At 39.0% G+C, this 288,358-nt stretch overlaps 3 protein-coding genes across 3 annotated transcripts; all 3 read left to right on the forward strand.

Moving 5' to 3' along the window:
* Nucleotides 1–48,960: 48,960 nt before the first annotated feature.
* On the forward strand, nt 48,961–76,176 carry LOC135985006 (orofacial cleft 1 candidate gene 1 protein homolog). Its single transcript, XM_065627927.1, has 6 exons — nt 48,961–48,972; nt 55,336–55,402; nt 55,705–55,881; nt 66,850–66,936; nt 71,909–71,992; nt 75,962–76,176. Exons 1-6 carry the CDS (start codon nt 48,961–48,963, stop codon nt 76,174–76,176), a joined length of 642 nt encoding a protein of 213 aa, XP_065483999.1.
* Nucleotides 76,177–89,106: 12,930 nt separating this feature from the next.
* On the forward strand, nt 89,107–227,394 carry LOC135985007 (uncharacterized). Its single transcript, XM_065627928.1, has 16 exons — nt 89,107–89,189; nt 92,373–92,526; nt 94,722–94,961; nt 107,892–108,155; nt 109,045–109,183; nt 113,568–113,729; nt 120,625–120,713; nt 124,497–124,697; nt 125,147–125,286; nt 158,278–158,496; nt 160,277–160,529; nt 165,061–165,224; nt 170,340–170,499; nt 202,147–202,356; nt 211,945–212,089; nt 227,057–227,394. Exons 1-16 carry the CDS (start codon nt 89,107–89,109, stop codon nt 227,392–227,394), a joined length of 2,961 nt encoding a protein of 986 aa, XP_065484000.1.
* A 32,445-nt stretch (nt 227,395–259,839) lies between these two features.
* LOC135984723 (UPF0500 protein C1orf216-like) lies at nt 259,840–261,309 on the forward strand. The gene is made up of 2 exons (XM_065627174.1): nt 259,840–259,883; nt 260,469–261,309. Exon 2 carries the CDS (start codon nt 260,494–260,496, stop codon nt 261,307–261,309), a length of 816 nt encoding a protein of 271 aa, XP_065483246.1. The 5' UTR covers nt 259,840–259,883; nt 260,469–260,493.
* Nucleotides 261,310–288,358: the final 27,049 nt, after the last annotated feature.

Raw genomic sequence — 288,358 nt, forward strand, 5'->3', positions numbered from 1 at the left:
CAGGTGAGGTATGTGGGTGGAGACTTTGAAAAACAGAGAGAAATGCTAGGTATCTGCATAGTTTCAGTGGTAAAACTCATACTCCTTTGTGCTCTTTCATCATAGCACCTTTAAAATGACTAAAATTAGTGTTGCCTCAAAAATAGGCCCACTCCATTTTAACTGAAAATCAAATTCAAGGTTTGCTCTTCAGCTTTGCTTGTGGTAGGTTGGTTCTCTGTGTGTGGTTTTTTATTTTATTTTAAATACTCTTACATTCTGAATTACAGCTGTTGTAAGTCACATCACTGTATATCTGCTAGAAATGGTCTTTGTTTATCTCGCATGTAAATTTTAAAGTTCAATTGATTTGTACTGTGTAGGGAAAGGTTTGTTTTATGCCTAGTAATTGCTTTATGGTGAGCAATAGGGACTGGAAGAGGAAGGATTTGAGCGGGTTTAGTAAATATGTGGGTAGAATTCTACTTCTGTTGAAGTTTTGCCACCAACTTAAACATAACCAGGCTTTCACTCCCTTTGAGTAAATCACTGTAATATTTTGGTAATTTGATCTGCTTATCTTTAAATGAGGCAACTATTAATACTCTGCTGGCAGGTCTTACTAACCAGTATAGTACAAGAGGAAGTGTTATCTGGCATATGTGATGCAATGCTTGGCACTGGAGCTGTTCAGTGGAGCTTGTCAACAGAAAATATTTTGGTTGGCTGTTTCTAAGACTTGAAGTAATACTACATCACTTTGGCTCATTATAATAGCATTTTCTTGTGTTCCTTTATAGATTCAGGAGGAAATAAATAGGACAGCTTTGTCAGTAGCATGAAGAAGCAATGTTTCCAAAGGAACTCTACCTCGTCAGATTCTCTAGCTATGGTACATTCATACATTCTTTACTGTGAAAATTACAGCAGCTATGAAGATAGGTGGGCATCAAAGCAAGAATTGTTTTGAAATATTTGCCTACTGGTATTGATAATAGCAAAACTAAAAATAGTTCCATCATTGTGTTATTTTGATTATCTAGTTATAGTGAATATTCTTTAATGAGTTAAAAATATATACATATATGTAGGTCACTTGCAGTTTTTGATATGTGTGCCTCTCTCACTGACATCAACAAGTTATCCTGTGGACAGAAACTTCCTATATGTTGTAAGATTTTGTCCTAAAGGAAAAGCAACAATAAAAGGAAACAAAGAATGAAGCAACAATTACTAGTCTTGAATAGCTTTTATATTATCATTTTAACTCTGATTTACTTACTAGAATAGATTATTTTAGATTATTTCTATATTAGTTGTTCAAAAATCTCCACTCATGCATTACTTTTCTCCTTCTCTCTAATTGTGTGATTATATTTTTTTATATACTAAAATGTGAGTGAACTGAATATTCTAGAGTGGAATCAACATAATAATGTTCTGACATCATCTACACTTTTATCAAGAAGAAAATTCTAACATAAAAAAAAATCTGACTGGTATTGGTGTTAAATCACCCCTTGGGAAAATCCTTTAGTGCTAATTAATGAATGATGAAATTTACAGTTTTCAATATAATCTTTGACACCTATAACTATGCATAAGAAGAGCATTTTGATCAGCAGATTCCATCAGAAATTACTAATTAAAGCTTCCTCTTCCTGCTCTGTGTTTGGAGACAACATAGGAGGAAAAATGGCTGCTAAAGCTAGGATTTTACTCAGATTTTCAGTGCAGTCCAATTTGCATACATTCTAATAAAGCGTTATTAAAATCTATTAGCACTTGTCTATAGCAATTAAGTTAAGTTTGCTATTTTGAATGATTGCATTTCATGCAAACTGAGATAAGGAAGCATGGAGGGCTAGCAAAGAATGCAGTGTAATCCTGGAAAGGATGCGTGAAAGCAATGTTATTCACAAGGCACAAACTTAAAGAAGGAATAAATATTGTCTGCTTTCTAAAAGGCAGTGGAAAATTCTTGGCTCTATGGAGTTGAAATTCAATCATGGCTGCCCTCAGATGTTTATTTTACAATATATATGTGATATACAAGGCTGGTGAACATCATGATATTTTATTATAAACCTGGAGGGCACTGTCCTCTGGAGAGAATTGAAGATTTTAACTAATATTGATTATTTAGTACAGACTGTAAAGATCATAAGTTAAAATGGGAAAAAAGAAAGCCAAGGAAAGATTCAGAAATTTTTTATAGATTGTTGAAGGTTTCAGGGGAACTGGTAAAAATTCAAGTAATGTTAATTCATAGAACTCCTTTAACAGCTACTGTGTATTTTGGCTTTGTTTTACCAAAATTGCAGTAGAAACATGGTACAAACCCATGGAAAGGGTGAAGATTGGTACCTGGTTTGCCATTCTGGCTTGAAAACTCACATTTGTCTGCACTTCTAGAGTGCAGCTCTTCATGTTCAGCCATGGATGAATTAGGGCATCTCAAAGCACTTGGACTAGTGCCCTTGCAGGGTGACTTCCCACCCTGTTTTTGACTGCTGCCCCTGCTGGGAAATGGGATAAGGGCAAACATGGCTACTGGTGGTCCCCCTGCAGCGCAGCCCCAAGGGTGGGAAACCAGGGTGGCCACTGGTGGCTGGAGTTGAGACCCTTCTCATGCTTCTCCTGCTGCGCTTGCCACTGACACCCCAACCTTGAAGCTGCAGCTGCTCAGCATGTGCACCCTGCATTTTTGCAGACTGTTTCTAGGTAGTTAAAGGGTCCTTCATTCAGGTTAAAGACAGCAAGTGTAACTACTAGGCATACCTCTCATGTTTAAATTTAAAGCGGAGTCCTATTTCTTTGAGAGTTTTCTGAGAAGTTTTGGACCTTTAGCTTCCAACAACGTGATATTTGCTCAGTGTTGTGGAGAAGTTGAAAATATTAGTCATCTGGAGGGATATACATGCACATAGTCTACTTATCCCAGTAATACCTTGCATTTGTAATCTACATTGGACCAACTCATTTAAATCCTGCTTATCAATCAGTTTCTAGGGCTCCTAGAAGAGGATCTTTAAAAAACAAACAGCAACAAATAGAAAGCAGGTCCTTTCTCCAATATCTGGAATTCCCTTGTCCAAGTTACATGGTCTTTAGGGTTGATGAATCAGGACTATGATAGTAGGTGTCACTTCTGTGTCAGTAATGAGTGTGAACTGGAAATGTCATGTTATTTGGAAGGGAAGATTTTTAGTGCTCCCTCGTTGTTTGTTTTGGGTATCAGTATACCTGGAGGTATCAGGCTTTGTCTTAAATCTCTGTGTGCTTGAAGACGTCCGCTCTTATTTCCCACATTCTAGAGGGAGGAAAATAAAAATCTCAACAATAAAGACTGTGGCAGTTGCATGTTTACTTTGCAACGACCTTCCAGGATTACATCACCCTGGAAGTTGGCTATTTGGCTCTCCCTTGAAGAAATTGTCTGTCTCCATCTCAAATTGTCTGTTAAAACCACATAAAGGCTGGATTTAGTTACCAGAGATAACCTTGGCAATGACTTCCTACCAGTGGTGGTTATGCTTCACTGGAACCACAAACTGTGAAGCAGAAAAGAGACTCCTAGGGCAGGAGATGGTGCTGGGCTCTTAAACAATCTTTCTCGAAGGATAGGATATTCCCATGCCTTATCTAGAACTAAATGCAAAAGTCTTGGCTTTGAATGTGTCTCTCTTCCCAGCATCTCATACACTAATTCATGTGCACAGCATAAAATAGAATAAATAATTTTGCTCATCACTAACCATGGTATGTTACTTAAAAGCTAGACATCTATTTTCTTAAATGAGAAGGTGTTTCTGTAGTGTGACCTAGGTGGCCATAGAAATATCTGGGTGGATGGGCTGACATGGTTTATGTCATTTTCAGAAAAATTACTTGTAGGGCATTTTTTTAGAAGTTTCTCTACTTTATTCATTAACATTTTCTTCTCTGTAGCCTGCTAAGCTGGAATTATGAAAACAATGCCAGCAACATTTTGGAGTGTTCTTCAAAGCATTTTTAAAATAGTTTTCCAATACTATGTGGCAAGAAATGAAATACACAATATTTTTTCTATTGTACAATAGAATACACACAAGTATAATAGAACATAAATGTTTTATAGGCATTTTTTTTAAAATGACCTCCTAACGCATTTGGGTTGTGCCTCTTGCAAGCAATGTTATTCCTTGCAACTCTTGTTAGGGGACTGTTTATCTCCCACCATCCACCATGGGGAACATGATTGTTTTCTTTTTCTATTTCTATTTCTGTATTTGCATGATCCAAGCTGCCACTGGAGTTGGCAAAAACCAAGGGCTTGCAAAGGGAGTGGGTCCTCTGCTGATCTGCACCAAAGGGCAATGGAATGTGATGCTCTCTCTTTCTCAAGCTTTGCTGTAGTTTGAAGAATTTTTATGAGGGGGGATTTAATTTGACAAAGTGAGTTCTCCTCTCCTTTGTCTGTAAAACAGTTACCATGAGAAATATGCAGAATATTCTGAGATCTGGAGTGATCTGACTAGTCGTACAACATTAACGGCCCTCTTGTACTGTATGAATGACTTTCCTCTGTGCTCTTGGGAAGGAACATGCCTTTTACTGTTTCAGAATTAGGCAGTTGGTGGCACCAAAAACGAAACTTGCTACCAGCACTATTCTGCTACAGCCCAGGCACCGAAATAAAGTCTCTATGACAAGTATCAGATTTCTCTATACAAGCTAGGCCTTTCGTTGGCTGCTAAAGGAAAAACATACAGTTAACAATGTATTTAAAAACTTAAGTACAATGGTCTACACAAAGTGACCAATGAAGACCTCCATTAAAATATTGTTATTTATTCTTCTCTCTAAAATTACTACTGGCTTTTCTTTTTACTTTTCCCCATCTGGCTATTTCTTACCATCTGTGGTAATCACAACTGAAATCTGTGAGATCACTTCTTCGATTGACAGCTTCTTTAAAAGTGCTTAGCAATTTAGTTTTGGGTTTTTTTTTCTACTTTTGTAATGTAGTGTCTCTTGTGCGTTTCTACAGCTTACTCTCTAAATATGTTTTCATGTCTGTCTTTTTTGCTCACCCGCCCAATTCTTCTGTGACAACTAGCTGCTTTTGCAAAATGCTTCTGGGTTTGCTTCATACCACATAAAATCTAGGCAAATGAATGTTTTCTCTAATGTATTTATGTAGACTATTAAGAAGAAAACAAACCTAGGACAAGAACAAAATTAATCACTGGCTTATTAGTTTGGCATTGTTGCTTGCACACAGAAGCACTTTATATCAAACATGTTTTTTTATAAGTAAATAAATAAATGACAAGCAGGAGTACCAAGCTTAGCCCAGCATGAGTATTGACAGTGGTTACTGCTGACAGCTTTTTGCTGTTTCCAAACAACATGTTTCATTCCCTTAACTCCATTGTCATGGGGAATAGGGCAATACCAAGCTATTCAGCAGAGATGCATGCAATAAGGGAGTATTCATGGCTTTACTGTTGTCTTGACTTGAAAAGGTTTTGACGAAGTTGTGCCGGGAGGCTTCGGCCTGGCACCCTCGAGTTAGAGGCCGTGTCCACAGCAGAGACTGGAGACCCACGATTTCCCTGCAATGAGCCTGAACTGTGCTATTTTGGGAGAGTGCTCATTCTCAGCCCTCCGATTAGATTTAATTCAAAACCGCCAAAAGAATGTGGAAGAGAAAATCCAGTAATCCTAGTAGCTGCAAGGATGCATCTCTTATTTTTGACTGGAGCTGCCATTAATATTAAGCTGGAAATATTCACCAGAAGGGGAATACGCAGTTTTATCTTACCCCATGGTTAACATAGCTGTGGCAGCAATCCCCTGAACATAACAGGAGTCATGTGTTGGCATAGCTGCTTTGGCTCTGCTTGCACACACAGGAATAGGACAATAAAGTAGAATCCAGAAGACTAATTCACCCTTGCTGCTCACCCGTGCTTGGTGTGAATTAGGCTTTGGCAGGGGATTGCAATGTGAAGGGCTTGTATTTTTGGCTACAAGTGAAGTGAGGACACTTTGTTTTCTCATGTTGTGTGGGTCCAGTTTTGGTGTAGGTAGGGCAGGCACGGACACCACCTGCGCCAGTGGAGCAGGCTGGGTAGCTTTACCTTTCTACGTGCTTCCCCACAAAAGTCATCCATCTTAAAAGAGACTATTCCACAAAGTGAAAGTATTCTGGTATCTCTCCAAGCTGTCATGTTTGTCTTCATCTGCTTTGCTTGCTCTGTAGCTCATATCACTAGGAGCCTTCTGATGTTAGCAGCAGCCAGTCTGGTTTGTCTTGGCAAAACTTGCCACTCTTTTTTTTTTTTTTTTTTTTTTAAAAAAAAGAGCACTTTAATCCTTGCATCTTCCAATAATTACTTTTTTTGTGTGTGTGTTTGTTGTTTCGCTTCTACCAGACAATCTAAAACCTTTTGCTTTTCCCTGGAATTTAAAAGCTGCTTTTAATTACAGGGCTTCATATGAACTTAAATAGAGATAATAGCGTGACAAGGGAATTTCAGTCTGCCTTCAGTCAATGTAATTTTACCTGGGAGGTCAGGTATGTTTGCTACAACTTGTATACTGCGGTTTCTCTAGAGCATAAGGGAAGTAAAGATTTTTGTTTTCCTCAGTTTATGGCACATCACATTAATGAATAAAACCGCACGCAGACATATAGGCATTTCCTACTTATTTAACAACTTACAAATAAAAGCAGAGAAAAAATACCCCAAACCCCACTGCTTTGGCTAGTGTAACATTGAATAGATTTGAAACCTGTCTGATACCCTTCACCTTTATTTTTTAAGTTTAAGCCAGATGGAACATTTCCCTCCATTTATTCTCTCATGTGACCAGCTCCAAAGAGGTAAACTCTTTTATGACTAGGTTCTTTTTTTTAATGTTAGCACAGCACTTAGTGTGAATAAGACCATAATTGTGGTAGTCTGGTAATAATATAGGGGAAACCAAACAAGGAAAAACAGAGCAGGGTCTGGACAATGCACAAGCCCATGTAAAATATTGCATAGCTGCGCATGGTGCATGTTGAAGAAAGCATTGCACCAGGTGCATTAAGAGACCTGTGTCCTCTGTATGCTGTTGCTGGGTGCATTGTAAGGAATGGATCTTCATTTGTTTCATACTTGCACAGAGTCCACATCAGTGTTATCCTGTCATCATACCTGTGCTTGGAGAGGACCTTTCAGTTTTTAGTTACTGCATGGTATTTCAGGACCATAGATAATTTCTTGTTGTGTAAAGGCAACCTAAAGAGATTACTGATGAGTGCTTTTAAAGAATGGATAATTACAAAAAAAAATATTGAATCATTAAAATTCAAGCTTGGGCCTCTGCAAAATGTTTCAAAATGTTTTTCACAAAAAAGTTCATACTAAAGGACTTAACATTGCTAATTTATGTGGGATATACTATGGAAGTAGTTACAAAAGTGTGCGTGTCATGTTTGAGATGCTAAAATTTCATATAAAGGTGCACTAGCTGCACATGGAAATACCAGCACTCCAACAGTGCAGTAGGAGGGGGTGTGGCAGGCATCCAGATTTGGGGACTAGCAGGGAACTATTCCCTAGGGTGCCCTGGCTTCTTAAGAACCCAAGGTGTGGATGGATTTTGCTGGGACCTAAACATCCTTCAGTGCAATTTTCTTTGAAACAGTTTTGTGAGGATTTATGGTGAGCAAATTTTTTTTTTTACTTTTACTATTTTGTTGAACAAATTAAATTTTTTCTTTATAAAGCTAAAAAAATGTGTTGGTAAAATTACTTTTAAAATGAGCTTTTAAATCAGTCAAGAAAAATTTCAGTTCAATGTCTGAATAAAACAGAGCTTACAGCCGAAGTGATGGAGGGACAGAGTGCCATGATACTTCACCTGTTTTTATGATGCATTAATAAATAAGATGATCTAAAAAAATAAAAAAAAGGTAAAGAACTAGGGTAGCCTGGGGGGATTAAAATCTTTTGATTTGTGCTAGGATTGAGACTTCTGCGCCCAAGCAGCAGCTATGTAGACCCCTAAACAGAACATAGGCACTACTGATGTGAGTGGTTGCCTTAAACCACAGCTTTTCCTGAAGAAAAAGCTTTATCTTAATGTAAATCTCTTCCACAGCATAGAACTAATACCATCTATAGCTACTGTTGTTTAAATATTAGCTTTTGTAGTGCACTTGCCAGAAGCAGCATTCACTGCATTTTATTAAAAATAGCTGAAGTTTACCTCTGTATTTTGTAGATCAAAAGGGTACTCTTCTGGCAACTGTGAGAATGTCACTACACATGGCATACAAGTGTGTAAGAACTGGCCATTTTTACTGCATTGGGACACTGTGTAGTGTTTGTATGTACACACATGCATATACACACACATATATTTATGTTTATAAACAAAGCATTTCCAGAGTGATATGTTATTCAGTAAGGTTAATGCTGATGCATGGGTCCCTTGAAGCTAAACAAGAAGAAAATATTTGAAGACAACTTCCATACATATTGGTCTTCTGCTGTTTGTATAACTCTTTATTCATATAAAATCAGGATGCAACTTTAAGACCAGGAAGAGGACTTGAAGAGTATCTGCAGTGTTTTTGGAATCACTGTGTGTGTATGGGATGATGTTCCAGTTCACCATGCACCCAGTCAGGGAAGAGGATAAAAAAAAAAAGTCTATTTACAGTGTGAATGTAGAAGTTTGTATCCAGAGGATGTTATTTTTTTTAAATTGTCTTTGTAGCTGATTACAAGGAAAGGTACTCCTTTTTCCTTTCTTTAAGTGATGTCTATGAGAAAGTGTCTTGTTACAATTTCCCCCCCTTCATTTTTTTGTATTAGTTCCACCCCAACATGTGTGCCTTTTACAGCTCTGTTTTCTTCTGAAACAGAAGCTCCTGCTGGCTTCTGTAAGGTCAGGGTTTCCTTGTAGTCCATGACAGGTATGATATGAACCCTCAATGCTTTGCCTTGTATGTTGAGGTAGGCAGAGAAGTCCTACCTTGCAAAGATGATACAGGTGGGAAACACTGTAGTGCTGCTCTCTGTCTGGAATAATTGCTCTTTTATGAAGCTGTGTGAGGCAATTGCATTGATCTAGGGCTGTTTAAGTGCTTTCTTGAAGGCAGAGCTGCAGGACCTGGGGGAGTGGGGCACTTCGTGGGAGGTCACAGCTCATAGTGGCTCTTGCTGCTGCACTGTGATGCTTCAACAAGCCACAGGACTGGCAGAGCCTGGTTTCTTTTGGTGTTGTGACTCATGCTGGATCCTTTGGAGTCCAAGGGTGAGCTGGGATTCTGTGCTTTTTCTGCTTGGGGACTGTAATTAGGTCTCCCTCCCCTAAGACCAGGTGCCCATTTTCCTGACGACTTGCAGGAACTTGGTGTTGTCAAGGTCTCTGACCTTCTGCCAGCTGTGATCAAAGCCAGGCAGATGCTCAAAAGCTGCTGGGAGATGTATGGATGGACACACGCATGCCTGCACTCAGCATGATCACATTAGCCTTGTCTCCATAAGAACCAGATGAAAGCTATATAATTTAATGGTTGAATATGAGTTCTGTGAGTGGTTATGAGAACAATGCTGCCTCCACCACACCACACAAAGTGCTGGCTTCTGAGGGCCTCTTTGAAGTGTTGGGGACAGGCACAGCGCTGCAGCAGTGAGATGTCTGCAGCATGAATAAACACATGTTTGGGCATTGCTTAAGTGGTGCTGACATTTGTCCCTACCTACTTTCTCTTCAAGCATGTGGCTGGAATAAGCTCTGTGAGGAAAGGTTACCCATGGTCCTTGAGCTGATGGAGACAGAGGCTGAGCCCATTTTGAGACGTGTCTATGTCCATAATGACAAGCTGTGGTCCCAGATGTGTGTTTTACATGGTTGCTTAGTGTTTGCCCTTTCCATTTCTCAGCTGTTGCACAGATTTGCCAGGAACTGGTTTCCAAGGTCTGTAGCAGCTGACACAAGAGCCCTGAAAAGTTGCAAGGACTAGTGGTTGAAAAAGCAGTTTTCAGCTATTAAGCAGAGTAGCTGCTCTGGCAGGTTGGGCAGAACAAATGGGCAGGCTTGACTCTGCTCAGGTGTCCTCCTACAAATCATGTTCTGGAAACAAGAAAGCTGTGTCCCATGAGAAAAATAACATTGTCATATACTTTTTTGAAGTGCAGCCAATGTGAAAATATGGGGGAAGTTAAAAATTTGGTCAGGAAGAAGAAACAAGATTTTTTTGGTTTGATTTCAGAACGGCTGTCTTAAGCCATAAATGTCACCAGAGTGGCACGTAATTTTGGCTAGCTGCCTTCTCTACCAGAACTCAAAGTGAAATTGGAGTTAAGGTGTGTCATAGGTATAAAAGCTCATTTTACTTTAGACAGGGTAAAGAGGAGTTAGTTTCCTAGCTAGAAACTTTGGGCTCTTTGTGGTATATTTCTAGTGAATGTGTGCTGTTATTCTGCTGCAATATGACTGAGAAACTGATCTTTTTGGTCACAGCAACACACAGAATACTGTGCCTGTGTGAGCTGCGGGAATACTTTTTGATCTTTAATTACAGACTATTGGCTGAATAATGTAAAATGTCTGTATTATATAGATATATAAACCCTTACTGCATACGTGCAAGAGGGGAGAGTTTAAACTATGGGGTATATTTTCTCTGGCTGTCATTTTCTTAAGCATATAAACCCAAGTTTTCTCTTAAATGAGTATAATAATATCTACATAACAATGTTTTTGTGCCTATTTAGAGGTAAGGATTTCATAGAAACATGTGCCCTTCCACCCCAATACTAAAATGAAGATCTGTGCTACACTCTGCCTGCATTTCTGCTCTGCTCACATGGGTTTCCACCTTAGGTGTATGCTCATCTTCTGGCTGCCCAGAGTCCCATCCTGGCTGCAGCTGGGCATCTTCCTCCAATAGGGGGCTGGGAAATGTGTCTGGGTCCCATGGGGCACGTGCCATAGTCTTATGTATGGTTCCATGTCTGGTTTGCTTTTTGTAGCTTCAGCATCATTCTTGTATCTGTGTGATTAATGTTCAGTGCCACAGAAAGGGTTTTGACAAATACACCTGGACCTTTTGGGAAACGTCATTTTTATTTGATGTTATCATGACTTTAGCATTTGCAATTCTTTGAGCAACAGTGAGCTAAGAGTCTGCAGTAGGGTACTCAGAGCCTCAGATCTGGTTAAAGTAATAGTTGATGGCTATTGCAGATTTACTTTGCTCTTGAGCCAAGAAGGGATGAATGCTGGGAGCCAAATTCGAAAGCTCGTCACAACCACATGAGATGGAAAAGCAGTCTTTGTGACGTATTGATAGCTGCAGATGACAGATATGATATTTATTGCCATGGACAGTAAAATTTATATATATTAAAAAAATGCAAACTTTGGAGAACGATGGGAAGCATTGACAGGAAATGCCTTAGAACAAATTTCTGCAAGAAAAAGTGGCCGGAGGAAGCAGCTTCAGTGAAAATGTTTTATTTATTCTGATCTGGGGGCCAAATGATAGAGTACAAGAAAAGTCAACTTCTGAAATATCATTTCCCTTCATCCAGTAAAAGTCACCTCAACTTTGGGATATAATGTAAATGTTCTTCCCCGCATAGTTTTGTATTTAGAAATATTGATGTCTCTTCAAAGAAGAGAGCTATTTAACTGAAAGCTTTACTCCAACTTAAGGCATGCTGGATTGTCCTAAAATGTCTGGGTAAATATTGCCCTGTTCTCTTGAGCAAGTAAAATTTGTATGTTGTTCTCCTTTTCTCCAATATGAATTTTATTATTTAAGAAGTCTAGCCAAATATTAATGCTAGTATTATACCGTAGAAGATTTAAATTGATGCAGGTTTTTGTTTAAGTTATAACTTCCCCTTTAGTTTTTCCAGCCCAGCTATTGCTGTCTGATGATGCTGCTTGAATGCTGGGAAGCAAAACTTGAGTTGTAAATAGGAAAAACAAGGTAGACTGCTTTGATAGGCAAAACTGGGTAAACTGCTAGACATAATAGATACTACAGCTTAGAAATTTTGGGAAACAGACATATAAGAGGTTGCAGGAGTTCTTTTCATCTGTAACAGAAACGTTTGTTGCATAATTCTATTTAAGAGTTGTATAATTCTATTTAAGAGTTATGTAATTGTATTTAAAAAAAAAAATCATATAATCTGCTCATTCCTGTATCACAAGCTCCCCCAGAACATTGGTGCATGCATTTTTTTCTTGGCTGTGTCAGGAAGAGAGGAGCAAGTGTTTGGTTCTGTTTTTTCCTTCCTTTCTGTATAGCGTGTGGGGAAGCTGTAGAGACGTATTTTAATCTACTAAACCATCAGTTAAAAATTCAATTCAAAACTGCTTTATATAATAAAACTTGCTTTTGAATGGAACCTTAGCTGAATTAATTTCTGCAGAAGTCTTTTGATATCAAATAAGGAGGAAAATTAAGGAAAAGTCAGTATTTTCAGCAGAAGTTGATAATTTTAAGAATATTATGAAGGTGAACATGACATAATTGTCTGCCAGGCTGTAGTGGTGCACCTTGAGGAAGGCTGGGGTGAGTTAGTGGTGTGAGGAGCACAGTGCAGTGTTTTGGGGCCCCAGCCAGGCATCGAGAACAGGATGGGGGTGGCCAAACTTTGCCAGCAGTCAGAGTGACCATGGGTCAGTGCAATGCATGAGGCGAGGCAATGACTTTTTTAATTTGTATATTTATAAATCATACATAAAAATACATACATATATATACATATAAATAATTTTTGGCTGAATTATTTGAAATACTAAAATAAAGAGAAAGGGAGCTGTGGTGGTCAGAACTTCCAATAAAAGAAATTAACGAAGAGTAGTCAGGCTAGTTAGGGAGGTGGAAAAAAACAAAGGAAGAGAGCTGGGATTCCTTGCCTTATTTTGCAAAGTTCATTGCAGTAGGTAGATGTTATAAGCATCAAACTCTCAGCTGCTTATGCAAACTTGTAGGCTTTGACCCTAGCTGAGCTGAAGGAGCAGGGACAGACCCTGCTCCAAACCTGTGTGTTTTCCATCACTAGTTACACCAATTCCTGGGGGCTCCAGCACTGGCTGCTGTGGGCTTGGGTCTGGCTACATTGCTGATTTGGAGAGGCAGGGTGGTGTGTGGTGTTTGGCTGTGCTGGTGTGAGGTGGGAAGAGGTGACATGGTGTATACCTGGAAGATTTGAAGGCACAGAAAGTGCCATATGTCACAGTCATTTAAGCTGCTGTGCAGTTAGCACTGAAAGCTCTATAGAAAGGCAAAATATACAATTCAATTACAACTTGTGCAATGCAATCCAAGTTGATCTAGTTTCTCCCACGTGAGCTGACCACAATTTTAAGCTTGGCATAGCCTGAAAGCTTGAGGAATGTATTTCTAGTAATTGCCAGGCCACTTCATTGTTTCTGTGTATACATAAACACTAGGCTGTGATCATAGTGGTCATGCTTGAGCTGCTATCTGAAATTCACTTGTGCTATAGGGATTGACTAATCTGGTTCATACTGACAGCAGTTTCCATTTACTGTATTAGCTCTCTTTGACTGTTAGTGCCATGCGACTCCAGCTAGACTCAGAAAACAAAAACTGCTAAGAAGTACTAGGCACATGAGTCACGCAGCAGAAAACCCGTGTGTCATCGCAGGATCTGCGATTTGTCAGCTCAGGAAACCAGGCCAGATTGCAGAAGCTCTATTTATAAGATGCCAAGAGTACCAAGCACCTAGTGAGGAACAAAAAGCAGTCATTTAGTTTTTAATCATATGGAAAAGGAATAGCAAAGACTCGGTCTTTTGCGGCCTCTCACTTGGCCTGTGCAAGCTTCTCCCTCACTTTTTATTTCTCTGAATGCCATGCTGTATGTATGAAAGTTAATTCCTAAAAGCTGTCCTTTTGTTTCCAGGCAAATTTCCTTGTGAAGTCAGTAGGTTTGGGCTTTTTGTCTGTCTCTCTCAGCTTCAGTCTATGCAGCTGTTACAACTTCTATAGTGCTGGCCAAGCTAAAGCTCCAAGTTAAAACAAGGCACACTTCTTTATTCCTTCCTAGCAAATCTATTTCTTTTAAGTTTTTCTCAGGATATTGATTGCTGGTAATTTAATGTGTCTCAACTATGAAAAGCTGTTATGACAGTTTCACACAGTATTGCAGTTTTTTATTTCCGCATTCACAGACAAAAATGGAAGATTTTCCTCTCTGGAAACTGTAATATGTAATTCAGCTCGCATCACCCTCGTCAGTAGCCAGATGTTACTTCCAGCAGTTGGACCATTATTTTAAAATAGCCTAGTCTGTAATTATTTGACCTGCTCTTTGTTACTCTTCTATAAAACAATTAGGCCAATTAAATGAATCTTTAGGTAGCAGAGCCAAAATTCTGCGAATTACACTATTAACTAATTTGAATTCTGCACATAAAATTAAGCCTGTACTTAAGTTGGAAGTGGAGGAATCCTCAGCATCCCTGTCAGTCACATCACAGGATTGCTTGCGTAGCTAAGGTCTGTATGTAACACGCACAGAAATAATGCGTGACCCTATTTCCTACCCTTCTGCTCACCCTTGATGCCGGTCCTTGTCAACATTCACTTTGCTAAGGAAAGCAAAACTGTGTCCTCTTGCTGCCTGCTGTTGCTTTTCTGTTCTGGGCTGAGCTCATCCTGATGGGGAAGGTGTTCTTTCAGGCAAGGTCCCCACACTGCTGTGCAGAGATGAAGGCAACTATAGGTCCATGGGCAATATCCACTGCTTCTCCCTGGCTCCCTCCATAAAATAACAGCCTCATTCTGCTGCCAGCCATCCTGACTCAAGAAGCAGAAATACTTGATGTGGAGATTAAAACTTAAGTGCTCTAATTAGAGGATGGGAAGGAAGTTATAGAAGGAAAATAAAATCTTATTTGTATTTGATTTGTTTTGAAAAGTCTGTACTGCATTACATGTGCTGTTGAAATAACATTTTGAAGGTTAAAGCCAAGTACACCTGACTTCAGAAATGTCACGTGTCACCCATGCCACCTTTGCTCAGGGCTGGTGAGAGGAACTTTCCCACACATTGGGATTTTTATCAGTGGCTTCCCCAGCCTGTCTCCCAAAGAGTCCCCGATTCCCATCCTCACCAGCATTAACTCGTCCCTCTTGGTGTCTGGCCAACAGTGGCTCAAGGCTTTGTCTGTGTCAGTGCTTGACTGCTCTCCTGGTTTGAATGAGAGAAACAAATTAAGCAATGAAAATTACAGGGTGAGTGAAATGAAAAGTTCCCAAATCATTTGTTGCTCTGGTTTATTAATAGCAAACATAACTAGTTTTCTCTGTAGATGAGGGGAACTGAATACAGTGATGTTACAGTAGGTAATTATGATCTGTCTTCAAAAGGTTTATGTGAGGCCTGATGCAGATGCTGTTTCAGCCCATGAGATTTTCCCTGTTGCATTTTGTGAGGAGACTAGCACTGCTGTCCTTCAGCTGGCTTTTGGCTCAAATACTATAGGGAAAAGTGAAAGATTAGGATGTGCCACCCAAAGCAAAGTGTGATTTATTCTCTAGTTAGTTGGTATTGATATGAAATTATGAAGTCCATTGTTAGTGAAAGCCAAAATCTGGCATGATTTTAGTCTAGATAAATTCAAAAATATGGTTCCACAGAAATACAACAAAGTGCTGCAGTGATAATTATGGACATTCAGAATAAAGGAGAATTTATGGGTGTGGGGCTTATTTCAATGGCAAACAGGGACAGTTTGAAAGAAAGAGGAGGAGGGAAGACCTTAAAAAAATAAAGAAATGATCCAACATTCCATATGCAGAGAAAACAATTTCCATGCTTCTTATCAAAAAATGTGTTAAATCAGCTAACATTGATATAACTTCAAGCAATTAGGAGCACGCTAATAATGATATGAGTCTTCAGCTGTAAATAATTACACTGCCTCAAGGCTATGCTTTAATTCTTGCCTTGCTGTATCTATAAACAGTAATCAAACTGCAAAGCAAGTTGTGTTGTTTTTGTTCACAATTTGTGAAATGATTTCTGTACCCTACAGTGATGCTGATGGCTATTTTGACCTTCAGGAACTCCGGCCTGTGAGGCTAAGAGCTAATGTGTACTTCCATCGATCTGAGTTGCAGGCACACAGCAGGTTACTGTGCCTGTTCTTCACAAGTACAAAAGCTGCTATCGTCAATCAGTGTGTGTTGTGAAAAGGGGGCTTGCTGCTGAGACTCAATAAATAGGGACATTAGGAGGAAATGTTATAATTGCTGCTACCCACATCTTGTTAATGAGTAATGTACAGTTAGACTCCATGCAATTGCAGCTAAACTGTTTATACAATTTATTCTTATGTTGCAACTAACATTTAACATAATGAAGTATCATAATTGCAGCCATTAAAGTCAAGATTAAGATTTGTTTAATTAGAATTAAGAAAATGTAGAATAGACTTTGAAAATGTAGAGTTTGCTGGGTAGAATCTGCAGCATGTAGGGAAATTCAGAGAATGGGTATTAAAGAGCTTTGTTTGTAGAAAAACTGTGTTGATGAGGCATGATTCCTCTGTTGCTTACCCCTGCTTTTGGAACAGTTCTGTTGCAAAATAAACAGTGCACTGAAGCAGGTATAAAAATGAAAATACATTCTGGACTCTAGTTCCAACTGATTTTTTTAAATCCTCTGATGGAATGTAAAATGATATTTACTTAGAAGGCAATGCGTATAATTGGTTTTCTGCTTCACTGTTAAGTCACACCATCCAAACGCAGAACCTCTATTTACTCCCTGATGCAAATGTGAAATAAGTTTGACATTAATGGGGAATTAGGAAGAGAATGACACCTTAGATATGTTACGGAATTGTGTATATGTAGTGTTTTAGGAATAAAGTAAGTAATTTTTCTTACCTATCTTAAAGCACTTTCCAAATATATGGCCAGATTCAGGCAACCACTAGTATTTGGGGGGGAAATATGTGGAAAACTGAGACTAGACCTCTGAAGTAGAAAGCATGCAAGATATTTGTGTAAAATTACAAGCAGCTTTTTGGACGTGTAACAACATTCAGAGACAGCAGAAATATCACAAGGCTTATAAATAGAATAAAACCCGATGTCAGACTTCTGATGGAGCAGAGTAGACAATACACTGAAAAAGTCAGGCTGTTTTTGACACAGCTCAGTTACCTGGGAAAGGTAGTTGGGTGGGATGTCTCTCTCCCAGGGCTGGTATGTCTATAGGAAACGGCACCATCACCATCAACAGCCCCACCTCTGGTTAGAGAAAAGTGTTTTCCCGTATAGCGATGCAAATAATGCTATGGTTATGCTTTTGGTTTGGCTAAGAATTAAATGTCAATAATAGATCCTGTGTTTTGAGAAAAGCAAAGCATTTAAAAAACTTATTGGAAAAAAATTTGGTTTTTATTCACTTTGTGAATTTTTTTTTTTTTTCCTCCACCATTTTGGAGTGGAGGGGGCTGAATGTCCAACCAAATGTGGAATGGGCTGGTTGGTTAATTTGGCATGGAATGGTTAATGGTTTTATTTTGGATGCTGTGAATTTTCTTGTTAATAGAATTTTGTACACATCATAATTAGCCAAGATATAATGACTAGGAATAATGTAGCTCTTCATTTTTTTTCAGTAGTTCTAGAAGCATTTAAGAAAATATACCTTTCTGTTATTTTTAGGATGAATTTTCAACTTCCTGAGTAAATGTATTACTGTAAATATTTTGATAATGGCATATTAAGGAACTCATTGGTCATAAATGCTGTAGTCAAACATGGGATAATTTATGCAGAGAATAATTACAGATGACAAACAGAAACAAAGGCCAATTAGGACGATTACTGCTGTAGTGTCATATCAAATTAAATTTTTATCATTCTGGCTTTCTCTGGAATAAATAACATAAACCTGTTGGTCAACATTTTGAAAAAATGAACTGAAGAGCTATGAATACTGGTATGATGCTGAAGGTTACTGACAAAGTCAGTGCTGGTTATCTAAGATTTAGAAGTCCATTGATTCCCTTTAGAAGGATGTCTATAAATATGGAATAAAATTGGCATTGATTTCATTTTGGGGGGAAGTAACCCACATACTTTAAGAGCTATATTCCAGTGTATTTGATTATCTTGCAAGACATAGTGAGCTGTGCAGTTATTCAGTGTTTATTCCTGGCTTTCTTTCAATATATATATGAAATAGGAACCCTGTGATAACATTTTAAAGGCTGCTTTTCTAAAATAAGTTGAAAAAAACACTAGCCAAAACACAGTAATTTTGTTCTCATCTACAATGCATGCACAGGTAACATGACTTGCTGCTGGAATGATTTGTTTTTGAAAGCTAAGGACCATTTATATTTCCATTGCCTGAATTTTTGGAGACAGACCAAAATGCCTCCATGGTTCGTTACACACCATTTCCACCTTGCAATTTATTTCCGATTGCCTTTCCTATCTGGAAGACCTGATTCTGAACTGGCTTTGCAAACAACCCACACTCTCTCCACTGTTAGTTAGCCTGACCTCCCCTTTTTACCCCAAAATCCTAATTAATATATTTTGGGGAGCTTGTGGCCCAGGGTACCAGATGCGCTGCCTTCTCTTAACCTTCTTACAGCTGTCATATAAATAGCCAGTAGGAAGCCTAAAGCTTAGGGTTACCTGGAAGGGGATTGGGCAGTGCTGTATGAGTTATTAAATGACACCTTGATAATCACAGACAGCACATGACTAATCCAGAGAAAAATGCCTTTTCCAAGTGCCTGTAAGCACAGAGTCCTGAGAATGCTGTGCCAGACCCATCTGGAAAGCTATAAAGACCAGTAAGATGCATTATTATGGGGGGCTTCTCATCAGTGTCATAGGTCCCTGCAATAGCATGGGATTTTCTAAGGCAGGTTATGCTGGTGGTTGTAGGCGAGGACAAAAAACACCCCACCAGCTATTGTCAAATGGACCTGAGGGAATTTCTTACCTGACTCAAACTCGGTGATCAGGTTACTCTTGTGTGAGCAGGACGTGCTAGGCAGTCATCCTGGAGTTTTTCATAGCACTAAGAGCACCAGTCCACCTTGTCCACAGCTGTGAAATATTTTTTCCTCCTTCCTGGAAATCAAGCTAGGTATGAGAGAGAGTAGGTGGAATAAAAACTGTCTTTGCCCTCTTATTTGCATCTGATGACTGATAGCTTTACTCCAGAGTGCTCCAGATACTTTTTAAAAAAACAAACCAAAACAAACACAAAAACATGTTGTGGAGCTTAAGGCAGGTATTGTATAGGTGAAGTAGACACTTTAAATGATATTTTTGATAAATCGAAATGTATTTGACATCCTTGTTTCTGCTCTTCAGAGAAGACCCTTGCCTGGTTAGAGCAGATTTGTTGTGTTTTATTTAGTAGAGGTCTTACCAGGATTTATTTGACTATATAGTCACAGTGGATGTGTTTTTATGGCATAAAAAAAATGAAAATAATAAGCCTCATGCAAATTGTATATCCACTAAAGCTATTGTGCCCTAGTAGGTAGCACAAAGGGTTTCCAGCCGGGTGCCACCCCACTGAGCTGTGTTGTTGAAGTTCCCTTTGTCCCTGGCGCCCGGGATGTCGGTGTCCTCAGCTGACTCCAGCTGAAATGGGCAAAACAGCTCTGTGCCCTTAGCCAGAAACAGCTGCTCAAAAATGAACTAACTTGCTCTGCACCCTCCTCAGCCAGACCTCTGTGAGCACCCTATGAAATTAGCGTGCATGACCCTGTCACACCCTAGGAAATTATTCTTGTCTTTTATATCTCATTAAAATGGCAGTTTTCCTTTTGCTAAACTTGGCTAGCTGGTAAGAGAAAATAATAACACAAAAATATGTCTTTTTGCAGCAGGAGGGGAAAACCAAACCCTGTTATAGTAGGTCTCTTTACCCAGGAGTCCAATGATAATGACTGCAGAGAAGCAATTTTAGTGCTTCCCAATGATTACAGGTTTATAGTTCCATAATTATTTAATGCTCATTAGATATATCTAAGTATGCTTCTTCTGATGCAAGATGTCTTGCTAAGCTAGTTTGGAGTGACTCCCTGCCAAATCAATATCAATCTTCTGGCAAATATTATTAAATATTTGTTTGATACCTATTTACAAGTAGGAAAATAATTTTGCTGCCAAGGGATTGTAAATGTGTGAAAAGACCCTCTGACAGCTTACTTCACTCACTGTCTACAAGCCAGCGTCTGCATGCCAAAGTTGGAAGACTAAGATGAAGAACATAATTAAGGAAACATATGAAGGCTAGTGCAGGGTTTGAGATTAATTAGCTGCGCGTCAATAATCTCATCAATATCCGATTAACAAATGACACATTGCCCAATGAAACATATTGATTCATTCACACTCCACACTGTTAATAAATTGAAGCTGCTTTGCTAAATGAGAAAGCTGACAAAATAATAGCTTCCTAATACTTCTCCAGTATTGTGATAAAAAACATAAAATTAGCTCAAAGTATACTTAATTTAGCAGCACTGTCACTACACTTATGAAGCTTGTTAGCGCAATAGTGTGGAAGATATTTTTTAATAGAATAATTGTTAGAATGGATACATTAATACAGGGATGCATACAAAATTAGAATGGAAATGTTATCTGTTTTTTTGGAATGGGTTCTTAGATGAATGCTCTTTTGCACAAGTGATGTGAACCTTTTGTAAAATATTGGGACTGGAGTTTTAATGGGCATTTTTTGTTAAATATGATAAAAATATTGGTGTCTATGACAGGTGTCTAAGTGTCTGAAATACAAATTTTATCAGTGGGAATTTTTCCATTCATTTAAAGAGTGGTATCCCTATTTTGCTTTGTCAAGACCAGATGAAAAATTTGTTATTTTGATGAAGATTCAGAAAAGTTGCTGAAGAAATTAGATCTGGAAGTAAAGGAGTCCTGCTTTTCCTCCCATACTTTGGGACACCTTGTCTGCTCCTATGAAAGCAGTTCTTCATAAAAACACGAAAAATGTCTGTAGACAAAAAGGCATGCTTGTCTTATTAAACTCTTGAAAGTATTCAAAATTATGGAAAACTGCAGTAACATAAAACACTGATCATGTGTTTTTGCTATGTGAATAACACTACCTCCTTTTTTCTTATGGTATTTGAAAGAAAACCATAACAGGGCTCCTGCAGTAGCAGCTTGTACTGGCTATATTAATACTTAGAAAAGTGTTTCTTGGAGGCACAGGGAAGCCACTACAGCAGTTGGGATCTGGCTGTTCTGCAAAAGAATGGGAAAAAGTCCTTCTTTTGTGGGCTTTGTGGAAGAGGATGCACTTGCCTGTGAGCTGCTATTTAGCTCCCTGGTAGGAGCAGTGGTTTGAGTTTTTTGGATGATGGGTATATGGTGGTAGTGTGCATTGTGTGGTGTGTGTGTTGTTTTTTTTTTTTTTTTTTTTTTCCTCTCCAAACCAAGTGAGGAAAGCCTGACAGGTGACCTTCTTCCCTCTGCCTCATCCCCCAGTGACCACATCTCTTGCTCCTTTTGGTGTGAACTTGCATTGCTACAACAAAACAGCCGTGTTCCAGCTAGCTCTAGTTGCTCTGCTGTTTGCAGGATCCCACTGGCACTCCTTGCTGTCATCCACCAAGCCTCATGGGGCTGTGACAATCTAGGATGACCTGGTGGGTCCCTGTCCCTGCTGGCAGCAGTGGGTGGCAGGTGTGAGGGTTGCTTAACCAGCCCGCGGGGAATCCACGGTGCCCAAGGGCAGTGAGATGAAGGGCGGCAGCTGGGCTGGCTCTCTGCCCACCTGCTCTGCTCCTGCAGTGAGCGAGGCTCATCGGGGAGCGACTGCTGTGACCCCAGCCTGCTGCCATAGGGCCTGGTCCCTGTGGGAGTGGGATGCAGGGTTGGGCTAGGAAAAGGATGCCTGGTACTGAATTGCTACTGTGTCTGATGGCAGAGCTGTGGTGGGTGTGGACTGCCCATAGGTCTGAGGCTGGGCACCAACACCAGGATGTTTCTGTTGTTAAGGGCGGAGTTTAGCAGGTGGCTTAAAACTGTACATCTGAACATGTGCTGAGACAACATTTTGGACAGCAGTCAAGGTATCTGGAAGTTCTGAGAACAGGCTCAGAGAGTTGGGGTTGTTCAGACTGGAGAAAGCTCTGGGGAGACCTTATAGTGGCATTTCAATACTTAAAAGGGACCTGTAAGGAAGATGGGGACAGACTTTTTAGCAGGGCCTGTTAAAACAGGACAAGAGGTAATGGTTTTAAACTGAAGGAGGGGAGATTCAGGCTAGACATGAGGAAGAAATGTTTTACAATGAGGGTGGTGAAACACTAGCACAGGGTGCCCAGAGAGGTGGTAGATGCCCCATCCCTGGAGACATCCCAGGCCAGGCTGGACGGGGCTCTGAGCAACCTGATCTAGTTGCAGATGTCCCTGCTCGTTGCAGGGGGGTTGGACTAGATGACCTTTGAAGGTCCCTTGCAACCCAAACCATTCTGGGATTCAGATGACTTTGATTTACCTACATATATGCACATGTACACGTATGTATACAAACCAAACATATATATGGAAAATCTTGTTTCAGACTTACCAGGAGAAAAGCAGTCACTTTGAAGTTATCTGGGCTGTGCTCTAGGAAATTTGAAGGGTTTGAAATCTGGAGGCCAAAACATTTGTTTTGCTTTTAATAACTACAGTGCTCTTGTAAAGCTTTTATGAGTCATTGTTATGCATTCAGAAAACCTTAACTTTTAGACCTCACAAAAAAAATTTGACTGTGACTAGAAATTAGTGACTAAAAAGTCTCTTTTAAGTAATTAAGCTCCTTGCCTTGTTGAAGATTGTTCCCCTACAGAGTCAAGTAATATTTCCAACGAAATTTTAAATGAACCGGCTAATGTTTGGTCCGTCTGTAGCTGGCTCTTACCTAACTGTCATTAACTTTTTAGGGGTCCATGATATGCTGAATAACTTGGAACAACTAATGGTTTTATTACTAATCTTAATATTTAGAGTTCCCTGTGGAGTCGTGTATGGTTCTTAATGAAACCATTATTTACAGGATTAAAAATCTCTTGGCAAATTCCTTTCCGACTGCACTGAGATTAACACACAACTGCAGCCCAACTCGTGATGAAAAAGGGCTCTCTATGAGGTGTAACACTTAACTCTGATTTCTTTAAATGAATTACCTCTAAAATGTCAATAATCAAAAATGCATTTTACCAGCTCCTGCCCTAGGTCAATTTAGAACAGCCTGCTACTGCAAACTAAAACATTGTCTTAGGGCCTGTCCTTATAATAACTAATTATTTCAATACAGACTTACTTGGATTCTCCTGCCAAAAAAGGGATGTTGGCTTCTGCACTTTTATAATAGTAAAATATAGTTCCTGCCATTAAGGATGTCCTTGTAACAAATCTTGTAGAAGTGTTAGATTATACTACCAGGAGCACTAAGGGCATCATCTGAAATGCATATATGAATAGATGTTTACTTACAAGAAAAAAACAAATGGTTTTCTTATTGGGTCTCTGACTGTGTTTACAGCCTGTGGCACAGTCACTGGGTAAGAATTTCATTTGGTGCAAAGTCAGTTTCAGATGAGGAGTTTTTTGACACCAGTTAGTATAGTATTAGCTAAACGTGTATCATATTTCTTATGTACCCACTGTTTTAAAACTTAACCCCGAAATACGCTACTTCCACAGACATCCTTATTTTTCCGAGGCACTTATGAACTAAAAAGCAGTGATCTGAGGTTTTTCTTGACACCTTCATGCTGAAGGAGCATTTGGAGAGCTCTCTGTTTTGTAACTCATTGCCATGTGATGTGTGAATGTACGGTGACTACCCATCCTACCTCACTTAGGAGAAATCAGTGAAGACCATCTGCAGCTTTCACTGAAGTAAATTAAAGCTTCAGGACCTCCTGCTGTCTCGTGATAGGGATGCTTTGCACACTTCCACTAAATACAAATCACAGTAACATTTCTCTTCATCAGGTAGATGAGCAGTACCCAGGAAGAGTTACTTTTCTAGGGGGCACATGTCCACCAGATATCATGAAAGGATTCCAGAGCAGTTCAGTCAATAGCATAGTTCCTTACAATAGCAGCAATATTTCAAAAACTGTTAACAAGGGCAAGGATGCACATCTGCCTCCAGGGAATGATCCTCAGAAACCAGCAGGAAGAAAACCTAATTGGAAGTGTCAAAAAAGAAGAAAAAAAAATCCATTGCTATTAGATGTACAGAATGCTAAGACCTAAATGAAAACTAAGCAAAGCTTGTGAACTTTAGTTAGTGACTGGAGCTCTCTGTCATTTACCTGGCAGTCTCTCAGTGAAGCTTGTCTTTTAACAAAAAATGGGGAACTTGCGAGTGTTTTCTTGTGCAATTCCTCATTCCTTTTCTTACCTGTTCTAGTTGCAGTGTTTTTGAATGGCTTTGTAGTCTTTCTCCAAACTTAGGCATGTTTCTAGAATTCCTCTTAATTTTCCTGATTTAGGTAGCCAGTTTGGAGGAGTGTGCTCTCTCCTCTTTAATCTGGAATCATTTGGACGATACAGTTCCTCCTATTTATTCCATCTTTAAAAAGTACTGGAGTCTGAGGTGAACATTCAGGAAGATCAAAGTGGCCCCATGCTCAGCACTCCTCATTTCTTTCTCATGCAAAAGTTCTAAGAGTGACTGACATCTCCAAAATATTTCCTTGCTCAATATTTCCTTTCCCAATCTTAGGGACTTCTGGAGCAATCAGTGGTATCTGTGGCTTTGCTGGGCTTCTCTTCCAGGAAGGATTCTGCCTGTTTTTAAGCCCATGTAAACTTGTATAATCCACAACATCTTGTGACAGAGAGTAATTAAGTGTGCAAAGTGCAGGAAGTACTCATCTTTATTTCAAACCTACTGCCTGTTAATTTCAGTGGATGACCAGTAGCTCTTGCATTAGATGGAACAGTGACCAATGCCGTTTTCTGCATGCCACTCGCTATTTTATAGATCTGTTAGATACCCCTCAGATTTGTTTTGCAGTCAAAGAATTCAAGACTATTTAATTGTTTCTTAGACAGAGACCATTTAATATCTTTGACCTTCTTTCTTGCCTTCTTACGTGCCTTTTCTAGTTTTATTGTATCTGGATCTGTGCTTAGGTTTGCTCTTTTAGCCATACATCAAAGGTTGATTTGACATCGCAGAACAAGACCGGCTATTGTCTCTGTAGTCATTGGCAATAGGTTATTAAACTGCCTAATCACAACCTCTGCTATACAGTCTATGGCACAGTGACTCAACTACGCTATGTCCAGCCTGGTTTTGTAATTCATCTAGACAGAGTCCTTTGTGTTTCTGCTACCGTTGTAACTTTGTTTTCTATAATTTTATTTTTTCACCAAGATCTGTTGGTTTTGCTTGACATCAGATGGTCTTGGTGAATTCTGGTTTATTCTTTGAAGCTTTAGCTTATTAGTTCAGACCAAAATTTTGAGAGTGGTAATTTGATTTAAAAAAAAAAAGTCCAAAGCTGCTATTCTTTTTGGAAAAAAAACTTCTCTAAAAGTGAGTTAATGTGGTGGGGTTTTTTTCTGCAAAAGGAAAGGAAAAGCTCTTCAGTTGCTCCGAGGTGAAAAATCAAGCGGTTTCACAAAAAAATTTAGAGACACTTCCTCAGCAGTTGAATGTAGATGACTGCATTCTTTTTCTACCTCTTGTTTAAAAACAGAGGACTTGATGCTTCTTGAAGAGGGCTTAGAGCTGGTACGTTGTAACTGATGGGCTCAGTCCCCTGTGGTGATGTGTCCAGGCCCTTTGCTCTGTGTGGAGGTGGGCAGAAGGACCTCACTGAGTTCTGCATGGGACATCAGGGTGCTGGATGCATGACACTCCTACTTCTTCCTTCTGAATGACACTTCTAGGCATTTCCAGAATTCTGGGCACAGACAACTCTCTGATTCTTTATTGTTAATTTCTGTAGCTTTAGCTCCACTGTCTGCATGGGCAAAGGCTTCCTTTGGGTCTTGAAGTCCCAGCTTTTAGGCTTCATGCTAGAGTCTCAGCAATCCCAGCTGTACAGAGATCACCCTCACATCATCTGCATGTAGTCTTCAACACCTGCTAGCTCTCAAGTGAACAAGAAGGAAAAGATCCTTTGTATACTACATCCCAACATGAATGATTGGTGGAAAGAAGACATGTGAACATGCTCTTTCCCTACAAGTTTCAAAGTTTTCTTGAGGGACAGTTCTTTGTTATAGCTTCACATCCTCTTCTGCTGTAAGACCAAGTGTGGGATACCCTTTGCCTTCCATCAGGGAACAGCATGAAGGTGGTGGTGTGTTGCATGAGGTTGAAGGTTGTGGAAGAAAGACTGAATGTGATGTGACAGTACCAGTGAATACTGTGCCTCACTTAGTGCAGGGTTCCCTCGCTTTTTATTTTTTTGGCAGAAAGAGAACAGGCTGAAGTCATGTGGGCTACCTCTCCACAGTGTGAGAAGTGACTGATGTTAATAGCCATTGTTTTGTTCACTGATGCTGGGCAGTGAGAGATGGGGATGGAAGAGCTGGTTCTACGTATAGAGTTCTGTGAACCTGCACCAAAGGGTCTTTGCTGAGCCTCAGGTTTTGTGCTTGTCTCTGTTCTTCATCTGTAATACAGGGAGCTCCCCTCCCCATTTCTTCCTTCATTCCAGTTAGAAATATTTTGAGCAACATATCTCTCTTCCAGAGTGTTGTGCACAAATCTTCCTGGCATAGGTACTAACACAAATGGCATCTCTGGGGAGGCTTGTTAGGCACATATACAGTGACACTTGAGTGGAACCTGAGGGTGAGCAGCAGAATTTTGGGGTTTCCTTCATGTAAACTCTGAATTTGTACCATATAGCCTTTCACTGGTGGGTGGTAACTTGCTGAAATGGCAATTCTTAGAATTAGACACTCAAAACAAAAGACTCATTTTTAAATAACTGAATCCAGCAATCACAAAGAATGTAGCTTTTGAAAAATTGTCTTGTTTCCTTGAATCACATTTTCCTGCTAGTCCTGATCCCTTTATTGATGACAGATAGAAAAGGCTGTTGCTTGTGTTAGTTGTAAACTTCCCTTTGTCAGAGCCCTTTCCACCATCTGTCATTGCATAACTGTATGTTCCCAGGTTTGTAGCTCTAATGTGGTTTTTTGCTGTTTTGTGTACAGTACGTTACAAGTTATAAAAGCTTGAGTAAATAATTCATGTAAAAACCTTTGTAAATATTGTCAAACTGTGGAATAAATGATTTACTAAGAGGTCTCTTGGCTCAGCCTAGCAGCTTTATTACTGTAACTTGTTTTGTAAACAACCTCCTCCCTCCACCCTGTATTTTTTCCATGAAGTGACTTTGTGTAAATTCTATTGCTAAGCACTACTTAGATGCATTTCAATCACCATAAATAATGCAATATCAGCACTTTAACCACCTGGAGACTCCATTCAAAAGTCAACCAAAGGTGTAGTTTGTGCAAGACCCTTACGGGAACATATTTTTAATGTGTGTAGAACAGTGTACTTCCCACTGCTTTCATCGCTGATTGTGTTTGCTGGAGATGGCTCCCTCTCAGCTGGAAGGTGGTTTTCCGGTAGAACCCAGGTTTGCACACAGCTGGTGCCTGTGCTTCTTTTCACATCCTGTTGATGTTCTACAAATGTGGGGATAGATCAGGACCAAGGGTTATGAAAGGCAGTCCTGAAAAACACTAGATTTTTCTTCTGGCTTCTTAATAAGTGTTGTCTGAGTGGTCAGAGGAAAAGTAATCAGAAACATTTGTGTAAATGAATAATATGACTTTGCTTCAATGTATTAATGAGCCCCTTGTAAACCTTCTGGAAACACAGCTGAAAATGTTTCTTCAACAATGTTAGTGGAATGGGAAAATGTGTTACATCTGAGTCCTTATGGGCAGGCATAATTGTGTGGCTACATGTGCTTGTTCTGAGTTTGTTCTGTGAAATACAGGGTTACTTGGCAGGTATCAAACTACTCATGAACAACTACAGTGATCATGACACTAGAAGCTGTGGACCATCCATGCTGTCATATTGAGTCCAAATTTGAGTTAGGTTTGAATCCTGAAGTATCTGAATGTCTGCATTGGTTATAATCTGTTTTTCAAGCCGGCTTCTAGATACGAGTGAGCAAACCTGTTTTCCAGGCATTGTTGGAGACAGCCCTTCAAAGCGGACCTGTGTTGTTGCATATATGATGAACATGGGCTGTCTTGGATGTCCTGGCTCTGCAGACTCAAATCAAGAACAGAATGGCTGTTGGCTGGGATGGGCACAGCCAACTTATCTTCTGTTCAAGTGTGACATGATGTGCAACTGTTCTGTCCAGTTAGATGAAGCAATAGTTACAGGATAAGGTTTGCAAGTGTGACGAAGGAGAGGAGCTGGAAGGTGTGGGAACAGTTTTAGTGATCCCAGGAACTGGTTGTTTCTCTAGGGAAACAGAGAAAACAGATTATGGTGGCCTGCTTGTAGAGCTGCTACCTTTGGTATGCCAACTCATCTCCTCACCACTCACCTCACCTCTCTTGGCTCTTAAGCTCCACAGAAATGAACTATTCACTAAAAAGCCCCATGCTCAGAGAGCTCTTGTTTATCTCTCTTGACCAGTTTTCTGTGCAGTAGGTGTAACCAATCCAGCATAAATGAACATAATTTCTTCAAACATGTGACCTCAAGAGCAGATGTCTTCAGACACTCATCTTACGGAAATGCTATTTTCAGAGTTAACTGCATTGAGTGACTTTGTGCCAGGCTGGTCTGAGCAGCTTTGGAAGGACACTTGCAAAGATTTCTGACTCTCTGGGAATGGGGAAAATCATTCATTACCTTCCTAATGTTATGTCTGTTATCAAAGCTATTCAGACCTTAAGAAAGGAGTTGGCCATCTTTTGGTGATTCTTCTGGGTTCAAGTTTTAAGGAGCAGAGCTTCTGTGGCTTAAAAACTAAAAGCAGGCTTCAAGAAATAAACCTCTTAGAAAACTTTGAGTTTTGGGCATTTTGTATGTCTGGTCTAGTGAGGAAACAACTTCCTCCTTCTGGCTTTTTAACCCTTCTATTAAGTGGACAGTAGCATCCCAGCAGCAAACGTAACTGGGTGCGTGAGAAAGAAGCAGCTGATAATGGCAGCATTCAACCATGTAGAGCTGGTGAAAGAAGGAATAATGGTGTGTTCTCTACGAGTTATTACTAGTAGTTTCCATAAAAGTTAAGCAAATGAAGTCTGAGGCTCAATTAAACCACATCTTTTCTTTCTTCTTGTGTGCCCAGGACAATACATTGTTTGCTATGAATAGACCACCCGAGGGCTGGTCATGTGTTTTGGTAGAAATCATAGTTTTGTCAAACAAAGCAAAAGACATAATTATAGTCGTTTTATATTAAAACCTATTTTAATTATTATTGTGCATTTCCAATTAAAAATGGGTTAAACAGTTGCCATTAGAAGTTTAAAAGCATGAAAACAGCAAAATGCCAGAGAATTTGTTCTGTAAAAAACTCATCCTGATTTAGCTCAGTATCAACAGAGCAATTATTTTTTTTGAAAGATGAGTAGGGCGTGAGGGAGGTTGGCTTCTTTATTTATTTATTTCTTTTTCTTTTTTTTTTTTAAATCCCTAGATGAGAAAATCCTAAAAGTCACAATATTTGTCACAATAGTTATGGCCACAGAATAAAAAAAGTAACTCTTGAAGCTGTAGTTAGTTGTAGTACAAAATATGTGGTGCATAGCCATGTGCATTACTGGTGTTATGAGATGAATATTCCTTAGTTGTATGAGATCTAGCTGGCATAATGCTAAATTCCTGTGAGATATAATAGACAGAGAGGGATTAAGAAGGCAGTATATATTGTTCTTATGGTGTTGATGGGATTCTGTACAGTGAGGGGAAATTTTAAAAAAGTCTATTTGAAAGATCACTATGTAGCTTCAATAAGCATAGATATAAGAACCCTTAAAATTTCCTTTTCTCTTTATGGTGTGCATGCAGAGATATAGTGTGCATGCAGTTGTTTTCAGATCCAAAATGATTGCAACCAAAGGTTTTGTCCCAGATGCTCTGAGGAAAACTGTTTATATTTCATGTTAGTAACTTTAAAGGCTGGTCCTTTTCTGATGGTTCTTCTGTTAAACTCATATAAACTACAGGTTAAACCTTAGAGACTGATCTCTGCTCCACAGTGCTCTGTGATACTTTGACCTGTGGAGTTACTCTGTGTGTCGTCACCTTGATGCTGGTGCAGCCTGTGATCACCATTGCTGCTAGAAGCCTGTGAAGACTGAAGGAGAAGGAATGCTTTAAATTATACCTTCATTTCCTGGGTGTTCCTGATGCTCCGTGGCTGCTGGGCTTGCCAACATCACCTGTGTTCGCCTGCTTTTCCACGTTGCAATACCGGGGCTGGCTGTTGGTCCCTGATGGAAAGGGACTTGCAGGCATGTGCGCAACTCTGACATCAGGACATACAACCTTCCTTAGTCTGGTGACCTCTGCATCCTTTGGTTTGAGTGAGATGGTTTTTGTATCTCTTTGCCTTGAAATAGGAATTAATTCTGCATGAGCTAAGAGAGACAGCTCTTTATCTGAGCTTCTGTTGAGGTCGTTTAAGGGCAAATCTATCGGCTTCTGTGGTGAACCTATAACAGGTATTTCTATGAGGAAGAAAATATGGAGAAAACTCCATCACTTTGGATGAAGAGGTGATCTCTCTGCTTACCAACTATGCAGACTGAGGCATTACATTGTTTAGGTGCAATCCTCACTTCTCAGGGGTAACATATATGACTATGTCCTGTACTACTATCTCCTTTTGGACTTTCTTGTGTTTCCTCTCAAACTGCTGTTTTTTAATATATATATTATTGTAGCATCTAAAGCCTTAGGCATTCACTAATCCCAAGCATTTATAGTTTGACTGTTAGAAAGGAGGTGATATGTTAATAAGGATCAAAAAATGGGGAAAAAAATCTCCAAGCAGTAGGTATGGCACATCAGTAACCTAGTCTGGGACTAGATTTTTACATGCATTATAGCAATGCAAGCTCTAGTAAAATACTATTGCTATTGTGTCTTTTCTGGATTGTACTTAAGGTCTGCTGAGCTATTAAAATCTTCATCTTTAAAATGATAGGCTATATTTTTTTTTTTGCCAACTGTTGAAAAAAGACTTGTAAAAGTAGAGAAACACTGGACTAATTTGTGTCTTTATTTAATTTTCCAAATATTTATCTGGATCAAGTAAGACCCTTAAATTTTGAGTGAATGTCTTTATCAGAGAGGAATTGTGAGCTGATTGCAGCAGTATATAACACACAGGTAAATCCTCCAGGTAAGACCTGCTGCCACAAACTCTACTGGAATTTCATCTCCTCCCCTGCAGCAGGGAGCAAGGTTGCAGTGACACAGAGCCGTGCCAGACACCTTCAGCTGCAAATTTACAAAAATTCAGTGAAATGCGTAGACAATCTAGAGTGTCTACAGGATGTGCAGCACCAGGAGGTCCTGGCAGTGCACTGTGGCAGAAATAAAAGTTGTTTCCCCTGGCACATCTTACCCCCATTTGGGAACACAGAGGAAAAGCACTAGTGGGGACTGACCGTCCTTCCCTGTGCCCGTAAGCTGCTACAAGACCACACATTACAATGGAGGTAATTTCAGCATTGTACCACAGCTAGGTATGTACATTGTATATATGTCTGGGTATATACCTTATAAAATATTATCAGAACTGTATATAATAGCTGGCATTTTGTAACCCCAGTGACTCACTTTGTCTTTCCTAAGGAGAGGAAGTCACTGGAGACACCTCCCCTGGCTGCCTGAAAGGCACACCTTTGCAGGTCCCACCTGCTGCTCCTCACTTAGCACTTGATAAAAATCTCCCCTCTTGCTCCTCTCTCCACTAACCCTGAGCCAAGAAATATCCTTCTGTCACTGCTGGTTCTATGTGAATGGACATCGCAGGAGGTTTTAATCATGCTTCTTATCAACTGCCTCTACTTTGTGACGCAAATATCTTCTCACTGTCAAACCCTCTGGGAGAAATTACCCATAATTAGTTAATTCCTTGTAGGTTATCCAGATACACTCTTGGATAGCAGTGCTATCACATTTATTTCGCAAGTAGCAGTGACTACTATTGGAGAGGAAAATAAACAAGCTTTTAGACCCCATGTTTAGATCTGGTTTCTGCCTCTTTTAGGCATGGGTTGGTGGTTTAACACTATTTTCTTTACTGGGTTGTTCTGGAGGAGAGCATCATGTCCCACAGAGGAGCTGGAGATGGAGAGGTTTCTAGTGCTGACGGATTCACTCTGGCACCTGACGCGTGTGCCAGCAGCCATCTCTTCGGGGGGACCTGGACGTCACTGTCACCATAGAGACAGCAATGAGGATTCGGTTTCAAAAGGTGAAGAGAAGCTAGGAATTAGGAAGGTAAGGCTGGGTCTGTCTCTCAACTCTCATGAAGGATTTTAAAATGATGCTATATTTGAAAGGATGCCACAGCAGAGGGATGCTCTACTGTGTATTTATAGGCATGTGTAGATATGTACATGTAAATATACCTACATACGTGCGTATTTACATGAACTGTTTTGAATAGCTTGGATGCAAAAAAAACCTAATGGAGGTGTTTTAAAGACCTTGCTAGCATTCCGCTTGTGCTCCTCCAATTAAGTAGGTGGCATAAAACAAGACTTAAGTTCTGCTTAAATTTTATTTTAAGAAGTCATCAAATATTCATTACCTCAAGATTTTATCTGTTTTGCACAGAAGCTGAGTTAGTTGTGATGTGTAAGTAAATTAAGGTGGTTCACTTCTGTCCCTTTTTATGGTCTTCTGCTGTGCTTTAGCAGTGATATGGATGTAAAGCAATGGTGAGTGTTGACAGGCAAGATAGGGATCAGCCATGAGTCATTGTTTAACCACACAAGACTTTTAAAATCTGGGTTTATACTGGTCCAGAACAGCTTGCAAATAATCTCTCTCTGCCCACTCTTATATGAGCAGATAAAACCACTCCTCCTGATGGCTTACCCCATTTCTTGCAGATATAACCTCAGTGATGCACAGACTTGTTTAAAGCTTCAGTTTGTGCATTTATAATCCCCTGCAAGATGCTGATCCCAAAAGGATGTTTCTTGTACCTTGAAAACACATGATAACTTCATGGGTATGGCTCTGAGGGGAGGCAGTGATAGCAAGGAAGAGTCTCTATCCAGCAAGGCAACCCATGAACTGTTAATGAGTAACTCCATGTAAGCATTATTGGAGAAGGGATGGTAGAAGGCTTATAGGGACTGATAAAAGACTTTGTCTGCAATGCCATGCAGCACCAGAGAGGAAGGAGCTCGATGCATGTTTTTGATCTTGGGCCAGGGATGCTCAGCAGAGCCCTCGAGCTCCTCTTGTTTCTGCCCAGCCTGCCACAGATCCAGCAGGGAGTAGCCAGAACACACAGCAGGTTGGTGTGGTGTGTTTGTTGTTGGTGGTGTAGTGTGGTTTTTTTGGTGTGTGTGTTTTTGTTTCTGGGTTTTTTTTGTTTTTTTTTCTTTTACCACGACACATTTCTTGCCTTGACAGCTGGAGGAAGTCTGGCATGGGAGCCAAATCTATTGGCTTTGTCTCAGCTCTGGGGTATCTTTCCTGTTTTGGGAATTCCCCACTGGGGGAGATACCACTGCTGTTTGGAGCAAAGCTCAGATCTCAGCCCCTGGGGCTGTCCACTCTGGGAGGGGGTTTTGGCAAGGATAAGCGTTTTTTGATATTTCTAGGTCTCTTTGATTTTATAAATAACTAAGTGACAAGTAAAATTTTGGTATTTACCCTATGGCTGATTTTTCTGCGGGGATGTTTGCATGTGTGTGTAATACCATTTGTATTTATTATTCCTACTGCTGTCGTCACTGACACGTTTTCTGCAAACACAGAACAAAAGGCAGATCCCTTTGCGGTAAGCTGATGGTCCAGCTGCTGTATAAAGACAGCAGAGGACACAGAAAATGCCTGGGGGGCACGAGGAAACCCTGAGATAACATTGCTTGGGCTGCTATTGTCAGATCTCTACAGACCATGATAATAAGTGTACGCTTGATGCTAATAAAATAGGCAACCAGGGTATAAGCGAAGAACCGAATTCTCTATTTACATGCAGCTGGGGTTTGCATTTTTGGGGATACCATTGTTGGGACATGCAGCTAGCTGGCTGAGTTCTGTAACAAACTGCTTTTTTAGCTGATTTTATCTGATGAATGCTGCAGGATCTTGTCTACCCAGATTTTAGTCATTCACCTTGACTTCTGTTTCAGGAACCTCCTGACCAAATTGTTCTTTGGTATCGATATGAAAATCTGTGCTGGTGAACTTTCAGGTTTGACTCACTTTCTGGGATCAGCCCATGTCTCCATTATGCACATACTCTTCATTAATCACTTCATCGTGCTTTTTAGGGAGAATAGAAACTGTGATTATGTTGGATTCAGAGTTCATCCAGTTCAGTTCCCTGTCTCCTGTGGTGGTGGTCTCCAGCTGTTTCAGAGAAAAGAAAAAGAAATCCTGCATTAGGCATGAAGAAGATAATCTGTCATTTTTTCTAAGCTCCAACAGAAACTTTGTTTCTGTATTTCTTTAATAATTTTAAACAATATTTTAATTAATTTAACACATGAGAACACTTGTAGTCATGCAATTATCCTGTCCTTTTTGGAATCATGTTAAATTGTTTGTTTTCACAACATCCTTGGACAAATATTTTTCAATTTTACCTTCTCACTGAAAGTACTTCTTGTTAACTTCTGACTTGTTCCCCTCCACTTTGTTGAATGCCATCTACCTCTTGAAGTACAAGACAAGCAAACACAGATTTTATTGATGTGTAGCTCTTGATTATCCAGCATTTTGAACACTTGCTTGGTGTGTTTTTCAACAGAAAAACAGTTCTCTGAGAACTTGATTACCAGTTGAGATTATTACAAAGTCAGATGTCAGGAGAGGAGTTGAATACCAACGTTATCTAGGGGATCTTATCTGAAGGATTTAACTGATGTAGAAGCCACTTCTGAGGGACAGCAGAAGCAGGAGGAGTGGACAAAGGTGTGCTTGATATCCAGCCTAGAGCTCTGCTCTTGGCATGTTCAGTTGATCCTCAGCTAGAGAGACTCCTTAGCCACTGGTCTGGTTGTTCAGCCCCTGTAACCCACTCTTGCCACAGAATGTACATGCTTTATCTGCTGGAGGAAGGATGGGGAAACAACACCTATTCTAAAAAATGCCACCTTTTTCTCCCCTGTTGTTTATTAGCGGTGTGGGTAATATAATTCCTCTGCTACGTGTAATTCTTCTCCTATAATGCTTCACGCTTGACTGCCTGTGTGAAGTGGTCAAGATCTGCATCTGGAAATCATGCAGGAATATTTTTCCTTCCTCACTACATCAGGAATATATTTGTACCAGGTTTATGCCATAGTCTACTAGATGGTACGAGAAGTGAAGCAACTTCTGCTGTCTTCCTTATAGTATTATTCTGTGATAAGGTCACCACTTCATAAGATTTCATGAGGGTTTCTTTGGCTCAGGCTGTTAAGATTTGCCACAGTTGAGTTTTTGTTTTGAGGATAAGGGAGCACCTGTCTGAAATCATGCCATTGTGTTTGTTGCTGTGTAGATAACTTACCAATTTGCATTGAAAAGATACGCGAAAGACAATGTGAAACTGATTCTGGGCATGATTTCAGAATATAGAGCTGTTTACTCACTGTAAGCATCTTCAGTGATCGTTGTCATCATTGCCCAAAGTTAGATGCCACTTTCTACACATTTCCATACACTAGGTTAGATGCTTGGGTGTTTCTAATTGCTTCTGAGTTCACCCTTTCAAGTGACTCTTAAGGTACTTTAAAAGCTTGTTTATTTTTACCTACATTCATTCTATTAGAGGGTGAACAAGACAAAATAGCTGTTCTGAGTGCTTAGTGTTGTAGTGAGGGTATTCAATCCCTTTATGCATGAAGCAGTGGTCTTTGGGGGGAGGGTTTCTGAGTGTGCGGAAGCCACGCTGTGCTGTTGACCTTTCTCTTGGATCAGGCCCCAGTCAGTGAGGATAAATTTGCAGGCAATCCAGCTAGGATTTTTCTGTGTCATAAAGGGAATGATGAGGAACTCTTAAGTTCTGAACAGATGACTCAGTGCTGCTGGTGCTGAGTTAGACCTATCACTGTACCCATTGCAGAGGCACGCAGTCCACACCCAATTTCATCCTCTGCCCACACACAAATGTGTCATACATCTGTGCATGACTGAAGTGCTCATATCAGACACATTTACCTGCCAAAATTGTGGGAGCTGTTCTAAAAGGTTTCCAACTTGTCAAGTATTTCTCTCCTCTGATCATTCTGTCCTTTCTTTTAGATTTGTGATATCTTCTAGGGGCAGTCTGCGTGTGCATGTAGGTCTGTATTGGAGACACGTATTTGTAGAGACATTTTTGAGTCAGGACCGTCTAAGGAAAACTAGTGGGAGGGACCCACTGAGCTACAACAATGTATGGAATAGAAATGGATCACCTTGCTTATTTTGGATAAAAATATTCTCTTAATGCCAATTATTCCATTCAAAGGCTAGCTTGGATTAGTGGAATTGATAAAAGTGTATGCTCTTTATTTCCATGAATAGCAGATGATTAAAATGTAGTTGTGTCTGGTGTGCCATCCATATGCAAGTAATGCTAGAATCAGTTTAATTCATTGAAACTTAGTGCTATGAAATTCATTCACCTTCACCACACTACATAAAAGAGGCTGTGAATTCATTCAACTACAAGGAAAAAGTGACTTTCCAATCTAAAGGTATGTGAACACATCTATCTTATGGTTTTATATTAAACTTTCAGGTGTATTAGAGATGTAGCCTTCCAGGGCCTTGGTCAGGACTTGAGTGTGTGCATGTGCATATCCCTTAGATTAGAAACTCTAAGCAAGGTTTTCTGTGGTTCCTTAGGTGTAAGGCCTGAAGTCATGTTTCAGAGCACAGGAGCTCTGAAGTTTCCTTAGGTAAAGTGTAATAAGAGTTTGTCTCAAAGCAAAGGTGGAAGCTAAGGCACAGTTCAGGAGAAGATGGTTTCTAAGCCACCCTCACCAGAAAGGAAAGAGGAGACACGATGTCCTGGATGGGAAGAGTTGCTCTAAGTGCTGCTGACAGACCAATTATTTCTTTGTGTTAAACAGCCTGGAGTTGGACAAAAGAGAGACTTCTCCTGTGGAGAAATGGGGTTGGGGAAAGAAGGGAATAAAAACAGAAGGAAAATCAGTTTTCTTATCCTCCTTTCCCCCTCAGAGAACTGGCAGATTAATGTCTTCTGAGGAAGGAATACATGGATTCATGGTAGAAGACCATGTTTTAGAACAGCTACCACAAAATTTCTCTAGGTTCACTTTCCTTTGACTGCCAGTCCAAAGAATTCCCAATGTGAACTGAAACTGGAATACTTCAGAGTCCTACTTCTCAACCAAGTCATGGCTGAGTCACATCCTGCCTTACCTGACATTGCACAAATGATCCAGAGAAAATAGCGTGATGTGACTCCTCTATGGTAATTTAAATGAGAAGGATGGTTGCTGGCATGCATTTCTCAACATGTGGTACAGCAAAAGCTGTTGCAGAACAAAGGAGGCACAGACCTTAATCTGGGATAATGATGGACAAGAGGTGGCAGGAGGAGCTGAGAAGATTTGAGTCTTGTAACTTGTGACAATTTTTACTGGAAAGCCAGGAGCACAAGTTTGACTAGTTCCTAAATGAGTCTGGATTCTTTGACTAATATTTAAGATGCAACTTACAGTATTAATGGCAGCAATGCAAAGGAAAAGAGGAAGATCTTTATCAGTCATTTTTACTTTGGTTTTATTTAACTTTTATATGTAAAAAATATTTAAATATAACTGTGTAAGCACACATCACATCATGTTGTTAGTGTCTGAGTTATTAAGATACTGTTACATGGGAACAGGAACAAGTAGGAGCGAAGCATTTGATTCCGCAGCTTCTGCAAATGCAAATAGAGGTTTAGCTCAACATGCTGTGCAGTGTTGGCTGATGGGTTCAAACCTGGGACTATCACTGCCAGCAGCCCCCGATGTTTGGGGTTTGAAGTACACATTCTCTTGGGTAACAATTGCTGGGAGAAACTGCATTTAAAAAAAAGTCAAGAGGTTTCCCCCACAAATTGGAGACTTATCCCCTGTGGGTATAGGATGATGTAGGTCTGCTAAAAAGTGTGGGTAACAGCTTATGGAGCCTGAAAACCTGGCACAAAATCCCTGTTAATATCCACTGGTTTTATTCCTATCACCTACAACTACTTCATGTAAGGACAGGTAAATTTACTACTAATACAAAGCCTTGCCTGACTGGGTTTCATGTGGCCTCCTACTTCCATATCCATGATCATGGTAACCTGTTTCACACCCACACCTGATTTCTCAATTTCCTCTGCTGCCCCTTTCAAGTACCCTTGTGCTATATAAAGCAGCTGCTAGTGTTTAACTTTCTGCACCTGTGGTGCTGTTGGTTTAGGACACTGAAGTAGAATTTCCTCATTTGGGAATGTTAAGATACAAACTGTGCCCCTGGGCTGAGTGCTGGGAAGTATTCCGTATATTCAGTAGCACCATTTGCAGATGGTGTGAAGGAAGCTGCTCTCGAGGCATCTTGTCAGCGTCAAAGCTGAACATTCAAGGTCCAAGCTGAAGTAAATTCTTTGACACCCTGATATGGAAGCAGCCTGTTCCTGTTGTCTGTGTGCCAAAGGAAGCTGTTTCTTAGTTGATGAATAGGGTATGAAGTGTAAAATTCACATTGAGACTCATGCAATTGTCCTGCATATTTTTAGGAGAAGGGGGATTGTGTGTTCCTGGTCAGCTTGCACCCAGATGTCAGCATAGAGGTTGAGATTTCCTTTTGAAGAATGCCGTACAGGCTCACTTTTAATTGAAACTGGAGCAAGGATTGCATCTTGCTGAAACTCTTTAGGTTCTATTTCTCTTCTCACCCTAAATTTAATTTCCAAAAAAGCCTTCCCCCCCAGCACAAGAAACCCATAACTCTAGTAGCTGTGATGATACAGTGATGGCTGTGCATGGGACAGCTCAGCTCCTTTGTCAGGCCAACTGCTGGGGCAGAGTGCTGCACCCTTTCCGGCACTGTCAAAGCTGGTTCTCCCTCAGGGAATGGCTTTGGTGCAAGGATGCTTTCCCCCTGGCTATTCCAAAATCCAATCCCTGGTTCAGGCTGGGCAGATTCTAAGGGTTTGAAACAGGTCCCCTGGTCTGGTCAGCTTGACCCAGCCTTTCCCAACTTGTATGCTCATGCCATCCACCAGTCTTCATGGTTTAGCTTGCAGACTTGTCCAAGATTACACAATAAATCTGAAGCAAAGCCAATAACTGAATCTAAGTTTTTTGGGTGCAAGCAGAACGTCTTGTTCCTGAAATCTACCTCCATAATGCAATTTTTCTCCTTGGGGACAGAGGAGTGAGTGGAGAGGAGGGAAAAAGAAAAGTTAGTGCTTGTAATACATTGAATATCTATATATGCTTTGTTGTGGGACACGCAGTGTAGCGAATTTGGATTCGCCTTTTTGTTAAGGTGAACCCTTATCTGAATTCAATATCAAAGACTACAAAGTGGTTATTAACTCTCGTAAGAGGAAAAAAACAACTCTTAAAAAATATCATGCCTGTTGTTCTTGCAGATGGGATGATCAAGAGGACCCTTGGATCTGTCCTGTTGTTTTTCTGTACTGTTATTGTAAATGGCTGATGGCAAAAAGGAGTCAATACAGTGAAGTGTCATTGTTAGCATCATAAACCCACCACCTTAAAGACTTGGCATACTTTCCTTCCATCCAAAAGTATGGACTTCAAAATCTTTAGCCTAATGCAAAGATAGGTCGGGTTTATTGGCATTGAATAACGTATTTAGGGCAGGAATGAAGTGCTAGAAAATTTATAGCATGCTACTGAAGGCCAGAACTCACATGATATTTATTGCTATCTTGGATACATTGGCATGATTTAGTACAAAGGAAAAATCCTCAAAATTAAAGGCAAGCTTTATAATGCTCAACCTTCCTTCTTATTCACAAAAGCTGAACATCCAAAAATCTGTTCTTCTGATGCAAGTAAGTGACTGAAGGAACTGCGTATGACCAGGCAGTTAGGGGACAGGCTCGATGTTAGTCTCAGCCCATAGTCCTGCAGTCATGCCATTGCAGAGAATCTTTGAGATATCATGGAGTCCTGCTGGATTTTGCTTGAGGAGTGGCTCTCCCGCACACAGCTCTCTGTGGTATAAACCCCTGTGATGGGTCATGTTTTGTTTCACCTTCTTTGGTCTTAATTTACTCGAAAGTCTAACAGCTAGTTGCAAGAAAATATGTGAAAGATCGTTCAGTCATTCAACAGATGAAGTTGTTTCCTAATCCAGCTCTTCAGTGGGAGCATCTCCAAAAACTCTAGAAAGACAGGATTTGACATTCTTAATTGTCTGATGATAGGATGAGGGGCAGTGGGCACAGGCTGAAGCACAGGAGGTTCCATCTGAATATGAGGATAAACTTCTTTACTTTGAGGGTAACAGAGCACTGAAACAGGCTGCCCAGATAGTTGTGGAGTCTCCTTCTCTAGAGACATTCAAAACCCACTTGGATGCATTCCTGTGCAATCTACTCTAGGTGTACCTGCTTTAGCAGGTGGGTTGGACTAGATGATCTCCAGAGATCCGTTCCAACTCTAACAATTCTGTGTTTCTGTAATTCAGATATTTAAAAAAAAGGCCAACTCCCTCCCTGAAACTGCAGAAAATGTTAGAATGAGCTCCTTAATTCCTCAATTTTGTATTTGGAGGGAGGAAAAAAGGGAGGATGAAGGATCAGAAAAAATGAAGTGCAATTGTATCGTCTTAGTTCTGCAGAAATTGTCACGCATTCTCTTACTTACAGATGTTCTCAGTTGGGTGTGGGTTTATAGATTAGTCTGCTGTACTCAATGAATTAATTCATGCAAACACAGAAGTGTGTGCACAAGTGTTTTTCAGGATTGAGGCCTATAAATTACAGACTTCCTTTTCAGCTATTCTCTTCCAGTCGTTACGTAATGTTTTTCAATTTTAATAATCATACAAACCAAATCCTAAATAGGCAATCAACTTCTAGACTGCGGTATCTTAAATGAGTAAATGACATGCTTTGTAGAGTTGCTCTTCGAACCCTTTTTATGTAGTAAGGAAAAACGCAGTATTAAAAGCTATTTTTAGGTTGAGCTATGGGTGTGACCCAAGCTAACAAAAACCAAGAAAGCCAAAACTCACTTATGCTCCAATAAAGCAAGTGATCCTGGGAAAACAGTTTCTTCTGGCTCAGCTTACCTACTTCTCAAGTGAAACTGGCTCTTTTGAGAGAGGCTATCCAAATGCCAGTATGCCATTAAAACCTCAAAAGACTTCACCCATCTCTAAGCCTTTTGCTTACCCTTTACAGAAAGGCAAATTTCCTGCCTTTTTATTTCAGGACTGCTCCAATCCAAAATTGAACAACTGGCTGTGGGGCAGGAAGTGGTACTCAAGTGGGAGTGGACAGGTGGGAAAACGTGCTATGTGCAGGCATCCTCTCTGGAGACAGTCGGGCTGGGCTGCTGGGTATGATAGTGTGTCTCTTCTCAGGTTCTATATCTTCAGGTCATTGCTGCATGCTACCTTAGTGAAGTGTGGTGTGTGTGTTTTTGGTGTTGTTTGGTGTTTTGTGTGTGGTGTGTTGTGTGTTGGTTGTTTTTTTTTTTAAATTGGCAATACCTGTTGCAATAGGGAACTGTTAGTAGACCCCGTTCTAGCTCTCACAACATCAATCAGTGTAGTTCTCAGCTTCGTTCTGGTGGTGGAGGAACATAAACATTTTCAGATCCTTAGTTCACAGGACTAGTAAACTCTAATGTCATTAAGGGGTCTAGTTTCAGGACATGTTTTCTCTAATGAGAAAGCTTGCACAAGGATCTTCTTTCTCCTTACTGGAGTTCCTTGTGCCCTGGTTGTGGTAGCACAGCCGTGTGCAGGTCCAGTGAAGTGGTTCAAGGTAAATAATAAAGGAATGTGTTTGGAGGACAGGTATTTTTAACCCGGTTTAGTTCTACAGTAATATCAGCTCAATGAGACTGCAGTGAGCTGCAGCCTGGCATCAGGAATGAGTGGCTGGGTAGAGGAAAGAAGCAGAGAGCAGAAACATAAGCTGCTTTGTCTCGAAGAGTAATACACCATGGAATTGCTGCTGACTTTTCCATTTGATCAGGTGATATGAGGGTGTCTCATTTTCGCAGCTACTCCATTGGTTAGAAAACAGCTTCGGGCCTATTAGACATGCCATCTACCCCAAAATGAAGGAATTTAGCTGAAGTCATGTTTGACTGTTCTTTGCCTCCTCAAGGTCTCAAGATGGCTGCTTTTTACTTGTAATAAATGAAACATTGCTAGCATTTATTTCAAAGAAAGGTTTGGTTCAAGAATTCAAATCACCAAGTCAGAATCCCAATTGCTGATCTTCAGGCTGGAGGAAAGAAACTTCCCACCTAGGTGTGCTGGCCAAGGATACCCAGTTTAAAATACTCCAGGCATGATTTTTCTGCTATAATCATCTGAAGACTAATGGAAATAACTACAGACTGCAGGTTGTGTGCCTCTGGGTTTTATCAGCTAAATGGATCTTAAAAATGAAGCTGCAAGCTCCGTTTGCTTATTGGTCAAAATAGGTCTTTACACAATGCCATTTCTAGTAAGTAATGTGCAAACAACGCTGTTAAGTCCCTGTCTATTTTGTGTCACTTCCTCAGAGATATCATTACCTCAGTTTCCCTTCATCTGTGCTCAGTGGTTATGTCTTGTTAACAAGTACCTGACAGAGGAATGCACTCACTGGGTTGAATATATTGATATATATGTATAGTCAATGTCAGCTGGCATACAGAACAATATAAGGAGGAGTAATGTGAACGTATAAACAGCCTATGTTGTTTCATGTTGATGCATATATGACACTAACCCAGAAACTCATGCCAGAGGCAAATGAAATATGTTTTGAACCACTGGAGGTATTCCTTCTGGGATTGTTCATATGGTTTGATTTGTCTCTTTGACAGAAAGAAAACTCTACTGATCTATTAGCAACAGTATTGATATCTGAAGTGGTATATACATAAAAAGTGTTACTTTTACAAGATTCATTTTCTTGCATTTTCCAGTATATCTTAGCTCATATTCTTGCTTTAGTCAGATGATGCAGATAAAAAACCCTTTAACATTACATTTTTATGCACATATTTGAAATTTTAATTTGTAATTGATAAACAGCAAACCTGACTTTTCTAGCACAGATCACATGTGTTACTTGCAGTGAAACTTTCCTGGAAAAAGATGCTCCAATAATAATAGGCTAATTGCCTAAACTTCAGAGTGTATAAAAGTAATTTCTGATTTTTTGCCTTTTCTTTGTAGTAGTAGTGGAAACGAGAGAATGATTAGCAGAAGTTTGAGGAAGTGCTAAAATCTGTGGCTAATACAGACACCCACAAAATTAACTACTTACTCCTCGAAAATAAATTGAGGAAACCCTGACAGACTTTTTAAAGAAACTGGAATTGTCATCACTAAAATTTTGCATGATCAAAATATATTTTATTTGCTAAGATTTTTACTGATAGTATTTTCTACTGGTCTAGATTTTTATTTACCTTTGCATGTGGTGTCCCCTTAGATTTTAGAGTATTGTTTGGTTTAGTTAGTCTCTAAATATATACATATATATGTATTTTTAGGGTTTCATGTACAACTCAGTACTTTTAACTGTATTCTGTAATTTGGTGGCCGTGTTATTGAAGAATTATAACTTGCAAAATCTTTTTGTAATGAAAAGAACTTTTTTTTTCCCCCTCTTCCCTGGATAAGGACTTGGATGTGCATGGGAAGGGAGATGTAAGTACAGTGTCAGTGCTGAGGTTCCTGGTACTATGAAGTTGCATCCAGAGGGGTCAGCAGAAATCTACCATGACTGGTAGGCATGCAGGTCATGCAGAGTAGTATTGTAGCCATTTTACAAGTGGAAAACTGGAGGAAAAAGAGATCTGGGCTTGTCTGTGACCATCAGGAACATGATTTCCTTACTGTGCTCAGTCACCTAATCCTGCTGCCTACTACCATCTTGATCTGAGCTGTTCCTAAGCATTGTGATGGGCAACCATGCCAAAGAAAAGCCTGACAAGCAAAACCAAGAGTTTGTCATCCCATTCTGAAGAGCCTGTTGTCCAAGGTGGGGCTGGCTTTGCTCTTCCTCCAGTACTGACTGGCAGGTGATAACCACTAAAAATTCCAGCCATCTCAAATATGAGCCATGGGACTTCATCAGAAGATGATCATCCATATGTCAGGCTTTGAAGCAGCATGTTTGTGTATTGTGCTTTCCATTTGGTGGGAAATGGAAATTTAGAATGGTAGCATAGAAGCTAAAATTTGGTATTTGTCACTTGCCCAGGAACTGCTGGCATGATGTAGTGTACTGGTTTTGGCAGAGACAGAGTTAAATTTCTTCACAGTAGCTTGTGTGGGGCTATGTTTTGGATTTGTGATAGAAGCATTGATAACACAGAGGTGTTTTAGCTATTGCTGAGCTGTACTTGCACAGCATCAAGGCCTTTTCTGTTTCTCACACCACTCTGCCAGCAAGGAGGCTGAGGGTGCACCAGGAGCTGGGAGGAGACATAGCCAGCACAGTTGACTCCAACAGACTGAAGACATATCCCACACCATCTGATATCATGCTCAGTAATAAAACTGGAGGTGTAGGGCACAGGTGAAGGTTGGCTAGGGCTGCTGTTGTGTGGGGACTTGCTGGGTGTCAGTCAGTTGGTGGTGAGCAACTGTTTACTTTTGTGTCAGTTCTTGTGTTTTTTTCTGTTGTTCTTTTTTCCTCCTTAAAAAACAAACAAAAACCCCCAACCAAACCAAAATCCCCCCCCTCCCCCAACTTTATCTCAACCCAGGAGTGTTTTTGCTCTTTTACCCATCTGATTCTCTTCTTCATTCCACTGGGTGGGGAGGCGAGCAAGCAACTGAGTGATACTTAGCTGCCTACTGACGTTTATCAATAGAAAAATCATTTATCTATCTACTTTTTCAAGCATGTAGAAAAAGGCTAGGAACATTACAACATATCAAGGAAAGTAATTGAAAGTGAGCTTAATTTTAAATGTCTTAATGATCTTTATAAAAGCATATTTGCAGGAAACTCCTTTTTAAATTTAAAAAAAAAAAAGAGAGAGATAAGGGATCTGAGATTACTTTGAAGCACCTGCTCCCAAAATTGGTGATTAAAGAAGCATAAGCACAGCACTTGTGGCTTCAAAGGTCAGTCCTGCTGAATTTAAGTGACTGATGGATTCTCTTCACCAGAGGTGCAATTTTCCCATGAAGAAATACTTCTTAGAGACCAATGCTGGCTAGCTGATATTTATGAGAGACTCCAAAGGGAATTACAAGTAGGTTGTTAGGGTTGTCATTTACTCAGTGGTTTCTGCTGATATTGTAGCACAGAGAGCCCACAGCACTTCTTCCTAGCATGTGATAAATTGTGTACCAGGTGAAGGTGAGAAAGGAGTGAGGGCAGCCACTGTGATGACAAACTGTTGGGTTGCTGTTCCTGCTTTGAACCTGCTATTTCTCTGCCAGCCATCACCAACGCCTTAGCTGTGCCCAGCATTGGTTTCCTTGGCCTGTGATAACACACCTGTGCATTTGGGAAAGCTTTAAGGAGATGCTGTGTGCATGGCTACAAACAGCACAGTTTTTCCTTCTGTGTGCTGGCATGGCAAGAACAGCACATTTTATGGCTATGTTTGCAAGACCCTTATCATATAGAGGGTCTTCATGCAACTGGAGTGATTTCCAGTAGCTGATATATATAACATGTGGTATCAACTAGTGTGAGAAAGAGGTACCTCAGCCTGCTCCAGTGGGAGGGTTTGGTTTTTTTTGATCTCTCCCACAAGAGACCGGCAACAGGGGCACATTAATACAGTTGTGGTGCTATAAGAATAATTTTTATTGTGTCTCTATTTAATTTCTTCATGTTTGTATTAAAAATAGATTATTTTTGTTATAGAAAGAAGTTACTGAGTTATGTTGCAAAATTGATGTGGCTTCCTTAGTTTTTCCTCTTATGGAAAAAAAATAGCACAATTGGGGGGAAAAAAAAGTGGAAGTACCCAGTTTAATTACTTCTAAGTCGTTGTTTTGTCATTTTACTACAAATGTACTTAAAAATAACTGAAGTCCACCAGTAAATCATAAAAACGTTATATCAGCTGGGTATAAAATAAAATATCTGTTGGGATTTGAATAATTTTTGGTTTTTTTGATTAATGGAAAAATCATTTACTTTGCTTTTTCTGTGCTTTCAGGACTGCAAGTCAGTTTAATGCTAATGATTCATCTGTTATCCAGCTAAAGAAAATAGACTGAGGTTAAGTAAGGCCATAGTCAACACCAGTTAATGCAGCACTGAAAGTGTTGCCTGATTAATATTAAAAAGAAAAAAAGGAAAACTAATGTCTAGCACCTTCATTTAAAAAAACCAAAGTTGTTCCACACCCGAACAAACAATAACAGGCTGCCCAGAGAGGTTGTGGAGTCTCGTTTTTTGGAGACGTTCAAGACCCGCCTGGACACATTCCTGTGTGATCTGCTCTGGGTGACCCTGCTTTAGCAGGTGGGTTGGACTAGGTGATCTCCAGAGGTCCCTTCCAAGCCCAACCATTCTGTGGTTCTGTGAAAATTCCCCAGGAAACCCAAAGAAATGGAAGTTCCTGAACTCTAAGAAAATCACTGTTAAGGCACTAATGTTATCAATGTCTCCTCTGAACTTATTGTTTATATATCTTTGCCTTTGCTTTCCTAATTTGGTCAATCACATTCTTTGAGACTGCAAGTCTTCCTGCTGATGTTTGGATTCCTGGGACTATTGTGGATTTGAAAGTCCTTGTTGCTGCATCTTTGGCTTCTCATCAATGAGCAGTTGTTAACCGTGGAGTGAAATGTTGAATTTACATCTTTATCAGTTCTTTCTGCTGGCAGCTTCTTGCAATTCTATCTTGAAAAGGTGGGGAGTCATTTCAAGCATTTATTCTCTTCGGTTCTTTCAGGTTCTTGGTTTATGTTGCTCCTGTTTGAGCCATAACAAGGAATGTGCAATGACATTGGACTAAAAACTGGTTACCTATTGCATTCAGTGGACATGCAGTCAGATTAGAACAGTAGCTGGAAAAGCAATGCAGGTACTTCGTTGGCCTGGAAACCCATCCTGGATTTTGGAAGTGGGACTCTGGTGTTGTTTTCTGAGACATATGATGACTTAGATACACACCCTTAGCCTATCTGTATGATCTCAGTGGGGCTTTATTTTCAATGTTGTAGAGCACTACAGAGGAAACAAGTTTTAGCGTGGTTTCTGCAACAGTGGTGGGCTATGGTGCAGGGGCTGTTTGGGCAGGGTTTGCCGCAGGAAGAGCAGGAGTTGCTGGAATCCGAGCCCCTGGCACTGCTGCAGTGGCCTTGACACCTCGAGGAGGGCATGGAAATTGAGGGGGTATGGCAAAGGTCAGCAGACTCTCAGCATCAGCAAAGCCTGGGCAAAAGCTCAGCTCTTCATTCATTGCTGAGTAACCAAAGTGACAATGCAGCCTTTTTCCATGGAGAATTTGTGACTCCGTCCACTGTCCATTGTAGTGATTTCAATGAAATGTTAAGTGTGTACTTAGAATTAAGCACTTCTTTGCCTAGTGCCCTCAGGAGAGAGGATTTCCTCAACTGAGACCAAACATGTACATTGTACAGGGCATCTTCTGACCCAGGAGGTCAATTAAAGCTTCTGAGGGAGTCTGAAGGGATATTTTTAAATGTTCGAAGTCTTGTTTTGTTTTCAGATTCTGAAAAATAATCTGAATGTGTGTTTGTATAAATGCATTAGGGAAAAACTGGCAAAGCAAGACGCTTGCTATTCATTGCAGTTCAGGTCCTGCAGCTGCAGAGACAGTTTGAGTTTTGCCATTGATTTCAGTGAGCAGAGGGGCAACTCGTCTAGCCTTTTTGGATTAATAATTTTTTTTTCACAGAGAAAATTTGCTGGTATAAAATTGAGGCATTTTTGCTGATGTGAGATATAGCTTGCAAAATTATTGTATGTTTGCTTAATGGTTATAAACTCAGAGTAGGGAATACTTTTCATCCTTCTAATGGAAATCTCAGCACAGGGAGTGAGGCGCAAGTGGGACTCACCTAAATGCTTGCTCACAGGTGCATTGCTGAGCCTGGCAGCTTCAGGATTGTGATCTTCAGGTTCAGGGTATTCCCCAGCAAACTCTGTCATTTTAGTAGTTTTTCTGTCAGTGGTAGAAACTATCTACTTCTGGACTACTTCCACTCAAAGCTACATCTTTGGTGTTACTCCACCTGAACTTAAACTATGTTTTCCTTGTTTATATTTTTAGTGTGTTTTTTAAATTTTGTTTTCCATTTATTTATTTATTTATTTAACGTGATCTGACACACAGTTTTTCCAAAAAGATGAATTGAAGGACCAGCCCTATATTCTCCCTTTGCTCTTTGGCAAGGCAGGAGCAGAGACTGCAGCAGAAAAAGACCCCCCATCCTGGCAGATTTCTAGGCTGGTGCTCTGTAAGTCTGTGTGTTAAACCTAATGGTATTAATGACTGTGTACAGACTGAAAATTCAGATGTGTTCCCTCTCTTTTGTTGCAGGAGGAAGCGTTTTCTGCTGCAGATCTGAGAAAGTGCAGGCTGGCATGGAGAAAGAGGTAAGTGAAGAAAAACCACACTTTAAAACAGAAAAATTAAAGGGGCTATTCCTAGTGTTGCTATTTCATAATATTATTTGTAGTGTGATGGGAGGGGAGTTAGCAGACGTGTAGGCTCCTTTATACCATTGACAAGTCAAGGGGATGATTAACGAGAGTAGCAGACAATGTAATGGTAAGAGAAGGCCCACAGAAGTTAAACAAAAGTGCCTTCAGAATTTAGAGAATTCCCATGATCCATAGTTGGACCTCATTGTGCTTGTCTACTGTTTCTATTTTTGATTAGATTTATAAACACAGCACCACATATTTTCATGTGGCTCATAGCCCCAGGGCAGAGAGAGATTGACTGCACTGAAACTGTGAGGCTTGTGAATTTCGGGCAAAGGATGGAGTGAAATAAGTAGTGTAATTGTTTTTGTGGAGTGACCGTGGGACCTTCTCTGTTCTGAATTACACATGGTTCAACCCTTTGACCTAACCAACCTCGGCAATGCCTGGTAGATCTCCTAAAGCTGTGCTGAAAGGTCCTATCAGTGACATGTTGGAACATTATCTGCCATGTGAGATGTGTGCCAACAACCATATTAAACTACATTAATTACTAGTGAGGCTATGTTTGTGACAATCTCAACTTCATTTAACCCATCGTCATGTTAGTTATTGTTTAAACAGGAAGTACAAATGGGGACAATTTATGAAATCAAAATGCAGCACCAATGTTTTCTTTAATAAATTGTATGTTTTGCTTTGTTTTATTTCCCTTCCATTTTTTCCCCAGCACTTTTGTTCTTGTCATCAGCTCTGTAGACTGAGGTTTTTGAGGGCTTTTCTATCTTAAGAGCAAGAAAGTCTACTTCTTGGTACCTACACTAATATGCCAGTGAAATTGTTACTTTTGATGCAATTGTAAACGATACATCAGTTGACTGAAAGTGCCATGCTTGTTTTCGAGCAAGAAAGAAACATGCTAAGGTAGTTTATGTAAGGCTGAAAGATCACACATGGGTTATTTGCTTGAGGTACACCTTCACTGCTTGAGGTACACCTTCACTGCTTTCCACTCCAGCCAGCGTGTCTCTGCATGGCAACGCTTGCACACCTCTGCATCAGGGGTGAAGCATGCATTTCTTTTTAATTCTCATAGGCCAGACTCCGTGGGTAGCAAAGCTTATGGTGAGACCTTAAAAGGCAGCCCAGTATGTAGAAATTCAGAAGGATTCTTTGCACATGGTTTTTTTCTGAAACAATTTCTGAATTTTAAAGGGGAAGAGGCAAAAGCTCTACTGAGTGGGCAGTGTACAGGTTCAATCGTGCCTAGCTGTGCCCAGTATTATACTAGACCAGACGCATGGGGTTATATCTTCCACCTACACACTGAGTTGCTCTTTTCTGACAAGGCTTTTCCTTTAGTCTCATTCTCTAGCTAGAACAGGCTTAAATGAAGTGGGTATTTATTTATTTATTAATTGCTGCAGAGTCAGCTAAAAAATATGTTTGACCCTACTAAGTGTCATTCTCATTAGCAATGAAGAGTTTGCTCTCTGCAAAATCTAGCATGGAGTGCTTAAAGCAGACAGGTGCAAATTACAAGCTGTTTCTCTTTGGCTGCTATCCCTTAAATAGACAAAGTAATAGGCTAGGAGAAGGGAAAAGCTTCCAGCTGCATACAGGAAAGCTTTAACAGGGACTTAGCAGCTGGTTGCAAGAGTTAAATGCCGTAAATACCAACTAATGCATTTGTGTGTGTGTGTTCACAGAGGAATATGTCTTTAGTAAGGCTCCCTTTTTATGCGGGAGGATCATTCCTTGAAAACTGTGCTCTGCTTTATGTTGAAAGGCTAATGTTCTCGCTGAAGTGAATGAGAACAGAAGCCAACATACCTGTTCCTGTTTACCATCATTACACTCCTTAGAGCATTTCAGGCATTATTAGGTTCTTGGAGCCCTACCAGAGTAACAATATTTCCAGCTAGTTCTCTATTCAAACAAGGCCCTGAAGGAGAAAAAAACAAACAAACAAACAAAAACCAAACAACAACCCTCTCCCCCCCAAAAAAAACCACCCCACAACCCAACAACAACAACAAAACCCCAACAACACAACCAACCCACAAACAAAACCATGGATGAATCTGCTGAGCTAGTTTGCTGATGTTAGAAACAGTTGTTCATATTAGGAACACCTAATTTAATTTCATGAAAGAGACATAACATGCCAGTACGTGTATGAATCTAAGGTACGCATTTCCTAAAAGGAACTAAAACTCTGTCATTCCAAAGTTGCTCTTCTTTTTGACTTCCAGCTTGCATGGGGACTGCTGTCTGGAAGCAGTAACTTTAATTTTAACTCTAAGGCTGCTGATGAGGTCTGTCTGTGTGATCTTCGTAAGCAGATAAGGGTAGGGAGACAGCTCAGAGCAGAGCTTGTTTACAGCAGGACAGAAGAAAACAGCTAGACATAAATGAGGGCTGACGGTTTCATGAAGCACAATTGGTTGATCACAGATTCAATATGACTGCCCTGAACTGAGCGATGATCCGTACAGTATGCAAAATTCACTTTCTTGCTGGTCTGTGCCCACCAGCCTTCCAGCAGCTTTCCCAGAGCCCCTCAGCCACGGCTTTGAGTGGAACCAGAGCTGAACGCAGCATTGTTGTACCCAATTCCTTTTGACAACAATCACATTCTTTTAAAAACTTCATAGGTTTTAGTTGTCACTGGTTATAAATGAGGGTTTTTTCCCTCGCCGCTGCTGCTGCTGCCGCTGCTGTTGTGGCGCTCGCTGCTCTCCTGCAGACCCGAGGATGGCGGGTTCTGGTGCTCCTGGTTTTCCTTTGTTTCAATTGGTATCGAAAAGCAGGCGGCGGGTGCGTTTTAATGACGACGGCATGCAAAAAAACATTTAAAGGTTTAGGTCGCTTTTTGAGTGACATGGTGATTAGGCTGTGCTGTGCTCAGACGCTTCTAACTCCAGTTGTTTTTGCTGTAATGCAAAGGTAAGAAGGTATTTTTTGTAAAAAAAAGTTAAAGTCAAGACTTTGTTTTTCATCAGCTGTGGTGGAGCTTTGAGATAGGATGAATTGCTAGCAGCAGCAGCATCACCCTTTAAACTTTGCAAGCAAAGGACATCCCCTTTCTATGTTTTGGTTGTGGTTAGACAGATCTGATGTGTATTTTTTTATGGATGCAAGTTGGACTACCTCCACTGCAGGTGTAAACCAGCACAGCCTTTGTATCACTTGAAGCTCTGGCCTCAAGCTGTGTAACTTTGCTTTTCTGTAGGAATGCTTTTTTTGTGTGTGTTTATTTTTGGATAGTGTTCTACAGCTAGAGTGGTGGCTTTCTGTACAAATGTGCATTCATCTAGGTACGTTCACACAACTGGACTTTGCCTGAAAATACGGCAAGTGGTCACTGAAAGTGTTTTATTTAATTTGCTATTGGAAACCTATGTTTTGCAGGTACATGTGAAGTGATTAAAGAACAATTGCTTAAGACATAAAATTGCATAAATGTATACATTAACTAGTAGTGACTAATGATAAAAATGAATATAAAATGCCACTGGATAATTTCCTGCCTATTCTCTGATGAGAAGGCAAAGTATCAGAAGGGTAAGAGGGCTGGGGAAGGAAACCTAAAATGACGGGTGGGGGGGCAAGAGTGTAATCTACACTACTTAAAAGTGCTCATGTGTAAAATACAGAAGGATAAGGAAATTGGCTGGAGATGGGTATGAAAGGAAAATGTCTTCTAATTTCCTCTGAAGCACAAAGTGACATGAACATGTGTGGATTACACAAAGGCACCCACCAAAATACTCTGTTATTCAGTTATGTTGAGCAGTGATCCTGGAAGAATTCCTCTCTGCTGTTGAAAATCAGGCATTGCTTTCATTCTAAAAATATGAAATAATGAAAACACCTTTTAAAAACCTGATCACATCAAGGAAAAAGGGCATAATTTCTTTTGAAGTTCCTTGTAGGTGTCACAAGCCTGTTACATCAACTACTTAAAAATACTAATTTGCATTTGAGTGAAATGCCAAAGAATGCAGTCCATTGTGTCTCTGAAAAAAAACCTGCAAAATTTGCTGCTAATTACACTGAATGCTTAAAAAAAAATCCTGCCCAACAACTCCAGTGAAAAAGAAAAACAATAAAAAAAACCCCAAACAAACAAAACCAAAACAAACTCCAACAGAAAGATTTAAAAAACCCCAAAATAAACAAACAAACAAAATCAACCAACCAAACAAAAAAACCCAAGCCCTCAAACACAAAGGAAACAAACCAAAACACACACAGAACCCCACTCCAAAACATCACAACCCACTATGTATCATTGTTAGATATGGAGGAGGAGGAATACTTTTTTTTTCTTCTTGCTGTGGAAGGATTTTATGCATTTTACAGATTACAACAACTGAAGAGTTGAGTATGACCACTATAGCCTGCAATTGGATTTCCTAGGAAAATCTGACATGCAGAAGGAATACATAGAATGTAGTGAGGATCATCTTAATACCATCAAAGTTACAAATGTGTACTGATTTACAGCAGTTCAAAACTTGTCCCAGAACCTTTGTCTAGTTATTGTTTTCTTTAGCTGTTAACAAAAAGTTTAAGGTTTTGTGTAGTGGTTATATGTAGCATAATAAGTATAGTTATCACACAGCACTGTTAAAAATGCTGCTGGAATCTTTAAAACTGACTCAAAATTTTATGGTATGCAGGAATGCATCAATGCTTTAATATTATAAAAGAGATATAATTCTGAAGGCACTAACTGAGCAAATATATATTTCTGAAAGATTTTTCAGTTGTGAGAAAATCGAAAGCAGTAGGGTGAATTTCTGAACCTCTTGAACTCCTGTCAAAATTATCATTAACTTCAGTTGTGCTGCATCTGGCTTGTAGGAATTGTTTCTGTGATAATATTTATTTACTGTAGCTTTCAGAATGTGTCTGGTCATTTTTACACATTTGCATTTTAGTAGGGTAATAGTGTTAATTTAGAAGAAGTCTCCTGTTTTCAAAATAACATATATGCATGTGTGCATATATATGTCTATGTATGAGGATATTAATATCTATATTAATCTGCCAACAGTATGGTTCAGTTATTTTTGACAGATTTATTGATTGTGTCTGCTGCAAGCACTGTTGTGTGGTTTGTTTTTTTTTTTTTTAACTGGAAATTGACACCCACAATCAAGTGGGAAAGACGGATGCTGTAAAAATTGCAATATTTCAATTATTCTTGTAATTAATCCTTTTGTATTGACAGTTTCCAGGAGCTATGTTGCCAGGAGTGGTCTTTGTCACTGGACAATTAAGCAACTGGCTTGGAAAAAAAAAAAAAAAAAGTGCTGTTTTCAGAAACTGCAATGTGATGTTTGAAAATAAATGGGTCTGAACTGTTTTCTTACTTTGGTTTTGGCTTTGGTTAATACTCCTGGATGTGCTTTGTTTTAGGTAATCTTGCCTGCTTAGCATCTGTTCTAAGGGTCTGTAGCCATGCACTAGCCCACATGTGACTCTCTTGCTAGTGCTGCTCAAGGTAGTATACAAAGACAGGGTTTAGCACTTGGGCCTTCTTGATGGTAGTAACGTGACCGTAGATTTTTTTTTTTGAGCCTTGCTTCCCCACGGGAATGAACACGGAACTTGTGAGAGATTAGGTCCTCCAAAATCTCCTGCTCTTTGTTTTCACTGTAACCGTTGTTGGGAACTCTGATTTTAAATGAACTTCTCGTTGCTGTAATGAGTCCTGCTTCCCCTCTCCCCTGGACTGCGATCTCTCTTTTGTGACATCTTGTTCTAAATTGTTTTGGGGTTATTTTTACATTATTGCCTCGTACAAAGGGTAGAGCTCATTCATCTTTAGCTACTCTGTGATGAACGAATACACTGGTTATGTAAGTGGACCTAGAAAATAAGAGAGTAGGGGATGTCAGGGAAGTCTGCCTATAAATATGCTGCATAACCAAACTTTTCTAAATGATGTGCTGTGGTTCTGCAAGTGGAATAAAACAGTTGCTGCTGAATGCATACTGTAAAGAAAAGTCTTATAATGTTCTTCATTTGTTGAGGTTTCTTTGCATTAATTAAAATTGGGAAAAAAAACCAAAGTATTTTAATGTGACCTTCATTTGGCATTTGTTTTAACTTTTCTTTTCCTATTTTATTTAATTCTTCCACTTCTGTTGTTCAATTAGTGTTTGACCCCTTTAGCAGAGATGTAAATTAAATGACATTTCAATGCCATCCCATATTTAAAATACTGTGTTAGTTGTGGATCATAAAGGATGATCTTCGTTCTTTAGCTAATTTATTCATTTAACAATTTCCCTCCAGAAGTTCCAGCAGAAGGCTCTGAAGCAAACTAAGCAGAAGAAATCCAAGTCGGCTGAATTTCTGATGGGTGAGCCTTGCTTGATGAGTTATTGCTCATAATTTGTGTAAGGATTAATTAACTAATTACAGACAAATGGCTGTGGGCGAAATTTTGCTCTTGCTTGTCAGGGTGCAATTTGTAATTATTTTAATCATTTATTCTTTTTTTTTTTTTTTCCAGAGTTAATTTTAACCTAATTCTGTTTTGGCGACATTTGAGGACGATACACTTGAGTCTTTCAGCAAAGGAATTACTAGAAGGAATTTTCTGCTTGTCATTGAAATACACTTTGCTATAATGTGCTCTTCTGACCTCCTTGTTTTCTATAGTAAAAGAAGAGAGAGCAGCAACAGAAGGCATTGAAAATCCAGCTTTTAACATCAGCAGCACAGATCTTTCAGCATATCAGCCTTCAGAAGAGGAAGTTATTAGACATGACAAGCCAGATAGCACCCTTGCAGCTCACCAACAAAAACTCAGGCTGCAAGCCCATGCTGATCCAAGAGGTGAGACATCAAACCTGATTAGCCTCAAATGCGGTGACAGCGGTTGCGTTCTCCATCCAACCTGCATGTTCCAGGGCCTGCACCAGGCATTCCCGTCCCGACGTGTCCAAACAGGCGCCCCTGCAAATCCTGGATGGGAAACCCAAAATACTGCTGAAAACATTGGCTCTCTAAATATTAAGAGGCCTGGGCTCTGTCTCCATGCTCCAGTGACTCCCTGTGATGGGGAGCACGAGGATCAGGCTCTTGTGGCAGTGATTCCCCATCATTTCTGTCAGGTTTGGTTTCGGAGGCACCACAGCCAGTCCAAGCTCACAGCTGGCTGTTGAGCATGGAGGAGTGTTAAACAGCTTACAGATTTGGTGGTTGATTGTTGTCCTTAGGTCTCCCATATGCCCTCAGTCAATCAGTATCTTGCCTCTGCTTTGTCTTTCATTATTTTGTTTCAGCCACTGTTGCTCAGATGCTTGGAGCAGAGAGTCCTGTTTGTTCGGCTTGTCTAGGGCAGCAATCCTGGCTTTTAAGCTCGGCTTTGATGCAGCATTCAAAAGAGTCACTGCCTCAGGAAGCAGTCTGTTTATTATTTAGGTTTATTCAAACAAACTATGAGGATCTTCACTAATGTCAGTTTTTGTTTTGCAGAGTGTTGATATCTTTTAACCTGTTATTTAATGATTCCATTTTGGAATTATTATTACTGCTGATTGTTACGATTAATGGTTATTTTAACTTAGTAATCTAGTGACGAAGAAGGTGAGGAAGACAATTTAAAGGCCTCTTATGAGCTAAATGAGGAAAATCTTCAGCCAAGATTTAACATAAAAGCAAAAATGCCTGAAGTGAGACTCAAAATCTTCCCTAAATACCCATTAAAAAAATTTACTTTATTGGACTATGTGTTCTCATTTAACTTCAAGTGGACTATGTGCATCCATGAAAATGCAAATATGCGTTTAAGGCCTGTGACCTACCAAGGTACCAAAGTAACTGGTATGGATATGAAAAGTCCCGATTACTCAGCATTTCCCATTAAACTCACAAGCAGCGATGCTGCTCGCTGAGTACCCTTGCATGCCAGCCCAGGTATTTAAATGGATAAGTGCAGGCTGGTGAGCAGAACTTCAGGCATTTGCTTTTGAAATGATGGACCTTGTTGTGTTAAGATTTTATCCCTGCAGGACTGGAGAACCCATGGCTCCTAATGGCCTCTTGCAAAATTAGGTTTGGCTTTCCATTTAGCCTTCATATGACTCTGTGCTGTGCTGCACGGAGCAGGAATTCTTCGTCTTTCCTTTGCAGCCTGTCAGAACAGTGATTAAGCAGACAAAGGGATTGATTGTTTTTTAATGAAATAGTCTATCTGGCAAAAAATGAAGTCGGGCTCACTGGAGACTATCCATGCTTTCAGTCGCCTCTTCAGAAATTCATGAATAGTTCCCTCAAGAAAACAACACATTTTTTTTAAAGCCTGAAATGTGTTTTTAAACATTTTGATTTTTCATCCTGAGTAGCATTTTGTTCAAAAAAAACCCTAACTGAATATAATCTTTGTGAAAGGAGTAGAAATTGTTACATTTCGGCTGGAATGCAATGACTTGATACACTGGTAAGTGTTTCTGTAATGGGAGAGGAAAGCTTGTTGAGAATTGGAAAATTTTGTTTCCCAACATTCCGTCTCCCCCCTTGACCTTCTGTTCATCCAGTTAACCAAAAAATCAGTTATTCTTGTAGCTCTGCCTCTAAGTCACGCAGCTATTAAAAAAAAAAAAAAAAGTAATTCATTCATACCATCATAAAAAAAGTCTAGATTGGAAGAGACCTCTAGAGATAATTTGGTCCAACCTTGCATTAAATTAGTCTATCTTATGTCAGGACTTGTATGGCACTCACAGGGGCTAGTTCAAATTTATCAAGGGTTGCTAATAAAGCAACAGCTTCAAGCCTGTCCTGAAACCTGGGAAAAAAAATTGAAGTAAACCTTCTAGTAACTCATGAACTAATTTTCCTCATTCCCAAGTATAACAATACTTCATTAAAGACAGAAAGGAAAAAGCTAACTGTATAGGTAAATGCAGTGTCACATGAAGGTAGTAATGCATAAATGGTCGTATTTCACAGTTCTCAGTGAAGACTAGGTCTACAGGTGGCTTACCCCTTCATGTGGCAACCTCATGATTTCGGACCACCAGAGCCCAAGGGATTGGTTCTTCAAGCCTTGCTTTGCTTTGGTCCATGTTCATAGCTACTTTGCATAGCTGCTGTCACCTCAGCTCATAGCAAAAAACATACATGGTGTTGAAAACTACAACCATCCTCTAGCAAAGGGGGAACTCTTACACAGCTGCTTCTCCTCCCTCTCAGCTCTCAGGAGTCACTGTGCAGTTCACAAGAGAGCTTTTAACATGGAAGGTTTTTTTGTTTGTTTGTTGTTTTACACTGGAAGCTATTTCTCTAGGAAGGGGTGCCCACACATGCCAACATGACTCGTCGCCCCAAACTTTGCTATGCCAGGAAAATGACAGTCCTTTCGCCACTCCATGCCAAGCTTTCTTAAGGGAAATGCCTGCCAAGAACAACAGCACAGCCCAGGTAAAATAAACATGCTTTAGGCCCCTCCACTGCTCTCTTTCAATTTTCTTCCCCTGATGCTAACAAAATACTCCTCCTTTTGGGGTTTTCTCCCCTGCACAACCACTGGGTTCTCTTCCAGCTCTCAGACCCCCAGGCTTAGGTTCAGTTATTATACTTACTGGTATTTGTCAATTGTAATGCTCGTTGTTAAATTGTACAATTTAAAACCAGTTATAACCTTAAGCAAAATTATTTCATCACAGCATTTAGCAAATTACAGGTTGAAAACACGATATAAACCTCAGGCTTGATTTTCAAGCTATGGACTTGAAGACAGGGCACGGAGATGGCATTGCTTGTCTGTTACCTGTTCACCCATCACCTGTGTCTTTATATGGTAGCAAATAATAGCTGCAGGAGTTGCCATCACTTCCTCCATCTTGCAACAGTGTCGCAGCCTGTTTCTCTGTCAGCAATTCCTGGAGGGAAGTGTCCTCTAGTAAAACCTCCACCTACTTTTGAGATGCCTTCTCACACACCTCTATGCTAAGAATATCAGAAAGGGAGTGTGAACACTCAGGTGCATGTTCAAAACAGCCTTAAAACCTGCTCCTGGAATTTAGCTATGTCTGCACAGGAGGCTGCTCTGCAGAACACACATCACTTGAAGACTAAATAGCCAGTGCAGAGGTTCATGCTGTTGCAACTTGACTGCATCTGCCCCCAAACAGCTTAATTCACAGCTATGTTCATGCTATATTGACTTTTCTGTTCCCTTTCCTCAAATAACAGAATGTCTTCTGAAAAGGGGAGTTTGTGAACTGATTATTGTTTTCAAGAAACTGATTAAATCTTTCCAGTATATTTTTTAAGAGGCTTTTCCACTTTTCAAACCAGATTGGTGGGGACTATTTTTGTGACTCAAAGTGCAAGGCTTCTGTATCCTTCACTTGTGGGGAAACTGAGGCAGAGCATGAGGCTTCGTCTGCAGTCACCCTGAAGGCCTGTGATGGAAATAGAAATAAAACCTCTGGTTTCTAGACTAATGCTCTGTTTCTTAAGCTATTCGGTGTCTTACACTGTTGTATGTCCCATGATGGACAAAATTCCAAATTTTGTCGTCATCATCAGTAGACCACCATCCAGAAATAGGCCACTGAGTAACTCTTTCTGCTGTATGCTTTCTATCATTGCTCTTATACGGTGAAGTCTTGATACTGCTTTTTTATGTTTTAGAGACCCAAGGGAACTGGCTGACTACTTACTCAGATTGATCTCCTGATTTTTTTTAGCCAGCTAATTGGTTGCTGTGTCTTCTGCCCTATTTTATCTTCTAGATTCTATGCTGACTTCTTGCTGATCGCTCCTATCACATTCATTTCTTTCACATACTGCTTGTGAAATTAAGGTCATCTGGCAGTGGCCTTATATTTGCCAAACTGTGCAATTTATTTGTTTCTACTCAGAGTTTCCTTGAGACTAAGTCTGACCAACTTTTTACCTTTCTCCCCCTAAGCAAATATTGAATTTGCCAGGAATTTTTATGTTGGCCATCCCTATGGGAGGTGTAATAGACAAATTTCCCTAGGAAAAATACTTGGGGTTAGATCACCCAAACTCAGAGTGACAGGAACCTGTGTCCACTAGTTTCTCAATTGTCAGCTGCCCGATCTCAAGATAAGCCAATATCGGCTTTTCTCTTTTCTTTTTGGGTTTAAACCCAAAACACTTTTTAATGTGCCCTAATGTTCTAGCTGACTTCCTAAATTCTCTGCCCAGCAAAGGGTTTTCAGCGTTTGTTCTGACAAATTAGACTGTGATATTTCTGGGATGCTGACCATGTGTGCAAGCCGCAGAATCCAGGCGAGGGGCTTTTTGAGCATCCTCCCACTATGTGGTCTGCATTGCACCTCGCACTTGCATAAACACCTTCAGAGACTGTGATGCTCTATGACTCTTGCATGGAAGACGAAAGGCTGTGTTCTACTGTATCCCACGCACTTGTACAAAGGCTAGAGGCAGTCTGACCCTAAATGTTGATGCTCCAAGTTACAGTTGTCTCCACATAACAAGAAGTGTTCATTTCCCCCTCCCCCCTGCCTCGTCATCCTCAATACACAAATCTTTTTTTCAAAACTAGGTTACCTCCTAAAATCAAAAGCTCTAACTAATTCTACCATTTTATCTGCAACAGTCACTGTTAACATCTCATATCATGCTCCAGTAAATTTGCCCACAGAGATTAACAACATTTGAGGGAGCGGAAAAAAAAGAAGAAAATAAAGAAAAAGGAGGGAAAGAAAGCTCTTTTGATTGAAGACTAGGAACTATTCTTCTAATTAGCCCAGGTACAGTGTGGCATTAACTTGGCCATACTGCTTTTGGCAGCAAATTAGCGTCTCTACATGGTGTTCTGCTGTACCGCCTCCTAGCTGCAGAGCTAGGTTAGATGTATTTAACACAGGACTATGTGCATCCTATGGGCAAAATCACATTACAAAATAGAGCAGTTCTGCTCCTTATCAACAGCCAATGTAGAGAGGAGACTTTGCTTAAGGAATGGTTACTGTCAAAGGTGGTTCAACTGCAGCAGGGCAATACAAGCACTTTCTTGCTCAAGCATGTAACTGAGTGAGTATCTTGACCTGGGAATATACAGGGAAAAATAGGGCTTTGTGAAGGATCTGTGTGGGATATCAACTTGATGAGAAAAATATCAGCAAGTGCAGTCTGCTTACAGAGACCTGGAGACTGAAGCTTTTTGAACAGGGTCTAATTTCATTCTAAAGAGTTGCCAAGTACCTGCTGGAGAGACAATGAACACAGGTGAAAAAGCAGGCATCTGTTGGAAACATTTGTGCTACACGTGAAGGAAATGGGAGCTTGAGACACTGGCTACTTCTGTTGGACAAAATGATTTGGATAAAGAATGGCACCAGAAATATGAATCAAAACTGTACTCTTGTTTTCTTAAACAATGGCAAAGTTTATATCTAATAATTCAAGTTCTGCATATGTGGTTCTGTACTTTCTGATTCCAACAGGGACTTGAAATGGAAATGCCAAAACCAGTATGCACAGCATGATGTATCACCATGTATGCATAGGAATAAAAAGGGTTGTCATTGGAAGTAATTTTGCGTTGAATTACACAATGTGTAATCCAATTGAAATCAGCAGAACGGCACAAGGTGTAATGTAGTGTGCAAAACGTGATCCATTGCATGCAATTTCAAGAACAGGAATACTGTACAACTCATCTAAGTAATGTGCTAAAATTGAATTTCTGAAAGGTAAGGGAAGAAGAATTGTGAAGAATGGATGCATTTTATAATTGGGAAATACTCTTTCAGGAGGTGACAGAAAATGTATTTTTAAGGCTAAATGATTACATTTGGAAATTGTTTGCTTCATAATAGTGCTGTTGGACCCTTGAAATTCAGCAAGTTCCCTCATTGGAATAGCGTGGCACTAGCTGAACCTACCAGCCTGAGAGTTCTTGGTAACCACTTTCCCCATTGACATGTGTTACATTATCTAATAATGTTCCTAAATGAACTCTCTCATCATCAGTAAATCTTTTTCTCATGCCTTCGACCAACAGCATTTCCCCAGGAAAGGCAGCAGGTCTTGCACTGGTGTCCCTTGGCACAGTGCTCTCTGTTGCCCACAGGGAAAAAACAAGACAAAACAAACAGAAACCCCACAGTTCCCATGCTGTACCTTTGCTTAAACAGCAGCAAATGTGATAAGTCTTCTAGGAGTGGAGTGGGGGGGGAAAAAAGTGGGTGCTGTGAGTGCGGTACATCATTGTTTGAGTGCTGGGGAAGGCACAGCATGGTCTGTGCTGTCAGGCTCATGAATGGCCCCTCTGCCAGTGTCCTGTCAAAGCTGACAAGTGAGTTTATTCAAGGCTTGCAATATAAACATAAGACTCATTTATGTGGTTTACTCAGTACCTGCTGTCCCTGCTGAGGATAAGGAAAAAGACACCTGATAGCTTTAAGACTTTTTAAAAATTCAGAAGTCACCCAGCGATGGTAGCATTTAACTAGCTATGTTTTCAAGATATCTACTGTCCAGTTACTTGCTTAATTCTCTTCAGTTTTAGGATGTCATTAACACAATTTTTTTTATTGAATTCTGCCTAGTACTCATGAAAATTTGAAGCTCTATGTAAAACACTCTGGGCCCTCATGTATTTGATGATATTCTGGAATAACTTCATGTTCAGCAGGAATCTTATTTTAGATCTACATCTAAAATAATACAGGTAATATTTATCTATGCTTATACTATAGATGATGGCATTAGATGTAAATCTAAAATAGTAATAACATGTCTTAAGACATTCAGCTTCTGTACAAAACTAGATCAACCTATACAAATTTAATTAAAGTTATTTGTAATGGCCATGAGCTGAGTTAAAGGTAACAGTTATGGTTCAGTAAAGACAATTATAAATCTAAACTAAAATTATAACTCCTAATAAATTCCTATTTTTTTCTCGCTAAAATGAAAACACAGAGTTAACATTGTTTTGTGGATTACATATCAATTCACTGTGTCCTTCAAAATTAACATTTTATTTTTAACATCTTCCTAACATTTAAATGTGAGTAAATCCAGCAACACAAAATTTTGGAATAAAAACTCGAAATGTTTTCTTGCAAAATTTTTGAACTTTCCTAAATTATTTTCTATTTTTAAATAATTGTTTAAATCAACTAAGAACCTATGAATTCACTGGAAATCCAGTCAGTGTTTTACTGTCCAGGAACTCTCACTGTTTATGCAGTTTTTGTTGATGATTTCTATTTTTCTTCACTTCCACAGTTTGTGAGTGTGGTGTGTGTGGTGTGGTGTGGTTTTTTTTTTTTTTTTTTTAAGGGAACAAGCTTCTTTCTCCTTTCTTGTGCTTTAATAGTTTTCACTTATTTTTTTATAACTCCAGAGACTTTTTTTTCCAAAGTGCAGATTAGAAGACTGGAATTTCATCTTTCCAAGATTCCTCTGTCTTATTCTAATGCAAAAGGCTTTTATGCGTTGCCTTAATAATGCCCAGTAACGTTCTACCAAGTCATTGGTAGAGACATGTGTTGACCACACTGCTGCCTGAAAAAGGCAAATTTTCTCTGCATTCTGTCTTGTAATGAAAGCTGGTTCATGCCAAAATTTTTGCTTCTATCCCTAAGACTCACCATTATTCTGAAAACAAGCAATAGTAAATGCTTATTCAAGCTTTTAGTAATCAGTCACCTGGTTATTAATAATTCCTTCATTTTTACATTGGTCATGAGGCACTTAAATCCAACAGAGTTTTGTCTATTCTTTCATTAAACTAAACCCCTAGATCAACAGTACAATATGACTGGAATAATTGCTTGCCATCCAAATTCCATGTTGTGCCCTTGAGGTGATATTGATACGGGCTACCTGATCTCTTTGTGGAATAGAAGACACTGTAGAAATGTATCTTAGTCATGCCATTTCTGTGGTAACTGAGGACATAGACTGTATAATTGACTATAGACATCTTAGCTTAAAATCTATCTTAGAGTTTCATCCAGTCCTAGTAATACATGTGCAGTCCCATGGGCTGCATCCAAGGATTATGTGAATTTTATTAGCAACTCCTCCTGCTTTAATTAAACTGTATAAATTCCCACCTGGTCACTGTTGTGCCAACACCCTTCTTTCCATTTTTTATTTGCATTTATAGATAATCTGTGGTTTTGCACTTCAATTCTGATTTTCTGAATTATCCATTGTGTTTTCCACATGAAATATTATAACACAATTTTGAGGGGTGAATAGGGTTTAAAACTGAGTTAATCAGTTTGAGCAATCCTCTGAATCAAAGCAGTGACCTAAGTTTCTGAAGTGGGCCAAGACTTTGTAGGAGCAGGTATTCAAAATAACTTGCTGACTGAAAGCACCAAACTGCTGTTGAAAATATCTGCAAGCAAGCTCTATATTAACATTTACTTTACTGTGTTTATATCACGAAGCAGAATGATGTGAATTCCTTAGTGCGCTGTTAATTTACATGTTATACACTTTCAAATATTTCCAAAAGCAAATGTGAAATGATTAGTAATCTGTTCACATACTCATAAAATGTTATTAGCAAAATGCCTTGGGCAGTATGTTATGCTGACTAAAATTGATAATTCTGTATTTTAAAACTAAGGTAACTCCCCCTGCCCCCAACAAATCTTGGGACCTGCCCAGAGCCCAGACTTCCTGATCACACCAGTTTTCAAGATGTATGTTGAGCTGAGGGAGGAAAAGAAAAAAGAAATGGTGGGGGTGGGTGAGGGAGTGGCAAAAAACACCCACCAAAATCCCCAAGAGCAGTAATCTAAGGTTTGCAGTGATTTTGACTCTTCAGAAAGCTTCACTGAAAGTCTTCTGTACAGTTATGCTGTTTAAGATGTCTTGTTACCTATAAAATCACTATCAGGAGGTGATTCTGGCATTCTACCTATGTAGGTTTTAAAGTGTGTACATTGCTCTGGAGAAATCAAGCCTGATTCTTTTTAATTATGCATAACTTTCTATCTCTAGTTGTGTGTGGTTCTGACAGAGACAAAGCCCTGGACAAAAGATCTCATACTCCTCAAAGAAGGGTAGAGGGTGTTCTTCTTTTAGAGAGGACCAAAGAGTAAGCTGTTTAATGGTATTTGTCAATGTATCTCTTTTTTTGAATAATGGTTTCCATACCTCGAAGACTCAAATATAACATGACACTTCCTCCTATATGCCTATTATTCTGTCCAGAAGAGTTGCCCAAAAGTCTGCTTCTCAGATTTTCACACCAGACCCACAGGATAAAGAACATGCGGTATTAAAATTCAATAAAAGCTGTCATGATACTAAGGCTGCATAAAAAGCCTATACGCTAGCTGAGTATTGCTTGTATGGTTGCAAGATACTTTCCAGCAATTTACATTTACATATATGAAATAATTGAATAAAGAAATGCATCATCATTTTCTTTTTTTAGCACATGGGTGAATTATTTTACCAACATGTGAAGGGGTGTTCATTTAACATCACAGTGCTTTGTGCTAGAGAAAAACAATTACAGTGAATAAGGTAGAATAGCTCTGTTATTGCAGTACATAAGACTTTGATTACATACTGCCAAGATTCATACCAGCCTAGTAGTTGTTGACAGATAAAGTAACAAAAATGAAACTCATTTATTCTTTCTTTATTGAGACCTCAAGGTAAAGCAAATTTTCAGTTCTTGTACTTACTACATTGAAGGAAGAGAGACTGACAGTCAAAATGTACCAGTCCAGAAATATAAATTAAACCTAGTTTCATATCAAAGTTTCATTTAGTCTCTGAAAAGGAGCTGCTGCTTGGATTAGTTTTGATGCTAGAACAAATACACTGTAGACTACGACAGTGTTTCTTGGATGAATTAACCCCCTTGTACATTTAGCTGTTATGTATTTTCTAGGATAGATATCTGTGTCTACTCAAGCAATTTTAAAATTTGTTATGAACTTAATTATTTTTCTTTTTCCCTGTTTACCAATTGTTTACTGTGTTTGCAAGCCTAGTGAATGTGAGGTTGGTTTTAACAGAGTGTAGCACTTTTGCTGAAAGAAGGACATATTTTGAGGAAAAAGCTCTCCCTCCCGCCTTGTGTAAAGAAAACTCTTCTGGCTTTTACTGGGAGATCCTTCAGGCATCTAGACGCTGCATTATTCCTTGCTAAGTTCAACAAATGATTTTTTTTTGTAAACTTGATTAGTTTCTAAAAAGCAGATAAAACTAGCTGTGGAAATGGAAAGTGCTAAAATGAGTGGTATTATCCCATCAAAATCTTGGATTAGTTACCTAGCCCAACTGAATATAATGGTTGTTCAGATTAATGAGGCAGTATTCTAGTATCTCCTCTGTAATTAAACATTTTTCTGGCTGAATACAGTATTAAAGATGCACCAGACGTTGAAACCTCAGTGGTGAAATTTAAAACTGTTGAAATTGAAGGGGTCAGCTGTGAAACACAAATTCCTCTGCAGCACGGGTAATTCACTTGCACAACGTGTTTCAAGAATAATTTGGCTAATGTGGAGATGATAAGCTTTTTTTTTTAATTTATTTTTTCTTATCTTTCTATCATCTAAATTTGAGAATTTTTCTCATTAGTTCCTGAGCAAAAGCAACATAAAGTGCACTTGTTTCCAGAATTACCTTTTCTGACATTTCACAAGATGATAATTGCAGTACTAGTAGGCTTAGAGGACTTGTTAAAAAAATTAAGCTTATAAAGTAGCAAAAAATGCCCCTTTGCTTGCTGGTGTCGATTTCAAAATTAACATTTTGGTTCATGTGCTTCTAATAATCGCTGACCCTTACTTCATGTGCTTTCCACAGGAAATGAATACAGCAGAAATTACTTTGACCCGTTGATGGATGAGGAAATAAACCCAAGGCAGTGTGGGATGGAGGTCAGTGAAGAAGGTGAGGCAGAATTAAGTATGTAATTTTGGTGTCAGAATATTCTTTTCCATTCATGAAAATGAGGTGACAAAGATCACATATGCAGTTCCATTTAAATATTGAGGTTTACAATTTAAATTATAAGTTTTAACCGCTTATATGCAGTATGTGTAGTCTTTGATCAAGGACAGTGAGTTAATGGAGAGGTAAAAGCAAGGCTGTGCTGTATTCACTCTGCTACTCCAGCAAAATGAAGCACTTTCCAAGAACGTTGTCTACACTACATTCTCCTTAATTAATGAAGGTAGTCCAGAACTCAGTAGTAAGCTGTAGATTTTTTGCAACCCTACTCCCAAAGCTGTTCTTGGAGAACAATTTTATTACTGAGCTGAACATGTGTTGACTTAACAGAAGGAAAGCCCAGAATCCATAACAGTTCCCAGCACATGAGGATTTCTTTTTTTCTTTTTTTTTTTCCCCTCCCAGTTTGGTTGAGATGTTTAGCTTTGCTGTCTGTGGGCGATGGCAGGGAGTGGGAGGGTGTGACTCTGCAGAGCTGAGAGAACAGAAGTTATGCATAGGTATGAGAGAGATTAACCAGGAGGCGTTGTCGTTCCCTGACAGTGGAGGAAATTTTCCTTCACTGTCATGGCTTTTAGATTAAAAAAGGGTGGGGAATGGGCCTGCCTGAATTTGCATGGACTTAAGTAAAAACATCGTCATGGTAATGAAGTGCTTAGCTCTGCACTGAATGCTTTGGCCCAGGACCTGTTGTTAAGCACTAACAACCCAATATCAAGCAAGACCTGGTTCTCCTGTGTTGCTTTCCTACTCCTTTGCTTTTTTAAACCTTGTGCTTATTTGTACTGCAGGGCATCTCTAGATACACAGCTGCAATCAAATCTAAAAAAATTTGTCTACTATAAAGGGTCTCAAAGTAGGTCACTTCTGAAATCCACGAGAAAATTTTACTTTGAGTAGGTATGGAAGTTTAAGCTTTTGAGGTGAAAATTTGTGTGACTGAGGAAAGCAGTCCCTAATGCACGTCAGTAACTTGAATTACTGTGTACTGGTGAAAAAAAGTCAAGGTTTATCAAGAGCGAATTACACCTAACCCCTGTAATTTCCCTATTCATTGTACAGGACAACAATGTAATACCTTAAAAGTCAACTTCTGGCTCAGAGTTCTTAAGTGAAAGATTTTGTTTCTGTAGGTGATGCCTTTGTTCATCTCATGATTAGGCTTTATGAGCCACGATCTGCTTCATAACTAGAGAATGAAAAGCAGATTAGATTTCGTTATTTGTGTGTGTGTGCCTGAAACATGTATGGATAGGGTAGTGACATAAGGGACACATGGAAGCACAGTTTCTGTTGTGCGAAAATGTTCTATTGCTCGCAAAATGTTTCTTTGCCTGTGTTGAGGAGGCCAAGTGATACGCACTTAACTTTTTTTTTCTTTTTTTTTTTTCTCAAATCTGGTACAGATTAAAAGTCTGACAAAGTCCATTCAGTTTTAGGTCGCAGAGGTTCTCCTCCCACTCTACTCTGCCCTGGCGAGACTGCATCTGGAATATTGTGTCCAGTTCTGGGCCCCTCAGTTCAAGGACAAGGAACTGCTAGGGAGTGTCCAGCACAGAGCCACAAAGATGATGAAGGGAGTGGAGCATCTCCCCTATGAGAAAAGGCTGAGGGAGCTGGGTCTCTTTAGCTTGGAGAAGAGGAGACTGAGAGGTGACCTCATTAACATTTATAAATAGGTAAAGGGTGAGTGTCACGAGGATGGAGCCAGGCTCTTCTCGGTGACAACCAATGATAAGACAAGAGGCAATGGGTATAAACTGGAACACAGGAGGTTCCATTTAAATTTGAGAAGAAACTTCTCCTCAGTGAGGGTGATGGAACACTGGCACAGGCTGTCCAGGGAGGTTGTGGAGTCTCCTTCTCTGGAGACATTCAAAACCCGCCTGGACGCCTTCCTGTGTAACCTCATCTGGGTGTTCCTGCTCCGGCAGGGGGATTGGACTAGATGATCTTTTGAGGTCCCTTCCAATCCCTAACATTCTGGGATTCAGGGGTGGGAGTGGAGAGGTGGTTTATAGGCACTTGCATATCAGGCTAGACCTGAGATCTCTGTGTGAACAGCCATCCTTTGACATACCTCCTTTTTCTCTCCAGCAAAAATGTCACTGAAAGGTTGGGGTAACACTTGTTTATTAAAGGTCTGTTAGCTATGGTACTGGCCTCAGGTTGCTTGCGTTGACATCTGCAGAGCAGCTATAATGTTTATAATTACCAACACTTCTGCCAAGAGCAAGTCTTCCACCTTGGAGATATTCAAAGTTCATCTGGACGTGGTCCTGGACAACTTGGCTCTAGATAGACCTGCTTGAGCAGGGTGCTGGACCAGATGACCTCCAGAGGTACCTTTCCACCTCAACCAGTCTGATTTGGTGATACTTAGAAACCAGATTCATTGTCTGTTTTCCTTTTCCTTGCAGAAATGTTAAATGCGTGGAACTATGTACATAGTAGATGGAGATAAAAGAACAGTCAGAACTGAAGTCTGGTCCTGCATGCTCATCCTCTGATTGGAAAACATAATGGCTTACTTTCTCTTTCCATATAGCAACTAGTTACTAGCAAGAGACAAAATCAGAACAAGATTAAGAAATCAGTGCATGCTTTAAAGTTACACTCTTCTTATGACTTCACCAAATCAGGCCCAATGCCCAAAGAGAATAGCTGGTGAGGAGTAAATCTTCAGCCACTAACTCTATTATACAAGTTAAATATAATTTTAATGTGTTCATTGTATGGGATTCTTTAATGGGTTATTCTGTGAAAATGAAGATATTAGCAATTCTCTCTTCTATACTTGATAAATTAAATTTGCTCTGGAAATTTGTCTGAGTTGATAATGCCCTGAGAACAAACAACACTGCATTATGGATTTGCTTTTTCCTCCTCTCTCTCCTTCCCTGCCAGGGGAACACTTCAATGTTATATGCTAAAAGAAATGTAAAAGATTATGTACTTGCAGAAGAGATTTGCAGAAGCCTCCTTCTTTGAACACTCAGTGTATCTGAAAGACTTGGCTCTGAAATGTCATGGTAAAGAAAATTTATTCTTCAAGATTTTTTCACACACTCAAAAAAAAGCCAACCAAGGTTGCTTGTAGCTATACTTCAGTTCACCTCCCCTCTATGCATTTCTTTGGTCTCCTACATGCCTGTCTTCACTGACAACTTAGAGAAGTCTGGGAGACCTGAAGAGAAGACAGTCTCAACTGGTCATTCCTTGAATACAGACACTCAAAGTGATTTTTAGGTCTCATGGAAAAAGGCGTGTATGATTCTTGTTTCTTTTAAAAATCTGTAGATGTTACTGGGAATTTGAATGACTGACCAGTCACAAGACCAAAATTCATAATGTGCTGTAATGACTAATCATGCTAGATAATGACTTAGTATTATGGACAGCAAGGTAAAATTTCTAATAAAGATCCAAAATCACATTAGAAAATAAATTAAGTACTTTGATTTTTATTAAGAATTAAACAGAATTCATCTGGCAATTTTAATGTAAATAATGATTTCAACTAATCTATTAGCAGAATTAGCAAACCAGTTTCATTCCAGATCAAGATATAATATTGCTTACCTTTTAAAAAGATATCATTATATATTTTTAATTTTAAACTGTCTTTCATAACTCAGAAGAAAATGACAATCACCTCTACTATGAAACTAGCTCTGTTGTATTGGGTTTGCATGGCAAGGTTTGGTAGCAGGGGGGCTACAGGGGTGGCTTATGTGAGAAGTTGCTGGAACCTTCCCCCATGTCTGATAGAGCCAATGCCAGCCAGCTCCAAGATGGACCCACTGCTGACCAAGGCTGAGCCCATCAGCCATGGTGGTAGTGCCTCTGTGGTAATATATTTCATGAGGGAGGGGAAACTGCTGCAGAACAGCAGCTGAAACAGAGGAGTGAGAATACGTGAGAGAAACAACTCTGCAGACACCAAGGTCAGTGAAGAAGGAGGGGCAGGAGGTGCTCCAGGAGCTGGAGCAGAGATTCCCCTGCAGCCTGTGGTGCAGACCATGGTGAGACCAGCTGTGCCCCTGCAGCCCATGGAGGTCCATGGAGCAAAGATCCACCTGCGGCCTGTGTAGGGCTCCATGCTGGAGCAGGTGGATTCCTGAAGGAGGATGTGACCCAGTGGGAAGTGCACACTGGAGCAGCCTCCTGACAGGACCTGTGGACCCATGGAGAGAGGAGCCCAGGCTGGAGCAGGTTTGCTGGCAGGACTTGTGACCCCATAGGGGACCCGCGCTGGAGCAGTCTGTTCCTGAAGTATGGCACCCTGTAGAAAGGACCTACACTGGAGCAGTTCGTGAAGAACTGCAACCTGTGGAAGGGACCCGCATTGGAGAAGTTTGTGGAGGACTGTCTGCCATGGGAGGAGTACTTCCCCTGAGGAGGAAGGAGTGGCAGAGACAACATGTGATGAACTGACCACCACCCCCATTCCTCATCTCCCCATGCCGCCAAAAGGGAGGAGTTAGAGAAAATGTGGAGTGAAGTTGAGCCTGGGAAGAAGGGAGGGGTGGGAAGAGGGTGTTTTAAGATTTCTTTTTATTTCTCCTTATCCTACTCTGACTGGATTTGTAATAAATTAATTTCACTGAGTTGCGTCTGTTTTACCCATAATAGTAATTAGTGAGTGATCTCTCGTTGTTCTTATCTTGACCAATGAGCCTTTTGTTATATTTTCTCTCCCCTACCAAGCTGAGGAGGGGAGTGATAGAGCAGCCTGGTGGCTACCTGTTGTCCATCCAGAGTCAACCCACAACTCTGAAAACTATTTTTAAATGTCAAATGACTTCTTAACTTTTCTATTTGAATATCATTCTTTATAGTTTAAATTAGTGTTTCCTGAAATACTACTGGAAGAAACAATAGATATTTCACTGCCTTTTTTTTTTTTAAGATCCTGTGAAATTTGATGAGCAAATCCTGTATGATAAGCTGATGAAGCTTCTAGATGAAGAAAACAAGATGCCAAACTTCCAAGGTAAATAACAAAATCATTTGCATAAAGAAAAATAAAACTCTTGATTCTGGATGTGGGGAGGAGGATGGGTAATCCATCTGCTTCAACTCAGAAGCAAAAGGGATGCTGACTTTAATGTGAGCCTCTAACATCTTTTTCCTCAAATGTTTTTGTTTTGAGTCATGTTTATGTGGTTCTAAGTGTAACTTAAGTGGTGTGCTTTCTCTGGGCTGTTTCATTGCATGTTGAATTCCACCCATAGGAACGAAGGCTGGCAATGGCACTGTTAATATGCTCAAAGCTAAAAATCTAAATCCTTATTTAAGCTTGTAAATGAGTGGGCCACAGTCAGATCCACTGATCATGCCAGATAGTGTTTGAGGTTATCTACATTAGAATTTACAAGAGCAGACAAGTAAGAAAATTATTTCTGTGGCTTTGCTAGAAAGAGCAAACTGATGTTCCATCTACAGCAAAACAACAAAGTGTAGGAGAAGAGATTTCTTCACCTCAAGCCAACAGCCTTACTTTGGCTTCACTTATTTTCACAGGTATTAACATCCACTTGATTCATGAGACTGTTACTACCAGTGTCTTTCCACAAGGTGCACGTCTGCTGCTCTCCTCTGTTTCATCCCAGGAGAAGTGGCATATGAACATGCCCCAGTTCTTAAAAGTGCCATAATGGGTATCAGAGCTAGGGCTGTGGGTGAATGTGCCTCATCCCAGTGGATTTTTTTTATTTTTCTTGGCTCAGGTGAATAAAATCCAGAAAAGAACAGGATTTTCCTGAGAAAATGAGGCTTGTGCCATCTGCACCTCTGCGTGTGTGTTTCAGGCTGTATTTATATCTGCCTATGTTTCTACTTCACAATTTTTGAAACTCTTGTCCTCTTCCAAACCATTTTTTTTTTTTTGACACGTCTCACAGGTCTGGCTTCCCTACCAGTTTTATGGAAGTGGGCAGCTGAGCAGAGCAAACAAGTATTATTAATGTCTCCACCGAGGGAAAAACTAATATGGGCGTTTGACCCCTATTAAACAGCAAAAAATCCATAGAAAACTAGGATTCATTTGGTTCTACTCTTACAGAATTGCTTCTTTTCTTCATTTGACCACTGAGCAGAAAAATCACGTAGTCATACAATCCTAATTAATAGATGATCCCCAAAGGAGAGGAAAGAACATGGCTCAGACTTTATATAATTGTATATTTAAAACATTTTGTCGCTGAGTAACTTGTTAGTCACTCTTGTGGTACGTGTTAAATCAGATAAAGCAACTTAAAGGCAACATTGGTTGTTTGTTTTTTAGGGAAAGATGGAGACTATATTTTTTTACCTAGGGATAAAATTTCTCAAACAATGTAAGTTTGTGATCTGTGCACATCTAAAATGATGCTAGGTGAATACCATAGTTTTTTTTCTATGATTTCATTCTTTGACAATAACTGAAAAATTGAAGTGCGATGTTTTGCAGCACTTTGTTTGAAAATTATGTGTAAGCTTTTGATGTACCTTTTTATCTACAATTGATACACGTAGTCTTCTAGACCCAGGCAGCCAAAATGCGTTTTCCATGTGGAGTTTATAGCTGCTTTATACATTCAAACCCATGCTGAGGTGTAGTTTGCTGGTGAACCTACCCTTCAAATTCTCATCTCAGTGTTTAAACCACTGCTGTCTGGTGGACAAATGCAGAAGTAAATGAAGTTACAGGCAGCTAAACTGCATATGCAAATACAGCCTATGCTAAAGAGAAGAAGCATTTAAACTATGTGGAAAGTGTGACTTGCAGTGTTAAACACAGTCAAGGCAATGAAAAGTTTGAGGCAGATACTAACAACCTGAAGAAGCCAGTTTTTAATTCATTTATTGATCTATCAATGAATTTCCTTGTAAATTTTAATCTGTTTTGACCCATATGTATGAAGTAGTAACATTTTTAGCATTGTGGCTGCTTCTGTACAGCGAGGAGGTGGATGCTTTGTTTTTGTCAAGTGTTGCTCTGGGGCAGCAGCTCAAGCCTCTAACCTGTGGGTCATTTCACATGAGGAGCAACCTGATGGTGACAGAGTTTCAGAGATCTCTTTGCAAAGCCAGTGTGGAAGGAATAGACCAGCTGAACAACCCTGTTCTCTCCCTGTCTCCAGCTGAGGCAAATCAACATTTTTTCCAACTGTGTTTAAATGAGCGTATGTATCTTTTAATCAAATATTTTTCAAATCTGAATCAGTTATTTCTCTCAAAAAGGCTTTTGAAAATGTTCTCTCTCTCTTTGTTCTTTGTACATGAAACGTGCTAACGAGCCCAGTGCCTTCAACCAAAACTGAGTTCACTTGATATGATTCCTCACAAAAGTAATTAAAACAAAGAAAGAAAAATTATATTTTGATGAATCACTGCATGGTCATCTTTGTGGACTGAATGTTTTTATTCCTTTTTTCCTTTTTTTGAAATATATAAGGACTAGTATCCTAAGATGAGAATGTGCAGTCTTCCTAGGATGTAAACTTGCACTGCTCCTGTGAAACAGTAAAGCAGCTGATTTATACCAGCTGAGCATCTGGTCCATTGTGTACAACATAGCATCGATGGGAACAGGAGATGCTCCACCTTCTGCTGTTGGCACTTTTTCCTTTTCCAGTACTTCCTGGATTTTTCTCTCTCCTAGCCAAACCCTTAATGTTACAGTAAATTTAAATGTAAATATGGTTTTGTTTTTGCAGTTAACAGTTGTAGGTCAAATCACTTTTCATTAGGCTTGTAAGATGCTACATGAAGAGATTGTGTACCCTAAGGTAATGGTTTGGGTGGTTTATATGTACCCTACACTTCCTCCAACATGATTTTGAGTTGTATCCTGTTGTAATTAGATAAAAAGCCACCCTACTTCCTGTGTGTTGGTGGCACTAAGGTGATTTAAGTACTTGGGAGGCTCAACAATTAAAGTCGTTAAACGACGAGTAGTGAGCAAAACTGAAAATTTTAATAGCCTTAGTTTTATCTTTCCTTTTCTGGACTTCATTAGGGAATGAGAGACTTCAAAGGCAAGTGAGAAAAAAATATTTTAACTGCTTTCATGTCTTAGGATGGACAAAGAGAAAACCAAATAACTCGATATGGCTGTTTCTTGCAGAGAAAGGCACAGAGAATTATAAAAATGTGCACTTACACCCAGAAATATGAAGCAAGAAAGATAAAGTCATCTGTGGACAACCTGATATCTGTCATTTCTTGGTGATCCTAACATGGAGGAATGAGCAAAAATAGTTGTCTTTATTATTTATGACCCAAACTAGTGTTAGTACTGTAGCAGATATCAATGAAGATCTATTTTTTTTATGTAGCATGGTGAATTAAACTGAAGAAAAGACACAGCTTATCTTTACGACTGACTTTATGAATGGGATTTATTTTCATTTATGTGCAGCATAACCCTTTGGTTCTGCATGTACTACTGCAGTGAAATCAGGGGAATGATGTCGCTGAGGGCAGAAATGGACCCAATTAATTAGGCAGAAGCTGCCTGCACACACCTGGAGGAGCAATCTGATCCTCTGGGGTGAGTGGGGGGAAAGACGAAATTCTGGGTTTGTCTCTGCCTTAAATTCCCTTTCAATTACAGTTATTCCTCCTCTTCCTCAGGAGTGAAAGCTAAAGTCATTCCAAATCCCAATTCTTTGAAGATTTACAGGAGAATGAAGTGACTGTCATAGTGCAGGGAATCCTTTTTACAATTATTTAACGAACAAGCTGCACATGCTGGATTTGTCTGTGTATGCAGACATCGCTCTTGAGGAGAGTTTTCCTGGTAATGACACTCAGAACCTGCCAGTTAGTCTAATACTGTTATTTATTACTGTTCATTTTATTGTATGAATTGTTGTCTTAAAATGTTGCTGGACCAAAAATGTGCACTGAGAAGGTACTAACCAGTGAATGAACTCCCACTTGCTAAGAGATAATCTGCCACTTTTGTTTCAAGCAGCCTATGTCGCCAGTGAAGATTTTCCAGACTCTATGATGCCTGTCAGCTCCCGTAAAGCACATGACCTTCACAGGGAGCTTGAAGATGAAGTGATTCCTTCATATATTGAACAGTTTGAGAGAGATGTTCAGGATGACATAATTCTGCTTGGCAGCTTTTCACTGGAGCAGGTCAGAGTTAAGAACTATAAGACAATTTTATCACTTGCTTCATAACATGATGCTGGCTTGTTAACCTCACACACCCCAATTCTATTTCACTGCCTGGTGATACATATATTGAAAGGAGAAAAGAAAACCCATTTCATTGGCTTGCTTTATGTGACTGGCACTTTTCTAAGCTAACAGCAGCACCCTTATCTTTGTCTCCATTTCAAAGTGAATAAAAATATATTGCCTTGGTTGGTTTTTTTCTTAAATACTAGAGTGTCTCTGACTGCTACATAGCAAATATTGCGATTGAGTTTCAATCAAGAGCGTAAGCTGAGGACATCTCTCTCTGACAGATTTAACAGAGGCTTATTCATCTATCAATGTGCAAGCTCAAATTGGAGCCCAGGAAGCATTTATATAGCAATATTGATTGTACAGTGGATAAGACCATTCCCAAATTATAAATTTGTGTTTTGTTTCTGCAGAGTGGCAAAGTTTCCTGTGGCTTTGTTTTTGTCACTTCATAGTCTAAAGATACAATATTGGGTTCATATTGACAAAGGTATCAGTTTTCAGGGTTGAAATGATACTTGTGGGCACCTAACTACCATTTGTCCCTTTGAAGAATCTCATACCAAGAGTAGCGGACAGGAAGAGAGATTAATTGATGAATCTATCATTTTTAATTAGCAACATGAGAACAGCACACTGGCTCTAATGGGCTTAAAATAGGTTATCCAGTGAGTAATGGTGATCTAAACTTTCTTTTATTTTCAGAGGAAATTTTTAGGTTTTTTTCATTGCAGGACTAAACCTCTTCATTGCCTTCTGCATGTTGGCAAGGGACACAACTCCCTTCCTTGCTGCTTCCCTCTAAATACTTGTGTAGCTGGCTTCTTTGTGGCTATATGCCTCATGCATAGAAGATAGGTTGGAAAATATTATTCAGAGAAGATGACATAGCAGGGAAACATGAGAGACAAAGTCTCAGATGATACTAAGAGCATCAACTGCCTCAGGTGACTGATGGAGTAGGAACCTTGGAATAAGTGAACAAAGAGCGCTGCACCTTTCCAGAAGACTTCACAGTATGTTGAGAGTTTATACTTTAAGTTTGGGGTTTTCAGATGCCCCCAGAGATTTATGAGGTTCTGTGACACCTGAAGGGACACAACAGATTTGTCAATCCTTTGTTTTCCCTTCCTCTACACATGGTCACTGGGAGACTGACTGTTTTAGATTCTTTTTGGTGGTGTTCAGCAAAGCTTGTTTCCTAGATAGGAGTAAGCTCTCTGGTCATTCCAAAACAACATTCTGCTTTTTAACTGACAACTGCATATGTGAATCCACATATAATGTAATACAGTATTGCATTTCTTCCTTATTTTATCCTAAAAAAGAAAATCCTCATTTAATGTGATTGATTGAACTGGTCCACCATGAGCTTAAAGATAGGGAGTCTATACTTTATACTTCACAGAAGAGGTCTTTAATGCCCGTGTTTTCTGTTCATCTCTCCCACATGTCTCTAACTTCAGTTGCCCATGCCCTGTTTAGGAATTCAGTCATACTGACATGGTATCGGCTGTCACATCTGCACCCTGCAATGCAGGGAGTAACAGGAGCATCACTGTAAAATCTATATTGTCTTCTAAATAGAAATGGTGCATTGAGCCACTTTGAACAGAAAACAGAAGGTCACATTGGAAGTAGGGGCTGCAAACATGCACCTCTTACATCATACTGGTATTCAAAGACATCTAACAATACTGTGAGCATGCTTTTTCTTGTTTAGTTAACTTTATTATTTCATGAACCGTCTTTAGTCTTTGATCTGTGGATATACTCCTGCAGCACTGCAGTGTTGATGCTATTCTGCAGCAGCTACAGGTTCACTGTTAGATCTGCTGCTGTGGTCTTCAGAATTTGTTGCTGCTGTCTTTGGGATGCTTCCAGGTTTTGTTGTTTGAGTGTAAGTTTATTGACTTGAAAAGGTTTTTAATTTGCTGCATGGCATTTACTTCTTTTTCAGAAAAAAACCCCCTTCCCTTCCTTCTCCAGGTTTAGTGAGTAGCAGATGTACTTTAGCCAGCATAATTTATGATTAGTTAATTTAATCTTCTATAATGACATAAAGTAAGCCTGAAACAAGCTTCTATCAATTTTGCCATTAGAGGTAACATAATATTTTCAAATGTCTACCAAACTGAGTAATTAACCCTCGGGCTGAGTGAAGGAGTCTAATAGACAACTCTCTCACATTCCTTTGCTTTGACAAAATGAAAACAAAACATGGGAGCCCAAGGGTTAAAAATAGCAAGTGATAGTTTACAGTATGTGAGACTGGTTTCGTAACTGAGTTTCAGAAACACACTTGAGTTGCTGCTGTTTCTTTTGAGACTGCCAAAAATTCTCTCTGATGAGACATTGGGTTTGCACTAGAGCTTTGCTGACAGCGTTGGCATGAAGACGACAGTTATTAACTATCTATCCCTTAGTTCATTGCTTTTCTTCTCTGCTTTCTACCTTTACAGTAAGTGGATAGCTTTTGTTTAAACAGCAGCTCAGTGTATGAGATCACCATGATTAAAAGTTTTTGAAAGAGCAGATGTACTTGCCAAAATAATAACAACAAAAATGTTTATGCAAGATTTCAGCTCTGGATCTTTAAGTTGTGTCATTACTTCATGTTCTGTTTTGTAAATGTAAAAGCTGACAGTTGAGATTGGCAAGTAATACATAAGGGAGATCTGATAGATTCTTGTAAAAAAAACCATTAAGCAGATGTCAATGTTCTGTTAACAAACACATTTAAAAAATATTGAATTAGAAACCAGTACTTTTTCCTGCAGCCTACCTTGTAGGCCTAAAGACTTCGAAAGCCACAAATGACATTTGCTTTTAATAAAGAAAAATAAACTCTATTTAGAGAAAATCATAACTTAGGGACTGTGTGTGGTGGAAGCTGAGCAGGTACAACCAAGGCAGGGCATGCAGAATGCAGCAGAAAACCATCTGTCATGAGACAAATCAGGGACACACACTCACGGGCAGAACTTGATCTTGCAGAGCAGAAAAACATGCAAGGAAAGACCTGACGTGATGCTGGCTTAACATGTTTGATTAAAGGCAAGATGCTTTCAAAAGATGAGAGACTGCAGAGGATGAAGCAAACAGTGGTGATTGGGGTGGGATTGCACTTGATGGGCCTCTGGCAACATAATCTTGGCAGTCTTTAATTCAGATGCTATGGAAAAGTACCAGCTCTAGGATTTCCAGCTGTTTCTGAACTGAGACAATAAAAGTGATTACTTGGCTTTATATGGGTTCTCTGAGAACAAATTATTAGTGGGGCAATTTTAAGGATCAAATACTGCCCCGGAAGTCAAGAACATCTTTCCTGCTTGGTCATCTTCTTCCTGCAATTTGGTCAGTATTCTTAACTAAACATAATTTGTTCACAACCTCTGTCCCTCTATAGGATTCAGCTGCTACAGTTAGCTCTCTGTGCTGGGCTTGACACCTTGCAGGACTTGGTCGTTACAATTATAATAATCAGTTTTGATCCATGACCTCCATGAGAATTACTCAAGAGCCTCTGAAAGTAAAGTGCAAGTTTTGCTTTTCAGTACCAGCAGCTGAGTTATAGTAGTAAGAAATGAGCTATTTGTTGCAGGTGGATAGTAATAAAATGTTACCTTTCATCAAGAGATTTACCTTTTGGTTAAACAAAGGTTAATGCCTCTGGGCATTAGATCTAATATTCTTACAGAGTCAATATCATCACTGCTCTGACTCCTTGCCAAGTCACAGAGAGATCAATTTATATGATGATGGAGTGATCAGTTTTTCTTTGGTTAATGTTGGATAACACATGGGTAAAATTTGGTACTATGTAAGATGATGACAAATCTACCCTCCAACCAGGAATTTAATTTGTGGGATCACACCTCAGTCATATAAAACATAAATGCACATTCACTTGCCTGCTCTACCTTGCTGGATAATACTGTAGTTTATATCCCGATGGTACCTGCAGACCTCCCCTCATCAAAGCCATAGCCTACTAAGCATTGTACAATCCCGTGTGATTGCTCTTTGTGAATATGTGCACCTAACAGCAATGCAGAATTGAAGGTGACCTTTCCTCAGCTGAAACCTGGCTATTCCTTTTTGACATTTGCCAAGATTTGAAATGACTGCGATGTTCAAATGAGTAGTTTTTTGTTTTGTTTCACTGAGAATTGCAGGTCAAGAATACAAAAGCTGGCGATGTCTCTTTTTAACCATGTCTTAAAAGTGAGTGACTTCATTTTAGGTGAGCTACATATATGCTGTACTCATTATCTGAGTGTTAAAGCATCTTTACAGTCTGTTAGTATAATGGTTTCTATTTCATTTATGTGCTGTAGTAGGAATTATGGGCATCTACATTTTACAGAGGAAGAACAAGGATATAGACAGATATCTGCACTCATCAGAAGGGCTTAGTACCTAATTTCCTTTTGAAATCTGTCATTAGGCCAAGCTCATGGAATGAATTATAGTCCTGCCAGGTAGACTGCTCCTGGACTGATGAAAAAGCGTTTCACTGAAACCCATGTTTGAGGGCAAAAAACACAAAGTGCTTCTGGCCCTTGGACTTCTGATGTCCTGCCTAGTGAGCGTCCATGGTCCTCAGATGTGGGTCAGCACCCACTCAGCAAACCCAAAGTCTGACCAAGATGCCAGTATGTGGACTTCTCCACCCCATAGACTGGCAACCTGAGATTTCTAAGTATCTTTATTCTATCAGGCTTCCTCAGGAAAGCCTGGAAACCCTCCTGATTTCTAAGGTTCCTCCTCATTTCTCCTGGACACTCAGATATACACACGTTTTTTTCTTTTTTTTTAAGAGGTGGAAGGGATAGTAGTGGGAGCGTGGAAATGAATGTCAAGATAAGCAGAGCTGTGGAAAAGGTGTTTTATATGTTTGTAAAAGGTCCATCACAGTACCCTTAACATAGATATAGCTCCTCTTTTAATTCTCTTTTGATCGCTTTGCTCAGGAGCTGTGCAGATTTTAAGTCAAGTAAGTATTTAGAGGGAAGTAATGAAAATCTTCTACAATTCTTATATTTTTCTCTAAAAAGTGTTCACTTAGCTTTTACTGTGTTCTTTCATTCTTTAAGATCAGAAGGGCAATTAAACAACGAAAGCAATTCTTGATATTCTATTGAGCTGGAACAATGAATTCTACTTCTCCTGTAAATGATGATACTGCATTTGCTGCTGCGTAAGGTAATCTGACTGGTCAGCTCTCTGGCTCGTTATCCTAATACAAATTCTGGTAAGGAAGTCTATTTTTATGCTTCAATAAACAGTGGCAATTGGAGAGACTCTTCAGAAAGAATCAGTGATTGCCAAAGTCTGTGGAATTTTAAGTGGCTTCGCCAACTACTGGCCAACTGTTAAAAGAAGCAGAACTCATGAGAATTGTATAGGAAAAGAGTGAGCATTACTGAAATATAGAGGCATGAATGTGCAAACAGAAATTTTTCCCCCTGGGGAGGTTTTATTTGTACATTTGATACACTTGGAGCCAAACCGTAGTCACAGGTGTAGCCAAGTCTACTACTGGTTAGCTTTTATGACAGGAGACTCCTTAGCAGCATTAATAGAATATGCAGGTTTTCTGAGCTACAGAGAAAGGAATTGCTCTAAATGTTGTAACTTTTTTTGTTTCTGCAGCCTTATAGTAGAGCTGAATTGGTCATGAGGAATCTGTGCTGGATGTTGCTTTTGAGCTTTACTTCATAAAACAGACTAGTTCAGGTGGGGAAGGATCGGACCTCTGGAGACTGTCCAGTCCAAAGTAGGCTAACTTTGAGGTATATCGGGCTTCCATGCGTAATCTGTAATCTGAGTTTTGAAGGGAATTGTTCACACCATTTTGTTGATGTGACGCATAACCAGGTCATCTGTAAATTGAGAGGTGTAGAAATACCGGGAAAGACAGTCCGGTTGCATTGCACGCATGCTTCCTTGTTTAGTAGAAAGGTGGGAAATCATCACTGTTGCTCAACCTGCTGGAAATCTGTTAGCACAGTCAGTTTCTCACTACTGTGGTAGACCCTTAGATGATCCAAAGCTTTCAGGATTAGGTGGTTACAATGAGAAAATATACTGAAGTGCATACGCTCACTCAATGATGTGTCTGTGTAGTGTGATGTTATGATACAGTTGCTCATGTCAGCATTCACATCGGAAAAAGGAGGGCTTACATTTCAGCTGAAAATGTGAAACAATTTCCGTGTTTAACTTTCATCAGAAGAGAGCTGGAGCAGGACGTGAGCTTGCAGGAAAAGCCCTGTTCTCTCCACAGAAAAATCATCAGGCACGGCAACTCGTTATTTCCACTGTTGTATTTAAAACAATCATATAGTAAACTGTACTTAAAGCATTGTTTGCCTCTGTATTTTTTTTATATACTAATTGTAAGTGAATGTATCTTTCAATTATAAAGTGTTCAAGTGCATGTCTGCACACTTGAAACAAGATGACGTGAAAGTCAGTACGAATGAAAGTTATTGGATAAAGCCAAAGCCTGTGCTTTTATATTACGATTATTGAGACAAATTTGCTTTATTGACAGTCAGAAAAAAGAATGGGGAAAGAAGGGATATACTGTAACCTCAGACCTAAATATCATTTTTTATGGGGCTGTAACAAGCAAATTGGTTATTATGACTCAATTTTCCCTGTCTGCAAAACAGACTTAAAATTAGATACCTGCTTCAGAGAAGAGTTAAGAGGATTAAAAGGGTAAAATTTCATGAGGGACCTCAAAAAAGGCTGTAGTAAAAAGGCTATAATAAAAACATCCTGTGCTGAAATTAACAAACATTTTTAAATGGAGAAAGAATGGGGAAAAACCACAACAAAAGTCTTAGTATTTCCAATTGGTATTTCCTTTCAGTGTCTCTTTAGTTTTTCATGCCATGATTTGTTGTCGGTATCCAGAAAGTAAAAAAGATTGTAAAACCCTGAAGCTCGTGATATAGTTTATGAACATTTTTTCTTTCTAATTTTTAATGTAAACTATTAATTTTAGATCCATGGATTTACATAGTTAACTTGGTTTTCCCTGGCATTGCTTGTGCTACGTGAGTTTATTTTGGAGGTAATATGTTCCCTAATAAAATGTTGTTAGCAGCTTCCATTATATCTTGTTATTTAGGCTTAAATTACTTGGATCATCTTGGTAACTGGTGATTTTTAGGCTAATCGGGAGACATTTGAACTTGTGTAGCTTTGACAGACTATGACATTTCTACTTAAAGTCTCTTAATCAATGGCAAGCGCCATTTCAGTGTTTGTATTTTTTCAGTCCTCACTATCGTTGTCAGATACTCTGATAAATGGCCTTGCATAGACTTACAACACTCCATAGATTTTTATGAGGACATCAGAGCTTTATGACCTTGAAGATACATCTTCTCAACTGTGAAATAAGAAGCATCTGAAGGAGTACCTGGTGGTTCTGAAGAAACTACAGGTGGTCTCTCTGTGAATGGCAAGACAGAAATGAGAAAGGCTAGTCTTCTGTTTCAAGACTGGAGAGGCAAAAATTTTTCTCCAGAGTTTCTTCAGTGTGCCTTAAAAAAGTGATTCAAGTTCTTTAATTTTCTGGTACTATCATCTTGGATCAAAATCCTGAATGGAAACATCTCTGAGTTTTGAGGAAGTTCAGGTCCTTGTTTATCACACCTACTTTACAAATAGATTAGTTTCCATAACGGTTTAAAATTAGTGCCTTTAATGTAACAAACAAAAACATCCACCTTGGTAGCAGGATACTACCTTCCCATGTTGCTTGGTAGCTCGGTCTTCATGGCATTTTTAGGAATAATGCAATGCTTTACAAATTTATCACAATGATCAGCTTATAATATTGTTACTAAATGCATCTGTAGTATTCAGTGTAATAAGGCTGTAGCATGATTAAAGCAAATCTCACTTTGTGTTCTGCAGTATCAATTTTAAAAGAGAGAATGAGGGGTTTTTTTCATTTGTTTTGTTTGTTGTTGGTTTTGTGGTGTGGTGTTTGGTTTTTTCTTTTTTCTGTTTCCCCTAGCTGTTACAAATAGCTCAATTGCCTAAGTTTTTAATTTTATGCTCATGAACAGTAAATTGGCTTAATTTTCTATTTGGAAGGAAAGTCAAGGGGGGGTTGCTTTGTTGCTTTTTCTACTTCCCTTTAAAAAATGTATGAGAGTCTGTGGCACATTTTTGGCAGAGTGCGCTGTGAGTAATACTACCATGTGTCCTGGATTTTGGCACAACTTTACCTCCTGGTTTGTGGCCATCTCTGAGACAAGGTCACCCAAACTCTAACATGCAAAAGGCAGTGTAATTTTCAGAGCAGGAATTCTTCAGCTATCTGACTCTTTGCTTTGAATGAAGGGTACTCATCCCTCTTACCTCTCAGTGACTCAGTTCCCTATGATCTTACTGTAGTTAAAATGGAGAGGATAAAGCCTCTCAATCTCACTCTGCCTGAAAGGGAAGTTAACTTTTCTTGTAGTATTTTTTTCTTAATCTCAAATGATTTTTCAGTTGTCACTTGTTTTGTGATATACAGTGCACTAGATGTTGAAAGTCACTGGGAGTGAATCTCCATGCAGCAGCCAGAGTGTGAAGGAGGAGGACTAGGTGACACTGGTGGGACTAGAGACATGGATTTTGCTTGTAGTCCTGTTGACACTTGGTTGAACTCAGGCAAATCACTGCTACTTGGCACCTAACTTCTCCAGTCTGTAAAAATGAGGTGGACAGGACTTAACTGCAAAATGTTTTGGGATGAGTGGATGGAAATCCTAGGTGAAAGCTTTTATTTGGGCATTTTTTTATGTTTGGATAGGCAGCACATCATGCCCATTTCTACCTGCACTGTGATGTACTGATGTGATTTCTCAAGGAGTGGAATGAAGGTGAAACAAGCATGTGGGATCCCTGTGGGTGGTAGGAGGCTGCTGCAGACCCCACTGGTGATGTTTCCATGCTGCCTTTGCTGTGCCTCTACCTGGTGAGGAGGACTTGCAGGAAGGTGGATTTCCACCCCCCCCCCAGCACTCCTTCCAGGAAAAATTATTTCATCAGGGCCAGAGTTCACCTGGCTGTTTCAATTCACAATGGGGTGAATACCTCACCAGAAGATTGTAGTGCCAGTGCTAGGAGTGACCAAAAAGGGGAGGGTAAATATTTTTCCGAAATACTCCATTTTTTGCTAAAAGATAAAAAAACAATTCCATTTTGCTTCAAAGCTTTGCTGGATTTTGTGAGCTTTCTTCTAAATGGAAGGGATGTGTTTGGGTGGGGTTTTGTTTAATTTTTTTCCAATTTGAAAATTACAGGAATCAAGTTCTACCATTTGTGAGGTAGTTTCACAGTGAAAATAGTCAGTCAGCAGTGATGATTAGTATTGTGTAAGGTTCTTGGTTTTGACTGCAGTAGAAACAATACTTACCATGGTATGTCTCTAGACTGAGTCCAGACTGAAAGACCTTTTTCAAATACTGTGGTCTTGATCATGCTCTCTAAAATCAGTAGATGAGCCATTTGTGTAATTAGACCTCAAGATAGATGGTGAGGAAACTGAGAAAGATGTGTGAAGAAGCTGTCTCACAGCTAAAGCAGTGCCTGGTATCTGGATGGGAATAGGACAAAGTGGTGCTGTGATTGAGCCCTTCAAGCAGCACCCTGCTTTCTCCAGGCAAGATCTGAAGGGTATCCAGTGGTTCCCAGATTTCAGCCACTTTTTTTTTTTTTTTTTCTGAAGGGGTCCTCAATGTCTATATCAACTTGAAGCTAAACCACAGTTCATGTCTTCTTGTTGGGAACACCCATTGTCAACAATGGGTCATTTTTACAGTCTAGACAATGCTGGTGTCATGATGAGAAACAAGCGGTTAGCTATGTGCGTGGTGGTATATGCCATTGAGAAAAAACACTTGGGTTTATTCCAGTAAATCTCTGATTCAAGGGATATTGCAACAATGATTATTCCACATTAAAAAAAAAAAAAAAAAGGGCTGCTCTGTTTTTGAAAACTTACACGTTTTTTCCTCTATTAAATTGCTTCCTGATGATGGAAATGTCTGGGATTTTTTCTACTGAATCTACTTTCCTTTAGCTTGCACACCCCTGAGGTAATTAGTGTAGGTTAAAATTTACATAACTGACTTTGGGGTTTTGCAAATAGGAAAGATGGAAATTTATTCAAGGTGGTGAATAATTCATTTTAAAGCAAGTTTCCTGTTTTTTCTAATCATGTAGAAAATGTATGACAGACTCATAGAGGTTTTCTGAATAGGACCTTAAGCATTGAATTTTTGATATTTTTTATTTCTTAGTGTAGGTAAAGAAATATTAACCATGACTCATTGCACTTTTCCTGTTCAATAAGATTTGAATAAACTTAACAAATTTATTAGGTAAATGATAGAGCTTTTTAAAAAATATCATGACACACTGTGACAAATATTTTACTAAGATCCAGAAGAAATAGTTTTAAATCATATTCTCATTGCCCCTTCAGAGGCAGAGAGATGGAAAACAGTGTAGTTCATACAGAGAACCCCGGCTCATATTTTCTTTTGAATATTCATTATTTAATTAAGATTAGGATGATAAACAAGGGGATTGGATAGCTATGGGTGTCTGGTAATATAATTTTTTTTTTTTTTTAAAGTCTCTACTTCTGGCTCACTGTAAGCCTAGACTGGTAATGTCTGAATGTTGTTGTAATATTATGACTACTTGATATTTTATATGAAGTGAGTTTTCTATTTCATATTATTTCTTAATCCAAGTGCTCACCTCATGATCACTGTCCCAGGTATCTCCAAGAGATGGATCCAGGAGATAATTATGAACAGAGCCCACCCCCTGCCTTCTGAACTTAAGCTTTAATTGCCTCAGCCCAAAAGTTTAAACCTCCTCCCATCTTCCACTGAACAGTTGATGTATTTTAGTCAGCAGTTTTTATCATTAAACTTTTTCAGGGACTTTGAGCTCTGCTGCTGGACGCTCCTCAATGCCCCAGCCATGGCAGAATGGTTCCTGTGCCTCATACGGGTGATGAACACCATTTCTTGACCCTTGCTGCTGCTGGGACTGGTCCCCTATTCATTCAGAGCATGTTCCCATGGGGCAGCCAGGGGGGAACAACTTGCCCTTTCTCCTGGTGCATTCCCCAGCGGCTGCAGCCCTCACTGGACTGGGGCAAGTGGCACAAAGTGAGGTCTGATCACCCTAACCAGACAGCTACCAGCTGTGCTGGAGCAGAGCCAGCTCCCAGCCCTTCCTGGGGAAGTGGTGTAGGTGGTGATTCATTGGGCTGGAGGAAGAAACTCAGTGCCAGCATTTGTGGAGGTGGGACTGAAATGGGTCCTGGTCCCTGCTCCAGGAATTGCTAGTGAACTTCAGCTAAAAGCTCTCCAGGAGTAAGAGGGCTTGGTTCCCAATTGGTTCCCAATGGAGGAGCAATGGTAAAGTGAGCATTGCCTAAGACACAACTGCCATGTAGAGAGCTGGAAGGTTTTGCTCTGAGCTAGTTTGGTCATGTCACCTTTGTAATCGTATATGTACGATGCTTGACCAGGACTTGGAGGATTTATTGCATCTATCTGAGGCTCTCTGCTGGGACTTCCAGCAAATCATACTATATTTTAAGGCAACTGTGTTGTCTCTGCTTTAATTTTACAGAGTTAAGAAATTTATGTTACAAGCTACTCACACAGGCTCTTGTAGTATGCTTTTGTAGTCTGTTTTTATGCTCTGACAATTTTCATTTTGGAAATAAGCAGGTTGCTTTGCTTTAGTCTTCAACAGAGATTCCTAAACTTCCTTGAAAACAGCCAGGAATTTGTAAAAAAATTTAGAGATTTGGAAGAGAGTAGAGACTTCAATGGCCAGATATGGAGCCTCTGATGGGGAGTTTTTCTTCGTTGACTGTTACACTGTCTCCCTACCAAAATATTACTTTGGCTTTGAGGCTTGATGAGAATGGAAATGTAGCATAATTTTACACTGTTTAGATGACGGTATAGGGTATACTTAGAAGTAGGAAGCCTTCTTGTATATTGGTAGTGTTGTATGCACATTTTATGTCAGTCTCAGGGACACCAGTAGAAGATCAAGGCATGAGAAATACCCTTCAATATTCAGCAAGGTCTCTGAACAGCACAGGTCAGGGAGAAAAATTTTGTTTTCCTGAGTCTACAGCCTTCAGCAGGGTTATTGTTTTCAGGTTTCACACAGAGGACACAGTCCAAAAGATGTGGATGCTGACTTTTTCAGCTTGCTGTGCAAGAGTAAAATAACTTCTGGCCCTTCAGCTTCATGCTGGAGAGCTGTAGAACCATGGGAGAAGAGGACTGCTCATGTGAGTTAGCCTCCTACCCGTTGCAACCTCCAAAAATGCCAGTCTCATTTACCAAACAATTAAAAACAGTAGTGAGGAGACAAGGCATCAAAATTTTGAGAAGATTTAAAATGGGCCAAGTTGTGGGCTCTCTGGTGGTTTATGCCTAACTGTTTTGTGCGTTATAATTTTTTTTATTTGTACAAACATGCTTATACATGCATATACATGCATATACATATGTATATGCATATATAAGACTGTGTCAGGTGTTATAAAAATAAGGACTGTCGGGCACTACCATGCACAAGTATACATCGTACTGATCAAGCTTTTAGAACAAAATTAGAACTCAGTTTCCCTTGGAAATAATGGAGTAAATATGGAAAAATATATGGAAAAACAGTTATGGAAAAAAACCAGCATAAAGTAATGGTGGTTGAAATTCCTAATTGCTTCTGAAAACCTTCAACCAGAAGACCTAAGGCAAACCTTTGGAAAATTGCGTATTTATGGCTTTTATTTCCATGTTCTTTCTGTGCACTTGGAAAGAAACTTTTTTTTCCCCCCTCCTTTTTCCTTTTGGCATGTGGGACTCAAAGCATCACAAGGAAATCTTTTACCACAAGAAACAGAAGTTGCAAGCCAGGATTCATGAACTCTTTCACAGGTATGTCAGATAAGGGCTACTTTGTACTTCTATCTAATGTGCTTTCCTTCCAGAGATCTTTCAGTGCTTTACAGACATTAATGAATGGAACTTCTCCCAACCAAAGGACCTCAGGCCTAGAAATATTAAGCCTGTGCTTTTGAAAGAGGCCTCTGGTTTGGATATCTCCATTTTCAGATACCCAGCCTGAGCTGTAATTTTTAAGTGCTACACACATTGCACTTTAAAAGGTGACCAAATGGCTTCTCCCAGTGCCCTTCATCCCTGCTTTGGTATTACTCTTAGAGAGTGAAAGAAATATGAATTGGGGCAATGTTTTTGTGATCAAGCTATACATGACTTTCAGATAAATACATACATCAAATCACCCATGAAGAAATTAATAAAAGAAATAAATAACCCTCTTGGATACAGCCAAGGAAGCTATGTTCTGCTGTGACAGTTGATGAGCACGCGGGTGAGCACAAAAGAGGCCTGGCTTCACTGAATAAATTATTCTCTTGAATCTAATATGCAGCAAAAGGAGGGAAAGGAGAAAAACGGTGCAACCCAAAAAGAGATCGAATGTGGTTATTTAAATGTTTGATGTTCAGTAATGAAAACTGTTTACCTTCATAATTGTGTATTAGCAGCTAATAAAGGCAATAGATACAGTAGTTTAAAAGTAATAAAATAAACAACAAAGTGTATTTAATTTTAAATTGAATTGCAAGCAAATGGGTGTCCTAATGAACCCCTGTGTCAATGCAGCTCTAACCAAATTAAGTGAAATAATTTCCATCATGAGAAGCTAAATAAGTACCAAGTTTCAAACAGACCATTCTTCTCAAGGAGAGAAGTTAACTTCTCAGATGTTTCAGCTCTACCAATTAGCTAGTGCCATTCAAGAACCATGTTCCGTCACTTCAATTTAGGATAACTGGACCCCAGTTGACTGCAGCTCAAGGATAAAATTTCAAAGGTGGTTGACCCTGTGTTTCTTGTATTTGGTCCTGAGCACTGGCATCTTGTCCTTAGTTCTCATTGGCTCTGGCTTGGGCAAAATTCCCATGTATGTCACTGAGACTTGTGTCTACACAGACTGTCCTGCATCTGCCATCAAAAACAGCTCCTGCAAAAAAAAAAAAAAGGTGGGTTGTGATTGCAAGAGACCCCTTTCTAAAGAGAAGAGACGGCTCAATATGCAGGCTTGACTCACTTCTGAGGGAAGTGCTGCCTTGCTGGGTCCAAGGTTAAAGGTGTAAAAAAATTACTGCCCTGGTTAAAGTCTCAAACCATTTAGGTTTAGTGCTGGGCATTTACATGATGCAATTCTATTGGTAGAGGAATCTGGAAAACAGTTTAACTCTGCACCAGTGGTAATTTTAATGATGTGAATGTATATGTGTGTGTGTATATATATATGTGTAGCTCTTAGAAAAAAGGCAGTAGGCAAGGTCTGAGAAGGAACTTGGAGATGGGAGCATCTGTTTCAAAAGAGGAGAATTTGAACTATGCAGTACCTAGCTAGCATGTGTGTGAATCTGGGGTGTTTAGCATGATTGCAGAGTCTCTAATTTTCCTGATAAAGAACCATGTTAATTCTAAAATGCGCTGGCTTCTCCTATTATCACATAGCATGCAAAGGAAGAAAGAGGAATGAAGACACTGGAGTTGAATTTTCGAAAGCAAGTAAGGAAACACTGAAGGAATGCTTCAGAAGTGCAATCCAGGGAAATGTTGTTCTTGATTTTTTTTTTTGAACACAAAATTTTAGTTTTTTCTTTCGCGGCTAAAAGCTGAAGTGAATACACAGCTTGGCGACCTAAGAGCACCTGTCCTCTGCCTGTGTTGTAGATGTCCATGTTAATCCTGAATTTCCACTGTACCTGATACAGTGATTTCTCCTCAGCTCCATATGACTCCTCTCAGTACACTGCAGGCAGGCCCCTTGACCTCCAACGTGGCACATGGCTGTCCCTCAGCCACCACCAGTCTGCTCAGCCTCCAGCTCCTGAGAGCCACCATGTCTTTCTCTGCTGCCCACCCTGGCTCTACCTGCAAGTGTGACTGGAGCATCACCAGTGCTAGTGTGGCCAACTGGTCCTCCTCAGCCTTTTAAAGTGGGTCATGGAAGCAAGAGCTGAAGCCTTTCTAAGCCAGCGGAGCATCTACAGATGTTTTCACTTAGGGCCATTTCTATTTAGATACTAGTGCAGAGTACGGACAGAGGAATTGCTCAAGGTTCTGTGTCTGTTTAAAGATGGGATGGGATTGCCACAGCATACAGCTCTACAGCACTTATTGATAACAACTTCGTTTTGTATTTGCTCCCGCTGTGCTCTAGGAGCAAGGCTTTCTCCACAGGGTACTGTGCCTTTTGTGTATCCTGTGCACTAAGCAGGGCAGCATTGGGTTACCTAGTGCAGGGCTGTTACTACAGTATTTGCTGGTGTTCTGTGATGTTACAGGGACCTCTCTTTAAAAAAAAAAAAATAAAAAAAAAAAATCTATCTATTTATCTATATCTGAGCTGATATAATTACCCCCAAAATAACTACACAAGAAGTTAACAAACGAATGTCAAGGAAGGTTTAATTGTTCACGTACAGCTGAAAATTTGTGTATGCTAATGTCTGTGAGTATGTTTATGTATATATGACTTATATAGTTTATATATATATATATATTAAGGTCTTTTAGGAGATTTATAGAAGAGATAAGATTTATATATATATATATAGTTTGGTGAGGTTTACATATATAATGCTTTTTTTTTTTGTCATTTAAATCAACCAAATCCCCAAGGAACCAGTGGTTTCTAAAAACCTGTTCCAGTTTATTAAAGCTGTCAGTTGGTCCCCAAATTGTGAACAGAGGCAGTGGCTTCCTACTTTAATATTCTTAACCTAGAACTTGAACCCCAATGCCAGACAGAGCTGATTACACACGGGCAATGAAACTTCATGTTCCTTACGTCAACCTGTGGTGTGGACCGACAAATATTGATTATGTTACTGGGGCTGCGACTGCATTTTTCGTATGGTGTTTTTCAAAGCCCAGCCATTTCTCTGCTTTAGCACACTGTTGTTTCTCCTGGGTGCCCTGCAAGGCTTATGATATATTCAAGGAAAATATCAAACTGTGATGTATTTCCAACAGCAAATCCTTTCTTTGTCTGCATTGTGCTTCACTTTTTTTCAGTTCTTCTTCTCTCTTCCTTTGCAACTGCTGCAGTGTGGGAAGCCAAACACTGAAAGAAGAGGAGAGTGGATATGAAGAAGAAATGGTAGCCAGCTTTGGTAATCTTGCCGATGTGAATACTGGATTAAATGGAGCAGCAGGACCTTGTGGGAAGGTGAGGTTCTCCATGAGTGCTCTTTTCCCTCATGCAGACTACTAAATGACTACATGAATTGCATTGCCTTTTTTTTTTTTTGTTATTGTTGGTCTTTTGGTTGCATCATTTAAGAGGATAGAATTCAGCAGGTTTCAAAATACGCTTTCCAGCAGAAGTAACTATATGCTTAAAGAGAACATCTAAAGCTATTAATGATGAATCATTTGGGCATGGCAAGAGTTCTTCAAAACAGTTTGTCAGCGCTGGCCAAGCAAAGTCTTTCAGCAGGAGATGAGACAGCTATGCCACCATGCAAATGAGACAGGCTTGAAATATGATGAATCTTCTATCTCCTTTTCCTACTCGACTGACACTCGCTTTGAGGGAGGTTGTAAATGCAAGAGAGATTGTGGTATAATTCCTCAGACTGGCGTTTCTGCCCCCCAGTCACTATTCGATTATCTTCCAAATTGCTGTGTTTCAGAGAGATAAAGATTTTTTTATGGCTTGCTGACTTGAAACAACCAGAAGAGCCAGAAAAGAGATGGCTAACCGGCCATGCATAGTAATTCCATTGGTAAATGACAAAATCTTTGTTTGTATGACATTTCCAAAATTACTACAGAAGATGAATCTAAAATACAAAATGTCACATTTGGCATGCAAAACTATCACAATATATTTCAGTATAAAATTCATAGAGGCGTTTAATTTAGAATGTGTTTAATAACGAAGTCTGCCTGCATCAGTAATCCTGCCTTGAGGTTTAAAAAGATTGTCTTATTTATTCACATAATGTTAATTTTTTTATATATGATTCAGAAACCAAAAATATTAAGGTTAAATCTTCATTGTTAATTAAGATTTTCTAATTAAGCTGAAAATAATTGTCATTCAGATTAGTTGTTAAGTATGGTTTGTGTTGAGAAACAAAAGAAGTTTAACAAATTCAACTGTTTATTTAACTGCTTAATTTAATTCCAGAAGCTTTCTATCTATATGGAAATATGCTATCTCTTCCAAAATAAATCCAAGGCAGGATTAAAGAAGAGATTATTAGCTACTGTAGGCTTAAACTGTGAGACTACTAAACCTGGTAGTCAAGGTAGCCATTTGATTCTGAAGTGTGGTATGAGTTCTTATATAGCATTGCATTAAAAGAAGATGACCTACTAGTAGTCTTTTCTTAAAATAATGGAAGAAATTGATTCCTTGGGTGTAAAAAAAAAAAAAAAAAAAAAAAACACCAAAAAAACCACACCAAACCAAAACCAACCAAACAAAAAAACCAAAAAACATTGCTGATTTGAAGCACTAAATAATCAGTTATTGCAGAAGAAGTTTTATCCATTGAAATCAACACTGGAGACAAATTGGGACTCCCTGTGATGTGCCTGACCCTACAGACTGAATTTGGGCAGCACTGAAGTATCCGCTGTTGTAGTGGGACAGACCTAACGCCTTTACTCAGGCAAGACTTGTAAGGATCATACCCCTGTGTCTGTTCCCCTCTGCAACCTCCACAATACAAGCTGAACATACAAGGAAAGTACCAGAAAGGCATTTCTGATACACCAACACAGCATTTATTCCATGCTAAACTCAGACAACATCTTGTCAACAGCAAGCAGCAGATGTTTCCTTTTGTCTGGACTTGGAATAAAGGTGCCTGTAGGGAGTTGTTATTAACCTCTACACGTGTTGCACTTTGATTACTATTTTTAAGAGAATCTGATTATATGAAAGTGAAAGGATAGTCTGCATATTACATAGCACTAATAGCTTTGGCAAGGCTAATAACTGGTATAAAAACACGGCCTGCCCGATCTCTGTGCCTACAGCTTGCTCATCACATCACGAGCTGTGCCTGTCTTTCAAAGCATGCTATACTTGTGAAGGTGTTGTTTTTCAGTTAATTCTGCCTTATTATTGCAGACTAATGGCTTCTGGTGTCATACTTCAACAGCTTCACCTTCCCCCCAAAGGATGCCGTACATTTTATAGTACTATTTGTATTATTTTTTTATCTGTCATCTCTTTGACTTTTGACCTCCCTAATTGCAGATCCTTGGTTAGCAGTAGGTAATTGCAGGTTGAGCAAGAAGTGTGTTGTCTGCTTTTTGGTAGTTATTTTCTTGAAGAAATTTGTTCTTGCTAATTGTACGGTTAAAGTCAGCTCGACCCAGGTCAGTAACTCAGAACCTTCTCCCTAGGCTGACTGCTCCAAGACGCCACAGCTGATAGAAATTCATGTCAAATGCCTGAGGGGAGTCAAAGATAAGGTCCCTAAAGGCCACTATACCCTCAAAGTTTCTGTTCTCAGCTGCTTAGGCGGTGGCTCGCTGGAGTGGCCCAAACTGAAGGAGCAGCCTCAGGCCAGGACAACGCTGCCTGTTAGTCACAATGGAAACTTCTATGACGCTGAAATCTACTTCGGACAAAGCATCCAGACAGTAAGAAACACTTCTCAAATATGCTGTCTTTGCTTTGAAAGTTAAAACACATCCGCTCTTTCTCCTTCAGGCTTATATATTTAATGCATTCCATCATGTTCATAATTTATTTAATAATTTAAGGTGCAATTTAGGAAGGTGCAATTTTTTTCCCCTAGGTTAACCCTCATCACTCACTCTAAAAGTGCCAAATATACACTACATCATATAGTGTTGTCAGCTAATTTTAAATTTTACTTTTATTCTCTCTTATCTATGCAGCTTGTCAGCTATGTAATTTGATTTCTGTAAAGTAGCTTTAGAATAATAAATGAACGTGTGGGTGTATATAAACACATGAATGCCCAAATCCTTCTGTGAGTTTTTAGCTCTATTGACCCCCATTTGCCAAAAAAGCAGCATTTGGATTATTTTGGAAGGCACCCAAACACTTGAGGCTCTATTCTGTCTTTTGCGACTGAGGCACACATATTTTCCTGCCTAAGCATGCTGTGCATGGCAGGATTGTTGTGTGTCAGTTGCTCACTGTTGTAGCTAATGCCTAGTGCTGGTTGAAACATTGGTCTCAGATAAACTCTCTGGCACATGAAAGCTTTTTCACAGTTTGAAAAACAACCCCCACCTCTCTCAGTGTGGTTTTTTTGTGTGCGTGTGTTATGAGACATCGGTAGAATGAGGAGGAGAGCCTTTTATGTTTTCTGTCATTTATTTTGCAGTATGACCTGAACAGGAGATTTTCTCCCCTACCCGTTCTATAGATGCAGAACAGACAGACAGTTCCTATCCCAAAGAGCTTTTAGATAAAGCAACTTTTATGTATGGCACTGATGCTTTCAGTTGTTTGCAGATAGGTGATTTCAGCTATTGCGTCCTGCTAAGTCACATGTTCTGCTTTTTAATTGTTCATCATCTCTAATGGATAATGAACAATGTCTGTGAATACAGCTGTTGGTATGAAAAGAATCATGTATGTAGAGAGGGAAATTGTGAATGTGACTGTCACATGATGTTTAAACAAATACATGTATCTGTCAGAAATCACTGAGCTGGGATTCCTCCCTGGGCAGGACTCACGTATCCTGCTTACTGCCTTGAAGACAAAGTACTGTCTTCTTGGGCTTCATTGAAAGGAAAAGACTACAGGCAGTACGACTGAACAACTCTAGCATGCCCTGCTTCTTGCTTTCAGCATCCTGTTTCTCCTGGCTCTTGCCTGCTCCTTTTGCTCCTGCCTGGGGAATGTCTTCCATTCAAAACTTCATATCTCTGTTATCACTACTAAGCAAGAGCTAGTTCAGAGTGACCTGTCTTTTGTCCAGCTGCTCCTCAATGCAAAATAACTCCTGACATGCGTTCGTGAGGAATACATGCAAAGTCCATATACTTGTCTTTCTGTTAGTCTCTACTGCCTTGTGTGGAATACACAGAGGTGGCTATTATGCTTTATCCAAAGGTCTGAAAGAAATGCTTGGTAGTTTTACCATTTTTCAGAGTTTGCTTTAAAATCCCATTTGAGTCTCATAGAGGATATTTAATAAGCATCTTCACCAAACTTCATTTTTGGTTTACTGAACCAGGGTGCAGTACTTGGACAAGTCCACTCAAAATGCAGGACCAGGAGAAGTTGGATTAAGTAGCCTTCTGATGATTCCCTGTCTACATTTCTGTATAAACAACAGTAAAATCTTAATGTCGTAATTTTAGAGAACCTCCTCCACCAGTTCATTTTGAAAATGTAATTGTTGTACCATGCATGATTCTATCTTTCTGTTCTTCCACCTTGGTATTTGCTGTAGCCTTCTGGTATGTTTCAAAAGAAACCCTTAGGATCTGTGCTGAGATGGGACAGATTTTAGGCTTCAGACTGTTAGCATCTACCGCAAAACTTAGTGTCAGTAGTGAGGTCCTAGTGGTGAGCTCCAGATGAGCATCTGACTACAATCTCATAAACAGCACTGCTACTCTGGGATATAATATAGGGGGAGAAATACAAGTGCTCATACAGGAAGAATAGGCTTTTGTTTGCATTGGCTAGAATAATGATAGGAGTTAAGTGTAAACATGGTGAAAATGAAGACATGCATGCTTGATATTGAAGGGAAGCTTAGTTTTAACTAATATATTAGAGAAATTGTTCCAGAACATTACATCCTGCCAAAAATAATAACCCTGTCATGCCGGCAAAGTTGGTGTCAGCATGGGTTACCTGCTGCGTACAGAAAGTGCTGGTCATGTAAGTAAGAACCGCCTCAGGGCTAGTCTGACTTGCGCACCCGACCTTTCAAAAATGTTTTTTGTTCATTAATCAATGTTCTTTACCCCAGCTTGCCAGCTTCCCTTCTTTCCCCTCCTTCACTGTCCTCCTTTTTAGTTTGTCAACTTAACTTCCCCAGTAACCTCTGATTACATATTAGACTGTGGCTCCTAATTCTTTCAGTTGAATTTTATTTGGATTTCAGTAAGGCCAGACAGTCACACGAGTAATTTTTTTTTCCTCATATTATGCTGGACAAAACATATATGAATGCTTTGGATTGGGATAAAATGCAATTGATGTTTCAAATGACTCTTTATAATTTTAGGAATAGCAACTTAGCAGCATGGTCTGAAGGGAACATTTCAAGGATGTTTTCATATCTTTATGCAAAGTGATTTTAGACTTAGATGGGTTAATGCTGTCTGGTTTAGGTGAAGCAAGAGCTATTTTGAAGCTTCACCTACATTATAACATGAACTGAAGGTGAACTCAAGCTGAGATTCAAAAAATGCAGTAGGTTAACTCTGGCAGTAAAGCAGCTTTGTTCTTAAACTGTTGATATACTCTTGCACTGCCTGATTTTTCTCAGGTGTGAAGTGAAAGTTGGGTAAGGAGAGGATAGGAAAGGAGATGAAATGTTTACTGTTCACGTCATAAGGCAGTTACTGCAATTATATTGTCTTTGGCGGTGCTGAACCAGATCTGACTGCATCATCTTTACACTAGACCAAGGATTTTACTAGTATGATTTCCTTATTGCTGTCTCATGTTGGCTAAGATTCTACTTCTACTATAGATAAGACCTAAGTAGACAGTAAACATTTTTCATTCATGGTGTATTTAAAGTAGTATCTTATTACTCCATAGTGCCCATGAGGCAATGTTAATAAGTCCAGATTACATATTTCAGCTTAATGATGACTTGAAAAACATAAATGAGTTGCAGTGTGTGAAAGTTCAATTTTGCTCAGAAGAAGTGCGTGAAGATTTTTTTAGTCTACTTTTCTTAAGTTAGTTCAGTAAACATTAAAACAGTTGTATGAAACGATTAATAAAACAAATCCTCGCTTTTCAGAGTCAAAATATTCATTGGCTTCAATGGAATAAAAATTGAAGTGTGGCTAAAATGCTTCTCTTTAAAAAAAAAATGTTTTCAGCTATGATTTCAATTTTCAGGACCAAAATATTTTGTTGTATATCACAAGTTTTACCTATTAAGCAAAAGGACCTTTAAGGAAGATGTTCCTACTTCAAGTATTTGCAATACATTTTAAACATTTCTGGAATGCTTTTCCGGAGAAAATGGTGCCTGCTAGGAAGCAAGTTTTGTTCGGAAGGGAAGGTTCAGACAGGAAACTTTCAGCTATGTGAAGAGCGCTGTAAGCCAATGAGACTGCCTGCAACTGACATTTAAAAAAGCATCCATTAAGCCATGCAATCACCTCGGATGTCAGTCCAGCACTGCGGTGGAAAAGTATGAACAATCGAGTCAGTGTTGGGATCCTCAAGCTGCTTTCTAACCCCTGTCCTGCTGCACCCATTCTACATTGGTCCTTATTCTGCTCCAACCTTCCAAGATCAGCACTTCAGCAAAAAAAAAGTATGAGCTCCAGAAATATGTGAGTGTTGGCATTATGCATTTTCCCCAACATACCTGGAACTTGGGATAGTACTAAATCAGTTCATATGCATATAAAGCCACAGTTGCTGACAGAACAGTTCTCAAATCTGTAGATTTTTAAAGAGTGTATCAACCAGTTAATATTTATGTATCAGTGTGGCAAGGTACTAGCAATATTGTAACAGTAGCTGGGTACCATTTTGTTTTACTTGACGGAAATTCAATATGAATAAAACAGCAACTTTTCAAACATGACATTTAATCCACGCATGTAAATCATACCAGGAGATCTATTATTCATTATTAAAAGGGCACCATATTTTTATTACACTGAAAATGAAACACAAATGCTGTGAAAAATTTAGTGCTTTTTCCTGAAGTTTCAAGACACTCATCATGCAGTCATCTAGTAGGGGCTGGCACTCATTTTAAAATATAGCTACAAAATTAATAAATTTGAACTCTTTTGCTTGGAAAAAGATGACATTCTATTTCACTGAATGAGGTGGATTTATTTTTTATTTAAGGTTTCCTAAATACTTAAGATGGCAAAGTACGGTGGTAATGTTCACATTTAGAGTTAGATATATAATGAATATAGTTCATATCTTTGTTATTAGTCATTGCTAGCATTTTCTTCCCTGAAGTGCATTTGAAAACTACATATATCAGAAACTGATTAACATGACCTAAGGTATTAATTCTTAAAATATGATGAAACAAACAGTTTCAAGGACCTTATTTTCTGTATGTCAGCAGCTAAGGACTGCCATGCTTTTAGTAATTACAAAACAAGGTATCATTAGGAAAAGTAGAGCACAAACTTCTCCCCTGCCTTATTTGATTTTTGAGTGAAATGCTGGCACAGAAGAAGAACATTTAGCTCTAGGACACTTTGTAGGACATAACATAAGAGTTTGATACACTATAAAAAAGATAGGAAGTAATAATGCTTGGTTGTGCCAGAGGACTTTCAAAATGAGACCCACTTAAATTTTCCCTGGATGCAATTATTTGTAGTTGGGATGATAAGGTGTTATGTGAACCTTTTGGTAAATGCAAGAACTAAGCTCAGAGAGATGCCTGCATTTATTCAAAGACTGCAGATTTGGCTCTTTTTTCCCTTTCTTTTTCTTTTTTTCTTTTCTTTTCTTTTTTTTTTTTTTTTTTTTTAAACAACAGGAACACATAGTTATTACTGCTTGTGTTTTGTTTATCTGAGTTTGGTTGGGGTTTTGGTCTTCAATTGCTATTCACTATATGTCTTTTTGCAACAGCTCCTTGAAATGTGTGTTTTCAGAGCGAGTCTGTTCTGCCGGTGTCACGCCTCCGTGCTGCCCTGGGGACAGACAGACAGTCTTCTGCAGCCTGCTGCCAGCAGCCCTGGGACTGGGTGCTGCTTACACCATGGGCCCAAGGTCCCCAGGCTGCTCAGGCTGACTGCTAGCCCTTCCATAGCGCTCTTGTCCCCAAACAGCTGTGAGTCTTCCTCCTTGCTGTGGGCCCAGCAGCAAGTGTCATGTGGAACCTCCCTTGCCCCAGTGCTCTGCAGTGCATGAATCCTGTTCCATCCATGAGCTGCAGCCAGGTGGTTTCTCTGGAGACCTTTGCTGCCAATAGATTGACTTTTCCAATGTGGAAAGCTCTTTTTCCAGCCCTGTCTGAAGACTTAAAGGAATACATTAAGCTGGGTATGCTGACATTACAAAGCTTTTGCATATTAAAATCTGTTACATCTACTGTATTTAGCATTATGCAATTGATTTACATATGCAAAAGGCTACTACTTATGCCAGGTTTTGTTTTTGATGGTGGAAGAGTTGTTGGAAACACCTATTGGGCTGTACCACATGTGACCTTTCATCTTAGATGAATATATACTGCCCAAAGACCTCAGAAATGTGACCTATGTTGTAATGCATCATATCTAACTAGTATAAGGTATGCAGTCTGTGTTGGAAAATCTAGCAGACATATGTTAAAAATCAGGAGTGTTTAGAGACAGACTTTTATTTGGACCTATCCACAGCCTATTCCCTACCTAATGGGAAATTATATCTTTAAGGCAGCTTGACATGAGCCATTGTATACAAAAGTTGTTCAAAAGTCATTTATTATCTGGGATGGATCAGTGGGAAAGTAGAATGCAGCAGCCTCTGCCTGTATCCTTAGCTCCAAGTAAACTCCAAACAACAGAAGACACCAAGAGCAAAGTAAATGCCTGCCCTAATAAAAAATGCTGTGAGTGGAAAAATGGAGCAATTCGGTGACTCACCAGGGCTGAAAGCCTGGAAGCGTGAGAGGGGGCTTAACCTGTGTTTTGGTCCATACCTACAAGTCATGGGAGGCAGCAAAACACTCTCAGAAGAAATTTTTTACTTTTTCTTAAAATACTTGATTTTGAAGCATTTCGTGTTTTGAGTTCTTAGGTGTAAACTCAGGATGAGCAGGTTAGTTGCAAAGCTGTACTACAGAAATGGGAAGAGTACGCCACAAAAGAAAAAAAACAGTGATCCTGTTTAAACCTGCAATTTTTAAGCAGAGCACACAAGGATAAGGGGATTCATTATCAGGAATCAGTCTTCCTGTTTCTTTGCTGATGTTAGCTGAGACCCTGGAAAGAGAGCAGAGCTTGACCAGGTCTGGACCATCCTGGAAAAGCTGCAGGAGTGTGAACTCTGCATAGGCACAGCTTCCCTCATGAAGGGAATGTTGCTGCATCCCCAGATGGACCAACACTTGATAAGGAAGGGGATGCTGTGCTGTGTGAGGTGTGACAGGGAATTCAGAAGAGCATCAGGAGAGAGAGCTGAGATGGAGCAGCTGGTGGAGCAAAAAGGAGAGGAAAGCTGCCTGCTCCTGCACGGGAGCCGTAGGCAGGCAGAGCGGCACTGTTGTGTGACTCAGCCCTGTGTGCTGAACAAGCCACGTCTTCATGAGACTCCTTGGCTCCAAGTGGTTTCTGAGCAAAAGAACGTGTCCTCTTGACACAAAAGAAATAAACTCTGCTGTTTCATGTCGGTGGCCTACATCATCCCAGGAAAGTCATGCTCTGACTCTGCTGGAATCAATCTCAGGAATAAATGAGACGGGAGTGGCAGGAGAAGGAACCGGGGTTCCTGCCTTCCTTTTGCAAAGACAATTTCTCCTCTCGCAAGATGAGGTCAGAATCTGCCCAGGCCGGCGGTATATCAACAGAAAAACTCGGGGAGGCTAGTACTGGCTGTACCATACATTACTACTCCCTGCTGGTCAAAGAACAGAAAAGAATTAGCAGCAGATGTGCCAGGACGATTAGCAACAGATGCAGAGGCTAAAGCTCACAGAATGCAAACATTATTCCCCTGTATTTGTGAAGATAAAAGGCCAGATTCTGGTCCTCTGGTGTAAGGTAGTCATGCTGCATGTGATGCTGCTGGAGTTAACTACACCCTGAGTTATCTTTCCTAGAGGAAAGGGAGGTGGTGGGGAATCGCTGCTGCTCTGGTGGCACAGGAGAGGGCAGGAGGTGCTTCCATTGGGGTGTTCAGTGTGGTGCTGGGAAGACGCTGGGTTGCTTTGGCGCAATGATACATGAAAAATCCTGCTCCCTGCCTCCCCTGTGAGAGGAGTGAATAAATTGCCTGCTTGTAGACACTGTTGTTCTGGGCTCTGTGCATCTCATCCATGATCCCAAGCTCTCATGCTGTGCCACACCATGACCACTTCTTACCTGTACTCCCCCACAATCAGGGAAGTTGGAATAGTGGGTTACAGGAAAGATGGTGGCACTGTGTAAAGGCTTAAGAATATCTGCAAACTGCAGGGAGAGGAGTCAGGAAGTTGTTTGACCCTATGTCAGGCTTGAAAGGTCTGTTCCTTTTTTAAAAAAATAGAAAAAATACTATATATATATGTGTGTGTGTATATATATATATATGGAGAAATGAATGATAGCACACCGCACAGTCCTCCTTTGATTCGTGTGTTATTTTGTATTCAGATACCTGTTCACAGAAAGGCAGCAATGGAAAGCTGGGGAAGTAAGTTTCTAGCTACTCCAGGACATTCTGATGATAGATAGGACTTTTGGAAAAACCTAATAACATGATATTTTATTTTTATCTCAGTCCATGTTTCTATTCCCTCCCCTCTGGCCTTTTATAAATTTCAAAGTTACATAAACACTTCCCAAGAATGCCCTTCCCTCTGCCTCTATGCTGGCCTTGTACGTAACCAGGGAGGGCTTGAAATCTGGTTATGAAAGCTCCACCTTATTTTGGAAATCACAGCCTCATCTCCAGCACTATTCATTTTACATAGTGAAGTATTTTTTTATTTGTTAATGAAATAGTTTGATGGGAACGCTTCCTATTTTCAAGGTTTTCTACACGTTTTATACCAGTGAGGTTCATTTGCCATAGTATTTGTCATCAGAAATGATGAGCTATCAATTTATATGGTGTTTTGCAAGATTCTTCTATATAATAGGTAAACATTGGAATTGCCTTTACATGTTCTAATTCACTTTAATCAATTTAAGTTGTACATGTTTAGTGGTCAAATGTTTGTGTTGTATGAATTAAGTAATGTAATTTTTGTCTTTTTTATTCTAATTTCAAGGCATTTGAAGATGCAGAAGAGAGAAGCAAAGGTGTATTTCTCTCTGACAATGTTAAAGCCCCAAAGTAATTCAGACAAACCCCCCCCCCCCAAATCTGCATACAGGATCTGTTTATTGAAATATTCAAATAGAATTCATTCTCTCTCTAGAGTAAATTATTTCTTTACTGAAATTATGGTGGCATATGGGGAAGAAAGATATATTACAATAAAACTGATATAAAACAGTTGAATTCAGAAATAGTGACAAGAGATAATTTTAGTTCACTATGATTTAATTCAATTAAATGCAATACTGTTAACTGCAGACTAAGAAGAATTGCTTGTGCCTGTGCAGGCACACAATAGCATTATTTATTCTCTGCTGCATCTCTCTTTGCAGAAGAAATTGCACTAGGAAAATGTGGGCACTGGATGCTGTCATTGTACTGTAAAAGGCCATATACCTCACAGACCTCGATGGAGATTTTAGCCGAGCAAGGAGAAACAGTGATCTAAGATGTTAGAGAGCAGACCCATTAGAAATCAGAGAATTGTATTTTTGTAGTATCCTCTCTTTGAGCATCAACAGTGTTGGTACAAGCTTTTGGGCTAACTTATCAAACCTCAAAAGAGGTTTCCACTAGCAGTGAAAATATAGCTGTTAATTTTTATTTTTTCTTCAGAAACAAAGCAGTCCATCAAAACAGACTGGTCAGTTTGAGCTGGCTGTTCCTTTCCCATCCCAGGCAATGCCCTGAGCCAGGCAGCGGTCTCTGTAGATGTATCTTCTACCACAGCTCCAGAAATCGCTGCTTCCCATTTCTTCCCAGGGCCCTGGGTCTCTGATGAGTGAGCAATTGCTGATTCTCCTCCTCCTGTAACCATCTGAGCTGTTCCCTGCCCTGTACCTGAGCATGACAGCTCAAGCCCACAGAGGCATTGCAGACACTTGAGGACCATGGATTTCAGTTGGAGCTATGTGCCTAAATAAATGCCTCTCTGCATCTCTGCCCACGGGTTGTGCTGGCCATGCCCCAAATCCCTGCTCTCAGGCTGGCTGCCTAGGAGGAGGCTAATGAAGGGCAGGTGGCAGAGCACCGAGCTCCCTCCCAGGGCTGTTTGACCCTGCGGCTGTGGGACAGCAGGCTGTGATGGGGATGTGTGTTCACTGTGAATGGTGGGAAGAGGTTTAGCATGGACTGTTGAGGGGACCTGCCTCCTTTTTGAAACTCTTCTGCTTCAGCCTGGCTGTCCCTTCCGAAACAGCAGTTCCTCTGTATAAATCACGCTCCTTGCAGCCATCAGGATGGAAATGAAAGCCCACAGGTGCTTGTGTGAATGCTTGGCATGTTGGCATAGAATAACAGGCAGAGACTTGGCCAGGGTTTTTGTATGGATTCAGTAGAAAGAGATTTTTTTTTATTGGTAAGTATCTTTTATTTGACTTTGTGAGATGTGTGACACTGCCCTACCTGGCTCAGACACGCCGTGTTCATGTGTGAGGACTCCCAGAATGAATCTTACAGTCTCAGGCCTTGTATGACACAGATGTGTGACAAAATCCTTATTTTTCTTCTTGTGTGTTTTGTCATTTCGTGGTTGGAACATGGCATGTCTTAAACATGTAGGTCCTGTAACTGTAAGCAAAAAGGGGTGCTTCCAGTCCTGAAGAGTGATTTTGCAGTCTAGGTCCAGAATGGGAGCTTATAACAAATAAAGAATAACTGCAAGCAGGAAATGAAGAAATGAATTTTTAATACAATTACCCTTACACCAATTGAGTGACCACTGCCTGTTTGTAGGCAGGCTGGCAGAATAGAGTGTGCTGCAAAGTTATTCTAAAGAGAGGAGTAAGTCTGGGAAACAAGGGAGAAACTGAAAGGGATGTTGTAATATGGCAGTGATTTCAGCTGCTTGTGCTTTGGGATTGTTCAATAATGCAGACAATTGTCTTTGATCATAGTCTTGTAACCACCACCTTTAATTTGTAGCACAGAGGTTGCTATCTAGCACCCAGCTAGCCAAATGAAATGTATGGCTTGATTAAGGATCTCTTTTGTCTGTAATTTGTGCCTAATGTTTTTAGCTTTCCCACGGGCTGTTATAGAAAATGGTAAATCTGGTTTAAATGAAACCTGATACTGTTAATGGTTTAATAGCAGCTGCCACAGGGTTATGGCATTTTTCAACAGATGCTTCTGTTTCATTTTAAGCCTACACTAAGTCTTAGAATATATTTACATAATTAATGTAAAGTACACCTACATAATAATGACAATATTTATAGTTTTAAAATATTTCCTTAAATGCCGTCCTCTCTCTTGCCATTATCTAATCACAATATATAATTTGAAACAGGAAGTCATATTATTAAAATAACAGTTTATATTCACTTCTTCAAAAAAATTATAGAATGCAGCACAACTATGAACATGTATAATCTTATAACAATTATTGGTATGAGTAATCTATTAGCTGCTTCAGAAAAGAGAGAGAAAAAACTTGGCTATACCTGAATTGTGCTTATTATCTTGCCTCCTCTTCAATCAGGAATATAAAAAAGCGGTGCTTGCATTTAAAAATATCAGCCAAGAAAGAGCTTCATTGAGATGTGTACTTACGTGCAGAAATATTTGAAGATTTGTGGCTGGTTGTCAGCTGCAGAATTTTGTCTGATTGAGGAAATCCCCACTAATTTAAAAAGACTTTGGCACTTCAGGTTTTTAATAGTGGGTGACCAGTTAAGATGGGAGTCTTCTATTTGGAGGTCTTATTCTGAGTTTCAAAAAGCACTTAAATATGAGAAGAAACTTAAACTTACTTGAACATGAGAAGAAACTTCTTTACCTTGAGAGTGACGGAGCACTGAAACAGGCTGCCCAGGGAGGTTGTGGAGTCTCCTTCTCTGGAGACATTCAAAACCCACCTGGACACCTTCCTGTGTAGCCTCATCTAGGTGTTCCTGCTCCAGCAGAGGGATTGGACTAGATGATCTTTTGAGGTCCCTTCCAATCCCTAACATTCTATGATTCTGTAAGTACTGACAGTATATCCTACAGGACACTCAGAGTTGGAGGATGCACTTGAATATTGTTGCCTTCTACAATTGTGGCCCGTTCACAGGGAGGAGGGAAGGAGAAAAGGCTTCTCTTTCTCTACCTTGGCTGGAAGGTAAGGTAAGGCTGAGCAGAGTCTCAGCAAAGAAAATATACCATAACAGCATTTGCTGCTATGAACTTTGAGGACTGAAGTGGGAACAATAAAAGGTGGAAAACATTTAAATAACAGAGCAATATCTCTATTAGAGAAGCATCCAGGGTAGTTTATTTAAGAGATTAGGCAGTCTCAGTTCTCTATAATCCAGGAGAATGTGTAGGAACAGTGACGAAGCCGATGTTTTGCTGTGTGTGATGTGTAGCTGATGTATTTCCTCCCCTTGTCCCCAGGTGACTTTCCTTCAGAGCTGTCAGCCAGGGTATGATGGTAATCAACTTTCATGTTCTAGCTTTTGTTTGAGTTTTATTTTATTTGGCCTTTTGAATGTGTTAGAGCTGTTTAACAGGACCCAGATCAACCCCCACATTAATTAAAGAAAACAGTTAAAATTGTGGTGTAAGACCAGATTTCTTTGTGCCCTGCTTCCTTCTCTACCCTCTTCTTCATGACCTTGCATTGCTTCACACAGCAAAGCTTACAGAGGGATTTACATAAATTCATTACTTCAGGGTGTTTCGTCACCCCCAATTTTCAAGTCTCTGCCGTGGGAACAAAATTGCTCCAGGGTCCTAAGGCATTGGTAACCCTCTTCCACAGCTCCAAGCTGCTCAGAAGAATATCTCTAGCTACCTTATTAAAAGTATAAACAGTATTTGCCAGTCTTTAGTATGCTGAGAGTTTACTACCTCAAAATCATTTTGACCCTACCTGGAGGTTCACATACTTTGCAAGAAGAGTTTCCATGCTTTAATTTGAAGGAGGGAAGGCTATTTTATACCAATATAATTGCCAGAACAGAGAAGAGTTGAGAGTGAGGAGCAAGCTTGCAAATGTTCTCACTTGGTATTTGGATGAACTCTCTGAAGTTGCTGCAAGAAGAACCCAGTGGTGAATCTCAGTAAGCACTCACAGGGACACCTCAGATTCCCAAGATGGTTTGTAACTCTGTCTTAAAGTCTTCTAGTGGCAATGTTTTTCCACCACTGACAAATAAAGACAGAAAATGAACATTTTCAGAAAGCTAAGAGGGAAAAAAAAGTCGTAAAATTAGCATAAAAAAACCCAACAGCATTTTCTGTCAGTGGAAAATTGTTCAAATACATGATTTGATGGAAAGAGAAGGGTTGTTAATTGTTTTAGCATGCAAAATTGGTTAAAAAGTATGAAGTTTGTAGACCTTTATGAGATAAAAGAGAGTTGGTTTCCTTGTGATGTTTTTATAACTAATAAATCTCTCTTCCTCCTTTATTAGGTTCTACCACCTAGAAAAGCTGTGAAGCCAGGCATGGTCTTCCTCTTCGAGCTCTTCCTTCTTCGTGGGGCCCGTACATGGATTGATCGAGAAGTGGGATGGGGAGCTTTTCCCTTGTGTGACAACAATTTCAATGCTTTGGAGGGAAAATTTAAATGTCCATTCCTCAGAGGCCATTATGACTCCAAAATTGACCGATTCAAAAAAATTGAAAATTTTATTTCTCAAGATCTGGATAATTGGTTATGCAATCTCTACTTTCAGGTTTGTATTTTAAAAAATTAGACCTGTTGGTTTATCCTGTTGGATAGTTTTCAGATATAATTCAAATGTGAAATTTTTTGTATGTCTTTGGTGAAAATGGCCCCTTCAGTGGAAGCTTGGTTTCTGGACTTGCAAATTAAATGTGTTATTGTAACTGAGATACATTCCTTCATTCAGAATCTTAACAAGACCTCAAACTTATACCTCTTTTATAGTCATGTCTAGCTCAGGAAAAAACAATTACCAAAAGACATGAATTCTGAAAGCATCTTAATTCTAACACGTGAGTTTACTTAATAGAAAGGGTAGTTACTCATTTTCTTGTAGTGATGAATTTCAGGCAATTTTCTTTTTTTGGGAGGCGGGGTTTATGAAGAGTAAAAGAAAGTGAAAATAACTTCAGAATCATGTAGAGATATAGGAATTTATACCAAAATATACCTTAGATATGCTAGGAAGGAGAATGTCAGAAACAACATTAGTAGATCTATGGTAAAAAAAAAACCAAAACAGAAGAGTTAAAATTGGTTGAAATGGGGTGAGGGGAAGACCCCAAAGCTGCAAAAATTAGTCTTTCAACTCAGTGTATGAGCTAGGATGATCGAATGATTCAGGGAATTTCTGTTTTCCTAGATGATTCTGAATTCGGATTGTGAGTCACCCCCATTTACTAGGATGTCTGCTTTACTCTGTAAGCATGGGGAAAAGATGTACATGAGAAACTGATATGAGGGAAAACTATAGTAAATGGAGCACAGAGAAGCAAGAACTTCCTAAAATACTCATAGTAACATCTGGGACTTCTAAGGTTCACGGTGTATGAAAAAGTATGTTCTGGCTTTGTGGAATACTGAACTGCTTGTGTTAATGTATTTTTTTTTCTTAATAGATAATTAAACTACCACAGGGTTCAGATAAGCAAAATAAGTGTGACATGCACCTTCATCTCCCACCTGAGCTTCTCACATATTCAAGCATTGCTGAAAAGAATGGTGTCTCAGAGAAGGTCGAACAGTCTGGACCACAAGGTAATGGATTCAGACTTTCATGTTTGTATTCAGGCTTTCATTGGAGCCATCATAGTTTTATTTCAGTGTTGGCTAGTCATTATTGTTCTTGTTAAGTTAGATTTTCCTCATTCAGATATTGGGCCAACATGTTTTATAGCTGGAATACTGTAATTGTTCTTATTAATGTAGCTTAACTTTGTTTTCAGTTGTGAGCAATTTAAACCAGCCTCATTACTGAAGATGAAACTTTCCATGCTGGCCTCTGCTTGAGGCTGAATAATGCTTGGAAAGCTGCAGCAATAATAATTTGGCTGCTTATAACACCAATCTTACAGGAAGAAATAAAAATGAAAAGGTACTTTTTTGTCTAATTATTTCTGGAAGAACTCTAGAACAGGGACTTCAGACTTGGCGGGAGATAGTTCTGGAATCAGAAGCATGCCTTATGCTACTCCCATGAAATTCCACTAAGATTCAATCAAGTGGTAACCCATAGGAAAGATGAGGTATCATTTTCTGATGTGTAGCAGATCTCCCAAGAAGCTTTATTAAAAAATTGCTGAATGTTACTTTTAGACTGAGCATCCTCCCGGGCTACTGTGAGTCTCCTGATGTACCTACATTGAAGACATAATTGACCATATTGCAATAGACTCAGAAATTGCTCCTCTTCTGGTAGAAATCCAGGAATGAGAAGAATGGCAAGACATTGCCATTGATTCTTCTTTTTTAGCATGTGTCATCTGTCATGGACAAAAAGAGCTCTTTTCTGGTATGCAGGCATTCCTATATTCCCTCTTGTTTAAGGAACTGAAGGATGCAGCCAACCCTCAGTTTGTAGTGTCTGTGTGAATATTTTGTGCAGACATGAAAGGGAGATTTAGTTCTTCAGGACAGTGGTTCCTTGGACATTTGAGAACAGCAGCAGTGATGCACAGTGGAAGACACAGGAGTAGAAAGAAGAGAATATTGAGTGGAAAGAAAGAGAGCAGATAACCAATAATAATTTAGTGTGGCGAGTGGGCAGCTCAGTTTGGAAGTATAACATGATAAGAGTTCAGTGGAAGTATTTTTTTAGACAGTGAGTGATGGTTTAGGACACTTTTAGGCTAAGCAGCAACTGCATTGTGATCAAAGGCTTCTATATAACCAACCTGATATCAGAAGCACAGGGGTATAATCATACGTTGTACTGAGCAGTAAGGTCCTTTTTGTTGGCATGTATCTTCTACATATCCGCTAAGATGCTTCTAGATGCAGCACAAAACCATGACTAGCAGATCCAAAGGTAGAGTTGCAGCCAATTTCTCTCAGCATTGATGAGTTATGGACAAGCTCTTAATAAATCAAACTTATTCTCATAATTGTTTGATCCTACCTTCAGCCTTCACACATGCACATAGAGGCTACAACTACATAGGTCACACTTCTGGAAACACATGGAAAAACTCGTGATACTCAGTTTGAGAAGTCCAGAAAGATATATTTACAAAAACTGAGAAAGAGCATTAGCGTATGCCCTATTTTGTGTGCAGACCTCTGAAATATGCTGATAAAATGATCATGGAAGATCTGCAATTTCCATGCCAAACAGATTTGCACTGACAAAATTTCTAGGAGTAATTTTTGGTATTGTTTATATTTATTTATTTTTCTTGGAGCCTTCTTTAAAGATATTATTAGTTGCTAATATCCCCCATGGGTTTGTTTTTTAATGTATCTATGCAGTGCTACAGTATGCTGTTTCTGCTGGTGATATGTTGCTAAGAGATTTAATAATGAGTAAACAAACACAACATGTGGTAATCCATTTCAAATTAAAAGTTTATTAAACGCTAGCTTGATGACTTTCTGGCTATTTACAATTAAAGGAGCAAACCTTAGGGAACTGGAGATCACGTGGTGAAAATCACGACTTCAACGTTTCCAACAGAAAAATGTGTTTATGATCTGTGGCAAGCTGTCGCACATTGATATGCTCTATAAATACTATATTATATCTGTTAAACTACCAAAAGCGGGGGGGGAAAGCTCTGTTAAAGTGACATTAAGGTTGAGACACAAACCAGAGAAAGCAAGAGTAGTCTAAATGAAGACTGGTGCTCTGTAACTCTGCTGCAGTAGTCTAAATAGTGAGTGATCTTACGTATCAATACCATATGTGGTCCAGCTACGTATAAGCAAAATAGAGCAGGTTAGGAGATGGTGTTTTAACCTTCACTTCAAATTTGTCTTGGTTTTAGAAGTTTAAGACAGAACCTTCATATTATTTCCATTAACCTCAGGCTACATTATTCTTTTAAGCCACAACTCTGCCTTGGGCTAGGTATGACTCTTCCCTGTTGCACAAGATCTCTCTTCCACAGTACAACGTAAAGAAATGCTACTTAATACCTCCCGTTCTACCTCCTTTGTAGGTCACAGATGCCCATTATCACATCTAGTGTGTCTCTTAGTCCAAATCATATCTTCTCTCCATTCTTTTGGAGTGGAACAAGTCAGCTTCCACTTTAACAACCACCATCCTTTTACTTGTTTTTAAAAAGCCTCTGTTGTTGATCTGTTACCCCATTAAGGGATCAACAGTCCCTGTCAAGAAATAAATGACAATTTCTCTGTGGAATTAATTAGCCATTGTTGTGTGGAAGGTGGTAACAACTCTAATAGAAGTAGCATAGGTAGGAAAATTTGATGCAGCTACCAGAAATGTATGAAATGCATGAAACTTCATAAATGTGGATCTCCAGTGTTTTAACACTAAATATGCAAATTCTTCTTCAATTCACAGGAAGAATCCCCTTTGACTTTAGTGTCCATAAAAGAGGAGATTTACATGTGCAAAATGCCAGCGTAACTCAGTCTTTTTTGAAAGTGGCAGCTCTTTCAGAAAAGTAGTTGGAGAGCAGTCATATATTTTTTTTTCTCCAGTTCAAACACTTTTAGGTCAGACTTAGGCTCACTTGGGAATTGTTACTCTGCACTTGTTGGGAATATTCTTCCATATGCTTGCTCTTCTGGCTGTGCTCTTCCTCTGACTTAACATGCAAACACCTACCTGTGCCCATCAGAAATGGGGATCAAGTAAAATAGGCAAATAGAAAACCAAGGATGATTTTACTCTCTGTAGTTTGTAGAACTGAAGGAAAACCTTTTTCATTCTAATGACTTACTCACACCTCTCTAATATTAGCCAGTTTGAAGTACTGAAGTTATGGTCAGCACTGTTCTAGCGTATGATAATATGCATTCAAGACCTAAAAAGGGTGCTTACCAGGGAGAAGGTGGAAGAATGGCTGAGGAGGGTTAAAATACTGAAATAATTTTTTTTTTAGTGCCAAGTTGTGTGCGGTTTTTGGTCAAATTACAGGAAAAATCACTACCTGTTTCTAAATAGGCATGACCAATTGTACATCTTTTTAAGCAGAAGTTATCCAGCACTACAGTATGATATCAAAATGGGAATTTTGCTTATCCTGGCCTGTGTTGGAAGAGAGGTCTTATCAGCTAAGATTTTCAGGGAAAATGTTCAAAGGTAACCAGGCTAGTTTGGTCCCAGGAGTAGGATGATCTGCCATAGGAGAGCTGTGACACAGGCTAATTAGCTTGGGTATGGTGTTCTGTTAACAGGACTACACTTCTCCAGTATCTGGGCTGACAGACATATTTTGTTGCTACTGCTTTGTTGGGTAGATTTGTCACATAGAAAGATTCCCACTACGTGAGCTGTCTTTGGACTAAACACCTATGTGCTGATTTTCTATGTGTCTGTAACATTTTCTTTCCAGAAAGTTTGATTGTTCCTCATTTTCCTCTGTTTTACTATACTTTGAGGTGTAAAGAAAAAAGCAACACAGCTGTTTGAGTATGGTTTTAATGACACTTATTTTCTTACAGTGAGCAAATAGCTCGTTTTTTTCCTAAAGTTTATTTTTCCATTCCCCACAAGATTTGCTGTCTAACAGCAGCACACGTGGCTCATGTGCCCCATGCACCTACCAGAAGAAAAGTTAGACCAGCTGAAATTTTTTCAGTTCCCAAACTGTGAACTTATAATTAAATATTATACAGAAGGATCACTTTCAGGTATATATTTTATCTGATTACTGTACGATTTAGTGCATTTTTTTTGGTCTGTCTTCCTTCTGTCTCCCTGCCTGGCTGTTAAAAATAAGGTTGGTTTGTCCCACTTGTCTGTGGCAGTCCTTGAAACTTGACGGAGTTGTAAAGCTTTAAACAGTTGCACAAGTCTTTAATTGTAAATTAGTTTTGACAGGACTGCTAGGCAAAGGCCTGGCCCATCCCATGGTGATGCTAGCCGACAACCCCTTACTGCTCCTGGAGCAAGGAAACATGTGGAAGGAATTGTTCTTTTACATTTCACAGCTTGTCATTTCCTCTGCAGGCCAACCTCTGACCTCCCCAAAAGATCCTGACACCCATAAGGGAAGTATTCCCACTGTTGTAAAGGAAGTGGAAAAGCAGTTTAATGCTGCGAAAGGAGGAGAAGCGTGTGTGTCAGAAGAAGCTGGGAGGAAAAGAGAAGAGCTTAAAATGCTTCCAGCAGGTTAGGACTTTTATTGTGTTATTTAATTTACTGAAAGTTTGCAAATAAAGCTGCTTGGCATGTGTGTAAATACCGCCATCTCTCTTCTCCCTTGCTCTGTGATATCATCTCGTCATTATTTCACTAGGCAAAGGAAGCGGTGGAAGAGTTTAAATCAATTGTGAGGGATCAAAAGCAGCTCAGGCAAAAAAAGAAGTGGTGGGCTCCTCCATCTAAGAAGTATTAGTAGGCCAAATGTGTTAGTAATTACAAGGTGTGTGTAGAGTGCACTGACAACATTAGATTATGGCTGGTGTTTCTGTGACATTTTTACATCCTTTCATTTTATTTGGTCATTTATATCCATGGATTGCAACATGTTGCTGTTAGGTGCTTGGGAAGTATTTTTTCTTCCTGCAACATGTTAATAGCCATATGCTTTGTTAATTGTGCTGAGCTAAATTGCATAAGAGTGCCTCTATGAACATCAGGTAGCATTTGCTTGCCTTGCAAGCTGCACTGTTGCAGTGTAGGGGTTTTTTTGGTTTCGTGGGGGTTTTTTTGTTTGTTTGTTTTAATTCCAGATAAAATGTATGTGTCCGAGAATTGAGTAACAGAAACCTTATATCCTGTCGTAAACTCAGATACCATCATGATAGCCAGAGGCAGATTTACCATGGGATGTGAAGATACCAGGGTTACAGACAGGCACCTGCACTTAACCTGGGTAGCGAATTGTGTTCTCTGTCCTACAATAAGAAAATAGTTGTGCAGGCACGGAAATAGCTGCTGCCCATGCTCGTACCTGTGCACATTCCCCGGGTACTAGCTAGCCCTCCCTGTCAAGGTACTGAGGTTTAGGATGAACAGGCAGACCTGAGATCTACAGTTGTACCCATTACTCATGACTCTCCCAACCACCACAAAAAAGACAAGGGTCAGCTTTCATTTTAAGGAAAGGGTGATTCACACTCCCTTGACCAGTGGTTAGAGAGAAACAATAGTTACAGAAGTGGCCTGATTTTGAAAGGTACTGAATTACTACAGCTTTTATCAAAGCAAGGTTAGATTCAAAAGAAAGATTTAAAAGAATCAGAATGCAGAATCAGAGGACCTGATTCAGTATACTCTAAACTACTGAGGATTTTAAACCAGATCTTGTACAACAGGGAGGCTACCTCAACTACAAACAAATCTTCAAAAGCATCCATGGATTTGATTTAGGTGAAAAATCTTTTTGCTTATCTTTATTCACAAGACAACAGAAGTTTTCTTGATGAGCTCTTGTACTTGTTAAATCTGTTACATGTTAATTTTATGCAAAACTTTGGTGTCAAAAGGAATGTCACTAAAGCATAGATTTTTCTGTGATGTAACACTGTCAGTAATGTACCCACTAAACTCAATATCTGCACTCAGAACAAGGGAGGGAAAAAAGCTTCATTTTGAAATTTCCAGATAATTTCTGCAGAACCATGTATAAACTAGGATTTTTACTGTAACTGATGTTTAATTTGGAGCTTCAATAGTGCCTGCATTTTCCTACCTATCAATGCTCATCCCAGCAGGCAGCTGCTCCCTAGCCTTCCTCTCATAAGAAGCCTGATTTCTATTTTCAAAACCCCCAGTTATGCATGTACCACAGTAAACCCCCTGGAAACAAGTAAAACGTTTCCTAAAATATTGTTACTCAAGCTGTTACAAACATCTTGCATTCTTCCCATTTCTGGGATTTGACACCACTTCTGTTCTTCCTTCAACCCTCTGCTCTATCACCTTTCTATGGCACATCAGGACAAATTTTTAGCCACTTATTTGAAAACCACCAGCTCAGAAGGATTCTTTTGCTCAATGTCTAACTTCTAAAACAAATTGAATGTTGAAAATTGAATATTAAATATGGATCATATTTAAGATCTTCAATTCAAAATCCTCTCTGCATTTGTGGAAAAACTTTGGGAGTGAATTGTGTCCTTTTGTGACATCAAAAACATTTCTGTCTGAACAAATCTTCAGAATAACACCTAAACAAAGATGGCATCAGGCTAACCAAGGAGTTAGTATACTAGTAATAACACTCAGAAATTTATTCAGAACATGCGAAGATGTCCCCTCCATATCAAAATACCAGAGACAGACACAGCTGAATTATAGTTTTATCATTACCTTTGAAGAGAAAGCTTTTCATTTGTTAAAATATGCTTATGTAGGTGAGAAATGTTTTTGTTGAGAGGATTATATGTATGTTCACAGTCACTTCTGAAATAATTTAATGAAAACCAGTGAGCCTTTCTTTCATATTTCTCATAGTACTACAATGAGGTTCTTCTCATTATGACATGCTGTTTGCTTCTATGTAACAGCCGTATGCAGATGCAAAAACAACTACCTAAACCAAAAAACCCAAAGCTCTTCTCATTGGTAGTTCCTCATGGGTGCCACTTTAAAAGGAACAAAGTGATGTTGTAAAATGGGGATTGTTTGCCCTTCATTTTTTTGACAGGTAGAGCCTCAGAGGAAGAGTCTCAGATGGCTGAAACTTCTCTTTCTCTGCTGTCCTTTTCCTCGTCTGAGCACGCCTGTATAAAGGATTGGGCTGATTCTTTCAGATAGGATCAAATTCAGCTCCAGCTCACAGGCTGAGAAAGGATCTTAGCAATGCTTATGAATATCTCAAGGGTAGGTGTCAAGAGGATGGGACCAGTCTCTTTTCAGTGGTGTCCCACGATAGGATGAGGGGCAATAGCTACAGACTGAAGCACAAGAGGTTGCATCTAAACATGAGGAGAAACTTCTTTACTTTGAGGGTGCCAGAGCACTGGAACAGGCTGCCCAGAGAGGTTGTGAAGTCTCCTTCTCTGGAGATATTAAAAACCCACCTGGATACATTCCTGTGCGATCTGTTCTAGGTGAACCTGCTTTAGCAGGTGGATTTGACTAGATCATCTCCAAAGGTCCCTTCCAACCCCAACCATTCTGTGATTGTGTGATTGTGCAATCCATGCAATGCATGTAATCTAAACTTTTCTCTCTTCTGACTCCTACCACACTGTTTTCCCACGGGCCGGGATATTACCAGGGAGGGAATCCAGATAGGATTTTCACGCTGTTTTCTGTTTCCCTGCTGTAATTTAACCAAGCTGGTGATTTCTTTGTCTGCTGCTCCACTCCTGGATGGCACCACTCTAAAATCCTTTCTTCCTGACTGAAAGAGAGGTTGCAGCCATCAGAAGAGAATGCACTTCATCCTTCTCTACTTTGCCTCCATAAAAGTCAGAAGTATTTCCCACCAAACCAATGTAATTTCCTAGCTGTGCTGTTTCTTTTTGTCCATATTTAAATTAAAATTAAATTTCTCTTTCCCTCTCCCCCCGAATACATCAAAATTTCGCAGTATCAGATCTTCATGCAGCCTCTGAAAGTTTCACATCACAGAGAATCTGTTTGCCACCCCTCTGTAATCCCAGTTCACAAATGGTGTATCTACATTAGTGTTTAGGTTTTTAGGGCACTTTTGCAGTGAATGTCCTGCCCCAGTTGCTGCTCTCTGGTTCACCGCAGCATGATCTTGGAGGACAAGCACTGGAGTCCTTTTGGCTGAAATTAAGCAATGGGTTGTGCTTTGGGTCTGTGTATCAGGTATTAATGGACCATCAGTTCCCAGAACCAGACAAGAGCTAGTCTGACAGAAACTCTTCAACACACAGTGGGGTCCCCAGTGTTTAGTGGTGTTCTCCAAATCACTGATTTCATTCTACAGATCCACTCCTGTTGCACCACAGTGCTTGTTACAAAAGAGGATAGCACTTGTTATCAAAGAGGATAGCTTCCAGACTGAATGTAGAGGATAAAAAAGGTTACATTGTACTCTACCAGTAAGAACCAGTAAGACATCCTCCATTACTAAAGATCATGTTACTACTCTCAGCTATTGCTCCAAACTTCTTCCATCCTGTTTTAAAAAAATAGAAAAAAAGGTCCCAGCTGAATTCAGGGACTTGACATAGGTGACACTTTTTTCATATCCCATGTCAGGTGTGAGCTGTGTGATGTCTAAACTGTTTGGTTGGGACTTCTTATCACCAAGAAATGAGACTGCTCTCAGCATTGTCAAGGGTGGAAACAAACCTAATCTCACCATACTTTCCTAAATCCATGCATTACTGTTATCATGCCTATTCCACAATGGCTGGAAAAATTGTCACCCATTTTTATCTATTCATCTTATACTAATGTACAGCATTAAAACTATTCTGATAGACTTTTTTTTTTTTTTTTAATACCTGATCACAGATTTTTAGCATTAGATTAAGAATTTTGTTGTCTTTTCCAGTCTCTGGTATAATCACAATTTTCCTGCTGTTACAGATATGTTGGTTGACTTCCAAATAAACCTATTAACAGAGAATTTACACATGCCATCGCACCTTTATCATAGCTATGATACCTGTCTTTGATCGTTATTACTTGGTACTGTTTTCCTCAAATTGTTCATTGTTATCACAAATGGTATTATGTTCCCCTGTCAAGGAACAAAATGTATTTTGAGTCAATTTACTAAAGTAGTCACTGCTAAGTGCTATACCTGGACAAAGTTGACACCTTTGACATTTTCTAAAATGGTAAAAGTAACTGTATTTAAGATATGATTTATGGGTACTGTATGTCAAAGGTATTTCTATATTATTACAGTTTCTGATGCTGCTATCTCAACTCCTTCAATGAAAAAATTGCTCATAGTGCAGCTAATTAATGCTTTATTAGTTTTCTGTGGTCAATTATAACAAGTTATAAAAAAGTAAAATGCAATTTAATAATAAAAAACTATGTGATTCTTGGTTCTTTCTCAGAACTTCTTTGTTTTGTGCATGTGCAAGAAAAAAATTCTACATTGCTCAGTTTTATAAGACACATTTCCCCCCACTAAGAGCAACTCCTATGATTAAAAAGTAGACTGGAGTCTTTAAATGTCTTTCTGATTACTAGCCTCTATTAAAAACTTCTTAAAATAATAGATAGGTTTAATTCCTCAAGCCAAAGAAAAATTATATCATCTTAAGTGTTTTTCATATTTATTATATTGATGAGACTTGGCTGTAGAGAAAAAAAAGGAAGCAAAATCTCTTGTATTGCAAGTTTTAAATGTACCAGGCTAAGGTTTACTTAATTAGAACCTCCAGGCAATAAAGGAGCCCTTTTTTAAATTCTGTGAATCTTAATATGCTAAATAATGCAAAGCTTCAACTCTTCAAGCATGAGACACACATCTGGCAGCTTAACGTTTAAATTACAGGGAAAAAAAACCCTCTTCAGTAGTAATTTTCATGAAGAAAAGAATGGGAAATGTATTACAACTAAATTTAATTTCTTTTTAGATTTTTCATCATGTCTAATTGCAAGCATTTCCCATCTTCTTTATTTATTTTCATACAGTTTTTTTTCTGTAATTTTTATTGATCTTTAATTTGAGTAGCTTCTTACCGTTACAGCCATTGAAGAATTACATTGTGTTTTTACTTAGAAAAAAATGTTCAGAGAAATCTATGAGGAATTCAAATAATGAGCTCACTAGTATAGAAAGAAAAGAGCATTCAGAGCCTTACAAATAAAACATAAAAAGACTATGTCGTGATTAAATAACAAACTTGAGTTCCTTCTCCCTCCCATTTCTTAAATGTAGAATATTATTAGTTTCTTTATTTTTGTTGTGTTATTTTTTGGCCAAGTTAATCACCACTTGATTCACCTCCAAAAGCATTATCAAAGTCTTCATTATTTCAGCAAAGGTATTTGAAACCCATTTTGGTGAGCCAAAAATAAAAAAAAAGAATTAAAAATTTGATCTACAAGGAAATCCACAGTAACAATTTTTACAAGTGTGTGTTTTTTAAATATGGGTTTATGGGTTCATACATGTATCACATATATGGAATATGTGGAGACAATTTGAACTGTTTGTACTGCATGTGTGCACATGACATACCAAGCTGCTGTATTTTATGCAGTTTCACTGATTTCAGTAGATCTCTTCTTTCACCCAAGATGACGTAAATACCTGCAAATATCTCATCCACTATGAATGCTCAGCATATATACACTTATATGTGTGTGCATATATAAAGAAATAGAAAGATTTCCATAGCTATATACATAAACACACAGGCTCAATGCTGTGATGTTGTCTATGTGTGTATTGTGTATCTACAACCATAACACCTAAGAGCAGATCCTGCCTGTACTGTGATTTTAAGTACACTTGGCTGTCTTCTACTGAGGGGATGTGGAAGTAACTGAAAAAAAAAAAAGTGAAATTAATCAGTAAGCATGTTCTTGGTTTATCCTCCAAATGCTGTACATTAAGAAGTGTAATACAGACCTTTATTTCTATTGTACCACTGCTTCCTATGGTGTATGAGTACTTTTTTTTTCACTGTACAGGTCACTGCTTTTCAGGAGTTTGAGGGACACGCTACTTGAGTAAACACTGTTTAGAAAACATGAGTACTTTGGATCCCTGTGGCTCATTCTTGATCCACAGTCATGCCTATACAAGAAAATGAATTTCTTTCTCTTTTGCAAAGAACACATCCTGGGATGTTTAAAATACCCTTCACTGTCATTCTTCTTGTGTCTGTTATTTCTTTATTTCTACATTTTTCCCCTGCTTTGTATCTATGCAATTGTTATTTCCAGCACCAGAGTATCTGAAGTCTTCCCTGCATTTATCATCCCAACACCTATTTATAATTAGGACAGAAGGGAAAAAGTTACCTTCCTGCAGTCATGCAGACTCTTGGTGGGAGAAGAAACAAAACCTAGCTCCTTTCTTTCCAAAGATTTGTCTTATGCACTGATAAAAAATATGCTTTTCTTTCTTCTCTTTTTTTTTTTTTTTGTTTGTTTGTTTTTGTTACAGAGGATGATTTTTACCAAGACTGCTGTTGCAGTGCAGACGAGCGTTGTGCGTCATTTTGGCCAAAGAAAGGCCAAGGAGTTCATGGCAAGGTAATTGCCTCAGTCTGAAAGTCACTATCTCCCTTAAAGTGTATCGCGAAGCCATTGGAGCTTCTACCTGTGCTATTCAGGAATCATCTGTGGGCTTGCTTGTTGTTGTTGTTAAATTTCTTTAATCTATCACTGTGAATTTTGTTATAGCTAACATAAGGCTTCACATGGCCAGGAGTATTGCTGTCTGCTGCATAGATCTATAGGGAGCTAATCTCTCCAGCGAAAGAATTTCAAAGGAGTAGTAGGAATGGCCAGCCAATAACCAGACAACAGCATATTCATCCAGGCTACACTGCATTATGATATTATTTCAGTAATGTTTAAACACAAGATAGATTTCTTAGGCATTTATAATCTCCAAGCTCTCATGTTCTTGTGTGGAAGACCCCATACCATCAGATACTTCTAGTGTACTTATTTGTAGTATCTTGGTCAAGGACATAACTTGTGAACAAATATTGTGTCATCAGTACAAGTTACCATGAAATCACATCTGCATCATGTCAATACTTTCTGGGTGAGGTACTACTTGAACTTTCCAATTTAATGTAAATCGTGAGAATTAAAACACGAAGAAGCCTGTCTATTCCCAATAATTGCTTCTACCTGAATTATCTGTTCTAGATTAGGTATTTTCCAGTGAAGGTTGCAGTTTTCCTCTGTAAGCATTACTCCACTTCCCTCCTTAGATCAGCATGGTTGAAGTGAACTACGACTGCCAGCATGAATAGTTTAATCTTTCTGGCAAATTATCTCGTCCTGTTCTAGATGTATTCTGAAATGTATTTAATGTTTTTAATTGCCCATGGAAAAAGTCACCACAGTCCGCAGAATACTCATAAACTTGTGTATTATGTGTTTATAACTATTCGTGTCCTATGGCCCAAATACTCTATAGCTAGGAACTATTACTGCAACTTTGACGTTAGTAGTGTGATGATCTATATGCATCTGTTGGCAAAACCAGGTTGGCCAACTGGAAATTCCCTCAACTTTAAATGACTAAGTTTTCAAGTGATTTGTCACTCCAGGGAGGTAAGGATAACTTGGAGAAACCAGTGTTATACATAAACGTAACTGCAGACCTATGTGTGCATGTATCTGCTTATGTGTGTAGACTTGTATCCATAGGAAGATCAGTTGAAAGACTGACGGAATGGATGTAATGGGCAAAGCAACCCAACCCATGGGAGTGGCAGAGTGAAATTCATTTCTTACAATCCCGTAATAACACATTGCCTTTGAAAAAAAAAAAGCCAATGTCTTATAGGAACCTCAGTTTTGGGTGGCTCTCAAAGCCACATTAAAGTGACCTGGTTTCAGTAAGATGTGTAAGCCCATGTGTAATTCAGCACTGTCTAGTCCCTTTGGACTCAGCAAAATGACTCACAAGCTGACAGTTATTGACATGTTTAAATAGATTTCTGAACTGAGTCTCTTACGAGAATACCTCTGCACAAAAGAAATGTGGAGCATGTGAAACCTCCTTTCAAAGGCTGTAAAAGCCCCTCTATTTTTTAATGGAATGAGTGTACCCTTATGTTCAGAGACATCCTTGTTTTAGCATGTTCAGGTTTTAGATACTTTGTCTGAATTATGTCATTTGGGTCTACTTGTATCTCTGGAACTGAAACTATCTTCTAAAATACTTTTTACCTGACAATCATATATTGGAAACAATTACAAACTGGTGTAATGAGCAGATTTAAGGCAGAAGACAGAAATTCATGTGGTGGATTATTCTCCTCAGCTGTCCCTTTTCTTTCCATACATAGATTTTTTTGCATTTATTTTTTTTCTAACAAAAGCAAATAGAAAGACCTTTGGGTCTGACCTCACGTTTTTGGGGAATATAGGACATATCAGCAAAATCAAAGGTACGATTGGTTTGTGCCGCCCCCTCCCCCCTTCATCTATACTAAGGAGTTGGAAATAGTCTCCCACTGAGTATTTTCTGAGTGATTGACATTAGTGGCAACTTAGTTTTTGTTACAATGAATGTGCACACTGTTACATGTATTCAAAATATTGAATGGTAGCTATGAAGGACACAATGCTTTTGGTTAGTGACTTCTGCGAGAAGCAAGATATATTCTGTGGCCATAATCCCATCCTCATGCAGATGACTGAACTTCTGCTTTCATACTTCAGGCAAGATCAAACACAGTCTTGGAGAAATTCAGTCAATAATATTCTTTGTCTTAAATAATGTTTTTTATACCTACTTTGCACAGGGGCAGTTTCATGGAGACAATGTCAATGCAAGCAAGGTACTTTGCACCCACTACCTACTCTGAAACCTTGACTTTTTCTAGGGAACTAAGTTGGGCATTCCTGTGGCTAAGGGAAATGTGGTGTTATCTGTGGCTGCCTGGTCTTAGTATTTGAAAACAGCTTTGAGCACACTACCCACTTCTACTCTGCCTTAGCTGTTCATGTTTACATAGAATTGCTTTTTGACAATATATTCCATTGGTCGTGGCAGCTTTCCACTGACTACTGAAAATACAATGATTGTATTATATTTACCAGTAACCATATTTAGCATTATGTAGGTATGGATATAAATCTCTGTCTGTTATGTCCGTAAGCCTTAAATTAAAGTACAAAATGTGGATGAAATCTACGGAATCAAAGCTTCAGAATACAAATTTGCTCTTTTAGAGCAAAATGGTTTACCAAGTTAAAAAAAATACATAAAATCTTTGTAGTTTGTATAATTAGCAAAGCATACAGTGACGTGACTACATCTAACGCCAATGCTGTGTTCCCTGGAAACAATGAGATTTTTGAGATTTACAGAGTAAACTTGGATGTTATGTTCATTACAGATTTCATAAATACAAAACTAAAAAGGGTCTTAAATCACTTAGGTTAGTTTGTAGTATGGGCTAGAAAATTTCAACCACTTGCTCCATAAAATCATCACCAAGGGATGAAGAACCAAATTTTCCATTTGTGAATATCTCTTAAGTGTATACTTTCCATCTAAAAGAAAGAACAAAAATGGAATCCTGTTTCTAGTTTGAATATAACTGGTTTTAACTTACATCCCTTGGTTCTTTCTGGGCTTGTTCACTAAATGTTAGCAAACCCTTTACAAAGTTGGTATTGGGCCTAGGAAGGTATTAATAGATAGCTTCATAAAGTCATCTGCAGATGTCTGTTTGGTAAGTTATGACCTCATCATGACTCTTAGTGGAATTGATGTTTAGCTCTCTGTCTAGTGGAGATCATGCTGAGCATGCAAGGAACCTGATGGTCACTCCAGAGAGAAGTAATTCCAGTGCCAAATCAGGCCCTGTGCATGCAAAAATGTTATTCCAGGGATGAACACAGGTTAGGATTCTGTATTTTATAGCTCAAGGAGTAGTTTAAATTAACATAAACTTGCACCAGCTCTGGAAGATGCAGTACTGTCCCTCTCCTCCCTTGTGCTGGCACCAGTGCAGGGTGGCCTGGATCAGAATGGGTCCAGCTGAGAGTTAACCCAGTTAATAAAAGGAGAAGAGAAGAAAGAGGCCAAGAAGGATTAATTCCTTTCCCAGATCAGTTCCCTCCGTATGTTTTACCATGTGGATGTCCAAACTTTTGTGCTGATGTCGTGTGGTGTACAACAGAGAAAAAAGCAAGCAGGTAGAGGAAGGCTGTATGACTACCTCTGGTGTTAGCGCAAACTTATACCTCCTTGAAAGGGTTTGTCAAACCACAGCCTTATAGGAACATAAGTCAATTCACTGAACAATACTCTGTGTGCTGTTCTGGGCTTCACAACTTAAGAAGGATGTGAAGGTCCTTGAACGTGTCCAGAGGAGAGCACCAAATTTGGTGACAGGACTGGAAGGAATGTCCTATGAGGAGCAGCTGAGGAATTTGGGCTTGTCTAGTTTGGAGAAAAGAAGGCTGAGGGGCAACCTCATTGCTTTCTACAACTTCCTGAGGAGGAGAATTGGAGATGAAGGTGCTGATCTCTTCTCGCTGGTATCCAGTGACAGGACGTGTGGGAACAGTCCAAGCTGCACCAGGACAGATTTAGACAGGACATTAGGAAGCACTGATTTACTGAGAAGGTGGTCAAACCCTGGAACAGGCTTCCTAGAAAGGTAGTTGATGCCCGAAGTCTGACAGTGTTTAAGAGGCATTTGGACAATGCACTTAAAAACATGGTTTAACTTTAGGTCAGGCCTGAATTGGCCAGGTAGTTGAACTAGATGGTCATTGTAGATCCCTTCCAACTGAAATAATATATTCTATTTTTAAGTGTTTTGATCCAGGTTTGCCACTGCTGCTTTCAAGGTTTGTTTTAGAATGAGTAAAACTGAACTACAAGTTGAAAACCGGGTGAAACCAGCAGCTCTTACTTTGCTAGCTGTGCCCAGCTTACCATTCTAACCTTACTAGTCTAACTTGTTTTTTCTTTTCATTTGAAGATTGACCAGAATACAGCACTTGACCAATGTTATCAAGAAAAATCAGATCCTGGGAACAATGCAAGCCCAGAAGAAGGGAAAACATCTGCAGAAAGCAATTTTTACTTGGAAGAGTTAGAGAAATACACTTTTTCTGTGTGGTAAGTAATGGTAGCATCAAATAGTTTCACAACCCAAAAGTATGCCTTGTTATTCTTACATTATAGAGGTATCTACATTCAGATAAATGTTATTAGCCTGCAAAATCCAACACATAGGTTGCCAATTACCTAAGCAATATAAGTTTGTCTGCTTTGTGCATGCATATTGTAATTATGGCATCATATGCTATTTTTCCACTGAACTAATTTTCCTCTGTGTGTGCTATTTATTTGTGTAAGTATTAAGTATTTTATTTTCTGCTTTTTGGTCACTGGAGCCCCTGACCTTATTCACAACATGCAGACCCTGTCTGAAGTTCAGAATTACTGATTTTCTTGTCCTTTCCTTCCCAATAGAACTTTACAAATAAGAGTTACTTTTCCTTCACAAAGTCATTGTGAATTAAGGAAGGGGTGTTATTTCACATTCACATATAGTGGTGAGATAAGATATTTCAAGCACTCATAAGTAACCAAAGACTTGTATTTTCTTTGACTACTAGTATTATTTATCATTGAAGTTGATTAGAAAAAATTTGGAAGCATTTTTTTCTGAGAATACAATTTTGATATTGCTGTGTTGCTTTAAGAAGCTGTGCCGGGGAAGAAATGAAACAGGGTTTCTAGCAAAAACTTCTCAGCATTTTAAGAGCAATACACTACTTTTCCTGGATATTACTTTAAATATTATTGCTTTTCTTTGTTATAAAATACACGTATCTTTTCACTTAAAATCATTCCACATAATTTAAAGCAAAATTAAAAAGACTGCGTCAAAATGAAATATTTTCCTTTAGTTATAATTATTTTTCCTGGGATTTCATCTTCAAGATAATTGCAAAAGTTGGACAGCCATCTGTAATTAGTAGAAAACAACGAAGATGCAGTCCTTCAGTAAATGAAATGATCTGATAGTCTTTCATATAGCTCTATATTGTCTTTTGAATGTTCAAAACCCAGCTGTAATGTACATCTCTGGCACCTATGGTCTTCTGCAAATCAGCCCCTAGAGTTTCAAATAAAGCACTCAGAAAATGAACATCGGAACAGGATGGATGTCTGAAAACTTAGTATTAAATGACTTCCCCATCATAACATTTGAAAGCAGGATTTTTCTAATCAGGTAAACCTAGCAGCCTTCAGCATCACGAGTCCTGTTGTTCTCTGCTCTCACTTGCCACATTCACTTGGTGCCTTTTTAAAGTCTGGCAGAAATTTAGGTAAAAATCCTACAGACACAAGATGCATTTTCACCACAGAAATCTGAACTCAACTGCAGAGGTGGTCAGCCCTGAGTATTGTAGGAGTCAGCAATCAAATGGAGAAAGAACACGCAATCATATCAGTAGACTGCCATAATTCTACTGAATTGATCATGGTTATTTTGGACAATTAAGGACTCCTGAATCCTTGCCATAATTTAAAAACAGATTTTAGTGTAGCAGTGTTCATCCAATATCATTGGTGGCTCCCACTTTTTTATTTTACCTACCTCAATTTTCAAATTAAATGAACTATGTTATCATCAAACCTTTCTATCTCAAGGTGCTTGCTTTCTGTGACTGTGAACTTCACTGTCTCTCTTCTGTGTCTTGCAGAGTTACAGCAATACAATTAGCATTCAAAGTCAGCAGCATTAATCCTTTATTCTTTTCATTGTTGTTCAGCTTGAAAGTTTTGGGAAACGAGCCCAAGTCCGTCCTTCCTTAGCACTGAAGCACTCCTGGAGCACATAATGGTTTCTGGTCGCTGTCCCTGCAGAAGCCTGTTCCCCCAGGCTCTGAAGCCTGTGGCCTCTGTGATTGCACAAGTTGCCCAGGGGAGCAGAGAGAACAGGCATTTGTCTAAGTTGGCATGAATCTAGCTGTCTGACTTGGGCACCAAGAAAAAATGGTGGTTCTTTCTTCCTTTTTCCTTTTCCTTTCTTCATCCTTGCTTAGGAAACCTAGTTGACTTTGGAGCCTCATGCCTGTGGGGACACTGGCTTTACTAGAGTTCCCTGAAGAGGCAGAGGTATGTCTGTGCACAGTAAGTTACAGGGCATGAACCATATATTCCTGGTTACAAAACAAAGGCTACAAGGCATGCTTCATGGTGATTTTGCTGCCCTTCCTTCTGTGAAGACAGCTGAGTCTAGTATTTTATTATTTCAATATGCCATTCTATTTACTGTTTCTGTTTTGTTTGAAATAAGGACCAGTGCTTACTTTATTTACTTATTACATGAAAACCCCATGAGGTTAGAAAAAACAGAATTTAGAGAGCATTTCTTTGCTTTCTGCTTCATTTGTGGTAAACTTTCTTTATCAGAAAGAAAATATTTGAAAACAAATCACTCCTGGTCAAGTAATATAGATATTACAGTTAGCATACAATGTAAAGAATGTGTTCCTAATATTTTTTTTTAACTTAGAGTTAACTCAGTTTCCCTGTGTGACTGAAGGAGTATCTGGTACCTTATGAGCTCTTAGTTCCATTTTTTACCATACCATTATGATGTTTCAGTTATTACTCACTTCTGTCTGTCTCTTCTCCTTCCCTTCTTTCCTACTTTCTCCACCAAAGGGCATCAACTCCTCTTTGTCTGTTTCCAGACCTTTCTCTCTGCTAGGATTGCTACCTTTTAAAAAATGCAATGCAAGATAATTAGCTACTACAAAAATTTTTAATAGGACTGTAGATCTGGGGGCAGCTTAGATCTCCATAAACTTCAGAGTTTTAGATGCTCCAAGATGCAATCTGAGCAATTTCCTTGATCTTTTATTGCAGCTGGTAAATCATTTATTGGTCTAGGTTATTTTACAAAATCCTCTTTAAAAACAAAATCCCATAAAATGTATTTATCATAAAATACTGCACGACCAACAATCTTCAAAGTCATACATACCCTGTATTAATTAAAAGCTAGTGTTGTACTGCGACAAGTTAAAAGTATCCACTCAGTCTCCCTTTTTTTTTTTCCTCTCTCTCTGCCTGCCTCTCCCTGTATTTTTTTTCTCTCTTCTTTCCTCTTTCAACTTCTCTTTTCTTGTAGGGCTTGCCAAAGGGGAGATGGGCAAGTACAAGCAAAATTTTCTTTTGTGATCACAAATATTTTTCTGATAATTGTGATTTTTTTTTTGTTTGTTTCCATTGCTATAACATGCTTGTCCTTTTCCATTCATATTAATTTGACAGTAGTGTCTCACGTCCGTAGGCCATAGTCAAACCTCCTTACAGTGGGCATTATACACATATGGAATAAAAAGATCATTCTGGCTGCAAAAGCCCACAGCCTTCATCTTCGATCTTGCAGCCTTACAAGAAGGACTTTTCCACTGTGTCCACATAAAACCGTGCTGAAAGCAGCAGGTTTTTGCTTAGGTCCAGTGAATTGGTGGTGAAGAGGGATAAGTCCAGAGCATAAGATGAGAGAGAAGATGTTAAGACAACAGGTGAACCTGGTCACATATTAGAGGGAGGTGCACACAGTTGAAACGGTCAGCCCCAGTCATAGCCCCATAGCTGCTAAAGAGCTACCAAGAGCTTTGCAGACCTTCCTGGAGAGCCACTCTCAGGACCTTGATTCCCACCATGATGCCTCTGAACCTCCTGTCTCTCAGAAATTTGTGTTTCTGGAACTAAAAGCCTGTGTGACCTGCAGCAGAACACGAATATGTTTAGTGGTTATTGTCTAAATAAGACAGGTAAAATCTATAACCTTGGGAGACATAATGGTTGGGTTGAGTTTTGACCCTTGTTGCCCAAAACCTGCTGTCAGAAGCTTTCTAGCCCTATTTGTCTGTTCCCTGAAACACGCAAAATTTGAGGAAAAAATATTCTTCCTGGCTATTTGTCACTATAAAGCCAGATTTAGTGAAAATGCATAATAAATACAGATCTGAGAAATAATTTGAGTGCTTCAGCACTTTAACACTGCTTTTTATGCAGAGTTTTAGATGAAATAAGAAAAAGATCCCAGATTTCAAAAACTTTTATCTGCCTTAATACAAAACAAACAAACAAATAAACAACAAGAAACCACCACCAAACACTCTCTGTCACTCTAGGAATCTTCAAGCTTGATTTTAAACATAAATGAGGAAATAGCAGTTTCCATCACCAACAACTTTTCATCAAATACAGCTCTTAAGGGTTAATATTACACACTAATATAAAAGTAACGATCATCCTTTGTCTCCATGCAATTAGCTTTTTAACAACATGCCTGTAGCTCACATCCAGGCTAAATGCTGCTTTGAAATATTTTCTCCTGAACTTCAAATGTGTTAACATGACTCTGGCCAGCTTCTGTAAAAACAATTTATTGTAGGGCACTACCTTTTGTGGGGGAAGACCCAGCGCCCTGTGTAGCAGTGCCACATGATGCCCACGGTAGCTTAGCTTCAGGCTGGTTGGTGCAGCGTCAGTGCAGGATCAAACAGCATCTTGAGACAGGAGATGAGCCAACGTCCCAGTGCATGCACACATCAGTGAGAAATAAATCCTACCCAGGTTTCTATTCTCACACCTCTGAACTGCAGGGAGGAGTGGTCCAGGCTTTGGTTCTCAGTTGCAGCCATCAGGAGCAGATACAGCCCTGGTCCAAGAGGGGTAGCAAGGGGAAGGTGGAGAAGAAACAGGCTCTTGGCAGCATGTGCCAGCCTGGGCAGGGTGGAGGGGGCTGAACAACCCTTTGCCACCCTGCCTCTGCACCTGTAGCCTGTATGATTTTACCTGCTTGGATTTTTTTGGCCCAACTGATGAAGACAATGAGGGGCAGGAAGAGTTAACTGTAAACAGCACAGTATAGTAAAGTTGTTTTTTAATAAAACCAATAAACTTTCCCTTTATGATATACATGTGATTTGACATTGAAATAAATGCAGATGTTTCTTTGCTTGCTGTATTCCCCATTGTGCTTTCTAAAACACCTTCACATATGGTTTGCCTCATTCCTGTGAAACTGCTTGTTGTTTATGTCATACAAACAGAAAAGATTGAATTTACACCAAGTAAGGAGGGTGATGAATTATACGTTGGAGCAAAATCCTTGTCTGAGTGTTTAAAATTTGTTTGGAATTAGTGTTGCCCATTTAAAAACTTTCCCTGGGTTCTCCCTTGAGCTCTTATAAAGATTCCATTAAAAAAAAAAAAAAGGATTCTGTGGCTGCCTATAAATGCAACCTTTTATTCAAATATGTAACATTTACCTAAAATCAAAGGTCAAATTTTACCAGCTTTTTATAGCTATCCTAGTAGGATCTGCTTCATGCACTATAAATAAAATATTGGCATTAAGACTAGGCATTCAACTTTCTTTGTGAAAAGTATACTAGCTCTATATTGCTTATTTAAAAAAATGTTAATTATGTAAAAATTACTTCAAGAAACAGTTTCTCAGTAACATCTGATAGTCGACCTAAACCCTGTTTCATTGTTTCTAATTTTATTTTGAAGTGGAGTCTAGTTGATATTTTTCAAGATGAAGATTTAAAGGCAGGCTAAACTTTAACTCTTAGGTTAAATCAAAAGTCCAACTGTCGTCTTTGAATGCTTTCAATCTTTCACATATCTTTCCTAAAAACGCTTAAGCTTTGGCTGTGTGAGCACAGTGTTACCAGGATTGGTACCCAGTTCTGTACTCTTTGTGGGAGTTTCATTTTGCAGGATAGTCACAGCAGGACATAGGTCATGGATTTTTTTTTTTCTCTATGTATTCAGATGTCAGATCACTGTTTCTGTTGGTGTGTGTCCTCACATCTTTGCAGATCAAATTTTTACAACAGACTGGTATAGATTTCTATGGAGTTTTTCCTTTAGACTTAGTTTTGTTGAGGATTTTTTCTGTCGCAGTGAAAGTTTACTTTTTGGAGACTTATCCAATAAGCAAATCATTAAATATAGTTATGTCATCTTTCCTATTTCCTGTGATTTTTCTGAAGCTGTCTGTTGCTTCTTTTATTATATAGTATAATTCATAAACGGGTGAAGTCCAATGAACTGCATATATTTAGAGAGACTGTATGTCTTTGCTGTCTTGTGCAATTGAAGAATTACATCCTTGTACAAGTGCATTGTGGTAAAATGGTACAAGTGAAAGGTAAATGAGAAATAAGGTGTATCTCTTGCTGTCAATTTGGATATGGAGGGGACTAAACTGTTTGGAAACAAATTTGAAATTGACAAAAAAAATTACATCAAAATTTATTTAAACTGCTGGAAAAATAGGAAACAAAATTTTGAGGGTTGAAAATACATGCTTAAGGAAACATGAGTCTTTGTTCAGAACTGTCTTTTACATGGGTCTTTTGTAAAGCCCTCCAATATCTACGTACACACTTGATTTTGCCAAAATTTGATATAGTTACAGTGACGGGGAACATTTATTATTGCTAGTACCTAAGGACTTCAGTGAAACTACACTTGACAATAATTTTATTTATATATTCAGGGTGATGAAAAGAGTTGGCAGCCTCTGCTCTTCTTCCTGCAGGTTCCAGACCTACAGAACTCCACCAGCTGAGAGCTGGCCTCGAGCACTGGAGAGGAGAAATTGGTGATACAAATCACTCAGCTGAGAGTTATCAGTGAGTGGTCACTCACTGAAGATGCCAGGGAGATGTTTATTTGTTTCTTTTTTCATTTTCTACTAGCTTTAGTATTCTTGAGCAGAAAGGAGCAGTGAGCTCAGTCCTTGAGCAACTTCAGTACAAAACCCAGTCTTCCTAGAGATCCTGGCAAGGAATGTGTGTGGTTGCCATCTGATTATATGTAATGGAGCAGAAAGAGCAGGCAAATGCTCCCTGATGCTGGAGCAATTCACAGTTTGCCCTAGTCCTCTCCAGGAAATTATGTTTGTAATTCCCTACCAAAACACTTTTTCCGATCTCCTCCTCTCCATTGGACAATTCCTGTTTGCTAAAAGTGAAAGAAGATGGTTCAAATTTGGCCATGGTCAGGGGAAAACTGGGTATGTTGACAGAATATGGTTATCGTGTTGTGTTTTTTTTTTTTTTTTTTTTTTTTTTTTACAGAAATCTCTAGTTTCTCTTCTTAAATACTTGGAACATTGACTCTTCGGCCACCGAGGAGCCTGGGCTCCCAAAGTTGTTGGAGCCTTTGCTATGACAGCAGTCAAAATGCCTCCATGAGAGTACTGCCAGCATATCTCCCTCACAGGCATTTCACACCATTTAGCCTTGATTCCTGCTCAGTGCAAAAGCACTTTTTGACATAGCTGAATTTCCCCTTATTTTATTCAGACTAATAGGAAGGTAGAAGACTTGGCAAGCTGGCTGTGAAGCATTGGATAGAGAAAGATGTGATTGTTGTTTGTCATTTAATACACATTTTGTTTTCATGAGCTAGGAAAGATGACATTACTGATGACTAGTGGAGAAAAGCAAAGCTATAAGTGCACCATACATGGTCATCTCTAATGAATAGAATGAATAAAAATAATAAGTGCATTACATAGCTAACTGTCACGTCTTCAGGGCACTACAGTAAATAAGTGGGAGTTATACATGTGCATTAGTATCAAAATGGGTACCACACTTTGGATCCTATTGAGTACAGTGTGGAGAGAAAAATATGATAGATTGCTGCTTTTTATCTGTCACTGCTGTGGCACAGAAGCATAGACCATATGTATGTAAAATGACTTTGTTATTTCAGTAAATTCTCTAACTCTTGTAGCCTGTAGCAAAATGAATAAGTAGCTGAAGATCCTGGTGGGATAGTTCTGAATCTATCAGAATAAAATACCTCTGCTGAGGCATAATTATTATTAAATATACAGTGATATGTGACAAAACAGCCAGATAAGTTAGGAGGGTCTCTGCCCTTACAGGTTTCCAGTACAAACTGAGACACTTCACAAAGGCTGGGAACAAGAAGCTGTGATGGTAAGTTGAAAAGAGCAGGAAAGTTTGGGCAGTTATGGGCTTTGTAACTGGTGGCTCTTGTTTCTTAGAGGTGATGACAAAAGTGTGGATGACTGTCAAAATCTTCCTCCTCAAACACTTAGCGGGACTAATACCTTGCCCTGTGTATTTTGTCCCTGCTTTAGGTAGAATACAATATCTTCCTCCCTGGCAATATCAAACTGGGGCAAGGCAGAGATGAGAAAGGTGAATAGGAAAGAACAGAGGGGATGTGCCATTTGCCTTGCCTCAGGCCCAAAAATCCAACCCAACCTGCCAGGTTTGGGAGTCTGGTTATTATTTCTGAGTAAAACGCAGTCTCTCTGCCTTTTTATTTACAAGGAAGTCTAGCAAACGGGGAATTTGTAGTAGTCATGCTTGAATATTATGAAGGCATGAATCACTGTCTTGAGCTTAGTTTTAAACAGACGAGGTAGCTCTCTGGTGTACTTTGTCCTTGCAAGCTTCTTAGGCTGGTACCTAGTTCTATCCTTGTTTTTTGTTTAGGTCTCTGCTGAGAGCTAATGACTGAAAACATGCCAGATGCTTTGTTTTATGGGATTCACAGTGATGAAACTCCTGGTTCAGCTATTCTTTCTTGCAGCTGTATTGAATGCTGTGTCTTTCTCACAATGTGCAGAGATGCCCTCTCCGATTCTTAATCCTCCAGTCTAAACAATTGCAGAGGAAGAGAGCTGGGGATGGAAAAAAAAAATCCCATTCCTTCACCAGTTCCATTACTCAGAATTAGGGAGCAAGCTATTTTACAGAGCTTTTAACTAACAACTTGATGTAATTTGTTCTGCATTGTTTGCTCATTAATCCCAAAATTACTGTTCCCTTTGAAGCTTGCTTTATATAGAGGAAACAATGCCACCCTTAACCATCGTGTATATCAATTTATGCAGGGTAACCGTCTGTTTGTATATGCCTTGCATTTCAGTTAAATGTAGTACAGGGGCCTTCTAGCATCTTTGGTTTCTTGCTAAGTTATAGTATTTCAAAGTTTGAATAATTTCCATTTCAAAACGTTGTATTATGATCCTCATCTTCTAAAAGACACTCAGATGTATGTTCATGCCACAAGTATTCAATTTAGCCTTAGAGGTGACAGGAATTTTGATGAAAGAAAAGATTCTTTCATCTCCGAATATCTGCCTTTCCCTCTGTGCCTTCAACATATGTACATCAGACATAGATTCTGACCTACAAAATGTCAGAGGGTGAAAGATGTGTATTCTATCCAGCTCATTGTGCATTTCACTGTCTCACACAATGCATCTGGAGAAATACTTCTCTGTCTGTACACATGTTATATACATAAGTACATGAAGACAGCCCCTAATATTCCTGGAGATAGCTATGAGCATCAACATCTCCACTGTGGTAGCGTCTGTTCATTCCTCAGCTTCCAGGAAAGCTCAAGATCAGAGCATCCTGACATGTAGGAAGTCAAGGAAGGGAGCCAGGAGACCTGTGTGGTTAAATAGGGAACTGCTGGGCAATCTCAAGTGGAAGAGGATTGTTTACAGATCATGGAAGGAGGGGCTGGCCACTTGGGAAGAATATAAGACTGTTGTCAGAGGATGTAGAGAGGCAACTAGGAAAGCTAAGGCCTCCTTAGAATTAAACCTGGTGAGAGGGGTCAAGGACAACAGAAAGAGCTTCTCCAAATACATGGCAGATAAAACTAACACTAGAGGCAACATAGACCCACCGATGAATGAGGTGGGTGCCCTGGTGACAGAAGATACAGAGAAGGCAGAGTTACTGAATGCCTTCTTGGTCTCTGTCTGCTCTGCCGGAGGCTGTCCTGAGGAGCCCCGTACCCCTGAGGCCCCGGAGGAAGTCAGGACAATGGAGGAGTTTGCCTTAGTTGATGAGGACTGGGTTAGGGAGCAATTAAGCAATCTGAACACCCATAAATCTATGGGTCCTGATGGGATGCACCCGCAGGTGCTGAGGGAGCTGGCTGAAGTCATTGCTGGACCGCTCACCATCATCTTTGCCAAGTCGTGGGAAATGGGAGAGGTGCCTGAGGACTGGAGGAAAGCAAATGTCACTCTGGTCTTCAAAAAGGGCAAGAAGGAGGACCCGAGTAACTATAGACCAGTCAGCCTCACCTCGATCCCTGGAAAGGTGATGGAACGACTTATCCTTGGTGCCATCTCAAGGCATATCAAGGATAAGAGGGTCATTAGGGGCGGTCGACGTGGCTTCACCAAGGGGAAGTCATGCTTAACCAACTTCATAGCCTTTTATGAGGACATAACGAGGTGGATAGATGGTGGCAAAGCAGTGCACGTGGTCTACCTTGACTTGAGTAAAGCATTTGACACAGTCTCTCACAGCATCCTCACAGCAAAACTGAGGAAGTGTGGACTGGATGATCAGGTAGTGAGGTGGGCTGTGAACTGGCTGAGGGAAAGAAGCCAGAGAGTTGTGGCCAATGGGGCAGAGTCTGGTTGGAGGCCTGTATCTCGTGGCGTGCCTCAGTGGTCGGTACAGGGACCAGTACTATTCACTATATTCATCAACGACTTGGATGAGGGAATTGAGTGCACTGTCAGCAAGTTTGCTGATGACACCAAACTGGGAGGGGTGGCTGACACGCCAGAAGGCTGTGCTGCCATCCAGTGAGACCTGGACACGCTGGAGAGTTGGGCAGGGAAAAATTTAATGAAATATAACAAGGGCAAGTGTAGAGTCTTGCATCTGGGCCGTAACAACCCCAGGTTCCAGTATAAGTTGGGGAACGACCTGTTGGACAGCAGTGCAGGGGAAAGGGACCTGGGGGTCCTGGTGGACAGCAGGATGACCATGAGCCAGCACTGTGCCCTTGTGGCCAAGAAGGCCAAGGGCATCCTGGAGTGTATTGGAAGGGCTGTGGTTAGAAGGTCGAGAGAGGTTGTCCTTCCCCTCTACTCTGCCCTGGTGAGACCTCATCTGGAATATTGTGTCCAGTTCTGGGCCCCTCAGTTCAAGAAGGACAGGGAACTGCTGGAGAGAGTCTAGCACAGGGCAATGGAGGTGATTAAGGGAGTGGAGCATCTCCCTTATGGGGAAAGGCTGAAGAAGCTGGGTCTCTTTAGCTTGGAGGAGACCGAGGGGTGACCTCATTAATGTTTATAAATTGGTAAAGGATGAGTGTCACGAGGATGGAGCCAAGCTCTTCTTGGTGACAACCAATGATAGGACAAGGGGCAACGGGTACAAACTGGAATACAAGAGGTTCCACTTAAATATGAGAAGAAACTTCTTCTCAGTGAGGGTGACAGAACACTGGAACAGGCTGCCCAGGGGGATTGTGGAGTCTCCTTCTCTGGAGCCATTCAAAACCCTCCTGGACACATTCCTGTGTAACCTCATCTGGGTGTTCCTGCTCCGGCAGGGGGATTGGACTAGATGATCTTTTGAAGTCCCTTCCAATCCCTAACATTCTGTGATTCTGTGTGAAAAATATGGTAAATGAAAGGTTTAAAAACCTTAATGCCTGGTGTTTTTTTTCCTCAAGGCCAACACTGAATTAATACTGAATTTCCAGATTTGAGGTCAATAGCTGGTCCCAGAAACCAAATGTTCTTTTAGTGGCTTTTGGTGGAGATGTGCTTCCATGGTATTTTTAATCAGTCCTTAATAAACAAGCAGCCCAGATATTAAGATTGTAGCAGGACTGTCCAAATGGTGGCCCAAGAAATGGCTCTATCCAGCATCTTGGTGGCTTCCAGCAATTCTTTATGATTGTATATACCCACAAGCTCAGCACCAGCTGTGCTGCAGTCAGAGGTGTGCCTCTGTAGAGTAGTGCCACCGATCTGTGGGGTCATGGGAGATTGAAAAGCCTATTCCAGCTCATTGGTAAATTGGCTATTATTTTTAGTTATTTCCCCAGGTAAACACATCCACGCGATGCTAATAATCAGTCTGAATTAATTCAGGGAGAGATTTTTTCAAGCAGCGTACAGCAGGATGCTGTCCCAATGGTAGGTTCTCTCCCATGTATTAATGTGGAAATGTATTACATTGAATCCTCAGTTAAGCTATCCTGTTTCTCTGAAGCATTAAGTCCATTTATCTTACTTCGCTAGTTATATTTCCAGACCTGTTTTTTTTTAACAAAAATTAACAGTGGGAGAAAAGATGGGTGGATGGGAAATTCAGTGAAATCTGACTTGGACAATGTAAGAAATTCTCAATCATGGAATCAAGTGACAAAAGAAATAATATTTTAAGCCTGGTCTCCACAAAACTGCAGCCATGTGGAATCTTCCTATTTGCCTTCACTGGGCTTTGGATCAGGCCCTGGAGATACCAGCCATATTTCAATGGTTTATGATCATTTCTAACTTTGGAAACACTGCCAGGCTTCAGAATAGGGGCTGTGTTCCACATGCACTTTTCCCTACTTTGAGTAATGTTACAGGAACAATAAAAAATTCTTGCTACTGGGAACACGAAGCTCTGTGGGACTTAGATGGGACCTGACATTTATACAGTTCATCACTACTGTAGATCAAGGAATGCTACTTTTAGCGAAGAATGCATATTCATTCTTTTTTGTTAACCTTTGCTTCAGTGCATTCATGACAAGATTGTATGGGTATGTAGCTGTGTTTTAACAGTTTTTTAATTTCAGTTGTTGCTTGAAGCACTGTGCTGGAAATTAGACACTTTTAGTAGTTCAATTATTGTTGATTTATTCATCCCTCTTGTAGATACAGTGAATGTAGTTACTATAGTAAGGTTATCTAGTTCTGAATGCCAAATGCCAAGTTTCAGAGCTTACATCTTGGCAACTGCAAGACTTATTGGCTTGGAATTTGTCATGCCAGCAGTACTGCCTTGTAGCATTTATTTCACAGATTTTCATTAAATGAGGGAAGACAAGAGAGAATAGTGCTACTAGTGACATCATGCATCAAACTTTACTAATGTTATAGGGAAATCAGCTCAAAATAATATACTCCAGGCTTCATTCTGCCATTTTCATAGACTTCCTTGGAAGAATGGCAGCATTACACCAAATATGAAGAAATGCTAATCGGGAAAAAGAACGTTATTTAATATCGCCCTCTTTGAAAAAAATGGGAAGCTTAGAACAGTAAAATAAACTAAAAATGCTGTATAATGCTTGAACATTCATTGACCTTTTCTAATTTCTCTTTTGGGCCAATGAGCCAGCAGAAACTTGCTTAAGTTCCACCACCTTTAGCATCTGCTCTATGTATTTTGCTAAAGAACAGTAAATGCTGCAGTGATACAAAGCAGCAGATCCTCAACTGAGGTAAGATGTTGAAGAGTCATTTCCAGTGGAGTGATGACAATTCACTATAACTGTAGAATAAACTTTCGTGCTAACCTACCGTAATACTTTCCATCACACTGTAGACTGTCTACATGTGAAATATAATGCACTTAATGGCATTTAAATTAGCTATCATTGGAGGCATCTGTCATATTATAGTCTTTCCCAGTCATTTGTAAGGTGCTCTACCACTTAGCCTCCTTCTACATTTCAATAACACGTCCTGTGGTGATGTTATTCTACATCCAAAGATATCAGCTCTCATTTCCCCTTGCCACTACTTCCACAGGCAGCTGTAACCTACCCTTTTAACTTGGGGAGAACTCCTCATGGTATCTATGAAGTCTTTTCTCTAATCCCATCCTCTGCAAAAAGGCAGCCACAGATCACTGAGAGCTAACTCTGCTTAGAGTGATGATAACCTGAGACTGCCAAGCCTAGTGTGATGTCAAATGGAAACATAGCCCCGTGCACAGCTTTCACCATACATTTGTGTTTAATTCTCCACCATGCAGTTTCAATGCTATATTACAGTCTCTCTGAAGCATGAACTGGCAATGTTATTAGTTCATCCAGCATCTAGAATGCTTCCAGAATAATAAAAAATGAATGCCAATTAATCATTTGCATTTACCATTTAGCAACAGCAGAACTTAAGGTGAAGTTAAGTGTTACTGCAGTCATTTCGATGGTTATACACATGTAAGAAGCTGATTCTAATATTTTAGGCAAAAACTGTAGCAGGCATATGAGAATAGGTGATCCACTCAGCATTGTGATCCATAATTATCTGATAAATAACACAATGTATTGTAGTTGTTATTTTGTTTCAGTGGCTGTCATCAGCTAAAGGTTTCATATTTGTCTGGGATTAAAATGAAAAATTACAGATCTTTCTTAATTCTTTGCTCAAAGCTTCTCTCTAAAATCACTAAAGCAAAAAATTTCAACTGGAAAAAGGAGGAGCATAAATGTTTTCCACTGTGATTATTTCCTTCTAGTGGCTGAGGACAGTGTTCTACACTTTAAAGGGAGAGTCTGCACTGAAGTGTTCTTTATATGGTATTCACCAAAACGTGAAGATTTTGGCTTTACAAAAATGGTGCCTTTTGCACTGACAATGCTTTGTTCTCTGGATTTAAAAAAGCCAGCAATTTTTTTAAAGAAACAGCAAATCTAAAAATATATCAAAGTCTAACGTTCTTTTGATCCCTATTTGCGTTTCTCATTGTCTTTAAATCCTTGCTTCAGACCCAGTGATTTATTAACTCCCTCTTTTTTACTTGGCTAATTTGTGTATGTGGAATGTTTCTGTTTTCATTGCTGTCCCCTTTTCCTCGTTAGTGGTTCACAGGTTTTCTCAGGCAGTTGAAAAACACATGCTGTTGCCGGATACTTTCTAAACCATATTTGGCAGTAACTGAATTATACATGGGTGGCATAGCACATATTCAGTCTTTCATCCTTATCTGTTACTTCATCATTACTTTCAATCTGCAGTGAAAAATGTGACTAACATGTTGTGTGGTATAAATAGACACTGCAGGTTGAGATCATTTATGCATGGTTTGAATTTTGATGAAATTTTATACTGCCCTCTGGGCTAAACACTTAACCTAAGTGATTGTCCCAATAATTTTGTTGAATCAAACCTTTTCAGATGGAAGTTTTACCTTTCATTATCTTCTAAATTGTTTACTATAAAGCTTTCCAGGAGTGTTAGAAAGCAAATAAAAAGGACACAGTTGCTGTTTATCAGTGATTCTGTGAATCTTTATCTTGTCACTACAAATGATAGGAAATAGGAATATAAAATACTTCAACTCAAAAGACTATGTTTTTAAGTTATTGCAAGCCATCCATGATGTGTATTTGCTTTTACACCCACAAGACTGGGGGTTATACAAAATGTGGAAGTATAAATGTAGAGCTATTTATTTACAAGTATTTCTGTAGAAATATATTTGCATTTGGTACAGTTCAGTGTACCAATTTATGTAATTCTTAATTTTAATTTCTTAATTGCCACAGTTGTGTGATCTTCCCATGTTTGTTTATTTGTCATTAAAATGACTTCAGCAGGATTTCTGTTATTTTTAAAACTGATGCATCAAATCTATATTTGGGATATTTTTTATTTCTATGAAAAACATCCTATGCATGTAGCTTCATTGGTTTTGATGTTTAAAAGCCTAGAATTTATTAATGTGAGCTGAAAGTACTCATTGAACACGACATTTTAAGTATGACAATAGTGCAAATAATTGTCATTCACTCAGTTAAGGTATTTCTATTCCTTGCAAGAACCAATTACAGCACAGTGCTCCTGTCTTTTATTGAAAAAGTCTCCTTTGGTTTTCAACTGAGTATTTTTCAAACACCCCCTGCTACTTTCCCTTAGCCATTCTTAAGTTAACAACCCTAATTTGTTAATGAAATTCAGGGAAAGGATTTCCCACCCTCTCCAGAAAACATTAGCTTTTAAAGAAATTTGAAACATCCGCTCCAGAAGAATTAAGCAGCTCAGTTCAGAAAGGTTGTCACTTGGGTGCATGCCTGCCATGGTGTAGGCAGGCCCCATGGTATCCTTCATAGTTCCTGTCTTCTGGTCCTCTTGGCAGAGGTAGGTCATGGTGTGGTCTCCCACCCTGGGTCCTCTTGGGTTTCTTTGATGGAAACCTGGGGTGAGGGTAGATGGCATTTGGGTCACACTCAGTAAGATGATGGTCAGGGTGTGAATCTGGGGACCACAAGGTCAGGGTTTACCCCTGAAATCATTTGCCCAGTAGTTTGGCTGTGGCTCTGTGTCTCATCTCCCTGTTATCCTCTAAAGCCTAGGCTTCCCAGGTGGACTACATGCATGTCCCCCATGCAGTATTGTCTCTCAGCCTTTGCATTGCATATTGGGACTTTGAACTCTGGTATATCCAAGTGAGGTGATCTGGCAAGAGCACCTCACACAGCAAGTGGGCTGTGCAAATGAAGAGCTGGTTGCCAATTCTGATAAGAGAGACTGCTGAACTAAAACAGTTTTATTTTTTTACTACCAAAATCTGAATATTCTGTCACGAAAAATATTCCCACGGAAAGGCAATTTTCTGGCAACAGTCGCTGGTCAGAAGTATCAGTTCCCTTTCACACAACAGTCTCAAAGGAAAATTTTATGGCTAGCCCTAGTGCAGACTCTTTCAGAGGTGTTGAGCACCCACTGTGCCCATTAATTTAAATAAGCCCATAATGTGGTTTACATTTAATAAAGTCGCAGCCTCCACATGAACCTGCTTTACTGAGTGTTGCCTTCTTTCCTGCTGGGTCTGAGTCTGCTGGTCTGGATAGTTTAAGAGTCTTGGACTCAGAGCATGCCTTCACTCCTTGCGTTCACTAGAATTCTCCAAGCAAAGACTACAGAGAATGTGGTTTCACCCAGTAGAGATAAGCTTGCACACAAGTGAAGTGGAAAATGAATAGGTTTGTACTCAGAAGAGTCCTTTTGTTCGTTGCCCTACTGTTATCTTATCAGAATTGACCTGTGATAATTCTGATCGATAAAAGCAATGCATTGCTTCAGTACTTAGCACTAGAAAGATTGCTTATTATTAATTTCAAAATCTCCAGATATAATGGTAGAATAAAACCCATGAAGTGCGTATTAAGAGAATAAACAAAATGAAAATGGATCAGATACTTCACTGGTGTGAATTAGCTTGCAAGTCTGGTGGCTTCAGCAGGGCAGTTCTGTCATCTGAAATGCTGAAGTTTAGTTGCACTTTTTACAAGAGGAAATGTCCACTATTTAAAGAAAGGAGGTGTGAAAAGAAATGTGTGTGTGATTGTGTGCTGATTTGTTCGTATTTACAGTAAGGGAGCTCAAGTAACTGTAGCTCACAGCAAACATTTCTCATCTTTGACATTCTGAATTTAAACAGACTGGTGGTGGTAGTCTCACAGGCTGGCTGCATATGTTTCCAACGTTGTGTCATCCAACCCTGCTCATAATAAATCTAACCAGTTTATTGTTCAAGCCTCTGCACCAAGCCCTTGCCTACAATTGAGTCCCAGCTTATTTGTTACTGAGAAGTAAAAGCAGATTTGTGGGAAAAACATTTTTGAAGTCCAGTGCAGAAAACTGTCCAAGGTTTTCAGTACTTTAATGTTAACTGGTTAAATGGATCAACAATCACCTTTTAGCTCATTGATTGGTGTGGCAAAAACTTGAGTTTGTTTTTCTGTGGCATCCCAGTGGGTGAGTTGCTCAGTGCAGAGTTCCCCCCTTCTCTTTCTTTCCCAGGACTTGCCAAGCATTCCTCAGTCCTCCTACGCAGCCTCCAGCAGTCCTCTGGCCAAGTCAGAGCACAGTCTCTCAGCATAAGGACAGTCCCCAGATCTCTTGGATCGCACAATGGAAGATGTATTTTCAATTTGCACTCCTCCTCACCGTGAGTGCAATCTCAGTGCCCTGTATGGTCTGCCACAAGACTTGCCAGAGAGGTGCCAGAATGGGTGATGCACCAGTATTTTACAGTTTGTCTTAAGATACCCACTGAAATGTAGGAGGCATATGACCCCATCAGAATCAAGGATGTGTGGTATTACGGTTGTGGTTGGTGGTTTGTTTTTTTTTTTTTTGACAAAGCACTTTTCACTGGAAAACGAAGACTTTCGAAAAATGAAATTGTGGGAAAGAGATGATGTTAACTCTTCTTCCAATACAGGAAAGGATAACTGGAACAAAGTTTGGAGGCTCTTGAAATATTCCATTGCGGTACTTTGAAAAGAACATTTGTTTTGAAATTACTTTTTTTTTCCACGTGTTTTAAATATATACAGAAGAGTTCATTCTCTACTGAAAAGGTCAAAATTTCAAAGCATTTAAATAATCAAAATAGGTCCTTTTGTTAACTAACATATCAGTACATGAACATTTTTGTTTTCAACATTTTCATCCCAATTTTGGATTAGAATTGTCTTTTGAAAATTTTTATATAACGGGAAAGCTATTATACTTCTCATCCATCTTTATTCTGTAATTTAAAACTTTTAAGAGACCATTATGTCTTAGTTAAGGTGAGATTCCATGCAGCATGAAATAAGTAATATGGGTTTTCTTTGTCTGCATTGATAATTATCTTGTGTATTTCCCACATTTCAGCAACAAAGAATTAGATTTAGCATGCAAGAAGAATAGATGGACAATAAGGACAGTTCGCCAACCTGCTACCCACTTACTTTATCTCAGAGAATGTTCTTCCTGTCTGTGCCTCAGCATCCTTATTGTATTATTATTATGATGCATATTATGGAAAAACATTATAGATATAGGCTTTCACATTCGTTCTGCTTCACGTGGATTGTTTTTACATGCCTTCATTTTTGCTTACAAACTCTCTGCCATTTCTGCCCATTTTCTTGTATTTTTCTCTGCTTCCATTTCAGTTTCTGTCAAAATCAATAGAGTTTAGGCCAATAATAGCTATTGTATTCCCTGAATTTTTAGTACTCTTTGGTTGGAGTGTTCAAAAATTGTCACACAATAGAAAGACATTCACAAATGAATGTTGCTGAATTTTACGTTCATTTCTCACCCAACTTCACAGAACCTGGCTTTTCCCAGATTTTCCCTTTTGGGCCTGGGTGGAAGCTAAAAACTCAACATTTGTTCAAGATGTCTGGACCTTCAACAGCCCATGTGGTAATTCCAGAGGCATCTACTGGGCTGTACAGACTTGCTCCACAGCACTTGAGAAGGGATTCTTCTGTGTCTGAGACATGTTAGATCTACTGTGTGTGGACTAACAGCCTTCAAATGTGCAAGAAATCTGTTGCTCTCTACATGCCTTGGACTTGCTGCACACATGCAGCAATATGGACAGTACTTCTGTGCTATAACACTTTCTGTGCTATAATACTTCTTTGATTATTGGTTTGGGTGTGTTTACGTTCCGCAGTACATGTGAATCTGTTTCTTATGGGGAAGCCCAGAGATATGGATACCCTAAGCAGAATGTCTGAGATTATTGAATACAAAATGAAAAATATCCTAATGACTTTTTTTTTTGTTCAAAATCATAGAGAGCTGACACACTGTTATGCAGTGATTTTCAGTCTGCACAAAGAGCTGTATTTTCCAGCATGGCTCTGTATTAGAAGATTTATTACTATGATCTGTTGGGGACTAATTTCTAAATGACACCACATAATCTACGTGTGAAAAAAAGCAGCCCCAAACAAATCACATTGTAAGCAGAAATTTTTCAGCTTTTGGAATTATGGCTTAAAGAATCTGCCAATGTGAAGTCCTCAAACACTGTTTAATGTTGGGAATCCCATGGACTTTTGTGCCAAAATACAAATTGCAGAGGCAGTGTATGACCCATCCACCTTCTCTGTGTTTCATTTTCTTCCTAACTTCATGTAGGACAGAAATACCAACTGACGAAATAGTAAGGACATCTATAAAGATCCATTAAATGACTGAGCCATCTATGGTTCTATGGATCCATCTATGATTCTGTGACTATCGCAGGGTGGAAGAGGCAGTCTCTGCCAGAGGAGAGATCTTTGGGAAAACAGAGGTAGAGAAGATCCTGACTTGCCAAAGGGAACTCTGATCTCCATCAAAGGAGAGTGCTCAAGAGCAGTGAGGACATGCAGAAAGCAGGATACATTTAGGCTTTTTTAAGCTTGTGTTTTTACCACCATAAGCCCTAGGAAAGATGCATCATTTACACAGAGCAGTCACAAAGCTGGAGTTCTGCAGTCTGGGAGGTGAGACCTCACCTGAGGAGAAGCTAAGGCAGCTAGGCTAATGCATCTCATTTTTCTGGAGGTCTAATGCCCTTGCCCAGAAAGTAAACCAAGAGAGGCCAAGGAAAGAAATGTTATTTCTCTCTCTCCTAACAATGTGACATGAGATCACCAAGAGAAAGCAAGCATATCAGGAGTAATTTGACAATTGACACATCAAGGCTTAGAGGCTATATTAAAAAAAAAAAAAACCAAACTATTAGACATGTCAATTAATTTTACTTTGCCTCATTAATGAGCATCTTAGTTATGCATCTTCTGTTGGAAGCAGGAAGCAATCATTTTTCCGGGTTCTTCATGCTATGACAAGTCCCAGCCCTCCTGAGACGTACACGAGACAGAGTATAATATAGTGTCACTATTGTTCCTAATTTCATGAATGATTCTTAACTCTCAAATTGAATAGAAATTTAATACTTATTTTGAAAGTTAAATGATGTATCTAAAAAAAAGAAATCTATACAATCCAATGTTTTTCAAAGCACCAGCTAGTTCCATACTTTTAATCTGATTCTCTTGCAGTAACTTAGTTTCTTCACTAACTCCAGTCTCAGAGTCCAATCAAAGCCCCAGAAGAAGGAAAGAAAAAAAAAACCACCAACAAACAAAAAAACAAACACCGCACCCCAAAAACAAAGCCAGAGCATACTCTTTATTTTGCTATGGGAACTATGAAGTTGCTGATGACCTTCATTAAATGCCACAACCAACTTCTGACATGCTCAGCAGTGAGTCTCATGACCCACAAACAGAAAGCCCATCTAAATCATGAAGCGGTTGTATTTGCCTTTTGTGTCTAGAAACCCGCTGCTGGAATTTGCTGAGTGCCTCTAAAAATGTAGCAGAAGGTTCACTGACAAATGGCACTTTGTAAATTTTAGCTTCAAATCTTGAGCCCAGCAAGCAAAAAGTATTTAATATAAAACCCTCAAACCTAAACCATTAAAAACTTCCCTCTTTCTTTTTTTTGGTAATGATTTGAAGTCTTTAAGCTGAATGAATAACATCAAATACTACCTGTGAACCAATTTGCCTTCAGGTTAAAACAGAAGCAAAATAAAAAATAACAGAATGGGTTAACACAATTTTAAGGTTACACAACTGAAATATCACCAACAAGAAACTAGGAGATGTGAAAAACGAAGTTTTAACATAAGTGTAAGTTCTAATGCATTGTGGAATAGGTAAGTGTTAGGTTGATCTTTAAAGAAATAAAGATTATTAAAGTTACATATTAGGCAAGAAAGAGAGTCTATAAAATACCAAGAGCCTGAGAGAGCATTATTGTCTGAACTGAGGCAGAGGTTTTCGAAGTAGCTTGTATTCTGTAACCAGAGTGCTCTTTCTAGTTGTATTTCAGCAGCTGAATTCCTTCTGTGTCTTTGAAAATCTCAGCTTGACTGCTGTCCTTGACTTCTTGAGATTTTTGCATCCATACACTGGTACCAAACTCACGGGAACCTGTGAGGTGAGCAGGCTACTTAACTCAATTGAATTAATACTGTGTAAACATATCTGATATACTAGGCTTTGCAGTTAAACAAAAGGCTCTAGATAGGAAAGAAGCACCAATATAATGATCCTGGTGCACCAAGGAGCTGTTGGAAAGGAGCTCCAGGCTCAGTAGTGCTGTTACTCTGTTACACTGAATTTTGACAAGGGATGTTTTGTCCAGATGGGAAAAGTAGGATTACTTTGTAGGTACTTCTATTTGATTGAGTTGTCGATGGCATCAAGTCAAAGGAACACAGCCTCTTCAAGCCAGTGAAATCTTGTCCGAATTCAGATCAGCAGTGGAAAACCTTATGGCTTTAAGATAATGGGATTTTGTCCAATATAAAGGTAGATAATTGATAAGTGTTAAGGCTGATGGGAAAACCGACTCCCCTCCACTCTCAAATAATCCATTTTTTCAGCAGAATAAGACAACTCTAAAGCTTAAATTCAGAATTACCTCTGCGTTGCCCCTTGAAGGTTGTTCAAGTATTTCTTACCTTTATTGTCTGGGTGAACCTGGCTCTTTGAAAAACTGCAGTTGTGTTTTTCAGATATTTGGAGTTCTTTGATGAAAAATCTAAAGCTTCCAAGAAAAAAGCAGAATCATATTTTTATAAAAAGACATCTAAATATATTTTCTGTGAGTTTTTTTTAAAAAATCAACAAGCTGTATTATTTATAAATACACTTGCACACTAATATACACAGGCAAAAAAACCCAAAAAGAAACAAACAGAGAAGTTATTATATTTACATGGGAAGTTCGATACCTGCCAGCTACTATTTATCAGAGACAGCAAAATAACAAGCCTTTTGTTTTGCCCAAATGCAGTATTCTTCTGCTTTGGAAGCTTTAGTCTAAGTGCTCCTGAGCATTGAGATTTAATTCATAGCTGGGTATTTTAGGAAGGCAAGATGTGTGCAGTAAGTTTGGCTGTTACTCTACCGCTAGTAACTTCTGAACCTGCTGGTCAATTTTAGCAAGAGGTGCAGAATAAAGGGGAAATACCTCAGTTATTGCCCCTGTGGACAGAAATGCTGAGGTGTGACCTAATACAAAGTAATTTCTCCTGTTCCAGGGAATCCTTATTGTATGGGTGAACTTTCGCAACCGAGTTTCTTTTAGACATTCACTTTTTAGAAATTGTGTGTGTGGTGGATAAGTGGTGTAATACTTTGTATTTGAACTGAAGGAACAAGTTTATTTCTATCTTTAAAAAGTATGTGCCCCTTTATTCTTGAGCAAAGCTTTCTTTATGCTAAGGATGCCAAGTCCCAAATATTCTACTGTCATTGAAATATTTGGGTTTTTTAAAATAAATGTTTCCCTAGGTTCTTTTTCACTGTGATGAACTTACAATTCCCTAGGAGCCATACCAAAAACTCTTTGAAACTGCTAAGATTCATATGGATGTTGATTAGCTATGTATTTTACAAGTCAATTTTTATTTTTAAAGATCTTATCTACAGTCTTGCTTTCTGCTCTCTCAGTAGACAAAGCTTTCTGTAAGGGTGCTGACATCTTAGGCCAGTACACTACATAGACAGGTGAGATAACACAGTGTAGATGCACAAAAGAACGTGTTTTCTTCAGGGGCTTGTTTGTAGGCAGTATTCTTTTTGTACTCCAGCACCCTTTAACTACCCCTCTGCTTCTCATTATTCCCTGATACTGGTGTTTCTCATGGTGACACTGTTTTGTGTTTTGGCTTATACTGGAGGTCATTTAGTCACACCTGGGATAGCAGTTTTGAATGTGTCTGAGAGGAAATGCCTCCAAAGAAAAACACAGACCCAGAGCACATTTTTATCTAGAACATGCAGAAAACACAAAATGAATTTATTACATTATACTTTCAGTATCACAAAGCAACATTTCTACCAGGAAACAGAGGGCCCCTGTATCACTTATCTTTTTACACTGTTAGAGCCATGTATTACCAGGATGCTGTGCAGTAATTAGCAGCAAGTTTCAGGATTTCTTAGCATCAGGCAAAAACCTTTGCCTCTCATAGCAAATGTCGCCTTTGGGAAGGAAATTTCAGATGAAGAGCATTTCACTGGATCAATAGATGACACCAACAGAAAAGGAAGCAGGCATTTGTCTTGCCATGTCTTACATGCAGCTATGGGCAATAGAGGAAAGTATGTTATCTAGAGATTGTCTCTGATAAGGGAATATCCCTCAGACTCCCAGTACAGCTAGCAATCATGCATTGATTTTCGAGAGACAAGCTGTGGCAATTTTTAAATTTCTGTTTTATATTGTGGAGCCAGAGGAATAAAGCCATGTCTCCACATTGAAAGAAAATTTGTGAAATTTCTTTCTAAAGGCAGCCAGGCAGCCTATCATAACACTACTCGAAGACCTTAAACACAGTTAGTATCCATTATGTCATATAGAATAACAAGTGGGAAGGAGAGCACTGCACAAGAAATTACACAGTTTTCTTTCTTTTTTTTTTTCTTTTTCTTTCTCTCTTTATTTTTTCTAAAGGCAGGAGACCTGATTTCTCTAAACAACCCCCTAAAGGTACTCCCCTACCAATAACAGTCCACCGTAAAATAGATAAGGTTCTCATTATGTATCCTCCATGTCTCGATCATAATTTCTATCATGGTTGACATTCTGGTCCAGTTGTATCAGGTACATTCTGTGTAAGTCCTTTGGAAGACTGGGATAAAACCCCGCTGAATGCAGGATCATTTTGCCTTGGGGAGAGAGTTAGTCAAAGTGAACATAGTTCAAGGTGGATTTCTAGTCAGATTCTGCAGTACTGGGACATTCTAAAAGAAATATTTTTGAATCAAACATAGCTCAGAAGGAATTAAATTAGTTTTTTAATGCTTGTTTTTTCTCCAGAGCCATCAACACAAATTACTTTCTAAAATAGGCAGCTAAATATAATAACACAGCATTAAACTGAAAAGAAAAAGTTAATACTGTTATTATGTGATGCATTTTGTTTGACTAAATTGTACAAATAATTTCCACCATAATTTCAGTTGTGTTTATAAAGATCTTTTAAAAAGATTTCAGTTTAACATCTCCTATAGCTGTGTTTTTTCATAATGTAATTGAATTTAAGATATCTGTACAGTGTCTAAGTTTTCTCATCTTGATAACTGCCTAATGATGTTTTCAATATAATAGTATCCTAGAGTATTCTGCATATTCACATAATCCCTTCTCTTCCCATCCTTTCACTTCCCTTCCCTTTTTTTTCTAAAGCCCTTAGAGATATAACTAAGGTGGCCTAACATATATTTGCTTCTTTCAGAAAACAAGTTGTATTAAAGCAGAAATTTTTTTTAAATGCAGTGTTGTAACATCAGTCATCTGCTCAAACCTGAGGTTGTTGTCTTTCATTAAAACCTTGAAGAAGAGTTCTTCCAAAATGGGTGGTTGTAGCTGCATATGAACAAAGCATGCCTCGTAAATACTCTAAATATTTCAGACAGTATTCTGTTTCTTTATTAATGTATTACATTTTCATCATAGTTTCACAAAACACCTTATCTGGCCATGTTTGAATCTGCAAGCATTTATTTTTAACTGTATTCTAATTGATGTTACCTGGGTCACATAATACTTAATTCTTTTCATGGATTGCTATAACTGTGTCAAAGTCTTCAGTGCATGGATATGTTAGTGCATCAAATATTATAATATGAACTAAAAAAAACGTAATTCATATCAAGTAAAAAATTAATTCCCAAAGTTGAAATTGCTCTAAATATCTGTCTGTTGTTCCCTCAGACTGTATCTCTTTTCCCTGCTTAGCTCTATCTTGTAAAATTTGCTGTGAAAAAGGAAAGGTAATTTTTGTCATATCAATACAGAAGCTTCTAGAGATCTGACTGGAATAACACTAATGGTATTTTAGAAGCATTTTTCTGTACAAACTTACAGCTGTAGATTCGCTTTTTTTTCTCTCATCTTTATACCCACCTATTCCCATGGCGCATGAGTATTATAAATCTGCACATGAAGCAAACGGTGTATCCAGTTTAACAGTCGACATCCCAACTCCAGCACCTTCACACATGTACAATTTAACTGTGGTGAGGGAAACAATGCAAGCATGCAGGAATTCATTTTGTTTCAGCCTGTTGTTGTGAAAAACAGATACAACTGAAGAAGTCAAGGGGCTTTGACTCGTGGCTCGTCTGTGTTTGTATAAGATGAAATTTCATTTCAGTGCAGCCAGACAGAAAAAGGTCTGTCTGAAATGTAGGACCATGATGTGCAATGTGCCTCCTGCCCCCTCTGTCCGCAGCAGCCGTGAGTCTGTCAGTTCTCACTGAAGGAAGGTGGCTGTTTGAATCCAGCTGAACGGACTCATGCTCCTGCTGTGATGATGCTGCTAATTATTAGTAAGTCCAAGATGGAAAAGATCAAAGCTGTACTTATTTTTTTAATTTTTTTCTCCCCACACCATAAAGCTGTTTCTTATTTTGAAACTTCATTGCTCTCTGATATAACATTCACTGGAAACCTCACCTGTTTGCTTGGTGGACTTTCAATTGGTACTGGATTGCCATTTTAACTTGGCAACTTCTGAGTCTTGTTTCCCAATGGCCTGCCAGCTAAATTGGTGTGTTACAGATGAATGCACAGCTCACAGATGGTGTTTGAGTGCTTAGTGGCTCTCGGAAGTAGATATGTACTTGGTCAGGGGGAAGATTGCATTTTTCCTCCAGACAGAGCAAATGTCCTTGGGGAGGTTTTCTGTGTCAAGGTAGAAACTGTTCCACACATCAGGTACAGGGCATCTCTTAGCTTAAGCAGGAGTACTACCTACATATACAAGTATGTCTTTTTCTCTTGGGTAAGATGTGCTGCTACTCTTAACATAAATGAAACATTTTTTTATCCTGATTCTCCTGAACTTCTATAGATGTTTTACACTCTAGTTTTTATTTTCTTTTTAACTGAGATAAACTTGAAGGTGTATTTATTACTCTGGTGTCCCTGTAAAGTTCTTCTCTGGGTCCTAAACTCTGGTTTATTGCCCATGCACAAAGTCGAGCATTCATGCTTACTTACTAGCAGAACAGCTTTATAGACAGTGTTATGCATGTCGGATCTATAGGTCCACTGACATCTTGCATCCTCCCCTATGTGGAGTAGGTCTTTTTCTCATTCATTCATTGTTTTCTTATTTACTTAAAGCAGTCAGTGGGCAAGAAGTAGGGGAGGAGCTACATGCGTTTTTTTGCTTCTCGACTGGCTGAGTCATGTCATGAGGATGAATAACAGAGACTATTCACTGCCTTTTGTTCCTTACTAGAATGAAATATAAAACAGAGCTTCTTAAAAGTCCTAAAAGCCACACTCAATTTTCCCAGTTTCGTGTTTGTTCCCATCTAGAGCTGGAACCACACAGACTGGAATATTTTAACAAAGTCTGTTCTTGTAAGTTTTCCAGACTGTTTTGCCAAGCCAATAGGCCCATGAAAATGCAGTTAAGCATGAAATAAGCAAAGTTTTAGTTGCCTACCTAAATGGCAGGCATGATGATAATAATTTGGCTTTTTTTCCTTTTTGCTTCGTCATTGTCAGATGTTGCTCAAAGCTGAAATGTGCAAAGCTCTGCCAGCTCTCTACAAGGAACCACACTGTCATCCAGCACTATTGCAACTCTATCTAAATTCTGCGATTCTTCCTTCCTCCTATGCTTGCTTCCCCAGCTTGGTAAGAAATCTCTTCTTTGTGAATGTCTCAGTTAAGTCCCTCAGGAAATTCTGAGTTAGCTAAAGGCAGGACATGGGGTCCTCTGACAGCCTTTCACCACTGGGTGAAGAGACTGCTGAGGACACAATCTGATGTTGTTTGCCAATTTTCTGTTGTCACAAACTCTTTCATAGTGAAAGCTGGGTGTCCACCATTTTGAGGTTAGCACAGATGTATCCAGAAGAACATGAAGCTGTCAGCACTTTCTTCCCTTCCTCTTTAATGAACATGTCTTAGCCCACTGACCCACAGTGTCCATCTCCTAGTATGGAAGAACATAGTGGTCTCTCCAAGGCAACAGCTGTGCCAAACTATATCCCCACGAGCTTGTTAGCGTGAGTGGGTTGTGGGAAAAGTTCAGCTGATGTGTTTGTTCTGGCTGCTGGCTATGCACGTGATGCAAACACACCTGGGCTGTTGCTGATCCAGAGCTTGCTGCCTGCTGGCCATCTCCTCATGAGCTGGCACAGCATGGATCTTGGAAGAAACTTGGCCACCATGGCCCTTCTCCTCCCCAGGTTGGTGCGGCAGCGTGGGTGTTGCCAGGTGCACTCACATACATGTGTCACGATCTTTGCAGAAAACTGAAACTATTATTGCAATTATTGGCTGACTGTTTTTCCTGCTTTACAAGGATATTTAATTCTAAAGCCTTCCTTCAGGGTTTTTGGATTTTGCATGCTCCTGGCAGTTTCTTTTTCCACCACAGGTGCACCTGAAAAATAAACCTGTCAGGATTTCTAGTATACCTTCTGTACCATGATTCTGGATTTTTTCAGCAAGCTGTAGAACAAATTATCCTATGATCATTTGCATGTTAAGGAATATCTAATGTTCCCTCAGGTCTTTTGTCACCTCTCTTACAGCAGATAGCCCCTAGATAGCCCCTGTAACTGTTTGTGGTACCTGCCTTCTTGATGCTTGCAAACTGAAGAATATGAAGCATAGGTGCAACCTGGAAAGAGATGAGAAAAAACAGTGTCTTCATCCTTGGCAAATGTTCTCCCTGGTTATATTCACTTTGCATACAAATAACCAAAAAAGTAATATTTTATTAGGAATCCAGTGGATAGAATAATGGACTGTAACTCAGCAGAGCTCAGTTCACAGCTCTGCCGTTGGCTTATTGGGCAGAGTCATTTGTATCATCACTATACAGACTGGGACAAAGACAATCTCTTTGTAATGTAGTGTGAGATCTATAAAGGAAAAATATTATGCAGAAGGAATAATAGTAAAATCCTTCTAATGTCAATAAAATTATATTTTTTTGATATATATTTTTGTTGTGCACAGTGGAATGAACCAGATTCTGTTCTGCCTCATGCTTCATCAGTGGTGCTTTTAACTGGTTGCCTTTTTAGGGGATACATGTATTAGTGCATTATTTTTAGGTGTACTTTCAGATACAGTTGCGCTTTTCCACTGAAAATGGTAGCATTTCATTGTAGTAACACTGGGCAGCATTTCCTGCATCTTCATTACTGTTGATAAGCTATAAAGGGATGATGGGGAGGGGTCTTTATTTGTGAATTGAGTAAATATGTTGCACAGATTCTTGGTCCGTGAGGACTGTGATTCCCTCAAAGTAATTTGCATAAAGTCATTCGTGTCTGCATTTGCTCTTTAAATCTTCGTCTGTATGGGTAACACAAAACATTTATTTTTGCCTTATTTTATGCGATGTAAATAATAGATATGTTCAGGAATAGATCCTGAATACCTCATCTGGCATATACCAGTGCAGCTCTGGAACAAACAGAGTTGTGTCGACTGAGAATCTACCCCCAATCAGTTGTAAGTGCCAGTCTTGCAGTGCATTATACAAATGTTCGCTGTAGTTTGTCAGCAGCAAAGCTGTCACCCAACACTACACACTGCCTTCTATCAGCCATTACTTTTCTGTCATCATCATGAAGTGTAGCTTAAGAGAATCTGTGCATCGTTTCTTTCCTTCTGAACAATTTCCATTGAAATAATTGACCTGCTTTTATGGTAATTTAGTCTCTGCTATTTGTTACTGCAGCATTTTGCAAAGAAAAATGCAAAACTAATGCCCTAGAACAGAAACATTCAGCCAAATTACTTACCAGTAATCCAAGGAATCATGGATAAATCCATTGCTCAAGTGGCTTCTCATTTGAAGCTTTATATTTTTCACCCAAGGGTTGAAATTTTTTTTTTTGGTGGGTGGAGGGGCTGTTTTGTTTTTGAAAGGTAATACTCATGCTCTCTGCCCTAAAGCAACTATATATAAATCTCTTCTGAAAACTGTATCTGCCAGCACTGTCACTCCACCCACGAGTTTTCACTAGTAGCATCAGCTCAAAATATTTAAAGAGGCTGTTTCCACTTGTTTGCTGCATTTCATTTCATGTTTCTGCCTTTTCTTTCCATTCTTCAAAAAAGTCAGTAAGAGATATCATTTAAGCCCAGTGTTTTGAAGTGGCAACCAGTAAACAGCCTTATAGTACGATTAATGAGTACTCAGGAAAAGTTTGCTGTAACTTACAAGTAAGTTGGGGCTCACTGAATTTTTTTTTAAAGTAGATGAGGAGATTCCAGTTATGGGTCGGGACCTTCACTGAGACACTGGTTATGCTGTATTTTCTACCAATATCTACCATTGGCTAATGGTGTTTATGTCAAGGTGTTACACAGTCAAAGGGAAGTACAAGCTAGCACAGAAGTGACACTCAGAATCTGGACTTTTGACAAGTTAAACAATAAGGAGGACTTTAATTTCCATTTAAAAGCTGGAAATGATGGTCAAGATGTGTGATGAATATAATAAAATCTTTAAAAAATTAACTGCTATTCCAAAAGTGAAAATTACTGTTGATTGGTTGTACCTAATGGACAAGTTTTTCTTGATTTCTTTGACTTCCAGCAAGCTTGGCTTTCTGTGGAGCTTCTGGGCTGCTATTGTTGTTTTCAGAGGAAAGATGCACAAAAGTAAAGACATCATAGATGTTGCCCTGCTGGTTTAAGCAGAGTCATTGCCAGTGGAAGGCTTCCAGCATTTGATAACAGTGAATGTGCTCTAAATTTTTCTACTTTCCTTTGGAAATTTGTTGAGTAGGTGGATTCCTGTGGCTGAGAGAGCCAGCACCTTGGTAGGGATGAGACAGCTCACAGGTGGAGTCATTAGCTCTCATTTAACTCCTTGAAAGTGGAAGTAGGCTGGGGAGCAATGGAGTGATGAAGGCACAGGTTGAACATCTTCAATGGTGCCTAAGCCTTAGGGAAGTCTGATAGCTACACTTTGTATGGTGTGCTCACAATGCTTACACAATGAGTTACAGAGCTGGTGTAAGTGTATTTATGAAACTCTAGTGAAAGTACTGATTGCAGCACCAGATCCTGCCTCCATGGAGAAGTTACCTCACCTTCCCAACCCAGTGTTTTGGTCACTAATGTTTCTTAGTGCTTCTAGCGCTCCAGGTGCTGTGGATGAAAGACGACTTGCTATTGTCAGCAGTCTGAGCTGTGTGCCCTCCTTTTCAATCTGTGTGTTGGTTTGGAAGAAGAATTTATGTCTTGAAACATTTTACAGGTGGCAAAATGAGCATTTCACTCTGGTGTTGCTTGTTTGGAGGTAGATTCATTTAGTAAATTGACCCTAAATAATCTAGTAGCAACTGACTCTTACACAAAATGAGGTGGCAATCTAAATCCAGACCTTTATGGAAAAATCATGGTTACTTGTCCTCTCATCACAGAGATGAAGGTTGACAGTGTTCCAGTAAGATGTAGGTTTCTGGCATGGGTGAGACTGGGTGGGACATCTATGTAATTCTGCTTGTTTAATGAAGGATAAGAAGAGTATTATGAGCTAAGATAGTATTTTTTTTTTAATTTTATTTATTATTTTTTGCACAAGCAGTGAACTATTTTGTCTAACTAGATTAACTGTGTGGCTAATCCTGCCCTATTAACTCTCCTCAAGGAGTCAATACCTTAAGAGTTCATTTTTATTGAAGTTATTAAAGATGACAAAAATTTCTTTATATAAAAGGAAAGGTAGTACAATCTAGCTTCAGAGTTTCGAACATCCAGAACACTATGGTTATTGTAGTATAATACGACAGCCAATTGTATTTCTTATTTTACATTTTTCTTTGTCTCTTTCTCACACAAGCCTAGACTATGATTTCATAATGTTAATTAAATGTGTTGTGGTGTTCCTGTAGGTTGCTGTGAGTAAATAATTACAGTATGAGGAAAGTGATTCATGATGTGTCCCTAAGTCTGTAAAGCAGGACTTTGGGTCTGATTAGTATACAAGCAAAGCAGATTGTAGTGTCTTAAAAAGCCCTTCAGAACCACTGACAGATCAACCTATAGCCACTACAAAGGATCACCTGTCTCAGCCCAACAGATGCTTCTGTGAGAAGTTTTAGTCACTTGTACTTCAGGTCTTCTTAGTGATCCAAAACCTATTTGTTGTGTCGTGTTCTCAACAACTTCTCCACTCATTCTTCAATAAATGAGGTAACTAAATCTTGAGCCTTCTCATGAGAAAAAGGGCTGGCTGACGGCATGCCTTCCCCTACAAATGCATCTAGCTCAACACTGAGGATAAGGAGTAACATGATGCCTAACCTGGTCCCAAAATCCAGACCTATAGCTGACAAGTTTGGGGCTTTTATTTCTCTTGCTCATTCAAACCTAGACCAAATGCATAATCATTTTAAGTTTCTCCATTGCTATTCACAGTTCTCTTTGTGACTGCTGGAGAAAGAAATGTACACAGCTGTTTAAGAAATTCATATGTATAGGCAGGAAAATGCTTTAAAAGAGTAAAAAATACAGAGTAAATATTGCTGTTGCTTCTTTCCCAGTCACATGCTACACTTTAAAAAGCCAGAATGTTTTTTTTCCACAAAAAGATCTTTATATTTTTGAACTTTCAGAAGCCTTAATATAAATAACAGTTTGAGCATGATGACGTCATATTTAGACCTATAGTTGTGCATCTCAGCTGTTTAGTCATTTAAATCAGTGGAAATAAGCATAGCAGTTAGAAGTTTCAAAAGGTCAAAGAAGCTACTGTCTTTTCAACTTTGAATCAGCTGAGAGACTCCAGTTTCTTGGAAACAATGCCAAAGCTGCATCTTTGCATCTCATTTTTTTTTTCTTTCCCCTTTGAAGCAGTGTAGTAATTAGTTTAAAGGGCAAATCACACCACACACAGTATCAGAATACTGTACAGTGCAAGCTCCTTTCTATTTCCTCTTTTACTTGAAACTAGTTTAAAAAAGAGTTTTAGCCCACATTGTATATGGAACATTTGATTGAAGTTCTCTTACTCAAATGCCAAAAAGTTGTTCACATTTTTCAGTAAAATGAATACTTTTTCAGTACAAATATGACAAGTAATTTTACCATTTTCTCAGAAGTAAAATAAGCGATAAAGTGGCCCTCAGATAACAATTTGTGAGAAAGTGAAAAATCAAAGCAAGAGACTTTTAAAAACTTGTTTTTAATCTTGATTTCTTGTTTTCTTTATAAAAGGAGAAGCATGATTTCTGGGAGGAAGCCACCTATCACCTAGACTGCGATGGAAAGAAACATTCTACTTTTAGTGTCAGATGTGTCGGTCCATCAAAAGTTATGATCAGAACCTGTGTCACATTTATCTGTATAACAGGATTTTGCAGTGTTTTAGCAACTGCTATTTCTTATATATTTTTTTCCTAATGACTCTTTTTTTTTTTTTAATTTCCATCTATTTCCAGCCGCCATTCTGCTGCTGAAGTGAAACTGTCCAGGCAGGTTGTTGAGCGTTTCCATTTCATGGTATACGCAGCCTTCTCCGAGCTGGGATCCGCACGCTGGCGCTCTGGGGACTTCTGGCTGCTCCTGCTGCTGTTAGTTCTGCTTTGGTTCGTGAGACTTTACCTGCATTATTTGAGCCAATGGCTCTTCCTTCAGGCCATCTCGGTTCCTGTTACAAAGTAAGTCCCACTGCCTTCTTTCTCTGTTGGAATATTTCTACTAATAGCTTGATTCAAAGCAGTTCCTTTGCACTGTGAAGAGAATTGATGACCAAGAGTCGTGCTAAGGGCTCTGCATGCAGAGCTTGGTAGGAGCCTCTGCAGAGACTAGGAGAACAAGGACCACATCCAAATTCCAGATGATCTGATACATAAACGTGACCCTAACAGAAAGGTGAAGGTGTTAATAATGTAAATTTTCAATCCAGAACAAGATGTGTCTATTTGTGCATCTCGTATCCTGCCTATCTCTCTCCCCTCTGGGATAACAAGCAGGTTATGTATCTTCCACAGACGCATTTATCATTTTGGATCAAGTATTTTAAAATCCCTAAGAAGTACACAAAACTGAAAAGCATTTAAATCATATTTGATGTTACCAAAGTGATCTATGAGTAAAATACTTAAAAGAATTCGACTTTGATATATCAATTTTACTGTGAGGGCTCCAATGGGTTGACGTATTTTAACTATATGATACATTGACTTCAACTCGGGAATCAGAGCTCTCTGGAGAGTTCCAGGAAAAGCATTACTTGTCATTACTTGACATGAAAAAAAAAAGATGGAGAGCAAGTCCACAAGGTGATATATGCCTGGTTCTCCATGTGTTGCTGTGGGGTAGAAAATGGGTTTATAGAGAAAAAAAGATCAGTCATGCTTAGGGAAGGTTTCTGCAATAGAAACTTTTTTTTTCTTCACTTTGAAGCATCATGCAAGCCTGAATCACTCAGTAGCACTCAGTAACATGCAACTCTGTGACCTTTATCTGCTGTCATACTGGCATAATTGGCTAAAATTTGTACAGGGTGTCTGAGCAGAATCCTAATAGAGCTGAGTATTGTTTAGGTGGTCTAGATCTTAATGTAAAGCCAGCCACCTCTCGCTTCTGGCCTTGCACAGCCCAGGTGGGCTCAGCCAGCTGACATTAAAACTTCTGGGAGGCCAAGCATCAAGAGTTTGTGAAAGCAAAGGAAACACAACAGAAGGAAGCAACGTGTGAGAGAGATGGTCATGTTCAAAGTCACTAATCACAGCTCTCCCAGGCAGTCAGCTAGATAAAGGATCGTGTTCTCAAGCCAAGACGTCCTGGATAGGCATCCCAATCAGTAGCTGTGTGTCCGCAGAACATGAAGGCTGAGTTGAGTGCGCTCTAGTCCCACCAGTTACAGTGGTAGCATTCACAAGTTGGAAGCACCTTTAGTTAGGAGTAGAATTTAAGCCACTTCAAATGGCTTGAATTTTTTTCCTTGCATTTCAGCATCTGTATGTAGCTCATAATACCATGCAGTTCCTGTCTCCTACAGTGCCACCAAATTTGCTCATTGTCTGAGCTCTGCAAATCCCACCATCTCATGGTGACAAGAGGAGCATTTCCAGTCACTTAAGGATGCTAAAAGCCACGTCTTCTATACCTCATTTTCTGCTTTGTGCAATGTCCAAAATGCTGCAATATGCAGAGAGGGGTGAGCTCCTGGGGTCTGTGCTCACATTGGTGCTTCTGGGAGCTAATGTCTTCCTGCCTGCACAGTCCCAAGGGCCTGGATGTGCATCAGCTGAACTCAGAGTCAGAGGGGATCAAAGGATGCAGAGGCAGGAGGAGAAATTTTTTTTGGTGAGAGGGTTATGACCAAGACAGGTATACAGTTTTACTATGCAACATGCTGCATGCATGATTCTATTTTTTTATAATATTTTGCCCAGGAGCACAGACAAAGTCTCTCCTTTTGTTTACTTACAGATTCCAGCTTTTCCCTCACACCGTCGAACTGGTCTACCAGAACTCCTTGCTGCAGACCAGTGAAGAGTTGGTCATGGTTGTGGTGGGACCCCTAACCTTGAACGCAGGGCTGCTTCTTATGGTCCTGATCAGATGGGTCTGTCAGCAGCTGTTTGACTCATTCCCTTCCTTCTTGTCAAAGTTCATCATAGCTATGGGACTCTGGACAGTGCTAGACCCCTTGGCGGTGTTCATAGTGGATTCATTCCTGGGGGTAAGTCACTTAAAATAACTTGGACATGAGACCTTGACGTAGAAGTTTGTTTTATTCAATGAATCACTGAAAGATATGAAATTCCACCCCTGGCAATGGAACATGAAAGTTAAAAAGAAATTAAATAATAATGTTATACATTACCTTTTTATTAACAAAATTCCCATCTAATGGAGTCACTGTGTTTCTGCATAAAATTAAGAGCACCTTACAAGTCATATATGGAGATAAGAAAGTAAATCCACCACTGGAATGATTGCATCTGCTTTTAAAAAGATTACTGCAATTTTGGATGTTAATGGAGATGGGTTAATGAGCAGTCCTGATTATTAGCGCTTCAGATTTTTCTGAGCACTGAAACAGACAAAATGAAAAAATAGAGGTTATTGTGTACTTCTCTGACATGCAATGTAGTTAACATAATTTTCTAGCACACCTGAAAAGACTTGTGAGATTGAAAGACAGACATCTTTAGGGAAAGAGCTTCATCATATGTAAAATCGTGAGAGTAAAGCTCTCAACTCTATCTGTGCTTATATATGTGCTGTATAGCCCATCTGTACATTGGTGGCTGGGGACTTTTATCACATCCAAGGTAATGCCCAGTCTCCCAGAACATGTGTTTCAAATTTGGCTCTCACTGTGTAGGTGTCATGAGGTCCTTTTGATGGGCACAGGGTGCTGAGAACTTTTCTGTATGTGTGGTACTGCTGTTTTTCTGCCCGTGTCTACCTTCCAAAGACATCTTCGTTTCCGTTGCTTGCTCCAGATCAAGCAGTAATCCACAGTCCTTGGTGTGGATCAGGTTTTCTTAGGTCTCTGAGTTCCTCATCTGCTAACCTGTGCTCTGCTTTTAAGAAGACCTGCTAAAATGTGATTTTCCACTGTTTGCGTGCTGTTTCCCATTGCAGTGGTTTTGAAAATTAAAATTCAGCTATTCAAGAAAGTTAATTGGAGCTCACTTGGGAGGTAATTGCAATAGTTTAAGCATGTGGCAACACACTGTAGTTTTTACTTGGACAGCCTGCCTTTTTTTTTTTTTTTTTAATTTCATGGTGTAAAACATGCAGAGAATTGAATTTTAATTGTAATTATTCTGGTGAAGATTTCTTTTCCTAAGAGAAAAAACAAAAGTATTTCTCCAATATCAAGGCTAGACACATTTAAATATTCAAAAGGCTTTTTTCTCACCCCTAACACTGATGTATTCATAAAAACTGGAGGAAAGGCTGAGGTTTGCCTTGTCTTTCCCACACTTGCATTGAGAAAATCGTTGCCATTGACTTCAGTAGAATTGTGCTCCATTCTAGTCTGACTGGATTTGTTATCATTCTCAAATAGGGCTTGGTCAGGGTGAAATATGAGATATGAATAACTAAGTTTTTCATTACGGCATTAAAAAAGCACACCTCTCTCTGTACTTCGTACTGAAAACTTGGCAGTTTTACCCACCAAGATTGTCTTTGGTAGAAACTCATTTGTTCAAATATTACACAATATACCGTGTGTATCCTTTCCAAATGAGACTATATCTCTTACATGTGTTTTCATTATTGCATTTGTAACTTTTTTTCTTGTGGCATTCTTTCGGCAGCTATTTCAGATTTACTTGCCAATCTATTTTATAGCAAGCATTTTTTAAATGTTGTGTTTTGGTAATTTGAGTTATTTTAGGGCTAGGATGTATCTTAGTATCCTAAATGGCCTTAGTACTTATGAAAGATGACAGCCCTGGAGACAAAGGTTTCTTTGTTTACTAACTAATACTTTTTATTGTTAAGACTAGAGAGCAATTGCATATTTCAGGGGGTTCAACTCAAAATACTGTGTAAAATACATGATTTCAGCTTTGATTTATTGTCGTTTTGTAGAAAGATATTCCAGATGTAAGAAACTTTCCTATGATTTTGGAGAATGCCGTTCAAGTTCTGGTTCTGCCAGAGCTTTCTTGGGACCAGTCATTTTGTCTCTCTATAGCTTGTAAAATGCAGAGAGTAACACCTTTTTAGCCACATGGATAAATGTCACCATGAAAAACATCAGAGACTGCAAAGTGCTCACATGACCATCACTCTGTGGTGTGATGGGTATCTGAGACAGATGTTGACAAATGTTATTAAAATAGTTTAAAATAAAGATGCCTCTTTTTTGATCATGTCTTCAAGGACCAGGGAACAACCTCTGTGTTAGAAAAAAATGATAGAAAGGTACACTTCCTCCATGCTATTTTTATCTTGCCAGAAAGGACTGCTTGATAAGGAAGAAATTTATTCTTATTTGCGATTCAGAATTTTGCCTCTTTGGAGGGATGTCAGAATGTGACTGCTGGGCAGAGTGTTTAATTTATTTTAATTTTTATTTTATTTTTTTTTCTTCTTCTTCAAGAAGAGAGGATAGAACAACCAGGGAAATAGAAACAGAACCAGAGTATTTTCATTTTTTACAACCAATGTGGACAAATCTGAATTAGTAACTAGTCTTTGTATACAGTCTTTATATATCTCCTGGGACCTGTAATTCCCGTTACAGAAACCTGGCAGTGTTGCAAAGGGTGGTGAGAGAGCAGAAATACACTCAAGAATTTCTGTCCTTGTATAGCTCATCATTGGACTTGTAATTGTCTTTGCTTTACCATGCATGTCACTGCAAAGGTAGTAAAAAACGAGGAGAAAGTTTTGAGTCTTTCTAAGGATTCGTCTAGGCAAATTGCTCAGGAAGGTGCAGATTTCTTGAAGCCTAAAGGTCACAGACTCCCTCTCTGAATGATAAACACTGGATTTTTAGGTGGTGCAGTTTCACATCCTTGTGAAATCTGTCAATGTGATTTAATATGGATCTGACTGTTGCTGTGTCACCTTAAAAAGAAAAAAGTGGAGAGACGAATTTATTTTAGCTCTGAGCAGTAGAAGACCCATTATATATGTAGCTGGATTCTTCTAAATTGATCCAGTAGAGGGCAATAATATGTCAATACAGTAGCTAGTTCTTAAGAACTAGATAGGGGGGAGGGCCAGGGAGGAGAAGAGTAGGTTTTTGAAAAATCTTTTTTCTATGTTTTAGCAGAAATATAATGAAACATAGAGTGCTACAGAACCTTCAGGATTCGTTGTGAATCTTTGCAAAAATACACAAACGACCTTATTCCCAATTAAATTACTATTTTTATTCTATGAATATTAATTCCTTACCAACGTTTAGTATGCCAAAGATTTATTTCATCCTCAGCAGAATGCAAATAGTTATACATGCTTATTTTTTTACACAGCAGTTGAACATAACCTATTAATAACATAACTAAGCAGGGTACATGGCAGTCATATACCTTTGGAGAAGCTGTTAATGATACAACTTATGGCTGCTACTTTGTACAGTTAAGAGGTGTCTTTAATTCCACCACAGCAGTGGGAGTATGATACAGTCAGGTCTCTTCAGAGCTGTTAGTCTCATTGTGTCTCTATTTAATCTCAGGAAATAAAGAAATAAAATAAGAGGGCTGTATCACAAAATAATGCTGAAGCTTGTTGGTCCTTCAGTGTTACAGGCTGTTCATGTGGCTTTCCAAACTGGACTGACGGGACATTAGGAATGGGGGATGAGGGGAATATCTGATTTTCTGACTTAAAAGGTTGCAGACGGACTTCATAATGCATGTACATAAATTAAAATACCGCTCCATAAGGGGGAACTTGTCTCTATTGCACTGAAAAAAGGTCAGCCCCTTTGGGGAAAACGTAACAAAACCCTGCTGGTGTTCCCTGTTGATCTACTTGTAGTTGCTTTCTCCATTTTTCTCACTTCATTGGATCTCAGTGAAGCTTTGCGAATCCACTACCTTCTTTTACCGATGCTGTTGTTTGCAAGGCTGGTGGAAAAGCTGTGCTAGGTTTCAGCTAGCAACACATACAGATGCCCTGATACTTCCATTCAGCATTTCAGATAACATGATGGTTACTTCTGTTTTCCACTGGTAGCACCAAACAATGACTCGTTCTGAAACTGGGAATTAGTGTGTATGCACCCTCCAAAGTGCACATGTTCAAAATTATGTAACTTGCTGAGTCTGGTAGGAACCAGCATTTTTCTTGTGACAGGGGCAAGTAATTTTGAGACTGGTCAGTTTGGAACTATGCACTGGCACAAGTGTTTTGTGGTCACTCAACACTCCTAAAAACAGCACCATAAATCATTCAATATTAGGCCTCTTTGGTCATTGAAATAAGAAAAATTTCAGCCTTTGTACTTCATGCTTTTCCTGAAATATGTTAACGAGCATTGAGTATTTTCACTGACATGGGTTTTGTTCAATAAGCCACCTCTAAACGGTAGATTTTAATTGTACAAAAATAAACTATAAAATAGTTCATTACTCTTCATGGTTAATTTAAAACTCTGTGTAGCAGACCAAGTTTCAAGCCCTGTGCCCCACAAATTACAGTTAAATCCTTCTTATAAAGAAATTTTTTTTCTTTTGTGTCTATAGGTAAATCAAGATTGGCATTTTATTATTGTTGGTTTTTTTCCCCCATGACAGCGACTTGGGAACAGTGTAGAGAAACCCATTGCTGACGCTGCAAAGCTCTACTGGGTCTTTTTAAGAGCAGAGGAGTCAGGGATTCCTGGTGCCTTAATCACTGTGATGCTTTATACAATCCTGTTCATCATCTCCTCGACAGTGTTGTACCTGTACTTTTTAAGGTATGTCTCTTTATCTCATTATACCCTTAGGAGCTTAGGCTCCAGCCCCTTCTCCTGTAAGATAAAATAAGGTGACATCAGAAAAGATGTATCAATGTCACATATCCAGAGTCCAGAACTTCAGACAATCAAGGAGGAGTTAGCTCCTGCTTAACTTTTAATGCACTGGTATTTGGTGGGCACAGTGAGTCAGAGAGGAAGCCACTTATTTCCTCAACAGGAACCCGAGAGAATGATTTTTCATAGCGTCTAGGAGCCTCTGTTGCCTTGGCTTCAGACAGTGGTGTCTGTGTCAACGGTTTAAGCTGTAAAGTGTGTGTACCTTTTATTTAGGTACTTTGGAAGACATCTTTAGTCTCCTAAGAGGGGATTTTTTGAGAAATAGGAAAAACCTCAGAAAGCTACATATGGTGTGAAGTGCAAAATCTCTCTCTGAGTCTGCAGTGGCTCCCAGAGTCATGTAGCCTTTTAATCATACAGGATTTTTTACTTGATGTGAGCGAGGCTTTTACACACTGCATGACATGACTTAGTCCAAATAATATTTCCATGACTTTACCCATTATCGATATTCAGTTCGTCATGAAATTTGACCAACTACCTTGCCTGTCACCATCATTACTTCTACAGTCAATAAGGACAGGTATAGGACACCGAAAATGAACAAGGCAGGTTGTCTAATGTATTGAATGAGAAGGTGTATTTTCTTCTTTTTTCTGAGTGACTCATCTCTAATGCAGTATGAAGTTTGTACAGGCCCCTGATTCACCTAGTGATGAACACTGAATGGTGGCAAGCACCAATAAAAAGCTGTACACAAAGGCAAGATGCAGTCAGGTGCAAGAATAGAAAAGCTCAGCATACACCCTCCATCTGACATAATCATTCCTCGGTCTACTTTTAGCAAACTCTTGCAGCAGGCAGAAAAAGATAAATGGGAATGTAAATTTCTGCAAAGTATTTCAAAGCTTGTGCATTCCTGGAAGGTGTACACAACTCCAATGTACTGGTAGCCTAGTTAATTAGTTTTTGAGATGTTAATGCCTTCTTAATCATTGACTTAATAGTTTTGAATAGCTTCATAAGTTTTAGCTGCTGTCGTTTATTACTCAGGAAAATTAATTTAAATTAAAACATTTGTAAGGCAGGTTTTTATGAGAATATTACCAACATCTTCATTGTCTGGGGAACAGGTGCAAGATCATCAAAGGTTCCTTTCCTTCTGGATCAATTTTCCCATAATGTTTTCCAATAAAGGGGTGGAGGGAAAATGTTACTAGGGGAAAAAAGTTGTCTTAGTATGAGACATTTTAAAAATGATTCATAGCAAAATACAAAAGCTAAGGGAAGACAATAAAACCTGTTACAATGCATAAGGTCTTTGAAGTTCTTTGCTTGATAACAAAAAGAAACATTTTGAATACTGGAGTCTGTGCAGAGTAAAGTTACAATATGAGCTTCTGAAATTGGATTGCTTTCTCTTCATTATATGTCCACAGCCCGACTTGGAGCTGGCTAGAACTCTTGAACAGCACACTGTTGATCCACTAATGATAGCATTAAGACCTTTAAAGTGTTATAAGGAAAGCACCTCTGCAATTCATAACATTGTTTCCTGAATATTGATATAACAGCATTTATTTTCAAGAGAAAATGGTATTATAACCAAGGCAGTAGTATCCCTTTGTGTAAATATTTCTCAGGTGTCATATCTCAAAAACATTCAAATGTAATGTTGCTTGACTCAGAAAACATATTTTTTACACAGGCATCCACAGCATCTTTCTCTTTTAAGGTAAACTGATATAAATATTGAGGAATGTCTTCTATGTCCTAAGCCAGCATTACACAGGGAAGACTTTGGCTATTGGATGGTGGAGTTGGTGCCATTGGTTAGAACTACTCAGCAATTTGTCATTTAACAGAAGTATTCAGCAGAGTATAAAAAAGGGATGAGAACAGTGAACCCACCAGACCACCAAAGCAAGTAGGAGAAGTGTTTGTTTCTGACATAGCTAGAAAGCTTCATAGCAGCACTGACAAAAACCCGGGAAGCTAATGAAATCATGGGCAGGGGATAAACAGCAGCAGGCATCTATTTGTCCCTTTATAAACCAACATACCTGAATGAATCTGGCTCCCCTTGGGTGTCTTAGGAGCCTGTAGTACATCTAGGGTGGAAAGATATTTTAATTACCTTTTGGAAAAAGGAAGTGGCACTGTTTGCAATTCTTTCATTTTAATTCCACCAGACATTAGAGACAGTCAGAAAATTGTTGGTGAAATGTTTTCTGCACTGTGAGAAAATGCAGACCCATCTCAACTAAAATTGTCTGCTGGAAAAGTCTTAATTTCCTGGTATTTGAAATTTTTTTTTTTGAGAAAAGCTTCAAAAATCTACATTTTTCAATGTTAACAGCAAAATTGTTTTTATATTTCTTACAGTTGTTTTCAAAAAAATTATGCAAAAGGCTCAAGTTGAAGATGTAATAAATTCTTCTAAACCACTCAAACTACTCTTCGATTTTTGGTTTGTGTAAATTTTTTAGAAGTCCATGTTTTGACCTCACTCTGGATAGCAAGTGATTTCAATGTTTTATGTTCTTTCTGATAAATAGATGAACATGTAAGGTATTATACTGGGTCTCGTATCTCTAGAAGATAGCATCTGAGTTTGGTTTTGTTCTTTATTGCATTAGCAATAGAAATTATTACTGTCATATGCATGCTAAGATACGAGAAGTGTTTTGTTATTTTTTTTTTTCCAAAGAAAAGAAATCAAAGCAGGTAACAGGAGCAGGCTGAGTACTTTTGGGCAAAAGGAACAAAGCTGGAAGACAGGCTTCATGATTGTTAATTAATTCAAAGTTAATTATATTGTTTATAACCATGTGCTTAAAATCTTCATACAGAAAATGTTTATGGCAGCAAATAGACAGTAATTTAACTGCATTAAATTTTACTTCATTTGAAATAAGAATGTTACATTAAGTGAGCTTAAATAAATGGCAAGGTCTTTTTCTTGTTTAGCAAGAAAAGTGGCAAGTCATTTAAATTGCTGACCTGGAATTTCAGAGACGAACACCGTAGAATATTATTGTTTCAAGATGAGGAGAAGTCCAGAAAGCCCACCAGCTTGATTGCTGGTTTTTCAACTAAGCACAAGACAATTCTAAGTTATGAATCAATGTTTGCAAAAATGCATCAGTTATGTCAAAAGAATATCTAATGCAGGTTAAGAGAAAAACTTTTATTTGAAGATGCTGTGGAATTTGCAAAATTATTACATGAAGGGTATCAGTTATTTATAAAAAAAAATACCTCTGTAGCATGTTTTAAGATAATTTAGTACCCTACTCTGCCTTAGCACTGATTTGCATTTCACACTTTAAAGCTTTTTACAAATATTTTTTGGTATCCAGTTTGTTTATACTCCCAGGACTACCTATATCTCAGTTAGATTATCTTCCAGCTGCTCTCTTCTTTTCATAAGAGCATCCCAAAATGACATCTTGGAAACTACAGCAAATTTAGGGCTGCAGCTTCAAAAAAGAATGTTTCAAAAGAGAAGGGTGGGGGGAAAAGTACAGAGAGTACTGCAGCAAAGCAGAAGATATAAACCCCTAATATGATGTTGGGCCAGGCTGCTAGATTTCAGTATCAGAATAGCTACTCCATCACAGAAACTGTTGGATATAGATCTTGACTTGACCCTAAGGTACACATTATCCTTTCAAGAGAGAGCTAAAGCCACTCCTGACATCAAGTTGAAAAACTGTCTGTTGGTGCATCTCCTTATTTCTGTTCCAAGCTGAATCTCAGTTGTGGGAAAAACTGTACTAAGCAGCTTATTGAGTGTGCTTCTCTGCAGTTACTGTGTGCACTCTAAGGTGAGACGTAGAGCTAGTGTAAATGTGAACTTATTCCGATTTACTTGAAAAGTTGACTGCCCTCCACCTCCACACACATTGGTTAGCTCATACATGCCAATATAACACCCAAGAATAAGGATCACCTGCAAGAACTGCATCTAGTCTTGCTGTACCTGAGAAGGATGAGAGTTCAGAGGCTCAAAGGAGTTGTGCCTGTGCTCTCTTCCACCTGCCAATAAAAGAAGGACCTGTACATCCCCAGAGAAATCCGGGCTTTTTGTAATCCCTGCACTTCTTATGACTACTCAGCCAGTCTCTGGGAAGGAAGGAGAAGCTGATATTGGTACTAAGCAACGACTGAATTGTAATAAAGTATTAGCTTGAAGATGGTACAAAAGGAAAGACCTCAGTTTGATATCCAAGACTGAGATTCCAGGTTTTCCAATCTTTATTTTCTGAACCCCTGCTTTTGGAATAAAAGTAGAATAAGAAAGAGATGAATTTGAAGAGGTTCCATTTGAATTAAGCAGCAATGTTTTGAAGTTTTAAAGTTCATCTAAGGCTAAAAATGTGACACTAGGCTTTTCCAAAAGCCTTGCAATATTTCTTGGTTTCACCTACATTAAGAAATACCACACAGCAAGCCTTTCTTGTGGTGGAGAATTTTACTGCATAGTGCTTATTCAACTCCCTACCACAGCACAGAAATGTCATAGAAAAACAAAGCCAATAAACAAAATGAACTTTTCTAAGATCAAGAGAAGTTTAGATCGTATAGACTTCAGGCTTGGGATTGAAAAAAATGGTGAGTGGTTCCCATGGTGAGTGGTTTGCCCATTTTTGAACCCTGGCACAGCAGGACTATCGTTCATGCCTAATTGAGGTACTCTATGTAAGCATTAGAACTAGTTACCCAGCCCAATGCTAAGGACAGACATTGGGCATTTCTGAAGGAAAGGAAGATCAGGATCTTTTTGGGAAGTCAATATCTTGAAATAATTAAATGAAATTGCTGATGAAGTTATGTGATTTGATTCAAGTATTGTAAACTCTCCAAAGGGTTGAAGGGGGTTGTAGGTTGGAGAACTTATAGGAAAGAAGCTTCTTACTCATGAGTAGAGAATATAGTCTTGAAGGCAAACCCAAGATTTACAAGACTACAAAAGGGTAAGATACCTTTTTTTTTTTTTTTTCATGAATAGTCCTTTCAAAGATGAACCAAATGTGTCATTTCTATGCTTAGGCTATATAGCGAAGGTTGGCTCTTGGATGTATTTCGACGCATTCACAGTGAGGAAGGCACATTCTTTGTTCCACTGGACTTAGAAATATCCATTCAGGAGCTGAGCTACATTATGAAGAGAGCTGAGCAGTGGAGAGGAATCAATGGTGAAAGACGGATGGTGAGTGGTGAAATGAGTCACCAAACTGAGTCTGTGACATACTGGTGCAAATTAAGGCTTTGTATTTCTGGTTATTACTTAAAAGGACCTAGATATACAAGAAGATTATTCTTAGGGTGCTTCTTTGAATGAAGAAGCTAAGAAGCATGTTCAGAAGAATTTTGCGAGGTTGTATGTGCATTGCCTGAACATCTAGAGAGGGGGTACAATCTGCTTATTGTAGCCAAAAGCTTAGCAACATCACTGATGTCAAAACTCATCTAAGCCATCTGGTGATTCTTGACTGGGTCATGGAAACTTGCTACTTGTTGAAATGTCAGTACTATCCCACATAATTTCTAAGCCAGGTTGGCAATCTTGGAAACTCCATGAACAAGTCAAATTTGCTCCCTGCAAGGGCAGGCTGTGCTGAGGAGGGGGTGTGAGTTTGGTGAGTCAGATTTGATAGCCATGCTCTCTTTCTTGGCTTGTTCCTTCCAGGATAGCCCAGAGAATTGGGCTGATTTGGAAATTTGCAGGGGAAGGTAGGAGACGTCTGAAGTTGGTCTGCTCTGCTTCGGTTATCAAAATACTTCCACTTTCTTTTCTATTAAGCCACTAGCCTGTATGTACAACATACAGACTTTAAGCTGTGGTGTGCAGGAGATACATCTGTGTTTACAAAGTGTCCAGTGTTGGGTATGCTATCCACAAATGAGACTTCTGGTCATAATCACTTTTGGAGAATTGAAAATAACAGAAGTGACATGGTCAGTAATCTGTGAGGGACGTTTTCTTCCTTGCTTTCTAGCTTTAATTTATTCCTGTAGGACTGTCTTATAAACCAGCTCTTGGACAATTGTTAAAGTGCTCATCAATCAGATTTATACATCTATGAGTGGAGTGCCTCTGTGCACAATGCTTTGTTTAGTAACTCGCCTGCTTCAATGTAACAATGGACAGATTCCAGATAGGAAGGAAATTAGTCCTCTTAAGCATGTATGAGTTGTTTTCCTTTCTTTTCTAACCCACTAGAACAAACGGTTTCAGATTAGGGTCTGCAGGTTTTTCAAGTCTCTATAGCTACCTCTGAAAGATCAGCAGTTTATATAAATATATAGCCTCAGTTGTCACTGCTATAAACATCTGGCACAGCTGTAATTATTTTCCACCGTTTTTTTTTCGTGATGACAGTTAGGACCCTGAAAGGAAAAATAAAAAGGTGAATGTGCAATTGAATGAAAAAGCAGATACTCAGTAAGCTTAATTTCTGTGGGAACGCACAGAGAACCACATTGCATTTCAACAGAGGGGAGGGAAAAGGTATGAATGAGTGAACGTGCTACCACAGTCACCTGTCTCAGACATTCCCACTTTTCATACAGATAGCACTTATTTGCTATATCCCAGTAAGCAAAATAACCCTTTTTTTTTCTGACTAAAACGATTCTATAGTAAGTCAAAGCATAGCCACTGATGACTGGTTTCTATTACCTTTGTTACATGTTAAGTAAGGTCAAACAAAGGATATATACAGTGGACCTCATTTTACATGGCAGGATTACCAATGCCATATGGAAAAAGTGGTGGAAAAGGCAACTGCCAACAACTACTTTTCTGTTTCAAGTGATGAATACATTTCTAATGATATTACCAGCATATCGTTTCTTGCAGTAGTACAGAAAGTGCTGACTGAGGAGAGAAAAAAAAAATAAAAAGAAAAGGGGAGGGAAAAGAAGGAGGGAAAGGGGGGTAAAGAGAAATGGAAAACAATGGAAAGAAAAATTACTTCTCTCTATACAAATAGTCTGCCCCTGAAAGAAATCTGGATTGTCCACTGCTATAAGATGCCATACTTCAGAGGACAGAACATTGAAAACAATGACCCATAGGTATAGATAAACGTAACTGCCTAGTTTTGCTTCAAATATGCAGCGTGGCATGTATGAAATGCCGTATTGAAGTACGGGTACCTGACTTTCATCTGAGATCCTTTAAAATGGACCCAGCCTCAGCCAGATCCAGCAGCAAGGAGGGTGCAGAGTAGAGGGAGGGCTCGCTGTGCTGTGTAGGGAGCGCCGTGCATTTTGTTCGACAAAGTGAAGTGATGCATACTTTTGTCTTTTGAGTCCCCAAACCTTCTGATTCCTATTCTACCTCTGCATTAATTTAATGCTTCTTCCTCTATATCAGCCCTAACTGAACACCAGGCCGTGACAGTGTTAAACATTCCTGTTCTCAATGGGACATACAGGTGCAGACTATAGAATATAAGTAGATAGGAGTAACGCAGAAAGAGCGCAGAAGTTTGCATCTTTGGCATCGTCAGGATCTCTACCCTTTACTTCAGTGGGCACAGGATTTGCCTCACAATGAGGGAAATTTGTGAGTGGAGACTACTGTCCAAAACTCCTGAGCTATCTGCATGAAAACTGAATACTGTGGAAAAAAAAGAACAAATGTTCTTCAGAAACCTGAAATCTTACCCTTCTGCTCAAGTTTTGTTTTTGTTTATATAATTAATATTTTGACTGGAAAGAGAACTGTCAAACCAAGTTTAATTAGCTCTTTGGCAAATCTAGTTTTGTAATAAAAACTTGCTCCATTCTAGAAATAGGTTCTCCACATGGAGCATCTGCCTGCAAGGCTGAGAACTATGTTGTCAGGTCTTTTATGCTCCTAGGTAGATACTGAAAGACCTTTTTTCTGCCATGCATTTGCATAAGGTATTTATCTTGTCCCTCTCTTTTTGTATGCCTAATTGTACAAAGTAATCAGTATGGAAGACACATCACTAGGCCTTATTGCGTGCATTATTAATGTGTTAATTTTTAAATAAGATACCAAATTAACTGTGAGCAATTTTTATAAAGGGAAGCATGAGACTGCCATATCTTACATCACTCTACATAAAAAATATATTTTAAATGGAGGTCATTCAAGTAAATAGTCAGTTAAACCTTCTGGAAAAAATAGGTCTACGTTTTCGCAATATTTTCTTGGTATTAACCATGTGCTTCTCATTTTTATTCCCTGGATTAAAAATTGCCCCATAAATGGGTGTTTTATAATATGCTTAATTTTCTTTTATTAAATTGATAAATGCAGCAGCAGAGGACGCATTTACAGTATTATGAGAATTTAAGGTTATTGCATTTTATAATTTTTATATTGTTCAGAGAAGTGATTTGTCATTTGTGGAATGACATCCATGCCATCATTTCAAAGTATTTTTAGTCGTTCTTTTGATAGGAAAAAGGTCACTTTCTGTAGACCAGGAAGACATCACTCTATTAAACTAATTTGCCTACATGCAAATTTTGTCATTTTTACCTCATTAACTATTTATCATAGAGTAAAAAAATATATATATTCATGAAGAGGCAGCTAGCAGCCTGTTGGAGCTGGAACTAATATTTTGCAACTCTAATGATTTTTTGCATCCTTAATTAGATAGCATAAGGTTGATATGATTAGGTCAGGATGTAGTGTTTTTCATTAAAATACATTTTAGAAGCTGTATTCATAATCTGCCCTTGCAATTAAATAATGAGCCTATGAGTTTAATATTATCGACCCAATTATTATCCCATGGAAAAGTATATCGTTAATAAATTTGTGCCGTAGGACCTTCATTAGCAACAAAATGAATTATATTTCCAGGTACACAGATTACATGGCCACAATCACATTTATGTAGCGGTTTGGAAGGCCCTGTACCACGCAGAAACACACTTGATTATTTTGGAAGAAGTAATTTACAATGCTTTAATGAGGAAGGCTGCAAAGAAGTAAAAATGTTGCCTACAGGTGCAGACCGAAACATTTGTAGAAACAAACATTTGCAGAAACAGTTGTTCTGGGTACCCTCTGCTAGGAGGAAGCCTGGATCACCATTCCTCACCTGTTACAAATATGGAAGCAGAGCTGAATAATTAATGATCTTTTGTTGGAGATGTGCACATGTTAAATGTATGTCACTTTCCAGAATCAGGAATATCAGGACCAGTGGCAGACAAGAATACATTAACTTGCCAGTTCAGTAATGAGGTCTGGACTCTGGATTTTAGCCAAGTCTTTTTTCTTTCGGTAGATGTGAAGAAAGTGACAATGTCTTGCTGTCCTCACCAAGTAACCTGTTTCCCAAAGTTAAGTAACAGTTCAGAGCCAAGGTATGAAGTGGGATTTTCTTTATCCCAAGCAAATAGGAGTTGGGAAAAAACAAAACACACACAAAACCAAACCAAACCAAAAAAAAAAAAAAAAAAGAGGAAAGTATTTCTAGTAAAACAGGTTCTGATCAGGGATGATTTTCTGAGTGGGATCTGTTGTGGCTGAATCAGCTGCTAGGTGTGCTGAGCCCGCTGCATTGCTTTGTTCATGTTTAAAGCCCCTGAAGTATTTATCAGGTGAATTGTTATCAACTGGGATAAAATGGAAAAGATCTGTCCCTTGGTGATTTTTACTGCATTTAGCCCTCAAGGTACCACCACTGCTTGCAGTGGGACTTTTTCTATAATAATACTAATGATGAGAAAAGTTATACAAGCAGTAAACTGAAACAACACTGTTAGTTTACCAAGCATAGGCCCAAAAGGTTTGCACATAGAGAGAGTTTCTGAAAAAAATGCAAGCTCAATAGACAAGAAGATAATGTGAAAGTTATACTTGAAATAAAGCTTGATGCACTGCAAAATTATTTTAATGAGACTAGGGCTAATTTTCTAATTCTAAAATGATATTATGGCAAACCATAAAAAATTACCCAGCAGTAGTTTTTTGAAAGGAAAATATATTTGTAATTATCTTGAACACACAAGATTACTTCAGGGCCTATTATCGACACAATTTTTGGTACCACTTTACACTAATTTGCATTTATTACTCTCAGGCCAACTATTAATATGTTAATAAATAAGTCATTAATACTTGTTATTTAATTGCTATCTATTTATTCCTGTTCAATAATGCATTAATTACTTGTGAATAGTTGAGGGCAAAATCCTGCCCTTGCTAGTGGAATCAGCAGTGGCAAGAGAGGAAACCGATGGATGTGTGGGCATTACAAGAGCTGGCAGAGAACAAGTCATTTAACCCATTTAGCACAAGGAGGTGAACTTTTTATCTTGTCTCAGAGAAACCTTCATGGCCCTCCAGGTAGTCCATGGTGCAGTGAAGCTCCTCAGCCAGAGGTGGAGGCTGCTGAAAACCAGTGGTACTACACCCGAAATTGCTGTAATTTCTGGCTATCCCATCTCCTTATGGTCCTGTTCTTGCTCCTGTGCTGGAGTTTGTCCCTGTTTGCAAAGAAGGGTGGGTGATGGATAGGGAGAAGCCAAGGGCAAAGACTAAAGTCTGGGACTATGCTGAGGAAAGTAGAGTCACTACGCAGGCTATAGTCTCACTACATAGTGTGTAGTGAGAAATTGAAACAGAAAGAGGATGCGCTACCCTGCCCTGATCTACAATCCCGAATTCAAGCTCTTCTGTTCCCCTTGTATAAACACTGAAGTGGAGATCAAAAAAGTTGAAAAAAATACTGACTGGATAATTGGTGTATTTTCTGTTTGAAGGTTTATCACTACTCGAGTGTGATTTCTTGCCTCTTTTTGGAGAAAGCTGACATCTAGAAATGGATAGTGAGACCAGGCCAAATGTTGAACAAGAATGTCAGCCTGCCTCTATGGATCTAATAGATCTGGTTATCTCAAATTTGATCTCTGTAGCTGCAGAGCAAATTTTTCCCATGAACATAAATAAATAGAAATTGTGCTTTTGCCTTCCAGGAAGCTTGTTTTCCAAAAGACAGGTGAAAAGTTGCAGGAGATTTTGGCTTAAAAAAATCCAACCAACCAGAAAAGAAAAAAAAAGAAAAAAAGACTGGGAGTTAATGAGCTGGAAGTAATGTACTGTGGTACAGAATTTTGAGTACTGAAGGAAAAGTCAGCAAAGAACAAGATGGTCATAGGAGAAAAGAATGGAAAGCCATTCAGGAATTCATGCAGAATACACAACCATGCCAAATAAAATTAAAATAAATTGAAATAAATGCCAAGTAAGAGAAGCTAATGGGAAAAAATAGCTATACAATTGTGATACTTTTGGTTCTCCTCAAAGAGTGCTTCTCTTCTCAAATTGCTGATTTAAGATACCATTGGTCTGCAAATAGAGAAATGAAAACATGTTGAGAAAACAAAAGAATAGAAAGTGTAAATTTCCTTTTTATTTGCTAGCTCTTCTGTTAGCAAAATCTGACTGTGAGTTATATCTTATCTATGTAAGCCTTACCTCACAGACGTTGTATTACGTCTTTAAAAAGAATAAATGGCTGAAATCACTCAAGCTGCAGTGGAAGATATTGTCTTATAATTTTGATTTGTGCTTTCTTCTCCCCAGACTAGCTTCGGTGATCTTTAAGAGTCCTACCATATCGTGAATTCACTATGGTGTTTCCATTTCCTAACTGTAACCCATGTTGTAAAGAGTTTTGAAGCTGCTCACTTGAGCTCTCTGTACAGTGTCTCCAGCAACTTAGATTTTACCAAGAATCAAAACAAAGTTTGCTGTTCAACTAGCATAGGAGACTAAAAAGCAGTGGCAAAACCAACTTTGAGCATATCCAGAATAAAATAGCAGTAATACAGAATTTAATTTCTTTAGCCAGTATTGATAAATCACTACTTTGATCTGGGGTAATGCACAATTATCTTAACCAGCACAAGTGAAAAACCCTGCTAGTCTAGGACAATTCATCTCAGCATGTTGAGATCACAAGACTAGGCAATAGGAAATAATCACCTATCTGCTACAGAAATTGTAGGAGGGAAACCTTGACTCCTTTGCAGGCAACAGCAAAAGTTGCCCTGACTTCATTAGGGCCAGAATTTCCATCTGTCTGTGTAAGCAAAGGCGAAGGGAGGAAATAGGACAATGTCTTGCTGAACTTCTATGTGATCTGTGTTTATAAGGTCAGATTCTCATCTGGGATAAATTATTGAAGGCAGAGTCTCTATTTTTTTGAAGATTAAATGGAGATTGAAAGTCATGAGATGAGCAGAGGGAAAGCTCAGCCCAGTAATAGGATGTTAGAGAAAATAGAGCAAAATATAAGGTCAGAAAAGAGTGTAGCATTCCATCGCCTCTTAGATTTAAAATAAAATGATTTCTGAATGAAATGACGAGGCTCGAACTGTGTAGGATCAAATTGGCCAGATGGTTCTGAAACACTTTGCTTGCTTTTCTTTTAGAGTATTTAGTTCACAGGGAGTGGTGGGTGAAAAAAAGAAAGGGGGAAGTGTGGATGGTTGAAAGCATCTGGAATAGCCAACTATACTGACCATACCAGGCACGCCATTAAACCTCACAACAGGTGATGAGTAATTCGTCACAAAGTGTGTATGTGCAAGCTGTGGAAAACAAGGTAATGCAGCCTACATAAAATAAAAGCTTCTTTTGCCTGGGTGGATAGGTCTAACGAGTGGAACTGCTTAAACAGATGTGCACACAAAAAGAAGCTGTAATAAATTATAACAATGGTAGAATGGATATAATCGACAAGTAAACTAATGAAAACGGTGTTAGAATTTGAGCCAGTAGAGTAACGCTGCACAGGACTTTCTTGATTCCGTGATGTATCCGTTCTTAAAGAAGAAAAAAAAAAAAAGAGAGATGAAAGATGGATGAAAAAAACCCAAGTAGCTACGCAAGCTTCTCTGCATCTAAAAGTTGCATGATTGCGAGTTAATAGTATTAAAAAAAAGAAAGAGAAAGGAAAACTATGCAGGGGCAAGTATTATGAGCTACTTATAGTGTTTCTTGTGTGGTTGTCATGTGATATCTTGTATGATAAGACAATAAACTGGAAACATAATGATTCAGTCAAACTCCATGGAAATTACTTAGGGAGGTTGTAAACATGATCTTGTTTTCAGAAAACATATTTTGTTCCCTTTTCAATTAGAACTGATCTATTCAAGTCTCCTTGACTATCCCCATTATATGCACAATATAGTATTTCCAGAGTGAATAGTAACAAATCTTTTTAATCCTATAATCAATGCATGAATTATATAAAGACGTTAGTGCAGATGGACCAAATTAATTGTCTGCTGACATCCTTCTGATTACTATACTGGCAGAAAAGTGTTAATTTCTGTAATACTTCAACAGATATCCAAAGTGTTTTGTCAGAGAGTTTGGACAGTGATGGAAGAGGAGTACACTTAGCTGTAATTTTTGTAGTAATTCATGGGAAGCTTCATTGACATGTGCTAATGGCACTTGATTGCCCTCAAGATGTTTTCACAACAGAACTCTGCAAGTGCCACATCAAGGTTTGCTCAGTCAAATAGTTTTTTCTCATTGTGTCTAGATAATTTGTGACCACAGGCAAACTCTGGAAAATCCAAGGTGGTTTGCAACACTCCGTTGGGGTGAATCTGTCATCAGCTGGCTGGTACAGATCAGTGCACTAATGAAGAGCAAGCTCTTTGGGTTTTTTGTCATTTCTGTGCAAGCAATCCATTTCATTTCTCCTCAGTGGCAAGGCATGTTATACATCTCATCTCATATAATCTGACTTACATTACAATTTGATTCATACACAGCCTTTCCACTGAGATTAATTAGCAGCAGGCTTGAAGTTTGCAAGTGAAAATATGATAATTAGTTTTCTTGGAATGTTAACATTTCAACACTTCAGGTTCTCTCCATCTTTGTCTTCAATGAAGCTGCAGTAAACGAGCACTATTTCTCTTCTAAATCAGACTCTTGTGAGGTTTGAAATACAGACATTTTCATCAAGCTGGATAATTTCCATAGAAAATTTACTAGCTCATGAAATATTGCAGGAGTAATTCATATGACTTCCTCCTCCCCTTGGTAGGTTGAAGTATGATATATTTCAGAAACCCCCCCAGGACAGTCGCTTATTTAACAACGGTGATTCCTATGCTTTGTAACAAAAATCAGCTGACTCTTCATTTTTGCACAAAGCAGAATTAACAAACTGGTCTCTCATATGGTTGTTGGGTGGAGCTGTATACAAGGTTACATTAACACCTTTGACTCCTTGCACTCATTTGTTCTGTGGGGGTGTATAATACAGGTAACTCATTGGTGCATACAACATCTCTAAGTCCAATAACTTAGCAGGATTCTGGAAAGAATCAGCAATTTATCTGAATGATGAGAACATTCAAAGTTACAACAGTGAGTAAAAATGATATATGAAATATCAGCCCTGATGATTTAAAAACATAATGTAATTGCTAACAGATGGGACTTAAGAAGAAACTCATATTATGGTAAAGTTATTTTGTTGTTGTCCATTATAGGTGGGCATAACTGTAGTTGCTTAATTATTTGTGATTTATCCTCCTCGATGTTGTACAGATTTCTTTTTTCCAGTTATATAACTTTGAAAAATCTTAGCCTCTCTAATTACTGGGCTCATCTGATCTTACATCTTTTGCATCAGTCATCCTCTGAACTTGGGCAGGGTACTGTTGGTGCCCATTGATCTAGCCAAGTAAGAGGTAACTGAAATTCTTCTACCAGTGTAACAGCTAAATCACCATGTGACTGTGAGCTTGCATATGCGATCACATGAAGCTCATGTGCCAACTACGTATGTATGATAACTGCAAACATGTTTTTGCAGATCAGGCTCTGAATCTCTTCCTTTAGAGGAAATGGCTTTATTACCATTGTTTGAGTGCCACACAAAAGGCTGCTAACCAAGAGTAAACTATTTTAGATCAAAGTGCATTAGAGAATACCTGAGCAATGTTAGAATACTGAAGCAAAGTGAAGTTTGTATTCTATAATAGAAATGACCTTATAATATTCTGGGATCAAATTATATTTTCTTCTTTAAATGTAAAATTCACACTGACAGCTGAATATCAAAGACACCTGCACACAGCAGAGGAAAATCTCCTTGCCCACTGACTGGGGCTTTAGGGATATAGCAAGCACCAAGCAAGGTTCAACTGTGTGTAAGAACAGCTCCAGGAGACTCAGTGGGAAGGCTGAGTTCGTACCACTCTGTGTCTGTCTACACAGTGAGTTTAGCAAACGTACACACTTGTTCTCAAGCCCAAACATGTCCATCCTCTTTTCTGTCTTAACCAGAGCTGTGAAGGCAAGGTGAGCTTTCTGCCTGACCTTACATGTGAGCTTTGGCTCAGCTAAAGCCAAGATGAGCAGAATGTACATAGTTCACAGGACTCAGCAAGGACACTTGTCCTTCCTGGTGTAGGTATGCCAAAGCCTATGGTCTCAGAATGCGGTACAATGCCCAGCTCTGGCACAAAGTTTGAAATAGTTATCCTTTGAAGCTGTATAGAAAGAGAGGCTGAGTTAGATTTCCTCTGCTGACACCTAACAGCTCTGTCCAGACCTTATTTGCTGGAACTTTGCAAAGGGAACGTGGTTTTCATCCTGATGTGTTTGTCAGGACAGAAATGTGCTCTTAGTGTGCTTCCCATCTACATTGTTTTTTCTATCTTAGTGGGAATCAGGGTGTCTCAAACAACAGTAATTTCTTGGGTCTGTCTGAAACCTGGCACGTGTGTCTCTGAGGCCAGCCAGCAAGACTTTGTTGTTGCACAGAGCCTTGTTTTCTCCTGATTGACAAAAGGGGAGAGGAAGCCATGCCCTGGGGAGGTGAGGTTGTAAGGAATTCCTGCCAACAACAAAAAAGAGAAGGAGGCAAATTGACTGTTTTATTAGGAACATGATCTGTAGTGTTTTTCATCTGGAGAGGGGTTTGTTGCATGCTGATGAATATGGGTATCGTATCACAAGAGTGCTAAAATGCCCCTGAGCGAGTATGTTCCTTCAGCTCTCCTTCAGCAGTTCCTGCTATCCCAGCCACTGACCTGTGAAAAGTGGTCGCGTCCTCTGGATTTTTCCTCTATTTTGAAAGCGGTTCTTTTCATCCTGCAAAATATTACTCTAAATAGTTAAATGGGAGTTACATTAGCAAGGATATGTGTATTAATATTAATGGAAAGTCTGACGAGTCAGGTGGTCAGAGAGGGATAATCATGCCATTCGGGTGACATGTAAATACAGCAGGTTTTATAGATTTACTCGGTTTTGTCCAAAACAGAATAGGCTTAAAAATCAACGTTTCTGTAATTAAATCCTGCAATTTTTGAGAAAGTGTAGAGAAATGATCAAGAGAAAAGGTGGGCAGCTGCTAACTTTGGCATGGTCTAATGAAGACAGATCCAAACTTTGAGCCTCACAACACCTTGATCCTAATGGGCACTGTTAAGATTACCTACTTTCCACGTGAATCCTAAGGCCTCCTCTCTTGCTGGCTTTGAGCACTTCTCACTGTGTCTAACCTAAGGCTTCAGGATCACCTCAACAGAGTTTCTAAGGCATTTATCTCCCTCCACTGACTGCATGCAGGGACTTATTCATACATCAGTCTCCCTGATTATGACCTTAAATGTGCATCATTTGTCCAGACACACTAGCATCACCATGTTGATATAAAACTTTTAGTGCTTCAGTCAGGCATTAGGACTGAATTCTCATGTCCTCAAAATAAGAAAGAAAAAGGAAAAGGGCAAAGCTAGGCAGCACTCTGAGGAGCTGGACTCTCCCAAAGCCCTCTCCAGGTTGCAGCAGTGGGAGAGGCATGTCCGGTTTTGCAGGGCACTTGTCTGGCCAGAGTAACTATGAAGGGTTATTTAAAAATACGAAAATTGCACCTGGTCATTTAAAACATCTCAGAAGGGTTTATTGCCCCTGTCAGATGAATGGCCATTGAAATTGACACATTGGCCATGAGATGAGTAATTCTTCGATGAATCAGTCTTTTTGCATAGAAAATTATCCCATCAGAAACACTCTCAGTAGAGCTAGCCTGCAGGCTTGAAGCTTGAGCTCCGTCATGGCATAAAAGCCTCCCCAGCCTTGTTTTCTTTTGCAGCTGAGATTACCCATTTAGGACTTGTAGTTTAGACTTTTCTCAGATAAACCCTCTTTTGTATTAATTGGTATTGCCTGAGAGAGCAAGCCTGCCAACTGGATCCTTACTTCACTAGTTCACAAAGAAGGATGCTTATTTTAGCTTTATTGAACACATTTGGGTTTTGCATTTCCATTTAACAAGTGGAAAACAACGTAGTAAAGGTAGAAAGCTGGTTTCTGTCTGTTTCAAAGTCAATATGGGTTAAGAAAAAAACATATTCAATGGTGTCTTGTAAAGCTTTTTTAGGATTACTCTACTCTTCCTCTTGATTAGTTCCTCTTTGCTGAAGTCTGATGGGCTTCAAATAAACTGAAGGCTTGTGAACCTGGGAGCCTAATCCCTCCTGCTGCTGAGGAAAGGTTTATAGACTAGTTCATTTCATTATCGCTTTATAAATGGCATTGTTTGAAGTGATGTGTACTGCAGCTTGAATAACAACTTGGAGGATGTTAGTTGATTTGCTGTTTGAGAACTAGTGTCTTTCCAAGTGGCTTTTGAGGGGTTCAGGTAATTGCTAGTATTTGAGACAGATGGGAAATCTGTTGTCAACAAAAGTTATCTCACCTTACGCTCAAGTTTGGGCAATGCAGAGCTGAGCTACAGAGTCCCTTTGGCTCTGTAGGTAGGTGTGATGCCAATGTAACTTATAGAGAGCCCTGCATAGTTCATCAGATCTTTCAACATAAGAGAGCCAAAACCACCCACAGCCCCACCCCCGCTGCAGCCCAGAGCATGCACCAGATCTTTGTGAGTCTCTCTTCCCTTCAAATGGCAGTGCCAGGATTGGAGCAGCATCTTCACATACATCCTAGTACAGCCTCAGCACCTTCTTCTATGGAGTGATCTTTCTTTGCTTGGTATCAGCAGTGTACCTTTTTTCAGAATATCTAATTCTGTGATGTCCACAACACCAAATAGCTTGTTCCAGTGACAGAGAAAAAGATCTTGCCCCTCACTACAAGAAAGACGTTGAAGTACTGGAGAGAGTTCAGAGGAGGGCCAGAAAGCTGGTGAGGGGTCTGGAGCACAGGTCTGATGAGAAGCAGCTGAGGGAACTGGGGCTGTTTGGCCTGGAGAAAAGGAGGCTGAGAGGAGACCTGATCGCTGTCTGCAACCACCTGAAAGGAGGGTGTAGCATGGAGGGGGTTGGTCTCTTCTCTCAAGTAGCAAGTGATAGGACAAGAGGAAATGGCCTGAAGTTGTGCCAGGGAAGGTTCACATTGGCTATTAGGAAACATTTCTTCATGGAAAGGGTTGTGAAGCACTGGAACAGGTTACCCAGGAAAGTGGCTGAATCACCATCCCTGGAGGTGTTTAAAAGACGTATAGATGAGGTTCTTAGGGGCATGTTTTAGTGCTAGAGTTAGGTTATCATTGGACTCAATCTTGATGTTCTCTTCCAACCAAAATGATTCTATGATCTTTTGAAATGGGAAAAGATCCAGAGTGTCTGACTTTAAAAGTGTGTTCTTAAAAGTTCTGCTCTTTCTGTCATAGGCCCTTCCATTCTTGTCTTCCTCCAAAACTGATTTGATACAGGTTCCTGCAGAATCTGGGTATTCTCCGGGTATAGATTGCCCTCCTCAGTACCACAGCTTCTTTGCACTTGCTAAGCTATTTCTGCCATCTCTTGCCCTCCAGCTGTGTAACAAGCAGCCAGGGACGAGGGTAGCCTTTTTGTCCAGTACCTGAACAAGTGCGTCCCGATCTCTGTGCTGCTGCCAGTTCAGTACGGGTGTGCAGAGGAGGGTAATTTTAGGATTTGAGAAGCATTCTTCAAAGAAAACAGGTGTGCCATCAAACAGCTGAAGCAAGATGAGCACCCTCTGTGGCACAGGCGTAAGGCAGTGCTCATCAGAAAAGCGCTGCGAATATTCGTGATGGCTTTAAACTGAACAAACATCCTGCCGGTAACTGAGAGGGTGCTTTAGCCCGCGTGGGGAGACCAGAAGTCTATTGCAAAGCTTCCTACCAGGTTGAGATGGTCTCACTTCTCATCATATGGAGGTCCTCAGCTGTGCTGGGTCAGAGGCCGAAGTGCCACAGCTCCCCACGCAGCATACTTTGAGGCTGGGGAACCCCGTATCATTCCATGCGGTCTTTTGCTCTTGCAAAGCAACTTGAGGCACACAGTTGGATGTTGTGCAGAGTGACTAAAGAAAAGGAGGCCCAGTAATAGTAAAGTATTCAAAATATTTTCTTGTTCATCTTTTACAAGAAAAAGTATAAACACATGTGCATGAGTGAGAATAATATGACAGTGGATTATGACTGTTTTGGAGCTTTTACCCTCAATTTCCTCTTGCCACATTTACATTCTGAAATGCATGCATGTGGACAAGGATTCTTGTCACTCATGTATACATCCAGCCTGAGGAGCTATAATCAGCATTTAAATATCACAGGAGAAGTTTTTACATTGATTGCAGTGTCTCATTCATGCTAATTTATTTGTATGTGATGTTAAATACTTGAAATCAACTCTTCGGGTAGCTTCCAAATATGTATTTTGTGATTAAAACTAAAGGCAAACAGAATGGGCTTTTGAGAACACAGAGAGGAAGGGGAAAAAACAACAACAATGGCAAACAACAAATAAAAACCCTCAAAACCAAATAACAATAAGGGCATCTTTGTGTAAATATAACATTCTTCTGTAGTGCTTACAGTCCAAATGCTGGGGCACTGGAGAGGGTAAGTGATCGGTAGTGAGGCAAAACTTCATTATTATTTACTATAAATGCCTGTTAGTTTTTACATCATTGTCCAAGCTGAACGCCAAACACCACGAAAATAAGTAAAATTTACTAGAAAAAAAAATCCCTTTGCTTTTGCACTGGTGATGGTGCAAGTAATTGTGTCTATTTTAAATGTCTGGGGTCTGACTCTCATGCTGTTATGGCATCTTGACAAAGCTATAGCATGGGTATTATGATGTGCCAGAGCTGTGTGAAAAGGCCTGATAAAGGAATTTATGATTTTTGAACCTGACAGTGCCCTTTAAGCTAACCATGGAAGAACTCTGTTCTACCATATATTGCTCCATCTCTGGCCACTAAGGGTTACTATTGTCATTTGTTGAACGTGTCATAGGATTTAGAGATGGATTAAGCTAAATGTTTTTGCTTCTAAAGTTTTTTTGTTTTGTTTTCCTTTATTTTCATGGAACAAGCCTCTTTTCTGCCTGCACAAAGAGAGTTGTACAGTTTAAACAAAACCTAATGGAAATTCTTGAATGAGGAAAAGATGCCGCAGTTCAAATACGTTCATTCTGTTTTTGTGGTGATGTGGCATCATCATGACTGGAGTTTGTTGTTTCTTTTTCTGGTTGATGTGCAGCCAGGCAAAGATTCTGACCTAAAAGCTTAGGATCCAGACTCCCAGCCCAGGTTTTTTTGAGAATAATTTTCACTGCAATTGGGCAAGGAGATGCTTTATGAAGCAAATAAACCAACAAAAATAAACAGAGAGCTCACAGTATTTTTTTCATATTTTCAACCCCGTGACATTTTGTTTTTCCTATCTATACTAAGCATATGGAGATGAAAGTTACCATAGGTCATAGGCTTGTGCTCATTTCCTGAAGGACTCTAATACTGTATTTCCATTTTTTCATAAGAGAGTAAAATGTGTTTCAGACAGTGCACAAACAACCGTTTTCATAAATCCTCTAAATTCAGAGTAATAATGATTCAGCCAACTAGGATATGTCTTTAATGGATTACTAAAGCATGTTTACCATCACATTAATTCTGTTCTAATGCAGTTTTTTCAACTGGAAGCTTTCTTCTCTAGTCTGGGCTGAATTTTCCTCACTTCAAAATTTCATTGTGGCTGAGGGAGAGAGGGAAGTGACACTTCTTGTTTCTAAGGTCATGTACAGACACATAATTTGCTTGTGCCAGGAAGCTGAACCCACTGCTCCAAAAGTTTCTGTAGCCTTGCCATCGTCCTCAGTACCTTTTCGGATCCTTTCAGTGCGAAGTTATCAGGAGAGGCCATAGGCAGATATTTTTGTGGCTGGGCTGGTGCAGTGCTGTAACCTGCCCCTGTCTCATGGTTTGTCAGGTCAGACCTGATTCCCGCATCTGTGCTGTTACCTCTGGAAGGCATTTTCATCTCACACACAATCCAGGGACTTGTTGCATTTCGGCTAAAACAATTGTAGAAAATACAAACCAGAACCACATCACTGCACTGCATTATTCAAATGAGAGGTCAAATTACCCCCACCGATGTGAGCAGGGTTGCCAGGGTCTAAATGAAGACACAGCTTGGCCAAAGGTCTGTTTCTAATGTGAGGTTTGAGGGCTGGTAGGTCTTGCATCTAATATCAAACAGCTGCAAGACAGTATCAGCTCCATTGGAAAATACACACACATTTCTAAAAAACCTTCCCCAAACAAAAACATAAACCCCAACATATCTAAATCTTAATATATTATTTAAACCTTGCCAGCATAAAAGAGAAAGTAGAATTACTCACTGTTGCCTGCTATTTTAGTTTGAGTTCCCTGTAGGAGATTATTTAGGTGCATTAAAGCATGCTAAGATATTTCAGTATGATGGTTTTTCTGCTTCCCCCTCGGCTCCCACACACACACCCAGACCCCTGAAGAGCCTTTACAAAAATGCAAGCTCAATTCTTGTATCATTTGCAGCCCTGTAGATCTGTGGCATTTTCTCTTCATTTGCATTTGCTAACAGAAAGCAAGCTCAAAATGTGAATTTGGTGTATTGTTAGCATGAGCAAAAAGATAGCTCATTTATTAGTTCTTAGTTTCATTTTGCAGTGCAGCTTTGAGAAGACACTTCTATAACTATAATCACTCAGGAACTCAACTACAAACATACATAATAAATATGAATACATCGCTCAGAAATTGCTAATGGACAGTATTCTTTTTCTGAATTACTGCCAAGTTTCAAAACTGCATGTGTCATCTTATCACGTACTATACATTAAGTGTTGGTCATGTAAGTCAGATCTGCCCTACGGGTATTTTAAATTGCAAACATAACTTTTTGGAAACTCTACTGTAATGTTTTTTATTTGGCTTGGTTTCTAAATCAACATAGTTTGTTCCTACCAGTTCGATAGCCTTTTCCTTATTCTTTGGCGTTTCTCAGTCCTTTACCTGAAAAAGAGAAAAAAAACCAAAGTAGTTCATTAGGTAACTGAGCATCTAATGCTGTCTAAACTCTCTATAAAATGTGTAGTAAATTTGAAGTATATCCTTTTTCTTTTTTTATCCGTAACTAGTATAGAAGTTGAAATTTATACAGCTTGCAAGTTAGACATGAAAGAAACATGATCTTTTTTCCATTGTGTATTGGCAATAATAAACTTAAAATATTTAAGATAATAATAATATTGAAACATTTGAGTTTATGCATATTTCTTCTGCTGTACAGTTGTAGTTTTGTAGTTTAGCTGATACCCTCCTGCTATATAATGTAACTCTTAGTTTGGATGTAGTCTCTTGTACAACTTCTTTGAAGCCTTCCCTCCTGCCTGAGACCAACTGACTGTGCTGCATTCTAACGATGCTCTGAGCCTCTTTCTGTTACTTTTTTCTTCCCATATGGTGAATGAATCTATGAGCAGCCACTCTAAATTTCCAAATCACCAACAGTAACATAAAGACATGAGGCAGCATGGTGCACCAGAACCTAGTCAGGTTGCTTTTCCCTAAAATGCTGCCTGTTCAGGGACTTTTGCAAATGTTGTTCTAATGTTACCTGTCTGAGTGTTAGAAACAGATCTTGATGTGCAGATGAATGCTTTGAATGTAAATAGATACAATTATCTCTGAAAGTTATGGGGAGATAAATGGATCAGTATAGAGTCATGTATTACTTGCAGAATATATTCGTGAGGTACAAACAAGCCGTGAGGAAAACACAAACATAGAAAAGCTGACTTTTTTTAGAAGAGAACTGCAACATCTCAAAGAACAGAAGATTAAAGTAGTACTTCCAGCCCTTCTATTTCAATTAATTATTATATATATAAATTTATTTGCACTGGAATTTGGAGAGGCCATTTATTTTGCAAATACTGATGTTATCCCAGGAAATGGAAATGAGATTGTGAAAACAACTATTAAACATCACACTTTAGTTTTTAAGATAGCTACAGTTCCAAGATACTAAACATGATCTAATTTTGGGAAGCAAATTAGAGTTCTGTTGGAAAAGCTTCTGCCAGCCAGGATACTGTAGCACTGGGCTGCTTTAAACTACACCCAGAATAACAAACCTTGTCATCACTCCATGTCCATAGCATATCAAAGTCAGGATTTCTTTGCAGCACAGGTCAAATGGGCTGCTGCTATCAGAGGAACACAGCGGTTTCTTCTTCTGGATCACAGTTATGATGGAGAGTCCCAAGCTACCTTTGCTCTTGCTGTCTGTGGAGGAGCAGCCCCAAAGCAGGGACATTCCCTGGGTGCACAGCAGCCACCAGCCTGACTTGCCAGGGCACAGCTGCAGGCCAGGTAATCAGAGAAGTAAACCACAAGTTGATCTCCCATGCACCTGCCTACTTTGCTTTTGCCTGGAGCTGGTTCTGCTTTAAGAAGGGAAATAGTCTGGGCAGACAGAGCAGTGCTTTTGATGGGTGATTGCTCACTAACATAGCCTTATCTTTAATTTTCAATGTTTACTAAAAATTCAAGGTCCAGTCAGCTGGAAACTGATTAAGTAAGAGGAGGACCCAAGCAAGATTGCTGATCCTCTTGTAGTGATGGAAATGAATCCTTGATATGAATGAACAATGATTCATAAATATAATTTATCCAGTTTAATACCCAGCAGGGATCCCAAAATATTTTTCCTCAATAATGTTTCTCAAAATATATTTTAACTTCAGAAAAAAATAAAGCACCCCCATTCTCTATGTGTTAAGACTTTTGAAATCAACAGTCTTTCAGTAGTATTTCCATAAAACCAAACCATCAAAATGTGCTTGAAATTGCGGATGTGCTGAGCATTTTATGATTTTCTTTGAGTGGGCTTCACTCATCCCCATAAGATATATAACAAGAAAAGGAACCAGCAGAGAGTAGAGAAATGGTACAGTGTCCTGTTTGGAGACTCACACTTTCACATGTACCAAAAAACCAGGGCGGTCAGTTGAAACTATTTTAGGCAAGCAGTATAGAGAAAATGGCTTTTTTCTTGGTACTTTCAATCCTTGAAAAGTATCAGCTAAGTGTTTGGTAACTCTGCTGACTTAAGAAGGCATTATACTCTTCTTGGGTACACTCAGCCCTTTTCTTCTTGAACTCTAAAACAGCTGATGTTTTTCTATGCTTAGTATTCTGTTGATTGATACATTATTCTATGAAGCTGGGGAAGTATTCTGGTTGCAGTTAAATAAGATAAATGTATGGACAATATTCATTCTTGTGCTGCTGTCACTCACTCTAATTTTGCTTGATCAAAGAAGCTACCCCAGCATAAAAGTGGCAAAGTTGCAGTGAATCAAGTACACATGTGAAGCAGAAAACATAATAGTTTTTAATGAGATATGAAATTACTTCGTATTATCTAAACTACTATAGAGCATACATTTTTCATTGAAATTAAAGATTTATATAATGCGATACAAATCCCATTGTAAGAGGCATAAAATTTACTTAGAACAAATGGTGAAAAGACAGTAGATCTATATTTTTAAAGCTCTGTTGTTGATTTTACTAATAATTTGCCCTTTTGAAAGGAAACATCTCGGTTACAGGTACTATTTTTTGTAGAATTCCATGTAGCATAAGCTGAATTAACTTGCATTTACTTTGGCCAAAATAATTTTCAGTGTTTACCTTTTTTATACCATCACTACGTAACAAAAAGCTACTATAAAATAGCAACATCTCTTTTTAGTTCTGTGAGTGGAGAAGAAACTTGTCATCTATTAAGCTATCAAAATTAAAGCAAAATCATTAGGGAGTGAACAGCCATCTTCCTTTCCAGTATCCACTATCTGATGTAATGAGGATGGTGCACTGACACATTGCTTACATTCCTTACACAACTTGTGGAAAGAGTCACTATCCAAGCAGAGCAAAAAATAGACCCTGGTATAAAACTTTGTTAAAATTTAGACTTCCAGTTTTGTTCACTTTGCCAACCCAGCATCCTGCAGTTCTGTGTCTTTGCTATTGTAGTCTTCTACAAAGACTGAGCTGCCTTTTAATGGATTAATTAAGACTAAGCAATGTAATTTATTTGGGTTTCTTTCTTTCCCACGCTTTACCATTTATGGTTTGTAATGTACTTCATTGTGGTAATATATCAGTAAAATATAAGATGCTTTCACATAAGGAAGAGATACCACCTCTCTTTGGATCACAGAGAGAGGGCTCAGTTGTGGTCTCCCGATCTGTGTCTTTCCCAGGGCTCTCTTTTCCTGGTCCATGTGTGACTGCTCATCAGTGCTCCCAGGGGATTTCATCTGGCCTACAGCCTGACTCCTGTAAACTCCTGAATGACACCCATGAGAGAAGGCAGTCATGGATAAATTGCCCAGACAGCAGCACCTTGTCTCAGCTGCCGTCTTTTCAACTGCAGTTCTGGTCTGCTCGAAGTTATTCCTGCAGGCTGGTGCTGTAGGGGAGTATCCGTGCAATGCACCGTGCTGCAGATCTCGTATTGCTTGCTCTCAGGCTAACAGGGCAGAGGTGTGCAGCAAATACTCTGCTCCCTGGAGCTGGCCCTCCTCTTTCATGTTTGGTCAGAGGTTCAACCACACGCCCTGGGAGGGAAGACAGTATTCAGTCCTTCTCCATAGGTAGGGGAAGTGTCATTGTCTTCCTACCAGAAAACATGGTCACCAAGCTAGAAGTAATGGGAGGACAATGGGGCAGTGACTGTTTCTGAAGCTTATTAAGACACTATGTTCAGGCAACATACATTTTAACTCGATCTTACTATGAGCAACATTTCCTAATTAACTACAGGGAAGCATGAGCTTTGCAGACTGAAAGACTGGGCATAGGAAATGTTCCAGGTCTGTATTTAATCAAATTTATGTTGTTGTGAATTGGTTGCTTTTGCAAAAAGTTTCAGGGGTAGACAGTCTTAGGAATTACCCAGGGGGCATGGAGACACCCCCAGTTACATCCTTGTAAAGTCTCTGGAGCTGTACCTGTGTTTCTTATGAAAGAATTCTTTCTACAGAATTAGAACATCCTACAGAGTGGACATGAGAATGGTGGATGATCTCATTACCTCTATCCTTCTTAGATCTTTTCTAAGGCTTTTCAAGTTCACCAGGGACTGTCTTTCCAGTCCCATGTAGACCCTGGTGGGTCATGAATCTAGAAACTGAACTTTTGCACACAGAAGAGGATGGATTTGTGATAATGAAAGCACTCAGCTGTTGAAAAAGATTTTTTAAAATATTCCCTAATGGAAAATAGTTTTTCTCTTGCGTGAATCATGCCAGACTTTGACTGTGTGGATACACATACACCAGTGAAGAAGTGGATAGCTGTCAGCATATGCTCTGTGCTACAAATGTGATAGGAATAGCTGTGTAGAAAAGTACAGGGGGAAGCTGTGTGCTGGTACAGATAAAAATATCAAGGAGGAAAGAAGAAGAAGAAATTGGAGCATGACTACCAAATTGACTCTGGGTCAGACCAGGGCTATGTGTCAACGAACCCCACAGTCCAACACAGGACAAAAAAGGGCAGTATTTAGCAGAGCTAATATACAAGAGGGTGTGACTGGAGTACCCATCTTTCTTTTTCATGGCAAATCTATGTAAATAAACCTGTTAACATCTAGGAGGTGCATAATGTTTTTCTGGCTTGTGGCTATTCCATAACCAAGCATATGCCACTCATTTGTGAAAATTAGGGACCATCTACTTTAAATACAATTACAGTAATAAAAAACTCTTAAATTTTTTTTCAGTGTTAAAAAAAAACCCTGTTATTGTCTGTATTAGTATATTAATTATTACTATAATAATTAAGCAAGATTTTATTATATTAAAGATATGTTCATGTTTGTGTAGATGTGAATACTATATTCACACAGAAAAGAATCAGTTCTGGAGGGACCAGTGAGGTTGGTAACCCTGATCAAAAGTCAAGGTTTCCAAGACAAATATGTCACTAAAGTGATGTGATATTGAAGTGTCTGGCAGGATTTGGTCTTGTTTGTACCTGATTTGTGGGGCAGAGCTGTCTTTTTTTTCTGTACATGAGTTCTCCCATCACCTTGCACAAGAAGGATCTCAGTTCAGAGCCTTGACATGAAAACACTACTGCAGTATTGAGTGCAGGAGGCTCGCTGCTTTGCCCCATGCAAAAACTACTATTACTGTAGGAAGCTTCATGCTTCGAGAGGAAAGTAAAGCAGATAGCACAAAATTCTTGACTGCAAGGGCCCATGTCACAGCTTTGTGGGTTGTCATCTCCTTCCTCTCAGGAAAAAAAATCAAGAAGAAGAAGGATTTTTTTGCTTGCTTGTGCCAATGCAACAGTGTTGTGAGGAGCTCTGTGTAGTGGGCACCTGCTGAGCAAAAGATTTGAGATGAATAGCACCCATATTGATTTGCCTATAATGGAGTGGAAAAGAAAAATGTCCAGGTTTTGTTGCAGGTATTTTCATGGGGTATTAAATTGGTGGATTAGTTGCAAACAGCAGTACTGATAAAGTCTCCTGTCCATCTTGATGGTTGGGCCTTTCTATTAAAATGACACATAAATAACCTATTATGTCCCCCACCCATGGAAATTCAAATGCACCTGTCAACTTGATAAAGCACTTGCCTGGAGGGAAGCATTGTTTACATTTTCACTCCATTCTTCAGAAAAAGTGAGGTTCTAATTATTTTTCCCACTGTAAATTAATGCTGACTATGATGGTTAGCATATCTCTGTATTGTTATATCTATGCAAAAGTTAAATAATAGAACTGATCCATCATGTATTATGCAATGTGCATTTTTATGACAGGCTTCCCTCTGATTTTATTATGCCTTTCTTCATAAATACTTATTTTTTTTCCCAGCAGCTGGGGGAATCTTTGTTGACTGCTGGTTCAGAAGTTGAAATCTGTCCTGTGTGAAAAGGAAAATGCAATTTAGATGTTTATCGGATGCTGAACTCTGCTATCTTCTAAGGAGGAAAAAATAAGGATATAAAAGTACAGTCCATTAATTATAACCTTCATTATAATAGACAATTGGTCACAGTACACTAAACTATATTTCTCCAGATGAAGCACATCAAACTCAATAACGCAATGCAACTGTTTCTATATATCTTAGTAACTTTGGATTCAGGAAGGGCAAACTAGTTGAGGTGAAATCGAATATGGACAGAAACTTTCTTCCATACATAAAATCATGCCACATATATGCCCAAAACTTGAGGCTGACCCATAAAACATTTGTTAGAGCTCCTAGCATTCAATATTACTTTGTAAATTTTTTTTTTTTTTTTTGGTGCATTTCATGATTCCTGCTTGAACTGAAGGCAGAACTGCTGAAACACCATAGAGGGGGCTATTTTTGCAATATTGCACTACAAGTGGGAAATATTATTGCTAGAAGAATTTTTGCTATCTGGTTTCTTACCTCAATCAGGGAAGGAGACATTGCTTAGAGGTTCTTGGTATGCTCAAAGAACCCCAGGAGGCAGCCTGATCTTGCAAGTTCTTTTGACCAGTTTTGCAGACTCAGCTGGTTTGCATACTCTGTTGAAGGCTTGTGCAAGCTGTCCTGAACCTTTGACCCTTTGTCTGCTTGATACAGTAGATTTCTACTTCTAGATTTCTAGGCAAGTGTCAGTGATGGGCATGGTTAAAATATTTACAAGATCCAAAGTTAAAACACTAGGGCAGAAAAAGGAAGGGGTGAACAGACAATGAGGAAATGCCTTGGCAATTGAGGTACTTTTGGATTGAGTTCCATTTAGCTTACAATTGGCTGATCCTATGGAGGCAGAAAAATGATCCTTGGGGTGAAGATGGCAGAGGATATGGGATGGGAATGGGGGATGTCAATCTTGACAACAAAGGAAGACGAGAGCCTTTGTTGTCTTCGTTTTTTTCCTTCCCTTCTTTTCTACAATGAAACCAGCATGTGTTTTACTGCTATGGAACATCAAATTCTTACACAAATATACTAGGCCCTTCCACTACTGTCCATCCTGCCAGGAAGATGCTTGTGAAACTTTTTTTCTTCAGTTCTCCCTCCATGGCCTACTTGTGCAGTGACTTCTGCAACAAAGCAGCTAATTACTGGTGATTATTTGAGTAAGTGGATAAGATAATTTAGGGACAGTTAAAGCAAATAGGCACATATATGTGCTAATACTGCTGTTGCTTTGATCTCGCCATAGGTTGTTAACTCTTTGTTCTGCAGGCAGCCAATTCCTACCAGTCTGTACAGCAGCTGAAGCAATGAGGCTTCAGTGTGAGTTTTCCTAGATGCATCTGTGGAAATGTTTGCTAATAATTAATGTCCATGATGGAGCAGTAAGCATACTCATTAGGACTACTGGAAGATCAGAGAAAAATTACAATATTTCTAAGGGGGGCAACCACTCTTCCAGGATTTTCATGTGCGTTTTACCAAAAGTGTTGAAGTTTCCTTTCCTCTCTCACCTTCTTTTTCCTAGCCCCTTTCTATCTACTTGAAAAGAAAGCTGGATCTAGCAGGCAAACTAGGAAAATTTTGATTCTTAGAAAAACCTCATAGCAATTTTACTATTGTTTGAAGACTATCTAAAAAAAGAAAAAAAAGTTTAAAATGCAGACTTGGTCAGGTGCCCCAAAAAAGACACCCTCCACAAGAGTACAGTTGGCACTATGCTTTGCCCCACTGGCACAAAGATCCACAATTCCTCTGCTTTCACAGAAGGAAATTTTCTGAAACTGTAGAAAATGCAGCTAGAACCCACCAGTCCAATGTATTTAAGTTCTCAGCTGATTTACTGCCCATGTAGAGATTTAGATTTAAAAATGTTATTTAGCTGCCAGGAATGGATCTGTCCATCAGACATAAGTCACAGGTGAGTAAAAGTGTGTCTCCTACCCAGACATACGTCTAGTATGTACATGGTCTTGGAAGTGGTGAATAAAACATATGAACACACACTTATTTCTTTTAGGTATCTTTTTTCTGTGTTTAGTCTGTTCCAAATGGTAAAAGTCTAAAATAAGATGTTCATTGCAAAGGGGTTAATTGACAAACTTAGCTCCTTTGGTTTTCGTTTACAGATTCTTTTTGAGCCACGTTGTTCTTCTACAGATCTGTCAGGTTATTTTCACAATTTTTTGCAAAATGTCTTCTGTGGGCAATTTTCATCCCATAAGATGTACTGCTTTGTTGATCTATTTACTGTTTGTTGTTTCTGGTGTATGTTTGGTCACCAAAGTCATATAGTATTATTTCTGACTGCCTTACATTTGTAAACAGATGAGTAATGAACAACAAATGTTGATGAGCAGATAATGAATAGCAGACACTCTCATTTACACAGATATGCCCTTGTGTGCATTAAAATCCTGACTTCCATAGGGAAAATAGCTTTTCCTAAACACTCTTCTACATAAAATCCTGTATTTCTGAAGTTACTGAAGATGCTTTCTTGAGTAACTGATTCTAGCATCCTTTATAACATTTGGGAAATGAGGCACGGAGAGAGATTTCTCTTACCCATCTCAACCAGACCCATTCTGGGCTTGGAATATAGCAGGATTCTCTGGAACAGGAAGGGAATGTATTTTGTCTCCTTTCCTTAGGGCGAAACAATGGACAAAGGCACTTCTATGCACAAGGAAATGCAAAAAAGCTGCAGCCTTTAATTTTCACTTACTAAGGTTTTTGCTGAATTGAATATCAGTTTTCCTCGCCTTAATACTTGAGTAGACTTCTTCCCCGCCTCTCCCCTCCCCAGTTTATTATTGTTTGGAAGAGTCTCTTTCTACATTTTGTGTATTATTTATGGACAAGTCAAATGTAGAGACTTAAAACCACATAAGATATAGATCTGAAATAATGGGATGGTAAGCAGCAGACTACACGAGCAACTGGTGCACAGTGGCTAAGAAATATGTGACTGCACTTTGTAATATCTAAAAAGAGGAGCTCAAAATAATCCCCTAGAAAAGATCTGCATTGCTGTTCATTTGGACATATCCATAAAGATGATGCTGTCGCAATTCAGAAACAAAAAGAGCCTCTGCTGTTTCCTAATGTTACGATGCTGAGCAGCTTGCCATAAATCTATTCTGGGATTTCTCCTCAGTCGTTTACAAAGAGGTTATTCTCTGTAAATGGTTATTTTCATCATTCAGTCTGTCCATGTCAGTTTATTAAATAAATCAGGGAAGACTGTAACAACAATGCTTCAGGCATTCATAATTTGACTGAAATAAACAAAACCCAGATACTACTGGTCCATTATGTTGGTCCATTATGTTCACAAATAGGACGATTTAGAAGCAAGTTATCTAACTGCGGAGTTATTACAGGCAGTCGTAGGTGGGGATATTGCATGGGTTCGGAGGCATTTGCTGCTGATCTGGCTCCGTAGGTCAGAGTACAGCTGTTACAGCACATGTGCCTGCCAGAGGTCCTCTGCCAACAGCAGACCAAAGGCCTTTATTATGCTTCGTTATTGCCCCAGGCACAAGAGTGCATGCTATAGGCCCACCAAAGTACGCTGAATATGTATAAGCATGTGTACATACTTATATTTCTATATTTAAGGGTTAAATATGGGGGGCATTGGTGTAACTAGTCATGACTTTCTCATGACATTATGACTTTCGACAGTCTTCATACCTTCTCTTGTTCATGGTTTTGCTTTACATTTCTTCCATTTCACGATTTATTCAAATCGAGTTCATTTTCCCTTCTTGTGAAGTACTCCATCCTTCCGAGAGTGGCTTGAAAATCCTCTCCACTGTCACAGCTAGTTCTGGGTGAGGTTCAGCAGTAGCCTCATCCAGAGCTGGATGCCACCAAGGTGCCTTTGACATGGGCATCAAGGGTATTTTTAGGCATGTCCATGTACATTCTTCTTTTCCCAGAGCTGCTGGCAAGGGTTTTGGCAACAGCATGTCCGACATGGGGTTTCAAATACTTAAGAGGTGCTGAGCTTCCCTTGGAGGTTAATACTAGCCAGCTTTTGTTTTTTTTAATTGTAGAGCTACACTAGTTTAACAAAGATTGCCTCCAGGACAGCACTTCCCATATTTACAGCTCTTACCACAGAAAATGCACTTACCATGTTTATGAAAGTTACTTGAAGTAAATACAGCACCCTCAAATTTTGATGTCTTTTTTTCTATAATTTCAACACTTTTGCCCTTTCGCCTAAAGTTAACAGCTTGTAACTTTTGCTATTTATTTGTCATGACCAGCTTGCAGTTCAGCCCATTTTCAGCTGGTTGGTGTTTGGTCCATATTGCTCATTTTGTGCCTTTTCTTTGAGTACTGCTTTCAAATATTTTTTCTACATTTTTGCAATGCATAAAGCTGGAATTGATTCACATAACGTTGCTAATAATAATGCTACAAGCAGTTAAGAATCAGTACTACTCATAATCAAATGTTTGAACCCACATGGATACATATATTTCTCAAACTTTTTTGGAAGAATTTTGTTTATGCTGATGTCTTTTTTAAAACACTATGAGTCAGCCTTCCTCTCATTCTCACTGTAGTTCAGAAAATTTGAGGAATTCTTTTTTCCTTTCTCCTTTTACAAAATCTGTCAAACAATAGAAAACCCCGTAGTACTGTTATGCACAAACATGACATTTTCTGTACCCTGACTTAGAAGTATTAATATTAATTGGCCATGTATCTTGTATGTAATAGATTTATAAATATACATTTATTAATATCTTCATATTTAAAATGTTATTATCTTCTGCTTCAGTAACATATTTCTATACACTTGGTATGGCATGATACAGTTATACAACAAAGTACATTTATATTTGTACTTACAAATGTATTTTTGTCTTTTGTTCTAGGTTATGTACTATAATTTCCAAAGGGTGATATAATTACCTTCTTTGTATGCGAAGCATGTTCCATTCCTTTTAAAGTCTGTGTATTTTTACGTCACACTGTACGTTAAAGGAACAGTGATTAAAATCATTGTTGTCAAGGAAGAATGTATTAAAATTATTAATAAGACTTAAACCCACATGAGACTTACTGAATCATCTGATCTGACCTAAATTTATGACCTTTCGTCCCAGTTCTTCCCTTTGCATACTTGTACAAAGACAGGAGGATCAAAAGGAGAAACAAACAAACAAACACAATAAAGACCAATGAAAACTGTATATTGGCAATAGCTCGATGTAACATTTTGTGATTATAATAATATAAACAAGTTATAAGGGCATTCACATCAGCCCTCATTTCAAGCTGAACTATTATAAAGCAATTAATAGCCTCACACTTCTGCTTTAATTAAGTTATGTTGTGAAATATTCAGCAGTTGAACCTGTTCTGGCTTGGCTCTTTTATTATAGAATTACCATCCTTAATGTGTTTTTCTGCTGAAAGATGAATTTCATTTAAGGATTGCTGTACACTGCTCTGGCATTTTGTGGTTTCTTGTCAGCCCTTGTGAATCTAGATCACAGCTAACTTCAGTTCCTTTGACATGTCCTATATGCACAGTCTCTTGACTAGCCTGTCTTTGTGGATTTATTAACTCATATTGTATTCCTGTAGAAATGAATGGACGTTTTTGATTAACTTAATGATAGAAATTTCAGATGACAGTAGAGTTTACTTTTGGAGATTACTTCAGGTTATGTAGGCCACAGCAACTCTCTAGTGACTTATCACTTCACAGAAATGCATTTTGAAAGTTTCAAGGCAGTGGACATCTATCTGCCAAATACTTTAGTGCCAGCAAGGAGGGAATTGAACGGTCCTTCAGAGCCAGGATGTCTAAATCTGCAGGCACCCCCAGCACTACTCTTTCCTTTCCCAAGGTTGGTTTTCAGCTGTTATATCTCACCACATATTGCAGAGTCTGCCTTCAGGCAAATTCCTGCTACCAGATGACTTTGAGGAAGGGTCAATGAATGGTGCTCTAGCCAAGTATCCCATTTCTCTGCTGTCTACTTGTGGTTACCCCAGACCAAGGTTATGCAACTCAGCATGGCACCATCAGTTTTGGTGGTGTTTTTTCACTCTCAGTTGTCTGATGATCAGACTGTGCTGTTAGGGAGGGGAGGACATGTCAATCAGTATTGTAACATTCTCTTGGCTAGTCACAGAAATGTCCTTAGAGGGAGTTCTCCAAATCTTGAAATGTGATGATAGGCAGATCTGTCTGCTCTTGGGGTGGGTGACAAGGCAGAGGCTCCTGATGCCGCACCTGGCCGTGTATGGATATGGTGCCACAGGGCTGGGACCCAGAGCCAGGAACTCCTGAAGGAGGTCTTTGCCCTGCAAAGGTGAAGGTTTGCTCAAGCACAAAGTTTTGAGTGATGGGGCTTTGTCTTCCAGCACAGTAATTTTATGCTGTAAACCACATTCATCTGTGTCACTAATTGAAAATATATATGGTAATTTACTTGTGTGAAGATAGTCTAAGGTCCATGCTGTCCTCTAGCATAAAAAAAGGATCATGACAGAGATCATCTCATTTGCTGTGTGGATCCCCTGCAGAATGAGTTGCTGAGGTGGGTCTCCCAGCATTTCTCTTCCCTGAAGTCATAGATCAGGGAGAAGATATGAGGCCAGGAAGGGCTTGGTGCTCTTGATTGCACAGGTCAGAGCTCTCAGTGGTGAGACACTGGGATGAGAGAGGAGAGTAACTGTGGTGGAGTCTATTCCCATTTCACAAGCTGTGGTGTGGCAGCTCTTGCAGCTGCTTGTCCCTGCTCTGGTCAACACTGGCCCAACAGAAGCTGCCTTTCTGCTCTGGTCAACACTGTCCCAACTGAAGCTGCCTTTCTGCTTTCATGAGAGCATTGGTCACCTTAATTCTTATGGAGCAACTGTGTATGGCAGGCTGTAAGGCACATTTGTGTTGCAGGCAGGAAAAAATGAAGGGCTTGTCCTGTCCTTGTAGCTGCTATGTATTCCTAACAAGTTGTTCTGAATGAAAGCCTTTTAACACCAGAGACTTTGGTGTGGGAAATTCAGGCTGTGCATATTTTATCTGAAGTTTCAGATGACTTTTCCTTGTTTTAGAGTGTATAAAATTGCTCGGGACTGATTCAAATGAAAGCTGGTCCTAAAATTAAGTTTCTTATTGTTCTGTCATTCCTGGAAAAGAGTTGGAGATAATTTCCAGTGTCTGTTCTTTCTTTCCTAATTCACCTAAAACAAGTCATCTCCTAAGGCAGTTGCTCAGAATAGCAGCATGTACGTCAGGGTAGTAGCGTTGGCACACTGTGCTGGTTACGGGACTCCTCATAACGTGTAAGAACAGCTGAGGAAACATGAACTGGAGCACAAGCAAACTGAGCTAAATCAAACTTTTCCCAAGTGGGGGGAAAAATTAGTGTCTGGTGATTTTTAGATCTCTTGTAAGAATCTGAGCTCTTCATTTCAGCAAAAAGAAAGAGCAAAACCATGCAAAAGAAGGTTTTGATGTGTCTATCTTAAGTTAGAGGTTTTCTTTGGCTAGCTTCATGGGTGGGTTCCAATCATTTCAGCTGGTGTAATATAATTTCTTGGAAGAAAAGGCATGTAGTAGACCAGAAAAGGAGTTATTTCCTCTGCATTAAGTAGAGGTGTTTTGGAAGAACACGCCAGGGTACTGCAAGGATACAACAGTATCACAAATACTTTCCTACTGTAAACCGGAGTAGCATCTCATAGAAGAAAACGAGTGACGCAATGGTCTTGCAAAAGTGAAGGGTTAAAAAGCTTGCACTTCAGCAGGAGTATAAAAATAATGCTCCTCATCATCAGTTCTAGTTAAGGATAAGGGGTGCTTAAACCGTGTGCTATGATCCATCTGAAGTCTTGAATTCTGCTCAGCCTGTGTAAAGAATTAACATGGAAAAGGTTAAATGGAAATTCTGACTGACACAAGGAGGTACAAAACCTACCCAAGCAAATGTGTTTAGGGGAAACCCAGAAACTAGCTAACTTTGTCAATAAACTAGCTTTATACAACACACTAAAATACACCTCATTTACTCTGCCTCATCTACAATTCAGTTAGCAGTACAAGGTTATTTTAATACTACACAGAGATCAGAGACTAAAAAGTGCTTGTGGGTACGGGCGCAAAGGTTTCTCAAAGAGAGAGAAATACAAATACTCGCTCACAAAATTCTTGGGAAGCTTTCTTTTTTTAATCAGCATTGCTATTTCATTGTTTAACCTACCTTGCTTGATCTCTCTACTTTTGGTTAATACGGGAGTCAATTACAGATTCATCTGTGCAGAATTAACTTTATAGAATATACACTGGGGATTTGTCTATCTCCTCTATTTAGATCTATGTCATAAAAAAATATGTAGTGGAGAACTGTGTGCAAGAACTGCATATGGTACAGGCTTTGCAGATTTATTGTAAAATCATTTTAAAACGGTTAAGCTCTTGCCAGAAGTTAATTAAATGTGTTCCTTGGGTGGGGGGTGGGTGGACTCTGTGTGTGTGCCCGTACGTGTGTGCATGTGTATGGGGTGGGGGGGTGTTCTGTCTCACTAGGTGGCAGTGTGTGATTACATCTGGAAGGACCACACCAGCAAGCCTGGTGTCTCCAGCTGTGACCTCCAGCACCAGGATGAAATCCCTGACTCCGCAGCTACCTCCAGAGGTAGCACCACCGTTCACATCTCCGTCCACACTGTTCACCTCAGCGGCTTCCAGGAGCTCTACAGGCACTTCCTCAGGCTACCTGATGGGGCTATCGTTGAGGTAGGTCCAAGCAGACTCCTCACCTGCAGGTTTTGAAGGTGTGTGCTTCAGAAGTAAGTCAGTGTCAAAACAGGAAAATAGACTTGCCTGACCCTGCACAAAACATACACTGAAATCTTCCACAGGAAGATCTCGCTGCTAAACAGTGGTGTAAAATCAATGAGTTAATGCATTTGCAGTGCAAAGTAGCAATGTGGTATTGTTTAGAGTCATTTAGAGGCAATTATGGAAGATATACATTGAAACTACACACATAGAGATTATTTATAAATATATATTGCTTAGAACTGCATAAGGTTATTATGTACAGGAATTATTATATATAAATATACAATGTAAGTGTTGTGCACATTTATTATACAGCTAGTACTACGATTATGGTCATTCACTTAGTTCTTCCTCAGATACACAGAGCTAAGGCACAGCTAGACTACCTACTGGCATCTTGCAAGTTTTAAATTGAACCCCGGATGTTTTCAGATCTTTAGCAGCTTGTGCACTAAAATACAATACAGGATGTTATTAAAAAGAAGTATCACCCATTACTTGTTTCATGGGCTGCATTTTGTTCATTGCATTGCCATTTTTGTTCGGAGTGTTTAGAAAAAGTGCATTTCCTTGTTGCCTTTGGTCTTGTGTTGAGAGCTTTAAAAAAATATTTGCATCTAAGAGAAAGTAGAGCGAAAGAATATTACTTTACCTACCCAGATAAGAAGTGGGAGCATCATCACAGATGTCTGTTTACCATAGAAATCTGGCACAAATAATGCTGAAGTACAAAGTTTTCAGCTGCTCACTTCTAAGGTGAAGGTTCAAGTACGGCAAACGTTACTTCTGCTCCTTTGGTTAATGTTCCAAGGCTGTTTTCTTCATTAAAAGATTTTATTCTTAATGTCTTTGCCCTACTTGGATTTAAAAAAAAAAAATAATTTAAAGGAAACTGTCCTCAAGGTATCCAAACATAAATCTCTGCCCCAGTAACCTGTGATTCACCATGGTGAAGACACCAGTCTCAGAGCTGGCCAAGGAAAAGAAGAGAAGACATGTGGACTCCATGAAGTAGAACTTAATTATTGAAACAAAGAAACAAGCAAATTCAGGTCCATGCCTCAATCTGTGAAAGAAAATCTTCATACAAATCATTGGCTAGATTTTTGCTAGAACATATTTTCTATGTCTGAAGTAACAAATACAGCCCTATTTCTGCTTTCTGCCTGTTGGAAACAGTAGCTCTTTGCAGAATGGTTTTCCTCAGTGAAGTTCTTCTCAACTTTTTGGTCATGAAGTTTCCGTCAGCTTCCACAAGGCTGTGGAAGGAGAGGCTTTGAACACCCAAGACAATCTTAACCCAGTGCACTGGTTCAGTTCATCAATCCCTTCTGTATTTCTGAGACAGGAGAAATGTGCTCCCATACAATGTAATATTGTCTTCCCAAGTGAGCTTCCCAGAAGCTTCCAGCTTCTGAACTGATGCTGATCAGCATCCTCAAAGTGAGCACTGCACAATGCAGGTGGCTCAAGACACTTCTGTGCAGTTTCTCACACCAGCGCACAACATAGTCTATCCCTAAAATCTACATCACTGAGTCTTATTAGGAAACATTTCTTCACAGAAAAGGTTGTGAAGCACTGGAACAGGTTGCCCAGGGAAGTGGTAGAGTCACCATCCCTGGAGGTGCTTAAAAGGTTTATAGACGAGGTTCTTAGGGACATGGTTAAGTGCTAGAGTTAGGTTATAGTTGGACTCAATAATCTTAAGGGTCTCTTCCAACCAGAATGATTCTATGATCTTAAAAGCTGCACTCTTAATTTAGGAGATCAATGCATGCTTAACAGCATCTGTACTTGCAGAATTAAATACAATTACATATAAGAAATGTGCTTAACTAATAATTGCAGTAAAACTTACATACAGATCTTACATTTAGCTGACAATGGATGTAATTATACATTTGTGTATTTTATAGGTCAGGGTATTCTACTCCAGTCCTAAATTAGGAATATTCTATAAGTTAATGAATTTTTAAACTATGTGCTGACTAGTGAGAAGTTAGTTGCCATGGGGCAAATACACCTGAGCTTTGCCACTTGCCGTTGTTGCTGCCCCTCTCTGCTGCAGCTAGACAAGCAGTGGTACTTGAGTGGGCCTAGAAAATTGTTTCAGAGCTGAAAAGTTGCATTACAACCTTGAGTATTTATAGCTTTTAAGGGTGTGGGAAACGGAGACTACATGGGCTTCCTGGGTTAATCTGTCAAGTCTGCTACTTTTATGGACAACTGCGTCATTTTCAGCCTTAATATTTAGAGCTAGTTCTAAAGATTCAGATGGTTTAGTTTACCTAAACCTAGTCTAGGAATTTTGTCCCTAGAGATCCCTTGGAAAGATTTTTTCTGGATCCTTACTGTCCATTTGGTCAGAAGTCTTCTCTTATTCTGCAGTCTCAATTTATTCATTGCCAGTTTCTCTATTTTTATTTGGATGACTCTTTGCTACAAATAAGACCTCTCTCTTCCAGAAGTTTACCTACATAATTTTACCCATTTTCTGCCAGAATGAGTACAACACTTCATCAGAAGAAACAAGATGGGCTCCCCTTTTGCTTTTCATTGCCCTCATCATCTCACAAACAGTGGTGAAGGACAGGAGAGCTCTTCTTCACAGTGGCCAGGGCAGAGATTGTCACCTTTTCTCTCCCTGTCGTAGGAATGACAACTGCCTTTGCTGCTTCTTTATTATCAGCCAGCCTCCTTCCCCCCATCAGACGTAAGATATTTTTACAAAATGTTGCCTTGAGACTGTAGGAACATGGCCTGTAGGAACAGTCTGTGGCAACTGTGACGTGTCCTGCATTTGCATATACATCTACTTCATCTGCAGAGTCAACAGAGCAAGAAAACAACTAATTTTTACTTATTTTTCTTCTCTTTTGTGTGAGCTAGTGTTGTACAACAGCAAAATACAAAGAATAATTCAAAAGCATCTAGGAATTGGGGGTTGCATGCACCTTCTTCCTGTGAAACAGTTATGCTTTTTATTACAGTAATCTACCGGGTGTGAAAATGTAATTATTTCAGTGTAACTTTTTGTCTGTTTCTTCACTTTTATAGAGAAAATCTGAAGGCATGTACCACTGAAGACTGCAAACATTTTAATTTCTATGACTTTCAGGGATCACACCTGAAAGAGCTGTAACACCTATCCCTAATTAATGCTTTGGGAGCTACTTAATTCAAGAATTTGGGGACTAGAAGCTCACATTAGATGTGTAATGCTTTGTGCATTTATAGCATGATGGTTGCTGGTATTGGCAGGCATCCTTCAGAAATATGTGCATATTAGTAATAGGAGGAAATAAGCAGTTTGGCAAAAAACAGCACAGAAATGATAGTAACTTTAAAAAGTGTGTGCAAATATAGACGTTGTTGAGAGGGTACTGCCAGCATGAGGAATAGGTTCTTAATGTTCGATTAACAGAGGTGTGTGTGCAGGCTAGCGAGCTCTAGGTTACTGGAATAGCAGTATATCTTATCTTTTGTCAAACACACGGAGACGAGAACAATACTTAAATCACCAGGCCAAATTCTTCCTCAAATTCATGTGTTCAGCTCCTAGTGACTTCAACCTCAGATATATTTCTGCATCTGCAGATAATTCTTTAGCAGTCGTGAAAGGAATTTTGCACAATCTTGCTTTAAATTCCTTCAATGCTCATAAGGAATTTACATTATATTCACAACCTCATCCTACTCCTTTTTACTTCAGTGAAAGAAAGATTTCCTCATAGCCTGAATTTGGCAGAGCACTTAAGTGTGAACTTCATTTAAGCCAAGGAACCAAAACACTCACTTTTCTTTATTTTTTTTTTTCTTTCAGTAAGTAAGGCCAGTTTGCAAGTGCTGTGTGTGGGAGTACACTAGCCAGGAACAAATGTCTCTCTCTGCAATAACTTCTTTAAAACACCTATTTCTTTAAGTATGGTATTACTATTAAAGGTCCAACTTTGCTGGTATAACTAGAAATTTCATGTCTGGTATGCAAAGTAGTTTTATAGGTTTCATAAGCATGAGGCAAAAATAACGGTTTTAAAAGGAACATTAAGTAAAAGGCGACATGTATAAATTGCCCTAGAAATGTTAAATAAAAAGATTTTTTTTAAATGTGCAGCATAAAAATTATAGAGGTTAAACTTGTAAGTGCAGTGCTTTTATCATAAGCATTGTAAAATTCAAAGAATTCACATGCAGTAAAACCCATTTTCCTTTTTGCCTATAATATATTTCTCCTTTATAGTATTCAATTTAGGTGTTAGCTAGCCAAGGAATGACCTTCCCAAAATAAATCACTTTTCATGCTTTCCCTTATTCATTAATCTTATGTTATTGTAATATGCAGGAAATTATTGAGTTTTAGCATCTTAAATGTATTGGAAATCCATGCACAGAAAAGTTAATGATAGTGGTACGTGTTTGCTGTCTACATGGTGATAACACCAACTCAGTGATTTTTATCTTGACTCTTGCTGACTGGAGTTGATTTCTTATTAAAAGGGCAAAGATAAGTCACTTTAACTTAGCAAAAAATCAGTTTCTTATTATAGGCCCAGTAAACCTCAGCATTGTAGAGGAACTTTTTGTAAAGTATGATTTTATCTATTAAATAAAACTACACATATGTCAAAGAGTCATCCAATTTAAACTAACTGAATAAAAGATCTGTTTTCTCTAATTACTTGAAAAGTACCTAATAGTAATAGGATAAGACAGCGTAGGGGACTAGCCTATTACTTAGTTTAAGCTATTTACATCAACCCATATGCTATAAATTATGTCTAAACTCTCTTGCACTTCTGGAAAAGTGAATAAAATAAGTTTATTTTGAATACAAGATCAGATATGGTATGCTGAGTGACACTTAAAAAGAATGAAACAGTAACTGTAGCTTATTTTCTGAAGCAATCTTGACACTAATGCTAAATTACAGCTTGGAAACATCTAGCATTTTTACCTTTATGAGAAAAGGCTTTTTACATATTTAACATAATTCTAGGGAAAATATACTGGAATTATGTGTAAAGATATGTACACTGTAACCAAAGGGCATTTATATTCCCCAGTAGAATACTTACAACAATTTTATTGCCATTTGGTGTCATTTTCTAACAGATATAAAATACAGCCAGTAAACAAACTAGACTTTAGATTTAAGATGACAGCTGTTCCTTCAGAAGCAATATTCAGATATTTAATCTTAAGAATACTGAATATTTTACAATTGTTTGAGCAGGCTATACTTTTAGCATGTGAAGGACTGCGTGCTTTTATATACAGTTCTTGGATCTGATAATGACACTAAAAAACAATCTTAGGATAATCTACGCATTTGTCGCTCCCATATATTCCCTGGGAAAATCAACAAATTGCCTCATGTTTTATTCTTAATTCCACAAATTCTTTTTATATACACAATGTTACTGTGAATATTGGGCCCTATTTTTTCCATATGTGCATAAGGCGTGCAGTTTACTCCAGAGGAGTTTGTGTATGTATCTGAGTGCAGAATTTTCTAGCTTATATGCTGTTTTCATAAAGAGTCTCACTGCAGTGGTCACTAAAGATTTATGGAGAGGAGAAAGAGGGAAGATTGCTTTAGCTCGGTAACCAAGGTTGGCACTCTACCTAATGGCTTCACCATCATAAGGCTTCATCATCTCACCAGACCATGCAAGGGGGTCAGGAAAGCTCTGGCTTTTCCATACCATAAGCTGGATCAGCCGAGGTGAGTGAGTGAGGACTTCTTGGCTGGGGAGAGGCTGGGCAAAGGTAATTATTTGGTGTAAATTGGCACACATTAGTTGGTTTCAGCAGCGTCATGACAGGTCATCCACAAACATGGCCAGTTTACAATAAGTCAGTTTTCTGGAGATCCTACTACAACTAGGGATTAACAGCAAAGGTTTATCCCTTGCAAGAGTGATTCTACCCACATTAATGCATGATTGTGGGCATATGCTCCTGGGCTGAATAGGCTTTGCCACATGCTGCCTTCCTAATTTTGAGATCCAATCTTGTCCCATTGAAGGCAAATAATATTTTGCAACTGCATCCAATGGGATGATTCCTCTCAACATGCAATGAAATTCAGCTGGGAATCATACACGATGAAAGACAGCTAAGGGATGCTCCCATGGGCACAAAATCAAATCAGTACAGCCTGCAAATTTACAGCCCTTTAGCTGAGGGTCATGGGCAGTATTGCTAGTCCCTCTGCAAACAGAAGTAAACCAGACTGCTTTAAGTTATCTTTACCAGTATATATTTCTCCTTTAATGCTATAATTCAATTAATTAAAGAAAAAAATTGTTGTCTGGGTGGCTTTTTCCACCCATCTGACAAAGTAAAAACAAGAAAAAGAGTTTTCCTGGAGAAATCTTGCATTTGTGTGCTTTTCTCTTACATTAATCTAACTCATCTTGCGCGACATGTGAATCCTGTCCTGAAATGGACCCAGACTGTTGCTCCCTGCCCTTGTGATGGCTAAACCGACACATTTGCTTCAGATAAAAAGGGCACGCATACTATGTCTCAGCCAAGGAAAACTTATGTCTCCATACCTTCTGTTTCAGGTTGTTTACCTTTTCAAGTATAGGATTATGTCCTTTTTTGAGTAAAATTGAGGTATAGTCTTAAATGGAAATGATGGCTATTAATTATTAATCTATTAATATTATCAACTACTGTAAAGGTTATGCTGCTACAGGATGGAAATGCAGGATGCAGAATGTAGCATGTGGCCATTTTTCCCCTCTTCAGTTTTCTCCAAATCCCAGGTTCAATCTGCTTTCCACCCCGGAAACTCCCAGAGCCATGGGGAAAAAGATGTATTTCCATGAAGACACCACGTCTTGCTTATTTGTGATGGAGGCTGTGGTCCAATGGAAGGAGCAGGAAAATGATAAGACAGAGCCACCACTGTCTCTTAGCAGGATGCACAGGCTTTCAGATAACCAGAAAATTATAGAAATACCTACATTGCAGCATTATAGCCTTGTTCTGTATATGAATATGCAATTTTAAATCATGCTGGCTTCTTTATTACTGGCAGAGAACATGAGATGAAGAGCAAGGGTTACATACCTAGCCGACATATACACAAATATTTTATGAGCACAGATATTTACGTTTGTTTTTCCATGGGAGCTTGAGGAGTTAGAGCTGTTTCATTTGAATGTTCACAGAAGGGATGAGAGCAAGTTCTGCCAAAGCACATCCATTCAGTCTGACCCAATGCTCATGGGAAAAATATTGTCATATCACTGTAATTGTGCTGTACAAGAAATATCAGTGCTAATAATTAAGATGTACTTGAAAAGTGCTATTTGATGTTGAAACTCTTCTCTTTCACTTCCAACCTGCTATAAATGCTCAGATTTTCCGTGTTTTCAGTGATTTTCTGAAAGACTTTATGCTGAAAGGATACAGCAACAGACTGCTGCAGAATGTATTTTGTACTCTTAAATGCCTGTGATATTTATTCATCTAACATGTAATTTTACCTGAATCAGTACTAAAATCTCTGAAGTCAAAGGATAATTGCCAAAACAGCATTAACTTATTTTACACGAATTAAAAAATAAAAAAAAATAACCTTTGAAAAAGTACCTTGCAGCTACACAGATTGACAAAATGCATCAATTATATTTTTGCTCACTTTATAATTACACTGCAGTAAGTGCACAGTGAACTTTACTACATGGTTGATTAACTGTAAGGTTACCGTTATTAAGGCACTCTAGGAAACAACAACTCAGACTTCAATTTAAGAACAGAACTCTGCACAACATCTGATCAAGTCTAAAAATCTGACATATCCATACAAGCTTCAGTTTAAAGTACACAAATAAATGATAGCATGTTAAGTGTAGCAAAGTGCTTCTGTTGCTTTGGTCAGGCATGCTGGATATGTGAACTATCAGATTTGAAAGAGCTTTTGGTATGTGATAACCAACACCAACAGAGAGGCATTTCCAATGAACCCCAAGTATCACTTGTATCCTCTTTTTTGCATAGAAACATACAACTTAGTGTTCCAGCTTCTATGGAATTAGTATTAAATCTCCAGGGATACCCTGATGATATTTTCTTTTTTTTTTGTTTTTCCTTTTTTTTTTTTTTTCCTCTCAGATTATTGGAACAGGAAAAATATTGCTGTTTCTGTTATGTCGTTCATGCTATAGGCTCTGTTTTGGTCGTCTGTCTTCTTGACTTTGCATTTTGCAAAACTGTTGCTACGAAGCCCTGTCATGATGTTGTATCTCTGCCTGACGTGCTCCAAAGACTGTTCATGCCATGAGAGAAACAAATTAGGACAATCATTTCTTAGTGTAAAAGAGTAAAACTGAAAATTAAGCAGTAGGTATTCTGTGTAAGTGGTACCTAGCTATAAAGATAGCATAGCCTGGTAGAAAGGAACTTGTCTAGGATGTAGGATGTACAAGACCACTCCAACATTCAATCACAGTTTTTTATGTGAGGTGGGGAATATCCCCTACTTTGCCTGTATGCCACTGTTCCAGACGTAACAGCACTTCCCAGCTTCATAAGGTATCAAACCCAACAAAGATTTTAAGATGTTTCATCGGATAGAATATAAAAGTACACAAAAAATACAACAGAAATTATTCCTGTACATAAACCAGCATTTGTATAATTTATTACAGCTGTGTTAAACCAGGTTGAGAATAGCAAAATACATTAAAATATCATAGTATTACTGGAGCAACATCCTTTTTCCATGCTAGCATTTGAGTAACAGCAGCTAAGACAGAGCTGAGGCTCTGTTATTTCTCAGCATCTGAAATTTGATTTCTGCTCATATTCATCTGAGCAAAATTTCTTTTATATGGGCACTCCAGAAAGTGAAAAGAATGAGAGCCAGGCCACTCTTGTGCAAAATGCCACCCACATGACACAAGCTGAGGATCTGATGTGCAATGTGGCAACTACAAATGAACTGAGCTGGATCTGAGGCAGTCTCTTGGCTTTATTACCAGTTTCCAGTCCTATAACACATCATCTCCTCCTCATGGCCATGATTTTCTTCTTTGAAGGTCTATTCTTTATTCACTCAAATCTTCTCCATGTGTCAAGAACATCATAAGAAGAAATTATTAAAAGCAACGGGCGTAAAAATCCCCATTCCGCTGTTTTACTAAAGCGTTTAGAGTCTGAGAAAAATTAGGTGAATTCACATTTCACATGTGTTTAAATTGCTAATCTCACTGCTCTATCTGTATTAGTGAATACATTTAGAGTAACTTTTACTTTATAATATTTTGGCAGAACTGTTAGAAAAATTGTTATAAGCCTAGGAGTGGAACTGAACCATGAAAGCTAAACTAAGCTGCTGTAAAGCTGCGTTATTAGTATGACAGAATAAAATTTCACACACACAAAAGCTTCTAAGCTGCAATATTTTGAAAGCAAGAAGAGAGAGGTGGGGAAGTGTAATCAAAGTCGTCCGTGTTCCCTCTGATATTTCACTGAATGCTGCCATAATAATATTTTGGTTTTGTCCATTCTGTTTTTCAGGCATTTGGTGATATTACTGGAGAAAGTCTTTTGTATAATGAAATGAGCACAGCCCAGGAGCGCATAAGTGAAAGGGACAGTGTGCTGCACACATCTTCACGTATCAAGCTGAGGGAGAGGAAAAAGTGTACAGCAAGGTGGAAAGGTATTATTTTCAGTTTCTGTACCTAGCTGAAAAACAATACTGATACCTAAGCATAAAACCATGGGAGGGGTAGAAGAAAACAGATAATTTGCAAACACAGTTTCTTTTGGAAAGACTAGGGTGTGATCAGTTAGGGCTGAATTTTCACAGTTGTGTTTCCCAGTGGGTCTTTATCCTCGGGTAGTTTTATAGGTCTGTTGCAAGAGTCCTGAAGGCTGAAAAGCTGTCATTTACTCAATGTCACACTTTCCGTTCAGAAACTCCGTACAGTAATGCAATCCAGAGCAATCTGGAGCAAGGGCCAACATTTAAAGTATGCTGAGGGCAGTCTTAAATCCCCTACTTTACATATAATCAGGTGTGTGTCCACACACATTGGTCTAAGTGGGGAAGTCCCAATCTCTCAGGCTTGCATTGTGTTTGCCACTGTCTACTGAGAGTCACTGGACCCCTTCCAGTGCCTAGAGAAGTACATGCAGAGTGGAACATGCTCACATATGTCAAGTTGCGAAGTGAAATTGCTGCTGATCAAAGGTAGTATCAGGGTGTTCAACGACAGATAATTACAGAACACACCGAGTGTCCTTAGACGTCACTATTATTGCAAGATACGAATTTCCTCTCATTCCTTACCCAGGGTCTCAGTACCAAATCTGGCTCCACCAGACCCCTGCACTTGGCTGAGTCCTACCGGTGTCAGTTTTCTGATGCCCTCTGAGGAGTAAAGTTCGGTTAAAAGAACCTTTTGTTACTTTTATACACACAGTAGTCTTGTCTGCTGACAGAGAAACATTGGAAAGTTCAGATAAGCACACAAGACACAGTTTTTTGAAGGAAAACTGATAAATTTAACGTATGGGCCCTTGCTCCTGTATCCCTCTTTTTGGGGGAGGGAGGTCAGCAGTACGGTGTTGCCCATGTACTTACATCATGTCTTTCTCTACATCTTTTTTTCTAATCTTCAGGAAATCACGTCTCCAACAAGAACTAATTCCTTCAGTAATGTGTAGTCCACAGAGCTGTTTACATCCTGATCCACAGCCATGGTACGGTTACTGTCTGACAGGATCTACAGTTCTGACATCCACACCTCTGTGCGTACAGTGCTGTCCTGCAAATGCTCCATCCTTAGCTTTTCTGTGGCTTCAACAAGCTTTTCAGTGTGGTGAGCTCATTGGATCAGATCACAGATCGGATCATGCAAATATAATTATTTCATATGATATTTTTTTCCTTCCAAATAGTTGGACATTCCTAGATTTCTCAGGTTTGCTTGTTCATGCTTTTTGTGATGGTAGAGAAAATGTTACTGATTCGTCTTTCAAGTTTCATGACTAAAACTTTGACAGTGTTTTCAGCAATTGTTCAAAGCACAACACTATTTAATTGCAAGGCTGTAAAGATGCCCAGAAGAGGAACAATGGTGGCTTCATGCCACCAGTTCTGTAGCCAAGTCCCAACAGGCTGCAAAACTTACAAGATCCCAGAGAAGATAATTTTGCTGGGGTCTTAATGTTGGTCAGACCTGCTTCCCTGGGAGCTACAGCAGCTTAAAGCAACCTGGAGGTTATCCTCATACTCGTTAGTTCGAACCAGTCAGTGCCTATTTTATTTGGTTTCATACAAATGCATAAGAAATGAAGTCCATGCCCCAAAGGCAAGGACTGCGAGACACAATAGAAGGAGAAGGTGAGAAGGTGAAAAAAGGCAAGAAAGGTGAAATCATTTGTTCAAGGTCACCAGTGTCAGAAGCAAATGTACTAATAAAGGGCAGATTGCCACTGTCCTGATTCTTGGTCTTCCCTGTACTAGGGTCCTTATTGTCCTGAAAATGCAGATGAAAATGGAAAAAGTCTTACCTTTCTGCTATCTTGAATCATTCATGTAGAAAACTTGTAATCAATTAACACAGTAATCAATGACATTTTTCTAAAATGTATGCTTTTCTGATGTCCCCTTGTTCACACTGGTATGGTAAAACTTTTTCAGATGCATTTACCTTTGCAAGATCTTTCCCAAAGTCTTGAACATTGTTGATTAATTTTGATTCTTAAATCTATGTTTCTCATCCATCTGAATAATCATTAAGATGGTATTAGGTAGTAACCTGAAGATTTAAATTTCACTCCCGAAAACAGTTTTTCTTTGGGCTTGCAAGATAACAATTTGGTTTCCAATTTTTTTTTCTTCTTTTAATTGATTTGTATGCATGTGCATACGTGTGTGTGTGTGTTACATCCAGACAGAAATGGTGTTAAGAATCTTCTGAATGTCTACCAGAAGTGATGTGATTTCTGTGGGTTATATTGCATCAGATATTACTTGGATGACTTCTCTCTGTCATAATAGGAATAAAAATTGCCTTTTTAATGTTTGCTTTGCCTGTTGATACTTTAAACTATCGTGCATAATATTGAAAAAGAAACTAACTGAAGAGAAACTACCCAGTCCCAGAATTTTTCTGTGGATTTTTTCTACCTGAGCGAAGTCATGCTTTTCACCAATTGCCCCAGCATCTGGGGTAATACCGATTACCCCACAATGAGTGACTGACACAAGCAATGCAGTGCAGGCTACTGGGATTGCTTGTGTACATGACCGTCCTCTGCTATGAGTTACGGTGGTGATCTGTAATCTAATGCATTTTCCGAGTGAGAGTACCAAGAAGACAACATGCTGTGGGCAGCACCATACTTTGTGCATCTTCTTGGCCTCAGATTTGTCTCTGAATGTGACTGGATGTAATGATAAAACCTGCTTTGGGCAATATTATATCAGGTTTCCCACTACTGAATTAAGATATCCCAGTCTGGTTCTGTAGAAATTTTGACTTTAGTGTTGGTAATATGCCATTATTTGGTTTAATGACAAGACTGACTTTACATGAGGAACCACCACACCTTCAGTTCTGATATAAATATGCTGATTTTTTAACAAATGTGGATCTGGTCCTGAGACTTTTTTCAGCATGATGGATTTGATTCACCACTTCTATTCCTTCAGTTACGTTGACATGTCTCCATTGATTTTTGTCTGATCTGGGATGTAAAATTCTGCAACAGTATGTATTCTCGAAAGCGGAATTTAAAGTATTCTTAAATATCAAGTAAATTTGTCTTACATTTTTGCTGAAAATATAAAATCCTACCTATTAATTTTGGTTTTCAAATTCTGTGAGTTCCCATGATTTTTGGTTGATATACACTGAGTGGCATTGGCTTTGCATTTGTTTTCTGAAGTGCTCTTATCAGCAACATCGACCATAATGCTCAGTTATAGTTGGATAGTAATTGCCTGTGTATGCAATGTTCCTTTACAACAATTTTCTCCCGTGTAGCTGTATATATGTAGTCATTACTGAAAAGTGTAAATAAAGAATCCTTTTAGTGGTGTAGTTTCCCTAGGTACCTACTGTGCTCTTATTATCTAAAACATACTCCCCATCTGTAGTTCTGTTCTATTTAAGGATAAAGACATAAGTATGAATTAAAAATTAAAATGCTTGTTGTAGATTGGAGAGCAAGGTCTATTAGAATATATCTGGCGCTAGGCTCACAGTACAGTAGATAGATTACATTGAGCACCAGTTAAGCAAGGGGATGAAAAATGAGTGATTTTCATCATTCAGTTAAATATAGTGCTAAGTGGTATGTGCTAGCATTAAAAGCAAATTACTTAGCACTTCACCAATCACAGCATGAGAGCATTCCATTGGAAGCAGTATTTCCAGTGATGTTCAGTCCTCGGTTTTATTAAATAAATCAGCTCTTAATGCTTAAGGAAGCAGTTGAAGACATATCACTATGATAATAAAAAGATTGAAAATGTAAAAATAAAGAGCAGCAGTACCTCATTTTAATGAAATGCCCTAAGAAAACCTCCCTCTCTCTTAACAACAAAACTCAAAAGTGCTGGTAGATCTGTAATAGTTACATCTCCTGTACCTTCTTTAGGTCTTCCTTTCTTTTCCTTTCTTTTCCTTTTTTACTAATGAATTTGACCTTTCCTTTTTTTTTTTTTCTTCTTTCTTCTTTATAATGACATCTTTTTTTCTCATAAATCTGCTGCGATGTCACTGAACATTTTGATGAGCTTTTCTGGTTCCCTCTTATATCTCCTTGATAAGATATTATTATCCAGTAATCTAGAGGTGGGGAGCCTGATCTTCTGCACAGGTTTTTTGGTTACTCAGTTAAAGATGATGGAGATGTGAGAATTTACACCAGAAGAGGTCTTGACATTGAGGCCTACCTTTATATCAAGCAGTAATGCTATTTACTGCACAGCAGTGGGCATTGGGAGACACTCAAATCTGCTGCCTGAACATGTGGAAGCTGTGAGAAGACATAAACATGTCTCAGACTATTCCTAAGCTTTGTCCTCCTCTGAAATAGGAGTCACCTGGCAGAAGCTGCACAGTAAAAGTCCTGTAAATGACACCTGCAGGAGATGGCTCAAAGTCTGAGCCACAGCTGCATCTTCACCAGCAAGGTCAAACTTCAAAAGGAGAGAAAATTACAGCTCAGGTGTCAAAATTACAAGACTGAGGATACTGTGCATGAAGCTACCTTGAGTCCTTAATGCTTTCCTTGGTGTCATTCTTTGGGGAATATTATTTTAAGGTTTTTTGTTTGTTTTTTTGGTTTTGGTTTGGGTTTTTTTTTTAGTTTGTTGGTTTGTTTTGTTTTGTTCTGTTGTTGTTGGGGGGGGGGGGGTTTATGACTAGGTTAGAAAGTTGTTTTCTTTATAAAGAGAAAAAGGTAGGAAGCAGGGGACAAACTAAAAGGATGAAGACCAAAAGCTTCATGTCAGTATGTAATTGCAGGAACTCATACAACCACCTCTTCTGGGATTCATTGTAAGCGGGACAATCAGATATTTTCTTTGGTCATGGCGGGAAAGATAAGATGCAATCGGCTTAAACTTGTTGCAAATACTTTTATTTCTGGGTTTTTTTTGGAGACAGGGCAAAGAACCATCCTGAAGGGATAAGTTAGATAGTTCATCTATTTTAGTACAAAGGTTGGATGGGGATGTTTTGAGTTTTATACTGGTCCTACATTTCTGAGGATCTGTGAAAATGATGAGATCTGCCCACAACAAGTACCTTTTCCATTTGTGCTTAACAACACTTCAGTGAAATCAGTGTAGTCCTATACAGCAAAAATCTTTCCACTAATTGTGTAGGATAATGATGTTTGACCTGAAAGACTATTTTGTAAAAATCTTGGCTTATTTACAAAAATCTTTCTCTGTGAAAAAAAAGTCAATTTTTTACAATATATGTTCTAAAACAAGATGTCTAAGCAATGCTTCCTTCTCTTGCTGCAGCAGATTTTCATCCTAATTCCCTACCTTCTTCTGCTTAGATATGCACTCAGAAGTCTTTTTTTTTTTTCCCTTGTTGTACAAAATCTTTAACTGAAGTACTTCCTTAAACCTTTAAACAACACACGTTTTTTTTGGTACCAATATAACACTTTATTCTCAAAAAATTTAAGGACATAATATTTAACCTAGTTTTCAAACACAGGATTCCTTTTTACATTTTCTTGGCTGACATGTAATGGTTCTGATGCATCTTTCCTGGGTATGCCAATCCTGTCATATACACTAACATGAAATAATGACACAAGGTTGACTTAACTAGACATAATAGGGAATGTTTCTAAAACATTCTGTATGGGACTTATATGCACAGATCTTGCTACTTGTTCCTGATCTGCACTATGACATATATTTATAATAGCCACCTATTCCAAAGGCGCTGAGTCCTTACATAATAAAATACTAAAGATAAAAAAAGACACCATACAGTATTTTTTCAGATAAATTTTAAACTCCACCATCCAATGGAAAACATAACCACACTGAATTTGGAGAAATAGACAACTATCTCGGCATCTAAAACCAATACGTGAATGTGTGTGTATGCATGTGCTCATGGGAACAGAACAATAGCAGGACAGGTTTCAGTGGCAAGGCTATGTATTTGAAACCTTCTCAGGGGTTTGTCTGTTATCCATGCTGTTTAAGTCTTTATTTCCTACTTTCGAACTAAAAATCATTGTTCGAAGGTTTTTGCTTTTGTCTTTTTCCACAAATATTATCTATGAATATATTAGAGAAGCTCTAAACTACCTGAGAATGTATGTTATTTTTTCAGATTAGAGATGGAAAAGCCTAAAATTTTTAGTGGTCTCATCACATTATGTTTTTTCTTTAAAAAGTGGTGGGCAGGAATTTGTTATAGCCTCCTGTTTTCCCATTTTTTTCAAATTTCTGTTAAGAATCACTCATATTTTGGATAAAAAATGTTGTGGACAGCTGACAATGGAAAGGTTACCATATCACATCAACCTACTAACAACTCTTAAATGCTGGCTTTTCCCTATGAATCAATGGCCTTATGCACATGAACCCAGCTTATCAAGAACGTGACATTTTATGCAAGGCTACAGCTGTACTTATAAGCTGAGAGCTTGTCTGTGTTCTGTTGACAGAGATATTTTTGCAGAGAATGTCAAAAGACCTGGTACAGTTACAACTTGGTCCAAAAAGAAAATAGTGAGACCAAATTTAGAGCTGCTGCATCCAGGCATCTAATTTTTAGACTTCCTCCTGTCAGATACACTTCTACCCTTGCTATTGTTGTGGACAAAAGCTCTGCTTTGAGAGCAGCTGTGCCACCTGAAGATATCATCTGCAGCTGCTTTCTCATGTATGAGCAGGTCTCATGGGAGCTCTGCCTCACCCGTTTCAGGACAAGCAGCAAATACCTTCTCTTTCAGCTGTTCAAGCTTTGCAGAGCCATTTTAACCAAAACCAAGTGAGAAAGCATTCGCATGAGCAACTCCACTAGCAGCTCTGAGCATAGTCATCTTTGAGGGAAGGGTGTGAGGACAGGTGTGTGTGATGCTGTTATTCCTTCACCCAGCACAGCTGCAACTGATGTCGATTTTTGATCTGTCTGTGTCTGTCTCTCTGGTTTGAAGGTTTATTTTGAAGTCCTGTGTTTCTTATTTGACTGCAAATGTTGTGAATGGTAAGACAGATCTTCAAAGTGAGAGTCCTCCAAGACAGCTAAGTGATTAGAGATGACACACGGACTTTAATGCTCATTTTAGTCCAAGACTAAAAAAAACGTAAGAAGTGTATGCTGTGAGAATGCACGGGGAAGCAAAACTGAGAGTCTCCATTTACCTTAGTGGTAGTACAGGACAGTAGGAACAGGTCTGTAGAGGAAAACAGCTGGTGCTGAAGGTCTGGCATCCATAAGACACAGGTTGTAAAGGATTTCTTCAGATGAGTTGTAACCTGGTCATGTGGACTTAATGGCCATTAGGTGCCAGGGTAAGATAGGTTTATTCCTGGAATAAGCTTTCAGGAATGAAGTGGAATGTTCTTCCAGCCTAGTTTCAAGTAAGGAACCCAGTGAATGTGCCCCAAGACTGCCACAGTGTGAAGTGAGAGGGGATGTTGGGAAGATTTGTCCCAAAAGCTCATCCAAGACACTAATGTAGAAACCTCCAAAGTTACCAAGTCACCTGATCTGGCAGCAGGAGAGACACAAAATTTCCATCTGATGGATCGAAGTTGATGGTTGTCCGCTAATGGAACTTGCTTAGCTCTATGTTGGCTTATACTCTCAGCACTACTCGGGTTGTCAACAAAGTCGTTAAGTAGCTATATGTTTTAAAATTCATAAATAATCCCACTTAGGCATTAGCTTTCTCTCTAATATTGCCATATCCCTGGTGATATGTGTCCTCCTCCAGCTTTGTACAGGACATATGGAGAAGGCAAAGTGAGCATTAGCTATATGTAGCTGAAGGCTTCATCCGCCCAGATATGTGACAACCATATGTTAGATAAGAATGTGTGAAAAATATTCTTTATTTTTTAACCACATAAACATATTTTCCAAAACAAAAAAAACCAGCCATATTTTATGAGGAGTTTTTATTATTATTATTATGCTTTCAATGATAGACTCTGCTGCTGCTGTTTTCACATAATTCCTTCTGTCTGCTCTGAGGGAGAAATTCAGCCCATGTTTAATCTATAGCTCATGCACCTTGGCTGGAGAATAGCACTAAAGTATGGGTTGCCAACCAGCTTCAGACTTAACAACACTGAAGAAGCAATGGAAGCCTTTTCATCCTCCCTGAACACAATGGACATTATTCTAAAAAAGTAAACTAGTCTATTCGTTATGCCCTTGGCTTTCTCTAGCATGCTTGCCAGCCGCTTTATGTGGCTCTGCCTAATTATGTGCGGTGGATGGGGAGTCCCATTCACTCTGCAGGCTGCAGCCCTCCGCTGCCTGCTCAGCTGGGGACACATGCAGCCTTCACTGTTATATTCCTGGGTAAGATGAAACAAAAAGATGATACTGCTTCAAGTGAAGGACCCAATTGTATGACTTCTCAAGGCTTCTGATCAGATAGGACCTGAACGGGAGAGGAAAGAGGCCTCATGCAAGGTCAGAGCTTCGTCAGCGAAGGCTGCAGTGTTTTTACTGGCTTTGCAATGTTTCTGTAAAGGGAGTGATTTGCCTGGGTAATTAGGTCAGGATAGTAATAGTTTGGCTTCCCTTTATCCTTGTTATGTGGATAACTCAAATTTATTTTTTCTTCTCCACAGACTCAGCAGTACAATTTCAAAATTGACATGGTGCTTATCAGAAGTTAGTAATTGGATAGTGCAACCTATTTGTTTGATAAACTGAACTGTTCATTTTTGGTTTCTAAAAGCTAATAGGCATTGTTCCTTCTTTGACATTTGATTTTAATGGCTGTAATGTTGCTCCTGTCTCAACAGCTGTATGTCTGGGTGTTTTCCTTGACTCCACGCTATCTCTGCAGGCTGCAGGAGACTGTTTTTAACTCTTTATCTTCTGTCATCTGTGGTAGTTTACTCCTCCAAATGCTGCTGTATCCCATGGAGCTGTTAAAGGCAAAGTGCTGGGATTTAGCAGTGAATTAAAGCTGAAGGTAGGGGTATAGTTTTTTTCCCAGGTCTGCATTGCTGTAATTAGTTCAGAAATAGTGTAATAATTAAAAAAATCTTCATTATACTTTTGCGCCAGTGTGAGTATATGAAAGCTGGTGAGGTGGGGTGAAATTTTGGTAAAAAAGGGATGTGTAAAAATCCTCTGACTGTATCATTTACCCCTCATGGAATTCTCTAAGGCACCACTTTTGTTACTATAGGACTGGCTATTGCAGCTCCTTTTTTCCAGCCTTCAAGCAAAATCAATTCATGAACTATGCAACACTGCTTTAAGGCTCTTTTTATGAGACTACCCTAATCTACATATGGCATTGTACCTACTTTACAGTCTTTTAATTGGCTACAAGCAGCTTACCATATTGATTGAAAAATTCTTCTTGTTACATTTAGAGCTACAGCTAATTATGATCTTTCTCCTCTCCTTGTCTTCTTGATTTGTAGTTCACATCTTCTCAGGAGCTGCCTCCTTTGTTTTTCAGCTCAGAGTCTCCTCTACTGGCACTCATTCCAACTTCGGTTTCATAAAACCTCATGTCTAAGCTGCTGCTGCTAGCAGGATACTGAATATGATGGACCACTGCTCTGGGGCTGAATGGCAAATTCTGTTTTCCAAATAAATACTGGGCAGCTCTTGGTGGTATCATTACCTTAGCTAAGATTGGATGTTTAGAGAATATTTCAGTAGCAAACCAGAAAATATAAATTTTTTTAAAAAATTGACCCTAAGTATTTGTGTAGTTTCATGGAGGCTAAAGAGAGGTTACACGGAAAAGTTCCATCAGTAAATAAAATGCATATTACCTTACAGTTAAGTACAGTAGGATCCTTACTGAAAGGGCTGTTAAAAACAACATTGTCACTCATGATAACCGTAAGTATGTAGCAAAGTTAATTCAGTAACTGATTGTTATGGAAGGAATACCAGAAGAATGTGCTATGATGAAGTATTATTTTCCAGAAATCTGACTACAGTAATTTCTCCTACATTTAGATCTAATGATCCACGAACTTCTACCTCCTGCAAAAAAAAAAAAATTGTTAAATATTGCAGAATATCTGTCTTACTTTTAAGTCTGGTGTGTCAGATTGCTGTATAGTCCTCACTGCTGATGTGATCAATGGGAAATCCATCTAAGCAAGAAAGATGTGAAATGTCATGCCACACTGTGTCACGAGTAAAGCTGATTGAAAAAATTCTACTTGACATCCTGTCTCACTAACTGGGGGCAGAAATTTTAGCATAATTCAGGAACTCAAAAGAAAGTTATTCTAAGATCTGGAAAATGTTGTCATCAATATCTTTGGAATAAAACATGTGGATTATTTTTATTGTCCATGTCTTTAATATCCATATTTCCTTCTTTTATGTTTTATTTCATGCATTTAATTCAAATGAGAGCAAATATTTTCTGGTTGAATGTCATATATATATTGTATATAATAGAACTATGATTAACTCTATGAGTAATTACCAGTTGCAGCTAAACAATTCAGATGGATAGTTTCATTAAGAAAACAACATGGGGTCATTATAAGGTTCTGGTCGCTGCCCCCAGTCTTACAAAAAATATAGTTCTCTCAACCACTAATCTAAACTGGTGATAAAATATCCCAAGTAGGCTCACATTAACTGGATAATATGCAGGCTGCTTGATTTGTATTGAATATGTGTCTGGTGGCTGGAACCCACTGTAATGAACTAGCCCACAAATCACAGCTTAATGGGAATCTACTTATACATATTGCTTAATTAAAAGTTGTGAGCTTATTAACATGTGTCTTTGGCACTGAGCTTTGGGGATGTAATCTCTGTGCAAATAAGACTAGATTGTAAAAGTTTTATAGATTGACAATGATATTAAATTCCATACCTTAATAACCCACCATTTTCTCAAAGCATGGCTCCTATTCTGTATTTATTCAAAGCTGGGACAAATTATTTGTTTGTAATCTTTTATAGCAGAGGACTTCCTGTACTTGTTTTATCTCAGAAAGCTAGTGCTGCTGATGTTTCATCTACTTCTGCTTTTTTCGGGTGTTGCTAGCTATTCTGGCTGGCGTACAGGCACAGAGACTCTTTTTTCATTACAGAGGCACCCCATGGCACAACACCATTAGTTAGGATTGTGCCAGTGTTTCCATTATAAACCTCTGCTTTCATGGGTTTATAACTCTACTGTAAAAATTTGCTTCGGGCTCAAACTTGGACTAGAAGGTCTGAGAGTGGGAGAGAACGTTTCTGAACAATTAGGACAAAAATCTGCAGTATGTTGCTCTTTACTTGGTTACATGGCTTTCTTCATTTCTGTATAGCTGGTTTCAGAAATACTTTTGTACAATTTTTTTTTCCTTTACCTCAGCTAATTCCACTTAATGTTCATTATTGCTTTCATTTTACTTTAGAAATGTAATAGAATAAAGCATTCTCTTGTAAGGCTTTAAAAAAATCTTCTAAATGAGAGTACCTCTTATTTCTCTAAGGAAATATTTAAGTTATTTCATCTTATTTGGCACCTCCCCTTAGAGGCTTTGCAATAAGATGGTGCTAGAGGGGAGAAGAAGGGAGAGAATTGGTAAATGGAGATAGAGGATGAGCTTTCAGAGGTTGTTGCAAGTCAGAGATTCTAGCGGTTTTCATGAATATCACATACATCATAGCTATTCTTTCAGAAAAGAATAACTTTTTCCCATTACACCCTCTGAATCACAGATTTGTGAAGGAGCTCTATTGTTTTTGATGGTTTCCTCTTCAAGAAATCTTCTTCAGGAAAGGAGTATTAGCTGTGGATGTGCCTCCTCCCCTTCATGCCTCATCCCCCATCCCCTCACCTCTATGTTCCACTTGGGAACACACATGGCAAAGGGCTTTGGTTTTTCCACAGCTGACCACCTTGCCAAAAAAGGGTCAGAAACCATTCAAAACAGATGTGCTTCATGTGAGAAAGTTGTCTTCATTGCTAGCATCAGATTGCTCTGAGTAAGTTCAAATGAAACCAGCTCTCCTTAAAGGACTTGAACATGAGAGGTGAGGACTTGACTCTCCACAGACGACTTGAACATGAGAGGTGAAATCAGTCTGAGGGGAGCTGCACCAAGCCGCATGATGTATACCAGAGGTCTACACAGTTCTTCCACCCTTGAGGAGACAGAAGGATGTGTACTATACCTTTGTCTCTGTGCTTTGCTATCATGCCACCCCTGAAAAATGTATTTGGGAGACAAACAGGGACATTTGTTCAAACAAACAGAGAGATGGGCAGGATTCTGGTGTGGCAGATCTGTCAGATGTGACATTTATAGTCTGAGACCTGCACAGCTGAGTCTAGCCTGAAGTTTCTCTGCAGCAGCAAAAATACTGAGCAGCACTGCAGTATCTCTTCCATGGCATGGTGTCACCAAACCAGGATGATTACCCATCTTTGGAGATCAGTGCTGTGGCATTAAGCATGGCTACACATCTGAGGTGCCCTACAAAAAGGAATAGCCTCCATCTTTGAGCTTGTGATCAGTCACTGTCTGTCATGAGGCCCAAATGTTGTTGTGCCTCCTAAAGCTTTGGGTTAGACCAATACCAGAAGCCTTGTCCTGGTTTTGGCTGGAATAGAGTTAGTTTTCTTCCTAGCAGTTGGTACAGTGCTGTGTTTTCAATTTAGTATGAGAAGAATGGTGATAATACACTGATGGTTTGCTTGTTGCTAAGCAATGTTTATACCAAGTCAAGGACTTTTCAATGAGGAGGCTGTAGGTACACAAGAAGCTGTGAGGGAGCACAGCCAAGACAGCTTGACCCAAACTGGCCAAAGGGATATTCCATACCATATGATGTCACGCTCAGTATATAGAGTAGGGAAAAGTTAGCCAGGGGACCACTGCTTCGGAAATAGCTGGGTATCAGTCGATGGGTGGTGAACAATTGCATTTTGCATCACTCGTTTTATATATTCTTTTATTATTATCATTATCATTATTATTATAATTGCTATTTTTTTTTCACTTTCTGTCCTGTTAAATTGTCTTTATCTTCTCCCATGAGGTTTACCTTTTTATTATTTCTTTCCTGATTCTCTACCCCATCCCACTGGGAGGGGTGGGGAGTGATGAAGCGCTGCATGTGGTGTTTAACTGCCTGCCCAGTTAAATCACAAGCCTACTGTCAAGAGAGGTTTTTGTTGAGGAAAAACAGAGAAAGCAGGGGTCTGTCTCTGGAGAGGTTTCCTGAATGACCTCGATCTAGTTTCTACTCCAGTCCTTTGTATCATGCTGAATGTCGCAATGGAATCCTATCGTAACAGACTGAGGTCTAGCAGACCCGGTCCAGGCTGTGATATTTCACAGTCCTGATTGCACAGACCCTGACACAACAGTTGGTGCCTGCATGAGTTTTTACAGTGAGCATTATATAGTAATGAAGTATTAATCACAATTGACTAACAACTAGATATTTCTTCCTAGAATATGATACAGTTGAATATGTTGTAGTTGAAGAAATAATTATTGTTTTCAATATATATGCTAAAATATAGAATAATAAAATCATAGAATGTCCTGAGTTGGAAGGGGCCCACAAGGATCACCAAGTCCAACTCCTGTCCCTGCACAGGACAGCCCCACAGTTCACACCGTGTGTCTGAGGCCATTGTCCAGTCTCTTCTTTAACACTGTCAGGCTTGGGGCCATGACTGCCTCCCTGGGGAGCCTATTCCAGTGCTCTACCACCCTCTGGGTGATTATATGTTTCTGGGTGGTTATGCACTGAATAACTACTCTATATTCGCAGCAGTTAACATTGCTGCATACAATAATTGAATAAGCTAAGTTATAATAAAATATTAATGGACGATCTCCTTTTTGTAGCCCACAAAGTTGGAGTCCTGTACATGGGCAGTTTGGTTTTATTCTTTTTTGCATTCATCAGCAGTTCTGACAGTTCAAAAAATAATTAATTCAGTTTGGCACAAAACTCAGTTATTTGGAACAACTGATTTGAAAAAGATCAAGTCAGATGAGGTTTTGATTTCAGACTTCATGACTGTATAGCAAAAAGAAATTTTGAAATAAACAGTTGTTTCAACCTGATTTGTTGAAATGTTTAATTAAAAAATGTAGGTGCTGACAGAGCTGAAAGTTTCTGAAAGAAATTATTTTGACAAGAAGTTCAGCAACACTTCCACATTTTCATAAACCCATTTGATGGCACCTTTTTGTCTAACAATTTTTTTCCCTGCTTTAATCCCAAAACCACAGTTTTAGGACCTGACTCAAAACAGCACTTAAATACCACTGAAGTCCGTGGAACTTGAGAAGGGATTTGAAGTCTTGAACATGCTAAGTTCTTGGACCGATTCCCTCTGAATCTCATTCTTCAGAAATCTACTCCTTCTTAATTAATTTGATTAAGTAGCGTTTTGTCTGAGACATCTTCCATTGTGAAGAAAATGAAAGTAAGAAGAGCTAGCTGGCAGTTAGACTAATGAGAAAATGATAATTTCTCTAACACCCTGCCAGGGTCCAGTAAAATACTACTCGCATTAAAATAAAAGTTATATTTCTATAATCTTTTAGAGATGTGTGATTCTTTCAAAATGATATTCAAATCAAAGACTTATTACTGTACCAAGCCTTAGCCCATTTGTTCTAAGAGGTATGTTTCAATTCCAGGGAAGAAAAAGGTGACTTAATTGCAAATCTGTCTTACATGCTTTTGTATCATGTCCTTTCTACAATTTTATTTTATTTTTTTGAATGAAAATGAACTTGTGTATGCTTTTTGAATATCCTCACTCATTAGGTAGCCAAGCTTTACATTGGTAGCAATGTTTGTGTGTTATTTTACCTGTGTAAGAAATCCAGAGAGAATAATCCCAGCCCTTATTGTGTAATACAGACAGCTGAGCAATTAACCCACGAGCATCCTCACTTAGTTGCACTTCTCATGCATGTATTGATTGTGAGGAAGCTTGGCAAAGGCCATCCAGAGTGACAGCCAAATCAATGCCAGGGTGCTGGTAGAGCGAGGGACAGCCAGCAATGGTGGTGCCATATGGGAGGTGTCTGTGGAGCCTGGGGAGCAGCAGGGCCTCGCAGACCGCCTGGCCGCTGTCATGGCGGGTGAAGGCAATGTCTCATCTTCTGATGGCAATGGTGGAGGCTCCAGCAGCAACAACGCAGAAGTCACTGACTTGTCCAGGGGCACCTCAACATGTAGCCAGGCATGTGCCTCCGAGCTTTTGGGGCCAGACAAACCTCCTCCTCACACATTGCCACACTCAATGGCTCACTGGGGTATATAAGAAATGTGTGCTGGTCCCACAAAGGAAGAATCCTAACTCTGTAGCGTCTGGGGTATAAGGAACCGCAAAATTTGAAAGACCTTAGTAAAATCAAGCGCTCAGTGCAGCTGACTTAGGTAGGAGATTTTCTGCTGCTGCTCCTTCTGTGTTTCAGCAGCTGAACACAAAACAACATGACCAGAGGAAAATCCAGACATAAGCAGGGATCACAGACACTCTTTAGCCTTTACACAGGTCACACATAGACAAACAAAGACAAGCTGAAGCCATTAACTGCACACTTGTACGTCCTCTGTGTATGTGACTCAGACTTTCCCCAAAACAGCATGAGTGTACTTTCTTAAAGCTCTAATTGATATTCAGACAGAAATTTCTTCATATTAATGGAATTCACAGTTAATCTTCAGGGGGGAAAAAAATCAGCATTTTTATGTGAAACTAGCTGTATGTTGCTTAATCTAGGCTTTTATTAAGTAATTTACCAACAATAAGTATTCATGCAAGTTCTCTTTCAAAAATCCCTTTGTTTAAATTCATCTAATAATTTTCACACAGTTACAGCTAATTATCAAAGAAAAACTAATGAGGCTGCTTATGACATAGTGCAAGAAATATTTCTGTTAAGATATTATACCTTTTTTCTTGTTGTTGTTTCTTCCATACTGTAGGTATCTCAGGAAAAAAAAATAAGTTTTATCTGCTATACTGGAATGCCATTGAAAAGAATTCAATTTTACACTGCAAAAGCCTTTGAGTGCCCTAATGCTTCACAGAAAGATGAGTCAAATCCTTCCTTCAGATGTACCACATCAGCTTTCTGCCCCGAATCTGGACCCAACAGAAAAGATGCTATGCAATCCAGACTGCAGCACCAGGAACATATGTAGAAGAGTAATAAAGCCAAGAGAGGTGAGACCTAGTGAGGCATGAGCAGGTTGGCAGTAAGACTTAATGCCAAAATTGGCTTTAACCAAGCTAAAGTTCGCCGAGTGCAAAGTGTAGAAACAGTTATTTCAAACTGTAGAGTACTGAATGCTTTCAGTGCCTGACAACTAGATACAAGTTTCATCATACTCCCTTGGACAAAACCCTGCTCTCTCTTAACTCTTCTGGAACATCATACACTTACACTGAGGACCTGGCGCTGATGCTGCACCCAAACCATTGCACAGTGACCAAACAAGGTATGACAATATTGTAGGATCCGATCCCCTTCACCTTGCTCAGGCAAATAATTACTCAGACACCTAAGGCAGAGTTAAACTTCTTAAGTAATTAAGACAAACAAGATAGGGCTGCTGGTATAATGCTCTGAGAAAAGTCACTTGTGCTAATAGCTCCTCTGCAAAAAAAAAAAAAAAAAAGGAGACAGAGGCTAATGATTCTATGGATGTCTGATTTCCTAGATAAAAACCAGGATCCTGCCTCTGTTGTCTAAACTTCTTAAGCTTACTGAGTAGGAACTGGAGGAATAAGAGGTATATTTTCATCTATTCAGTCATGGTCTCAGATGAACTCCGTGCAGTGAAGAGATAAATGAAAATGTTCTTTAATTGTTTTAAAAAAAAGTCATTCTGAACTTAAACAGAATTATGAAAAAATTGAAGTAACTAATTATAAAGTAAATCCACATACTCATCTGGGCATATCTATAATTTATTGAAGGATTTATGTTATAATGCTGATGATTTCACTGTTCTTTCTGGCCTCTCATGTATGTATCCAGGAATGAAAGGGTTCTATTTATCCACCATGCAAATACAACTGAAGTGTTGCCAGTGTAGACTTTTCTGCCTTGTCCTGCTAATCTATGCAACCCTAAAGGAGGGATGATAATTCATTTTCTCTGTCCTAGAGCACTCTGGACCATGATAGGTCCAGGAGGAAGACTGTGTGTCCTGTTTCTGAAGAATGAGACAAGAATAGCAGTATTTTGTATTGGCCACTGGGTAATCATCCAACACTAAAGCACATAGAACCTGACTCAGTACCCATAGAAGACAAAGGGAATATTTCAGTTAGCTTCAGTTGGGTCCTTTGTGCTCTTGAACTAGATTTTGTCAGCTGAAAACTACAAAGGACAGATGAGTGCTCCAATAGATTGGTATCCTTTCTGAAACAACTACCTAAAATTGATTGGTCCATGAATATTAGAGTGACAAAACTGTGACTGAATCCTTATGTTACGCGATAGCGCTTGCTATGTTCAAAGCCAAGCTAAAATATACAGTATGTAAAATATTGGTCTATATTTTCAAACATAGCAAGTGGCTTTGAGGCTGGCCTTTGGGGTGCTCTGTTTAGAGCCCTAAAAGATGCTGAAAATCTAAGGTAACCAGACTTATTGTCACCTTTTGAAAATGCAGTACTTCTTAGAAAACACTTCCACATAGCTATAACCAGGACGGAACCAAAGCGGGACCAGCTCTGGGGAAAAGTTACGTCTTGTTACTTTCTTACCTCAAAATCTGTTTAAAATAGTGAAAATCTTCTTGGCAGCTTGTTAAGTTAAAGATTGAAACAAACAAAACACAACAACAAAACACACACACAAAAACAAAAAACCAAAACCAACCAACCAAAAAACAAACAAAAACCCAAAAACCCCCAAACAAAACAAACAAACCAAACCAAACCAAAACAAAAACCCCAACCAAACCAAAAAAACCCCAAAACAACCAAACACTCCACACTTTAGGAATTAAATCCTTCTGAATTAGCCTCTCTAAAAACAAATATGTGTACTTGACTCAGTACTTTGTTCTTTCCATGCTCAGAAGTGCCAAGGAATAGGAGAAAAGATCCTCTTGTTTCTTCTTTTTACATATTTGAGCTCAGATGAGATACAGAAGTCTTGCCATTCTCACATTGGATTTTCATGGGATTTTGTATGTAATGATGTAGAACCAGAAGGCTTGAATAAGCATCCTAACATCTGAGATTTGCTAATTGCTGGCTATAATGAGCACCTGATGCCCTAAGATAACATGATTCCTTTTCACCCTTCCCTTATGAGGGCATATTATATTGTGTCTCTCCATGTTAAATGGGAGATGAAGAGTGACTACTGGCGCCAAAAGAAATAAAATCAAGATATCTCCCAATAACTTGAGAACCAATATATGTCACTGCTCTGGCTCCCTCTGCTCTTGACTTCATTTAAGGAGTTCTTTGTGAACCTACCTGGGGATCACAGAGACAGAGAGCTATCAAGGCAGGACTTTTTGAAGAAGTAACTGTAAATCTGACAGAGAATCAGTTTATTTACTCCTTTTCTTCTTCAAACCTTCATGATGCCATTTGGGAATTGCACCAAGATGGACATGTGGATATGGCCACTGCAAACTCTATTTACTGGAAGAAATTTCTTACATTTCTTACTGCGCACAATCGGTAAATGAAACTTCCTTGGGAACACACGATATCAGGGATTTTACCCCTAGTCATCTCAAAATGTAGTAAATCCAAATCTTTATGACAAGAAGGAATTTACATTTAGGCAATGAGTTTGCTTAGTGCTGCCGTCTCTGTGTTTCTAACTCAGAGGATCTGAAAGCAGTCACTTTATGAGGAAGTAAAGCCTGCACTGGATAAAGGTTGCAATGTCTTCCTCAGGCTGCTCTCAACCCCTCCTTAACTTGTGAGATCAGCTGTGCTTTGGAGAGAGAATCCCTCCTGCCTTCTCTAAGAGGTCTTGATTCAAGAATTATCAGCACTGGAATGAATCTTTTTGCTCTTCATGAATGCTGGTAAGATCGAATATGTCATTCACTTGTAAATCTTTTAGTATGTGACTGCATTTAGCAGTCATTGGATGTAACCCGTCAAGTAAGTAACTTGTTATATTAGGTAATTAGCAGCTGCAGATTCTGAGACTCCAAGCAACAGACTTGGATTTATACAGGGAGATGCAGGCAGCGCAAGCCCCGTTGCCTCCACGCTGATCTGGTGGGAGCATTCCAGCTCCAGTCTGGAAGCAGTAGAGCATGACACTATGTCCATGTTGATGTGTCCTGCTTGGCTTACATAAACATACCGTGCTGTTGACTATACCACCCTTTCTCTGTTTAGTCCTATATTATCTCAAGACTGATCTCACAGTAAGTCACTGCTCAGTCTAAGAATGGGTGGGATCATTTACTCACATGTTTAACTCCAGGAGCATAGCTTATTTGTGCCTTTGCCTACAGATATTTTGTTAACTCTTTTGTTTGTTTTTGTGACTAGGCCTTGTGCTGCTTAGCACACTGCTATTTACTGTCTCTTATTGAATTGGTGGGTGGACACTTTTTCTGTTTTTAACTATTTTGGAACTGAATTTCCACTAACATTTTAGCTTACAACACTGGGATGAAAAGCACTTATGAATGTGGTATGGATGTTACTGGGTGGTTTTGGTTTGTACATATTTAAGCCTTGGTTAAGACTGTACATATGAGCTGCTGAAACAGTTTCCAATAGCTCCTTGGGGTTTGGCTATTGACTTCTGTGTGTCAAGCTTTTGACTCATGTGCAAAGCGAAATGTATTACAAATTTGTCAATATTGTCACAATTTTAAAATTTCAAGTGAATTGCAATGCCTTTTAGTGAAAGCAGTGTGTTTGAGCAGTAGCAATGTTAGTGAATTTCCAGCAGAGAAGAAAGGATTAGTTCATAGATTCAGTGCAATAACTACTATAAATTTTAAAAACTTGATGGTGGTAAACAAAATCAAAATGCTCCCAACAAGCAAAAACCATCTGATTTCTTCCATTCCTAAAAATTCAGGCAAATCCTATGCTAAATATTTTTTTTTCTCTCAGATCTGTTCTTCTTCCTTTCTCTAGTTTGTCGCCCTCTCAGTATCTCTCTACCTTTACTCAGGCTCCCATCTTCAAACCTCTCTATGCTTATTTCTGAGTAGTGTCAGCACAAACTCAGCTCCTTTTGCTCTGCTACTGACTCCTGTCCCTTCCCTGACTCTTCACACCTGTTGCCTCTTACTCTAAAACACCAGCTCGTCTCCACTGCCTCTGAAGTCTCTCAGATCCCCTCTGAAGACCACAGGTCTTGCACAAGACTCTTCATTCTCCAGGTGCAACCTCTCCCTCCTCTGCCTCCCACCACCACTGCCTGGCCCCAAAGGCAATGTGTCCCTCCCTCCAGAGCCTCACAGTGAAGTCACATCCCTGCCTTTGCAAGTCTTCATCTCTTTGAGAATGTGGCAGTTTCTCAGAGCCCTTCCAAAGCAACCAGACCTCCTTGGTAACCCCCTGGAAGGCCACCTCAAAGATAAATCTTTGTTTTTGTTCATTGCTTTGTGTTACTACTCGCTGAGCATGTGCCCCTCAGGCTTCTGCACCAAGTGGGTTCTCGCTCCGCCTCCCATCTCATACTCAAGACATTAAGCTCCATTTCTAGCCAGGATTTTGAAGCTCACTTTTTTTTTTTTTTTTTTGCAATGCTAAAAAGCACTGCTGCTTTTCTCACAATTCCTTCACAACTCTGCCTTATGACTATGCTTTAAATTCCTCGTTCAAGCTCCTCTTTTACTGTGCTGCATAAAAACTACTGAGGTCTGCAAAGTGCTCAAGCAAGAGTCTGACATGAATTTGCTGTTATTCTGCAAAAAAAAAGTTACTTCGTTATCTCCCTGTGCTCCCCCATCTGTCTGACTTTACCTCTTGTGTCTATCAGTTACATTCAGAGCTGAAATAGAAATTTTCTGTGGCAGAGGCTGTATCGTTTTTCTGTGAATATGTATCCTTCAGCAGAAAAGCTTAATCCTGGGAAATGCTGAGCCAGCAGGAGAAGGTGTTGTTTGGCTAAAGGTCTTTGCTGTTCTCTTCTGTTGTTGTTTCTGGAGAGTCTTATGGTTTTGTTTCTTTCCTTTTAATTTTAACTTTAATTTGATCTCATTTATTCATGTGGCTAAGAATGTCTTTGAACAGCAGTGATAGATCCTATTCTAGCTCTTGATACTTAGCTGTCTGTAGATAGGTTAATGAAATGGAGGAGAGTGCTGCACAGCAGAGAGAATCCTAATGCTGACATCACTGAGTGCCTTGTAGTTGACAGAATAAACCCTAACAAAGTAACCAATACTGACATGGAATATTTACATGTAAATCTAAATCAGGACATACATATGGAAAAACTATACATGATGACACTGCAGATTGCCTTTTTTTCAAATAGGTCCTTCATGGTAGCAGCTGGATCGGTTTTAAGATAGTAGCTTCTTAATCCAGGCAGATGTAGCTCTCATCAGAAGTTAATTTGCAGGGACATTCACATATGCAAATCATGTCACAATGCTGAAATGCAACCATGTAATGACTGGAAAATGTTATGCCCATAAATCATACTACCACGATCATCAAAATTTCCACTCAGCCAGGACAAATTCAACAGCATTTATGTCTTTCCAGCTTTTAGCCCATAAAAATTCTGTGTTTTTGGAGAGTGTGTTATACTGGTGATCTTAAAACTCCCAAGTCTGGTATAATGAGTCCTCAAGTGCGTTATAACTTACCAGTAATTACATTTCAACATTTCTGCTTTCAGCAGTTAGTGTTTTATTCATAAACATTTAAACACTGAATTAGGCATAAAATAAGAATGTTGGCAACAACCCGGCTTAATTTCATTTACTATTAGGTAAACGTAGCATTGCTTCTTCAAATAATCCTTGGTTTGACTGCTAAAGATGTAATGAACTTCATGGTTCATAGCATCTGACATTGCTTAATTAATGGGTGCATTTATAGTACATAGGCCTCGGTAATTGATTTATATGCATGATTTGCACATACAGCTGTTAGTTCCTGTAGGAAAGTCATAATTCAAATGTGTGCATATTTTCTAGATATGGGGAAAGGGGAAAAAAAGCACGTCACAAACTTGTCAAATTCCCGAAACACATGATAGAAAATAAATAGCACAGGAATAAATAAAATAAATAGCACAGGAAAAAACCTACCAGAAGAAGCATTAATGTTATAGCTTTGAGTTTCCACAGCTCACACATTTAAAGTGGAAAACATGACAAAATGCTTCTCAGCATTTTTTTCCTCTTTACAGTAGATGTGGTTAAGTCTATATATGCCCGCACACCTCTATAAGTCTGTTCATATTACAGCATGTGCAGGGCGAATGGACTCCACATTTTCTATGCCTGTTTGAGTTTCTACCCCTCACTCACATACACATAAACACACACAAGGTATACATAATTTAGATTTAGGAGCAAGTACAATAAAGCTAAGAAAAGGTTACGCTTAATATTACACATGTTTAGTCTTGGGGCAAATCTTCTCCTAACCGAAGCCAAACATTGGAGACAAGGGAATTCAGCACAGGTTTCCTAGCCTGTCCAACAGATTACTCGTGAAAGCCAAAGTGGTGTGTTGAGAAGTCGATACTGAAGAATAACTGAGCTCTGAATGGAAAGAGGTCTCCTGTGGCAGTTTAAAAAAGGCCAAGGAAGAGAAACAGCTGTTTCTGGATTATCCATTACCTTGGAGCTAAGACTGTGTCCTTCCTAGCCCTTTTCTTGCTCTTTGGTGTATCCCAGGAAACAGTCCCACGCACTGAAGCAAACGGCCCCATTCCAGCAACCAGAGTTCCAGTTTCCCTATCTTTCTACCTTATACTGAGAGCTACCCCACCTAAGTGGCAAACCTTATTTCAGAGGTTCTTGCGAGAAGCACTTGCCATTTTAGGGTTTTTGATTTTGGTTCTGAAAGCATTTCATTGTACATTAAGGAATGCAGAGTGCAGGCAGCTTGATGACTTTCACAACCCTGCTTCCATTTCCTTGTGCTCTAAGGCAACACTTAGCTTTTCACTTTCCAGCCCCTTATGTACTCTACATCTGCTATTCTAATGCCTGCATTCATCAGTAGACTGGCAATAATAAATTTCCTTCTTTCCTTTCTCTTTTCTTTCCAAAGACCCTCCCTTGTGCACACGTTTGTCATTTCTTCACTATTGACTGCTGACTGGCCAAACCTCCACGAACAATAATTGCATTATAATGTAAGCCAGGGGCATGGTTGGCTTTATGGTTTGACTGGAGGCAGGTGAAAGGGTGGAAAGGAGATTATTTTAAACTCTTAATCATCACTCATCTTATTTCAATATTCATTGACAAGCTGCAGTGGAAGCTATATTTTTTCTTGTGAACCCGGGCACTCTTCCAAACTCTTATTCCTTGGTATTAGCCCAATGCTTTCCTTCTGAGGGCTTTACTGCAGTCTTCCAAACACAAATCTTTCCCACAGTCTAGGAACTACCTCCAAAAAGTCCAGCAAGGCCTTGCACTCAAACTGGTGGGCTAACGTGCCTTACATCAAAATGTGATTTACATCACCAAGATCTAAGAGGTGTGAAGAACAACAGCTGAGGGCCTGAACCACAAGCCCAGTCACTGCACAATGCAGATGAGTTTATGCCATGTGGATGGAAAGTCTGGTACTTCAACTATCACTTGAGAAATGCTGCTGAGAAATGCCGAGTGATTCCATTTGACTCAGAGTGCAGACAGGTAAGTTTAAAATAGAGATGGTAGTGTAAGGTAGCATCTGCCTTTCTCCCTGTTGTAGGTACATCTGTAGTGAAGTAGAAAGGCAGTTCATGAAGCTGTAGCATGGTAAGGACCAGCTCAGCTGTTAACATCTCCAATGTAGCATTGGCGAGCACAATAGTGCTACCACAGAATGACTGAATCACAGAATAATTTAGCTTCAGAGATGAGGTGCAATTTTGGCATCACAGATGCCCTTCATCTTTGAGCCCAGACTCAAACTGTATGACTACATAAATATACCAATGTTCATTTTAATGGTATGTCCATTTTACGGTATCTACTTGAAATTGCACACGCTGTTCCAGCTTTCCTGGGAATGGGCAGTAGTCAGGATTTAGTCCATGGAGGGAATTTCTCTGGTCGCTGTTACCTTTTATAGTGGAGGAAGCAGAGAGGCAGAGAGTTAAGCTATGTTCAGGAGACATTGTATTTATATTGACTGATTTACATCATATACATTAAAAAATAATCGATTTGAAATCCCAAATCTAAAAAAGACTTAAAGGGGGCCTACAGGAATTATAGGGAGGGAATCTTTATGGGGGACTGTAGTGATAGCATGAGGGGTGAGGGTTTTAAACTGAAAAGAGGGTAGATTTAGATTAAATATTAGAAAATTTTTTTACTATGAGAGTGGTGAGACACTGGAACAGGTTGCTCAGAGAAGTTGTGGATGCCAAATCCCTGGAAGTGTTCAAGGCCAGGTTAGAATGAGGCTTTGGACAACCTTGTCTAGCAGAAGTTGTCTCTGCCCATGGCAGGGGAGTGGGAACTAGATGATGTTTAAGGTCTTTTCCAACACAAACCATTCTATGATTCTATAATGACTAAAACTGGGAGAAGAAAACAGAATAAATGTATTGCAGTCACTGAGGTCAGATGATTAAATGGCTTCTCCTCTAGTCTTCTTCAGCATGTTTTTACTGATCTGAGACACTGTTTGCAAGTATTTTGGTCATGGGTTTAGATTTTCAGGGGGTTTGGCCTTTAAAATCTAATCATGACACATTTTTCAGAGCAACAGAATGAGTTTTTTGGAAGATACAGGCAGAAATGGTGATTATCTAAGATAACAAATATTCAGTAATATAAACATTTTCTGCTAAAGCTTCTTCCTCTCTAGTACATAATCCAGTTCTCATTGATTTCAAAAGCAGTTGGGTTTCATCTGATCACTAGTTATTAAACAGCTTCCAAAGTTATAAAAAAACCCCAAAGCTTTGCTAGAAATAATCTTTGTTTCCCTGGAAGACTGTAACAATAATAACAATTATATATAAACATGCATATACACACATTTCCTTTGACTTTCATATCTTCAATCATCTGGAGTTCTTCAAGCGTTTTGTGCAGGTGAGTAAAAAATAATTATCTTTGTTTTGCAGCCACAAAGGGAAGGTATGGTTAAAGCTGGCAGAAAAAGGAAGAATATTGTGAATTTTCCACTGAGATTAAAAAAAAAAAGGTATTTGTTTGAAAATTACTCTGGGTTTCTTTGATCAAAGCTGGCTGTGTTGATCATTTTTATCCTTTGTCTTTCCCAACATCCCAAGTCTCCTTGAGACAGGGCTTGAACTCTCATGACACCCTGACCAGTACTGTAGATGTTAAATTGGACAACTGGTAGAGCATAGCTACCAAGCATGTGTTCTCTCTGTTCAGATAAGACCATTTCTAGGTCTACCATTTCTGAGCCACAGCCCTTCCCCTTCCAAAATCTGTCTCAATCCATGCAGAACTAGTGTTATCTGCAGAGATGACAGTAGGTGAGGAAATAGGCAAGACTGAAGGCAGTAGCTCATTCATTAATGTGGCAGGATGCTGGTTAGTGTGCATCAGATTGCACTGGAAACACCTAATTCTTCAATTGATATCAATGCTTCTTGAGCAGTGAAACTTGCTGTGTGTCATGTCCTCCTAACAGGTTCTAGAACTTGTTCTTTCTCATGCAATGGTTCCCAAATTTGTGACTGCACAGCAGGAAAATATGGTCAAAGCTGTTGTGGTCTCATTTGGACTATGTTAAAGTATAAGGATGTGATCTTGCGATTAAAATAAAGTTTCCTGTAAACAGATTCCTGGGGAAGCATTCGTCTGTTCTGCAAAGGGATTGCAGCTAATTCTAACGAAGGAACACTTTAAAACTATTAGAAGACAGTAATTTTAGCAGTTCAACAGATGATTAAAAAGTCATTTACTAAAATATTCTCACTGGAGGATTTTTTCTTTTCTTAAAGAAAACATTTAATTGCTCCAATCAACCATAACTACTTTCTGTCTATGATGTAATTTGTATACCCTGATCACAAGGTATATGGCTATTTTTAATATTTGCTTATGAATGTATTCCCTGTAGTTCCTATCAGTAACATTTAATTGACTCACTGCCCTTTGAAGAAGGAAGGACTAAAGTGAGATGAAAAGTGGGATGCTGTGGTTCTGCAGTACCATGACCTGACACACTTGATAATGCTTCTATTCTTTTTTCCCTTGTATGACACCAACAGGTGAAGTCTCACCTTACAGGTTAGTGAGCTTGGCTTTGATTTTAGTTCTAGAATTTTCTCTGGCATCACCCACCTGTGTGCTATAAAACCAGTCTGCCTAATGAGCAGAAGAAAGCCTTGCCAGCAAATGCCACTAACATTTATCAACACTTGAAAAGGTAAATAACTCAAGTGGTCAAACACTGGGACTCCTCTTCCCACCCTGGATGCTGAAACTAGCTACTCTAACACGCAGCAAAGAAGGCTGTTCCCCACACACCGTTCCTTGAGGATGTGACATGGTAAATAACAATAGTGTCCATGTATTTTAATGTCTCATCAACATTCTGTCCGAGCCCTCAGTTTGTCCTGATAAATTGTCTTCAGGTCTCGGCTGAACAATGACAGAACTAAATCAGGTGTCCAGCCAATGTACAACACATTGGCAGTCTTCCCTGCCTTGAAATCTCACCTGTGTAACAAATCCAGCACAATGTATGATTTTTCAAAATGACAGTGTTGCATATAGCTAAATGCTATTGATATTGCCCTGTGATTTAAGCTGCTATTGCGCTTTTTTACTTTGCAGCACTGAGAAGCTGGAAAATTCAACAATTTCACCTGGCAACTCAGATTGGTAAGTGTTTCGACTGTAGCATTTACTGTAGAGCAGTGTGCAAGGAAGGGCAGTAAGGCTGTCACCTCACTGTAGCTGTTTCTTGGGATAAACAGCTCAATTTCCTTATGAAAACAAATCACAGCAAGCGAGTGCTGCTACAGATCTTTGAAGTTCATTCAGTATCGAGGGTCTGTGTTATGTCTCTTCCATGGGAGCCATCATTCAGCACTGTCTTACCATCCATCCCTTTATGCTCATTTTCTTGTAGATTTGCTTCCTTATTAGAGTAGACCCAGAAAACATCAGACACATTTTCCATTATGTGATTCTGAATCATCATCTCTTTTTCTGAGGGAATAGTTTTGCCCTAAGGACCATTGCAGCAACACTAATCTTCTGCCCAAGGTGGATCAGCTCCGCAAATGAGCCTTTGGCATGGTACCTGACACATCCGTTGCTTTGAGAAAATAACTGCCAGTGATTTAATCGCTAGAACCACTCTAAAGTTACTCATTTTCAAGGACCCAAAACCTAACATTTTCTCAGCATTTTGAATTTTCAGACTTTGCATGAGACCCCACTGAAACCCAAAACTTCAGTATGTTTTCCCCAAGAGTTCTCATGGATGTTTTAAAAGCTGGAACATTTTTATTTGCTTTATGATAGTTCCCAGGAGCACCTGCCAAGCATTGGGTATCCCAGTGTCATAAAAACATGAAACAACAGAGTTGACTGTAGCTGAAAAGCAGCTGTGGTACAGAGCAGCAGAGCACCAGCAGTGACTTGTTGGGCTCTCCCTACTCACACTTATGGTGCCCAGAATGACTTGATTAAGCCTTTGAACTAGGAGGAAAAAAAAAAAACACCTGATGACCTGATGCTGCCCAGGCTTTTCCACAACATGCCTGGCCCTGCCACGTTCAGAATGTGGCTTCCCTTTCATTTGTGACCTTGGGCTGGAAGGGGTCATAGTGTTCATGTTGATGCTCCAACCTGCATCCACCTTCTCAGATTTCTTGAACACTTTCCCTACAAGCAGCAACTTGTCTAGTCTCTAGGTGGTTCACTAAGAGACGCAGTGTCTACACCTGCATGGCTGTGATCGTAGCTAAGCTTCTGCTGACACAACCAACATTGTCCCTTTGAGTCATCATGGAAAATCTGACCTCACCCAGGATGACTTGTAACTTTGACTGCTAGAGGACTCATTGCTGATGTGAGATTTAGCCTTTTATTCACCTTCTGGCTCAGCACGTCACAGTCTGATCATCTATAGGGAAACGGGGGAAATTAGGACACCCCATTATTAGTTCTTTGCCCACTCTTCATCTTTCTGTGCTCCAGGGCCACCCCTTCCCGTGATATAGTAACCTTCAGGATGTTATAACATCGAATAATACATCCAAAAAGAGACCAAAGCTAAGGAAGCCATTACATTGCTGTGTAATCCCTCCTTGTTCTGTAATAATAAAACCTGATAATTTCTTGTTACGAATAAACAGTACATTTGTATAACTACTTAGCTACTTTGTAGCTCAAATTTTCTCCCTGAAGGCCAAATAATTAATTTCACAATCCCCTAATCCCTGTATTTGTCTTGAACTGCTGAATTTACACCAGTCCCCAAACTTTCATCAAGTCATGCTCCCGTTGCCATAGACCTTTTCATCTGACCTCACCAAACAAATTTGCCTTCTGCTTGCCCCTAGACATCTGTATTTCTCAAAATCAGTTAATTTAGGCCTCACACCAGATATGGAGACATACCTGACTAATAGGATAAGACACATTGATGGAAAAGAAAGAGTAGAATTTAACAGATGATAGATAGTTGCCTCTAAAACATGACACAGTGAACTTCTGACTTTGCTGAAATTAGTGGCAAAACATAATGAAGAGAGGATTTCAGTTTACAGTGTTGAAAGAAGGATGTCATCCTTTATGCAGATTTCTTAACCCTTCCCATACACTTCCATACCAGGCTTGTAATTTGGTATTAAAGTTGACAGGATGCTTTAAAAAACAAACTGTAGAAAGAATAATTATTGATCTTCTATGTTAATAGATTTTCCATGAAATAATACTGGAGTCCTTTATTCATTATTTCACAGTGCCTTTCAAACATTGCATTTAATAATATTGACTTACATTAGAAAAACCCCAAACAAACAAGAAAGACTAAAATAAAGAAGTTAACTCTTATTTCCATCCATATTAGAGAAGTTTGTGTGTTGGCTATATGAATCTGTTAAAAGATTCTATTCTATTCTATTCTGTTCTGTTCTCTTCTGTTCTCTTCTGTTCTGTTCTCTTCTGTTCTGTTCTATTCTATTCTATTCTATTCTATTCTATTCTATTCTATTCTATTCTATTCTATTCTATTCTATTCTATTCTATATTCTACTCTACTCTACTCTACTCTACTCTATTCATTCCAACTCCATTCGAGCAACCACAAGCTTTGTCATTCATTTCAACAAAGAGAAAATTTCAGTGTATAGGTGTCTTGAGTCAGGTGTGTAAAAATCTGACTCAGGACAAGGGGTAATGGGTTCACGCTGGAACACAAGAGGTTCAACTTAAATTTGAGAAGAAACTTCTTCTCAGTGAGGGTGACGGAATGCTGGAACAGGCTGCCCAGGGAGGTTGTGGAGTCTCCTTCTCTGGAGACATTCAAAACCCGCCTGGACGCCTTCCTGTGTAACCTCATCTGGGTGTTCCTGCTCTGACAGGGGGATTGGACTAGATGACCTTTTGAGGTCCCTTCCAATCCCTAACATTCTGTGATTCTGTGAAAAGTACATTGGTCTCATTGTGACCCACAGCTAGGGAATTTGGACCAACAGCAGTTTTAGTATTGCCTAAAGTCCATATCAGCCTACAGTCTGCTCCTGCTTATGTAGATGCATCATGCTTTCTGCCTTCCATGAGGCCTTTAAGAGAAAGAAATTAGCAACCATTCAAATTTAGCTAATCTCTGTATGAAACCAGCTGCAAGGAGAATCACAGTTTTACTTTCTCTGCTGTGTTTTTTTGTTTGTGGGTTTTTTTCTTTGGTTGGTTGGTTTTGGTTTTTTAGTTTCTAGCTTTTTTTTTTTTTTTCCCTTTTTTGTGCTAGATCTCATTTCACCTTTGTGAACAAATCCAAGTCCAGGTAAATAGCTCAAAGTTCCAGCTTTCATAATGAATGATCCACACAACCTCAGGCACAAATGGCAGAAAGTTAAACTTGTTTACGAAGAGTGGTAGACCTGTATATACAGAGCTCTCTGCTGACATACTATAGTACACAATGTTACCAGCTTCTCAACCAGGATCCAAGATGGCAGTAGCACATTTGCAGTACTTATAAAATCCACAGTATCTGTATTTGCTAGCAAGACTCACCAAATCCTCTTTTTTTTCCTTAGAATCAGACTATGTACCAGAATAGGTATAACTGACCAAACTGTGCCCATCCAGTGCCCACTCTTTCCAGCCAGTATGGGCAAAAGATGAACAAAGACAATAAGTAAAGCAAGCCTAAATCATCGGTTTTTGCATCATCTCTTGGTGACCAAAGCTGATGGCAAAAGCCTGAGGCAAACCCACCAGAATATGTAGCTCTATGCTATCCATGACCAAGACTCTGCAGTTATCCTGAGACAGTAACTTTTCTGCCTCTGTTTTCTTATCTTTGAAACTTCCTTTGCAGAGATACTTTGAGTCCTTTAGCTGAGAAACCTTTCCTAAAAGATCAGTGTTACAGTAATCAACAGCAGCGTCTTTGTATCCTTTCTAGATACAGAGGGCTGCCTGGCGTGTGTGAAGTGAGTCCTGAAGGAGCATTGCAGAGGGGTGAGGAGAAAGGAGGGATGCCAGGGCTGAGCAGCAGAAGGGATGCCCCAGCCCTGTGCGCTGTGCTGGTACCTACCTGGTAGATGCGTTTGGTAGGAACAAAGTAGAACCTCTGCTGACAATTGTCACCTGTCTTCTAGATGATACTGTAAGCAAACAAGCAAAGACATATAAATGGATATTGGTAACTGTTGTCTTCCCTTTTTGTTCTTTCACATCCATGTATACAGATGTGCTTGTGATTACTGCAAAAAGGTGGCTAAGTAGGAGGGTGGGAAAAAAACCCTTCAGAATGGAGGCCAGTGTATGAGTATAATTCATACAGTCATTTATAGACAGGTCTCCAATGTCTGTCATAAATGCACTAATTACTTTGCTATGCAGGATTTTACAGTTGCTGAAACATTTACAGTAACTTTTGCAGGTAGGACATACAGGTTTTTGCTTTATCAGGCCCATCAAGTAAAAGTTTCAAGAACATTTACAGCTACTTTCTACACTGATGAATCCAAACAACTCTTAAACTAATCTGGTAAAATCCATCCTGGGGAAATGTGCTAAACCAAGCCTGTATTTTAAAAAAAGCATTTGATCTCAAAATGTTCCATGTTTTTTATGTGTGTTGAATAATTCCTGTCCCAGGGATAGAGAGAGAGAGGCTTGTTTACTTATCTGAAAATCCACATTTTGCAGAGCTGCGTCAAGCTGCAGACTTTTCAGTTCTCTGATCCTAGCATTCATCACCATGTCCAACAAAAGGCTGTATGTAGCCAGGGACTGCTCTGACTTTGCAGTTGCTGGCCTCGGTTGTATTTACAGTAGTTTATGTGAATGCAGACCTGGGAGCAGTGGCATTACACCAGCTGGACCCTTGCCCCTTTCCAGAATGGGTGAGTGTTGATACACCTTCTGATATTAAACCATCTCTGACGATCCTATCACTGAGAAAACCCAGAAGGAAGCTGTGTCCTGGCAGTGTCCCCCCTTGCCATGCCCTAAAACACTGCTGGGGCCCTCTCTTGATGGAGAAAATGAATCAGAGTAGAAAGCTTTTGGCCATCTAGGGATGGTTATTCACACTGAGTCTTCTTGGGCATAGAAGTGTGGCCCTTCGTGTATTTTTATTTTACTTTAGTGAAAACATCATGTTCAACTAAGAAAGAAGTAGTGTTATAGAAAGGGGCGGGGGGAGGGGAAGGAAGTGGGTAATAAAACAGCAATAAAATTGAAAGCAAATTCAGTTTAAAAAGTTTAAATGCTTCCACACATCTCAGTTTAACTGTAGAAACTTGACAGTCAAATATTAAACAGGACACCATCTCACTGAATTTTATGTCATTATAGTAAAAATGTTATTAAACTTGATATGGTTTTATTTTTAATTTCAATGAAACATATTTCCTGATCTTTTCATAAAAATGACCTTTGGGAACCATAGTAATCTAGACATTTCTTTATTTATCCTGCTGCATCAGCTAATACTTCCAATCAGAAGCTATATTGGAAAGCATATGAAAGCCCTTGCAGGGTATTGTAATGTTACGAGCTAGATATTTTATTAGAATATTTTAAATGAACAAGCTGAAAGCTCTCTTTTATTAAATTACTTGATGTGTTACTGTGAACAAGACAGTGCCAGTGGATCTGCGATCTGTTTTTTCAAAGATTGCTTTATATTCTTTTCCTTCTTTTCTGGAATTTGACACCTATCTTTTCTGTTTCGCAAACTTTCTTTTATGACACATCCTTTTCACAAAGTAAAAAAAGGCAAATAGATGTATATATTACCTAAGCAAGCCATTCATCTTAAAAAAAAAAAGAAAACAAAAGAAACAAACAAAATTCAGATCGCTTTTCATTATCTGGAAAGAATATTGCTAATGATTTCCACTGTTGCTTGAATGGTATAGATGATTGTAGTGGCTGAGAACTCTTCAATAGACATGAAGCTGTGCAAGACTCAGGAAAACTTTAATTCTGGGCTTAGCTTTTTCTTCCCACTGACTTTCTACACAGGACTGTGAAATCCATTGATAGCAAGAGTTTTTAAAAACAGAGTTTTCCAAAATACCTCAATTTGGAGTTAATGAAGATAATAAGCCTAGAGGATCTAAAGGACACTGAAAGCCTTATTTGTGCTTCAGCAGGCTTTGTGAATGCTCTGAATATTTGAAAATCAAGCAGTTGTCTAAACTAGACCCACAAACTGCCAAGTCTCAAAAAAATCACAGGCATCTACTGAGAATATGGAGTTAAATTCTTTTAAAATCATGTCTCAAAAGAAACCCACTCCAGTATTCAGAATGTTGGGAAAATGATTAGAAATAATTTGTCTCATTTTTGAGCATTCATAAAGTGAGAAGAAAAACATTAGAAAGCAGAAAAAAAATGATCCCATTCATACAGCTTTCGAAGCGGATGTAGGTCAGGAATAAAAAGGGATTGCATTCCACATGAAGCATTTCAATACAGATTGGAAATAGGAATAAGTAATAAATTCCATGTATACATAAAAAGGAATTTTATTTTTTTCAGAATTGCTCTATTAATTTGGAATCAGTATGTACCAGAGTAGTTGCTTTCTAACTTACCAAATGACAGAACAACTAAGACCATTACTGACTAAAATTAACGTATGACTCCTCTATTTCTTTCTCTGCTGCATTTTAGGATTTAGTGGAATTTAGTATCAAGCTAAATCTAACTCTTATTTCTGATAGGATCAAGGAAATAATCAACTTGTTGCTGGGATTTTTCTCCACAGTTGTGCTGGATGACCACAAATGGAATTTACCCTATTTGAGTTCTGACTAGACAAGTGAATTTCTTGAAAGAAGCTAGAATAGGACAATTTTTTCCTTCACTTACATTATATCATTTCCTAGAAGCCTCTTTTGGTGCTTAGAATCTCAGTGGTGTCAGTGTAATAAAAGGAAAAGTTAGATCTAGGCTATTTTCCTCAATATATTTTGACATCACTGTATAGTTTTTGGCATGGGTCTTCATGAGCACAAAAACCTAATTCATTTCACTGACCATAGCATCATGCTTTGATTAAATCTTACTTAACAAGTCATTAGCTTATTGCCAACCTAAGATCATTGGGACAGTCAGATCAAGTGAGGAATCTGGAGATCAGAGTTACATAAACAGTTGTAAATACTGTTCTGCAGAAATGCATCTGAAGATACAAACCAAAACCAGCCCTAAAACAAACATAATTTTCAGATAACACCATGCACAAATCACCGTATATCAGATCCATCCAAACATAAGTACATGGATCAAAGAGATTTGTACCTGCTTACCTTGGAATTAAGTTCAGCCCAAGACATCAATTAGAGTAGGCAGAGCTAATGTTCAGCTCTGCTAACGACAAAACAAAATGCTGAAAATCAGTCCTTTTTTTTAGCAGAATGGGCCAAATGCTGCCCTCAGTTACATTCCCAGGCCTCAGATAACATGAGTATAATTGAAAGCAGTTTTGGTTCAATATTTCTTGTATTTTAGAAGCTATGGAGCAATCAAGCAATATGACCTTTAGTGGTCCACCAAAGAATCAAGTTCTGCTCTGTATGGGATCCAGACTAATCAATATCCTATTACGATCACAGCCTTTTTTTTTACAACTGAGACATACTGGGAATAGCCTGGACAAAACATTTCTCCCTGCAACAGCTGAGAATCAGCAGATTCAGAAACTATTAGCTTGTTAAATCTATGCTTTTCACTAAAATGATGTGGAAGTTTAAGCTGTATTATACAGTGTGGTACAAACATACCTAATCTGAACTCAAGCACTCCTTATTAAGCCAAATTTCCAAACGACATCCACAAAGACCTGAGAATTTAGAATGCTACATAAGTTCATGTAAATTAAAAAAAGTAAATAATAATTTAAAAAATAAATAAAAATAACAAGCTCAGATTAACTTCTCAGGTGTAATAGGGGTATAACAATCAGAAGCCTGGGATAAAGTCAGTATTGGTACAAGGTCTAATTTCTCTCTAGGATGACAGAAGACAGAATTCACTGAAGGAAACCTGAACCCCAGTGGGAGCCAATGACTTTCCATGAGCCGGAATATCATCCATTGGTTTCAAGCAGCAGGGTGACTAATAGCATCCTTGACTGGAAGAAATACGGGGTGAAATCCTGACATTGAAGTCAAGGGAACCTCTCCAGCTCACTTCAGTGTGGTAAGACTTTCACTTGTAAGATCAGTGCAAAATAAGGATGGCACTACAGGTGTGTCTAAGCACACAAGTTGACAACTAGAAGGGAAAAAAGCACTGGACCTGTCCCTATTTTCATAAGACCATGTTCAAGGAAGCAAAACCAGCATGTGTCCATGTGCACTCGGCTGTATTTTAATTCAGTAATAAGGAGAAAAAAGCACAAACCCAACTTGGGGTACATTTTTCCTGCAGAATAGGCTTGTTTTCTTAAAACAAAATAGCCAGCAGCCCTGTTATTATTATAAAATCAATAATGAACTAATTTCAGGTCATAGTTGTCCTTTTATTTTTAAGACACCCATTTTTGCGGTAAACAGTGCCTGCAACTAAATCACTGAAGAGCAAATTTAATGAACTTGCAGGTCAGATTAACAAAACAGTTTCACTTGTTCGCACTCACCTCCCAGTAAGGCTTGCATGTATGCATTTTATTATTTAAAAATACTCTGCTAGCTATCATGGCGACAACGGGCTGAAGGATAAAAATGCTATGCCACTCATGTGCATGGGCTGTTTTGCCGTGACCAGGGTCTATGAAGTGGCTTCGGGAGGGTTGTTCAGGTGAGGGTCCTGCAATGCCAAATTCTCGTCACAGTGTGGTGCTCTGCAAGGGGACAAACCTGCTCCACAGTGCCTCGCTACCAGGGGAAGGCATGTGGGTGGCTTTGATGTGGGAGGTCTGGAGCAAAGCCACTTGTGTTGTGGATATGCAGCTCTTCCTTCTCTTGGCAAGCATGTTTTGTGCTGCCCTTGTTAGCTGTGCTCAGGGTGGGGAAAGAGGTAGAAAAGTTTGCTGCTCTGTCTGTGGAGATTTCAGCTCTCTCCAGGGGCCATGTGTTAGATTTTGGGAAGTGAATTTGCTGGAACTATAATTATTTAGGAGGATACAGCCCTTCAGTGAGTTTGGGCTTTGAGTTGTCTGCAGTGGCTACGGCAGGCCATGAAGGAAAGCTGGTCAAGACTTTCTCTATAAACTTCATGTTGCACCGTATTTAATATGCCTTTCTCTGGATACCTGTTTAGGTTAGGAGTAGCTAGGGCAGGAAAAAGGGAAAGAAAGAAAGAAAGAAAGAAAGAAAGAAAGAAAGAAAGAAAGACAGAAAGACAGAAAGACAGAAAGACAGAAAGACAGAAAGAAAGAAAGAAAGAGAAAGAAGAAAGAGAGAGAAAAGAAGAAAGGAAGAAAGGAAGAAAGGGAAAGAAAGGGAGAAAGGAAGAAAGGAAGAAAGGAAGAAAGGTAGAAAGAAAGAAAGAAAAAGAAAGAAAGAAAGGAAGAAAGGAAGAAAGAAAGAGTAAGAAAGAAAGAAAGAAGGAAAGAATCAACCAACCAACCTCTGGAGTCTTTCAAACTCCTATTTGGACTTGGTAATGTGCTAAAGAATCTGTATGAAACAGGTTTGCTTGTTTGTTTGAGGTTTTTTGGTTTTGTTGGTTTTGGTTTTTTCTGACTCCCTTCAGTTGGCTAGGAAATCTGTAGTATATCACTCTATTTTGCGTTTACTTGATGACTCTTTGCCATGCTAATGAAAAAATAATGATATTTGACTTGCCTTTTCAGGAGAGGCAGGAGTACTTTTGTAAGAGTGAGTGGATTTTTTCAAGAATGTTTTAAGTCCTGTTGGAGTCAAAACCATGTGTCTTTAAGGCCATGGCTTGAGACCTTGTAAGCCAAGAGCTAACACTGTAGAAATCCTTAAAATGGAAATAATGAGAGGTCCATAAGTGTTGTAGCATGGGCACATTGGCTCTAAGTATCTGAATGAAGCTGACCTTTTACATACTAATGCTCCATTGCTGCTAATAAAAAAAAGCATTTTTTCAGAGATGGGAGTAGAAAGAAATATTACTAATACTTTAGTAAGATCTATGCATTCTAGCTGCAATGAAATGAGAAAGGTCAAATTTTCTCTCTCATGTCTTTTTTTTTTTTTTAGTATTCTCTATAACTTCTCACTCATCTTTGTTGTACTAATGAAATTAAGATATCCTTCATGATATAACTGTGAGCTGGGGGATCTAAATTACCTTCATCTGGCATCATTCCAGTATACTATAAATGAGGTAATTGTCCTTGACTATAAAATTTGCATTTTCAAGACTTAATTGCTATCATTACATCTTTTTGTAATTCTATTAATTTAACTGAATGGAGCATTCAGTTTTATGGTAAAAATTTGCATTAAAACATTGTACATCTAAATAGAATTTTAATATTTGTGTCAAAAGCTCAGTACAGTTGTCCCACAGGACCCAAATAACTCCACAAGAAGAGACTAGGAAGCGGCTGCACTTTAGGTCAACAAACAGGTTTCTTTTGGTGGATACTAATAGAGCTTTCTGTAATAGGCATCGTGTGCTGAAAAACACTCCTGCCTGAGCACTGCAAAAGTCTCATTAATTTATTAATTCCACATTATAATTGTTAACAGGACATGTATTTGCCCAGATACAGCATAGGTAGGATGTATGTTTGTTCTGTCTCAGAAGGATGCATGCTGGAAAGCTCTGTCTTTTTAATGAATCACGCCTTCCCTTTTTGAGTCCTTTTACTCTTGTTAGGCTATATGCTTTACTACTGCTTGAGAAAGCACTGAATACACAAGCAACACTTTCTTTGCGGTCTTATGTGTGTACGTAGTCATCTAGCCAAGGTCCCCGTGCTATGAAATGAATTAATTGGTCAGTATGTGAATATTGCTAGGAAAGTATTTCTATCTTGTGCACTGGACTCACTTCAGCCATTACATAGTTAACACTGTGTAATCTGTTAGACTTTCTCCATTTTTATTTTCTTCCTTTCTTCATTCTTTTCTGGCAACTTACAGTACTTGGTCATGCAGAGACTACAAATAAAAGGTTAAAGCAGTACGAGGAATCTGTGCAATTGCAATGATGCCACATGCACTCTTCTTATATGTGGGGCCTAGCGGTAAGGTAAAGCTGCATTATGAAGTATATACAATTTGAAACCAAAATCCATCTTTTTGCAATGGATTTATGTAGCACTTGGTGGAACGGGACCTCATGTCAGATCTTTGGAGGTATTTAAGCCACTTGATTTCTTGGGAAGCAGATCTCTTGTGGGTCTGGGGTCCCAGACTTGGCCAGGCACTGCAGGTAATGACAGACACATGGATAAGCAGACAGTATTCCACATTGGTCAGAAAGGTCTATGCTATTTTCCATGCTGTGTTAATAAATATCATTGAGTTGTATAACATATTATTTACAGAAGTAATCAAGCTGGATTTGTTTTATATTGAATGTGTTTGTGTTTTTCTTTTGAAAACATGGAGTTTTTTTCAACATGTGAGTAATATTTCACAAGAGATAGAGTCTGCTTGTGACAGAAATCTCATTAACTACTCTTAATATATGTTGTATTTACTGGACTTCATAATCATCATGTAATTAAGCTTCACAACTGGCTTGTGAAGCAGGAAAGATGAAGGATGTCTCCATTAAAGAGATTTATGGCATGGTGAAATTAAAGACAGATTTCTGAAAGCATATAGATACCAGTTCTTATTGGTTTCAGTGCCTAAATACCTCTGAGAGCCTGAAGCTCTTACAAAGCTGTGTAGTGAGACACTGGTGCCAGGCTAGACCCAAAACTGGGGATACAGGGTGAAGCCTCTATATGACATCATGACTTTTGGGCAAGTGCCGCAGTCATTTTGCCTTCTGTACTTGTCTCTTGCATGTGAATCATGCTTCCTCACTTTGGGGATGATGTGGTTGTTCAGAATAGGCTGAAAATGCAATATAAAAGTGATAAGAGCAGGTAACCCTTCCTGTTTCTTCTACAGTCACTTTACTGGAAAAAATTTAGTATCACAGACAGGGGAAAGGGCTGCTAAGAGCTCAGTGCTGAGTCTCCCAGTCCTGCAAGCATCAGCTCTACTATGGCATTGGAGTCTGCTGTGTTGTTCTAGGCATGTGCACAGGGTAAGAAGGCTCACAGGGTATCTGTTCTGCACAAAGACTGCATTTTTTCCACTTCAGGGAGAACCCTGTGTATGTTCTTTCTTAACGGGTGAATTTCATTTGATGTGAACATTATGCCAAGGCTGAATTTCTAGGCAGTTTATATGATAGTGCATTAGAAGAAGAAAACAACAATAACAACAAAAAAACCCAAATCCAAAACAAAATGCGTATTCTTTTGAAAAACCCAGGTCTAGCTGTTAGCGTCCATTATTTCAAACACCTACTGACTTTTCTGGCACATCTATCTCATTGAATCTTGGAAGTGATTTTATGTGCTTTAAGCATTTGATCACATAATCAGCTTCTGCAAAGCAAGGCAAAGGATCCTGAGCATTATCCTGGCAGATAATCACATCAAACCTGACACAGAAACAAACATAAGCAAACAATTGTTGTTAAAACACATTGCATCACTTTGCATGCTAAAGCATTTGCTCTGGTAATCCACCATGCTGACGTGTCCTTCTGCTGATGCCATCTGAGCAGGGACTGCATCCTTAAAGTTGACATGTGCATCACATTACGGCAGTCATTTTGTTATATATCATTGGCATAATGGATATTCAGAAGAGATTCATAATCTTGAAAGGTGGCTTTAATCCACAAATCTCATCCATGTTCTGGTGACTCAGAGCATTTTGGAAACTCCTTTTATAACATCTCATGCTGGCTTGGGCAAAGGCAAAGTAAACAGTTGCCTAGGGCAGCAGACTTGGGAAAGATGCAGTCCAGGTCTCGTTTCTTACTTGCTTCCTGCTGACGATGACAGGAATACAATCCTTCAACCTGCCTCTCCACTGTCCCTCTCTCAAGTTCTAAGACTGGTTTTTTCTTCCGAGAAAGAAAACAAGACCTCAGATAGTCTGTGTGGGTGTTGTTCATTCATGTACTATGTGTCCTTCCACACAGATTTACTTTTCCCCTGTCTGAAAGCTTTGGATTGCCTTAACTTGCTCGGCTTGGCCAATTCCACCTCATTCTGGTGTATGTGATACGCCCTCATTCCCTCAGCCTATACTGAAAGAAGTTGCAGAGGTGTCCCATCCTTTTAGAATGACAAAACAGCAACCTTCCCTTGACAGTAATGGAAGTTCCTGAAATCAGTAGACTGGCAATTTGAATTATGACTTACTCAAGTGATGATAGAACTCTCTGGAAGGCTTCTTGCACATTGTTGTATGTACAACTACCACACATAAGGGAGCAGCAGATCATTCAGTCATTTGACTCATTATTTTTGGCTAAAAAAGTGGAGTTCACATATGTAGGCATTTATTTATTTATTTGTTGCATTCACTTGTCTCAGATCCCTACTGGCAATGGTTGTTATTGAGACAATCTTGTGAAGGGAAGCAGGGAACTGTGAGTAATTTGCCAAGTGTGAGGTCAAACACAATGTTTTTGCTTAATGCTCTCAAAATCTTAATTAGACAATACGTCCACCAGGGGCTGGGATCTCTTCTGGAGTCACTAAAGTGGTACTAGTGGTGCCTTGGCAGAGGTTTTGGAAAGCATGGGGAGAAAGCTTGCAAGGTGACAAACAATACATTGATAGTTGGCAATGATTTTGCTCTGTATTCTTTTAATGCTCTTCAGGTAGATCTCAAGGAGGAATGACTGAGGGTAAAATTGTGGCCTGGTGTCTCTAGAGTTAATGACTGCTTGCTAGGGCCTGCTGAGTACAAGCATGATTTGGGAGTACACGTGCCAGTGGGGTTCTAGCAGGACCTTTGCCTGGGGCTCAGGGAGGTTCAACAGGGGTTCAAGGTTCGAGCAGGCAGATCTGCCAGAAGCTTAAGTGGTACAAGGAAACATTACCTACTTTACCATCCAGAATCTAACTATGTTTGCTGTTTCTCGAAAGGATGTATTATTTCTTCTGTTCAGCCTGAGATCTTCAGTGGGATTGGTATCTCAGATTCTTCTTTCTCAACCTGTCCTCTGTTCAATCAAGTAAAAATTGGACTCCATATCTCTTCTTCCTTTAAGAAATAAGTATCTGTAGATACACATCTCTAAAATAAACTTCCAAACATTTGGAGGCTTATTTTTCATTAATTGTATGTGTCTATCTTTTCTCTGTTACTTTCTAATCTCTTAAAAATTTTACTTACAGGAAAGTGATAGGGTTTTAGCTGATAATTCTGCAAGTAATGAATTGGACTTTGACAGACACTCAGCAAAGAGCCTCTGGATGTAAAAATGAAGCTGCTCATATGAAAGAATTATCTGTACTAACCACTAGAAGCAGGCTGCAAAAATCCAGGTTGCTGGGCAATGCCTACATTGAAAATTAAGAACATGGTCAAGTACAACAAACCCAGTGGTCCATATGTCTTCTCTTCCTTTTGGAGTGTGTTAATTCTGCTGTAACTGTGATTTAGATCAATTACACTACATACTGCTGAGATCAGGTTTTTTGCCGACAGACAAGCTTGTATCCTGCTCACTCTCATCCATCTTGACCACATTAGCAGTTTCAAAGGCATTACAGAATGAACAAACCTGACCTTCTTCTCAGCCCCAGGTAAGCTCGGGGAAAACATTTGGGTTTTTTGTTTGTTTAGTTGGTTGGTTTTTTACTCTGTGTTTGTGTGTGGACAACACAGATGGCAGGTGAGCCTATGTAGACACTATGAGTAAAGCTGGATTGCTTTGGTTATATGCAACGGTTGATACCCTATTTCCTCGAAAATAAGACAGGGTTGGTATTAATTTTTGCTCTAAAAGATACTTACTTTTTTACATGTATAGCTGCCTGGACACGGTTTAAATTAACTTTTTTATGAACTGTAACTAGGGCTTATTTTTGGAGTAGAGCTTATATGTCAAGCATCCTCAAAAATCCTGAAAAATCATGCTAGAGCTTATTTTCAGGATAGGTCTTATTTTTGGGGAAACAGGGTATGTAGGCAACACCACAGTGGGCTATGCACCATAGTGTACTGAATGAGAAAGTAGAATTTTTGAGAAGGTGTTTGTAGATGCAGTCTTTTCAGTCCCTGATATTGATCTGTAGAGTTAAGCTCCTTGTGAGTCAATTTAAGATTCACAGAAATGGTTAGACTCAAACAACATGAATGCGCAGAATTTTTATTTTTATATTTTCTTTTAGCTGCTTGATCTGAAACTGTTTCTTAACAAATATTTTTCCACTAAATGTAATTTTCTTAATATTCTCCCCTCATACCATTCTGATTTAACAGCTAAGGCATAAAATGCACAATATTTTTAAAGCATTTAATATTGTTACTTTAAAAAAATGCACTTGTCTTTTGGAAAGCTCTGTAAGTTCCTTTTAAGTTGTGATGAAACACCAAACAATTATTTGTCTATCCATTTGTGTCTCAGCCCTACTTCCTGAAGTTTTTCTTCCATGTATATGTGTGTTTGGTTTTCTTCCCTATCTCTCACAGAGCTCTGTTTATTATTCTTACAGCTTAAAGTTTTCTTCTTTCCTAGCCATTGGTTTGTCTGTTATGATCAAGTGTCAAAATGAAAGCAAACATAAGCATCAATTATCAAAAATTACACAGTCTGTTTACATATTCCTTAGCAGAAAGGATTTTTCACTCAATGCATACCGGATGTGAATTGTAACTAGACACGCGAGTTGTCTACATACTCATTTTCACATCTGAAACCTAACAGCTAGGTTGGGTAATCCAGTATTTACCTGCTAGGCATGGAGTTCTTGCAATATATGAGCAGCACTTTTAAATCTTTTAACGCTGGAGGTTATTCAAATATATTTCAAGTACCATCTTTTCTGCAGGAAGAATTTTTAGTCACTTTTCCATAGGAAGGCTGTAATAGCATCTCAGGTTATATGATCTTCCTACTTAAAATTCTGTTGCATTTTTTTCTCTTCCCCTCCCACACCTTATTTTTGGCTGAACAAAATGATAGGCAAAACTAAGATTTAAAATAAAAAGAGGTAGAAGCATCACACTGAAGAAAGCCACTTTTAATTTTGCTGCCATAAAACAGTCTTCACTTTGTTATGGTGAAAAAAATCAAAACTTTTCTGATATTTTAAAATTTCCTTTGCACTTAATTATGTAAGGGAAGCTATTTTTTGCAATCTATCATTTTTGCAATTTTAATCAGATTTTCCTTTTCAGTGCAATGGTGATGGCTTTTAGATAAGTGTATTCTCTCCATTGAAAGAAGAAACAATAAGTGAGGCAAACTGGCAGTTTTCAAGATTCATGGGTTTCTTTGAAGTCAATTTAAAGATTTGCATTTGCCCCCTTACTAGTTTGTAGAGCATATGCCGCAGACATCTTGATCTTGCAAGCCTTTATGTGTCAACTGGGAAGCTTTATTAACCCACTTTAGAAATGCAAAGAGTTTGCTCCTCATTGCAATGTGCTGACCCATTTGATGCCCATTGGGTCTGCCCAATACAGATCTGTCTGCCCCAATGGGTGAAAATCAAACAAAACTCCAGCTGCATGTGTCTGCCCATGGGTGCTCCCTTTCCAACTTGTCCTCTGTGCCAATGTTGATTGTTTATTGTGCGAGGTGAAGTAGATCCCTGAGTTCACAACAAGACTTTAGAAAGTTCCTTGTGGCTGTTTCAGCATAAAAACTCAGCTCATGGGCCAGATGGCAGGAATGTGGACTTCGACTATAAACTTGTTTAGGTATCAATGCCGTTATCCTTTTACACAGTTAACGGTGATTCAAATCATAAGCCAGTGCTTTCCACATAGATAGTAGAGTGAACAGCTGCTGCCTTGAGGAAAATCAAAACAAACATTTTGCTTTTATAATATCTTTATAAATCCATATAAGTATATTTTTCATTTTTTCTCCCTGGGAATATTTAAGCACAAGCAGAGTTAGGAGTAGGGTTGCTGGAATGTTGCAGTGAGAGCTGTCAACAAGCACTTCCTAGAGTTTGGGTCACTTTGTCACCTGCCATTTTGAGATTTCAGATCTTACAAACTCAACTCAACCTTAATCTGAACGTTGTCTGAGCTACTCCTTCAGATATTTGCACCTCTGACAGACAGTTCTGTTGAGACTGGCAGCAAGCCTGCTAATTTTTGCAAGTCATGGCAGATTGTTTTGATGTTTTTACCCTTAATATAAATAGGTTGACTGGAATCCCTGGATTTTCATGTTTGAAGCCATTGAACCTTTCCCCACTGGTAAAACCATGTATCCACTCTGCTTTTTCTTAAATGCTTCCAGGTTATCTGCACACGATTGCACTGCAGCTCTGTACAGATACCTAATTTCCTTCCATCTGAAAGCCATTGAGATGTCCCATTGTGTTTTTCCTGCCCCTGAAATATCTAGAGCACTTCTTGATATCATCAGTGGGCTGCACATGGAGCTGGGCTCCATTTCTTATTTCTCTGCTGGTGTAAAAGGATTGCAAAAATGCCCAGGTGTGGATGAAGGTGAGAGGTGAATGGCCATCCCTGCATGGCCAATGGCCTCTTGGGGTACTGTTACCATCCAGCATAATGCAGCGCAGCCTCTAATAACTTGTGTCTGGTTTGGATATGCAGGCAGAAGAAAGGGAACATACGACTTTCTTCTATGACTTACTGCCTTGTGAAAGGATTTTAAAGAATCTTTGGGGAAAAATTTATGCCTCAGATGCACACATATGGATCTCATTGATTTCACAGGAGGCCATGTGAGTGTGTACATTAACAGACAGAATAAGGCTTTTCATCTTGAAGAGAAATTAATATAAAATATGGAATTACACTACTGTGTAACAGGAGATTTTTTTTACTACTTTGTTAAAAGTACTCCCCAAACTCAAATACAAAACAACATAGCTTCCCAGGCCATGGTTTTACAACAGATCTTTGCCAATACTTGTCACCTTCTAATGCTGTTCGTCAGTGTGTTTGGCTGTTACGCTTTGAACTTCAGTAAAACATTTCTACTTAACAAAAAACAAGACCAAGCACCTTCCTGTCCTCACGTCTGTCCACACTGGGGCATTATGATTGGCAGAGAAAGGAGAAATAATTGTCACCCTCTCTGCAGGGGCTGTCCCATGACCATTTCTTCCCTGCTGCTGTGCGAGACGCAACCATGATCACTAAGCCGTCATTCCACCTGAGTCCTACCAGTAGAGGCAGACTAACAGCTTGGCGGTGCCTGCTCCATGGCCTACACCTTTAAACTGCTGCAGTCACATCTACCTGTGAGTGGGTGGTTATAAAATGCAATGAATATCAACTGGAGATGTCTTTGCTGTCATTTTACCTGCCTGAAAAATCGAGTTTGTTGGACTGACAGATGCATTCACTGTGAAATCCGAAGCAACTTTTGCCTGGAAAGGTTCCCACAAATGTTGCCAAGGAAAACAAGTTCAGGAGTGAGCAAAAGACATTGAACAAAGTCTGCTTTCGACAGGTTCTCAGTGGGAACAACAAACTCTTGCAGAAGAGAACACTATAAGGTCTTTTCAGGTCCCTTTATTAAGCTGTTGAATTGCAAATAAAAGGGAGCTAAACTGTAGGAGTCACTTTGTCAATGTAACTGTCTCAGTCGAAAGAAGAATTCTTGTAACATCTCAGAACAAGAACTTACATGTTTCAGTTGGAAATGAACTGTGGTTTTGTTCCCTGTTCCCCAGTCTGACAATTACACAAGGGGCCTTTCTCCTGAGAGGTTTCCATAAGTCTCCCAAGCCATAAGACTGTTTTCATTCTTGCTTTTGTACTTGAGCATCTCAATATTTTTGGCTGAAGCATTCAATATATATGCACCTTCAGGCAGAAGCTGAATCTAGAAAATTTCCATCTGATGCTCTAGGTGAGATTTTAGGAAGTTGCAAACAACTGAAGGGAGGGTAATAACAGAAATATGCATGCAGCCCTAGCCATAAATGGCACTTGAATTTTAGTAATAATAAATATGCATCTTTGACAGTATTCCTATTTTGACTAATCTCTAAGTCGATGGACTGAATATTTTTTTGCTATTAAGCTTCGTAGATTACAGCTGAAGTCATAGCATTCTCTGAAAAGCCATCTAGCTCAATGGCTTTTGAGTGTTTGTAGCGGTATTGTTTAGTTGATTGTATCAGATGCTATTTATTCCATCCAGATCCACACCTATAAAAAATTAATATTATTTTTATGAAACTAATTTGGCATGCAAAACCACTTTTTCATGCCGTCCTCACCTCTTCAAACAACACTGACTGTAAAATTTTGCTGAAAGAAGTAAAGCTGCAGAGAACTTTAAAAAACAAACAAATAAACAAAGTAGTTATTTTGCAGCAAATTGCTACAAGGGTAGAAGTAAGGAACAGAATACTATTGCTGATAGAAAAGTATTGATGTAGCTGGGGACTGTGTACTACCTAGCACCCATCCACTGTCCTCATAGTAGGAAGAAATGCCTGCAGTGCTTTGGAGAGGAGAGCAACCAAAACTAAAAGACTCTATACATGCGCTGTATTACAATGAACCTTTTCAGTGTGTAATACAGTAAAATCCCTGTTATCTGAATTCCATATTCTTCAATTACCATAACTTGTGATTCAGATAAATGGGAATCGCCAAGATACAAACTTGCAGAGTTTATTAACTCACTGGATATTAATATCTTCCTAGTATTATTTATATAATCTGCAGCACGATCTGGCACATAAACACAGCAGGTTTAGTTTATTTTATCAATACAGTGCAAAATATCTACTGCACCAGAAAACACATTCAAGTTAGACCTCAGGGTACAAATTTGAATTTATGTTAACTGGGCTTCATGTGTTCAGGGTTGGAAGTATATCTTAACAGATTCATCAGAAAGAAAGATAGTACAGATGATAAATAAGAAGTTATTATCTGTATTGCAGTATGTGTAGACGTGGAGATAGGGTCTACCTTCATTCTTTTCTAGCTCCAGGAAGATTCTAGATAGTATTTTGGATTGGTTCTTTCTTTTATTTATATTAGCTGGGTAGAGTAGAGGAAGTCTTAGGGCAACTGAAGCCCTGTGGTAAATTGACTGAAGTAGATGCAGATAGATGATCTGTGAATTTCCTATCTCTGAATTTTGTTCCTGGTGTTACAAGCAGGAGAGGATGCTGAAAGTAGCTTTTCTGAACATCAAAGGTGCAGATAAAGTTTATTGTTCTGTGAGATACTTTAGTTGGATGTAGAGCTGCTTCTTAAAGATTAGGCCAGCTTAACTAAACACACATGCACATTAGACACTTAAATCTAAAGCTTCTGCCTGCCTTTATGCTTTGCATTTGGTTGGTGCTGAAAGCTTGTTTCATATTCTATTAGTGTGTTCAGGCAGCTAAAGTTTATCTAAGTTTATTTTCTCTGAAGGAAAATATATGTACACTGGAGCCCAGAACGCCTCACCCTCTTTTGGGTGCTGTGTTACCTCCTTGCTGACTCGCAGGGGCAGGAAGGGCCACAGATTTTATCATACTGTAGAATGAGTGGATCGGGTATGTTTGTTTTTGCAATGGGACAAGAAGGGTTATCCAACCCTGGTTTTCATTTTAGTGCTCAAAGATGACATAAAAGCTGGATGCCAGGGAGGAATATCCATTTGCAGAGGGGAAGAAACCAGCCCTGCACTCCTCTGTGATTGGGACTGACTGTGTTGTTGCTGGGTGGAACAGCGTAATGCTGTTGCTGCTCCAGCACCGTGATGTTTCTGTTCCAGATTGTGCTGACTCACATTCAAGAAAACATGACACACAGACACAATGCACTGTAACTCTTTTCCTTTCCCCCAGTAACCTCGGTAAGTGTTTGGTTTCTTTTTCCTGTCTATGGCTAACATGGTGTTAATATAGCCTTACTGTTAGAATTAATAGAAGGGGGAAAGGTAACCTTGTAAATAAACTGGTGGCTGATAGATTAATTTTGGAGAGGGCATTTAAATGCAGCCTGCTGTTTGTGGTACATCCACCTCCCTTTAAAGCTGATCAGTCCTGGTAACTCGCCCATCTCTACAAACTACACTTGTTAGAGCTGTGTTCTTGAATAGGAGAAGTGCTTACAATGGCCATTTACAACTGTGTTCTGTTTAATTAGTCAGCAGAGCCAGTGCTGCAGGGATAGATCACTTGCCTTTAAAGATTTGAGAATGTTAATAGTACAGTATATCATTTTAATTATTATTGGATTAATGTTGTGTCTCAAAGAACATCTAATCCAAATCACAAAAAATGGCCTGAAGTGACCCAAGGGTTGTGCTTTATTAGAAAAGTAATAGGTCCATTGCTTAAATATAAAAAGAGGTTCTTTCTTCAAATGTCACTCTGCACTGGGCTTCTTTGTGTATGTATCTGGAAATGAAATCCTCTTGCTTCCCTTTTGTCCACAGAAACTTTCTGTAGCTCATGCAATAAATGGCTGAGACAGCAGGTATAACATCAAGAGATGAAGAGGAGATCCAGAATAACAAAGAAGACCCACTTCCAAATCGTGATGCTTTAACGGTGTCCTCTGGAAGCTCTGCCAGCCCTTTGTTAGCCAGCCTTAATGAAGACAAGGGAAGCTCAGCAGTGCCAGAAAGATTGTCCGTCCTCTCCAGCAAGGCTGTGGCCCAGGCAAAAGCCCTTGATGGCCCAAAGATGGTTAGTGGTGGTCAGGCACAGAGGACAGCCTCTGGGTTGGCTGAGCATCAACCAATAGCTGCAAATGTATCGCTAGGTGGCTTGTCATACCTCCCAGAAGTCTGCGATCTGCAGCCTGTTGCCATTGCCTCCTCGTGCTCCAAAAGCCCCTGCTGTGATGACAACTCGAGTTTTGAGGCACCAGGGTTCCCATGGGTGCCTAGAGGGGTCATTGAGCCCCCACAGGCTGTCACTGCCCTGCCTGGGACTGACCCTGGGGGCTACCACACGTGCACGGGTCCCCACACGACACAGGCAGGGAGCGATGCTGAGGGCGATACGGCCCCTTGTAGTCTGGGCCAAACCATTTGGATGAAGACTGCAAAAGTAATGGAGACCTTAGAAAATAGGAAAAAGGAGGAAAAAGAGAAGTACCGGCTCCAGCTAGCCATGTACCGACGGCTTCTGCTGCTGCGTTCCATCAGAAGCTTGCACAAGCAGCTGGAGCAGCAGCAGGCCAGATTGCAGGAGTGCTATGGCACAGTAATAAATACCAAGAAAGAAGTGTTGAAACACATTCGCTCAACCTCGACCTCACCTTCGCCGTAATCATGTTACTGCATGCAGAAATGAGCTTTGTAATGCCATCGGAGCCGTCAGTGATCTGCTTGCATGCCATAGGGGTGGTGTCCTCATAACCAAGAGTACGTGCCCACGTGTGCCGAGAGCAGAGAGGGAACAGCAGCAGAGACAGAGCAAGAAGAAAGGGGAAGGTAAAGTGTTGGCTCCTGAATTTATCTGAAGGAAACCAGAGCAAGATTGTACCTGTGCAAGAGCTGCCTCTTGATGTGCACTCTAAGCCTCAAGCTGAAATAGGATGTTTGGAATATAGGTTTGTAAAAAAAAAAAAAAAAAAATCAAACTGGGACGCTAGTCTGAGACCTGATCTGTAAAGGTGGTCAAATGCAAGAGTTACTGCCTGCTGAATATGTGATATGGCACATCTGCCTGCTGCTTTCAGAGCTAACAAAACTTGAGAGCAGAATTAGAGTTTGTTCCCAACAATACCTGAATCTAGAAAACGAGGATATTTGAAACACTGAAGATCAGGTTTTATTATATCAAACTAGCTGCCTGTTTCACAAAACTGCTGAGGCCATTGTACATTTGTGACCTCTGCCCTCCTGTAGAATGTATTCAGATTGACCAGAAATTATGGTGGGAAGGTAGGAGAGTTAAACATGTGCACAGGGAGACAGTGCAACTGCCTAAGCCTTATTTCCTTAGGAAAGCAAGCTAAAAAGAAAGGCCTCATAATCTGGTATTAAATTGGAAACCAAGACTGGCAGTGCCAGGGGAATGTTCAAGGTCTGCACAATTATTAATCTGCTGCTAACTCCCAGTAGCACTAGTGTCTGCAAATCAAGCATGTTTTGTGCCTTACTGCTGTCATTTAATGGAAGTTGGTGACAATTAGCACTTTTTATCCAGGTGTATTAGACACGTGGAAAACCCCAGAGCACTGTTTCTCCAGTTGCAAGGTTAGGATGCCTGCAGGGAATTCGATGTCAGTATGCAACAAACACACAGAGAAAATGAAAACAAAAAGATGCAACTTTTTTGTATGCATTTAAAAGGCAATGTGAGTCCCTATTATTGAACAGGAAATTGAATAGTTGTGCTGGTTTAGGATCTCAAGCAAAAAATAATTCACAAAGAAAAGATTCTGAAAATCTTCCTTTTTTAGGATTTAGAGTGATATGTAAAAATCTCATTTTCTTCATATATTTATTTCTAATAGTGCCACCTTTTCTTTTCCCCTTTTGTTTTTTGTTGTAAATGTTTAGGTACATGAACAATCAAACTGGTTTTTGGTGTGTTTTTTCTTCATGAAAAAGCAAGTCTGTTATTAGAAGTCATATCTTTCTGAGAAAAATGTGTTCTATATAGGAAACCTTTTATCCTTAGCTATTTTTGTGCATGTAGAGAGGGTGTGTGTTTGTGTATGCATGCACACACACATCCCTTTATACAAGAGGTTATGAAAGGCTGATCCTTCTTTTTCTGTAGCAGAAGCCAGAAAAATATCTCAAAATAATCTCTGCTGTCTGCAAGGAGTTTGGTTGATTAGATTCACATGCACACATCTGTGAGCAAGGTATTGAAGTAATTCAACAATTGAAGTGCAGCACAACATTGTCATTATTCCGTCTTTGTATTTCTGCGCACCTAAAATTATGGCAGCCCCCTGGGTACACACAACCTTAGATGGGTTCATTCATCTCCTTGGGCCCTGGTGTAGCCTCACATGCAGCACGAGCCTGTAACTTTGCATACAGAATTACCATAGAAGCATCCTTGGCATCAAGGAGATATTTGAAGAAGCATCCTCTGCTGCCTCATTTGGGGGATTTGGGTTGCCAGGGGCCTTTAGTGGGCTGTAGAAGAGAGCTGGGGATCGCGTGTGGCCAGGAGACATTACTCCTGAGCTCTGATCCCATCCAGCACTCTACTCAGACTTGGGAAAGCTGTTCCCTGTTAGTAATGCAGGTTTCCCAAAGAAGGCTTAATTCCTAAACTTACCTCAAAGGTAACCTTTTCTGTCTTAATATACCTCCCAAGAAGGAAGGTGGGTTGTGGCCAATAGGGCCATGCAAAAATTTGATTCTTTTTCATATTTTTTGGTACTTAATGAACTAGGAAAGCCTTTTTGTCATTGGTTAAGAGTAAATGTTCTGTTAAACCAAATGCAAGCATGTTGTCTCTCTTGGGGAAAGAAATGTTGGGGAAGGGACACACCTCAAAAATTTTGAAATCAAATGTCAAATTATTTCAGTCACAATGTATACTCTTGTTGATTTTAGCCAACATTTTTTGTTTGAAATATAATTATCTTCTAAATTAGATTCAGCTTGGTTGAATTTTACACTGAAATGAAATATAGGCACAAAAAGGTTTTAAAAAAGGCCTGGTAAGACAAAATAGCTATTTTGCCTTGGTAGCTGCTGAAGTATTGTCCTGGATTTGTTGCAAGAAGTGGAATGCCCTCCATTACTGTACAGAGCTACCTGTAGTGTCAAATTTGCATTTAAAGGTGACTAGAATAACAAAAAATACTTCTTACGTAATACACAGTGCAGCAATAGTTGAGTTGTCAGCCTGTCCAACTGTAAGTGCTTTGTGGCAGAATTGTGACAATGTTTGTTTTGTACAGTGAACACTTCATAAAATTTCTTGATCCTAATTGGCATCAGTAGATACTTCTGGACTATGAATATTAAATACCAAAAGATTTGTGCATGAGCAATGCTGTCTGATAGTTGGCAAGAAAATGAAGTCAAGAATTGTTCTGTGTGTGTTCACACTCTTTCCATGTAGCACTTTTATGGATACATGCAAAATAAATGTTAACTGAGGAAATAACATTGGTCTTTGCAAAAATTTGCTTTTTAGCTGGTGATTCTAGTGTGGCTGCTAATAACTGGAGTAGGGCAAACCAATTAACAGCTACAAGATTTTTAAAATTAATTTATTTTACAAGCTTGGAAAATGTGGCTTAACAGCTACGTTTCTTTCCTTGTGTGTCTTGGCAGTTGAAGGCCAGTGGGAAAGTGCCAGAATGCCATGAGTAACCCATGGAGGTGTTTTCAGGCATACAGACAGAGCAACAGTCTCAGGTTTAATAAAAGTGTATCCTCTCAAATTGCTCAATCTCCTCACATGGTTAAGAGGTTTGGTAGTTTGCATGAAGTTCAACTAAATTTCTTAAAAATCTGTACTTTTATCTGAACTCAAACCTCACGGGTTTAGTGTTAGTGAGAGGTACAAGCACAAGCTTGAATTACTGAAATTTTATATCAGTACATAAGAACTTACAGATCTTGCGTAGCATTTCAGTTAGCTAAACTGCTGCTCTGGAGACTGGTCAGAGCTGTGTTTTTGCTGTTTCTGTAGCTGATGGCTATGACTCAGCCAAGATAAACAGCCCAGCTTAGCATGTTCACTTGTTAACTCTTATGATGAAGCCACATGTTATATAGGGGATTCTTTCACTTTCTCTTTCCTGATATTTTCTTCTGTGTCTATCACATTCCTTAGGACAGTGATGATTTTACCAATTTATAGCAAATTTATGATCTTGTGGTAAACTTACAAGCCATGCACTACTAAATGTGGATCATCCTACATTGTTCTCAGAACTATGAAAATTATGGACTCTGGGCATGACATAAGTATACAAAAGATGGATTTAAAGATGAGGTTGTTTAGATCTCCCCTGGTTCATGAGTAGACTCAGAGAAACCCTTCAGAGTCCTTTTTACAGTTTATTTCTATAAATGTTATGAATCTAGAATATAAATGCCTTGAGGTACACCTCATGACTGTGAGAGCAGCGCAGTAATGCAAAAGCAGGTTTTGTATATGCTTGAATAGGACCCTACTTTGAATGCACTGGGCAAGGAGTGATGTGTTCCTCAGTCCTAAAGCTCAGAGATTCAGATAAGTATGAAAGCCGAAAGCCTAAATGGTAGACAGAGAGTTGGAGTGAAGGGAACTACAAGGAAAGATGTTTCAGGGTTTGATTTTTAATGCGGCATGGAGAACGGCACACTGGACATGTTTTTGCGTGGTTAAGGGTGACATTTCTCTACTTCTTTCTCCCAAAACAGCTCTTTTGCTTTATTGGGCTAGATGTGTGGTAAGGGGTCTTGTTGTGCAGTAAATGGGAGTTGATATCCATCTCTGAAGCTGAGTTACAGTAGTTAATGTTGCCAAAATTTGTGCATACTACTTACTCCTCTAACCTGGATTTTACCTAAACTGAAACATGTTAGAAGCAGAGTGTACTGATGACTTTTAATTACATTTGAATCCAGACCAGGACTTTGAGGTGGTACACCTTGCTCAAGTACTTTCTCAAGTTTGATGCATTTCTATGTCCCTGTGTCTTCAACCAATTACAGTGTCTTGGATGGTACTAATCTTTGCCTTTCTGGCAAAACATTTCAAGATTTGGGAGAAGAGGAAAAAGGCCTAGTCTCTTTTGCTATTGTAGAAAGGGGAAGGTAGTTGTTCGTTTTTAATGAAAATTTGTAGCAGGGAAGATGGCCCTGAGAAAATACTTCTGGAGTGTTTACTTAAATGTCTTGAAAATAACAGCAGTTTCTACAGGAATAAAACTAAAGTTGCGAACAAGTTTCCTTATTTCCATTGATCATCTTCTCACACAATTTTATCCAAGTCTCCAAAACAAACAAAACAGATGCTTCCATCTCTGACAAATCAAGTCTCTAAGTCCACAGCCCAAAGTGACTTCTGTGTGCGTGAGAGGCAAGGAATTCTTGAGAATCTCAATAAAAGTTACATTTTCCCTTTGATGGGTGGGGGTTGGAGAGGAAAGGGAGTGTGTGACCATTCATCACAGCTCCAGGCTCATTAGTACCCAGGAACTTTCTACTCTAAATGACAAAGAGTTTCACTGTCACCAAAGAGAAATTGCTGCTGACCTTAGACCTCTTTTTGGAAAATAAAATAATGGAGCACAGGAGCAGAGTTTGATATTTGACCGAATTCTACACAATTATCATGCATGTGTATATAATAAAATTAATTCTGTGTCTCTGCATTGTAGCCTCCGGCAAGCAGCGTACAATCAGTTTTGTATGTATAATAGATCACAGAGTTGTTCATGAATAATACAAATGCATTGAGCAGATACTAGTGAGTGAGGATGTTTGTCTTTGCATGGAATCGAAGTGAACATGTAATATTGTGATAATATATATTTGATGAATTCAGGTCTGACTTGCCTTTGCCATAGCCTCCTAATTCCCCGACAAGGGTTGCCACAATAATTGAGTTTCCAATAACATTATGATTATTTGCACATGATAATTTAATTGTAGGTATTTTTTAATATTGTAATAATGTAGATTTGTGATTATTATGCATTTGCATGCAGATTTTTATGGTGACTCGGAGCACATCCCTACATTTATAACTTAATTTCCTATATTATTGCATATATATTTTGGGATGAACTCATTAATGCAAACTAAAAAGAAAAAAAAAAAAAGTAGGTCTTTTTAGTCATTTTGCTTTTATTATAAATGGCTGAAAGCTTTACTCATTTTTTTTTTAGACCAGTCTAAACAAGACAATTGTAATTCACAGATGGATTAATTTAAAATAATAATGTAACTACAAATCATGGCAGATTTGTCTGAGATAATTGGGGTGCAGACTGGTACGAATTTTGTTTTACTGAAACAAAACTTGTTTAGATGAATCACCAAGTTCAGTAGGGACTGTTTTCTGTTCTTCCAGTTCCCCTATATAATGTGTTGGCAAAGTAACATTGTCTCAAAATTAATCAGTGCCTGTACAAATGGGTATAACAACAGGGAAGCCTGAGCATCTAGACCTAACTAGATAATATTTTGCCAAGCAGTATGCCCAGTAAGAATAGAATTAGCTATACAGAGTCATGACACTAGCGGGGCTTTTAATCAGTTAATTTGTCCACTCTGGAAAGAGGCTGGTTGCTTGCCTGATAACAGCCTTCAAAATGCATTAGAAAATCTCATCTGAAAGTCAGTGGGGCAAAAGGAGGTAGGTCTTTCTCCAGAAAAAAACTCTGTTCCTATTAATTGAAACAGACATTTGTACAATCCTGCGAGTATCCTGCTTCAAATAGGAGAGCTCTTTTCCAGGTGTATCTAAAATTAGAAGAGGAGGAAATGTTTTTTGTTAAATACTTCTGTTTTGAAAAGAAACTTTCCAGAGAAGGTGACATGGAATGTGTGTGTTTTGTTCAGTTTTCCAGTTTGTCTCAAGTACGTGTAGTTGGAGGAACATCTCCTCCATTCAAATTAAATGAGGGTCACAGATTTCTTCATCTCCTCCAGGTTATCCATAGCTGGCATGGATTTCCATTGCCTGCATGGCAGGCACATGCAATAGGAACTACGAGAACAGGCCTGATCCAAATCTTCAAACATATTCTTCTAAATTAGCAAGATACAAGACTCTATGAAATTAAGCTCCTTCTCTTTCATCTTTCCTTGCTCTGTGGACCTAAGAGTTGGGTGGAAAAGTTGAACCTTGATTTAGACAACAAAGAAAGCAGCCATGATTCTGTTGTAGAGGATGGGCTCTGACTACTTGTACATGTAAATTTGATTCTGTCCCGAAACCCACCAAATCCATTTTGATCCAAGTTTGTTGTAAATCCAGTCTCCAGCTAAGAAGCACTTTGGCACAGGACTCCACTAGAAGCAGTAAAAGTATTAAAACACAAAGGTGGTTCATCAACAAGTGCACAAATTTGTACCTGCGCCTTGCTGAGAGCATGCAATAGGTCAACACAGGGGACCTGGAAGATTGGTCTAGCTGTTATTTTGTTTTATAATGGGCCTCCAGCATAAAATTAAGTATGTCTTTAATACCGTGGCATTAGATTTTGAACTATCTCAGATATTATTTTGCACACAGCAAGCACCATAGAATACAAAACTATCATTATCTCAGTAAGTCCTGGATGCAACGTGTAATTCCGGCTTGTGTCAGATACCAGATGATTTATAATCAGATAATTCTTTTCATTACTATATGTTTCTGATGTTACTTATACAGATGTGGTAGCTGAATGTACATAAAATTTGGAGCAAGCCTGCTGAAAGGCACTGATATGCATTACATTCATGAATAACACGTGTTTATCAGTAATTTTCTCTGAAGAAAGAAATTCATACTAAACTTTAGTAATGCAGGGGTTAGAGCTGCCTTGTCGTCTCAACTTTTCCAGCATCACAGAGGTCAGGACTTGGAAGAGTTCAGTTCCTTTTGTACCTCTGTCTCATAGGTTTTGACCGTTAAGTCACCTGTTTGCCCAGAGCATGTCAGAAATGTTGTAACATTTTAAATTGGGGGAAGTGGTGTGATATCCCTCAGCCTCTCCTATTTGTGCTACTTCTCATTCTGCAAAAAAAGCGCTGAATTTGGCCCAGTGGCAAGGCAGGACTCCAGATGGGTGGCTACTGTGCTCTCTGTGATAATACGTGGCAGTGCTTCCACAGGAGAAATTAAGAATAAGGCTCTCCTCCCCCTGGCCTTGTACACAGAGGTGGAAATACATTATTATCTGGTGGCCAGGATCCCTTCCTGAGGAGAGCAGGAAGTTTTTGGCTCAACTTATTTCAGCAGGAAGATGGGTTTGAATCCAGATGCCAGTCAAGACAGCCGGGAGGTAAAAATGCATCTCCCAGCTTCAGTGTCACAACTTCAGTGCATCATGTCCTTTGCTTTGCTCACAGTCTGTGAGAAGAAAATGCTTAATTTTAGGTCACTTGGAAGTCTTCTTTTGACACAAAATCATTTATCGCTGCTGCTTTTTTCCTTCAGTTGAAGAAAAAAAAATCACCTTTGGCTTTCTTGCAATTTTTTGTGAAGCATTGGGACCGTGTCATTTCTGTGCGAGGCAGAGGTATGTGCTCTTGTACGCAGACCAACATTTCCCAGCCTATTCTCAAGGAAGGCATTCCTCAAAAATCATTGAAGTAAGGAGGTACTTATGTACTGCCCGTCTTCTTTAAATGCGTGATTCATAGCCACTAGCTGTTCTTCTCATAGTGGGGAAGGTTTATTGGCCATAATCCTGGAAGCCCCCGCCTTGTGTCAAATGACCATTGATTCTATTGGAAAAGAATGCTTCAGTGACAGCAGGCAGGCCCTGGGTGGAAAGAGATGTCTCCTGTCCCTAAGCAATAACAGATGATTGAGACTCGTTGATAGACCTCCATGGAAGTCTTACCTAGTAGTCAGAGCTTAGCAGCGCCTGACGGCACAGGATGGTGCAGGATGCTTGAATTATTCTCATCAAGGAGGACATAAAGGTAAGGAAAAAATGAACATGCCTTGAGGCCCAGGCAGATGCAGTTTTACCACAACCTCTGCCTTATGGGGGGAGAAAGAAAAAAACAGGCTGCTAGAATTTACAAGATATAATTATTGACTAATTTCTTCATCAGTAAGACCTGTAAGAAATCAGTGGTGTCCCTCCTGAGAGATCAGTGGTGTCACCTCACATGTCCTCAGGGTGCCAAATGGTATGAAACACTCACTCTGAAAATACTGCACCGTGATATAAGCTTCAGCTCCCAAGGGATGCATCTTGTGTACATTTTGTTATATGTAATGACACACTGAAAGGGCAATGAAGTTGTAAAGGGAACGCTGCATGTCTAAAAGAACTTATTTTTCTTTCAACCAATAAAAGAAAGAAAGTCTTTCAGAAAAGCGGTTAAAATGATATCATTTAAATGTAACAAGTGATAAAGTACTAGAGAGAATTCACATGTCAGATGAAGAAATATAAAACATGAGGTATTCCGCGTAACACGAATATTTCGAATTGGACTATTTCCCTTGTAAAGCAATAGTCGTCTTCAAAAAGCTTTTAAAACAGATATGATATATATATAAAATTTTAAGGCTAACACAACCAGCATAATGGAAACAATTATTTAAAACAGTGGATTCGAAGAATAAAGGATAAAATGCAGTCATTTAATGCAGTCATTCTAGATAATGTACGAGATGCTGTGAGATATAACAAGACCAAAGTTGGATGTGAGACTGGGAGATTTTCAGCAAAGGTGATTTTGTAGTAAAACAGTTCATTGAATATAAAAAATACCCCTAGAGATGTCTACAATGCTAACAACAATATTTTGAAATTAAGCTAGAAAAATCTCATGTTCCTTTCAACAAAATTCCACGTGGACATATTAAAAAATTCTGTATGGCCTCAGTGTGCCAGGGTCCATTTTCCAGTAGAAATACTCTTACCTACAAAACATATGGAAATATATGTGAGTGTTTTCTTGCATTTGCAATGAAAAAGTAGTTGCCTCTCCTAAACTTGACGCAGAGTTAAATGTGAGGATATGAAATCCCAGTCAGCAAGGTGACAGAACAATTGGGCAAATGTGTTTCTGATGAACTTTAAATGTGGAATTCAAATTGGACAAATCATTCATTTGATGTTATACAGAAATAAAGAAGGACTCATAAAAAAACACAAGAAGAGTGAATTGGATAGGATGGCGCAGTTGTGTCTTCTGTTACCTCAAAACTGGCTATCAATCACTGTCTGTTAATTATCATTAAGACTGCATTAAAAAAGGCCCCTGTGGGAGCTGGATAGTCTGTGGGCTTCATTCTTTCATTGAAAACAAGATAAACAATATAAGCTTTCTTGTTTTGTTTGTTTGGTTCTTTCTTTTTTTTTTTTTAAGGAAATTATGTGAAAAGATGAATCTTGAAATGAAAAATTGTGCTGAGAGTTACCGTATGGATTTCAGAGAGAAGGCAATAGAACAAGAGATTAAAATTAAAGGTGTTATTTTTCAGGAAGAGTTTAAAGATTTTTTTTTTTCTTTCAAAAAAACAATAGGATTGCCATTGCCAAGGTTCAAAACTTGTGGGATTTTTAAAAGAAATTCTCACTTCTTAGTTAACTGTACTGTTTTTCAGCCTCTAGGGTTTATACTTTTCTGTGCAAAATCCAGTTTGGAAACTTTTTTTTTTTTAAAAAAAAAACAGGATAAAAGCTAAAGTTATGTGACTCCAAAAGGTGATTCTCTAACAGATCATGCACCAGCAAGAAATTCAGCAGCTACTATTATAACCAAGGCGGTTCCTGGCACTGTTGAGTAACAGTTTACACTCTTAAAAGTGCACAGGTTTATTGGTAGCACTCATCAGCATCACAAACAAAAGGTAATTTCTGCCTTTGACATAATATAGGTTCTGTGTCAGCTGGTGCTTGCTCAGCCTGGGGACTACAAGGCTCTCCTGGCCAAGTGCTTCCTCTGCAGAAAGTGGCTACAGAGATTAGAATAAACTCTTATGAATTTTTCACATCTCAAAATAATTATTTTTAATGGAAAAATGCCTGTGTTATAAACAGAATTTTTGGGTTGTTTGTTGGGATTTGGGTTTGTTTTTTGAAGTGAGACTTCCTTGGTAACTTTTCTCTCCTCAAATTACAGAAATAGTGTCTTATAAACAAGAACAGTTTAAAGGCTGAAGTGCTTGGGACCAAAGGCCTCTCTCTTCAGCAAAATAATAATAATTAAAAAAAAACCCCTTGCATTTTGAATTAACCACATTTTGCTCAAATGAACATCAGAGTTGGAGTCACATAAATGCAAGTGTTCCCACCCAGACGTCAAACAAGCAAAAGGCCTATAAATGACACAACCTCGAGCCAAAATTAAGTCTTTAGCATTGGTGAGCAGTGGTTTCTAACAAGGAGGAGTGAATGACAAACTAGAGCAGAGCTGCCGCATTTAGGCTCTTCAGGCCCATCAGGACAATTCATCTGCTCCTTGTCAACCTCTTTTCTCCCGGGAAAGCCTCTTTGCCTGCACATATCCAGAGCATAGGCAGCATTTAGCATGTGAAGGGCAGTCAGGCGGTCACAAGGTAGAGACCTGTCTTCAGATCATGTCAGGCAACTCACATTGTCCTTTCATTCCATTTTAATTTATTGGGTATTTTCTGATGTGTCAGGAAAGTTTATACTTTGGATAAAACCTCACCAAGTAAGCTTATTTCTACTCTTGTATTTTTGCCCTGTCTGTCAGGTGTTGAGTTTCTTCATTCCTATTTGGCCATTTCAGAAAGAAGATCCTCCAGTGCTGATTTTATTTTACAAGGTTTGGGTCAATGTTAGCATGTCTGTAAACTTGTAGAAGGGCGAATTAGGCCATAACAGAAAGGGACAGTGCATCTTGAAAGAAAACTAAGACAGAAACCCTAACCTCTTCTAATTTACATATGGTGACATTTTGCAGAAATATTGTAACATTAGCAGTGGCATAATGAAATTCTGCCTATCAGCCGTGGAAGGAATAATGTTACTGTAAAGGTAACCTGTCCACAGTTTGTTATCAAGAAAATATTCATGGCAAGAAACATACATTTACCAATGAGTGTTAAGAACAGTATTTTTTCCTTATATTTTTTCCTCATGGGCTATCCATCTTCCCCTCCAGATTTACTGCATGATCACTCCCTTTACATGCTAATTATGTGCAGCTCTGGTGAATTTGTTAGTAGTGACACTTCAGGCACCCAGTGGGACTGCAACTCATTATGTGGCAATGTCCAGATATATCAGATATTATTAGCTGTCATTAATCTGCTGTGGAAACATCGAGTGCACAGCCAGGAGAGAGACCAGGAAATAGAGTAAAAATGAAGTCTGCAGCTGCCCTGGCCCCCAGAAGGTCAGAGGGCAAATCAGCAGGGGAGAAGAATACACCTTAAAATGGCCAGTGCTTAGCAGCAGACTTTTAACCCATTATAAACCAACATTTCCAAGAATAGAAAAGACAAAAAGAAACTATACTGTTTTAAGGTCTGTATGACTGCGCTTTACTGGAAGAAATGGGGGTACAGTCTCTCAAAGTACTGCTTTCTAATGCAATTTTGTAGAACTACATCTCAGCAATAAACGTGTGTGAAGAGGAGGAAGAGTGAGCAACACACAGTATCTGTCTCAATGTGGATAGCGCCAAAGCATAAAACTTTGAAATTAGGCACGCATAACTTGGACTAGGATTAGCACCACCCCCCCCCCCCCCCCCCATTTGAAGGTCATATTTTATAGAACCAGACCTGGCAGTAGAGAAAATCCTGCAGGAATGAAAAGCTCGTGCTTGTTGTTCCTCCAGACCTGTAATTTGTCTGTATAAGCACAGGAGTTTGCCTCCAGATCACGGACACAGCGCTGATCAGCCTCTGCTACGCATCTTTAAAACACAAATCACAATAGGTTGCATTTTTTGCATCAATTCTGAAAAATAGTCACTTCTAAGAGTGACGCATATCTGCTTGTGCAGTGTTAATGACATTGCTTGCACTGCAGAAATGAAAGAAATATATATATTCTTCCCAAGAAGCACCACAGTCTTTCCAATCTCCAAGCTGACTTGCAGAGTTACAGCCCAGGACTGTAGGAAGTCATATCTTCTTTTTTTACATGAGCCAAAAAGGCTGGAAGAAACCAGGCAGGCTTGAAGGCAAACAGGGTCTTCTCTGATCTTAAAGAGAAACAGAAAATACCGAAGTACAGGTTAGGAATCTCTGGGTTTAGTGGTAATAGATTGGTCAGTCTGTGGGTGTTGGTAACTTATGGGTGGCTTTTGCTACTGTGACTAAAATAGAAGTAAATAATGGGATAAGGGGATTCAAGAGGGGAAAAACCTACATTTTATCACAGAAAGTAAAATTCTTCCGTTTCCAAAGTTGCAAGGACCTATGCTCCTTTAGCTAGATGTTGGAGTGCTTTAGTTAGGAGGTTTACTAAAAAACTAAAGGAAGGAAATCACTCTAAAATTCTTCACAAATTACAGCTTATACTTGTTCAGGGAAGCTGAAGGTCTTCAGACAGTTGCTTTGCAGTTTCCAAGTGAGCCACCTATTTGAGTTTCCTGAAGGAATTTAGGAAGTACTGGTTTTATTTCCATTGAAGGGATCTAATCTAATGCTTCACAATTTTTCATATACTATGACCTCTGTGTGATCGAATCTTATCCTAATGAGGATAATAACAAGAAAAAAAATGGCTTGATGTTTTATTTATGGACCTGTCTCCAATTAGACAGACTCTGATACACTCATACAAGAACGACAAGCGTGGGCTTAGTTTTAGGTTGTCTTAAATTCTGCACAATCCCATGAAACAGAAAACAACATTTGTATTTGATCAAATGGCTCCCATTAGTACCTCCTAAACTAACAGCCGTTCATGAACTCCGGTTCTAGGAAAAGATTTAGAAGTCATTTTGGTGGTATTGTGGGTTTTTCAGAAATACCCGGAAGTGTTATGAAGTACAGTGTTAGCCATGGGGCAAGTGGCAAGTACCCAGGGAAATAAAGAAGCAGCAGTTTTATCATTGGTCTTGGACCTTTGCAATTTTGGTGTTAAGGGAGGGTTGGATTATTTTTATGTGAGAGCAATGCAATATCAAAGAGGAGTTACAGTCTAACGGTATGAATGTGGACAGAAAAATAACAACAGGCGTTCTGAGTGCTCTATGGATACATTCCATAGGTCAGCCACAGATTTTTTTTTTTTATAGTTTTTTTCTAGTGTTTATGAAATTTTACAAATATGGCATGCCTTGCCCTTTTTCCAGGGGAGGGGAATAAATGTTAATTCCAGTTTCTTTTTCCTTTGAGTGCTTTGAAGGACTGAACATGAGGTGAATACTCTTTTAGCGGCAGGTTAATGGGTCACAGTGGAAAAATTGCAGTCAGCCTCCATGGTGGTATGTGCTCCAAATTTACATTGATGAAGCTATTATGGCAGGCTCACTTTTTTCTGTCTTTTTTTTCTTTTTTTTTTGCATGGAGGAACATGTTTGTTATTTGCCCATCAAGATTACGCTGTCTTTTCAGTGCCTGTGTTGCTCCTTGCAATCCTGCAGGCACTTATTTTCACATTTAACATGATACGCATGAGTAACTGTCTCTCAACTGGTGGAACTAGTCAGGTGTAAAAGTTATATGTACGCACTCCATCGGGCTGGGGCCCAAGCAAGTTGCACAAAACACAAAAGTGAGTTACATTTTACAGAAGTCTGCATTGTTCCTTATTCCATTACTTGTAGCAAGTTGAATAGTTAGGTCTTATCCAGATAAACCTCTATCAGCAATGCTACCAAGGATATCGGCACAGTTGCCTGTGATCTTTATTGTACCAAAAATGGTGTGTTGAACATTGTCAGGTTGGGTCTTTTAAAAAATGGCTCTTCAAAATGTATACTCAGAACTGGTTTCAAAGTAAATTCCTGGAGATAAGTTTAGAATGATAAGTTGTATATTAAGGGCAGGAGAAGGCCATCACCTTGAATTTGGAATGTGAAGAGAACCAAAGAAAGTACTGGATTTCTCTTTTTCTTGTGACTCAGAAAATTAGGAAGTATGGTGTAAAAGCCCTAATGGCAATTTTACCTTCCTGTACAAGCATGAATATCTTTAGGAATACTCTAATACATTTTTTTTTTCCTTGATCTCCTTTGTAAAAGCTAACCATATTTCTAGATTTATGGTGTATAAAGTGTGCAAAGTGAGTTGTAATTAAGCCTATATTCAGCTTTCTGAAAGTTAAGGAACTATGTCAGCTCTGAACTGATGTATTTGCTTAGGAGTTGCTTTGTTGTGTGAGCTATTAGATGAGTTGCAATATTCTCAAAGGCTGTGAGAGGGCCTTGCTTCCTGAATTTTAGGGTCATAGAATCACAGAATTGTTTTGGTTGGAAAAGACCTATAAGATCATTGAGTTAACATTAACCTAACACAGCCAAGTCCACCCTTAAACCATGTCCCTAAGAACCTCAGCTACATGTTTTTTAAACACCTCCAGGGATGATGATTCAACCACTTCCCTGGGCAGCCTGTTCCAATGCCTGACAACCCTTTCCATGAAGAAATGTTTCCTAATAGCCAATCTGAGCTTTCCCTGGCACAACTTGAGGCCATTTCCTCTTGTCCTATCACTTGCTACTTGGGAGAAGAGACCAACCCCCTCCATGCCGCAACCTCCTTTCAGGCAGTTGCAGACAGCGATCAGGTCTCCCCTCAGCCTCCTTTTCTCCAGGCCAAACAGCCCCAGTTCCCTCAGCCGCTCCTCATTAAGACTTGTTCTCATGACCCTGGGTCATGACATGAAGATCTAATTCCGTGGTTCCTCTGCAAAATGGCAGGGCTCTGTCACAGCTCTGCTCTCCTTACCTCATGCAGCACTTTATAGCATGCTACATTACCAGCACAGTAAGTGGTAAGTGCCATAAATAACCCTACCTGATGTAAACAATAATCAATAGTTAGGGCAATTCACTGTTTTTGTGATGTTTACTGGGAAAAAATAGGACAGATGAGTTAAGGTTTAGATTCATTGCAGCTTTCCTGATGTTCCTGGTCATTTATTCATTATCGTCATCACTCATTTAGATGACTTAAGCTCTTGTAGAATGAGGTACTAGTTAGCATGAGTGAAGAGGTAAGAATCTGAACCTGAAGTTACTAACTGTGAGTTGTCACTAAGTTTTACTTAAAATGATTCTGGTGCAGCTGAGACAGAAAAAAGAAAATGCAAGTTGAAAATAATACCACCAAAACTCAGGGGAACTTTTCAAGACTATTTCTTGAAAAATCTAAAGATTTTTACTGTATTTTTCAGAGTCAAACATGTTTTTTTCAGGGGAAAAAATTTAGAGGTTCATGGGGAATTTTGCTCTTCCCCTTAACAAAGCAATGGCTTTGCCCTGGTGGCCTGGACCTAGCATGTTGCTGCTTTGGGATGTGTTAAAGATGCTAGTAATCTCTCTCACTTTCTTCTTCCTCTGTGCACCTGAACCTACACTTGACAGTGAAGTTTTGACGGCATCCTTTTTGAACAGCTTTATATGATTGCTTCCATCCACAGGTTACTTTATTCAAGTGGATTTGCCACAGAGCAGTTGCCCATTAGCAATCTCTTCTGCAGCCTGCTTTAAAATCTGCTTGTGGTTATGGCCAGATAAAAGCATGTGAGGCCAGTTTGGTAGAGCAGAGACAAATACTTTAACATAAGGTTTTTTATTCTGTGCAAGCAGCTAATAAAAGTGCCCGCAGGTGTTGAGAATTATCCTTCTCTTGGAGATTTCTTTACAATCTGAACCTAATCTTGGCAAAAGCTTTGGCAAGGATATCTGGCACATTAATTAAATGACTTTCCCTCCCCCACAGATTTTATGCTGTAACTTTGATTAACCACTTCTGTGCCCAGGAAACAAACTGCTGGATAGGCATTATCAGTTTTGCAGGTGTATGGATGTTAGAGATAACATGGAATTCCTCCTTTATCTGGATGGATGCTCTTTACTGTTTCAACACTATACAGCTTTTCCCCTAGCTACAGCTACAGGGATCCTGCAGGCATATTATGAGATTTTAGTATGAGGACCTTTTTATTCAATACGTATCTCTGGATGGCCTCTGCTGAGAAGTTTCAGATCCTTAAGGGGGAAATGCCTGACTCCTTCAGAGCTTCCCCCCCGCCCCTGTTTAAATGGCTTTTCCTTACAGCAGTATCACAGCTGTGACACATCAAAGCCAGTAGCTGGTGTGGCAGGACATGTCATTCCCAAATCAGCCTCAGTGACGAAAGGCACAAACACAGGTGATTTGCAGTGACAGGTTTCATATCTTACGGTGTCATTTTCATGAATGACTTGGCTAATTAAATTTAATGTGGAACAAGAGCATGCTTACATTCTGCTAGGCTTAAGATGTTCTTACTCACACCTTACTTAAGGAACAATTTCTACTGTTGAATAAGGGCTCCAGGATTTAGCCCTCTGTTAGCAGTCTTCCATAAACCCTTTGTTTTCCAAACATCTTAAAAACCAAGGCTTAATGGGTTCATGATGACATCAGTTATCAAGATTTGTGTGGTGTTGGCAGATGTTGAATTTTCAGTGGAAAACCATTAAACTGATTTGAGTCAAGGCAAGTTTCACAACATGCAGGTATTATACTGGTGGTTACATGTGTTGACTTCAACTTTATTTATTACAAAGGAAAACAGGCCTGTACTTATACAACAGCAACAATGAGAAATTAATCTTCCCAATAGGAAAATCAGTCTTGTCTTGTTAAAGGTACTCAAAGTTACATATTGAGCATGCTGAGCTTGCAAAAACTATGTCTGCAACTTTCAGGTTTAATAAATCTAAAATTAGATATTTAAAAAAAAAAGAAAAAAAGATTTTGGGCTACCTTTATTTTTGCATATCCAGTATAAAGAGGGTAAAATTTCAGAAAGTGTTGAATGTCCGTTCTTTGACAACAGTTCTTTCTGAAATGTCTTAAATTGAGCACGTTTATTTTCGTACCTGGTTAGTTTTGCCACTTTTCAATGCTGATCGCCCCTCAGCTCAGAAGACATCAATTCTGTACTAGTTTAAATATTCTTCAACATTAAAAAGCGTTTTTTTGTCAAATGACTGCAATGTTTGCCCAGTGGTATTGTCTAGACCAATGATGCTGTCCAGGCCTACACATGATGTGATATGTGCATAAAAAAACATATGCCAAGCGTTGAAACCAAATACATGGGGAGAAATGATTTTTCAAATAAAAGCAAGATCTAAATCAGCAAATAAAACCCCAAATCCAAAACAAACCAAAAAATAAGAACAAAAATGAAAGAACAGTTCCATTTTGAGTATATGTGTGTATATCTAGTAACTTGAAATGGTTTTAGTTGCTGTAATGTTTTGTTCATACATTAATTAGGACTTCAATTTGAAGGTGTACTCATGCTGTGCGCCAAAACAAAAATGTATTGTGTCTCACTTTCTGTTCAACTGTAAACGTGTTGGAGACTTTGTATTTTCTTGGAAACTAAACTTCAACAGTTATTAAGAGTTACTTGAGGTTCTGCTTATGCATCAGGAGGCATCTAATCTTGGGCCTTCTTGATAGAAGCTACCAGTAAAGTTGTTGTTATAATGCAACTTTCGCCTCCCTGAAGTTTGTTCCGAATCTCTGATTGTCGGTGCTACTGCCAAAGCACGAAGTATTCTGAAGGCCAAATTCATTCTGACAGTGACTATAAGGATTCAAGGGGTAAATCAATTCTTTTTGGTCATATTATGTACTACATAGAGAATCATTAGAAAAACAAGTGGGGATATTGCATTTCTGTGTGCTTAAAAGCGAATGATTAAAAAAAGAAAAGAAAAAGTAACATTCAAACGTTCTTATGAAGAAGTACTTAATTTTCTATTAATTTTTTTTAAGATGGTTTAAGACACTTCAAGGAAACTTTTGAAATATGCAGGTTTATAAACACTGAAATGCTTTGCAATATCACTTTTACTCAGAAAATCTTGAATAATTACATATTGAAATATTACTTTGACATTTTTGGATTCAAACAGATTTTTAAAGCCTTTCACTTTATTTTTTTTTCATTTGTCTTATTTAATATTATAGCTGCACAAAATAAGGAAAAAGTGTTTTGAACAAGTAATGGAATTTTCCTGCAGAGGCAATTCCACTATTTCAGATTTTGCTCCAGTTTGGAACAGGGTCAAATTTTTCTGTCTTACAATCCTGTATAAAGCAAAACATTGACTTCAGCAGAGCTCTATTTTTCATCAGGCAAGCGAACAAAAAAAATTCCTTTATGGGTGCATGCAAACCCACTGTTTCTTCATAAGCAGCAACTTTTCCACTACATTAAACCAGTCACCTGATAAAAAGGATAGGTAAGATGATAAGATTTGGATTGGGATCTCAGTTTTCACCAGATGAAGAGCAAATCATCATCCACAGATGTGAGTGTGCAAAAGAAAAACATTCCCTCCCAAACTTTTCAAGTAGAAAACAAATGATGAAATGTTGGATAATTATGAGTTCATGAGTTACATGATCTCCTAATTATTACAAATGGGTAAATAGAAAGACTCTGATTATTTACACTGCTGACCTGCCTCAGTTTTATGCCATTCATTATAGTCACTAATGTTTATAGCAAATTTTTTCCTAACAATAACATTTATAATATTTTAATGTGTGTATGGAGGGAAATAGCACATGAAAGAATTTCAGTGCAAATAAACCTCGTCCATTTTACATTTGGAACTCTATTATTTTAGGACCCTGGTCCTCAAAACACTTATGGTTAACTTTGTTCACACAATTCCAATGGGACAACTCATATGTATAAAGCTAAGTCTTTTCTTAAGGGTTTTCTTGTACCCTTTCCCATCCCACCCTTCACTTCACAATGTGCATGTGCACAGTGTGGGGTAGATACATACAAGCAGATTCCTGAACACACTGAACTCTCTCTTCATTTTCTGGATCACATCATTTTAATGATATAATTATATAGGGTTTTGTGTATGGATGAATATACAGATATTTGCACAAGTATTAATTAATTTATTCTGTGGCACCAAGTAATTATCTATTTTGCTGCAAGGGCAATTTACTGCCATACTAAGCAGAAGGCATTCTTTTACGAACCAAAACAAGCATAGCAGCATTTTCAGCTGTGTGCTGAAATGTGTGATCAGTATTAGAATGCGTTAAGCATGGCATCATTATTCTAAAAACAGTCGCAGACATAAAATTCACTGTGATATTGCAAACTGAGCAGTTTGGTTGTAGGACACCCGAGTAGAGGGGTTTTATATTAGAATATGCATCACATCTATAATGCCTTCTTCTCTAAAATGCAATTAGTTTTTTTTTTTATGAACTGGTAAAATATAGTACATAAAGGACTCGGGGGATTTCCATATAGCCACATTTATTCCCACATGTCTTTCCAAATCATAAATGGTTGTCTTCCTTAGAAATGGATTAGGACAAATTGCATTAGGACACGATTGCGAATCTGATTAAGGTGGAACCATGATCAGGTTTTTTCTTTTGGGCAACCATGTTTTCTTATAACAACCAGAAGACAAAAAAGCCTTTGGCAAGATGTTTCAAAGGCCTTTCTCATATGCACATAAAAGCAGTTTTCATGCTAATTCAAAAATTGGTCCACACCTATAATTTCTTTATATAGCCAAGACAAAGCTTTGGGCAAAATTTTGCAGTAGTGTATATTTCAGATACAGACTTGTGGTTTCAGTAAAAGCTCGTAAAAAGGAATTTTCATGCTTAATTTCCTTAAGGAGAAGACTCTGAAGGCAAGCTGCAAGATCAGGCATTGATTCCAAATCGGTTCAGTGAGAGGAACGCTGAGAACAAAACCATCCTCAGTGGAAAACTGATTTAATATACTGAATAAATACCTTTTCAAATGAACATGCTCACAGAAAGACCCCAGCCCCTCCTTTTTTTGCGTTAGCATCTGACTCAAACTGAGCACACAACATGACATTATTTGACATGGAAGGAAACAAGTACAGGTATGTCTGTTCAAGGACAAATGTTTCAAAAAACAAAACTTGTCAAAACCAGCTTTTACTGTCTTTCCCACTCAGCGCCTCTCTATTTATTTTTAAGCAGTATTCTGTATCCCATAAAGCTAAAGGTAAATTAATTGCAGTGTTGTTATTTTTGTGTTGTAGTCAAATCTTAGGTGCTCTGTTGCTGCTCAACAGAAAACCAGACTGGAAGAGGCAGCTTCATTTGCCTCCTTATGGCTCCATTGCATAGGAGTGGTTCAATCTCCAGAACTAACACACAGGACTCAGCTGAGAAGGAGGACTCCGCTATGTTAGGAACTGCAAGTATGTATAATGGAAGATCCCTTTCTCCAAGAGCTAACGTTTGGCATGTGAAAATAAGGAGAATAGGTAAGTCTAGAGAATGAATTCTGGAAGCCTGAGGAGCTCCATAACCTTTGCGCTTAGTATACTAGGTATCAGTGATATTATACTGCCTGAGTAACTGCAACCATATACCTTATTGCTAGCCTTACTGGTTTTCACAGATGGTTTTTATTTTAAATTATTTTAAATTTTATTTACTGGTTTTTATTTTAAGTTGTTCATGTTTGGTGACATGATATTAGCATTGCTTTGGCAAATAGAAGTAAGAATAGGCATTTTTCGTATGTCTCATGCAGGCAGAGACCAGATAAAATAGGAACAGATCTGAACCATGGTTCAAATTTCAGGGTGTATCCATTTGAACTAGATTTTTTTTTTTTGCTTAGACTGGAAAACATTTAGTTATCTCTTGTCTGTTGTTTTTGGCAACTCGGTCTAGTTTCATCCAGAATCTGAAGGCATGACGTGACTGTGGTTGCAAGCTTGAGCTAGTGACCAAGCAAGTCAATCCTCCCCAGATTTTCAGGCTGACAGCCATTGAGTAACCCTCCAGACTTTGCATGTTTATGTAAACTGAGTGTCTGAAAGCGTTGTGAATCAATAGCATTAGCTTATAGCCCAGTTTCCACAAGTAACAATGATCAAACAAATGTAAATATTTTTTTGCCTTTTTTTGTCCCCTGGTATTTCCGATTGGATTTGCTCAACCTGGGACTGTGAACACATCTAGAGGAAGATCCCATTCAGAGGGACTGAAAACCAGCAGTTGTGGGGCACATTTTTTGATTTCTTGGCCAAGCTGGGACTCAGTTGTGAAATAAAAGTATGCATATTTTCCCTTGGACGCTTCAAAGCAGAGGTTCAGCTACATTTCAGAACAGTAATTTTCAGCTGAAGCAGGGAAGGTGCAAACCCCTTACCCTTGTATTCTCCAAACTTTCCTGTTTATCATACCCTTTACCTGAGAACATCTTGGCCCATGCTAATATAGCCGTGGCTTCTTGTAGAGTTCAGGTCTTACTAAAATAGTTAGAAAACACAAAGTCAAAAATAACTATAGTGAATCGGGAAATAATTGTGTTAATCAGAAATAAAGCAAGCTAAAAGGTGAGAAAAGGTTGGCCAAAATTGTCACACCAAGTATTCTTATCTAGAGGAGTTCATCTCAGGTTTGTTCATCCACTTTATATATATATATATAAACAGGGTGAGTGAGAGAGCTATAAAGATACACATATATGTATATAAAGAAGAAAATGTTAAGATCAGAAATCCAAAATCTAAAATTGAGTGGCTGCAGGATGTAAGAGACAGAATCTCTTCAGTAAGTTCATGGGCTGCATAATCTATCTGTAATACCAGCTTAATATTTTCAGAAAATTTAGTCCTCTTTTCTCAGTAAAAATCAGTCTTTTTAGTGAAAATTTTATAACTTTTTAGATACTTATACATTTCTGTGAAAAGTAGAGCTGGCTGGGAAGTCCGGTGTTGGAAAAATTCTATGAAAACAATTTATTTGTATTTAAAAGTACATCCAGAGGTTTTCAGAATCTTCCCAGCTAAAAAGCTAACTGAACTATGGACTAAAATGGGGAAAAAATTACTTTGCATTTGTTCCACTTATGTTTCATGATAATTTTAGCTTTTATTTCAAATTGACAATGAACTGTTTCAATAGAATCAGGCTGCTTTTTTTTTTTTTTCATTTCCAAATGGAACTTTTGTCTAAAATGTCAAATGAAAAAAATTTCGATTACATGTCATGTAAAAAGTGTTCGTATCCAATTTTCCCACAGATTTTCTGCCTGGAATGTTCCTTTGAGAACTAAATAGTTCATGCAATCATAGTGGTTATCTAAATCATGCAGTTTTCTTATTTTCTCTGATTGGGTAAGGTTTTATAAACTGCTTTCACTTCTGCCTGAAGTAAGGCTTATTTGTTTCACAAAATTATTTTCATTTCATGAATGAATTAATCTCAGCTCCAGACATAAAAATTCACTCTCTTGACAGTGTACTCACATTAATACTTGTGAGAAGCAACAAAGTAAAATTCAATGTTTCTTTACAGTGTCATGTTTGAATATTCTCACTGAAATATATTATTTAATTACTCTATGAACACTGGATAATTAGTCACCAGAAGGCCCTGAAATTCAAAGTATGTGTGGAGAGCGATTGGAAAACCTGACTCTTGGTTGTAGTTAATCATAGGGTTTGCCTGCTGTCATGTCACTTTTCTGGCACTTAAAGATATGCTGTATCTATTTATTCAGCTAATTGTCCCAATCGATTTTTGTGACAAATGTACTTGAATTCAATAGGGTTGTGTTCAAGTTTCTTAGCTAGCTTAAAGACTTACGGAGCTATGCCAGATGAAAAATCTGGCCAAGGAGGGGTTAGAAATGGAACAGACTGGGATGATCTTTTGGACATTTTTTCACTTAGTATTATTCTGGTAATATTCCAAATAATTTGTAGTGAAGGGAAGTGGCAGAAAGACTAAGAGAGTCATGGAATAATTCAGGCTGGAAGAGACTACAGCTCGTCCAGTTGAAATCCCACTTACGGCTCCCGTCCTCAACCTATCCAAATGCTCTTTAACAAGACTCTCTTCAGTTTGTCCCTGTCTTGCTTGTACTGAAAGACCAAAAGGTAGACGCAGTAAGAGACTATTGTAGATATGTAACAGCATAAAAATATAGAACTGCCACATCCCCCCTAGATGCTCCATACATGTACAATCCCACCTGTTTGAGTCAAAGAGATCACAAGTATCACTGAAGAAGACATAACTCCATCAAAGGAGGCTGTGAAGAGTGTCTTAGAATGAGGTAATTAGGGTAGCAGTTTCTCTCCTCTTCCAAACAAGTGATGCGTATGGCCTCTGACCAGATATACAAGCCAATGCCTAAGTTCATTAATGCGCCACCCACCACTCCCTTTTGCTGTCAGGTCAGGCTCACCGCTATGGAAATTCCTAGAGTCTCAGCATCTCAGGTGCTAAATTAATTCTGTAGCAATGGCTAGTACGAGTATCGACACAACAGTGGGTCTAGTACATCCATTGAAATTGGGAAAAGACCGAGAGAAAATATCTTGGAAAAAGAAGTGAGGTCCTGAAATAAAAACCTCAGATAGTTGACCTAGAAACTTTGAAATTTCCTTTTTTATTCAGTATTTCAGCAGTTTGTTTCAAAAACCACAAAAATTTAGATCATTGAGTGCACTTTATTTAATAATCTTGCAATTACAAAGTTATATATATCTTAAAACTTAAAAGATAAGTCACTAATATGGCCCAGGCTGATAATATGATAAAGTACAAGAATTTAACTGAAGTGGTTCACATAATGTCTTACAACTAAAAATTGTTAGAAGCAGTGGAGTTTTCTGACAATACTGTTGTGGAATAATTACGGGATTAAAAAGCTGGAATAAGGTTATTTCAAAACCGGTGTAAGGTAATGTGAGCCAGAACTCTCAAAGTCCCTTAATAGGTGTTCTTAAATCAGTGTTAATACTTTATTTAACATATCGTGCTGTGTGCTCTTTAAATTATTAGCTTGGAATAGGTGATTTATGTTGCTCTTGCATCCAAACAAGAATTAATGCCCTTATCCTATTCAACTGGAATTGTTAAGCACTTTCATTCTCCAACATGTATCAGAATGATAACAAAAACATAAAATCAGCAAGGTTTTTAATGAACATGGGGTTAATTTGAAGTGCCCTGATTTACAGATATTAGAGTAGTGCTCTCTTTCAAGTATTTACTGAGGTGTTAGAAAGTTTGTGTTCCTGTTCAGCTCAAACAGCTAGTGTACTGCAGTTTCTTTGTTTCTAAAATGTTGGAAAGTGGCAGTTAAGAAAGCTATTGGAGCCAAGTCTCTTTTTTTCTTTTTTTTTCCTTTTTTTTTTTTTCCTTTTCTTCCCAAACAATTATATCTTTCATTATGTTTGGAGGGAATATGAACCAAATGCCACATCTAATTCACCTGATCCTATTCAGATCTTGGGTTTGCAGGTTTCTGTTTTTTTTTTTCCAGGTGTTGCCTTTTCTTCCCCTCGCGTTCCCCCCACCCCCTCCAGTTTAGTTTACTTTTATGTATTTCATACCTGCACCATAGTTTACTCATCTGCTTTTATTACTTTCATTGGCTAATCCTGGTACAACTGAGTTTTGCTAGTGTAAAAGGCAGTCAGTGTAAGCACGGTGACTGATACAGTTGCTTGTCAGTATTTCACTAACAGGTATGCAATGTTATGTCCACCTATACAGAAGACTTTTACTCCGTTTTGGTTTAACTACTGAAACGAATGCATGCACTTTACTTTCTTTTCTGATTATTATCCCTGTGTAGACAATTGTCCAACATCCTGCTGCTAGCAGTAAGGTCTGCTCAAAGGAACTAAATAATAAGTTCAACAGAAGATTTTTACTAGTTCCGGTTTTTATGAGCAAGCCTTTATGTCCAGAATTTTAAGAAAAGCTTATCATTTGGTGTGTAAAGAAAGGAATATTTTCACCTTGGCATAGTTTTGACTTAATGGAACATCTATTAAGAGCTATGTAGAACATTTAAGTGATGACATGCTTACAGATATTGTTAAAAAATAAGGAAGAGGAGAAGAAATGTTAGGCAGTGAAAACTTCATGTGCACACAACTGAAAGGGGGAAAGTTCAAGTCATTGCAATGAGAAATGATATTTCCTAGTCCTATGAGCATGCTAAAATGTAAAGCACATACCTGAAAAAAAAAATCGGTGAGAACTATAAGATGGCATTGCCAAAATTGTCCCGAGATAGAGAATAGAGAATATCTAATGCTGGTGAAATGAACACCAATGAAGAGTTTGATGTTTTTGCAAGGCCTGTTATAACACTTTGGCTTTCCATGCTCTGCCAGGTTTGCCTGATTATTCACCAGTACATGATTTCTGATGATTGTAAAGGTTGATAGCCCACTCCTGTCTGAACTCAAGCAGGAGAGAGACTGGTGAAGGTAAAGAGGAAATATACAGTGTATCTGAATCTCCAACAACAGCTAATTTGACAGATTAGCAAGGCTTTGGTCTGTTCGTATTTATAGTCAGGTGTAGTCCTTCCTTGCTGGATAGATTCTTTCACTCAGCAAGTGTACTATATTTAACAATGCAGCAGAGTAAGATTGCAATTACTAATTTAACCTGAACATCTGGATTTGAGAGGATGTTTCTTATAAAGCAATTCAAGTTGCTAACAAATGTACAAAGCACTTTTTATATATAAAGCATATATATAAAGTGTATTACTTCAGTGCCTCCAAGTATGAAGGTCTTGTCGGAGATTGTCTCCTTACTTCTTCTGCCTCACACCTTTCCTGCCATTTGAGAGCCGAGAAATACAGGAAAGACAAAAAACCTACTTTTCAGTTTTGTGTCCTTCAGTTGTTAAATGCACCATTTAATGTGCATGGGAAGAAATTAATTCAGAAAAATAGATCTAATATTTCAGATTTACTGTATTTTCGACTGACTTAGTCTGGATGACTTAGCTTGTCTCAAACTGGGCTTTCGAAATTCTGGCAGTCTGTAAAGGCTTTCTGTAGAACCCAAAATATTGTGGGAACGTCCTGGAACGAATTAACAAATCACGCCATATATATGTTACATCAAACAGCTCTGAAGCTCTGAAAGGGTCAAGATCCAGAGATTCCATAAAGTCTGCTCAGACATTTGCTTTAGCTATCAGTTGTACATGCAAAAGAGTCAGATACTCAGGAGATAAGAAGTAGAATGAAAGCCTGAGAAAATAGAATCCATTTCTGAAAACATTACAGTAAGTGGCTTTGCAAAGATCATTCAGGAAATGGGAGTCAGACTGTACAAATCCAAAGTTTTCTGTCATGCTAGCCCTCCAAAAGCAGCCCTTTCTTTTCTTTCAGCTGGTGCTGCTGCAAACTGCATTTATATTCTAGATGTTGTCCAAAAGAAAGGAGAAATGAATTTTCAAATTTTCTTTCTGTTGTTTCATCTGTTTATTACACACAGTGTTGTTGCACATAATGCCAGGATGTAAAATGATTCAGGGGTTAATGTCTTCAGTCATCATGTGGGAAAACAGAGAAGCAGTTGGAGAGTAATTTCTCACACCATTCTGCCATGGCAGTTCTTTCTGCTATGATTTAAGAAACTACAGGCAGTGGAAAAGGTTCCCTTTGAAACTGTTTTAAATGTCAAATATAAGATTCATTTCTATACTGCTTTAATCCAAATGCCAGAGTTCTGAGCTAAACTATCAATATGACCACAACTTCAT

Source organism: Caloenas nicobarica, chromosome 2 (assembly GCF_036013445.1).
Source record: "Caloenas nicobarica isolate bCalNic1 chromosome 2, bCalNic1.hap1, whole genome shotgun sequence".
NCBI lineage: Eukaryota > Metazoa > Chordata > Aves > Columbiformes > Columbidae > Caloenas > Caloenas nicobarica.

What these genes read in the sequence shown, in the direction of transcription:
- LOC135985007 (XM_065627928.1), top strand. Translation starts at nt 89,107, where the DNA reads ATGTGGGACTCAAAGCATCACAAGGAAATCTTTTACCACAAGAAACAG. An exon ending in ATCTCGGTTCCTGTTACAAA is followed by an intron (nt 158,497 to 160,276) that starts GTAAGTCCCACT and finishes GTTTACTTACAG; the next exon opens with ATTCCAGCTTTTCCCTCACA. An exon ending in CTGATGGGGCTATCGTTGAG is followed by an intron (nt 202,357 to 211,944) that starts GTAGGTCCAAGC and finishes TCTGTTTTTCAG; the next exon opens with GCATTTGGTGATATTACTGG.
- LOC135984723 (XM_065627174.1), top strand. Translation starts at nt 260,494, where the DNA reads ATGGCTGAGACAGCAGGTATAACATCAAGAGATGAAGAGGAGATCCAG.
- LOC135985006 (XM_065627927.1), top strand. An exon ending in AGCCCATGCTGATCCAAGAG is followed by an intron (nt 55,882 to 66,849) that starts GTGAGACATCAA and finishes TGCTTTCCACAG; the next exon opens with GAAATGAATACAGCAGAAAT. An exon ending in CAAGATGCCAAACTTCCAAG is followed by an intron (nt 71,993 to 75,961) that starts GTAAATAACAAA and finishes TGTTTCAAGCAG; the next exon opens with CCTATGTCGCCAGTGAAGAT.